General features: G+C 45.6%; 2 protein-coding genes across 3 annotated transcripts; one reads left to right on the top strand and one right to left on the bottom strand.

Moving 5' to 3' along the window:
* Window positions 1–18,787: 18,787 nt before the first annotated feature.
* DRD4 (dopamine receptor D4) lies at window positions 18,788–82,547 on the top strand. 2 transcript variants are annotated; one of them, XM_030216382.1, is made up of 6 exons: window positions 18,788–18,819; window positions 20,994–21,118; window positions 54,531–54,814; window positions 71,666–71,778; window positions 73,501–74,099; window positions 81,750–82,547. In XM_030216382.1, exons 2-6 carry the CDS (start codon window positions 21,076–21,078, stop codon window positions 81,953–81,955), a joined length of 1,245 nt encoding a protein of 414 aa, XP_030072242.1. In that variant the 5' UTR covers window positions 18,788–18,819; window positions 20,994–21,075; the 3' UTR covers window positions 81,956–82,547. The 2 variants fall into 2 exon arrangements, with proteins under 2 accessions (XP_030072242.1, XP_030072243.1); XM_030216383.1 differs by lacking the exons at window positions 18,788–18,819; window positions 20,994–21,118 and adding an exon at window positions 31,338–31,437.
* A 4,985-nt stretch (window positions 82,548–87,532) lies between these two features.
* KCP (kielin cysteine rich BMP regulator) lies at window positions 87,533–286,131 on the bottom strand. Its single transcript, XM_030216418.1, has 52 exons — window positions 285,713–286,131; window positions 268,977–269,533; window positions 261,120–261,192; window positions 243,727–243,989; window positions 239,480–239,663; window positions 233,681–233,748; window positions 233,194–233,290; window positions 228,453–228,535; window positions 228,209–228,296; window positions 225,218–225,297; window positions 224,654–224,833; window positions 222,722–222,815; window positions 220,754–220,836; window positions 212,812–212,905; window positions 208,429–208,508; window positions 203,270–203,355; window positions 199,555–199,645; window positions 196,964–197,063; window positions 196,216–196,301; window positions 193,395–193,488; window positions 186,780–186,932; window positions 185,620–185,726; window positions 184,755–184,848; window positions 178,751–178,924; window positions 174,089–174,171; window positions 171,075–171,168; window positions 167,967–168,149; window positions 164,930–165,100; window positions 161,159–161,335; window positions 146,483–146,568; window positions 145,189–145,279; window positions 139,058–139,140; window positions 137,622–137,795; window positions 136,549–136,728; window positions 133,506–133,776; window positions 128,389–128,471; window positions 127,884–128,051; window positions 124,105–124,198; window positions 119,964–120,137; window positions 117,329–117,411; window positions 112,953–113,073; window positions 111,464–111,546; window positions 109,265–109,364; window positions 107,386–107,474; window positions 105,563–105,665; window positions 102,976–103,118; window positions 99,237–99,409; window positions 98,273–98,384; window positions 91,511–91,612; window positions 91,157–91,321; window positions 89,928–90,225; window positions 87,533–88,519 (listed from the first exon to the last, which is right to left on the bottom strand). Exons 1-52 carry the CDS (start codon window positions 285,828–285,830, stop codon window positions 88,302–88,304), a joined length of 7,029 nt encoding a protein of 2,342 aa, XP_030072278.1. The 5' UTR covers window positions 285,831–286,131; the 3' UTR covers window positions 87,533–88,301.
* Window positions 286,132–288,358: the final 2,227 nt, after the last annotated feature.

Genomic DNA, 288,358 nt, shown 5'->3' with positions numbered 1-288,358 from the left:
TAAGGGAGCTATGTTCCTGGGAGCATTTTATCAAGACCACTGCAGTGTCCCCTAGGGTGCCCGGTTGGTGTCCTGGCATGTCAGGGGGACCAGTGCACTACAAATGCTGGCTCCTCCCACGACCAAAGGGCTTGCATTCGGTCATTTCTGAGATGGGCATCCTTGGTTTCCATTATCGCCGAAAATCAGAAACGACCAAGTCTAGGGACGACCATCTCTAAGGATGACCAAAATTTTAAGATTTGGGCGTCCCCGACCGTATTATCGAAACGAAAGATGGACGGCCATCTTGTTTCGATAATACGGGTTTCCCTGCCCATCCATCAGGACATTTTATGAGGATGTCCTCATCAAAACTTGGGCGTACCTTTCAATTATGCCCCTCTATGTAACTTTGTAAGTCTAACTGCTTTGAAAATACGCCTCTACGCATACCAGTATTTAATCATGAAGAATTGGAACCCGTGCAGACTGCCAGATTCAACTGTGACCACCTTGAAGGGCAGACTGGATGGACCATGCAGGTCTTTATCAGCCGACATTTACTATGTTACTATGTTACAGAATACTAGTGCAAGTCCAGTTACACACTTAACTTTAGATGCAAGCACCTACATTAGCTCAATGGCTGTTGGGAATGCAAATGATAGTATTCTATAACCCATGTGTGTAAGTGTTAGGTATGCCCCTGACCTCCCCATATCCCTCCCAGTTCCACATCAGCCTTGCAGATGCACGCTATAGAGTTTAGTCTAGATTCTATATATTGCGCCTGAAAAATCTGTGCAGAAAGAAAATTCACCTAGGCGTATTTTCTAAAGTACGCCTACATGTTATAGAATTAGGCTTAAATTTCCACACGGTATATAGAATACGCCGAGCGCTTCGCCACGTGACCAAATTTGGGTGTGTCCATTTAGGCCATGTTTTACTTGGTGTAAATCCTGATGCCTAAATTAGGTGCAGATTGGGTGTATTCTATCATAACACGCATAGATTTTAGAAATACTCATGCCCTGCCCATGGCCACACCCCCTTTTCAACTATGCAACTTAGAATTTACATGCTCCAGGTTACAGAATACACTTAGCGAGTTGTGCATGTAAATCTTAATACCAATTAGTGCTAATAATTGCTTGTTAGCATCCAATTGACAGAGCTGATTAGCTAGTTAACCAATTAAGTTAGGCGCATTGTTATAGAACACGCTTTGATTTCCACACGAAAATTAAGGGGCGATATATAGAGCTTGGAGGTTTGTGCACACATTTTGTAGAATACTGACTAATGGCGTGTGACTGCTAATTAGCCTCAATTAGTACCAATTAAAAGCAATTATATCCAATTATTACTTAACATAAATTAAGAGCTCGTAATTAAATTAAATTATGTGTATAACTGACACTATTCCATACTTGTGCATTCAACTTTGCACATGAAGCATAGAGTTATATGCCCAACATTCTCGAATAAGGGGGAATATGCATATTACTATGTTACTTTGTTATGCATTGTTAGTTGGCAACTGGTGCTTTGTGAAAAATTCACTGTGGGCTACTTTTATTTTATTTTGTATTTGTTACATTTGTATCCCACATTTTCCCACCTTTTTGCAGGCTCAAAGTGGCTTACATATTACCGTTACCAGCGTTAGCCGATTTCGTTCTGAACCAGAGGCGTATCTGAACTGCAGCGGTAGGGGGGGGCCAGAGCCAGAGTGAGGGGGCACATTATAGCCCCCCCCACCGCCACCGCTGCCGACCCCCCCTGCCGCCGTCACCTACCTTTGCTGGTGGGGGACCCCAACCCCCGCCAGCCGAGGTCCGCTTCCTCCTGCCGCTGCCTTTAAAAATATTCCTTCAGCTGGTGGGGGACCCCAACCCCCGCCAGCCGAGCCGAGGTCTTTGAAGTTCCTCTTCGTCCTCGTGCTGTTCAACTGCTGAATCCAGTTTCGGAGTCTGACATCGCAGCACGTTGTACATGCAGGATGTCAGACTCACAGACTGTTTCTGTAATATGATAAAATATAAGCCTGGCTGCTATGTTTTGGGCGGTGTGAAGTTTTTTTTAATGATTTGATCTTTGCATCCCGCATAGATTCCATTACAGTAGTCTGCGCGGCTTAGTACCATTGACTGTATCAGGTTATGAAATATTTCCCTCGGGAAGAATGGTTTCAGGCGTTTGAGTTTCCACATTGAGAAAAACATTTTCTTTATGGTGGATTTCGCTCGGGTACTAATAGTCTTTGTGCTTATACACAGCACCGACTTGATCAACTTCTAATCTAATCTAATCTGAGATTTGTAGACCACACTACTCCCAGCATGAGGTTCAAGGCGGTGAACAAAGGAAAATGACTCACAAAACACGAGGAGCAACAGAAACACAAGCTACAATTCATCAAATAAAAAGGATTTCAATTTCTTTCTCAATTGCGTATCATTTAGCTCAGAGAGAATACACCGAGGAAGCGCATTCCAGATGGTAACTGCTTGAAAAGAAAACATAGCCACAAGGTCTCGGTGTATATTGGAATGAAGTTTATTACATTCTCATGCTAGAGAGTGAGCCCTTTGATTGAGCAGTGGGTCGCTCTGTGTTCAGCAGTTTTCCAAGCCTGCCTGAAGCCCTTGTTCCCTCTCATGGTTGGCTCCATAAAGCTGCCTGTGCTGTTAACTCTCAGCAGAATATGGCCAACAGCTGTGGCTTGTGCTGCTGTTTCAGAGCTAACACGTTTAAAGAAACACATAAGATCAATTATGAGTGGATAATATTGGCGTTGCTGCAGTCGTGCCTATATGCATTTTGTTAGGGTGAAGGGATAAAAGAAAAATGGGGGGTGGCGGGGGAGATATATACTCGATAAGAAGATCATTTAATTCTTTTTCAATGGGAGTCTTATAAAGACTTAAGGAATTAAACTCACAGACATGTTGGTGTAAATTAAACGCCACAAGATCATCCTGCAAATTTCTCAACCTGCACTACCCCAGCTGCAAAGGACTTAAATACAAGCCGATGGACGCCACTACCTTCTCTTACAAGAGCACGCAGATATGGAATGCATTACCTACAGACCTGAAAGCAATCAAAGAAACAGCTATCTTTCGAAAATCTCTGAAAACATTCTTCTTCAACAAGGCCTACAATGAGAACCTATAACCTCACTAAGGCCACTCAATTATGAACACACACCTTCTATAACTACCCTATCAACTCTCTTCCTTCTTCCCTCTCCCCTTCCTTAATCGCTACACATTAATAACTGTATCCGATATCCTGTTATGACAATGTTATCAAATCTATGTAAGCCACATTGAGCCTGCAAATAGGTGGGGGAATGTGGGATACAAATGCAATAAATAATAATAATTGACAAATTAATTAGCAAAAAGGGGTAAACAAAATAAGGGATTACTGGGAAGAGATGCTGAGGTTTAGTAAGGCATTCAAATTAGAGCAGAAAGAATGATGGCTTTAAAAGGTATGTACATTTTGGTTTGTTTGTTTGTTTGTTTTAAGGTTGGGGCAGAGCAAAAGAGCAGGAGAAGGTCAGGAAAATTGACAGGGCTCTGGGCTGAGGAGAATTGGTGGGCAGCAAGGAGGAAAGCTAGTTGAGGGAACTGAAGCCAGGAATTCCATCCCACCCAATCCCTCCTACAATTTAATACTACTACTTAACATTTCTAGAGCGCTACTAAGGTTACGCAGCGTTGTACAAATTAACAATTAAGGACGGTCCCTGCTCGGAAGAGCTTACAATCTAAAGGACGAAATGTCAAGTTGGGGTAGTTAAGATTTCCTGAGAAGAGGTGTAGTGATTAGGTGCCGAAGGCGACATTGAAGAGGTGGGCTTTGAGCATTGATTTGAAGATGGGTAGGGAGGGGGCACAGCGTACGGGCTCAGGGAGTTTGTTCCAGGCATGGGGTGAGGCGAGACAGAAGGGGCGGAGCCTGGAGTTGGAGGTGGTGGAGAAGGGTACTGAAATTTAGAAGACTGAGGGTTGGGATTGGGATCTTGGGTAATTTTGTAGTTGGGATAGCGATGTTTAAGCATGTTAAGTAAGGATGTTAAGGTAGTTTAAGTCGCAGCTGCGATAATTTAAGTGAGAATTTTTCAAGCAGCCTTCATTTTCTGGCTATATGGATTTTACAGTGTAATCTGCGAAACCACCAGAAGCAGAAGTGAGGCTTTGACATCACCGCAGGTCTGACTTTACAAGGTGGTTCATGGAGTATTAATACATTTGATGGAATAAATATATGCAGTTAGGTCGGCAGTGGGCACCGACTAGCTTTATAAAAGGTAACAAGAAAAGTGAAGATTGCATTGAAATATTGATAACATTTTTATTTGTGTTGGTTATGAATTTTTGATTGGTTAATAAAGCTGCAGCCAAAATTCTTTTTCCAATGTATAAGGTTGTCGTAGTATTCTTTGTTCACATGTGTGTCAGGTACGGATGCAAAGCAAGTGCCAATATTATGTGCTTCAGAAGAATACCTATTCCACGAACCTGACTTCATTCTGAACAACTTTTCACAGCCTCGGGGTTTCCCTTTTCCAATTATAAAAACAATCCCCTTACAATGATATCTTTTCATGGGCCATCAAGTCCTTGCTGAGGAATTAATTCCTGTTCAAGGCCTTTCAGCGTTTACCTTCATTTTTGTCTGATTTACGCAATTGACCCCGAGGCAATAGGGCACTGCTGGTGGCTTATATTCCACCCAAGCAGGGGCTCCACTTATAGCTGCTTCTGTATCTTCTGAGGGAGATCCTCTCTGTCCTGTCTCTGATAACAGGTGACGGGTCATGGATTTGATGTACTGCCTTTCTGTGGTATAACCAAAGCAGTTTACATATAATATATAGGTACTTTGTCCAAAGTTGGCTCACAATCTTAGGTTTTGTACCTGAGGCAATGAAGGGTTAAGTGACTTGTCCAGATTTAACATAGAGCTGCAGTGGGAATTGGACTCAGGTCCCCTGGTGGTTCTCAACTCATTACACTAACCATAGGTTACATTGCATGGGGTGGGGTGGGGTCAGGTCAGTGCCTTCATTTGACCTTCTGTTGCTGAATACTGTAGTATGTTTTTTTTTTTTTTTGTTACATTTGTACCCCGCGCTTTCCCACTCATGGCAGGCTCAATGCGGCTTACATGGGGCAATGGAGGGTTAAGTGACTTGCCCAGAGTCACAAGGAGCTGCCTGTGCCTGAAGTGGGAATGGAACTCAGTTCCTCAGTTCCCCAGGACCAAAGTCCACCACCCTAACCACTAGGCCACTCCTCCACTGTTGCTACTATTTGAGATTCTACATGGAACGTTGCTATTCCACTAGCAACATTCCATGTAGAAGTCGGCCCTTGCAGATCACCAATGTGGCCGCACAGGCTTCTACATGGAATGTTGCTAGTGGAATAGCAACATTCCATGTAGAATCTCCAATAGTAGCAACATTCCATGTAGAATCTCCAATAGTATCTATTTTATTTTTGTTACATTTGTACCCTGCGCTTTCCCACTCATGGCAGGCTCAATGCGGCTTACATGGGGCAATGGAGGGTTAAGTGACTTGCCCAGAGTCACAAGGAGCTGCCTGTGCCTGAAGTGGGAATGGAACTCAGTTCCTCAGTTCCCCAGGACCAAAGTCCACCACCCTAACCACTAGGCCACTCCTCCACTGTTACTACTATTTGAGATTCTACATGGAATGTTGCTATTCCACTAGCAACAATCCATGTAGAAGTTGGCCCTTGCAGATCACCAATGTGGCCGTGCAGGCTTCTGCTTCTATGAGTCTGACGTCCTGCACATACGTGCAGGACGTCAGACTCACAGAAACAGAAGCCTGCGCAGCCTTCTACATGGAATGTTGCTAGTGGAATAGCAACATTCCATGTAGAATCTCCAATAGTATCTATTTTATTTTTGTTACATTTGTACCCCGCGCTTTCCCACTCATGGCAGGCTCAATGCGGCTTACATGGGCCAATGGAGGGTTAAGTGACTTGCCCAGAGTCACAAGGAGCTGCCTGTGCCAGGAACGAACTCAGAAGCTTGTGGTATCCTGTAGCACATGTGTACCTGTGGGTTGGCCCCTCAGTTATTTGCTTTACTCTTTTGGGGTCTTGCCAGGTACTTGTCAGTGGCGTAGCTACAGGTGGGCCTGGGTGGGCTGTGGCCCACCCAATTTGTATTCAGGCCCACCCAAAATTGTGGCTCTCTTGCTATGGCTGGTGGGAATCCTCAAATCCCACAGCTAAAGATTTCCTCTCGTCAGGCAGCCAATGCTCTTCCAAACGGCAGCTGGCACCACACACCAGCCCCTCTGCACATGCTCAGTTTTCACCAGGCGGAAGCACTGAGCACATATGGACTTCTGGCAGCGGCGTCAGCTCAAGTCAAGTGCTGCCATCTACTGTTTGGAAGAGCAACGGCTGCCCAAGGAGGAAGAAATCTTCAGCTGGTGCAATCTGGGGATCCACATCAGCTCACGTATTTAACATTTTGTGTTTGAAGGTAGGGGGAGAGCAGACAGCAGAGTGGAGGGGGGGGGGGGCAGGAGGGTTTGAATTCTGTGCCCATCCATTTTGGGCTCAGGCCCACCCAAAACTGGCTGTCTGACTATGCTCCTGGTACTTGTGACACGAATTGGCCACTGTTGGAAACAGGATTCTAGGCTTGATGGACCTTCAGTCTGTCCCAGTATGGCATCACTATGTTCTTATTTGTGTATCAGGCTTTTTTTCTGATCCATCACAACTGTGCTTCATGAAATAGCTGAATTCTGCCATTAAATAAATCAATGCCTGAAATAATTTGCAAGGATATTGCGGGAATCTAGGGGTCAGCCCTGGATAACAAAGCCGAAATTGGGTGGCAGAGCAGGTGGGGGAAGAGAGGTTGGTGGTTGGGAGGCGAGGATAGTAGAGGGCAGACTTATACGGTCTGTGCCAGAGCCGGTGATGGGAGGCGGGACTGGTGGTTGGGAGGTGGGAAATACTGCTGGGCAGACTTGTACGGTCTGTGCCCTGAAAAAGGCAGGTACAAATCAAGGTAAGGTATACACATATGAGTTTATCTTGTTGGGCAGACTGGATGGACCGTGTAGGTCTTTTTCTGCCATCATCTACTATGTTACTATGTTCTTAACTGAGGATTACAGAAATGTCTTCCACAAGCACAAAAGGTGAGGCATGAGAAACACCTGACTACTTCTTGTATAATATTCAGCTTTCCCTCTGAGGTGTGTGGGAATCGGTGGCCTGCATTCTACCTGTCGGGCATCCTATAATCTTGTGCTTTTCATTGCACAGGACAGGCAGGTCCCCTGGGAGTCTCACAGACCCCTTCTGTACCAAGTGATGAAACCACAAGACGGATGCAGGACGCCCAATAAGAAGAATCTGGACAGGTGACACCTGTGCACCTTAGAGGGAAATTGCTAACATCTCTTGTCTTTTAGGTGAATGTGTATACTTTACATTAAGGTCACTGAGTCTACCCTCTGGCTTTTTGTGCTGTTTTCATACTTCAGGTGCTACTGTCTCCTTTTCTGAGTTTAGGGCTCTTCAGCTTGGAAAAGAGATGGATGAGGGGAGATATGAGTGAGGCCTACAAAATCCTGAGTGCTGTAGAACGAGTCGAAATAAATCGATTTTTCGCTCATTCCAAAAGTACAAAGACTAGGGGACACTCGAGGAAGTTACATGGAAATACTTTTAAAACAATTAGGAAAAAAAAAACATTTTTTTCACTCAACGAATAGTTAAGCTCTGGAACTGTTTGCTGGAGGATGTAGTAACAGCGGTTAGTGTATCTGGGTTTAAAGAAGGTTTGGTCAAATTCCTGGAGGAAAAGTCCATAGTCTGCTATTGAGACTAGCTTGGGAAGCAACTGCTTGCCCTGGGATTTGTAGTATGGAGTGTTGCCACGATTTGGGTTTCTGCCAGGTACTTGTGTCCTGGCTTGGCCGCTATTTGGAAAACAGGATACTAGGCTAGATGGATCATTGGTCTGACCCAGTATGGCTACTCTTACGTTTTTATGTTATTTTCAGCTCTTTATGCTGTATTCATATTTCAGGTGTATTAGAGTGCTGCTGTCTCCTCCCCCAAAGTCCTCTTCAGCTCTTTGTGCTGTATTCATGCTTCAGGTTTATCAGGATGCTGTCATCTCCTTACCTAAGGTTATGCATCGTACTCAGAATGACAAGAGGAAAGATGAGGGGAAGGGAAGGGAGGTGTGAGGGTTTCCTGTAAGTTTGGTACATATTTCCTGAGGGAAATATTCTGCAACCTGATACAGTCAATGGTACTAAGTCACGTCAACTACTCTAATGGGATTTATGCGGGATGCAAAGATCAAATCATAAAGAAACTTCAAACCGCCCAAAACACAGCAGCCAGACTAATATTTGGAAAAACGCATTTTGACAGCGCCAAACCATTACAAGAAAAACTGCATTGACTACCAATCAAAGAACGCATCACTTTCAAAATCTGCACGACTGTTCACAAAATAATTTACGGCGAGGCACCGGGATACATGACAGACCTTATCAACCTGCCAGTCAGAAACACCACAAAATCTACACGATCATACCTAAACTTCCACTACCCAAGCAACAAAGGACTCAAATACAAATCCACCTATGCATCCAGCTTTTCCTACTTAAGCGCACAACTATGGAACGCACTGCCAAAAACAGTAAAAAAACTACGCTCGACCATCTTGACTTCCGGAAATCATTAAAGACAGACCTGTTCCGAAGAGCGTACCCCACCGTCTCAACATAAAATACCTGGACACCTACGTCGTAAAGAAACCAACAACCTTAATGAGCATTACCTGACTCTTCCTCCCCTCTCCCTCTCTAAAACCCCCAATATGTACTTCACCCCACCACAATATCACTTTGTATTATCCACACCATGTATTTTTTCATACCGGAATCGGCTTTCGCCGTTAACGGTACTATGTAAGCCACCTTGAGCCTGCAGATAGTTGGGAAAATGTGGGGTACAAATGTAACAAATAAAATAAATAAATAAATATAAGCTGTTTAGGTTATTTGTGCCATATTGCCAAGCTAGAATTGAAGGGTTTGCAAACAAAGGTTCTCAGTATGATGTAAGAATCCAGAGAGCTTTTTAAAACTAGCTATTTTTCCAGTGGCTTTACTCTGTCTTCGTGCATCCGGCAGCCCCTTCCTGTGGATCTGGAAACTGTGATTTTATTTTTGCATTTGCAGAGGAGACCATACTGTGACTTAAGTTATCAAGTTTTTGAGAGCACAGGATAATTTTTTGCTTTGTTTTTTTATTTGACAGGCCATGAATTTCCTTTTCAAAAGAAGGAAAGAGAGAACATAAAAGGTGAGCTGGGGATGGGATGTTGAGGAGCAAGAAGGTATCACCCCTCTCCTCAAGTCACTTCACTGGCTTCCGATCAGATACCGCATACAATTCAAGCTTCTCCTCCTTACCTACAAATGCACCCGGTCTGCGGCTCCTCACTACCTCTCTACCCTCATCTCCCCCTATGTTCCCGCCGGTAACCTCGGCTCACAGGACAAATCCCTCCTTTCAGTTCCCTTCTCCACCACCGCCAACTCCAGGCTCCGCTCATTCTGCCTTGCCTCACCCTATGCCTGGAACAATCTTCCTCAACCCCTACGCCAAGCCCCCTCCCTACCCATCTTCAAATCTCTGCTTAAAACTCACCTTTTCAATGCTGCTTTCGGCACCTAACCTTTCGTGAAATATAGTATGCCTTATCAGACTGACTCTACACTTGTCTTTTGACTGTACACTTGTCTTTAGATTGTACACCTGTCTTTTAGATTGTAAGCTCCTCTAGCAGGGACTGTCCTTCCATGTTAAATTGTACAGCGCTGCGTAACCCTAGTAGCGCTTTAGAAATGTTAAGTAGTAGTAGTAGTAGTATTTGACTTATAAGGTCAGGAATCTGGTAGCCCATCCTTACTCATGTATAACAGTGCTGCCATCTACAACTGCAGAATTGAAATGCAAGCTTGAGACAAACATCAGGAATGACCATCCACCTTATAATCGAAAGAGAAAAACGCCTAGATTTTGACCCAAATCGGGAGATAGATGTTTATCTCACAAAAACGAATAAATCGGTATAATGGAAAGCCCATTTTGGACGTTTTCAACTGCACTCCATCGCGGAAGCGTACAAAGTTGACGGGGGCATGTCGGAGGCGTGGCGAAGGTGGAACTGGGGCGTGGTTATCGGCCGAGGAGAGATGGACGCCTTTCGCTGATAATGGAAAAAAAGTATGCGTTTGTAGCTAGACTTTAGGGCACTTTTCCTGGACCCTGTTTTTTCCACGAATAAGGCCCCCAAAAGTGCCCTAAATGACCAGATTACCCCCAGAGGGAATCGGGGATGACCTCCCCTGACTCCCCCAGTGGTCACTAACCCCCTCCCACCACAAAAAATGATGTTTCACAACTTTTTATTTTCACCCTCAAACGTCATACCCACCTCCCTGGCAGCAGTATGCAGGTCCCTGGAGCAGTTGTTAGGGGGTGCAGTGGACTTCAGGCAGGTGGACCCAGGCCCATCCCCCCCCTACCTGTTACAATTGTGCTGCTTAATGCTTAGTCGTCCAACCCCCCCAAACCCACTGTACCCACATGTAGGTGCCCCCCCCCTTCACCCCTTAGGGCTATAGTAATGGTGTAGACTTGTGGGCGGTGGGTTTTGAGGGGGATTTGGGGGGCTCAACACCCAAGGGAAGGGTGCTATGCACCTGGGAGCTCTTTTACCTTTTTTTTTGTTTTTGTAAAAGTGCCCCCTAGGGTGCCCGGTTGGTGTCCTGGCATGTGCACTACGAATCCTGGCCCCTCCCACGAACAAATGCCTTGGATTTATTCGTTTTTGAGCTGGGCGCTTTCATTTTCCATTATCGCTGAAAAACAAAAACACCCAGCTCACACATTGTCGAATAAAACATGGACGTCTATTTTTTTCGAAAATACGGTTCGGTCCGCCCCTTCACGGACCCGTTCTCGGAGATAAACGCCCATGGAGATAGACGTTTTTGTTCAATTATGCCCCTCCATGGCTTCCAGTGTCACAAAGCTTGATGCCCAGTGTTTTATTTATTCACAGCTGCCTGAACTGAGGAGGTAATTGCCCCAGATGGCTGCAGGCCATACATTGCTATTAGCAGCTGGGAAGAAGGGTTAAGCTAAATGTGTCAGGCGTGTTGGCTAAAGGCCTTTGACATGTGCACAGCTGTTAATCTCTGCCTAAAAGGGTATCAAATAGACTACTGATGAACCCTTGGAAGGGACAAACATAAAAAGGCTCTTTGATCCTACATCATCTTTTTATTTGATTTTAGCCTAAACCATTAATTTCTCCAACCGCTGCTAGGACAGGCAATTAAAGACAGGAGGCACAGAAATGATGCAAGAGAGTCTCATCATTTAGTCTGAAAAACCATGAGCGAGAGTTAAACCATTAGAACAAAATCAGTAAAGAAAGCAAGAAAGGTGCCTTACTTTAGGGTTTAGGTTATCAATAGAAATCAAACAAAATAAAACATGGAAAAGAAAATAAGATGATACCTTTTTTATTGGACATAACTTAATACGTTTCTTGATTAGCTTTCGAAGGTTGCCCTTCTTCCTCAGATCGGAAATAAGCAAATGTGCTAGCTGACAGTGTATATAAGTGAAAACATTCAAGCATTACTATGACAGTAAAATAGATACTATTGGAGATTCTACATGGAATGTTGCTACTGTTGGAGATTCTACATGGAATGTTGCTATTCCACTAGCAACATTCCATGTAGAAGGCTGCGCAGGCTTCTGTTTCTGTGAGTCTGACGTCCTGCACGTACGTGCAGGACGTCAGACTCACAGAAGCAGAAGCCGGCGCAGCCACATTGGTGATCCGCAAGGGCCGACTTCTACCTGGAATGTTGCTAGTGGAATAGCAACATTCCATGTAGAATCTATAGAAATCAAACAAAATAAAACATGGAAAAGAAAATAAGATGATACCTTTTTTATTGGACATAACTTAATACGTTTCTTGATTAGCTTTCGAAGGTTGCCCTTCTTCCTCAGATCGGAAATAAGCAAATGTGCTAGCTGACAGTGTATATAAGTGAAAACATTCAAGCATTACTATGACAGTCTGACAGGGTGGGAGGAGGGGGGTGGGTAGGAAGTATGCATGGGGACATCAAAGCATATCATTGATATTCCTCTATTTAGGGTTTAGAAAAGCACAGGAAGGGCTGTGTTAGTGCAGTTTACACAAATGGGAAGAGATTTGTAAATCTACATAAAAATGTCGGTCACTCCAGCCTGAGAGTGCAAGGACCAGGAGGACCTCAGGGGCAGAAGTGCTTTCAGGTTACCAGATGTTTGACAGATGAATTTGAGGAGCTCATTTGATGCGGAATGTGGTGGGCCAGGGGTCTATCCCTCTGTGGTCCTAGAAGTAATGTGCTCTCAAAATATAGGCTTAGTTTTTCTTTCCAAATCAGCCAACAGAATCCCAATCATTGTGGGAGACCATACCCAGGTCCGAGGATACAGGCTCTCTATCAAACTATATAATAGTTTTAAATCTTTGTTTCTAGCTTGATGATCTGGTACAGCGTCTCTCGCTTTCTTTTTCGTTCTCTGCTCCTTTCCAATCCTTTTTGTGTCTCTGTGGTGTCATCATCCTTTCTTTCTTTTTTCAGTTCCTCTATCTTTACCTTGTTTGTTTCTTTCTTTCAGCATCAAATATTATAACACTATCCCTTTCTCCTGCTTTGTTCCTCCTTCCTCTTCATCTTTAGAAATATGTTTTTAGTCAAGCCCGTGGCACCCAGCAGAAGGGGAACTATTTCTATATCTTACTGCCCCATTTTCACGGTCTCTGATTGCATTTCATGGTACTTGAGGGTCTTCTCTGTCTCCACATGATGCACAGAATAATTGCTTGAAACCGATGCTTCTATTGTCAATGCTGTTCTCGCATGTTTCACATTTGCAACTGTGCCCTGTTTTCTTGTCTCAATCTTCTTATCAGTTGGATTGAGAATTGCTGGTCTCCACTTCTTTCATGCTCCTTGTGCCAAACATGAATATGGTTGAATGCTTTCGTATTAAGAGACATCCTCAGCTGCGCATACATAAGTAGATTATTTTCTTCCCTTTTCTGTGGCTTTTGGTTCTTTTGATTTCTCTTTTTCTGATTTTGGCAGTTTGCCTTCTCCTTTCCTTTACAGCTCAGCTGGAACCAAGGCTCAGATCTAGTGCAATAAGCCTTAATTTGCAACTACACAAGGATTTCTATCCTGTTTTATATCTGTCCCAGTCTGGTCATTGAAATGATGATCATCATGGACAGGGAGCCATGTACCAGCCAGGGCTCCTTATAGAACTCTGCAATGTGGGCACTGAATCCTGCCACTAGATGTCACCCTTGAGCAATAACCATAGAACCAGCATTAGTGAAGGGTAGGTGTTCTGAACCTAGGCCCAGATGCACAAAACCTAACGAGCCCACAACTTGCGTTTTAAACTGGTTCCAGCCAGTTTAAAACGCAAGTAGTTCACCCCGGGCATGCACTAAGGGCATTTTCCCTGCCACAGTAGCAGGCAACGAAAATGGAATGCAAATGATTGAAAAGCTATTATAATGAGCTGCACTACCGTTGCAGCCCATTATAATGAGATGCACTACCGTTTTTCCGATTCCCTTACCGTAGGAACCCTAACGAGATGTCTGACCTCTTGTTAGGGCTCCTGTGAGGGAATCGGAAAGGAAAAGGGCCCCCAAAAAAGGTAAAAAAGAAAGAAAAAAAAAAAGCAGGGAGCGCATGTGAGGGGCGTCCTTTAAGGACGTACTCTCCCTGCGCTTCTGAGAGACGTCTTTTTTTCGCATTTTTTTTTTAGCTCTGCCGGCGCTGGTGTTTTTTCCCCCCTTCTATTTTGTCTTTGCCGTCCCTCCACAGCAAAACTTTTATGTTTTCCTGGTTGCCTGAGAATCGGGACGTCCCTTTAGATTAGGCTCCTCTTCCTGGTCTCTTCAGCCAATCAGAGCGCGTTTCGCTGACAACAGCCAGCTAAGCCCGCTTTGATTGGCTGAAGAGACCAGGAAGAGGAGCCTAATCTAAAGGGACATCCCGATTCTCCGACTCAGGTACCGAAGGACTAGAGAATGCAAGTGAGCTACAACGAGCAGCTCTTTTACATTCCCTATCATTGATGCATTCCCGTTCCCTACCGATTCGCTATGGAAACGGTAGGGAACGGGAATTACCAATGTCTTTAATGCATCTGGGCCCTAGTCCTTGTATACAAGGTAATGCATGCAAATATATCTCATGCATATTCATTGTATCGTATACTACTATGAGATCTCCCTTATTCCAATCCAGGCACAATCTAATGCCTAACTATCAATAACGTGACTGCAGCTCTCTTGATTAGGCTATTTAAAACACTTTATTTATATACTGCATATATTTTCTTTAATGTACTAATGACTGGTATACATGTACCTTCCTATAATAGTATTTCATTCATTCATTCTCACACACTCTTAGAGTATAATATCTCTATTACATATTATCTGGGTTAGAACAGGGAACTTGGCAATTACAGAATAACCCTATAATGAGTACATTACAAATACATGAACATTGATTTAATTAAGGACATCTCTAGAGCGATGTCACCAATGTCTCCAATAACCCTTCACTTCTATCACGTATCTTATCCCAAGTTGAAGTTCAATGTTCAGTATACAAACTGATCCTCTGAGCATTCCTTCTGGGTATCTGCTGCAAGCTTCCTTTGAATTAGACCAACAAATGTTCACCCTGCAGGTCTTCAAAACGTATAGCACAATCTGCTAGCCCGTCCGTCTGTCCTTCCTTGGGTAACTGCAATCCTTCATGCAAACACCGATCCCCACTGTTGTTGATGTGGTGGATCTAAAACTGTACACAGCACCTTTCTGTTTAAAGTATTTCAACCCAACACTAACGCAGCGTTTCTCCCATTGGCTTCTTCAGAGGTTGAGCTTATAACTTTTAACGGCTGCTTGCACAGGACCGACCTCACTGGTGTCCTGGAAAATGGCGCCTGCTGCTGCATATTCATTGGGGATATCCTGAAAAACTGACTGGCCAGAATGTCCCAAGGGCTGGGTTGAGAACCCCTGGTGTACAGCAGTGTTTCCCAAGTCCGGTCCTGGAGTACCCCTTGCCAGTCAGGTTTTCAGGATATCCACAATGGACATGCATGAAAGAAATTTGCATATAATGGAGGCAGTGTATGAAAATCAAGCTCATGCATATTCGTTGTGGATATTCTGAAAACCCGACTGGCCAGGCATGTCCCAAGGACTGGATTGAGAACCCCTGGTGCAGAGTGAGCAAAGAGGTGAACCAGGGTGCCGCATTATAAAGGGTGCCATCAGGAGTCCCAACTAAGCATGGCATAGTCTCCCACCAACCCAACCTGCACTGAGGGGGAGGGAGCACTATGAACACACTCATCTCCAGGAGGGAGAAGGTTAACATCAACAGCCCACCTAAGGCACTATCCACCCTAGAACAAGTGCTAAATGACCCTGACTCCCTTCCTCCACCTCCACAGCATTCCCACCCCCTGCTGACTTAGGGGCTGATGCTCAAAACTACCGCCAGCTGGAACATGCAGCTAACGCCTGGTTTGCACACACGTTACACAGCACCAAATGCTCAGAGGGCTCAAGCACTGCTGTTAATATGCACACTAAAGTTGGCCGCAAATTATACTTAAATGGGTGAGGTCAGTGAATATTCCTTCCCAATGCACAACGAACAGAAGGAAATAATAGCCATAGCACCAAACGTTTACTGCCAGGTCAGAGGCAGCGTAGAAGGTTTACAGGAGAAGATTTCTCGTCAATGTCTTACATTAAATTGTGGGTTTTGTCTTCTTTTGCAAGTGGAATTAAGCCTGCGTAACTTTAAACACTGATAGTGAGAAACAAACGTGTGCAAGTCTGAGCAAAACCGAACGTGAAAGCACACATTGGCGCCTGGTTTTCTGCGCTTAAATATGAACCTTTCAAAAATGTTAAGTGCAAACAATTTACGAAAGGCTCATATTTTAAAAGCACGGAACAACAGCACCGATTGTGTTTGCACTTCTTGTCTGGGCATGTGCGCAAGAGCCGTGCTTGCCGCAAAACCTTCTGCGCATGTGCCAGGCACATTCCTCCCCTTGCTTTTGGTTTGTTAGCCCAAATTAACCATGCATATTATTTGCATATATAGTAACATAGTAACATAGTAGATGACGGCAGAAAAAGACCTGCACGGTCCATCTAGTCTGCCCACGATAAACTCATGTGTATACCTTACCTTGATTTGTACCTGTCTTTTTCAGGACACAGACCATATAAGTTTGTGCAGCAGTATTTCCCGCCTCCCAACCACCAGTCCCGCCTCCCATCACCGGCTCCGGCACAGACCCCGTATAAGTCTGCCCTCCCCCATCCTAGCCTCTCAACCACCAACCCCTCTTCCCCCCGCCACCCAATTTCAGCTAAGCTTCTGTGGATCCATTCCTATCATTTGCTTGGCTATTTTTCTGCACTGCTGCTGCACTATGGGGTTTTGCGTTGTGGGCTTTAGCCTTTGAGCATCTGCCCCTTGGGAAGCAGAAGATCAAGCTGGGGATCTTTCAACTGGCAGCGAACAGCCTCGATTCTTTGTATTTCTGGCATTCTCTTCTCCTGCTTTCGAGGCAGATGCACTAAAGCTTAATGAGCCTTTAATGACCCTCCAACTAGGAAATTTTGATCTGTTGCATGCATCAAAGGGCTTTTACCGAGGAAGCTAGCAGCTAACGAAAACGGAATGGAGATGAGCAATTAGTGTAAAAACCCCATTGAAACAAAATGCACTAACCTTTTCCGATTGCCTTTACTCAGGAAAAGGCAGGAAATCTAACGAGAGGTCTGTACCTCTCGTTAAGGCTGTCAGCTACAAGTTTAAAAGTGAAATGTATTTAAAAAAATAACTAGGGGGGCGAAAACGCGCGTCAGGGGCATCCTTTATTGCCGCCCCAGGTCGCTGCTGCTCCCTTCTCCCTCAGCACCAAAAGAAAAAAAAAACGTGAGGGGGCAAAGGCGCTCGTGAGGAGCGTCCTGTATGGCCGTCCTTACCCCCCCCCCCCCCCCGCCCGAGGTCGCTGTTCCCCCCCCCCCCCCCGCACGAAAAAACTCAAATTTTACCTACGTCAGAGGAGGGCGGGCCCAGGAAGAAAGAAGGGACGTCTGAGGAGGCCTTCTGACTCGCCGATCAGCTGTTCTTGCCCGTGCAGCAGAGGTGAGAGGCGCTGCACGGGCCGGTAAGGCAAAGGGGGAGGGTTGTTGGACGGGGGGAGCGGCAGCCACGACCAAAGGGGGGGCGGCGGGGGCGGGGCACGGGACCGGAGCATGGCGGGAGGCGGAGCTAGTGTGGGAGAAGACACAGGAAGGGAGGAGGGCCGGCCCGGGGCTGGGGCTGCTAAAATCTGAGATTTTTCTTGCGGGGGGGGGGGGGGGATGGCGACCTCGGGCGGGGGGGGGCAAGGACGGCCATACAGGACGCTCCTCACGAGCGCCTTTGCCCCCCCACCCTTTTTTTATTTTTGTTTTGATTTGGGAGCCATGTGCTTGTGTTTTGGCTGTTTGTGGCATGCGCAGAGCAGCTAACATAACAATTGGCTGCTCTGCGCATACTTTAGGGGCCGATTACTGATGTGTATTGTGATTCTTTGATACATTGTACTTTTCAATACCGATCTGAGCATGTGTGACTTGTTGTTTTGGTGCATTCTTCGTTTTTTAAAAATCGTTAGGGACTTTAACGATTTAGATTTTTTAACGTTTGCTTGATGCATCTGCCTCTAAATCTGTACCTCTGTATCGTCTTGTTTATATGCAGCTGGCTCTATATATAACAGAGGCGTATTTTCAAAGCACTTAGATTTAGAAAGTAGAGTAGTGTGGTAGCCGTGTTAGTCCACTCTTAAGGTTATCAATAGAAATCAAACAAAATAAAACATGGAAAAGAAAATAAGATGATACCTTTTTTATTGGACATAACTTAATACATTTCTTGATTAGCTTTCGAAGGTTGCCCTTCTTCTACATGGAATCTTGCTAGTCTTTGAGATTCTACTTGGAATGTTGCTACTCTTTGGGGTTCTACATGGAATCTTGCTACTCTTTGGGATTCTACATGGAATGTTGCTACTCTTTGGGGTTCTACATGTTAAATAGAGAGGTGTGGTAGCCGTGTTAGTCCACTCTTAAGGTTATCAATAGAAATCAAACAAAATAAAACATGGAAAAGAAAATAAGATGATACCTTTTTTATTGGACATAACTTAATACATTTCTTGATTAGCTTTCGAAGGTTGCCCTTCTTCCTCAGATCGGAAATAAGCAAATGTGCTAGCTGACAGTTGTATAATTATACATATGACAGGTCTGTTGCCAGTTCTAAGTATTGTTAACCGGTGTCTTTATTTTGCAAGTGCGTCTCATGCTTGCTTGCTGTCTGTTCATGTGCTGTAAATGTTTTGTGCCATTACTTTTGACAGACTGTCACCATCTTCTGCTCTGATAACTCTTTCTTTCCCCCCCCCCCCCCCCCCCCTTCCTTCCTGTTATACTGCTTTAGACTTCAAAAACCACACTTATTTCTATGGCCGTCTGCATTGGAAACTCCCGTCTGAAACTTTCATGATATTATAAATCTCCGCTTGAGAAGTCCCGGTCTGTATTCTGTCTCTGTTCCCCGTAGCCACTTTAGATGCTTCCGGGTTTAATTTTCGCTGCATAGACCCCGTCTCTGCCACTTTCGGAACCTTTCTGCCATACTCACTATATACCTTTGTATTTTGTCTTTGCTAAAAGTCCCAAAAGTCCTGTACTAATCCTGACAGTTGTCTGCTTTAAGCTCCCGTTGTTACTGCTCCTCTGAGTGAATTTGCCACTTTTTTCTGTACTCACTCTCTCCTGTCACAGCCTCGGTTGTAAGACTGTTAAATTTATCTCGCTTCCACCTATACTTTTTCCTTGCAAAAGGTCTCTTGACTACTATTTTCAGTTGTAATTTTAAATTTGTACTTGTCCTAGTAGCTGTTATCACACCCTTTTAATTTACAATTTGTTTTGGGACAATGTTATACTTTCAATTAATAATGCTTAAGGTTTGTCATTTATTTTCCTTTTTGACATTTGCTTTTGGTCCCTTCTAGCTTGTGTAATCGGTTCTGAATTCACTTTTATATTAAGGTTTCCTGTTGTTGACAATGCCAGCAGATGTTTCTTTCTCCCAAGTTGTGCATAATTTCATATATAATTGCTGAGGTTTTCCTGAATTTGTAGTTTGAAATGGGGCTTTATTGTGACATAATTAGGAAACATATCTTTACAGTTTGCTGTTTAGACACTATATAGATTATATCCTGCTCTCGTTATAAGCTAGGCGTTATGCTGTCCCCGCCCATCAGCTTTTATTGTTTGTACTATATATCGACATTTTACTGTTTGTGTTATACTGCGCTAAATATGAGGAGATCTTATTCACCCTCTAGGTAAGATTCTCATATACTTTGCATTTCCGATACTCATATAGTTCTGGTTTCTTGTGCTCTGTTTTAATGGTGTACTCGGTTAAAAGAAATATAAGTTACAGCCCCAGCACCGTACTATCGTGTTAGTTTATTTCGGGATGCTTTTTAATACTTTTTAATCATCGGTGAGCCTGACAATATTATAACGTTATCTTCAAGAAATACTGCACTTCCTCGCTTGCATTGTGGTTTTCGTCCTCCGAGTGCATACAACTTGGACTGGCTTATTTTTAACACTTGCAGTAATGAGTTATGTTATAATGTTTCCTGATGAATATTTCCACGTCCTGAGAATGACTATCACTTTTAAATAATATGGTTCTATAAAGAATTAAATTGTGTGAGTCTTTATAACAAGTTTTCTGTTTTTACAGCATTGTGAACTTAGATATAACACTGAAAGTCACATAAAATTACAATGGTTTAATGTTTCATTAAGAGCTAGATAACCCCTTGTATAACTTATATGATAGTAGAAGTATTATGTAGTATATAGAAGCATTTCTTTGCTTTTACTTTAATTGATATGTATATCAAATAAGTTTTACCTTTCCGGTTGAGAATATGATGCCTGCGTGCCATGAGAATACAGCGTTGCTTCACTTCTTCAGTTATTTCCTGTTGGTTCTTTATAACCCAACCCACCTTCTCTTTCCTTCTAATGCTGCAGCTGTTCTGTTTGTCATCATTTAGACAAGTCATTTCAGTCACTGATTAGTATGTATGTTTCATGCCGTATCATTAGAAGTTCTTGGTGTAAAAATCACATGTTTTAATTTGTTTTTTTCCCTTTCACCTGTTTAGGCACAAAAGCTTCCTGCCATCGCATTCGGGTTTATTTTACTATGTTCCTTTTCTGTGTGTATGGGTATTAATTTGTCATATTTATGGGTATTAACTTGTCATATTTGCACCACGATTCTGGCGTCTTGTTTGAGAATTTATTATAAAATATGCTTCTCTTATATTTTCCTGTTTAGATGCTACTTTCAACTCATCCGGTACCCGCCCCAAAAGCATTTAATATGTATTTACCTTTATTTCATTTATTCTAGGGGTATAGCTCTGGACTACACATGTTACAATACCTTTCTTGCCTTTTGTTGAAATCGGTGTTTCAGTAATATATATGGTTATCCCCTGTTACTCTTATTATAGTATGTAGTAGTTTCCTGTCTTGTTTAATGTCTATCTTTTCTTTCCCTACACAGCTTCCAATATAACTTTACAGTTTATTTTCTGCCTTACATTACAAATTAGGTAGGCCCAGTTTTTTCCATATAATATGTACACTTTATTTTTATTTCGCAGCTGGATCCTTAAAGTCTTCAGAATCGGCTGCCGCCCTTAAGGTGCCCTACAGTTCGTCCCTCATATACGTAAATATACGGACATGATGCCAAGCTCTGCTGTTCCAGGCTGGAGATTATTGCCAGGTCCTTGCTTACATTTTGTAATTTAAAATTGGGAAATTTTTACCCCAATTCCCTATACTCTATACCTTTTCTATTTCTATATCTTTATCTTGCAATAAATTAGAACAATTGACAATTACTGGTACTGGCTGGGATTGCGGTAAACCACCCCATATTGGGACTAACATTATTGAGCGTGAGTTTCAACAGTTGCATGTCTTTCTGTAGGTTTGACTAAGCTCCAAGTGAGGTAACGGATATATAAAATGCTTCCCATACTTCCAGATCATTATGCATATGTCAAGTTCCATGCATGACCTTTGTTAATATAAATTTTCCTAGGATTGACCCTTTTTGCTGTATAAGACAACCTCATACTTGTTTAAGGATTCTGAATACCTACAACCTAAAACAGCCTGCAATCTGAGTACTAACCATATATTTGTTGAGCCACCATAACAATGCTTAATCAAAACCACTATTCCTTCCGAGGACCACTGAGATAGATACATTAGATTATCTCCCCATGCGCTATGCAACAGATATAATAGAAGCCATAGAAAGACCTGAAAGTGTTTATTAGTATGATCCACCTGAAATTGCTATTACCTCAAGAGGGGTAACATCAAGATTAAGGCCCAAGGGGTTGGGTTGGGTAATAAAAAGGGAATTCCAGAGGTCACGTGATGCGCTGAGAGCGTAAGCTGCGTAGAGGCTGAGCTCCAGGGACCCCACTCTCCATATGGCCGAAAATCGCCGGAAAATTTAAGAACTAAAACTTTAAAACTTCAACTATAGCTGCGGGAAGGTGCATGGACCAATATTTGGTCGCGATGCCAGCTGGAACAGCGAAACGCAGCACGAAAATAGAGAAAGGAAAGTCCTCACCTCCCCCGGCGGAGCCTAAAATGGCGGACGGGGCACATTTGGCGCGTGATGAATTTACAGACCGCCAGCTGGCCCAGATTGCGAAGGTGATCGAGGCGGCGCTGGAAACGCGGTTTGACAGCTTAGAAGTACATCTGGGAAAGCTGGACGCCACTATTGAGGGGTTAGCAACGCGCACTCAAACGCTGGAACAGCGTGTGTCGGACATGGAAGACACGTGGCAGACCACAGAACCGAAGCTCGCGGAGTTGGAAAAACAGGTTAACATGCAGGCAGCAAAAATTGACGACCTAGAGAACCGTGCAAGGCGTTCCAATTTGAGACTGGTGGGCATTCCCGAAACTGTGCTGGAGAAAAATTTGGGGCCTGCCCTGGAAAAATGGTTACAGCAGGAATTTGCATTATCAGACAGTAGGGGAAGCCTCAGTATCGAAAGAGCCCATAGACTGGGACGGTATCAGGAAGGAAGGAAGTCACGTGTGGTTATTCTCAAAGTCCATAATTATATCCATAAAGAGGAAATCATGCAGGGATTTAAGTCCAAGCGGGGCAATCTGACCTTTGAAGGACATGAGATTTTGATTTTTCCAGATTATTCGGCTGGGCTACAGGAAAAGAGAAGAAGATTTCACCCAATATGCACAGCCCTAGTGGAAAAGAAGATCCGTTTTTCACTGTCTTACCCAGCTGTCCTCAAAATCCAAAGGAATGGGAAATGGCACAGTTTTGAGTCGGAGAAGCTGGCTGCAGCCTTTATAAATAAGAATAGTGATGATCAGACTCCCACAACATGAAGACAGCCGGACTGTCGGCTTGGAGTGGATTTTCCTAGACAGAGGAGTAGTATCTGGACAATATTACAGGACATTCATACAGGGTATGTGATGTTGAATAACAGTGACAGATATCTGAATGTGGGGAGTGGGGTCCCTAGCAGATAAGTGACCGAGTAACACCTAGATGGTGTACAAGAAGGGATTTGGAGAAGGGGGGTTGGGGGGGGGAGGGGGAGGGAGATCTAGGGAAAAGAAAGATGGAATGATTGTGCTGGAAGTGAGAGTGGGAAAGTTGGCATTTACTTTTGTTGGGAGGACAGGAGGCCGGGGAAAAGATAATAACAGAGCTGGAAATTGGAGGCAGACAACCTTGGGGGAGGCTGGGCTCCCGGGGCTGTGTTTGATGGGAGAACTTGGGATAGACCAATTCTTGGCTATTGGAGATGCAGGGTAAAACTGGGTTGAACATCCTTTCCTGGAATGTATCAGGGATCACCTCCCCGGTGAAAAGATACAAAATCTTATCACAATTGAGGGCGCATGGGGCGGATATTGCCTGTCTCCAGGAGACAAAACTGTCTGATGAAGAACACACAAAACTTTGTCAACAGTGGGTGGGGGAGTGTCACTACTCCTCTTCGGGAAATAGAAGAAGTGGAGTGGTGATCTTGGTTAAGAAAGGTATCCCCTGTCACTCCAAATTGATATTTAAAGATAAGGAGGGGAGAGTAGTGCTGGTGCTCATCAATTATCAGGGAACAAAGTTCTATCTTTGTAATGTTTATGGTCCAAATAATTATAGCCCACAGTTTTTTCAATCGATAACAGCACTTGGGTTACAATATGCTGATGCCCCTTGGGTCTGGGCCGGGGATTTTAACCAGGTCATAGACCCAGAAATGGATAGATCCTCCCCGAGGGCTATAGCAGCACTGGGCCGCGGGAAGGGTTTACCAGCCTTGTGCAGAGCGCTGCACGTGGTTGACCCTTGGCGCTTGTTGCACCCGGATGCACGAGATTACACCCACCAGTCTAAAGCACATGCTACCTGGTCTCGGCTTGACTATATTCTGCTAACGCAGTCTTGGTTTTTTAGAGTAAGGAAAGCTTTTATAGGTCCCACTGAGATTTCAGACCACGCGATAATTGGGTTAGAGCTGGATTTAGAGGTTAGAGGATCGGGTGGTGGATTTTGGCGGTTCCCCTCATATCTCTACCAGGACCCAACATTTGTAGATCATATGAGAAACCGTTGGAAGTTCTATGTAGAGACAAACGCACAATCTGAGGTGGCGCCAACAATATTTTGGGAGGCTTCAAAGGCGGTCCTTAGGGGAGAGGTCATTGCCTTTATGAGCGCCCGGAAAAAACGCTTAGCGGCGGGCATTTTACGTTTAGAATCAGCATATAAGCTTGCAAAGAAGCGACATATAGTTAACCCAACTAAAGAAAACCAAGAAACCATGGTAGCAGCTTTGGTAGCATTAAATACAATGATTCATGAAAAATATCAAAGCTTATACTATGCGAGGAGGCTTAATTTTCAAAGATACGGCAATAGGTCGGGTAGGTTATTAGCACATATAGCAAGAACTAAGAAAACAAACCCCTTTATTTCATGTATCCAATTGCAAAATAGGTCCCGGCTGACACAGCCAGCGGAGATTGTAAAAGCGTTCCAGAAATATTTTACAGAAATATACTCTGAAACAGGGAAACACCAGGGCCCTCTTATACAAGATTACCTTGAAGATGCAGGCATGCCGCGGTTAGAGCCGCAGGTTTGTGATTCCATAGCACAACCCATAAGGGCGCAGGAAATTCAACGGGTGGTAAAATCTCTCCCTCTGAAATCGGCTCCGGGCCCGGATGGTTTTTCAAGTGAATATTACAAAATTTTGGGCCTGGAGTTGATTAAACCCTTAATATCATACTTTGAGGCGGTGGTGGAACGAGGATGGTTTTCACCCGGTGAAAATGAAGCACTCCTTACACTGATTCCTAAGCCGGGTAAGTCCCCAGACCAATTAGAAGCGTATAGACCCATATCATTATTAAATGTGGATATAAAAATCTTGGCCCGCGTTTTGGCAGATAGGCTTGCCCAGCATTTACCATCCTTAATTGGGAAGTATCAGGTGGGTTTTGTTAAGGGGCGCCAAGCAACGGTGAATGTACGGAAAGTGTTGTTGTCTATTGCACGCAGCCAGGCCATGGGAGAGAGGTTGATGTTGGTGGGCCTAGACGCCGAAAAAGCATTCGACAAGGTGCAGTGGGCCTACCTGTTTCAGGTTCTGGAACATGTCGGAGTAGGGGGATGGTTTATGGAGGCGGTTTTAACACTATATAGCAATCCCTCTGCTAGAGTAATTACAAATCGGCTGCAATCAGCCCCATTTCAGTTACAGAGGGGTACTAGGCAGGGCTGTCCCCTATCGCCCTTATTGTTTTTACTATACTTAGAACCGTTGCTTAGAACGATCATAAGAGACCCGGAGGTGAGGGGGATAGCCATGCCATCGTTGGAGGTCAAGGTGTTGGCTTTTGCCGACGACATCCTTTTGACATTGACTAATCCCGCATCCTCGGTGCGACACTTAATGGAGAATTTGGACGAGTTTCAGTTTTTGACAGGGTTCACCTTAAACTATCATAAATCCGTAGCTCTCCCTATACAGGTGGACATTAGATTACAGTGGGAGGGGAATTTTCCTTTCCAATGGGCACAGTCTAGTATCAAATACTTGGGGGTACACATTCCTGCAGATTTAGCAGAACTTTATGAGGTCAACATGGGACCCCTAAAAGAGCGTGAATGGGAATTCTTGCAGAGGTGGCGGGCTCTTCCCATCTCATTACTGGGACGTATAGCGCTTTATAATATGGTTCTCTTCCCAAAGTGGACTTATATATTTCAAATGCTGCCATTTCATATGAGGCCACGGGATGTACAGTGGCTGCGAAAAAAATTGACAAATTTTATATGGCAGGGAAAGAGGGCCCGTATGCCCTTTGAGAAAGTGTTGTTACCCCGCATAAAGGGGGGGTTGGGACTACTAGACATAAAGTTGTTCTCCCTGGCCAGTAGTATGAGACACCTGTCAGACTGGTTCCGCTCCACAAATTTTTTCTCCTGCACAGAGACAGAGGTGACAATCCTGGGAAAAATGCAATTTTCCTATTGGCTCCATGCGCCCTCCAGAGATTTACCGGGGTTGGGCCCCTATCGACCGATCCTTTTGCCCCTGAGAACTGCGTGGAGATGGATGGGCAAGATATTGCGGGTGGATACCAAAATCTCGCCTTTGCTGCCCTTAAAGGGTAATTTAGCCTTTCCCGCGGGTGGTGATTTGGTTCCTTTCCAGAGGTGGGCAAAAAGGGGAATTAGGTACTTATTCCATGTGGTCTCTGAACAAGGGACATTAAAATCATTTGAGAACTTGAAGGAAGAGTATGGATTGGGTGTGAATGACTGGTTAGCATATACACAATTACGACATTATGTAAACTCTTTGCCGGCAGAATCATTAAAAAATATCGCTTGGGAAAAACTGAGTGAAGCATTGGGTTTTGAGGCTCAATCACGAGTCCCCCTGAGCTATTTCCATCGAGGTCTGAGGGACTCATTACAACAAATTGACTGTTCCCGGGTGGCACAGGCCTGGACTGAGGAATTACAGAGTAAGTTATACCCTGAACAGATTGAAAAATGTCTAAAAAATATGACCTCGGTGACGGACAACGCTACCTGGTGGGAGCTACAATATAAATTTCTGCTTCGGCTACACGTCTCGCCACACAGAGCATATAAAGCCACGCTTCGAGAAGTGGACAATTGCCCAAAATGTAAGGAGGATATGGCTCATCTGGGGCACATGTATTGGTCATGCGCACCAGTTAAAAACTTTTGGATGGAATTGAGTGACCATGTCTCCAAAATATGGAATCGCACTTGGACACCAACGCCTAAGCAACTGTTTGACCTTTTTGATGTACAGCGGCCAGTGCCGACAGGTCTCACGGCATTTTTGAAGAGGACAATATTAATGGCAAAACGTGTCATATTACAGTTATGGTTGGTAAATGATCATCCAAGTGTCGCACACTGGAGATCCGCAATGATTCAGGCCTGTGCCATCGAAAAGAAAGGCATAAAAGACTTAGCCTCCAAGAGAGGTGATCAGTTTTGTCATGTTTGGTCTCCATTTTGGGACACTCTCACGCCAGTAGCAAGAAGTAAAATTTTGAACTCTTGAAGAAAGGTGGGGGGGAGGGAGGGGGGGATAGGGATAGAGGGTTGGAGGGGGGGGGGGGGGGGATAGTTCTGTTCAAAAATGTTATAAAAACTCAGACAGGCTGCATATCAAGTTGTATTGTATCTAATGTGTTTAAAGTTATTGATCTGTCTGAATGAATAAAAAGCATGAAACAAAAAAAAAAAAAGGGAATTCCATATGCCCAAATAATATATCACCTGAGAATGAAGTTTCCTATCTTGCACCATACCTTCTAACAATTAGTAAGACCAAAACTCCCCCTCTCGTTTGATAGCTTACCACCTTCTGGAATAGATGATGACAAGCTTGACGAGCTTTGTGTCACCCCTCTCCAGAGGGGGTGACAAGTGGGGGATGTATAATTATACTACAGCAAGAGGCCCTCACTGGATGCCCACCGGAAGGGTGGAAGGCCAGATTTTAGGACTCAGGCTGTAAAAATACCAGCTAGGTTTAAAAATCTATGACTGGCTGAGCAAGGACTTGCTTTTCCTGCAAGTTAATATGCACTGACTAGGCCTGATAACCTACTAATGGCCTTATAGATGAGTCTTAACAAAATCAGGTACACATTGAATGTAGCACTTATTAAAATGGAGTTTGTCTTTCTATAAGATGAAACTTAGATCATAAGATAATAGAAAAAGAGGAAGTGAAACTGATATGCTAAAAATAAGATGTTCTGGCAGAAGAGAAAACATGTTGACATCTACGGAAGTGTGGAAACTGTAGAAATAGATAGAACGGAAAGGAGTTGGGTACAGATGTACATCTGGCCGGATAGGAAAATATGATCTCAGAAATTGTGAAATATTAGAAAAAAAGGGGTCCAGCCATAGACTTCTATTGAGATCTGTGGGTATAAAAGAAGGGAGAATTTGGCTTAATTTCGGAGTCCTTCCCCAACGCTTCTTCTCGGACAGCGGAGCCCTGTGCTATTGAACCCAGAATCTGTTTGATGTCTGTACTTTGATAACTTGGTAAGAATAAAGTCTTCTTTCTGAAATCTATCTCTGTCTTTATTCCCAATAATTCTTTACCTGTCATTCTAAACTAAAAACTAAGCCACATACAATTAACACACACTCTTTACACTAATTTGTATAGATTTCTAATACCATATATATATACAGTGGGGGAAATAAGTATTTGATCCCTTGCTGATTTTGTAAGTTTGCCCACTGACAAAGACATGAGCAGCCCATAATTGAAGGGTAGGTTATTGGTAACAGTGAGAGATAGCACATCACAAATTAAATCCGGAAAATCACATTGTGGAAAGTATATGAATTTATTTGCATTCTGCAGAGGGAAATAAGTATTTAATCCCTCTGGCAAACAAGACCTAATACTTGGTGGCAAAACCCTTGTTGGCAAGCACAGCGGTCAGACGTCTTCTGTAGTTGATGATGAGGTTTGCACACATGTCAGGAGGAATTTTGGTCCACTCCTCTTTGCAGATCATCTCTAAATCATTAAGAGTTCTGGGCTGTCGCTTGGCAACTCGCAGCTTCAGCTCCCTCCATAAGTTTTCAATGGGATTAAGGTCTGGTGACTGGCTAGGCCACTCCATGACCCTAATGTGCTTCTTCCTGAGCCACTCCTTTGTTGCCTTGGCTGTATGTTTTGGGTCATTGTCGTGCTGGAAGACCCAGCCACGACCCATTTTTAAGGCCCTGGCGGAGGGAAGGAGGTTGTCACTCAGAATTGTACGGTACATGGCCCCATCCATTCTCCCATTGATGCGGTGAAGTAGTCCTGTGCCCTTAGCAGAGAAACACCCCCAAAACATAACATTTCCACCTCCATGCTTGACAGTGGGGACGGTGTTCTTTGGGTCATAGGCAGCATTTCTCTTCCTCCAAACACGGCGAGTTGAGTTCATGCCAAAGAGCTCAATTTTTGTCTCATCTGACCACAGCACCTTCTCCCAATCACTCTCGGCATCATCCAGGTGTTCACTGGCAAACTTCAGACGGGCCGTCACATGTGCCTTCCGGAGCAGGGGGACCTTGCGGGCACTGCAGGATTGCAATCCGTTATGTCGTAATGTGTTACCAATGGTTTTCGTGGTGACAGTGGTCCCAGCTGCCTTGAGATCATTGACAAGTTCCCCCCTTGTAGTTGTAGGCTGATTTCTAACCTTCCTCATGATCAAGGATACCCCACGAGGTGAGATTTTGCGTGGAGCCCCAGATCTTTGTCGATTTTCTTACTATGGCACCAACAGTTGTCTCCTTCTCGCCCAGCGTCTTACTGATGGTTTTGTAGCCCATTCCAGCCTTCTGCAGGTGTATGATCTTGTCCCTGACATCCTTAGACAGCTCCTTGCTCTTGGCCATTTTGTAGAGGTTAGAGTCTGACTGATTCACTGAGTCTGTGGACAGGTGTCTTTCATACAGGTGACCATTGCCGACAGCTGTCTGTCATGCAGGTAACGAGTTGATTTGGAGCATCTACCTGGTCTGTAGGGGCCAGATCTCTTACTGGCTGGTGGGGGATCAAATACTTATTTCCCTCTGCAGAATGCAAATAAATTCATATACTTTCCACAATGTGATTTTCCGGATTTAATTTGTGATGTGCTATCTCTCACTGTTACCAATAACCTACCCTTCAATTATGGGCTGCTCATGTCTTTGTCAGTGGGCAAACTTACAAAATCAGCAAGGGATCAAATACTTATTTCCCCCACTGTATATGAACATAACTGGGCAAAGATATACTTAGATCCTGATACACAGAAGACCATAGTCATGGACATTATCCTAGACTCACGCCTTCTAGTATCTACACAACACAGATATCACTGGGATGGAATATCAAAAAGATTTAAGCAGGCGGCCCAACACATAGTGGTGTCGCATACCCTTTCTACCCGGAAACGTGTATTCCTGGGGCGCAAAGAGGGCCCTTAAAATTTACACAGTGTATATAAGTGAAAACATTCAAGCATTACTATGACAGTCTGACAGGGTGGGAGGATGGGGGTGGGTCGGAGGTATGCATGGGAACATCAAAGCATATCATTGATATTCTAACAGGATGGGTGTGGATAATTGAGGGGTGGGGTGATCAGTTGCACAGTAACCTATGGAACTTTGTAAGTCTAAGTGCTTTGAAAATGAGTCCCACAGCAACATAGTAGATGACGGTAGATAAAGACCTATATAGTCCATCCAGTTATTTGTTGATTTATTAAATATTTATTAACTGCCTTCCTGGAGAAATTCACCCAAGGTGGTGTGTTGCTAGCATACCTCAGGATTAAAGAACTTCCATAAAATATGCGTAATGAAAACTTCAATAATTCAAAATTAAAATGAGTGTGCTCATGTGTCTTGTTATTAATCAAACATTTATGTTTCATCTGTCACATACTTTCTACGCAAATTACAGCAATAACATTTATAAAAATCACATAAAACCTGCAGAGTATCTATGTGTAAATATTTACTTGTATGTAATTCAGGTCAATCCTGTGTGTCTTTCCGGGAATGTGTAATATAATGTGTCTGACATCTCTCCCTGAGTCACTGCCTCTATTTCTCCCACCCCCCTCTCTACCCCTTTTGCCTGTGAAGCCCCTCACTGTCAGCCCGGCTTTGTTAATCATAAGACTGGCTATTTCAGGCAGGTCTACACATATAATGTTACTCAGTCTCTGTACACTGAGGGATACTGAGAAAATGAGGGAGGGGTCTTTGAGAGGGAGGGAGGTGATTTAATGATGGAAAGAAAAAGGGATGGAAGAAGAGGGAAGGCGATGGGTGGAAGGAGGGCTGGGATACCACAACAACCTAGCCACACTCTTTCACTTTCCATTATCTGTGCGAGAGTGAGGGGAAGAGAAAGAGAAGGGGAGAGAGAGACCCCACCCCACTACAAAACAAGTCCTGGAACCAAAAGGACACAGCATCAGCATTCTTTGCTCTCATCTTCTGGACAGCTAAGATTTTTCTCCCCTTTCCTGATTCAAATGTACAGTTTCCCCATGTTGGTTTGAAAAGAGAAAAACATGCTACAGCACGGATGGACTTGGAGTAGCTGAGGGAGCCTGGTCAGAAGGGGCTACCTGGACTGGAGAATAGCTGGTCGTCCAGATTATAACACAAGCAGCGAAGAAAGGAAAGAAGAGAGGAACAATTAAAAACAAGAAAGAGTCAGCACAAAGAGCTGACAACAAAGATGTGAAGGAAGGAAGGAAGATAAACTCAGGGGATGACCCACATGCGCTGGGTATTACAGATTAAGGCTTCTGCCCAAATATAAATCTCATTTGGTGTAACTGAAGGATGCAGTCTGGAAGCTTTTCTGGGCTGGGCATCTTACCCAACCTGCTGAATTCACAGGGACTCTGTATGTCCTTACCTTGCACTGGGGGATTCTGATGGTACAGGTAAGAGTTTGGCTTCTCTATAACTTCTAGGTTTTTACAATCCTTAAGTAGAGGAGTGTGGTAGCCGTGTTAGTCCACTCTTAAGGTTATCAATAGAAATCAAACAAAATAAAACATGGAAAAGAAAATAAGATGATACCTTTTTTATTGGACATAACTTAATACATTTCTTGATTAGCTTTCGAAGGTTGCCCTTCTTCGTCAATCCTTAAGGAAATGCTTCCCTTGCTTTCTTAGTTTTACTCACATTGGTTGAGGGAGAGTGGAAAGTGTTGCTTCTGATAACCTTTCACTTCTCTCTCTCTTTCATGACCAGATTCACCTTAGATTCAGATCAGGGAAGAATTCACTTTCACTCCACTCTGTACAATGCTAGCAAAGCTTTGAACTGTGGGATTTCAGCTTCACCTGCTGAGGTTTCTGTCTCCTACATGGCTTTCTTAGTCTTTTCCCCTACTTTGCCAGTCTTCCCGCATTTACTTTCTCCCTCTGTCTCCAACCTGTCTTCCATCTTTCTTTCTTTCTTTCTTTCTCCTACTTTGCTTTACCTCTCTTGTTCCTCTCTTTCTTTTGATTTCTCTCTCTTTCCTCGCACTCTTTATGCCTAACTGCCATCAATGGGGTGTGAGGATTTACACCAGCTTTTGGCAGGCATAAGGGTTCATGCCCAAAGTTAGGTGCGAGAAGCGTGCCAATCTAGTATCCTGTAAAGGGAGTTCTATGCGGAGTGCCCTTGGCAGAACGCTAGCTTAGCATCGATGATAACGGTGGACACCATTAACTGAATCTGCATTTAGGTGCCAAATGCCCGCTGCTGACCTGGCGTGAGTGGGCGCATCTAAATGTAGTTTAGTTTTATTGTCCATTTAATATACCAGCTTTTATAAAATCAGAGCAATTTACAAACAAATTAAAAAAAAAAACTAAAGGAATTCCAACTAATAAGAAAAGAGAAAATAGAAGTAGTCGGGAAACGAAATAGAATAGAGAGCAAGCAAAGAACGCAGAGCCAACCAGTCAGCCAAACCGGGCTGCCGAAACATAGGGCTCTATGAAAAAGCTCTGGTGACTAGGTAGGTCTTCAGGGCAATTTTAAAATGCTAGTAGGATTGTTCAGCGTGGAGCGGAAAGGGTAGGGAATCCCATAAAGATGGGCTCAGTGAAAAGAAGGCAGAATGGCATGTAGTATGTGATAGAGCAGGAATGGAAAGATGGTTACCTGTAGCAGACTGGAGGTTATGGATAGACCTACAAGGGATTATAAGAACATAAGCATTGCCATACTGGGACAGACTGAAGGTCCATCAAGCCCAGTATCCTGTTTCCAACAGTGGCCAATCCAGGTCACAAGTACCTGGCAGAAAAACAAAGAATAGCAACATTCCATGTAGAACGCCAAAGAGTAGCAAGATTCTAGAATTCTAAAGAATAACAAGATTCCATGCAGAATTTCAAAGTGTATAGCAACATTCCATTTAGAACCCTAAAGAGTAGCAAGATTCCATTCAGAATCCTAAGTACATAAGTGTTGCCATACTGGGACAGACCGAAGGTCCATCAAGCCCAGCATCCTGTTTCCAACAGTGGCCAATCCAGGTCACAAGTACCTGGCAAGATCCCAAAACAATACATTTTATGCTGCTTATCCTAGAAATAAGCAGTGGATTTCCCCAAGTCCATCTTAATAATGGCTTATGGACTTTTCTTTTAGGAAATTAGCCAAACCTTTTTTAAACCCTACTAAGCTAACTGCTTTTATCACATTCTCTGGCAATGAATTCCAGAGTTGAATTACTCGTTGAGTGAATAAATATTTTTTCCGATTCATTTTAAGTTTACTACTTAAGAGCTTCATTAAGAGCCCCCTAGTCCTACTATTTTTGGAAAGAGTAAACATTCCTATTAGAGCAGCAAGCAGGTCCCAAGAATAGGCTAGTGAACAGTGCAGCGGACTGTAGAGAAGGGGACCCAGGCTCATATCCCGCTCTAACGGGTACACCTGTGGTGGAACATGCGAGCCCTCCAAAACACTACCTACATATAGGTGACACCTGAAGGCTTGAGAGCTATTGTAGTGGTGTACAGTGAGGTACAGCAGGTATTTTTCTGCTCCTGGAGGACTCACCAAGGGGGTTTTAATGAGATGTGTACCTGGGACCTTTTCCACTGCACTGCCCCCTAGAGTGTCCCACTGCTCTGCTGGGATGTCTGTGTGGCCAGTCTACTATTAAAGATGAGAGGTTGGCGGGGACATCTGAGAAGAGGACTTTGTGGGTTAACACCCAGATCTTCTACTGGATACGGAAGGTGATTAGGAGCCAGTGATGATGTCGCATTGATGCCATAAAAATATACACTAGAGCACTTTTTCTCTTACTTATCAGCTTGCAACTCCATTAAAAAAAAAAATAGTTTTAACCCACTCTGTTTATATTTATATAGCTATTTTAAAAAGGCCAAGACTAACATTCTAGGTACTGTTTTTCTCTAAAAAGATGGGTGGCTTAGCTCTCTTTAATTTGTTCGTCGCCAAACATCAACACACTTGACTCTAGTGGCAGTCTTGCGGGTACTCACTAGTGTCGCGAGGCTGCGGCTAGAGCTCAGGGTGGCAAGTTTGTGACTGGGAGCCACAATGGCAGCAACGAGTGGGCATCGCTCCTGTCCATAGGATCCCTTAGACCACCAGATGTATTGAAGGAAGGTCCAGGAAGAGCTGGGGGGGGGGGGGGGGGGCTTGGTCAGGACCTTCAAGTTGTCAGGGGTAGGAGGGAGGGGAAAATTGGAGGTACTGAGGGCAGGTCCCAGCTAATATTCAGCCAGGCCTGATATAAGAGGTTCTTGTCATTCTTTAAATGGTTATGTTTTATAGAGTTTATAATACTTCCACTGTTTAATTGCACTGTTGGTACTTGGTACTTACCATAAACCTATAAGTGGTTTCTCAAACCCAGGTTCCCATTCCAGGCTATTTATGTTTAGAACATTCTTCCTAGTTTTCTAAGGATGGCTCCAAACTATCTGTTTTGTTACATTTGTACCCCGCGCTTTCCCACTCATGGCAGGCTCAATGTGGCTTACATGGGGCAATGGAGGGTTAAGTGACTTGCCCAGAGTCACAAGGAGCTGCCTGTGCCTGGAGTGGGAATCCAACTCAGTTCCTCAGGACCAAAGTCCACCACCCTAACCACTAGGCCACTCCTCCACTGTTGCTACTATTTGAGATTCTACATGGAATGTTGCTATTCCACTAGCAACATTCCATGTAGAAGTCGGCCCTTGCAGATCACCAGTGTGGCCGCACAGGCTTCTGCTTCTATGAGTCTGACGTCAGGACGTGCAGGACGTCAGACTCACAGAAACAGAAGCCTGCGCAGCCTTCTACATGGAATGTTGCTAGTGGAATAGCAACATTCCATGTAGAATCTCCAATAGTAGCAACATTCCATGTAGAATCTCCAATAGTATCTATTTTATTTTTGTTACATTTGTACCCTGCGCTTTCCCACTCATGGCAGGCTCAATGCGGCTTACATGGGGCAATGGAGGGTTGAGTGACTTGCCCAGAGTCACAAGGAGTTGCCGATTGACATCACACTTGCTTGATTTAAAATTACTAATTAGTTTGGAATGTAACTTGTTACTGTAATTATATTGTCCTTCCCCATTATTGTTTGGGCTTATTATTTTTTTTTGTAAGTCAAACAATTTTAGGGATTCTGTGAATAACCAGGTTGTATAAATTGAATAAAGTTTTCAATTTTCTATCCAGCACTGTTTACAATCACCTTTGTTGTAGATTTTTCCTGGGGGGGAAGGGAGGGAGGGAAGGAAATCCCACCCGCTCTTGAAGTGGAGGAACCAGGTACCAAGCGTTCAGGGACTGGCGAAGCCTGCCTTAGGGGAGGGGAGAGGGTCCTGCCAGGACACCCCTTGACCCAAGGACACCCACAAAGGCGTACTAGATTCACTGCAGTCTATATAAACAAATCCAGATCAACTTAAACCAGGTGACTTTCAGCCCTAGTCCAAATTACTTGGAAGTTTAGATATTTCTCCAGACCTGCTCTGAAAAAATATAGCTGAGGTTTAGAAAAATTCAGACCCAGTTCTTCAGAATCTCCAAAGCAGATCCAGGGCCTGGTTACTAAAAATTTGCTTCCAAAGGTTGAGCTAAACAAAAACTAAAAAAAACATCTTCCAGGTTCAACCAATCGTTTGACAAACTTACAGCCTTCCATGGGGTTTGTACCTTGGATCTTCCCACAGAGAAATCAGTGCTAATTGAGGTCTAACTGACCGGGGTGGGGGTGGGGGGCTACATATGCAAAGACATGTGCGAGCTTTGAAGGCTACACAAAACCCTTATTCACAGGAAACCAAAGTGACAACTTATGGGCTGTTGTTTTAAAACCATTCTTCCCGAGGGAAACATTACGCAACTTGATACAATCAATGGTACTAAGCCTTGTAGACTACTGCAACGGAATTTATGCGGGATGCAAAGAACAAATTATAAAAAGAAACTTCAGACCGCTCAAAACACGGCAGCCAGGCTTATATTTTGAAAAACGCGATTCGAAAGTGCCAAACCCCTCCGAGAAAAACTGCACTGGCTCCCAATCAAAGAGAGTGTATTGCTTTCAAAATCTGCACCCTGGTTCATAAAATTATCTACGGTGAAGCCCCGGGATATATGACAGACCTCATAGACCTACCAACCAGAAACACAACAGGATCAACACGAACATACCTAAATCTCCACTACCCAAGCTGCAAAAGACTCAATACAAATCAACCTATGCATCCAGCTTTTCCTACATAAGCACCAAACTATGGAACGCATTACCAAAAGCCGTGAAAACAACTTATGAACACCTAAACTTCCGGAAATCATTAAAAACTAACCTGTTCAAAAAGGCATACCCTACCGACCCAGCTTAAATGCCTGTACCCTGCAACACAACGAAACCAAAGCTCGTAATGGACCTATAATAACTCTTCCTCTCTACGATTTCCTAATGTGTCTGTACACACGAACCTTATTCTACCACAACGTTACCGTATTTGTTCATACCGGAATTGGCGAACGCCTTTACGGTACTATGCAAGCCACATTGAGCCTGCAAATAGGTGGGAAAATGTGGGATACAAATGTAACAAATAAATAAATAAAATGACCCAAAACAATAACGCAATGTATTGCTTCGTTGCTGAAACAATACAAAAAACATAGCATTTTGTTCTGGTGTTTTTGTTTGTGTGTGCTAAATGTTTTAGTACATGCTAAAACTGAAATGAAAATGACAAGAAACAAAGGGGGTGATATGGAGGTGTTAAAGCCATAGACAACCATGGGCTGAATTAGACTCAAATATTTAATTCCGGGCCACGCCTAAGCACCATAGTAACATAGTACATGACGGCAGAAAAAGACCTGCACGGTCCATCCAGTCTGCCCAACAAGACAAACTCACATGTGTATACCTCACCTTGATTTGCACCCGCCTTCTTCAGGGCACAGACCGCACAAGTCTGCCCAGCAGTATCTCCCGCCTCCCAACCACCAGTCCCGCCTCCCATCTCCGGCTCTGGCACAGACCGTATAAGTCTGCCCTCCACTATCCTCGCCTCCCAACTACCAACCTCTCTTCCCCCACCTGCTCCGCCACCCAATTTTGGCTAAGCTTCTGAGGATCCATTCCTACTGCACAGGATTCCTTTATGCACATCCCACGCATGTTTGAATTCCGTTACCGTTTTCATCTCCACCACCTCCCGCGGGAGGGCATTCCAAGCATCCACCACCCTCTCCGTGAAAAAATACTTCCTGACATCTTTTTTGAGTCTGCCCCCCTTCAATCTCATTTCATGTCCTCTCGTTCTACCGCCTTCCCATCTCCGGAAAAGATTTCTTTGCGGATTAATACCTTTCAAGTATTTGAACGTCTGTATCATATCACCCCTGTTCCTCCTTTCCTCCAGGGTATACATGTTCAGGTCAGCAAGTCTCTGCTCATACGTCTTGGAACGCAAATCCCATACCATTCTCGTAGCTTTTCTTTGCACCGCTTCCATTTTTTTAACATCCTTCGCAAGGTACGGCCTCCAAAACTGAACACAATACTCCAGGTGGAGCCTCACCTGGAGCATTGAAAATCCAAGTCAGAAGTTATGCAGGTGCCAGTCGATATTCACTGCCGGTACCTATATACATAACTTTGGAAGGGCAGCTGGAAACAACACTTAAGAGCTGTGGTGTAATCCTCTATTGAAAAAGAGCTCAGTGGACCAGGGCAAGCTTGAAAACTACTGATCAGTCTCTAACATTCCTTTCCTGGCAAAACATACAAAACATCAAAAAAACAGTACCAGGAGCCTTCAAAGTAGGGACACGGTTCCTTTAATCATACGTATTTGTAAAACAATCCTCGAAAAGACCCGACTTGGGCCGTGTTTCGGCGCTCAGCGCCTGCGTCAGGCCTCTTCGTACAAAGTCAAGTAGAAAGATGCTCTCCTTCAGTTATGGAGTCCGAAAAGGAGAGCATGTTTCTACTTGGCTTTTTGCGAAGACCCCTGACGCAGGTGCTGAGTGCCGAATCACGGCCCAAGTCGGGTCTTTTTGAGGATTGTTTTACAAATACACATGATTAAGAGGGAAATGGGACTTGATATACCACCTTTCGGAGGTTTTTCCAACTACATTCAAAGCGGTTTACATATATTCAGGTACTTATTTTGTACCAGGGGCAATGGAGGGTTAAGTGACTTGCCCAGAGTCACAAGGAGCTGCAGTGGGAATAGAACTCGGTTCCCCAGGATCAAAGTCCATTGCACTAACCACTAGGCTACTCCTCCACTCATTCCACCAATAAGAGCCAACCTCATCAGTGATGTCACAATGGCTTGATTGCCCGATACTTGGCTCACATCTGATATTGTGATGTCATAAGGGAAAGAGGGAAAGGGAAATAGGACTTGATATACCGCCTTTCTGAGGTTTTTGCAACTACATTCAAAGCGGTTTACATATATTCAGGTACTTATTTTGTACCAGGGGCAATGGAGGGTTAAGTGACTTGCCCAGAGTCACAAGGAGCTGCAGTGGGAATAGAACTCGGTTCCCCAGGATCAAAGTCCACTGCACTAACCACTCCTCCACTCCTCCCTACTTTGAAGGCTCCTGGTACTGGTTTTTTTTTTTTTTTTTTGCTATTTGGACTTTTGTTTGTACTTTTTCCCTCTCTTTGCTGTAAAACGTACAAAACAGACTGTCTGCACTCAAGTCAATGACTGGCTAATTGAAAGTAATTGGCTAGACCCATGTCAATGCCCCTGCTTGATGATCTGCACAGAAATCGTGACAGGGGATCTGCCTCAATGCTAGTGTTGCCCGATTTGTTGGCAGCCTTCACCACCGTGGATCATAATATCACGCTTACAAGACTGGCAGAAACAGGTATCAGTAGCACAGTATTTACTTGGATCAAATCCTATTTGTCAGATAGACAACAATCAGTTCTCGAATACTCCCGTTCTGTAGATAAATCTCTCCTATCTGTCCCTTTCTCCTCTACTGCTAATTCAAGGCTCCGTTCCTTTCATCTCGCTGCACCCCACGCCTGGAATAGACTTCCCGAGCCTATACGACTAGCCTCGTCTGTGGCCGTTTTCAAGTCCAGACTCAAAACCCACCTCTTTACCGCTGCTTTTGACTCCTAACTCACTTGCCCTGGCCTTTATCCTCACCTCTTTATTCCCTTACCCTTAATTGTTCTGTCTGTTTACCTGTCTTATCTAGATTGTGAGCTCTTTGAGCAGCGACTGTCTTTTGTGCATGGTGTACAGCGCTGCATATGCCTTGTAGCACTATAGAAATGATAAGTAGTGTTACAAGAAATGATTTATCTTGGGGAAAAGAGCTCTAGAGCACTCGCTACTGTTTATAATTTAAGAGCAGGTGCTGTATTTATAAGTTTTAGGATATTAATTTCTCCACCAATCACCAAAGGTGATAATTGCAATAAATTAAATAAATTAAGTATATATAAAAGATACCATATACTCAGAACACAAAGAGACCGTATTTTTAGCTTCAAAAAGGTTTATTTAATATACAATTGCACACGAGAGGTAGGTTTTTAAAAGGATCTTAGAACAGAGAATTTGTGCATAAAATAGAACAAAGTAGCAGGTAGGTTAACTTACAAGTCCTTGTTACAAGCATGCTGTGGTCCAGCTGATTGATGAGCACATGTTCAGGAGCAAGGCATCAGCGGACCCCAAAGAGAGCAGCAGGTCCCAAGAGGAGGCAGGTACACGCAAGGGACATAAGATTTCTTGATGAAATCAAAGACAGCTTCATGGAACAGCTAGTTCAGGAGCCGACAAGAGAAGGAAAAATACTAGACTTAGTCCTTAGTGGTGCTCATGATCTAGTGCAGGGGGTAACGATACGAGGGCCGCTTGATAACAGTGATCATAATATGATCGGTTTTGATATTGGCATTGAAGGAAGTGAAACTAGGAAATCAAGTACGCTAGCGTTTAACTATAGAAAAGGTGATTACGACAAAATGAGAAAAATGGTGAAAAAAAGACTGAAAGGAGCAGCTCGCAGAGTAAAAAACTTGCATCAGGCGTGGATGCTGTTTAAAAACACCATCCTGGAGGTTCAGGACAAATATATTCCACGTATTAGAAAAAAGGGAAAAAAGACTAAACGTCAGCCGGCGTGGCTAAACAGTAAGATAAAGGAAATCATTAGAGCCAAAAAACAATCCTTCAGAAAGTGGAGAAGAGAACCAACTGAAAGTAACAGGATAGATCATAAGGAATGCCAAGCCAAATGCAAAGCGGAGATAAGGAGGGCAAAAAAGGACTTTGAGAAGAAATTAGCGTTGGAAGCAAAAATACATAGTAAAAATTTTTTAGATACATTAAAAGCAGGAAACCGGCCAAAGAGTCGGTTGGGCCGCTGGACGAAAATGGTGTTAAAGGGGCGATCAAGGAGGACAAAGCCGTAGCGGAGAAATTAAATGAATTCTTTGCTTCGGTCTTTACCGAGGAGGATTTGGGGGGGGACACCGGTGCCGGAAAGAATATTTGAAGCGGGGGAGTCGGAGAAACTAAACAAATTCTCTGTAACCTTGGAGGATGTAATGGGTCAGTTCAGCAAGCTGAAGAGTAGTAAATCACCGGGACCTGATGGTATTCATCCCAGAGTATTAATAGAACTAAAAAATGAACTTGCGGAGCTACTGTTAGAAATATGCAATCTGTCCCTAAAATCGAGTGTAATACCGGAAGACTGGAGGGTAGCCAATGTTACTCCGATTTTTAAGAAGGGTTCCAGAGGAGATCCGGGAAATTATAGACCGGTGAGTCTGACGTCGGTGCCGGGCAAGATGGTGGAGGCTATTATTAAGAATAAAATTGCAGAGCATATACAAAAACATAGACTGATGAGACAAAGTCAGCACGGATTTAGTGAAGGGAAGTCTTGCCTCACCAATCTAATGCATTTTTTTGAGGGGGTAAGCAAACATGTGGACAATGGGGAGCCGGTTGATATTGTATATCTGGATTTTCAGAAGGCGTTTGACAAAGTGCCGCACGAAAGACTCCTGAAGAAATTGCAGAGTCATGGAATCGGAGGTAGGGTACTATTATGGATTAAGAACTGGTTGAAAGATAGGAAGCAGAGAGTAGGATTGCGTGGCCAGTATTCTCAGTGGAGGAGGGTAGTTAGTGGGGTCCCGCAGGGGTCTGTGCTGGGTCCGTTGCTTTTTAATGTATTTATAAATGACCTAGAGATGGGAATAACTAGTGAGGTAATTAAATTCGCCGATGACACAAAATTATTCAGGGTCGTCAAGTCGCAGGAGGAATGTGAACGATTACAGGAGGACCTTGCGAGACTGGGAGAATGGGCGTGCAAGTGGCAGATGAAGTTCAATGTTGACAAGTGCAAAGTGATGCATGTGGGTAAGAGGAACCCGAATTATAGCTACGTCTTGCAAGGTTCCACGTTAGGAGTTACGGATCAAGAAAGGGATCTGGGTGTCGTCGTCGATGATACGCTGAAACCTTCTGCTCAGTGTGCTGCTGCGGCTAGGAAAGCGAATAGAATGTTGGGTGTTATTAGGAAGGGTATGGAGTCCAGGTGTGCGGATGTTATAATGCCGTTGTATCGCTCCATGGTGCGACCGCACCTGGAGTATTGTGTTCAGTACTGGTCTCCGTATCTCAAAAAAGATATAGTAGAATTGGAAAAGGTACAGCGAAGGGCGACGAAAATGATAGTGGGGATGGGACGACTTTCCTATGAAGAGAGGCTGAGAAGGCTAGGGCTTTTCAGCTTGGAGAAGAGACGGCTGAGGGGAGATATGATAGAAGTGTATAAAATAATGAGTGGAATGGATCGGGTGGATGTGAAGCGACTGTTCACGCTATCCAAAAATACTAGGACTAGAGGGCATGAGTTGAAGCTACAGTGTGGTAAATTTAAAACGAATCGGAGAAAATTTTTCTTCACCCAACGTGTAATTAGACTCTGGAATTTGTTGCCGGAGAACGTGGTACGGACGGTTAGCTTGACGGAGTTTAAAAAGGGGTTAGATAGATTCCTAAAGGACAAGTCCATAGACCGCTATTAAATGGACTTGGAAAAATTCCGCATTTTTAGGTATAACTTGTCTGGAATGTTTTTACGTTTAGGGAGCGTGCCAGGTGCCCTTGACCTGGATTGGCCACTGTCGGTGACAGGATGCTGGGCTAGATGGACCTTTGGTCTTTCCCAGTATGGCACTACTTATGTACTTATGTAGGTTCCAAGAGAGCGAGCTGGGCTGTTTCCAGGCCTTTTATAATGTTAGCAGAGAAGCATGGTGTGTGCATGTCCTGGATATTTTGCAAGGCATTATGGTTAATGTAGTTTGTTCACATGACCACATTATAAGTCCTTCTTTCTGCAGATGTCTGAAAGCTGATGGGAGGGGCAGGTATACCTTTGACTAGCAAATGTCCTGTTTCTTTGTCTTCAATGGCTTCTCCAGACTTTCTGTCTCTTGGGTCTTTGGTTTTCAGAGATGTCCTGATGAGCGTCCAGGTACCCACCTTAGTCAAGCTTTTGTTCAGTCTTTTTAGGTGGGAGGGCAGAGAGAGTTATATATCTCTCTTTTGTCTTTGTTAAGTGTTTGTAATTGACTATCCCTGCTATCAGAAGTTCCCAGAAAAAGGGATAGGGAGAGAGGGGCTTGAAATGAAACTATTTTCTCTGCTGCAGTGTCAAATATATAAAAGCTGCACAAATATATTGGTGTATACAGTATATAATCCAGCAAAATATAATAAACTGATACCATTACAGTAGTAGTAGTTCTGTTCAGCAACAATACATCATTACCTTGGGCACCGAACTGTGGGGTGCCACAGGGATCCATACTCTCCCATTTTATTTAATATCTACCTGAAGCCTCTGGCTGAGCTGCTTTGGTCAATGAAGACAAAATTCTACATCTATGCTGTTGATGTGAAACTACTCATGCCCATTGAACCAGATCTACCCACAGCTCTGAGTAATATGACCGCCTGCCTAACCACAACTCAGGAACGGATGAACAACAAACTTTGTCTGAACCCAACTAAAACAGAGATTCTTTGGGTAGCAAACACAAGTGGACAAATGCCCAGCTTCAAAATACCTTTTGGGAAGTATGAACTCCCCCCTAAAACCACAGGTGAGGAATCTTGGGATACTGCTAGACTCGTCGCTCACTCTGATCCCGCAAATTCAAACAACCTTCAAAAATTGCCTCTATCACCTACGGCAGCTGCAAAATCTCTCTGCATAAGACAAGACTGACCACAATGGTCCGTGCCGTGATAACATCATGACTAGACTACTGTAATGCCATGTACACTGGCCAAACCGAAAAGAGTTTGTACCAGCTCCAGCTAATTCAGAATGCTGCAGCACGACTGGTAGAAAGCTGCAAGTGGTGTGACCACATCACACCCTTCCGGCGAAAGCTACACTGGCTACCAGTAGCTTACAGGGCTAAATTTAAAACTCTGTTTGATTTTCAAGATCCTGAGACAAAATGGGCCAGAGTTCTTAAAGAATAAATTAGCCTCTAAGGTCCTCTCAAGGATCATCACTGTCTGTACCCTCGTCAAAAGAAATTGTACGATGTGATACCCACCAGCGAGCCTTCTCAGGAGTAGCCCCCGCACTCTAGAATTTACTCCCAGACTGCCTCCAATTCAGGAAGCAGGTGAAGCCTGGCTCTTCTCCCAAGCCTTTAATACATAGGGTGACTGACTATGCACACATTTGCACCTGGACTAGCTTGCTAGACACACTGTAACTTAAATCAGTTCCTTATCTCTTGTTTAACTATACAAAAAACTTGCCTTGAGTTTAACTAACCATCTAATTATCTCGACTGACTCTGTACCATGCATCTTGTTCCCATCATATATCTGCTCTTGGGCCCTCAGCTTTATGGTAAGCCATATTGGAGAAAATCTTTAGCATCATATCTATGTTAGTTGAATGTTCTAATGCTTATTAGGTGTATAATTAGTATTATGCTAGCATTGTATTATATCTCTGGTATTTGAATTCCAGTGCTGTTAAATGTGTATATTTTTTATATTGTTTCACAGTAGTTCTATTAGGTTTCAATTTACTGTTTTCAAGTTTACCTCATTTATTGTACTTATGTTTACTCTTGGTTATTTTACTATTGTTATGCTGTTAACAAAATTGTAAGTTTTATGTTAAACTGTACCTGCCATACACTGCCTTGGCTGAATCTTTTCATAAATGTGGTTAATAAATCACAATAAACAAATAAATAAACTGGGCATAGTTAGGGCTGTGTTTTATGCGGTTCTATCTGTCTGGTTAACAGGGGCATAGCCAGACTTCGGCGGGAGGGGGGGTCCAGAGCCCGAGGTGAGGGGGCACATTTTAGCCCCCCCCCCCCCGGTGCCGACAACCCCCCAACCTCCGCCACCACCAATTTGCCCCCCCCTGCCGACCACCCTCTCGACCCCTCTCCCGCCGCCACCGTCACCTACCTTTGCTGACGGGGGTTGGGGTCCCCCGCCAGCAAAGGTAGGCGGTGGAGGGTTGGCGGCGGGAGGGGGGGTCGAGAGGGTCATCAGCAGGGGGGTCCAGGGCCAAATCTAGGGGGCCCAGGCCCCCGTGGCCCCACATAGCTACGCCACTGCTGGTTAAGCATGCAGGGCACATGGTACTGAATACCGCGGTTGCCCACATATCTTTCAGTTCCACCATGACTCCACCCCCTGAACTGCTCTGGCACTGGCCGGATGACGCCATGGAGTTCACTGGATTTTCAGCAGCACCGTGTGATTAAATGGTGCTGAAAAACCGGAGGCAGCCCATTCAGTGCGCAGTAAGCAGGAGGGACTCTCTCCTGCCCACTTAAACCACATTGACTATTGACCTCAAGAAAACTCCAAAAAAAATAGAAACCAAAATGAGAAATGAAATGAACAGTAGAGTTTCCACATGCACCTCCATTTCCTTATGATTCTTGTGCTGTTATTAAAAGCCTGGACAGATCCAGTCCCTTAGAAAACTACTTTGCAAAGTGGCAGGATGCCCAAGAGAACAATAAAATAAAACATTAAAAAAAATAAATTTGAAAGTCTTTCAATGAATTTCATTAGCTCCCTTTCTCTTTTTTCATTCAGGCTTTTTTTTTTTTAAATCAGGAAAGTCGTCATGGAGACTGCATGGAAATGACTTCAGCCATCTGCTGTCATTTTCATATCGATTTTTTTTCAGGTGGTGTGCACTCCCCCATACAGAGTACCAGCACCTTGTTACTGCCTGCCAAAAATGCCCTGAGGCCCCCTAAAATTATTTACATGAGGTAGAAGCAAACTTCCCATCGTTATGTCGCTTCTTGCTTGCCCCAGAAAAGCCCACACTGCACAGGAGAAGGAAAGTTGGTGATGTGAAGCCAGCTACAAGCTCACGGCTTCTCCTCATCCCATTGCACACTTGACACTACCTGGTCAATATTCAGCATGCAGTCATCAGTGGGGTTTCTGTTTGAACACTGTGTACCACCAGCAAAATTAAGCACTTGGCTTGAATATCAAATCAAAACTTTCTCCAAGGACCTAACTTAACTAAACAAAACAACCCAAATATAAACAGTAAGGAAACAGGACCTTATGATGTCAATGATAGATGACAGTGACTAGCAGATGTGTTTTTCACATTATTTAAGTCACGTGTGAGTTCTGAGCACTTCACATTTTTATATATGGGAAGGGAAGAGGAAATGGGACTTGATATACCGCCTTTCTGTGGTTTTTACAACTACATTCAAAGCGGTTTACACAATATATTGTGATAAAGTCACCTCCAGGATAGTTGGGGTAAGGCAGTTTCAGTCTGAAATACAAGTCCCAGAAGGCATTGCAGGCAAGGAGCCAGAGGGGGAGATGAAGAACCCGGACTGGACTCCTAGCTGCAATCAGGGAAGACATGGGTGTAAGCTGGCAGGTTGTGTAGAGTGGCTGCCACTAGGCGGAAAGAGGAAACCCTGTGTGCAGGAGCTCATCATTGGTCTCATTAGTCTAATGCTTAACTCAGCTGGTTTGGGTGTGAGGAAGCTAATGGAAGGAGAATGATTGGTTGTGGTAGTTGAAGCCAGGGATTGATTAGGCAGGTGGGAAGGAGTCCTAGAAGTTCAGTTCAGGAGAGAGAAGCAGAAGGAGAGAAGCAGTTGCAGGCTGAAAACCCTTGGGCAGAGAGGTCCCTAAAGTATTTGCAGGCTGAAATTCCTTGGGTGAGAGGAAGTCCCAAAAGTATTGAATTCCCTGTGAAGCTGATGCAGGGGAAAACCCTTGGGTAGAAAGAGTCCCTAAAATATTGAACTCTCCTGAAGGTAAAGAGGACAGAAGGTAGAAACTGCTGCTGGGTGACTGAACTGTGATGATGAACTGAAAGAACTGTTTGTCTTGGGAATTGAATTACTGTTTATTGTGCACTGGATAAAGAGCCCAGACTGGAGCCTGTAAGCCTGTATTGAATCCTGGTATGTGCTATGCTGCTGTTGGAACTGTGTACTAGAAACCTGCATGGAATAAAAGTCCTTAAGATTGAAGTTACTGGTGGACATCTATTTCTTTATTGTACTGGGAGCCTGTGGTTGGAGGAGATTGTTCTATCCTTGGCTGCACAAGAGAGGTACTTGGTTACAATATACAGGTACTTATTTGTGCCTGGGGCAATGGAGGGTTAAATGACTTGCCCAGAGTCTGAAGGAGCTGCAGTGGGAATCAAACCCAGTTCCCCAGGATCAAAGTCCCCAGGGTTTTCAGCCAGCTTCTCTCCCTCTAGGACATCTCCTAGGTTATGCTTCAGGTCTCCATTTCTTCTCCCTGGGGATTACAATTGTAGCAGAAGCCTTGCTTTCATTCTCTTTGAGCTTAATATTCGTATATTTATATATCATAAGACTCCTGAAGAAGGCGTCTGTAGCACCGAAACACGGCTGTGTTGAGTCGAGTGTATATTTAAATAAAGAGATTATTCCTAACCTACGTCGCCTACTAGTGTTATTCAAGAGCCTACTCCTCCTACTCCCCCTTTCCTCAGACCGTAAGCCACATTGAGCCTGCAAATGTTGGAATAGAACAGGGCAGGATTAAGGCATAGGCAAACTAGGCATGTGCCTAGGGGTCCAGTGTTTAGGAGGGTCCCTTTTAGATGTCCTAATTCAATAGCTTCCCAGGCAGATTTATGTACTGGCAAATCAGCAGCTGACAGAAAGAAATGTCTGTGGGTGGGTTGCCTTCAGAGGACTGTATGTCTGTTCTCCCCACCCCCTGTGCATTGCCATCCAGTCAACAGAGAGTTTACCTGCAGTTTCTTCTTCTGTGGGTTTTCCTCTGTGGTCAGAACCCCATGGGGATCAGTTTGTAGAAGTTTTAAGATCTATTTGTATTATGTTGGGAGCCTAAACACTTCCACCGAAGGGTTAATCCTGCCCTTCAGAGGTAAAACACAGTCAACATGGATTTAGTGAAGGGAAATTGTGCCTCACCAATCTACTACATTTCTTTGAAGGGGTGAACAAACCAGGGGTGTAGCCAGACAACAGATTCTGGGTGGGCCTAGGCAAGAAGTGTGTGGGCACCAACACCACCACCACCACCACCACCAAAAAAATCTCACAGCTGGCAAGAAAACGCTTCTTTCCACCTTGGCTTAACATGAAAGGGAAGTCTTCAGCTGACAGAGCTTGGGATCTCCACCAGCTACCACTAAACGTATGCTACTGTTGGGTGGGCCTGAACCCTAAGTGGGTGGGCCCTGGCCCACCCAGGCCCACCTGTGGCTACGCCCAAACATGTGGATAAAGGTGAGCCGGTTGATATTGTGTATCTGGATTTTCAGAAGGCGTTTGATAAAGTACCTCATGAAAGACTCCAGAGGAAATTAGAGAGTCATGGGATAGGAGGTAGTGTTCTATTGTGGATTAAAAACTGGTTAAAAGATAGAAAACAGAGAGTAGGGTTAAATGGTCAGTATTCTCAATGGAAAAGGGTAGTTAGTGGGGTTCCCCAGGGGTCTGTGTTGGCACCGTTGCTTTTTAACATATAAGTGACCTAGAGATGGGAGTAACTAGTGAGGTAATTAAATTTGCTGATGACACAAAGTTATTCAAAGTTGTTAAATCGCAGGAGGATTGTGAAAAATTACAAGTGGACCTTACGAGACTGGGCGTCTAAATGGCAGATGACGTTTAATGTGAGCAAGTGCAAAGTGATGCATGTGGGAAAGAGGAACCCGAATTACAGCTACGTCATGCAAGGTTCCACGTTAGGAGTCACCGACCAAGAAAGGGATCTAGGTATCGTCGTTGATGATACAGTACGTTGAAACCTTCTGCTCAGTGTGCTGCTGCGGCTAAGAAAGCAAATAGAATGTTAGGTATTATTAGGAAAGGAATGGAAAACAAAAATGAGGATGTTATAATGCCTTTGTATCGCTCCATGGTGCAACCGCACCTCGAATATTGTGTTCAATTCTGGTCGCAGCATCTCAAAAAAGATATAGTGGAATTAGAAAAGGTGCAGAGAAGGGCGACGAAAATGATAAAGGGGATGGGACAACTTCCCTATGAGGAAAGGCTAAAGCGGCTAGGGCTCTTCAGCTTGGAGAAAAGGCGGCTGATCCTTTCATCACAACACGTTACTAGTCTGCTCCCAACCACCCTGATCACCCCTGACATCACAATCCCAATATCAATAATCTAAAAATCCTAGGAGTAACATTAGACAACCACCTAACTTTGGAAACTCATGCAAAAGCCACGACGAAGAAGATGTTCAACATGATGTGGGTACTGAAAAGAGTAAAACCATTCCTCCCACAGAAATCTTTCCGCAACCTTAGTACAATCCACAGTACTCACCCATGCCGACTACTGCAACAGCATCTTCATCGGTTGCAAAGCCCAAATCATGAAAAAACTCCAAACCGCCCAAAACACAGCAGCCAGACTCATCTTTGGCAAATCACGATTTGAAAGTGCAACACCACTTCGTGAAAAACTTCACTGGCTCCCTATCAAGGAATGCATAAACTTCAAAGCCCACACAATGATCCACAAGATCCTCCATGGCGAATCTCCAAGCTACATGACCAAGCTGATCGATCTTCCAGCCAGGAACAGGTCCAAATCTTCTCGTACATATCTCAATCTTCATCTTCCCAATTGCAAAGGCCTCAAATACAAAACCTACTATGCATCCAACTTCTCCGTTATAGGCAGCCAACTCTGGAACGCAATACCTCGACATATCCAAAAAACCAATGAACACCTACCCTTCCGAAAGCTGCTGAAAGCTTACCTCTTCAAACAAGCTTACCCAAACAACCCAACTTAATTCCCGAACTTAATACACAACACTAGCGCTACTCATACTCCAATCCTCTCCCCCACATCTCTCCCTGCTGCCCTACTCGAACTTAATACACAACACTAGTGCTACTCATACTCCAATCTTCTCCCCCACATCTCACCCTGCTGCCCTACTCTTTACACCTGGATCATCTCTTGATTCTTTGTACCATACTTTGTGTTATCTCTGTAATACTTCGTACCATATCTTGTAAGCTGCACTGAACCTGCTGTCGAGCGGGGTATAAATACCATAAATAAATAAATAAAATAAATATGATAGAGGTCTATAAAATAATGAGTGGAGTTGAACGGGTAGATGTGAAGCGTCTGTTTACGCTTTCCAAAAATACTAGGACTAGGGGGCATGCAATGAAGCTACAATGTAGTAAATTTAAAACGAATCAGAGAAAAGCTTTCTCTCTGGAATTCGTTGACAGAGAATGTGGTAAAGGCGGTTAGCTTAGCAGAGTTTTAAAAAGGTTTGGATGGCTTCCTAAAGGAAAAGTCCATAGACCGTTATTAAATGGCCTTGGAAAATCCACTATCTCTGGGATAAGCAGTATAAAATGTTTTGTACTTTTTGGGGATCTTGCCCAGTATTTGTGACCTGGATTGGCCACTGTTGGAAACAGGATGCTGGGCTTTGGTCTTTCCCAGTATGGCAATACTAATGTACATGGATGTAAAATGAGACAGAGTGAGATGAGAAAAAAAGAGGGTCAAAAGAGGTAGCCATATTGTAGCTGGAGCAGGAAGATCAAGCAGGGACTGGGTGTGCATGGACTAAGGATTCCATCAACAAAGTCCTCAGGTTTATTTATTTATTTAGATTTTGCTCACACCTTTTTCAGTAGTAGCTCAAGGTACTCTGGATATTTCTCTGTCCCAGGAGGGCTCACAATCTAAGTTTATACCTGAGGCAATGGAGGGTTAAGTGACTTGCCCAGAGTCACAAGGAGCAGCAGTGGCATTTGAACCGGCCAGTGGCGTACCAAGGGGGGGGGCGGTGGGGGCGGTCCACCCAGGGTGCACGCTGCTGGGGGTGGGGGTGCCGTGCGCCGGTCAGCGTCATTCGTTTCCATGCTCCCTCTGCCCTGGAACAGGAAGTAACCTGCTCCGGGGCAGAGGGAGCATGGAAACGAACGACGCTGACCGGAGCGCAGCATCCCCCCCCCCCCCAACGGCATGCACCCGGGGGGTTCTTTCGCTGGGGTGGGGGATGTGCTTTTGCGGGGGGGAGGGCGCACTGCACCGGGGGGGGGGGCAGGGCGCATCGACGATCCGCCCCGGGTGTCAGCCCCTCTAGAAACGCCACTGGAACCGGCCACCTCTGGATTGCAAGACCGGTGCATCTCTAACCACTAGGCCACTCCTTCACTTTGTGTTGCAGCCTGTGCCAGTGGTGAGTCAGTAACGATGGACACTGGAAGATGATGTCAACAATGGCATCCATGCCAAGTTAGAGTAGAGAGATGTGTACCATTTGGTTAATCAACCCCCTTCTGGGATGGTTGCAATGGTTCTGCCTGCCCTTATATTAGCCAGATAACCTGACGGCGTATGGTAGATTTGCTAAGAGAAGTGATGCGTGTCAAAGGCTCAGCCTATGGGCCTAACTAGTGAATGCTGAGTTTATGTCTAGTGTGAAGTGAGTGTGAAAGACAGAAGTTTACCCACTCCTCTTCTTGCCATTGGATGAAGGAGTGGAGCAGCAGCTTGACCCTCCTAGTCTAACCATTAAGCAAGATAAGCAAGTGATTAGGGTGCCAAGGAAAGGGGTGGGCCACAGAGTTCCCCCCCCTAGCTATCATGCCCCCCCCTTAACTCTTTCACTGCCATCTGCATTATCCAACATGAATTTCAGTGTTTTTCTTATCATATATATGTATGGTTTTGTTTCGTACAATAATGATATTTCTCAGCACTTATTGAGTCTTAATGTCTTGTGTAACCTGGTCACCCTTCCAGGACCCAGCCAGGGCTGACCCAGCTTAGCTTCCTTCCAAGTACCACGTGGGTGGAAAGCTTTACTCCACGGTCCGGCACTCATTCAACACTCTCAGGTTCCAGCCCTCTTTGTAAATGATCATCACCCTCTGTTCTCCTCCTAACAGGTTTCATTGACAAACACACAGCAACTCCAGTGCTTCTCATAATTAAGAATTCTATTTGGCTTAAGCTTTAGTCACACAATTCCTAACCTTCATTGTGCACTTGGCCCTTTAACACAGTCCAGAATACCTCTCCAAGAGGTCCTTAATGTGTGCTCAGTCTCTTAGGACACTGCTCCCACTACTTAGCCAATTATCAGTTGCAACAGCTTTGTAACATCACAGCATTTCATCACAGACCCTGCTTGAACTCTTCAGCAACCTGCCAGGATTATTAGCTGCATAGCATCAAGACACTTAGCCAATTATCAGCTCCAACAGCCTTATAACATCAGGGCATTTAGTACCTTCCTGGTTTTGAGAGGCTCCTCCTGGCCCTCCTTCCTTGAGACCTTCTCTCCCAGGCACCAGGCATACCCCATCAAGCAGTAAACATTAGGCATCTGGCTTCCCCTCCTTTTCCCCTCCACTGGGAGAAAGGAATTTATGAGGTGATCAATAATCCTCCCCACCTCTTTAGGCCCTGCCCCCTTGGTTCCAGTTAGGTCTCAGTCTAGAACTCTCCTTCTCTACCTTTTCCTCCCCCACTTTGATAGCTCCACCTGGTGGCCTCCATAGGGAAAAGCTGATCCTATGACATGAGCGCCCTCTAGCTATCCCTTCAGGGTATAACCCAGATATTCCCTTGGAGCTCCCTCTACTGGCTCTATCATGGCATTTTCCCAGCTTCTTGTAGAAGAGCGCCCTCTAGCTGTCCCTTCAGGGTATAACCCAGATATTCCCTTGGAGCTCCCTCTACTGGCTCTATCATGGCATTTTCCCAGTTTCTTGTAGAAGAGTGCCCTCTGGCAGCTTCCTTGGGGTAGGGCAAACCTGTGTTTATCACACTTGTCAGTAAAGCAACGGCAGAGCCAAGGGGCACCATTGTTGGGTTGCACTTAGGGAATCAGTTGGCCTTAATCTGGCACTGTGAAGGAACAACGATAGAGAAGCCTCACCCAGGAGCTGGACTCCTGGAGGATGTACAGTATTGTGTGTCAGATAATTCCTAGAGAAGAGAGACTGACCCCCCCCCCCCCCCCCCCCCCCGATATCTAGTGCTATTTAACCGGTCAGAACAACTGCTTAATTTGCTATCCTCCAATATTCAGCTGGGGATAACCGTCTGTCCCCCGCTGAATATCACTGGTTGCAGCTAGCTGATTTTTAAAGACCACATTTGGCTGTGTGAAAACACAGAATATCTTTGGCTGGTTTCAAGATAGCCAGCTAAGTCTAAATATTGACTTAACTGGTTATCTTGAAACCATCCCAAAATAAATGGATATTCAGTGCTGGACACTAGAATCAGCCCGGCATTGAATTCCTGGGCTGAGCGCTGACCGCTGGAGTTATCCGGTCTAACGCCCGTGGTCTGAAAATTGGCCTATAATTCAGAGGGGACTAGGTTTGCCCTGGTCCTGAGGAACTCTTTCCCCAAAGGACTGATTATTACTGAAAGGGATCACAGACACAGATAAAGGAAGAGTGTGGGGTATTACAGTGTTTGTTTAATGTTGCACAACCTCAGGACAAACTATTCTCAAACAGCACACTCTTCGCAATTACTGCGCAGTCTTTCAAAAGAGCGCACACTGATGGCGCACGAAAACCCACAAAACTTTGCTTTTTCTGCTTATTTTTGTTGGCCAATGACATGGGATATATCGTTGGCATTTCCTGTGTCATTTCAAAGAAATGTACGTCCCTAGCAAAACAGTCCAAAAAGATACTTTTAAGGTGCAAAAAAGGAACCTTTCCAGGCTTCTTAACCCTCTCCTGGAGACACTCCTATCCAATCGAGTTTTCAGGATTACCACAATGAATATGCATGAGATAGATTTGCATATGACATTTCACAAATATATGCATTTACCTCATACATATTTATTGTGGTAATGCTAGACTGTCAAAGCTGATAATGATATGGGGTTTGTGTCACAAGACTGATGAGGCTAGACTTAAGGATCTGAACATTTATTGTATTTAGTGTTATTCTTGGTTATTTTACTATTGTTATGCTGTAAACAAAATTGTAAGTTTTATGTTAGACTGTTCCTGCTGTACACTGCCTTGAGTGAATCTCTTCACAAAGGCGGTTAATAAATTCAAATTAATGAATAAATAAAATAAATAATAATCTGATTTTCGAAGTGTGCCTCCAGGAGAGGGTTGAGAAGCACTGTCCTAGGATAGGACAGGAGAGGAAGGACTGGATTAGGGCATCATGGCTGGTGAATGTATAAGTCCACCATCCATGGATAATCAGACACTATACCAGGGGTGTAGCCAGACAACTGATTTTGGGTGGGCCTTGACAAGAAGTGGGTGGGCACCAAGTGTTCTCCCCTCCATCACCACCACCAAAAAAATATCTCAGCTGGCAGGAAAATGCTACTTTCCACCTTGGCACTCTGCAGCAGGCATGCGCTGAAAACTGAGAATGCGTGGGTGCCGGTATCGTGGAGAGTCTCATTTTTGTTACCATCAGGGGAAGACTTCAGCTGGCGGTGCTTGGGATCCCCACCAGCTACCGCTAAACCTGTGTTACTGTTGGGTGGGCCTGAGCCCTAAGTGGGTAGGCCCTGGCCCACCCAGGCCCACCTGTTGCACTATACAGACAGCGCTGGGCCAAAACTCTAACTGGCACAACACCATCTGTATACTGAAGGGGTGGAAAGAATGTGCAGGTGGCGGAAGAGCCAAGAAATTATCCAGACAGTGGTGATTTTCAGCTGCTCTCCAGACAAGCTACCCAGCAGGTCTAAACTCAACATGTGGCAGTGACCATATAATTTGTACATTCAACACTGAACACATTAAATTAAACACCAGTGCTTGCCTTTAAATTAAAACAATTGCCACTATTTGGGGGGTTACAGGGCCCACTGAGACGCAGTAAATATTTTTGATGTCCCAGAATTCTTCATGGCTTGGCCTACACTGACATCATTTCCTGTGTTCTGCTTCTTGCCAGATGTTCATGACAGGCAGCCAGAGGGGGATGATACCATGGCCAATGACACTCAGAACCAGACTCAGGACACAGCTACAGGTGGCAGCGGCACCAGCTATAACTACTTAGCCCTCTTCTTCGGCATCTCTCTCATCGTCATCATCATCCTAGGCAACATCCTGGTGTGCCTAAGTGTACTGACTGAACGTGCCCTCAAAACTGCCACCAACTATTTCATTGTCAGTCTGGCTGTGGCTGACTTGTTGCTGGCAGTGCTGGTGCTACCACTCTACGTGTACTCTGAGGTAAGGCTGCAACATTTGAAGGGGAACGGAGACCAGGGAAGCAGCATGGCAGTGGTAGGGGGCAAGAGAAGAAAGGGTGTAGAGAGAGGAGGAGTGGGGATGGGAGGGCAGAGAGAAAGAGAAGATGGAGAGAAGGGGAGAAGTTGAAGATGTCAAATGGAGAAGAAGCAGGGGCATAGCCAGATGGCCAATTGTGGGTGGGCCTGAGCCTAAGGTGGGTGGCCATGGAATGCATCTTCCCCCCCCCCCCCCCCCCCCCCGTTTGCTCCTCTCTCCACCCCTCCCTGCCCACAAACCCCAAATATTAAATACTTGAGCTGGCGGGGATTCCCAAACCCTGCCAACTGAACATTTCCTCCTCCTCCTCAAGCAGCCAGCACTCTTCCAAATGGCAGCCAGCAGCACTTGCTTCAAATTGATGCTGCTGCTGGCAAGCCGTGCATGCTCAGTGCTTTTGCTTGTGCGAAAACTGAGCATGTGCAGAAGGGCCAGTCTTAGCCTCAGTTCAAGGCAAGTGCTGCTGGCCAACATTTGGAAGAGTGGGGACTGCCCAAGGACAGAAAATCTTCAGCTGGCAAGGTTTGGGGATCCCCACCAGCCACAGCAAGAGTGTCACAATTTTGGGTGGGCCTGAGTCCAAAGTGGGTGGGCCCCAGCCCACCCAGGCCCACCTGTGGCTACGCCACTGGAGAAGAGACAAAATGAAAGGGAGAAGCAACATCAGCATGAAGACGTGAGGAAGAGAGACAGGGAGGGGACAAAAAGAGGGAATAAGAATATGGGGTAAGGCAAGGGAGGGAGGGAGGAAAAGTAGCAAGGCCCCGACTTACTACTACTACTACTACTATTTAACATTTCTAAAGCGCTACTAGGGTTACGCAGCGCTGTACAATTCAACATAGAAGGACAGTCCCTGCTCAAAGAGCTTACAATCTAAAGGACAAATGTACAGTTACAGTTAGTCAAGTAGGGGTCATCAAATTGGGGCAGTCTAGATTTCCTGAAAGGTATAGAGGTTAGGTGCCGAAAGCAACATTGAAGAGGTGGGCTTGGCGTAAGGGCTCAGGAAGTTTATTCCAAGCTTAGGGTGAGGCGAGGCAGAATGGGCGGAGCCTGGAGTTGGCAGTGGTGGAGAAGGGTACTGAGAAGAGGGATTTGTCCTGTGAGCGGAGGTTTCGGGCGGGAACGTAAGGAGAGATGAGGGTAGAGAGGTAATGAGGGGCTGCATACTCCTCCCAATGCTTCATCATCTTCACAAGAGTCTGGACCCATAGGAGGAGGAGGAGGGACCAACGGTGGTGGTCCTGTAGGAATAGGTGGAGGCCATCTGGATAGAAAAGGTGGCAGCGGGATGTACCAAAGCAATCCCTAATTAGGGTGGGAAGTTGCCACTCCCAGAGACAGAACAACCGTTAAAAAGGAAGCATCCGAATAGCGAAAGCACACCAGTTCCGCCCAAGAGGTAGACAGCAACCTCGTGGAATGAGCTTGCAACACCATCGGCGGGACGCAAACTTAGATCTCAGTATGTGTACTTTGGAAGAACAATGGGAGAGGGGAGATACTTTCATGACTACAAATGCACAGGAGGCAGACGCTGTCAATTGAAAGGAAGTTCTGGAACAAGGCGGTGTAAGATGAAGGTGAAAGAGAACAGGCTCAGGAGTAATTTAAGAAGACACTTCATAGAATATGTGGTAGGTGCATGGAATTGCCTTCTAGTGGAGGTGGTGGAGGCAGACTCTGTGTGAACTCAAGAAAGCATGGACCAAGCACAGAGAATCTGTAAAGGAGAGGAAGGGATAGTAGAGAGTAAAGGTTGGCATGTATGGGCAGACTGGATAGGACATGTGGTCTTTACTTCCATCATTTTCTATGTTTCTGTGGGTTTAAATTTGACCGTTGTGAAATCAGATAAAGTGAAGGATAAACTGGTGGACCCTCCTTACAGGTTTAAGTGACGGTAGTGGGAGGTGGGGCTGGAGGTTGGGAGGTGGGGATAGTGCTGGGCAGACTTATACGGTCTGTGCCAGAGCCTGTGGTTGGGAGGCGGGGCTGGTGGTTGGGAGGCGGGGATAGTGCTGGGCAGACTTATACGGTCTGTGTCCTGAAGAGCATAGGTACAAATCAAAGTAGGGTATACACAAAAAGCAGCAAATATGAGTTATCTTGTTGGGCAGACTGGATGGACCGTGTAGGTCTTTTTCTGCCGTCATCTACTATGTTACTATGTTACTTAGAGATGGAGGCAAGCAGGCAGGAGGAAGAGAGACGTCTTCTGAAAGTCCAGTTATGATGCCTCATTTGCCTGCTCAGATTAGTGGCAGTACAACAAAACAGTGGGTAAAAAACCAGGAGTTCCAGAGTGAAGATGAACCAAACTTTATTAATCAGTATATTGACTCGACACAACGCTGTGTTTTGGCCAAAGGGCCTACATCAGGAGTCTTAAAGAAGACATTTGTTCTGAAGCGTGAGCCAGATCTCTCGCAAGAGCGTCTGGGCTGTGCAGTCCAAGAAACAGCCCAGACGCTCATGCGAGAGATCTGGCTCACGCTTCAGAACAAAGGTCTTTTTAAAGACTCCTGATGTAGGCCCTTTGGCCAAAACACAGCGTTGTGTCGAGTCAATATACTGATTAATAAAGTTTGGTTCATCTTCACTCTGGAACTCCTGGTTTTTTACCCACTGTTTTGTTGTATTGTAACTATCCGTGGGATTTCGTTGAGTTCTCTCTACAGATTAGTGGCAGTGCATTTTTCGCTTTTTTCTGTGCACAGTTTTCTGGAACATTAACTGTTCATGTTAAGTTTTAGAATTGGCCGTTCTTAGGGTAAATTATGTCGAGGATAATTGATATTGTACCGTTTTTGGGGGGCAGTGTTTTTTTTTCTCAGGAAACATTTTTGGAGTTGTTTTCTATTGCTCTTTTTTTCCCGGTTTTTAATCTAAAACCAATAATAGTTTTTAGCCCATTTAACGCTTTGTTAAAAAGTCTCTCTGGGCCGTTAAGGTTTCAGTTTTTATGAACAGAGTGCAGAGTCTTGACACGATGTTTTCTCAACTGAGTAATTAAGCAAATTTAGTTCTTTTTTTTTAATATATATTTGTAAATATTAGTGCCTTCTTTCTAGAAATTACCCTTAAATCTGTTTTTATGCCATACCTTTGGAAGGATTTTGAGGTGCTAATGGAACCCTATAGCACAGCAAATGTAATATACTTTCATCCTATTTTATACCTTCCTGTCTCAGTTATAATATTTGTGGAATATTATATCTTTTTTTTTTACATTTGTACCCTGCGCTTTCCCACTCATGGCAGGCTCAATGCAGCTTACATGGGGCAATGGAGGGTTAAGTGACTTGCCCAGAGTCACAAGGAGCTGCCTGTGCCTGAAGTGGGAATTGAACCCAGTTCCCCAGGACCAAAGTCCACCACGCTAACCACTAGGCCACTCCTCATGTAATTGTTTTTTTGTATTTTTTTTATTTTGTGTATGATTATTAAGCAAGATTATGATATAGGACAAACAGTAGTCTTTGTATGGAGAATATATAGTTGTTATAGTTGTAAGATATAAATATAGATGCAATCCACAGTACACTAACCACCAAAAGTTAGCAGAGGGTTCACAAAAGTGCAGTCCAGGATACTCACAATCTTAATATTTATTAAAACTCCCAGACCCAACAATATGGGGTGGGACAAATCTCTCATCTTTCCCTCGTCCCCTCAGCAGCATCAAAAAAGAAAGCAATCTGGCTCCAGCTGGCCTTGGACCTGTTCCCTTTGCTTTGTCCTGCCTCCTCTGACACAACGGTCTTGTGTCCACACAGGCGGGACACAGCAGAAGAAACACTTAAGAGGCCAGCCAGAGGCAAGATGCTTCTTTTTTGATGCTGCTGAGGGGAGGAGGGAAAGATGAGAGAAATATTGAACCAGGCGAGGGGGTAGTGCTGGTGGCGAGCAGGCGGGGGTGCTGTGGCGGCAGCAGTGGGCAAGTAGGGGGGTGGTGGCAGAGGGCAGGTGGCAGGGGGGTGCATTGTTTGCCCCGGACCCAGCTTTGTCTCTCTGTAGCCCTGCCTTTTCCATACTCCTTTCTCCAAACTTACCCCATGTTTCTCTGCCCCTCATCCAACACCTCCTACCTGTTGTCAAGCTGTGGACAAAAAAGCCCAGTGCTGCCAGTTCAAGACTGGTATCTCACAGTGATCTTGTGCGAAAACCAGTGCAAGGCCTTTGAGCAGATTCACACTGACAGGCCCTGCTCCTCTGCAAGGCTTTTTGTTAAGAAGGAAACCCATGCAGGGGAGTGGGAGGGAGGATCCCTGATTGGACTCAGAGGCCCCTTACCAGCAATTTTGCAGTGAAGAAAGACAGTAGGGCAGTGGCGTAGCCACAGGTGGGCTTGGGTGGGCCAGGGCCCGCCCAACAGTAGCACATGTTTAGTGGTAACTGGTGGGAATCCCAAGCTCCGCCAGCTGAAGATTTCCCCCTGATGGTAACAAAAACGCTACTCTCCATGACACTGGCACCTGCGCACGCTCAGTTTTCAGTGCATTCCTGTTGCCAAGGTGGAAAGAAGCGTTTTCCCACCAGCTAAAATTTATTTTTTTTTTGGAGGCGGGGAGAACACTTGGTGCCCACCCAATTCTTGCCTAGGCCCACCCAAAATCTGTTATCTGGCTACGCCCCTGCAGTAGGGACCTATTGCGTCTGGGCCTTGCTGCCCCCTGTGTTTTGTAAGTGGAATTTACAGGAGTGACATAAGTGTTTCACAAGTTGGTTCTTGAGTACCCCCTTGCCAGTCAGGTTTTCAGGATATCTGCAATGAATATGCATGAAAGAGATTTGCATACAGTGCAGTTAGGGTTCCCATATTTGCTCCCCTAAAAAAGAGGACACATGCCCTGCCCCGCCATACCTCGCTCCTTGTCACATACCGCCCCACCCCTTTCACACCCCCCTCCCCGCCACACACCCCTAAGGGTGTCTTATCCTCCCCTCCCCTTACTGTACTGCCCTGGTGGTCTAGTGACCTCTTTGGGGCAAGAACGAGCCCCCTCTTTTCTGCCCGGAGCGCCTGCATACTGCTTCTTGCTGACTCCGGTCCCAGTGCCGATTCAAAATGGCCACCAAGAGTGACTCTTAGCAGCCATTTTGAATCAGCGCCGGGACCGGAGTCAGCAAGAAGCAGTATGCAGGCGCTCCAGGCAGGAAAGAGGGGGCTATTTCCTGCCCCGGAGGTCACTAGACCACCAGGGGAGTAAAGTAAGGAGAGGGGAGGATAGGACACTACTAGGGCTCGCCCGTCCACCCGCTAGCCTGCATGTTTGTCCCGAAATCCGGACAAACGGGCAGGCTGGCAAAACCTGCCCGGTTGCCCGGCCATGTCCTCAAAAAGAGGACATGTCCGGGTAAAACCGGACATATGGTAACCCTAAGTGGAGGCAGTATGGGCAAATCAATCTCATGCAAAATTAACTGTGGATATCCTGAAAACCTGGCAAGGAGGTACTCCAGGACCGACTTGGGAAACACTGGGCTAACCTAATGCATTTCAAGAGCAGCTTTCAGCAGCTGACACTCTCTTCCTCAGGTTCCACACAGCTCTCCTAAGCTTGTCAAGATGTGAGTGGCCTCCCCTCATGCAGGTTCCATCTCCTTTGCCCTCACAATAAACCAAATACTGGTCTTACTGGGTTATGATGGGTTTTTTTTGTTTGTTTGTTTGCTGGTTGGAGAAAAAAACCTTAAGCACAGCTAATGCTGCTATGCTAAAGAACCAAAACAAACCCTGTAGGTATTTGTTGTTAGTTTCTGGACTGGATTCTCTTAAGCAGCGTTGCAGGAGTGAAAAGGAAAGCTGATGAATTCATTCTGCAGAAGCCAGCAGTGATTGGGTTAACTTCTATGTGCTGCAAAGAATCCTGGGAAGCCTTTTGGAATGGAAAGACCATAGTAGTAGAGAGCTTAGTGAACAAGAATAAAGATTCCCATGGGGATGGGATGGGATGGGGGCACTGGGAAACAAGCAACACCTCCTCCTTCCCCCCCCCCCCCCCCCCAGCAGCTTTCTGAATTAAGAAGACAGCAGTGTCAGCAGGTTAGGAAAGAAATGTGCTGAGGTACAGAGGATGAAAGGGGAAAAACAGGCATCAAGCCAGAAAAATCCAAAGTAAACCAGCATAAATTCTACACAGAGATAGAGAGGTTTGTGGAGAGTTGTTTTTTTTTTTTTTAATCCCAATAGAAAGGACCAGAACAAACCATTGTTTTGCAGACAGCTCCCTATTTCTAGTACCCCTAGAGAACTTGGGTATCTTTGCCAAAGGCAGACTAAAATGATTGGGAAACTTCCTAACCAGAGGCTGAGACCCTTCATACCTATGTAAAGTGCTTAGTGCAGATATCAACTGAAAAAGTAAATATTGGGTATTTCAACCAGTGACCAGGCTGCAGTCCATTTTATAAGTGGGACAGTGCTTCAAATAGGAGGATATATAGTTAAGCTCTGGAGCTTGATCCCAGAGGATGTAGTAACAGCAATTAGCATATCTGGGTTTAAAAAAGGATTGGACAAGTTCCTGGAGGAAAAGTCCATAGTCTGTTATTGAGATGAACATGGGGGAAGCCACTGCTTGCACTGGGATTGGTAGCATGGAATGTTGGTACTAATTGGGTTTCTTCCAGGTACTTGTGACTTGAATTGGCCACTGTTGGAAGCAGGATACTGGGTTAGATGGACCATTGGTCAGACCAGGTGTGGCTATTCTTATGTTCTTAACCAAGAAGGAATGGATCCTAAGGAGCTTAGCCGAGATTGGGTGGCAGAGCTGGTGGTGGGAGGCGGGGCTGGTGGTTGGGAGGCGGGGATAGTGCTGGGCAGACTTATACGGTCTGTGCCAGAGCCGGTGGTGGGGGGCGGGATAGTGCTGGGCAGACTTATACGGTCTGTGCCAGAGCCGGTGGGGGGGGGGGGGGCGGGGATAGTGCTGGGCAGATTTATACGGTCTGTGCCAGAGCCGGTGGTGGGAGGCGGGGCTGGTGGTTGGGAGGCGGGGATAGTGCTGGGCAGCCTTTTAAGGTCTGTGCCAGAACAGGTGGTGGGAGGCGGGGCTGGTGGTTGGGAGGCGGGGATAGTGCTGGGCAGACTTATACAGTCTGTGCCAGAGCCAGTGGTAGGAGGCGGGGCTGGTGGTTGGGAGGCGGGGATAGTGCTGGACAGACTTATACGGTCTGTGCCCTGAAGAGGACAGGTACAAATCAAAGTAGGGTATACACAAAAAGTAGCACATATGAGTTTATCTTGTTGGGCAGACTGGATGGACCATGCAGGTCTTTTTCTGCCGTCATTTACTATGTTACTATTTGACTTCAGGCAGAATGGTTTTCTCTCCTTTTTTCCCTCTTTTAATAGACCTGGGTCTGCATTTATTTTCAAGTACTAATATCCTGGCCAGGCTGCTGTTTCCTGACATTTATTTTTTGTATTTGTATTTGTCTTGTACCTAACCTGACATTTTGTTTTCTGTAATGCATATGTTATGCTAAAACCCAGTAGCTGCTCAGTAAGGTTGTGCTTTGCTCTTGTTGCCTGCAGATAGGTGGTTACTGCTATTATTATTATTATTTGTAGCATTTGTATCCCACATTTTCCCTCCAATTTGCAGGCTCAATGTGGCTTACATTTGCCGTAATGGCGGTTGCCATTTCCGGGTAACAGAATTACAAATGGTAATGTGTTAAGTTGCATATATACATGGTAACATACATGTAAAGGGTATGATACATACCTGTAGCAGTTGTTCTCCGAGGACAGCAGGCTGATTGTTCTCACGACTGGGGTTGACGTCCGCGGCAGCCCCCACCAACCGGAAAAAGCTTCGCGGGACGGTCGGCACGCAGGGCACGCCCACCGCGCATGCGCGGCCGTCTTCCCGCCCGTGCGCGACCGCTCCCGCCAGTTGAATGACAAGCAATAAAGTATAAAACACAACTCCAAAGGGGAGGAGGGAGGGTAGGTGAGAACAATCAGCCTGCTGTCCTCGGAGAACAACTGCTACAGGTATGTATCATACCCTTTCTCCGAGGACAAGCAGGCTGCTTGTTCTCACGACTGGGGTATCCCTAGCTCTCAGGCTCACTCAAAACAAGAACCCAGGTCAATGGAACCTCGCAACGGCGAGGAAACAACAGAAATTGACCTACGAAGAACAACTAACTGAGAGTGCAGCCTGACCAGAATAAATTCGGGTCCTGGAGGGTGGAGTTGGATTACACCCCAAACAGATTCTGCAGCACCGACTGCCCGAACCGACTGTCGCGTCGGGTATCCTGCTGGAGGCAGTAATGAGATGTGAATGTGTGGACAGATGACCACGTCGCAGCCTTGCAGATCTCTTCAATAGTGGCTGACTTCAAGTGGGCCACCGACGCTGCCATGGCTCTGACACTATGAGCCGTGACATGACCCTCAAGAGTCAGCCCAGCCTGGGCGTAAGTGAAGGAAATGCAATCTGCTAGCCAATTAGAGATGGTGCGTTTCCCGACAGCGACCCCTAGCCTGTTAGGGTCGAAAGAAATAAACAATTGGGCGGACTGTCTGTTGGGCTGTGTCCGCTCCAAGTAGAAGGCCAATGCTCTCTTGCAGTCCAATGTGTGCAACTGACGTTCAGCAGGGCGGGTATGCGGCCTGGGGAAGAATGTTGGCAAGACAATTGACTGGTTAAGATGGAACTCCGACACCACCTTCGGCAGGAACTTTGGGTGAGTGCGGAGCACTACTCTGTTGTGATGAAATTTAGTATATGGAGCATGAGCTACTAGGGCTTGAAGCTCACTGACCCTACGAGCTGAAGTAACTGCCACCAAGAAAATGACCTTCCAGGTCAAGTACTTCAGATGGCAGGTATTCAGTGGCTCAAAAGGAGGTTTCATCAGCTGGGTGAGGACGACGTTGAGATCCCATGACACAGTAGGAGGCTTGATAGGGGGCTTTGACAAAAGCAAGCCTCTCATGAATCGAACGACTAAAGGCTCTCCAGAGATGGCTTTACCTTCCACACGATAATGGTAAGCACTAATCGCACTAAGGTGATTCCTTACTGAGTTGGTCTTGAGGCCAGACTCTGATAAGTGCAGAAGGTATTCAAGCAGGTTCTGTGCAGGGCAAGAACGAGGTTCTAGGGCCATGCTCTCACACCACACGACAAACCTCCTCCACTTGAAAAAGTAACTCTTTTTAGTGGAATCCTTCCTAGAGGCAAGCAAGACCCGGGAGACACCCTCAGACAGACCCAACGCAGTGAAGTCTACGCCCTCAACATCCAGGCCGTGAGAGCCAGAGACTGAAGGTTGGGGTGCAGCAACGCTCCGTCGTTCTGCGAAATGAGAGTCGGAAAACACTCCAATCTCCACGGTTCTTCGGAGGACAACTCCAGAAGAAGAGGGAACCAGATCTGACGGGGCCAAAAGGGCGCTATCAGAATCATGGTGCCGCGGTCTTGCTTGAGCTTCAGTAAGGTCTTCCCCACCAAAGGTATGGGAGGATAAGCATACAGGAGGCCGGTCCCCCAATGGAGGAGAAAGGCATCCGACGCTAGCCTGCCGTGTGCCTGAAGTCTGGAACAGAACAGAGGCAGCTTGTGGTTGGTCTGAGAGGCGAAAAGGTCCACCGAGGGGGTGCCCCACGCTCGGAAGATCTTGCGTACCACTCTGGCATGGAGCGACCACTCGTGCGGTTGCATGACTCTGCTCAGTCTGTCGGCCAGACTGTTGTTTACGCCTGCCAGGTATGTGGCTTGGAGGAGCATGCCGAACCGACACGCCCAACGCCACATCCCGACGGCCTCCTGGCACAGGGGGCGAGATCCGGTGCCCCCCTGCTTGTTGACGTAATACATTGCAACCTGATTGTCTGTCCGAATTTGGATAATTTGACAGGACAGCCGATCTCTGAAAGCCTTCAGTGCGTTCCAGATCGCTCGGAGCTCCAGGAGGTTGATCTGCAGATCCTTTTCCTGGAGGGACCACAGACCCTGAGTGTGGAGCCCATCGACATGGGCTCCCCACCCCAGGCGAGATGCATCCGTCGTCAGCACTTTCGTGGGCTGCGGAATTTGGAATGGACGTCCCAGGGTCAAATTGGTCCGGATGGTCCACCAGAGCAGTGAAGTGCGACAACTGGTGGAGAGGCGGATGGCATCTTCTAGATTCCCGGTGGCTTGGAACCACTGGGAAGCTAGGGTCCATTGAGCAGATCTCATGTGAAGACGAGCCATGGGAGTCACATGAACTGTGGAGGCCATATGACCCAGAAGTCTCAACATCTGCCGAGCTGTGATCTGCTGAGACGCTCTGGTCTGCGAAGCCAGGGCCAAGAGATTGGTGGCCCTCGCTTCGGGAAGGTAGGCCTGAGCTGTCTGGGAATTCAGCAGCGCTCCTATGAATTCCAGAGATTGAGTTGGCTGGAGATGGGACTTTGGGTAATTTATCACAAACCCCAGCAGCTCCAGAAGTTGAATAGTGCACTGCATGGACCGGAGGGCTCCTGCCTCCGAGGTGTTCTTGACCAGCCAATCGTCGAGATATGGGAACACGTGCACTCCCAGCTTGCGTAGGTAGGCCGCTACCACCACGAGGCACTTTGTAAACACTCGTGGGCAGAGGCGAGCCCAAAGGGCAGCACACAATACTGAAAGTGCCGTGCGCCCAGGCGGAATCTGAGATACTGTCTGTGAGCTGGCAGTATCGGGATGTGAGTGTATGCGTCCTTTAAATCCAGGGAACATAGCCAATCGTTTTTCTGAATCATTGGCAGAAGGGTGCCCAAGGAAAGCATCCTGAACTTTTCTTTGACCAGGAATTTGTTCAGGCCTCTCAGGTCTAGGATGGGACGCATCCCCCCTGTTTTCTTTTCCACAAGGAAGTACCTGGAATAGAATCCCTGCCCTTCCTGCCCGGGTGGTACGGGCTCGACCGCATTGGCGCTGAGAAGGGCGGAGAGTTCCTCTGCAAGTACCTGCTTGTGATGGGAGCTGAAAGACTGAGCTCCTGGAGGACAATTTGGAGGCAGGGAGGCCAAATTCAGGGCGTATCCGCACCGCACTATTTGGAGAACCCACTGGTCGGAGGTTATGAGAGGCCACCTTTGGTGAAAAAATTTTAACCTCCCTCCGACCGGCAGATCGTCCGGTACGGACACTTGTAGGGCGGCTATGTTCCCGTGGATCCAGTCAAAAGCCCGTCCCCGGCTTTTGCTGTGGAGGCGCAGGGGGCTGCTTAGGCGCACGCTGTTGACGAGAACGAGCGCGCTGGGGCTGTCCCTGTGCCTGACGAGGCCTTCGGGCCGGCTGGTTGTACCTACGCTTTGCAAAAGAATAGGGTGCAGCCTGCCGTGCCCGGGAAAAAACGCCCACCCGTGGGGGCGGGTGCTGAAGGCGCCCGGTGGGAGAGCTTGTCGAGAGCGGTTTCCCGCTGATGCAGTTGGTCCACCATCTGCTCGACCTTCTCACCGAAAATGTTATCCCCCCGGCAAGGGACGTCAGCCAGTCTCTGCTGGGTGCGGTTGTCCAGGTCAGAGGCACGCAGCCATGAGAGCCTGCGCATCACTATACCTTGGGCCGCAGCACGAGATGCCACGTCACAGGTGTCAAAAATCCCCCTGGACAGGAACTTTCTGCACGCCTTCAGCTGCCTGACCACCTCCTGATAAGGCCTGGACTGCTCCGGCGGGAGCTTATCGACCAGGTCCGCCAGCTGTTGCACATTGGTCCGCATGTGGATGCTCATATAGAGCAGGTAAGATTGGATGCGGGTCACGAGCATGGAGGACTGGTAGGCCTTCCTCCCAAATGAGTCCAGAGTGCGAGACTCCCGCCCCGGGGGCGCCGAGGCGGTATCCCTCGAACTCCGTGCCCTCTTGAGAGCAGAATCCACGACCGCTGAGTCATGGGGCAACTGGGGCCGCATGAGCTCTGGGTCAGAGTGGATCCTGTACTGGGACTCTGCTTTCTTGGGAATGGTGGGATTAGTTAATGGTCGCACCCAGTTCCGGAGCAGCGTCTCCTTCAGGACATTGTGCAGCGGTACCGTGGAGGACTCTCTAGGTGGTGATGGATAGTCGAGGACCTCGAGCATCTCGGCCCTCGGCTCTTCCACAGAGACCACGGGAAAGGGAATGCTTATAGACATATCCCGCACAAAGGAGGCAAAGGAGAGACTCTCAGGAGGTGAGAGCTTCCTCTCCGGTGACGGCGTGGGGTCCGAGGGAAGGCCCGTAGACTCCTCTGAGGAGAAATATCTCGGGTCCTCCTCTTCCCCCCACGAGTCCTCATCCTCGGTATCGGACATTAGCTCATGTAGCTGAGTCCGGTACCGGGCCCGGCTCGACGTCGAGGCACCGAGGCCTCGGTGTCGTCGAGCGGTGGACTCCCGCGCCGGCGGGGACGGAGCTCCCTCCATCGACGTCGACGGGGACTCCACCTGCGTGGCTGTCGAGACCGGCACCGCAAGCGGCGGCGGTGTCGACTGCCCCGGCGCCGGGCTAGAGCTCGCCGGCGCCACAGTCATCGGCGCCGAGGGCGCAAGCACCCCCGGCGCCGGCACAGCCTGGCGCATCAGCCCTTCCAGGAGCCCCGGAAGGATGGCTCTGAGGCACTCGTCCAGGCCCGCTGCCGAGAAAGGCGGTGGGGCCGGTAAGGGTGTCGGTGCCAGAAGCTGCTGGGGGCCAGGAGACGGCACCGAGGTGCCGGAACCCCGACGCGTCGGTACCTCCACCACCGACGGAGATCTCTCCTCTCTGTGATGACGCTTCGGCGTCGACTCCTCTTCAGGCACCGAGGGCTCCCGGTGACGGCGCTTCTTGTCCTTCTTCCGGTGCACGTCACCGGTGCCGGAGGGCATGGAGGAGGAGGAGGTCGATCCCCCTCGGTCTCGAGGTACCGGGTCCGACAGGGTTCGGTCCCGTGGCTCACGAGTTGAGGGAGTGACCGGGGCCGACTGCCCACGCGGTCTCTCTACCCCACTCTCGCCGGCGGACCGGCGGGCCGACGGGACCTGTTCTCCTGGGGTCGCTGCCATCGGTGCCGATGTCTCGGGCATCGATACCGGTACCGAAGAACCGGCCTTCGATACCGATGCCGTCGAGGTCGACGTCGAGGGGCCGGCGCAAGTTCCAAAAAGACGGTCCCGCAGAACTTGCCTCGCAACCTGAGTCCGTTTCCGGAGACCGAGACACAAAGCACACGACTTGAGATTGTGCTCCGGCCCGAGGCACTGGAGGCACCAAGCGTGGGTGTCGGTCTGCGAGATCGGCCGGCCGCAGCGACCACACTTTTTAAATCCACTCGGGACCTTCGAGGACATCGACGGAAAAATCGCGTCGGCGAAGTCAAAGTCGGCAATGGTGGCTAAAATCACACCACGAAAATTGAAACCGACCGAGCGGCCACTAGGCCGCAACGAGGCGTCCCCGCTAGAAAGCGAGGGAAAAGGGAGGAGCGCGTGCTCCACACGCGCAAAATTCTTTTTTTTTTTTTTTTTTTTTTGGATAACAAAACGAAACGAAAGAAGAAGAGGCCGAAAAGGCCAAGAGCGACGACCCGCGTAAACGCGGTCGAAAATTCCGGCGGCTGAAACGAGAGAGTTGCAAAAACACGACTCTCTCAGTCGCGGAAAAAAAATAACTGGCGGGAGCGGTCGCGCACGGGCGGGAAGACGGCCGCGCATGCGCGGTGGGCGTGCCCTGCGTGCCGACCGTCCCGCGAAGCTTTTTCCGGTTGGTGGGGCTGCCGCGGACGTCAACCCCAGTCGTGAGAACAAGCAGCCTGCTTGTCCTCGGAGAACATAAGATACGTGAACAGATCATGGTATAGATATATATCATGTGCATATATATGTTAAGGAAGAATAAATTATGGTAATACATGAACGTTCCTGAGTATGAAATTGGGTTGTATCATTCTTTAGGTCATCGACTATGGAGAGACCATATTCGACATAGAGATTGAAGTGGTTATGCTATAACAGAGGGGCCCAGGAGAAAAGATAGGGGACTCAGAAAAAGAGACCTCCAGGGACTTGAAGGTGTAGGGTGTGTTCTTGGTGAGATGGAGAACCCCGTAACACTAGGATAGAAATGTATTAAGTTAGTATCAACCAACTAAGATGACTGCTGAGATCCGGCATGGTTCTTGTCATGGGAATTCATTCTGGTATCCTTTTTATGTTCTAACGCAAAAAAAAAGGAGGTAAGCCCTCACGATACCGTGAGATATAAAACCAAAAAAAGTGAGGAAAAACCAAGTAAGGATTTCAAAAGACACTTTATTGTATAAAAAACGACCCGACACAGCCGTGTTTCGGCCCTAAGGCCTGCCTCAGGGGTCTTGGACAATCTCAGATGATCTAGTGTATGAACATACACTCCTCTCTTCTAGGATGACATATGTTCAGTTACCAACTGATTTGAAATGGCATTGCCACAAAAAAGCCTCCTCTCTTCTAAAATAACGTGTATTCAGTTACTGATGATTTTTTTGGTTTTATATCCTTTTTATCTTCGTCATCACTTACTCTTCCAGGCTCATATGCTGTTTTGTTTAGTCTCCCATCTGCTTTTCTATAACTTGGGGGGGGGGGGTCCCTTTTACTAAGCTGTGGTAAAAGGGGGCCTACGCTAGAGTCCGCGTGCATTTTTGATACATGCCGAGGCCCCCTTTTACTGCAGTGGGTGAAGGGCTGCCTTTTTTGCTGGAAAAGAAATGGTCGTGCGGTAAGTGAACCAGTGGCGTAGCCACAGGTGGGCCTGGGTGGGCCGGGGCCCACCCACTTAGGGCTCAGGCCCATCCAACAGTAGCACATGGTAATGAAAATGCTGCTCTCCACAATACTGGCACCTTCGCATGCTCAGTTTTCAGCGCATGCCTGCTGCAGACGACCAAGGTGGAGACTGGAGAGAAGCATTTTTTTGGTGTGGGGGTGGGGGAGAGAACATTTGGTGCCCACCAACTTCTTGCCTAGGCCCACCCAAAATCTGCTGTCTGGCTACGCCCCTGAAGTGAACCACTTGCTGCGCAGCCATTTCGGGGGGGGGGGGGAGCCTGTTGCCATTCGCCAATCCTTCAGTAAAAGGGCCCCTCGATGCCTAAATTTTCCCACTGATTTCCCGAGTAAATTAAAATATTAGTTGGAAGTAGTCTTATCACCAGGATGATTGAAAAGCGGTAGTAAAAACTTTTTTTATTGGTAATTTGTAAAATACAAAGTCCTGGACAGATCTGACAAATACCCAATCCTAGATGGAACTGGGGTTGTGGCTCGCCTGCTACTTTTTCTCTTGTAATTGCAAACGTTGGTTGCGAAGCAGGCAAAACTGCCGCTGCTTGAAATTGTTTTTGTTGCATCTTTGCTTTCTGGTCCGTTTTTTTTTTTAAATCCATAGTCTGCATTTGCAGGACTCCCGAGGAAGGTTGGTGAGGCTGAAACCCAGCCTGTGTTTCTAGCTTTTGGGGGCTGTGTAATTAGACCTAGATTTGTGAAGCCCAGTTCCATCTAGGATTGGGGATTTGTCAGATCCGTCCAAGACTTTGTATGTTAGAGTTACAAATAAAAGATTTTTTACTTACCACTTTTGGATCATCTACTTCCGCTCTCCTGCTGTGTTGATATTGGTTTGTGGAAGTGTTGACGTTCCCTTTGTTTGGATGTGCAACTGGCTGAACACGAAAATGCAAGGGAGCCGTTCACAGGGAAGGAGCATGGGCAGGACCAACGCTTATGCACATAATTTATAGAATATTGTAAGTTACACGGTAAAGTGCTGCGTTTAGGCGCGCGCATTTGGCATGGCGTGAGTGGGCATGCTAAAATGTAGGTATGCTGATGCCGTCTTACACTAGTATAATGGAACTTTGGCTGCCAGATGCTGTTAGAGAATTATTGCTCAGTGCGTTGCATGGCATCTAGTCGTCTAACCCAGGGGCGTAGCCAGACACCCAATTTTGGGTGGGCCTGGGCCCAAGATGGGTGGGCAGAAGCACCTCGCCCCGTCCCACAGGTGATTTGGTCTCTCCTTCTCTCGCCTGCATGCCATATGGTCTATCAAACATCCCCCCTCTCCCGTATACCTTTAAAATAGCATATTTTCACCAGCAGCGAGCAGCAACTAATACACACTGCTCGTGTTGGCCCCACACCCTTCCCTCTGATGCAACTTCCTGTTTCCACTTAGGCAGAAATACATCAGAGGGAAGGCTGTGGGGCCGGTGCGAGCAGCATGTATGTCACTGCTCACTGCAGGCGAAGATCTGCTACTTGCAAGGTATGCAAGAGGGACAGTTGTTGGGAGTTTTCCGCTGGTGGGGCTTGGGGATCCCTGCCAGCCACATCATAGGTATGCTGCTACTGGGTGGGCCTGAACCCAAAGTGGGTGGGCCTTGGCCATGCCAGTGGTCTAACCTGTTGCTCCCAGTTATAGAATTAGCCCATAATGTGCATTTCTGTCGGTTATAACCCTTCCCCCACCATTATATGTTTCACCCTCTCCAGTCTCAGAAAACATTCGTGCAAGATGTTGCTCTGGGTTTCTAAATTTGCGCTATTTATGTGCTCTGGTTAAAAGCATTGTAAAACTATGCAATACAGAACCGCCGTGCCTGGGGCTGTGGCCTTCGGCTCCTAGAGCCCCCGGCGATAACATGCTCTTTAACTATTGACCTTTCTTCTCTGTTCATCCGTTTCTGTGCTTGTCTCTCAGCAGGCTTGTCCTCTGGGAAGAAACAAACATCCTTCTTTTGCTCAAATTTCTTACAGTTCTCTGTGGATTCTTTTTTTCTTTCTTGGAAGTTCCTGGGAGGAGTCTGGACCCTAAACACATATCTCTGTGATGCTCTAATGACCATGGATGTGATGCTTTGCACGGCCTCCATCTTTAACCTCTGTGCCATTAGCGTAGACAGGTAAGGCCTTCACCACTGTCAGCCCATTACATGGTCAATGTAGACAGGACATGCCGCTACCACTAATTGTCCATTACTAATCTTGTATAGTTTAGCTTAGCCAGGACAAACTATCACCACTACTATTCTTATGTGCCACAGCATTCACAAGAGAGGCCAGAATTAGATCACCACTACTCCTAGTCGATCATTGCTCTCTTATACCTCAGCATGTTCAGTGTGGACAGGAAAGGTCACCATCGCTAGCAGCCCATTCCTGTTCTTATGTACCACAGGATGGTCAGTATGGACAGGAAAAGCCACTGCAGAATCACTACAACTCATAATCCATTACTGCTATCATGTACCCCAGCATGGTCAGTGCAGAAAGGAAATATTACTACCACTGATAGTCCACTTCCACTGACAGGTTACTGCTTCTGTGTAGCATGGTCAGTGTGCAAAAGAGAGGCCACGAATACTGATCACCCATTACTGGTCTCATGTGCCTCAGAATGTTCAGCATAGAAAGAAGAGGCCACCACCAGGCCATCATCTCAGAAATCCCATTACTTTGTATACCTCACCTTGGTCAACATAGTGAAGGGAAGCCATCTCCACCTCACCATGGCCAACGTGATCAAGAGAAGCCATTTCCACTTCACCATGGTCAACGTGGTCAAGGGAATCCATCTCCACTTCACCATGGTCAAGGGAAGCCATCTCCACCTCACCATGGTCAATGTGGTCAAGGGAAGCCATCTCCACTTCACCATGGTCAAGGGAAGCCATTTCCACTTCACCATGGTCAACGTGGTCAAGGGAAGCCATCTCCACTTCACCATGGTCAAGGGAAGCCATCTCCACCTCACCATGGTCAATGTGGTCAAGGGAAGCCATCTCCACTTCACCATGGTCAAGGGAAGCCATCTCCACCTCACCATGGTCAACGTGGTCAAGGGAAGCCATCTCCACTTCACCATGGTCAAGGGAAGCCATCTCCACCTCACCATGGTCAACGTGGTCAAGGGAATCCATCTCCACTTCACCATGGTCAAGGGAAGCCATCTCCACCTCACCATGGTCAATGTGGTCAAGGGAAGCCATCTCCACTTCACCATGGTCAAGGGAAGCCATTTCCACTTCACCATGGTCAACGTGGTCAAGGGAAGCCATCTCCACTTCACCATGGTCAAGGGAAGCCATCTCCACCTCACCATGGTCAATGTGGTCAAGGGAAGCCATCTCCACTTCACTATGGTCAAGGCAATCCATCTCCACTTCACCATGGTCAAGGGAAGCCATTTCCACTTCACCATGATCAACGTGGTCAAGGGAATCCATCTCCACTTCACCATGGTCAAGGGAAGCCATCTCCACCTCACCATGGTCAATGTGGTCAAGGGAAGCCATCTGTACAGAGAGATCGTTACTCCTTATGTGTACCTCTGCATGGTCTGTGTGGACAGCAGAGACCACCATTACTACTAGACCATTACTGCTGACAGTGTGGAGAGGTCAGGGGGTGCATCCACCTATGTTAGTAGCTAAGTATGAACAGCTTGCAAAAGCTTTATATGCTAATATCACTCTAAATAAATGTTCATTGAAGAAGAACCTTAAAGGAATTTCTTGTTTGTTGTAACCGCTAAATGAATTACTTAATTGTATTGTCTTAAATCTCCTCTTTTTTTAAAAAATAAATTTCCTAATAATGCTTATGGTTTCTTTTACTGGGGGCAGGTACATTGCTGTCATCCTCCCACTGAAATACAACAGGAACCACTTCAGTATGCGACAACTAGTCCTCATTGCAGCCACATGGGTCCTGTCATTGGTTGTGGCCAGTCCTGTCATCTTTGGACTTAATGATGTGGCCAGTCGAGACCCCAGGTTCTGCAAGTTGGAAGATGATAATTTTGTGGTCTATTCCTCAGTCTGCTCTTTCTTTGTGCCTTGTCCCATCATGCTGCTCCTTTATTACTGTATGTTCCGTGGGCTCCGAAAATGGAGCATTGGCCGCAATAGGCAGCTGGCCTGCTCCCAAAGAAAGTTCTCCTTCAGCCTAAAGGGCATCAAGAGAGATCGGCGTGAGAAAGTAAATTATTTGATGCCTAGCCTCAGCCCAGACCCTGCCAATCAAGGGGTCCCTGAAAACGATCTAATACCCACCCAATTGGACAGTATTTCTGACTTGGAGGTCCCTGAAAAGGTACAAGAGGGGAACCCTGAGGAAAATGGAGTTAAGTGCAGCCTGCGGTCACCAAAAGGGTCTCGGTCCAAGAGTCGGCGGGTCAGTGGACGGGAGAGAAAGGCAATGAAGGTTCTACCCATTGTTGTAGGTAGGTTTTTGAGGAATGGCTTCTAAACTTATTCCTGAAACTAGTGAAGTCTGGTTTATTTCAAAGTCTGTAAAGGTGTCTAAGCATAACGCTGCCAAATTGAATTCCTCTTGCTAAGAAGCAGGGCCATGATGGGAGGGGAGGGGACAATAGGTAGGGGGGAGGGAAAACTCAGAAGCAATATAAGCATTTTTCATAATAAGGGTGGAGAATGCATGCAGCTGTATTTCACAATTGGTCATGCACAGCAAAAGCCAGGGCTGCAGTGCAAAATTCTCACACATGTCTAGAGACCATTAAGGTTCTGCTTGTTGCTTCAATTGCTCCACCAGAATATAGAAATGTTGACCTTTTCCTCACTCCACAGTTTCCCCGAACAGGGGCTGTGCCTTCCTTCCTGACTGACAGGGTGGGAGGATACATTCATTGGAGGGAAAATCTTGGCTAATATAAGTACCCAGCCCAGGGGGAGTCCTCTTGTCTTTGGTACCAGATCCTTGGCCAATGTAGCTTGCAGTAAGAGGGCTAAAGCTTTGGTTCCTGGGTCCCTGCCCAATTCCTTTCCATCAAAGCAAAGGGAATACACTGTATTTTCACATATATAAGCTGCACACCAGTATGGGCTGCTTATTTTCTATATATGGGTAATACTGCACAGGTATGGGAAACCTATCTCCACTGCCCGCTGTGGAGCAGAAAGAGGAAAGAGAGAAGGAGGTGGTACATAATCCAGCCAGAGAAGGAGAAACAGGGACTAGGGGAGTCTAAAGAAGATTAACCAAGGTAAAGCCTCCTACACCAGCTATCCCTTTGAGGAAAAACAGCCTTTCTGTAAAGATAGAGGAGAGCTTTTAAAAACTGTAGATACTGGCATGTACAAGAGTTGCTAGAAGGTTGTCCTGGTTGCATATATCCACATTTGAAAAAACCCTTCGCATTCAGTTTGGAACATATCTAACTATATGGACTGCTTCATTAATGTGAGACGTATGCAGAGAATGTGGATTAAAGTGTCCATCAGCCTCCTAGCTCTGCCAGTCCAAAAAAAACTTTATGTGAACTCATCTGATGCTCACCTGGGCAAACAAGGGTTATGCGTACTCACTGGCACAGGTACAGCAGAGCAGAAGGACAAGCTTCCCTCACACACATACTGCCCTAATGCAGAATATGAACACTAGCTAGAGTTCTGAAGTTTTTTCCTGAAAAAAAAAAAATGTAAAAAGCTTTTAATGCAGTCTGGGTTTCAGCTCAAAGGGAATTAGAACTGCTAGTCTGTGAAATCCAGAAAGGCAGAGAGCAAAGATTAAAGAAACCTCCTGAGGCTCCTACGGCAGCCTGCCTTGGTAGAAACATTGGAATAGAATGAGGCAGCAGCCGGAACTTCAATGGAGAGAGAGAGAGAGAATGTTAAGAAACATTACAGGCTTGAGAGTATCAAAAAGCAGGAGCACCTTCAACTGTTTCGTTAACTTTCCTCCTTTTCCTTCAGTGTTTCTTCATCCTGTCTTCCTAAAGGATGAGTAGAGAGATGTGGTAGCTGTGCTAGTCCACTTTTAAAGGCAATCAATAGAAACAGAATAAAAGAAAATAAGACGATAATACCTTTTTTATTGGACTAACTTTGTACATTTTTTTGATTAGCTTTCGAAGGTAGCCCTTCTTCGTCAGATCGGAAATAAGCACGTTTTGATAAGTAACAGCATATATAAGTGAAACGTCAAAGTATTTCAGTGACAGTCTGAAAGGATGAGGGAGGAAATAAACAAAGGAAAAATATTCAACATAAAGGAATCCTTCACATGTTCATCTTCCAATGTAGTATATGTCATCCAGTGTACTTCCTTCTCATACATGAGCACACAGCTATGGAACTCGCTACCTACAGACCTGAAATCAATGGACGAAACGAATAACTTCCACAAATCTCTAAAGACTTATTTCTTCAACAAGGCCTACAAAGATAACCCATAGATGTGCTATCCGTTTTCGCATCCTGTTCAAACTTCTTCTACTAACCTATAAATGTACTCACTCTGCTGCTCCCCAGTATCTCTCCACACTCGTCCTTCCCTACACCCCTTCCCGTGCACTCTGCTCCATGGATAAATCCTTCTTTGCTGTTCCCTTCTCCACTACAGCCAACTCCAGACTTCGCGCCTTCTGTCTCGCTGCACCCTACGCCTGGAATAAACTTCCTGAGCCCCTACGTCTTGCCCCATCCTTGGCCACCTTTAAATCTAGACTGAAAGCCCACCTCTTTAACATTGCTTTTGACTCGTAACCACTTGTAACCACTCGCCTCCACCTACCCTTCTCTCTTCCTTCCCGTTCACATTAATTGATTTGATTTGTTTGCTTTATTTTTTGTCTACTAGATTGTAAGCTCTTTGAGCAGGGACTGTCTTTCTTCTATGTTTGTGCAGCGCTGCGTACGCCTTGTAGCGCTATAGAAATGCTAAATAGTAGTAGTAGTAGTAATCTAAGATCATCATCCCACTCAGCTATGACAGTCTAACATTTATATCTACCCCTTATCACTTCCCTCTTCCCCTTCACAAGTTTCACACATCACTAATTGTATCTGTTATCCTGTAATGTTACTGTCATAATAAAACTATGTAAGCCACATTGAGCCTGCAAATAGGTGGGATAATGTGGGATACAAATGCAATAAATAAATAAATAAATAAATGTGACGAAGGATGCTATATTGGAGAAACAAGCCAGATGCTGAAGAAGAGATTTAATTTACATAGACGACATATGAAAAATGCCAGTGCCAATCAAGATGTTACCTCTGTGAGACAGCACTTTACAAAACCAGAAGACTGTACCAATGATTTCATGGTGAGAATACTTAAAGGAAACTTCAAAACGATACAGGAACGCAAGACCTTTGAAGTCAAAATGATTAAATATTTTGACACCCACCAGACAGGACTTAAAGATCTGGGTTTTCTAGCCCATTATAAACCATGAAATTCCACTGATTTGTCATCCTCTGATCACCATGCATATCTCCTTGTCCCTCATCCTCTCAGCCCTCCCTATCTCTCACCTAACCCACCCCTCCCTCATCCTTTCAGACTGTCACTGAAATACTTTTTTTTTGTTACATTTGTACCCCGCGTTTTCCCATTCATGGCAGGCTCAATGCGGCTTACATGGGGCAATGGAGGGTTAAGTGACTTGTCCAGAGTCACAAGGAGCTGCCTGTGCCTGAAGTGGGAATCGAACTCAGTTCCCCAGGACCAAAGTCCACCACCCTAACCACTAGGCCACTCCTATATATGCTATTATGATGAAGGACGAGCAAAGAGCCCAGAACTGAAAACAGGGATGTGTGATGTCTGTCTTAAGAAGAGGAAAAAAGGAATTGTCTGGGAATTATGGATCGATCATTTGCTCCCAGCTTTCGTTGGCCCTGGCCCTAAACCAGGAAATTCTGTATAGGAGCATTCCCCCCTCACAGTATCCAAGCAGACACGTAGGACTGCCTTGCTCTGTATTGCTGCTCACAGAAAAGTATTCATTTGTCATCAATTAGCAGCCCCAGTTTCTGGATGGTTAATCATTAAACAATCAAGTTGCAAGAACCTAGGGGACAAGAAGTTACCAAGAAGCAACCGAAATGGATTTATGATGATTAAATTAGTCCAACATAACAATAATTTCCACTATTGCCCTGTATCAGGCTTTGGAGATAAGGGAGAAGCAGTAGATGTGATATATGGACTTCAATAGGGATTTTACTTGCAATTTTTCAAAATAAAAATAGACACAACATAACTAAACTAGTAAAAAAGGCCCTTTTCCAAAACCAATGAAACGGGCGCTAGCATGTGGTTTTTTTTTGTGTGTGTGTATGTGTCACAGAGTTATTTTGTGTGTGTGTGTGAGTGCGTGAGGGTGCGGTGTTTGTGCAGGTTGTTGATGTGTGTTTTTTTGTTTTGTTTTTTGCTTGGGGGTTGGGGGATGTGCTCTGCTGTCCTTGGTCGCTGTTTGCTGCTGGCTGGGTCGCGGGTAATCCTTCCAGCTGGGCCGCAGCTTGTCCTGTTCGCCCACGTCCCAGATGGTGACGGGCACGTTGTTTTCTGGCTCCTCTGACTCCATGTCAAGCGATCCCAAATATAGTCTGTGCTATAGGCCCTCTGGCACTCTTCAGTACTGGCATTAGGCATTTAAAAATTTCTCCCCCCCCCCACCCCGGTCTATTTTTGCACATACCCACAGCAGGAATATTCTTCTCTCGTTCCAGCAGTGGTTCTGTGCTCTCCATGCTGCACAGATAATGAGCCATTCTGCTGGGGAATGCTCCTCCCTTATTGTCACGTAGTTTCCTCTGATTGGTCCGTCTTACGTTGCCTAGTGTTGCCTGGGAACGGTGTTGTGATGGTCCTTTGTGTTTCAGAATGTTGAGGGTGTTTTTTCTGATTGGTCCGTCTTGTGAGGGCGGGGCAGTGAGACATGGTCAGTGTTGAGGCTTCACCACCATGAATCCATGAACGCTTCAGTGACTGACTGAGTGACTTCAGAACGTTGTCTTCAGAACGTTGAGGGTGAGTTTTATTATAGTAGATGAATAGAAATATGAACCAATACAACATTTTATACAGAAGCACCAAGAACTTTGTGAAAAAACATCACTGAAACAACGTACGGTGAGGTAGATAAGTCTGTAGAGATGACTTCTGTATATATTTTTTTGACTTTGTTTCCTATGATATACTCATAAACAAGCTAAAAATATATGGTTTATACCAGAATGCAGAGTGGAGATATAACTAGTTGGAAGGGCAGTTAGCATGAAATATTTTATTTATTTATTTATTTATTTTTTGCATTTGTATCCCACATTATCCCACCCATTTGCAGGCTCAATGTGGCTTACATAGTTTTGTAATGACATTGTCATTCCAGAATATCAGATACAGTTAGTAGTGTGAAGAGATTAAGTAGGGAAGAAAGAGGAAGTGATTGGGCGGGTGATAGTAGAAGTGGATTTTCATAACTGGTTGGGTTGGGAGAGTGAATTAGTGAAGCTGTTGGTTCTCGTTGTAGGCCTTGTTGAAGAAGTGTGTCTTCAGAGATTTGCGAAAGTTATTTATTTCGACAATTGATTTCAGGTCTGTGGGTAGAGCATTCCATATTTGCGTGCTCTTGTAGGAGAAGGTAGTGGCATGCATCAGCTTGTATTTTAGTCCTTTACAGCTGGGGAAGTTCAAATTGAGAAATCTGTGGGATGTTCATGTGGCGTTTCTGGGAGGCAGGTCCACTAGGTTCAGCATGTCAATCGGGGCGTCTGCGTGGATAATTTTGTGTACAATCGTACATATCTTGAACGCAATGCGTTCTTTAAGTGGGAGCCAGAGCAGTTTATCTCTTAGGGGTTTTGCACTTTCATATTTAGTTTTTCCAAATATGAGTCTGGCGGCCGTATTCTGGGCTGTTTGGAGTTTTTTGATAGTCTGTTCTTTGCAGCCCGCATATAGTGCATTGCAGTAATCCAGGTGGCTTATTATCATTGACTGTACTAGGGTGCGGAAGACGTATCTCGGGAAGAATGGTTTTACTCTTTTGAGTTTCCACATGGTGTGGAGCATCTTTTTCGTCGTGTTCTTCACGTGGGTATCGAGAGTGAATATGAAGTGAGGTTCCACAAGGATCAGTGCAAGACCAGAAATATTCATTATTATGACTGAGATGAGTGATGACTGACTTAGCCAACACACTTAAAAAATTTGTAGATAACATCAAGCTGAATGGTGCACAAGAATACTGGAGAGCAAGGTTAGAATTCAAAATGATCTTGAAAAACTAGAGGCGGAGAAATGGCAAATGCAAAGTACTACGCTTAGGAAAGATTAACTAACAAAATAAATACAAATTGACTGGTCAGTAATACTTCCAATATGGACTGAAGGTTTAGTAGACCAAAGACTAAATGTGAGTCACTGCCCAGGAAAAGGATCTAGGCATCATCATTGATGACACATTGAAACCCTCTGCTCGGCGTAGGCTAAGAAATTAATTCCTATGGGCTTCTTCTCATTGGCTGTGCGGGAATCTCTAGTGCGGCTTTGTAAAAGAAGCCTACAGTGAGAGGCATTTTCAAAGAAAGATCTAAGCCCAAAAAAAACCATTGTGCTCATAATCTCCCCCCCCCCCCCAAAAAAAAAGCCATCTGACAGCCATAATCAAACAGGAAAACGTCTAGAGTTCCTGTTCGGTTGTGGCTGTATACACAGTGTACAAAAAAAAGAAAAAGGGGGGTAGACCAGATGTGTATCCAAACAGCAGGTTTATTCAAACATAAAATCTAAAGACTCTACGTAGTCCAACTTTAACACAACAAAGTTTCACCACGATAACAAGTTCAGAGCCAAATCTGTGCCAACCATGCTGTACTATTGGATTCTCTAGCCCACTTATGTGTTATCATCAGTGGTTGAGATACCTTGTTTGACTCCTGAGGCAGGTGCAGTTAGCACCGAAACACTTGCCTGCGTCGAGTCTTTGGATTTTATGTTTGAATAAACCTACTGTTTGGATACACATCTGGCCTACCCCCCCCCCCCCCCCCCCCCACACTCACACCCACACTTTTCTTTTTTTGTACACTGTGTGGATTGTTGCTAGGATAATACTTCTGTTTGCTTTGTTTGGCTTGACCAAGGAATAACTCCATGCAGCTCCGAGAGCTGTGGTTCCAAGACAGGTCCAATTTGTGAGTGGCACAATTATTGGCTTTTGTACACACCAAATCAGATGGTCGTCCCAAAGAGATCAGAGGTTTTAGATTATTTCTCTATTTTTCCATTGAAAATTTCTGTCTAGTATAACTTTATCTTCTAAAGACGAATCATTGAATACCTTACTCTAACTTACGACAAGCTACTTAGACTAGCACTCCAGATTTTAGTTCACACTGCCTTGGCAGAGTTTTCCCAAGCAAATGATCTTCTGACTCATTTTCAACCAAACATAGCTCCTCTCATAGGGCAAAACACACTGGATTCTTTGTGTTACTACTGAAAATGTGAGAACTTCTGCCTGGGCTCCGGAGCACACTCCCAAATACTCTTGGGATCTACCAATAGATCTTGAGACACAGGGGTTCCATCACCGCAGCCTCCCTCCACTCGGGCCACCACCACCACCCCCCATGCCCCTTATGTTCCTGCGGCTGCTCCCCCCTTGGTCTGTCACTCTCCTGCTTCTGTGTACTGTGGATTATCGTGTTAATTCAATCACCTGGGTCCCGACACACAGGAGGAGAGAGACAGACCAAGTAAACAGACCCTTCTGATGCTGAGACCCCTTGGAAGCTGAGCCCAGGGAATCTTGCCTCCCCTCTTGGCGGCACTGCATCCAGTCCTAGATATGACAGTCACTGTATCCCTTACCTATCCCCTGAGCTATCCAGATCTAGAGGTGACAGGCTCTGTGGCAGTACCCTGAGCTGTTTAGTACTAGACTGTATCCTTTTGCCCTAGTTCTGAACTAGGGGTGAGGGGCTGTGTGACCTAATGACATGCCTGAGTCATGCAGTTCAAGAGCTGACACTATAGCTGTGTCTTACTCCTCTGAGCCCTCCTGCCGTTGACGTCCATGCCCGTAATGCTTGCCTCTCTCTTTCTTTTTTAGGGGTGTTCTTGGCATGCTGGACACCATTCTTTGTGGTTCACGTGATGAAGGTCTTGTGTACCCTCTCATGCGATATTGGGTCGACGTTAATAAGTGTGGTGACATGGCTGGGGTATGTGAACAGTGCCGTGAATCCCATCATCTACACTGCCTTCAACATTGAGTTCCGCAGAGTTTTCCAGAAACTTCTTGGCTGCCAGACATAGAAGGTGCTGGGAGGGAAAAATGCAAAGGCGAAACCTGACTGAGGGAAATGGACTTAATCAACAATAAAAAACAAAAGAACAACCATCACAAGTGACAGACTAATTCCCTGGAAGTGTTTATTCACATGCTGCAGATGTTACAAGTCAAGGATAAATTTACAGTGATGTACAATAAATATACCTTTAATTTCTTTTTTTCAGCTCAAGATGATTTTTTGTCTCTCTTTAGATGTGTTTTGATAATCAACGTGCAGAAACATGTCCACACATTGATCCAGGAAGCTCTTAGACCAGGGGTGAGCAACCTCGGTCCATCAGTAATGTCATCTGGGTGGTTTACAATTTCAGTACTCTGAGATCTATACCATCCAGTCCAGGTGACTTGCTGATTTTTAGCTTGTCTTTTGACCTACTACATCTTCCAGTTTTACTGAGAGTTGTTTCAGTTCTTCCAAATTGACATCTATATACAGGGCCGCCGAGTGACACAGCTGGGCCTGCGGCAAGACTGGACTGCTGGGCCCGGAGCAGGACTGGACCGCCGCGCATGTGCACCCTCCCTGGGCCGCGGCTGCACCTCTCTGTCTCTGAGTCACTGCTGCACTGCTCTCTCACTCTGTCCTCTCCTGCTCCACTGTGTGCCGGGAGGAGACCCAGGACCTGGATGGTCGCATTAACGTGCTATCGCGTTAATATAATCATCCGGGTCCTGGGTGGCGCGGAGGAGAGGACAGATCTAGAAGCAGGCAGGAAGAAGCTTGCTGCCACCGAGCCCGGGCCGTCCCTTGGAGGTTAAGCCCAAGGAATTTTGTCCCCCCTGCCCCTCCTCTTGGTGGCCCTGTCTATGTACACCATTTCTGGCACAGGTAGTTCCCTTACATTTTTCTCAGTGGCCTTGTCTTCTCCACGTGCCTCTATGATGATCTGTAATTGGCTTATCAAGTAATTATTGGCACTAATTAGATTTAATTGGCACGTATGAGCAGCCTGAGAAAGGGAGCACAGAAATGGGTCATAGGTGTAACGGGGATGTTCCTAAAATTAAAGCGCATTGTTATAGAATAACAAGGATACATGCCTAATGTAGGTTCATATATTTCACCTACCATTCAGTTGGTACAAATGTCTAAAGTTGGGCACAATTCCTGGGTATAAGCACTATTCTATAAACCGCGCCTAACTTTAAGTGCGGCATAAATAATAGCACTTTTTTTAGTAATGATTTTTTTTGGGCGCCTTATATAGAATGTAGCCTTAAAAGGGCAATTCTATAATCTAGGGGACTGCATTTGTGCACCCCTGTGTGCATCAGTGTATAGACCACTAGAACATGCATACATACGTGTACATTTAGAAAGTGCCAGCAGGTGCCCCAGCGCTATTCTGTAACTTACATAACGTATAAATGCAGGGGGACCTTTTTTTTTTTTTTTTTCAATAATGGCCACAGTAAAATATAGCTGCACTAAGCACAAAAATGTCTAGCAAATGGCCATTTTGAAACAAAAAGTTGAACGTTTTTGTAGTTTGAAAATGGCTATGTTTGCTACTGGATTTTTGGATGTTTTTCACGTGCCATATTGAAAATGCCCCTCCACATGTTATGCAAGTAACTCTGGCCAGGGCCAGCTCAAGACAATCTGATGCCTGAGGCGAGGAATGAGCTGCCGTCCTGACTCTTCCTCCGCTGCCCCCGCCACGATCTGACATATTCCCCCACCCCTCCGTTCCTTCCCCAACCCCCTTCCTTGAACTTACCTTTTTTCGTTTTTTTTTTAAAAGACAGTGGTGACAGCAGCAATTTCCATAGGCTGCCCTGCCGCTGGTCCCGGCCCCTTCTCTCTACTGCGGCCCACCTCTCTGAAGTAACTTCCTGTTTCCTTGGAGGCAGGCCATAATAGAGTGAAGGGGCCGGAACGGGCAACAGGGCAGCCTATGGGACTCGCTGCTGCTATTATTACCACTGTCTTTTAAAAAAACAAAATAAAGAAAAGGTGAGGAAGGGGATTGGGGAAGGCGAGAGATGCCGCCTCAGAAGAGTGGGCCTCAGCCAGCCTAGTGGCCTTTCTGGGACATAGACCATAGAAGTCCACCCGCCTCTACCCTTATGTCCCAACTACTGGAGCTGCCATCAAAGCCCACTCCAGGCTATCCAAATCTGTCTTGTCATTTGCAGGACCCAGCTCATAAAGAAATGATAGACATGAACTCTAAATAAAAGAAAAAAGCACAGCCTAAAAAATTACTTCTCTTGTAGAAGAGGTTTTAACCTTCCTTCTAAATGTCAGGTACAGCTGAGAAACTGAGAAAAATAAGCAGCAAAGTTCTTCCAGAACCTTTAATGCTTGAAAAGCCAATGATTCAAAAGGTCTTTAAACGCTTTTTTTCCCTTAACTGAGGGAAAGGCAAATATCGAGAGAATACCAAGCCTTCTAATTCTAGAACCCACAAGAAAACAAAAGTGAGGCAAAAAAATTATCTGGAACCAAAAACCCTGTAATATTTTAAACTAGGAAAAAAGGCCCATTTCTGACACAAATGAAACGGGCACTAGCAAGGTTTTCCTCGGAGTGTGTATGTTTTACAGAGTGTGTGTGAGAGTGAGTGTGTGATAGAGAGAGAGTGAATGTGTGAGTGTGTGTGAAAGAGAGAGTGAGACTGGGTGTGAGTGTGTAAGAATGAGAGTGTATGCCAGGGGCCCCCTCCCTCCCTCCCAGTTGCAGGGTCGGCCCTCTCCCCCCCTCCCTCCCAGTTTCAGGGTCACCCCCCCCTCCCTCCTAGTTCCTGGGTCCGCCCGCCCCCCCCCCCCCCTCCAAGTTCCAGGGTCCGCCATCACTCCCACCCACCCAGTTCCAGGGTCATTGCCCCCCTTCTTTCCCCCTCCTCCAGCCACCCTGCGATGTTTAACTGCGAAATTAGGGAGCTGTGTAGTGTAATAAAACGCACCTGTAACATTGTAAAGTTGACTCCGTGTCCGTAAGGTTCGTCAGATTCGTCAGTCTGTTACCATCCCTCGCGGCCCCGCGTACCCATGCAAGCCGAGTGCCAGCAGGGCACCTAAATGCGATTCTACAAATATTTGCTTCACTTACAAAACATGCATTTGCAAGGGGGGGGGGGGGGAAGCATACAATGGTGGAATATGGGTGGAGCTTCCACTTATGGGCTTAACTTAGATACTATAAGTTATGCACATCTCTGCCACCTGTAGGCGTGCACTTCCAGCTTTATGCAAAGTGCTACAATGTTATGCACGCTGATATTGCCTTTCACTAGTATTCTATAATGAAATCTAGGTTCTGCTATAGAATGAGCTCCTCAGGACACCTAAATGCAGGCTCCCAGTTGTAGAATTACTCCTAAATCAATTTAACAAGTGTTAACCAACAATTTAAGGCGTGTTGACTCGTCTAGCATGTGTTAAAAAAATTCTAACGTAGTAAAAAAAAATTTTTTTTAATTAAACTGAATGCGTGAAACGAATCAATATAAGTCCAAAAATCACGAAAGAGGCCCGACCTGAACATTTTTGCCCTGTGCACATCCCTATTATCACTCTGTGAATAATGACAAAACTGCAGGTTTCACATTTTGTATTTCTACACTTGAAGCACGCCACAGTTTAGCTCCAGTTCAGAATCTGCAGCGCACTCTGGGCACATGACGATAGGCTGCGGGCCTACCATTCCTTCTGACACATCCATGAATCTCCAGCGAGGCTGAGTGAACTGTGCTGTTATGCATGGATCGACTGATGTTCTCCAGAAAGGTATTATTTTATTTTTGTTACATTTGTACCCCGCGCTTTCCCACTCATGGCAGGCTCAATGCGGCTTACATGGGGCAATGGAGGGTTAAGTGACTTGCCCAGAGTCACAAGGAGCTGCCTGTGCCTGAAGTGGGAATTGAACTCAGTTCCTCAGTTCCCCAGGACCAAAGTCCACCACCCTAACCACTAGGCCACTCCTCCACTGTTGCTACTATTTGAGATTCTACATGGAATGTTGCTATTCCACTAGCAACATTCCATGTAGAAGTCGGCCCTTGCAGATCACCAATGTGGCCACACAGGCTTCTGTGAGTCTGACGTGCAGGACGTCAGACTCACAGAAACAGAAGCCTGCGCAGCCTTCTACATGGAATGTTGCTAGTGGAATAGCAACATTCCATGTAGAATCTCCAATAGTAGCAACATTCTATGTAGAATCTCTAATAGTATCTATTTTATTTCTGTTACATTTGTACCCTGCGCTTTCCCACTCTTGGCAGGCTCAATGCGGCTTACATGGGGCAATGGAGGGTTAAGTGACTTGCCCAGAGTCACAAGGAGCTGCCTGTGCCTGAAGTGGGAATCGAACTCAGTTCCTCAGGACCAAAGTCCACCACCCTAACCACTAGGCCACTCCTCCACTCCATAAATAAAACAAATCAAAAGCAGAAAAAGAGGTGGATGTATTTCACACAAATCCTTTGCTAAGGGTCCTTACTGCTATGAGTCACAGCTGTAAGATGCAGGAAAAAGCACGTATGACCCGGAGACGCATTCGATTGACAAACCCTTGAGGTCACCTTTTATTCCACAGCCATCGAGTATAAAAGTGGCAGAGTGATGATCAATAATAAATACAAAACACAATGTAGCAGTCACACCCAATGCAAGAGGTCATGAATCATATAAAAGTATACAAAGAAATCCCAGTGGTTCCATTGTTCAGCTTAACCCCCTCCCCCCCCCCCAACGAATAAAGTAACAAAAACAGCACCATGAATCATTGAAGAGGCTCAAGAAATGTCCATCTGTTTGCCAATTATGGTAGACAGTGATCTGCTATAGTACATTGTAAGGCTTAACAGTGTGCTAAGGTAGATTTTGACTGGCACAGAGTTGCACCAGGCTAAAGGTACAAGGATTCAGAGTAACGTATTTCTCAAGGAAATGGATGGAAGACACATGGGACAGCCTCCCAGAGAGGCAATGAAGCACACAACAGCAACAGAATTCAAGAAAGCACAAAGGATCCTTCCTGGATGAAAGGGTTAACACCTGAGATCAGATAGGCTCTGTGGTAATGCAATGGACAGACTACATGGGCTTTGCAGCTCTTATCTTCCAGCACCTTCTGTTAGGAATGTCCCATGCTACTTGACTCCAATATTCGGAATGTCTGGGTCAATTTGATTCTTTCAAAGTAAATAAGATCATTCCAAACTCTCTAAAACGACCACATTTTAATAATGTAAAACTGAAGCAATACAGTTATACCCTCATCTCCCCTTACATTCCTACCCAAAACCTCCGCTCACAGGTCAAATCCCTCCTCTCAGCACTTTTCTCCACCACCACCAATCCCAGGCTCCGCCCTTTCTGCCTCGCCTCACCCTATGCGTGGAATAAACTCCCTGAACCCATACGCCAAGCCCCCTCCCTGCCCATCTTCAAATCCTTACTCAAAGCCCACCTCTTTGTATGCGTGCAGGCACATAACCATTATACGTCCATTCAGGATATCTAGACTGCCCCAACTTGACATTTCGTCCTTTAGATTGTAAGCTCCTTTGAGCAGGGACTGTCCTTCTTTGTTAAACTGTACAGCGCTGCGTAACCCTAGTAGCACTTTAGAAATGTTAAGTAGTAGTAGTAGTAATAGTGATCGTTCTTGCTTGAAAGGACATTTATTGCCACTTTCAATGTCTTGCCCACATCAAAGGCCTGGAGCTGTGCTGACAGGTTGGAACAGGCCCTGCACAGGGGAATCTACATACTGAAAAACAAGAAAAACAAGTAAAGGTATCTTTTGTTGGGTTAAGCAAAGTCTTCAGGTATACAGGATTCATCTGTTGTTGGGTAGGTCTTTTTTTCCATTGTTCATTCCATTACCATCTCGTTATTAGGACAGTCATAGCAACAAACCCTGGAATGCAAGCAAGGACTTCACCTAGCTGGTCCTCATCAGGATCAATGTGTCTTTATCCATAAGGTAGTGAGGAGAGGAAGAAGGTGGTAGAAATGAGGAAAGAGGGGAAAGGACAGAATAAAATATGAATGGATGAAAAAAAGCACAAGTAAACAAAGATAGATCTGTTTACCCTTGATTTGAGGTATACCATGGCCATACCAAAGCAGTTTCCAACTGGCTTTGAGCACTGACAGGTGAGGAAGTCTTGTCACTTGTGTATCTGGAACAGGGCTCTCTGACAGTCCCGTGTCCTGGTGACTTTGCTGCTCTGAAGAGTATTAGGAGTGATCAAAGTCCAATCCAGGTAGATATTCATGGGCTCTATGGCAGCAAAAAGGTATGGAGAAGAAATAGAGGCATTTCAGGATTTCCTTCCTCATGACTGGCCTTCATAGGTTACCATAGATAATTTTGGGGCAGGCTTCGGGAAGAATACAGTGGGATTCGTGCTCCACAAGTCCAGCAGGGCACTGGCAGCCTGGGACACAAGGCTTGAAGCAGTGGGATTCTATCACTCCCAATGGGACGGCCTTGTTGAAGCATGTCTTCGGACAGGGAGGTCCACATTCATCAAAGACATAACCGCGGTCATGAGGGCAGCCGACAGCTGTGAAGGAAGGGAGACATAAGAGAAAGATCAGTATGGAAGAATGAAGACAAACGATTAGCCTGGGCTACTGCAGTCTTCCAGAGAAGAACAAAAGTCAAGTTGTCCAAGATGATGGAGAAATATGGGAGACCAATAAAGATAAAAACATGGGGAAGAAAAGAAAGAGAAGAGAAAAATTAAAGAAAAGAGAAACTTGGAGAAAGGAATGGGAAGAGGAAGATTTATTTATAAAAAAATGTATAACCTGCACCATCTGCTATTCTGGGCGGGTGGGGGGTAAGAAAGAAGAAAAGATGGGAAAATGAGATATAGAGAAAAATGAGAAAGGGGTAACTAGTAGGTAAAGGGATAGAAAGAGGAAACAGGACAGAAGAGATAACAAAAAAGAGAAAAGCAAAACAGAGGAGTAGAGGGTAAATAGAGGCAGTAAGACAAAACAGAAGCTGAGATAATGAGGAAAGGATAGAAAGGAAGATAGGATAAGAACAATGAGAAACGGGGAAGCAAGAAAAGAAGATCGATAAGAAAGCAGAGAAGAGATAAGAGGAAGAAAAAAAGAGAAAGATAAATGGGAACGGGAAGAGAGGACTAAAGGTGTAAGAGAACAGATGAAAAAAGAAAGAGAGAGGGAAGGGGAGGGAAAAAGGAGGGATAGTTTTAAATATTGACAAAAGGGATATTTATTATCGTTATGATTTGTATAGAGCAGTGGCGTAGCCAAGGGTGGGCTTGGGTGGGCCCAGGCCTACCAGTAGCAGCACACCTATGATGTGGCTGGCAGAGATTCCCAAGCTGAAAAATCCCAACAACTGTCCCTCCTGCATACTTTAAAAATAGCAGATCTTCGCCTGCAGGAAGCAGCGACTGATACATACTGATTACACCTGCCCCCCCCCCCCCCCCCCCCACAGCCTTCCCTCTGACATATTCCCACCTATGCGGAAACAGGAAGCTGCATCAGTGGGAATGATGTGTGTATTAGTTGCTCCTCACTGAAAATCTGAAATGTAAAAGGTGTGCAGGAGAGGAGGGATATTTGAGAGACCATATGGCATGCAGGTGAGAGGAGAGACCAAATCACCTATGGGATGGGGTGCGGTTCTTCTGCCCACCCATCTTGGGCCCAGGCCCACCCAGAATTGGGTGTCTGGCTACGCCCCTGGTATAGAGCTTCCAGACCCACATAGCACTGTAGAGATGCATACGATACAATTTCTGCTTCATGGAGTTAATAACGTAGTCAAGTCTCTTTTTTTCTTATCTATGTGCCTTGAGTAGACTGCAAGTTCAACAAAGTATCTCTTATGTATCTGTACAGTGCTGCAAAGGCCTATAGATCTGATACAAAGTAGCAGAAAATTCCAGCTGAGCTGGAAGCTCATAAAGCAGAGGGACTGTGTATTACCACAGAGCGAAGGAGATCGCCACTGCAGGATGATCCCTGCCTCCCGGCACTCCGAAGCATAGGCCTCCAGTACGTCGCACAGACACTCATCTACGCTGGAGCCACAGGCGCACAGGTCATAGACACAGGATGCGAAGAACATCTCTGGAGCTACCACGCCATGGCAGCTCTCAAAGGCCTTGGACTTGAGTGTCTTGCACTTGATGTTGGCCTCCTTGTGGGCGCGGTACCCCGCCTCCTTGCATGGCTCTATGTCCTGGCCATCCGAGCACTGACTGGTATAATTGTCACTTTGCACCTGCACGAGACAGTCAACAAAGCCAGTGAGGTTGTATGGGAACTCACCATGTCTTGATCACCACCAGTGGAAACATGGCCCTTACCATCAGCTTCTGAGGATGAAAGAATACAGGATCTCTCTCTCTTCCCTCATATTAATTCAGTTTCTGTTGTATACTTGAAAATGAGTCAGCCAATGCATACAGTGGAGAATTAGGCTAGTGATTAGGCAGAGAGCTGAGAACCAAGAAAACTGGGACTCAGATCCCACATCTCTTAGCCTTTCATTGCCTTAGTAGCAACTTAGATTGTAAGCTCTCTGGGGCAGGGAAATACCTACCGTACATGAATGTTACTTGTCTTGAGCATAGGTTTGGAAAGCTTAGATCCAATAGAGCAGGGGTGGGAAACCATGGTCCGCGAGGGCCACAACCCAGTTGGGTTTTGATTTGCACGTACTGCTCCCATTGTATGCAAATATATCTCATGCATATTTATTGTGGAAATCTTGAAAACCTGACTGCGTTGTTGCTCTCAAAGATCATGGCTTCCCACCCCTACATTAGTGTAATGTGTACATATTGCAGAAACAGAACAAATAATAGAAGGATGTAGAGAGAGAAAGACACGGATAGACGGATACAGTCATTCACCTGCTGGCCAGGTATGAGGGTCCTCATCCCTTCCAGGAGAACTCAACTGCCAAGTTCCTGAAGGAAAAGTCCATAGTCTGCTATTGAGACGGTCATGGGGGAAGTCACTGCTTGCCCTGGGATTGGTAGCATGAAATGGTGCTACTAATTGGGTTTCTGGCAGGTACTTGTGACCTGGACTAGCCACTGCTGGAAGCAGGATACTAGGCTAGATGGACCATTGGTCTAACCCAGTATGGCTATTCTTATCTTCTTATCCAAGTATAAGGATCTCGATCATTTCCAGGAGTCACTTACCTTCCAGCTGTTCCCAAAGGTGGCTTCAGACTGTACAATTTGCCCTGTGCGGACCCGCATGTCATCTTGCGGGTAATTGTTGAAATTTCCACACAGCCCACACATGTTGCCCTTATATGTCCCAGGCACACTGACTTCCAAATGAGACTTTCCATTCCAAAGGACCTGGGGCAGAATCAGGAAGGGAGAAGTGTTACTGTAGCGACTGTACTAAACAAAGTAGAAGAAATATAACCCCATCTTTGTACAGATTAGGAACCTCTCTCCCAATGTCTGACATTAGTGAAGATAAAAGCCTCCTGCATGCATCTGGCTCCAGAACAGACTGGGGACCCTCTTTCCGCATCATCTTACTTTGACTCCAATATTTGTGTTCAGGAGGATTGTATTGGTTTTTTGCTCGATGTAGATATATGGCTCCTTCAGGAAGGGCAGGTCCACTGTCTGATAATCCACCTTAGAAGACAATAGGGTAACACTGAGTCAGTCCACATAGCAAGACCACCATCACCCTCAACTGTTTTGCATACACACCAGGACACTCAGCCTACAACCTAGAGTACACACAGAAGAACCACCACCACTCACAGCTTCTCAGTACACACACCAGGACCACCACCACTCACAGTTTCTCAGTACACACACCAGGACCACCACCACTCACAGTTTCTCAGTACACACGCCAGGACCACCACCACTCACAGCTTCTCAGTACACACACCAGGACCACCACCACTCACAGTTTCTCAGTACACACGCCAGGACCACCACCACTCACAGCTTCTCAGTACACACGCCAGGACCACACCACCACTCAGTTTCTCAATACTGTAAAGGGGTCCTACACTTCAGCTCCGGGAATGTAACCGGAAGTCCTGTTCCGCACATAGGGTTCCTGTGAGGTTCAACACTTTAATTAGGGCTTAGGGCAAAAAGTTTTAATTCAAGCTCTGTTCTCCAAACACAATCAAAATGCAGTTCCAAAAAGTTCAGGCCCAGCTTAAAAAGCCCAGTCAATATTCAGTTCCCATAAAAAAAAAGTTCAGACCCAGTTCAAAAAGTACAGGCAAAATTCAGTTCCATTGCGCCCCCACCCCCGAAGGCCAGGTGGGGGTTGCCCTCTTCTTTCCCAGAAGGACCTTCCCTCCCTGCTAAGAAGGACTCATTAACAGTTCAGCCCCCATTTCTCTATATCACAATCAGTTCAAACAAACTCCCATTGAAAATCTCTTCAAAGGAAAAACAATAATTAATTCACCTTTCCTCTTCTTTGTAGGGCTGGCAGTTCACCTCCCACTTTACAGCACCTCAAGGTCTGTGGCCTCCACACTGCCTTTATGTGCTGGAAAGGACTGTGTTTGCATGCTCCCAATCCATGGTATCCTGCTCTTTTAGGCAAGGAAGTTCTAGAGGAAGGTCCTTTCCCTCCTCCACATACTCCATGGATTCCTTCACTGAGTAAGTCTCCCCTCCATCCTGGTAGCTGGGAGCTTTCAGAAAATCTGTTCCTCCCTTTTCACAGCTGGGGGTAATTATATACTGCTCTTGCAGCCAGGGGAACTGGGCTTCTTCTCTTCTTCTCCCTCTAGTGGGGAAGGGAGTAACTGGCCCACCTTGCACTGAACTACTTCTCCCCCTGTGGTGTTAGAAATTCCTTCCGCCCTTTTAGGTCTACCCCTCTCTTTCCTTCTCACAAGGGATTCTGGGGATTGTAGTTAAGGGATTAGCTGCTTCTCTTTGGGTCCACGGTTACTAACCTTATCACAATACACATACCAGGACCACCACCATTCACAGCTTCTCAGTACACAGCAGAACCACCACTACCTGAAGAACCTCAATGCACATGATGGAACCACCACCACTCACAGCTTCTCAGTACACACAGAAGAACCATCACTACTCACAGCTTCTTGGTACACACAACAGACCACCACTACCTTCAACCTCTCAGTACACACAGCAGGACCATCACTACCCTCAGCCTCTCAGTACACACAGCAAGACAATAAATCTCAGCTTCAGTACACACAGCAGGATCACTGTCAACCACAGCCCTTCAGGACCACCACTACCCACGTCCTCTCTTTAGCTACTCTCCTATCACTAAATTCTTCTTCTCCCATCTCTTTGATCATAGCTCTACAGGGCCAATCTGAGGACCACTTTTATAGGAGTAGATAATGATATCCTTCTTCTACCAATCATGGTTTCTATTTCCTGCTAATGCCATCTGCATGGGGAATGTTGCTGTATAATGATTCTACATCCATTGTGACCAGAAGGGCATCCGGTGGTAACTGCTTGATGTTTTTTAAATTTGTTCAGAAAGTCTATGGTGTCTTGTATGAAGCTGTTCGTCTTGTGTTTCATACAAAGACACCACAGATTTTCTGAAGAAATTAAAAACTATTACCACCAGGTGCCCTTCTGGTCACAACACAATGGATGATGGAATAACTGCATGTGATAAACTCCTAAGAGCACCCACCCTGGATCATCAATACTCACCAGAAACTATTACAAAATTAATTGTTTATTCTAACTCACAACTATTTCCACTTTAACAATGATATCTATCTTCAAATCATGGGCACTGCGATGGGCACCAGAATGGCACCCCAATATGCTAACCTCTTCATGGCACAACTAGAAGAGATACTTTTGAATACATATCAAACTAAATCTCTAAAATACTACCAGCATATTGATGACATTTTCATGATTGGACTGAGGGGGAAGAAACTCAAACAATTTCACAGTTCTTTCAATACATACCATCCTATAATTGGGGATATCTGCTTCAATTACTGGAATGGGTGGGATTCCCGGGAGAGGCCATGCAGATTATTAGGGTACTCTATGCAGGACTGGGGGCACAGATCATAGCAAACGGAAATCGATCGGAGTGGTTCCCCGTCAAACGAGGAACGAGGCAGGGGTGCCCGTTGTCCCCATTCCTATTTGATTTATCATTGGAGCCCCTGCTACGACTCTTAAATGGCTCTGGGGAGATTAAAGGAGTACAGATGAGAGGGGTGGAGGTCAAAACCCTAGCGTATGCAGATGATATCCTTTTGGTTTTACGTGACCCACAGCCCTCACTGCAGAGAGCCCTAGAGATTCTGGAAGAGTATGGTGAGCTATCGGGTTTTTCTTTAAACCTACAAAAGTCCTGTGCCTTAGCAGTGGATGAAGTTGTACGTGAGAGGTGGCAGGGAGCCTTTCCGTTGCAATGGGAGGATCGGGCTCTAAAATATTTAGGAATAATGATCCCACAGGATATGTCCTCCCTGTACAAAATTAATGTAGGTCCTCTGATGGAAAGTACGAAACACAGATTATCCCTGTGGCAGACCTTACCATTATCTATATGGGGGCGTATTGCTCTCTTTAATATGCTTATAGCCCCGAGATGGCTCTATCTTTTTCAGCAGCTACCCCTGTATTTGAAAGGAAAGGATGAAAAAGCCTTGGATAGGCAGATTCAGGGGCTATTGTGGAAAGGGAAACGCCCCAGATTGTCGATGACAGTGATCACAACCCCGAGGGAACAGGGGGGGATGGGACTTCTGAGCGTGCGGAACTTAGCAATTGCCAGTGCGATGCGTCATATTAACGACTGGTATCGGGGTACCCAGGAGTTCTCTGTCACTGAAGTTGAGACTACTATCTTTCCGGAGACACATTTCAGTTATTTATTACACTCGGGTAACCGACTGCCAACACGCGCGTTTCAGAGGCACCCCCTGTTGCAATCCCTTAGAAACACATGGCGATGGGTGTGTAGGAGACATTACTTTACGGCCAAAACCACTCCTCTACTGCCTATCATGAATAATCCTGACTTCCCACCAGGACAGGGGAACAGCGTTTTTAGACAATGGGCAGCGCGGGGCATCCTTTATCTGTCACATGTAGTTGATGAAGAGGGGAAAATAAAAACCCTTCAGACACTAGTGGAGGAATTTGGGATACAGGGGGGTAATTACTTTGAACATCTTCAATTAAAACATTACATAGCATCCCTGAAGTGGACTGACCTAACAGAGGATGTAATAGACACGTTGAAGGAGACATATTCACTGGGCGCCCAGTTATCAGTTCCCCTCAGGTTCCATCACCAGCAATTAAAGGATTCTACCTCTGAAATAGACTATGTGCGCTTGGCCCAAGATTGGTCAACAGACCTGGAAGCTGCAATTACGACGGACATATGCAAAGATTTTATAAAAAAGCTATATAGGCTGCAGGTGTCGGTCGTACAGCGCGAGCGACTATATAGATTTTTGTTAAGAACATATATACCTCCAAAGAGGGCTGCACGTATGATAGAGTCCTGCGATGGGACCTGTCCCAGGTGTGGTAGAGGGGAGGCCGGTATTGGTCATATGTTCTGGTTGTGCCCCTTGGCAATGGAATTTTGGGGTGAGATCACTCAAACATTACAACAAATGTGGGGGTGCTCCGTGGTCTGCGATCCCCTCCTCTTGTTTTATAAATTTAAATTTTCGGGATTGCCACCCCAAGGGTTTAAGCGATTTGTGTGCTTGGCGACATTATTTGGGATCTCCACCATTTTGAAGTTTTGGCTGTCCGACTCGAAACCTCCAGTGGTCTACTGGAGAACACAGTTACTTTATCAGATGAAACTTGAGAGATGTGGTGTCCGCTCCCTGGATACTGAAGCGGGTGAGAAATTTCGCATGCAATGGGAACCGTTGTGGCTGACACTGCCTTCTAGAGGTCGCAGCTATATCTTGAACATCTAAGCAGCTCACGTGGGGTAGGGGAGGGGGGTAGGAGGGGACTGCTACATGGGAAATATGATTTATTGCTTGTGTAAATTTCAAGGCTAAGATGTACTTTTACGTAACAGCACTATATTTTGCTAATAAGTCAGGAAGGGAAGGGGATGGGGAGTTCTGAAAATGTTAAATGTGATGATGCAAAGACAAGCGAAGATTTGACTCAAAGTGGTTATTGACAACACATTGTACTGAGATTAGAAGATTGTATTATTTCCTGTCTGTGCGATGTCATCAATAAAAATTATCAAACATACATACCATCCTACAATAAAATTCAAAATTAACTACTCCCCAGAAAAAGTCTATTTTTTAGACACCACAGTCTCCATTAGCAATGGCTATATATAAACATCTGTATACAGGAAACCTACAGACAGATGCAGTTTTATTTTTTTGTTACATTTGTACCCCGGCTCAATGCGGCTTACATGGGGCAATGGAGGGTTAAGTGACTTGCCCAGAGTCCCACTAGCAACATTCCATGTAGAATCTCAAATAGTAGCAACATTCCATGTAGAAGTCGGCCCTTGCAGATCACTAATGTGGCCGCGCAGTCTTCTGCTTCTGTGAGTCTGACGTCCTGCACGTACGTGCAGGACGTCAGACTCACAGAAACAGAAGCCTGCGCAGCCTTCTACATGGAATGTTGCTAGTGGAATAGCAACATTCCATGTAGAATCTCCAATAGTAGCAACATTCCATGTAGAATCTCCAATAGTATCTATTTTATTTTTGTTACATTTGTACCCCGTGCTTTCCCACTCATGGCAGGCTCAATGCGGCTTACATGGGGCAATGGAGGGTTAAGTGACTTGCCCAGAGTCACAAGGAGCTGCCTGTGCCTGAAGTGGGAATCAAACTCAGTTCCTCAGGACCAAAGTCCACCACCCTAACCACTAGGCCACTCCTCCACAACTCCAGTTTCCACCCTTCACATACAAAAAAAAATCCATTATACACAGCTAAGCCACAAGATACCATCATATCTGCTCTGACCCAAGAGACAGAGATAAACACCTCAAAATCCTGACTGAATCCTTCAAACTACAACCCCAAAATAATCTCCAAAAATGTTGCCTCTGCCCTTAAAATACCTATGGAAAACCTATTGCTGTACAATGCAAAGAAAACCACAGAGAGAATCCCCCTTGTAGTGACATAGCTAGAAAAATTGAGAAGAATCATAAAAGATCTACAGCCACTATTCCACGATGAAGGCACGCTAACGTTTTAAACACTAGAGACACCCATAGGAATAGGGTGATCCCATAGGCTGGTGTAAATGCTGCACCTACATGTTAGCATGGATGCATGTAAATGATAAGCCTTCTATGCATGTACCTGTGTGCTCCGCCCACAATGTACTCAAACTCTACCCATGTGCACACCCATCAGAAAAGAACACGCAATCAAATCATGACACATACTTCTACTCTAGTCAGTTATTCTGTAGCACTCTGAACAATTGTTGCCTGAATCCTCGGTACTTCTATGAAAACCCCCTGGCTGACCTCATGTTCCAGAATTTGCCTCAAGTCTTTGTAGCTAGAGCAGCAGAAGATTCTGGCATTATCACTGCCCTCCCTGTCTGTTGCCTCGCCAACAATTTCTCGCTCTTCAGATCCAGTCCTAAGCATGGGCGTAGCTATGTGGGGCCACGGGGGCATGGGCCCCCGTAGATTTGGCCCTGGTCTGTCGCCAACCCCTTCAAACCCCCCTCCTGCCGCCAACCCTCCCTCGCCGCCACCGTCGTGTACCTTTGCTGGTGGGGCTCCCCAACCCCCGCTAGATGAAGTCCTCTTCTCCGGCGCAGCCGCATTGCTGATCTGCAAGGGCAGGCTTCTGTTTCTGTGAGAGGACTTCAGCTGGTGGGGGTTGGGGACCCCCGCCAGCAAAGGTACCCGACAGCGGTGGCGGGAGAGGGTTGGTGGTGGTGGGATGGGGGGGTCAAAAGGGTTGGCACTGGGGGGGGGGGTCAAAGGTGGTGGTGGTGGCGGCAGCAGTGGCGGCGGGGGGGTTGGCGGCTCTGGAACCCCCTCCCGCCGAAGTCTAGCTACGTCCCTGGTCCTAAGACTCAACTCTTCTCCCTTGCTGTTTTGATATGATACATTGTCGTGATGTTACTGCATGTGCCACTGTAAGGCATCTTAAAACACGTTTGCATGGAAGACACTACCATACATATACGCTACATTGTATTGTGCTAGTACTTGGTTTCTAGGTGGCCCTAAGGGGCATGTACCTGGACTAGACAGGTGCCTGCAGCACAATGAGGGGCTTTCTATGTTTCTTGGTGGGTGCTCACCATGACAACCCAGTCTTGCAGCAGCTGTACCACCACGTCCCCAATCAGCACAGTCACCTCCTTTGTCCAGGAGACCCCACGACGACCTCGGTCATCATTGGTGGTATGGATGCTGAGGAGTACAGAAACAGGTGAGGGCAATGCATGGGACGGCAAGGAGAGCTCCTGCCTAGTGTCAGACTGCGGGCAATCCACAGAGCGGTATTATTAGTTTGTTACATTTAGTCTTTGCTGAAAATCCAATGGCTGCTTTAAAAGTCGCATGATAAAAATTCATAACAAAACTCATAACCAAAACTCTAGGTTCAACTGAGCTAGGCTAATATCCAAAACACACCTAAAAACAAATATCACATAATAATCATCTGACATAAAAATAAAGAAACATAATATAAATACAGTAGCTAGAGACTGCCACCCACACTACCAAGGCCAATGGCCTCACAATTCACATTTGTGAAATCAGTTCCAATCTTCTGAGACTATCTAATGCTATCATCATTCTCAATCCCTCAACCTTCTTTGCTCTTTACTTCCCACTTGCCCTCTACTTTCCAAACTCCCTTTCTCTCCTACCAAATATCTTCAGTGCCTTCACATTCCAATTTCTCTCCCCCACCAAATGCTACCACTACCCCAACTCCCAAACTCCATTCCCCCTACCAAATACCTTCTCTGACTTTACCTTCCATGCTCTCTCTCCCTCTCTCCTCCACCAAATGCCAACACTGCCCAACTCCCCGCCTCTCTCCCTCTGTCTCCTGTTGTAGCATCGCTCTCCTTACCTTTCAGTCTCTCTCTGATCTTCTCCCTGCCAAATATCGACATTGCTATTATACTTCCCATATCTCTATGTTCCCGGATATGAAATGTATACCATGGGTTCATTTACAGTGGGGAAGGATGAGGGTGGGAGTGGCGAGATGAATAATGGATATTCTCCATCATATATTGAGTTTCTCACCTGAAGTCTCCACCCTCACAGTCTTCGGCCAAAACATACGTGCATGAGCCTTGGAAGTGGAACATCTTGCCATCAAAGGTGCGGTAGTGTGGATCTCCAAATGCAATGCAAGTGGCAGGGCGTGGGATGCAGTGTGGGCAGCACATACCAGGAATCAGTGCTGGGGTCTCATCCTAAAACAGTGTGAGAAGATTTGAGGTAAACCGAGTGCTTCTCAGCTGCAGAGTGAGCTTCAAGAAACTGATGGGGGGCGGGGAGGAGTAGGTGCTATCCTAAAAGCTCTGGATCTTTCTGTACTAAGAAAATGCATCATTGCCCTCCTCTCCTAAAGCTTTGAAAAAATTCCTGAAACAGAAGGCAGAGATACGTGGAGGGGCATAATCGAACGTGAACGCCCATCTCCATGGGCGTCTATCTCCGAGAACGGGTACATGAAGGGGCGGGACAAACCGTATTTTTGAAAAAAATGGGCGTCCATCTTTTTTCTGATAATACGGTTTATGCCAGCCAAATGCATCGGATTTGTGCGGATTTGAGCTGGGCGGTTTCGTTTTTCAGCGATAATAGAAACCAAAGGCGCCCAGCTCAAAAATGACCAAATCCAAGGCATTGTGTTGTGGGAGGGGCCAGGATTCATAGTGCACTGGTCCCCCTGACATCCCAGGACACCAACCGGGCACCCTAGGGAGCACTTGTAACAATTAAAAAAACAAAGCAAACTACCTCTGAAGTCCATAGCTCCCTTCCCTTGGGTGCTGAGCCCCCCAAAACCCACTCCCCACAAATCTACACCATTACCATAGCACTTATGGCTGAAGGGGGGCACCTAGATGTGGGTACAGTGGGTTTTGGGGGCGGTTTGGAGGGCTCCCATTTACCACCACAAGTGTAACAGGTAGGGGGGGAGGTGGGCCTGGGTCCACCTGGCTGAAGTCCACTGCACCCACTAACAACTGCTCCAGGGTCCTGCATACTGCTGTGATGGAGCTGGGTATGACATTTGAGGCTGGTATATAGGCTGGAAAAAAAAAGTTTTTAAAGTTGTTTTTTTTGGGTGGGAGGGGGTTAGTGACCACTGGGGGAGTCAGGGGTAGTCATCCCCGATTCCCTCCGGTGGTCATCTGGTCATTTAGGGCATTTTGGGACTTGTTGGTGAAAAAAAAAGGGTCCAAAAAAGTGACCCAAATTCGCGCTAAAACGCCTTTCTTTTTTCGATTATCGGCCGAGGACGCTCATCTCTCCTCGGCCGATAAACACGCCCCAGTCCCGCCTTCACCATGCCTCCGTCAACTTTGGCCATTTCCGCAACGGAGTGCAGTTGAAGACGCCCAAAATCGGCTTTCGATTATACCGATTTGGGCACCCATGCGAAAAAGATGCCCATCTTCCGATTTGGGTCGCTTTTTGGACGCCTTTGACTTTCGATTATGAGGCGGCTAGTCACTCTGCTCTATAGCGCATTTTTAGTTTTTGTTCCTATTTAAAGATTCTGCGAAGCTTACTTTACTTGCACTGCCACGACCCCTGAGGAAAGCTCTGTACCAAAATACAGCTCACATAGGGTCTTTGTTTCAGTATATTTTTGGCACATAAACTCTTGGGACGCTCTTACTCCTTGTTCGCCTTGGTCATTTAGAACCTTCCTCACTTTACCCTCATTGTTGCTGCTTGCCTATTTGTGGAAATTGTGAGGACCTCCTTGTTTTGGGGGGGGGGGGGGGGGGGGGGTTGGCATAAGCACTAAACATCATAAACCTGAGGAGAAGAGACTGATGCTGTTAGGAGCCAATAAGAAAAACAGAGAAAACACAGGCATCAAAAACAATTATTGGAAAATAAAAATATTTCTTTGCACCTTTCCATGTTGACAAGGACCCTGGAGGTCATCTTTTATCAAAAGAATACAGCAGACACTTTCCCAGAAAAAGAACAATGGTGGCCAAACTTTCTGTGCAAAAGCTCAGATTTTTGCACAAGCTTTTGCTAACAATTAAGGACTGATGTTAATCTTATTCTTTTTTATTTTTCTGTAGTGTTTTATTTTATGTCCTGTCTAATGTGTTTGAAGAATATTGCCTTATTTGTAAAGATTTTATTGTGTGTGTATTTTGGAAACCACCTAGAATTGTAGGATAGTGCGGTCTATAAATTTTTAAAATAAACGCCAATGGTTCTTAGGCAGCAACAGGGCACTGTATAAGTCTAATCTGGCAGCACAGTAAAGCGATGATACTATCCTCTCTCTGCTCGCTAATTGGTGTGTGACCTTCTGCATAATTCCTCGCTACAGAATAGTTAGGCAGACAAAATTCAAGAAATTTAAAGAATATAAATCAAATCACACACACTGAAAAGTAACAAGACCCCCAATATTCAGCTGGCGACGGTGAGCGTTATGAAGTCCCCTGCTGGCATTATTCCCTGATATTCAACGCCAGACCCTGCCGGGCTTTGGCACTGAATTTTGGAGCCCGCTAACACACAGCCGGCTGAGTCAAACCGCTTAAAGATAGGCCTGCTATTTAGGCGGCCCAATTGAAGTGGTTTACTTATGCGGTGAGGAACTGAATATTGGTACTAAACCAAGCTCTGCCCCTGGCATGCCCAGAAGTTAGCTGCTTTTGAATTTGGCACTAACCGGTCATTCTCAGTGGTACCTAACTGGTTATCTCTACTGAAAATGACCAGATAGCTGCGAACAAGCGATTTAACCGGTCGGCGGCCATTACTGGCCGATTAAATCGTTTTGAAAATCGTCTGGAAGAATTTCAGCCTGGGTTCACGACTTCCTTAAACCATGAAAGCTAGAAGGTGGAAGAGTCTGACATGGGATGAATGATGCTACATGCACCCTGCATCTTACATATGTCTTCTAAGCTTGCTGGGTGATAGGATGCTGAACTAGAAAAACCTTTCATCTCACTTGGTTTGGCAATTTATATTCTTATTTGCATGTAGCTTATGACTTTCTTGAAGCAGGAAAAAGTTATCATGGGTTATTAATTTGCACATGGCTATCTATAGGTGTGACACTGGAAGAATAAATATTAGCATAACGATCACACTGTCATAAGTACATAAGTATTGCCATACTGGGAAAGGCCAAAGGTCCATCGAGCCCAGCATCCTGTTTCCAACAGTGGCCAATCCAGGTCACAAATACCCGGCAAGATTCCAAAAATGTACAAAACATTTTATACTGCTTATCCCAGAAATAGTCGATTTTCCCCAAGTCCATTTAATAACAGCCTATGGATTTTTCCTTTAGGAAGCCGTCCAAACCTTTTTTAAACTCCGCTAAGCTAACCGCCTTTACCACATTCTCTGGCAACGAATTCTAGAGTTTAATTACATGTTGAGTGAAGAAACGTTTTCTCCCCGATTCGCTTTAAATTTACTACATTGTAGCTTCATCGCATGCCCCCTAGTATTTTTGGAAAGCGTGAACAGATGCTTCACATCTACCCGTTCAACTCCACTCATCTGAAGGAGGCTGAACAAGGTGAATGTCTATATACTTTTGATGTTCCTAAAAAGGCAGGTGCCTGCAGCCACCTTCACAAGGCTCTCTGCAACATCTGTGATAAGGGTAGCGTTATTACTGAGCAGCCAGGACAGCCCAAAGATTGCTGGCAGGAATCTGCAGGAGACCTACAGACAATACTACCATTGGCAGTGCATCTCTCTAACACACACACTCTCTGCTCAGTGCTGAAGAAGAGACAGGCTTGAGACATACCGCAGCACAAGAGACTTGAGGACAGCGCTCGCTCTGGCAGTGAACCTCCCCCGACACACAGGTGCAGGATGTGCACTCGTCCACTTCCCAGTGCTCATTGGACGGATACATTTGGCCCTGATAGGAGCAGGACATGTTTGGATCTGTGGAGAGAGAGGATGCAAAGAACAGAGCGCCAAGGACTGATCAGGCCAAGATACCAAGCTTGCACCGCACAAAAACGCACACTGGGGCCCTTTTACAAAGCGACAGGGTCATTCCATGTCAAGTGGCCTGGTGGTCCCTGCGCGAAGGTCAAACAGATTACTATATCTCAGCAAGTATTGCATCGGCGAATGTAAAACTTTACCAATGTGGGAAACAAACCAGCCGATCAGTATAATATCCAAAAAGACTTTATTGAGGATACCATGTATGAAACAAATGCCCGACACAGGCCGTGTTTCGCCCAACAATAGGGCTGCGTCAGGGGCTAGTCTGTATCTTTCGTTAGCAGGCTATTCATTGTCTATCTGGCGTCATTCAGGATATTCTATTTTATGCTGCTCATGCTGGTTTTTTATGAAGAAGGTTCCTTTATATCCTTGTTTTGACATATAATTTGATACCAATCTTAATTAAGAAAGATACAGACTAGCCCCTGACGCAGCCCTATTGTTGGGCGAAACACGGCCTGTGTCGGGCATTTGTTTCATACACGGTATCCTCAATAAAGTCTTTTTGGATATTATACTGATCTGCTGGTTTGTTTTCCACGTTGGATTTTGCAGACATCTATGAATGTTCACAGAAAATTTCATTGAAATCCGTGATGGCCGCGCAGGGACCACCAGACCACTTGACATGGAATGACCCATCCAGTAAGCCCACCGCAGGCTTACCATACGTCAATCCGGAGCTACCGCCATCCCAACTCGGGCGCCAGCTGTAGTTCCAGCCCCAGTGTGCGACATTTCCAGTGCTGGCGGAAATATTCGAAAAATATTTACGCAGGTGCTAACCTGGCAGTAATCAGGCTGCACCGCACACTACCCGGTTACTGCTGGGTTAGCATGGGAACCCTTGCCACCACCTCAATGGGTGGTGGTAAGTGCTACCCCCCCCCCCCCCCCCCCCCCCCCCGCATGACCACATGGTAAGTGAAATCTTACCGCATGGTGAATTCTTTTTTCAGCCTTTTTACCCACTGCGGTAAGAAGGCCGCATCATGTGGCAAAAACAGCCTCTGCCGCTAGAGCAGGACCCCTTTTACCGCAGCTTGGTAAAAAGACCCCATTATTCACAAGCAAACAAGGCACAAAACACACACAGTACATGAGAAAACATGTACCCACCACAAACCTCGCACCACAGAAGCTGCCATATTTAGTGGGTTTCCAACAGATATAAAAGCACATATTTTAAATATCAACAGCATAGTGATAAAACATCCTGTATTCTAATCCTCGATCCCTTATTGTAAATCCAGCTTAAATATCCTCTCCTTTAATTAAGTGAACCCTTTCCAGTAGAGAGCTTGAATTATTGGACATTTTGAGATCCCTAAACCCAGAAGAATAAACATGTGCGGGTCAATATTTAAATGCTGGCCGTGGTGCTGAAATTAATCACGAATGTTCAGAACTGCTATCTAAATAGTGAGTGGTGGTGAATATCTGTGCAAAGTGGATTGTCCTGGCTTTATCTGGATAGTGCACTGGATATCACCACTCTTCGGATCACTTGCTTCTCTGCCCAAGGCAGTCTGGAAGGATTTTCAGCGGCACCATCTGTATCGTGCCACTGAAAGTTCATGGAGAGTGGCAGCTAGTGAAAATATGGATAACAGCTGCCATTATCCCAATATTTGCTTTTGACTATCAGGCCCATGAGCTATAGTTTTCAGATCCATTTGTGTATAGGTCATTTGTCAAAGGGGCTTTTAAAACTATCTGTGCTTGGAAGATGGTTCTTGGATTTAGAGGGAAGGTTTCTTAGGTTTAGTGAAGGGAAAGACTTTCAGAATTGCAGTACAAGGTGTCTAGGTTGGGTTCTGAAACAGGTTCTCTGGATCAGAGGCCAGATTACCTAGACTGGATTCAGAAATGGGTCCTCCAGATTCGTGGACAGGCTCCATAAACTGGATTCAGAAATGGGTCCTCCGGATTAGAGGCCAGATTACCTAGACTGGATTCAGAAATGGGTCCTCCAGATTCGTGGACAGGCTGCCTAAACTGAATTCAGAAATGGGTTTTATGGACTAGAGGCCAGATTATCTAAACTGGATTCAGAAATGGGTCCTCCGGATTAGAGGCCAGATTACCTAGATTTGATTCAGAAATGGGTCTTCCAGATTTGTGGACAGGCTGCCTAAACTGGATTCAGAAATGGGTTTTACGGACTAGAGGCCAGATTGCCTAGGCTGGATTCAGAAATGGGTCCTCTGGATTAAGGGACAAATTACCTAAACTGGATTCAGAAATGGGTTCTTCAGATTAGAGGCCAGATTACATAGACTAGATTCAGACATGGGTTCTCTGTTTAGAAGACAGATTATCTAGGTTGGGATTAGGAGAAGAGACTCAGAATCAGAGGAGTGGTTCTGTACCTTGACACTCATAGCAGCACCTTCCAGGGGTCCTGACTTTTACCAGCCCATCTTGGCATAGCACAGGGATGCACTCCTGAATATGACACTCCACATGTCCAAGCTTGAGAAGGAGAGAGAGTGACAATAAATGCAGGACACCAATATGACTTTGATCATTATTCTCTATTTTCTAACGTCTCACACCTCCCCTTAACATCCAGCTCCTCTTTTTCAGTCTCATATGATGCCTTCTGCTTAACATCCTTTCCTTGCACAGGGTCTCCTGACACATGTCCTTTGTTTCCATTTTCAAATATCTTTCTTAAGACTCTTCCTACAAGTAACTTGATTCTTCTTCTGTACTTCACTATCTCACCTTGTATTCCCAGGTCTCTACCTCTTGAATAAAAACATACCCTCTAATTACAGTAGACTTATTCTTTGAACTGCTACTTGCCTTTAGTCTGCAAAGAACCCTTCCGGATCCTTCCTTTCCTAAAATTACTGTCCAAACCCGCTTCTCCCTCAGCTCTTGGAGAAAACATTGTGTTGTGACTCATTCTATTCTTGATTCCATATAAAATAAAAATGTTTTCAGGTTAATCATGCAACAGAATCTCCATGTCTCTTTCCAGGACCCCTCAATATCTGCCAAACCCTCAGGGTTCCTTTCAATCTATCTAAAGTCAGGGACCATTATCTTCCTGTGTTTTCACCTTATCTTGGAACCCCCCAGGCTCAGGTCTTCTTTAAATCCCAATTCACTTAGATCTTAAATTACTGCCTCTTTTTACCTCAGTTCTAATCTCAACTCTGCTACTCCCAGTGACAGAGGGGAATCTGGAAACATGTCCCTAAACGGTTCCTGAATCACGTCCAAGGAACTCCTCTAATAGCTCAGGCAAACACCTCACGCCCCCTTCCTGAAATGAATCTTTACCAACTGGATATCCTCTTAGACTTCAGCAGAAAGGAATTAAGAACTGCATGCTGATTGACTGGACAATGTCTCTAACTGCCTGGACTCCCAGAAGAGCCTTGCAGTTGTACTGGGAGCAGAATGGGCTGCTCCTTCCCTCTCCCTGTCAGGCTTTGTTGAGGTGGAACCAAATTTACCAGGGTCTGATCACCTTTGTAGACTTAGCAGCATGAGCAACTAGGGTGATAGGAGCTCATGAATTCGTTTTCACCTGCATTACCTTTGTGTATTACTCGCTGACTATCTTGCACCAGTGGCGTAGCCACAGGTGGGCCTGGGTGGGCCAGGGCCCACCCACATAGGGCTCAGGCCCACCCAACAGTAGTATACATTTAGCGGTAGCTGGTGGGGAACCCAATCTCTACCAGCTGAAGACTTCCCCCTGATGGTAACAAAAATGCTGCTCTCCACGATACTGGCACCTACGCATGCTCAGTTTTCAGCGCATGTCTGCTGCAGACTGCCAAGGTGGAGAGAAGCATTTTTCTACCAGCTGAGATATTTTTTTGGTGCGGTGGAGAACACTTGGTGCCCACCCACTTCTTGCCTAGGCCCACCCAAAATCTGCTGTCTGGCTACGCCCCTGCCTTGCACGCTAAACCAGCTAGAACCGGTCAAAACTGCACGTTGCTGCCCCAGTGAGTTTTGTGAATCGGCCCCTAAATGCAATGAAGATGGGTGATCTGACTTGCACTGCTCATGCTATTTCGTAAATGCACAAGCACTCTGCTTATTCTCCTACAATTTCTTTGTTGTGTATAATAGCCACAAACCTGAAAAAAGCATTTATTTAAATTCCGGCCAGCCTTTCCTGCGGCACAGTCGTGACACCCCTGAAACACTGCCTGACGCCCACACTTACATTACAGGTACAGGTAACACAGTCATCCGTACTATCTGTCCAGATCTCGCCATCTGACACCCGTCGGTTTTCTGCCTCGATTACACACTCTGAAGAAGAGAAAGAAAAAAAAGAAAACTGTCTCCCTAGGATACACTAAACATATAAACTCATGCCTGGACAGGCCATACACAGTAGGACAGGATAGGCACTTCTTTATTGCTAATACTGAACTGCCTTGATGGGCCTGTGTGTCCTGAAAACTTAGAATGAACAGTTCCCTGGACTGAAATGTGTCATGACTGATGTACACGAACACAGCTTTTTACAGCAGCTCAGTGCTCAAGAGCAGAGGGTGTAGCAAGTCAGACTGGGAACTCAAGCAGAGCTGGGTAGACTGGTTCACAGCTGGAATATCAGGGGGTATGACAGGTCAAATTGAGATGCATGGGCACAGCTACGTGCAGAAGCTCAGTGCTGAAACAGCAGAGGTTGGAGCAGGTCAGGACTGAGGTGCTTGGGCAGAGCTATGTGCTGGGGCTCACTGTTGAAACAGGAGGGGTGTGGAAGGTAGGACTGAGGTGCACGGGCAGAGCGATTCTATGCTGATCTAGTAGGTTAGGACTGAGGTACATGGGCGGAACTGTGTGTAGGGGGTAATATTAGTAGTCGTAGTAGGGGCTTATACAGGTCAGGACTGAGATGGATTGGCAGTGCTGTGTATAGGAATACAAACTGAACAGAGCTAGCAAGAAATTACTGAAAAGAAGAAAGTAGGTCAGCAAAAGATCAAGGAGAAATTAATTTGTACCTGCTAATTTTCTTTCCTTGAGTCCTACCGAACCTGTGGGTTATGCCTATTAACCAGTATATAGAGACAGGAAAAAACGTTCTGCCTGCTGTTTGGCCAAATTCCCACATTAGCAACAGGCAAAACCCCGGAAACATTCTAGTCAAAATACTTTAACACTGGTAATGTTCACCAATGTGGCTCCGGCAGTCTGTCTGTCCTTCCCAAACAAATATGTGAAACTCCATGTCTTGATTTTTTTAGCCATTCTACAGTTAGTAAAGCTTTTGTTAAAGATGAAAGACTTTTTGGTCTCACTCACCCGGGAATTTTGTCTGTTTTTTAGATAGAGGCACATGCATAAGTAATTCCGTTGATAAAGCCAGTAATACAGGCGAGACGAGACCCGTCGGACACATGATCAAGATAAGTGCTATATGCTTAGTGCCGTGTGTTTAAATCTGGTATGACAAGTACTTTGAAGCATAATTGATTAATACTGAAAAAAATATAATAATCCAGGCCAAGGGCACCTGGCAAGCTTCCCAAACGTACAAACATTCTATACATGTTATCCACAATTCCGGGAATAACATGTATACAATGTTTGTACTTTTGGGAAGCTTGCCAGGTGCCCTTGGCCTGGATTGGCCGCTGTCGTGGACAGGATGCTGGGCACGATGGACCCTTGGTCTTTTCCCAGTGTGGCATTACTTTTGTACTTATGTAAACACCTCGGAGGTTTTTTGAGCCGATGAAGAAGGAGCCCATGAGTCATATACAAGTTGGTTTTGACCACAGACAGGCTGAGGCTTTTTCCTCCATAAACAAAAAGATTAATTATTATAACTGACAAACCACAATAGAACAGAACCACAAGTGTGTTCTAGAAGGAGTCTTCATTGGTTGGCGGTTACAGTTTCAGTTACTAAAAGACCACTTAAATCACCAAACAACCTGAGTGAAGGCAGGTGAAAAAGTTATTCAGATAGTGGTGATATTCAGCTGCTGTCTACATCACTTATTAATTTATTTAGTGACCACACGATCTGTAAATTCAGTATCACAACCTAGAGAGGGGAGTGAGAGTCTGACTTAAAAAACCATTACCATCACAGGCTGGACAGCATGAGTTATGTGGCATGAACTGCTCTGTGCTGGGACAGCTCAGGAAAGGACATCCCTGGTGGACACACACCCATGTCAGGTCCTGGGATAGAAAGACATAGAATTGAAGAAGAATTTATAACTTTACCATCATGTTCACGTGGATTGCCTTGTATGCTGACTACATATATTCTTGATCAATGGTTCTGCAACCTGTCCTAGGGACCACCAGTCAGTTGGGTTTTCAGGATATCCCTAATGAATATGCATTCTTAATACCAATTTCAGGGGTAAATCTACAATAATTAGCCCAATCAAATTTAGATATCCATATATAGTGACTAATATACTAATCTTTACTTTTGTTTTATCTTACCAATAATAAAAATCTCAAATATTTTGTTCAATTTGTTCAATTCATATATTTTTCTCTATCATTTTGACATACTCATACAAAAAATACAAAACACAAAAACAGAATCAAAAGCAAATTATGTCCAACATTTTCCTCTGTCCCGTTGTGGATACCGTGTGAAAATCTTGATCACAAGTATGTTTTTACTAATTATATTCCAAACGTGTCTGCATCCAACATAAGATGTTCAACGGTAAATGATTGTAATAATTGTTCATTCCAAACTCTGTACATGCAGAGATCGTAAAGAGCATACTTAAGATTTCACTTGTAGCTGATCAGTTTCCAAACACTCTGCATCCGGCAAAGAAATGTTCAACAGCTGAATCGGAAGTCCAATTTCAAATAATTATCTCAATGTCGCACATCATCTGAGTGAATATTTCAAACATTCCAACAGACGATTCTCCAACATATCTCTGGTCCCAACACTGGCCGTGTTTCCTTATTACTTCGTCAGGAGACCTTAAACAACCTCACACAGGATATGACGTTTGCACATCGGGAGCTATTGCTTACCGTGGTGTGCCCAACAGAGATGTGAGGTTGTTTAAGGTCTCCATATGGGCAGGGTTTGGGCGGAGCATGGGCGTGGTGCCCATTTACATGCAGAAATGATAAAATATTATAATCTACCGATGTTCTTCACAGTCGATTTCACCACCTCTTCGGCTGGTTTAAGTATTTGTTACTATCTATGCTTATGTGATGAGTGAAATGAGATTATCTTTAAAAATGGTGCAGATACAGACTTTTTAGTGTGACCACCCAGCAATCTGTGCACATTTTAAATGTTTGCACTGTAAAACTATGATTGATTATTTGGGGGAAAAAAACAGGGTACCAGCTTACTGTTAATGACGTCAAAGTCACATAGATTTTTGTCTGGGGAGCAATGTTGGAGGCCTATCAAAGGCCTATCACAGCAACTGAAGGCCTGTGTTAAAGCTGGGAGGGGGGTGGACACTTTGAGCATTCACAGTGACTGAGAAATTCTGACACATTGTTAATTGTATCGTTTGAATGATGTTATTTTGCTATGTTTTAGCTCAAACATTTTAAATGTGCAAAAATCGCTGGGTAGTAACGCTAAAATATTAGTAACATAGCTTAAGATAATTAAATGTTATTTAATAGTAATACATAAGTATGATAACTAAATAAGTACGCAAAATTTCTTATTAAACATAGTAAACATAGTAGATGACGGCAGAAAAAGACCTGCACGGTCCATCCAGTCTGCCCAAGAAGATAAATTCATATGTGCTACTTTTTTATTTGTACCTGTCCTCTTCAGTGCACAGACCGTATAAGTCTGGCCAGCCCTATCCTCGCCTCCCAACTACCAACCCCGCCTCCCACCACCAGCTCTGGCACAGACCCTATAAGTCTGCCCAGCACTATCCCCACCGCCCAACCACCAGCCCCGGCACAGACGGTATAAGTCTGCCCAGCACTAGCCCCGCCTCCCAACTACCAGTCCCGCCTCCCACCACCAGCTGAGAAAATGGCAAAGAACTCTAGGGGGGGTTACTTTTTTGCCTCACACTGTAGATACATATCTTTTTGTTTTTACAGAATACAGTCATAATAGACGCTCTTTTATAGAAATACCCTCATAGTGACTCACTCAGTCATACACAGCATCAGTGACAAAGCTGAAGTGAGGCTCAGTTTCAGGGAGTTTTCTCAGGATAATGACCTTCTGTAGTCTATACAGGAATCAACATCTCCCTTCACTCAAGCACCAATGGAAAAGAAAATGGCCAGAAAATCCCATGACTTACCTTACACTGGCAGGTGAAACAGGGGTCATTGCTATCATGGATCTCTCTGCCCACCAGGCTGGCTGTGCAGTTGCTCAAGGCCTCTGTAAAGGAACCATGAGCTGGTTAAGGATATCGTGGGTACATGGTCTTACTTGATAGTTGCATTATATATGGTATCATTACAGAGTTATAGAGATGTTTAAATACCTACGAGGTATTAATGTACAGGAGGGGAGTCTCTTTCAATTGAAAGGAAGCTCTGGAATGAGCGGGCATAGGATGAAGGTGAAATGGGATAGATTCAGAAGTAACCTATGGAAATACTTCTTCTTGGAAAGAGTGGTGAATTCGTGGAACAGCCTCCCAGTGGAGGTGGTGGAGACGAAAATTGTATCTGAATTCAGGAAAGTTTGGGACATATACATAGGATCTCTAAGGGAATGAAAGGGAGAGTAGATGGCATGGATGGGCAGACTGGATAGGCCATAGGGTCTTTATCTACCTTCATTTTTCTCTGTTTCTCTCTGTGACCCACAACAGAACATTGAACAGGAACCCTGATTGTGTTAGCATGATCTGAATGTCACCCGTGCCCCTTTATCCCTTCCCCCCCCAACCCCCGGTGCTGGAAAACATTCACAGTATGAACAAGGTTTATGACTAGAGTCCTAGGCAATGGTTTTTCAGTCCTCATCTCCAATACATAGTAAAGTATTAAATAAATCGGAATCAAAATGAACATGATAAGGGCCATCTATGTGAAAACAGCGGCATAATATCAGAGGTATTTTTGTATTTAGTATACACGCTAGTATATTCTGAACTATGAAATTTCCACACCAAAATGAATGTGTGCGGTACATGTGTTTCATATGGCATAAATACAGAGCTGCTGGGTGGATCCATGTACTCTTATGCATACATGTACTCATGTGCCCAGGTGGGACCATACCACAGAGTAGAAGCATGGTTGGGACAGCGCTTGTGGCTGGATGCATGTACGCACGTGCACAGGAGGGACCATGCTACTTGGTAGATCCTGAGACTCGGGGCTGTTGCAAGAATATTGGACACCCTAAGTGAACTTTGAGCTTTATGCCCCACCCCCTAATTAACTTTCCGGCTCCCAATCTGCCCCTCCCCCAAGACATCATACTTTTAAATATTAAACTTCCGTGTGTGTGTGAAAGTTATATAATCAGACACACACAAATAATGAGGGCGATTTCCAAAAGTCATTTACCTACGTAATTTACCCAAATGGGCAGGTAAAAGTATGCATTGATGGGTCTTTGTGTGGCTGTCAGGGGCTATTGTTTTGCTTTCATTTTGCAGCTGCTCTTTGATGCCCTCCCAGAAGCTGCTGCCCTAGGCAACCACCTAGACTTGCCTAATAGTTGGGCTAGACTTGTAAGTACAGGTGAGTAGAGCTTCTGGTTGCATACTCCTACCCCTTGCAGTAGTTGAGCAGCACGGCTGGGTGAATGCATGCAAATCATGTACTCACGTGCACACGTGGGACAGCAGTGGTCTGGCCCAGGCAGCAGAATGTGATTTTTGGGGCAGTCTAGCAGGCTGGGGCATTGCTTCCTGTTACAGTTCCGATAGAGCTGTCCATCTGGCATCAACTGAAGAAAGAGTGAAACAAAACTGACAATGATACTCATAGATATACAATCACAAAAGAGAGGGTAGTACAGCATACACACATTTAACACAAACATGAAAAGCAACACTGGGCCTTCAAGAAAGAGATAATAGCTGTCCTTTGTTGTGAAAAAGACCCGACATAGGCCGTGTTTCGGCGCACAAGCGCCTGCCTCAGGGATCAGAGTAAATCTTTACAGTATATGTACAATGGTTTTCAAACAGTCTAAAGTAAGAGTGCCAGCAACCAGGGCCGCCGAGAGGGGGGGACAGGGGGGACAAAAGTCCCCGGGCCCGGAGGGGGCCCGGCGACACTGCAGTCCGACCTGCCCTCCCTCCGTCGCTCCCAGCACTAACCTTAAATGCCTCCTTTCACCACGTTCGCAGCAAGCAGCAGCAGGGCAGGCCACTCCTTCCTTCCGTGTCCCGCCCTCGCCTGACGTAACGTCCACGAGGGCGGGGCACGGAAGGAAGGAGAGGTCTGCCCTGCTGCTGCTTGCTGCACACGTGCTGAAAGGAGGCGTTTAAGGTTAGTGCAGGGCCCGGCCCGGTAGCGGGTGGAGGGGGGCCGGTGACCTCAGGTGGGGGGGGGGGGGCCCGGCAGCAACGACGACGACCTCGGGTGGTGGGGGGGGGCCCGGCAGCAACGACGACGACCTCGGGTGGTGGGGGGGCCCGGGGGCGGCCTTGTCCCGGGCCCGGCTCTGGCTCTCGGCGGCCCTGCCAGCAACTGCTAGACCTTCAGTAAATCAAGCCAGACGTTGTCTGTTAAGAAAACTGCCCAAAGGTGAAGATTTACTCTGACCCCTGAGGCAGGCGCTTGTGCGCTGAAACACAGCCTGTGTCGGGTCTTTTTCACAATAAAGGACAGCTATTATCTCTTTCTTGAAGGCCCAGTGTTGCTTTTCGTGTTAATGTTATTCATAGGACATCTTGTCCAACGCAATGATTCATTTCCATCAAAATTTCATGAATCCTGTGTGGTCTCCTAACTCTTCCCCCAGTCTTTCTCTTTCTCTCCATGCCTTTCATTAAACTGCTCCCCATTCATGACATAACAAAAAATTCCCAGTCCTGAGATTACAGTTTCTGATCCTGTTACCTACCCAACTATCACCAGAAGCTACATGCACGTGGGCTCATCCACCCATCCTGCTTCCGTTTACACCAGAATTTTTATCAGCACTACTAGTTAAACTGGATTGCAAAGTCTCTGGGTCTATGACCTTGAACCTGACATTCAAAGGGAAATATATGTAAAAAAGTATATGGAAGCAGGCAGAATTAAAACTACAAGATATTGCCCAAAACACTGTCCTGGGAATGTTTCACCTCAATCCACCTTTAATCCCTTGCACTTTTCTTTTTTTTTTTTTTTAGTTGGATTGAAGGATAGCATTTTCACACAGTCAGCTAATTAGCCTAAATGGCTATCAGTGAGCTCTGAAACACAGAATTATGCTTTAAAATGTATTTATTTATTTAGATTTTGCTCACACCTTTTTCAGTAGTAGCTCAAGGTGAGTTATGTTCAGGCACACTGGATATTTCTCTGTCTCTGGAAGGCTCACAATCTAAGTTTGTACCTGAGGCGATGGAGGGTTAATGGACTTGCCCAAGATCACAAGGAGCAGCAGTGGGATTTGAACCAGGTGGGTGCTCTAACCACTAGGCCACTCCTCTACTCCAGTTCTCATTAGCATTCTTGCAAGGTGGCATGGGCTTGTGAATAAGCTTCAGAAAAAAGATTCATAGTCAAACCATAAAGAAATAAATTGTTTTGAATATTGAACTGGTAAATTGTTAAACAGGCAGGAGCTTCTCCTGCCCACTTAAATAGCGCTATGTGAATCCGTCACAGATATTCAGCAGTACTTAACCAGGCACTGCTGCTGTATAAATCAGCGCTGACTGGCCATTTTTTATGTGGGCATCAGAGGGATGTTCCAAAGGCAAGATTGGGGAGAAGCTGGTAGCTCTGTGGGTGCCAGCAATATTCAGTTCCAGTGTCCACATAGCTAAGTGACCAAATAGGACCTCATAAATAGTAGTCCTACTTTTGGTCACTTAGCTATGTGGGTGCAAGTGCAAAATCAGCTGGCACCCGCATAGGTGTCAGTTGTGGGCTGGAGCACCTCCATACCCCCCCTCTGTCCCCTCCAAGGGACTTACTGTCCCTAGTGGTAGCATGACATTACCACTACAGATTGTGGCGGCCACTAGATCAACAGGGATAGTAAGTTGGCCAGAATAAGCTTTCTGGGGCTTAGGGCAGGGGATCGGAGGTCCGGGGAATCGGGATATGGGAGCTTCACTTTTTGGGTTCCGGCTGAATATCGGTAGCCAGCTTGGTGGGAATTAGAACCAGATATCCACTGCCAGTACCCAGACATGCCCTCTTTGAATATCTGGGGTAATTCTGCCCTCAGTGGTCAATGTTTTTTAAAAAATGCTGACTATCGCAGGTTGAATACTGACTAGTTAGTATCTAATCTACAGGTTTCCTCATTTACATAGTAAATGACGGCAGAAAAAGACCTGCATGGTCCATCCAGTCTGCCCAACAAGACAAACTCATATGTGCTACTTTTTGTGTATACCCTACTTTGATTTGTACCTGTCCTCTTCAGGGCACAGACCGTATAAGTCTGTCCAGCACTATCCCCGCCTCCCAACCACCAGCCCCGCCTCCCACCACTGGCTCTGGCACAGACCGTATAAGTCTGCCCAGCACTATCCTCGCCTCCCACCACCGGCTGGCTCTGCCACCCAATCTCGGCTAAGCTCCTTAGGATCCATTCCTTCTTTGTCTTACAAATTAAATGCAAAATTATACCTAATGCTGCCTTGCTGTAAGACAGCAGTGCTGAGCCCTGAATGCTTTAGAGAAAAAAAAAAGTCATGGTCATAAGCCAATATATTCTGCAGTATTACTTGTTTTATGACTAATTAAAGGAAAGGAAGACATGGTTTCCTCAGTTGTTAATGCCTAGGACTTGGTGGCACTTTGAAGCTTTAGCCCTATCTAGTGATAAGAAGTGCTTGTGGTTAGTGTATCAGGGTTTAAAAAAGGTTTGGACATATTCCTGGAGGAAAAGTTCATAGTCTGCTATTGAGACAGACATGGGAAGCAACTGCATGCCCTGGGATTTGTAATATGGAATGTTGCTACTCTGAGATTCTGCATGGAATCTTGTCACTCTTCAGGATTCCAGAATCTTGCTATTCTGTGGGGTTCTACATGGAATGTTGCTACTCTGAGATTCTGCATGGAATCTTGTCACTCTTTAGGATTCCAGAATCTTGCTATTCTTTGGGGTTCTACATGGAATGTTGCCACGATTTGGGTTTCCGCCAGGTACTTGTGACCTGGCTTGGCCACTGTTTGGAGAACAGGATACTGGGCTAGATAGACCGTTGGTCTGACCCAGTATGACTACTCTTATGTTCTTATGTACTTCTAAAACAAATAGGAGGAAATATTTTTTCAGTCGATGAATAGTTAAGCGCTGGAACTCTCTGCCAGAGGATGTGGCAACAGCAGTTGGTGTATCTGGGTTTAAAAAAGGTTTTGACAAGTTCCTGGAGGAAAAGTCCATAGTCTGCTATTGAGACAGACATGGGAAGCAACTGCTTGCCCTGGGATTTGTAGTATGGAATGTTGCTACTCTGAGATTCTGCATGGAATCTTGTCACTCTTCAGGATTCCAGAATCTTGCTATTCTGTGGGGTTCTACATGGAATGTTGCTACTCTGAAATTCTGCATGGAATCTTGTCACTCTTTAGGATTCCAGAATCTTGCTATTCTTTGGGGTTCTACATGGAATGTTGCTACTCTGAAATTCTGCATGGAATCTTGTCACTCTCTAGGATTTCAGAATCTTGCTATTCTTTGGGGTTCTACACGGAATGTTGCCACAATTTGGTTTTCTGCTAGGTACTTGTGACCTGGCTTGGCCACTGTTCAGAAAACAGGATATCGGGCTAGATGGACCATTGGTCTGACCCAGTATGGTTACTCTTATGTCCTTATGTTCACAGCCTGCAATTAGCAGGAGGAGAATTCTGCAAATAGCATCTTTACACCCACAGCTGATCCAGCCCTGACCTGAAATCCTCTTCCTCAAATTCCTAATTTGCTTTCTGCCCGATCACCTCAGTGCATGTCCTCTTCTCTTACCACTTTCACATTCACTCTGGGGGTAATAAAGGATGTAGCAGCAGAGGCTGCATACCTCACATGTGCAGATCTCGCAGGGGTCCTCAGAGGGCTGAAAGCTTTCACCAGGGCTGTACACTTGTCCATTGTGCACACAGTCTAGAAAGAAACATAAGGAAGATCAGTAAGCTACAGGGAACCACGGATTGAAACCCTCACAAGGGGTGAGCCTCCTCTGCTCTGTTCGCAGGGGTGTGAAAGGTACTATAGTCGAGTGTCAGCAGACCAATATTTTGCTGGTCAGGGCACTGGGTGAGGAGACTGAAATGAAATTTGCTGGGGACCTAGCTGAGGCCCCGATACACAAAGGCAGCCGTAAAATACGGCTGCCTCGCTAAACTTTAGTGAATCACTAACAGCCAGTGATGCACAAAGGAGATCACATGCAAATGAGCTACACGGATCCCCCTTTCTGCATCCTTGCTGTTTGCGAGTTTGAGCTGTCAAATGGATTTGACAGCTCTGATGCATTGAACCTCCCCGACCCCACATATCTTTTTTTCTCATTTGCCCTGGTGGTCCAGTGGACCCTGACCACCCCAATCTTTTTTTCCAGTGGACCATGACCTCTCCCCGCAATGCCCCATGACCCCACAAAACTTTTTTAAAAAATTTCCATGGTGGTCCAGTGAATAGAACCCCTTCCCCTGTGCGTGCACACACACACACCCTCCCATACCCGACCCCCATCCTGCCCCTTCCTGTACCTTTACAACAAGGTGAAGGCAGGAGGGCAGGAGTTTTTTCCCTTATATGGTGTTTAGCCCTGCCCACTGCATCCCAAAATGCACTAGGCAGGGCCTGGGCGCAGCCATTTTGTTCCGGGCAGGTCCAAGGCAGTAGGGAGGAGCCATTGCTCCTGCTCTCCTGCCTCCACCTTGTTGTAAAGGTACAGGGAGGGGTGTGTGCTTGCGCAGGGGACGGGGTTTGGTCCACTGGACCACCAGGGAAAATCTTTTTAAAAGGTTCTGGGGTCATGGGGGGGGAGGGGGTTGGGACCACCAAGAAAAGTTTAAAAAGATGCAGGGGGTGTTGTGGTCCATTGGACCACCAGGGAAATTTTTAAAAAGTATTCGGGGGGGGGGGGGGGGCGCCGGGAGGTGAAAGGTAGGAAGCACAAGCAGGCAGCCTTTGTAGCTGCCTGCTTGTGCTTCTCTCCTCTCCAACAGCTCCAGAGCAGCCTTAAAATTTGCTTGTTAAATTAGCGCTGCTCTGGAGCTGTGCATCCCCTGGAATACACATTAGACTACGAATGAGTTCATTAGAATACTAATGAGCTCATTGTAATACATTTGTATTACACATTAGAGCCACTGAAAACCCCTTTGTGCATTACTAGCTATGTAAACGTTTGCTTTAGACTGGCTAGAACCCTGCTTGTGCCCTATGGAATGTGTGTGCTCTCCCTACCTGTGCCTATGGGATATGTGTGCTTTCCCTACAATGCACCATGGGATGTGTGTGCTCTCCTACCTTTTTCTCATCATTTTAAGCTTGAGCTATCTCTACCTGTGCCCTATGGGATACGTGTGCTCTCCCTACCTGTGCCTATGGGATATGTGTGCTTTCCCTACAATGCACCATGGGATGTGTGTGCTCTCCCTACCTGTGCCTATGGGATATGTGTGCTTTCCCTACAATGCACCATGGGATGTGTGTGCTCTCCTACCTTTTTCTCATCATAGTAAGCTTGAGCTATCTCTACCTGTGCCCTATGGGATACGTGTGCTTTCCCTACAATGCACCATGGGATGTGTGTGCTCTCCTACCTTTTTCTCATCATACTAAGCTTGAGCTATCTCTACCTGTGCCCTATGGGATACGTGTGCTCTCCCTACCTGTGCCTATGGGATATGTGTGCTTTCCCTACAATGCACCATGGGATGTGTGTGCTCTCCCTACCTGTGCCTATGGGATATGTGTGCTTTCCCTACAATGCACCATGGGATGTGTGTGCTCTCCTACCTTTTTCTCATCATAGTAAGCTTGAGCTATCTCTACCTGTGCCCTATGGGATACGTGTGCTTTCCCTACAATGCACCATGGGATGTGTGTGCACTCCTACCTTTTTCTCATCATACTAAGCTTGAGCTATCTCTACCTGTGCCCTATGGGATACGTGTGCTTTCCCTACAATGCACCATGGGATGTGTGTGCTCTCCTACCTTTTTCTCATCATAGTAAGCTTGAGCTATCTCTACCTGTGCCCTATGGGATACGTGTGCTTTCCCTACAATGCACCATGGGATGTGTGTGCTCTCCTACCTTTTTCTCATCATACTAAGCTTGAGCTATCTCTACCTGTGCCCTATGGGATACGTGTGCTTTCCCTACAATGCACCATGGGATGTGTGTGCTCTCCCTACCTGTGCCTATGGGATATGTGTGCTTTCCCTACAATGCACCATGGGATGTGTGTGCTCTCCTACCTTTTTCTCATCATACTAAGCTTGAGCTATCTCTACCTGTGCCCTATGGGATACGTGTGCTTTCCCTACAATGCACCATGGGATGTGTGTGCTCTCCTACCTTTTTCTCATCATACTAAGCTTGAGCTATCTCTACCTGTGCCCTATGAGATATGTGTGCTTTCCCTATAATGCTTGAGCTCTCTCTATCTGTGCACTACAGGATGCTTGTGCTTTCCCTACCTGCGCACAGTGGACAGCACTCCCCAGGTACTTGGATTTGGTTGACACATGAAGTTACACAGCGGATCTCGGAGCACGTAGTCACGCTGTCCACACACATGCATGACATGCAAGGGGTGGTAGGTGAGAACCAGCTGCTGCCGTTGTGATACTCCTGTCCACTGTACACACAGCCTGCTCATTACAGAAAGAAAAAGGACAATTATTACGATCTGACACCTGAAGAAGGCCCATTTGCAAACTCCAAGGTCATTCACAGTATCCTATCTCTGTTGTGGAGCAAATAATGATCACAGTCTCCCAAAGAATCCAGTAATGCTTCATGACCCCCAAAATTAAGGGCATCCAAGCTCAGTACGATGTATTTATTTCTTTATATTTTATATACCATTTTACTGAACCACATTCATGCCAAATGGTTTACACATATTAAAAAACAAACAAAAAAATCCCCCCCAAAAACAATATAAGATAGGGTAAAAGAAGCAAAGATGGGCAGGAGTTAAGCAGATGGAATTCCTAGAGCATTGAGGATATAAAAGGATTCATAACTACAGGAAGAAAGTTTTTTTTGATTCACAAGTTGATCTTTTGGAACTTTTGAATGCCATTGAATAGTACAGACTGGGTAGGTTGTTCAGATATGTTTTATGGTAGTTAGTAATTGATGTATTAGTGAGGATAGGTATATGGATGTGTATTATGTGTGAATGTGGTTGAATGATCTGGGGTATTTATGAATTTGTTAAATATATTAGAATATTTGGAAAATAAAGGAGCATTTGCATTATAACTGTTTGGATTAATGTAGGTCAACTATAAAAAATTACCTTGGGATCAGTAGTGTAGCCAGATCTCAATTTCTGGGTGGGCCTGGATTTCCTCTCCTGCTACCCCCTCATCCCCAAAGTGGTAAAAATTAATACCTTGGCTGCTGGGGATCCCCAAGCCCCACCAGCTAGAGTGTTCTCCGGAGTCTTCCTGAGCTGTCTTAATCTCGGGGCAGTTGGCAGCACTCTTCCAGCCACCGACACTGAGAGCCCCAGTGTCGGTGGCTGGAAGAGTGCCGCCAACTGCCCCGGGCACTGGGAGAGTGCCACCGACTGCCCCAGGATTAAGACAGCCCGAGGAGGCTCCGGAGAGGATTCTGTAGCTTGTGGGGCTTGGGGATCCCTACAAGCTACACTGACAATGTGCTCTGTCACTGGGAGGGCCTGAACTGAAACTGAGTGAGCCCCAGGGTCCAGGCCCACCCGTGGCTACGCCAGTACTTGGGATGATCTTAACAACCACTTAGGTATACACACAATTCTGGTTTTGAACACTTTAAAAAAAATCAAAACCAATTCACAGGACTCAATATATTTTCTTTGATTTTTTTTCAGCTTCACAGTTTCTCCAGGGGAAAAATGCAGATTCAAAATAGTCCTCAGTTAGGAGGTGGATAAAAATAAACTTATAATAATATCATCAGGGTATTTGTAAGAGATACGTTTTCCTCATTATTTATTTGAAAATTGTGGAATGAAGTGCAGACTCTCCCCAGCTAATGAGGGCCACATTTTCAGTTATTTCTTGATATATCAACATCTATTTCCTTATTTGTTTCGTCCATGATTGGTTATTTTAATGTATCCTGGGATTTGTATATTAACCACAAACCAATCTAATCAGAGCACTTTAGATAATCTGAAGTTTATTCTTATAAATTATCAATAATCCCACGTATAGAAGATTGATTACAATAATATAATGCACTTAACAATAAGGCCTGAACTACAGTAAGTAATGATTTTTGATCCAAAGGTTTCATCTGACAAATTAGTTTCAATTTGGAAAAAGCAGTTTTGGTAACTGAGGACACCAGTTGCCTTCCCATCCCAATTCTGGGAGGCTCAGAAATTAGGGGATCTGCAGCTCTTAGTGTATGTGTGTGTGGGGGGAGGGGGCTTTAACCTGCTTTCTGCTGATCCTGAGCAAGCAGCTCATAAACCTAGGTTTTTGGTTGATCTATGAACTTTTTGGCAGCACCCACACTGAAATGAATGGGGGGAGGGCAAAAAGAAAACAACCCGCAGGACTATAACTTACACAGAGTGGTGGGTGTGGCTCTGGCTGCCTTGTTGGTCTATCTGCCATCATTTACTGATTGGGGTTGCCAAACACAATACAAATTGCCCCTCCCTGGACGTAATAAAGGAGCTTGCTCAATGTTGGGGGGTGCTCAGCACCCACTGGCACCTACAGAGGTGACATGTGGTGGACTGGTACAGTGTGACCAAGACAAAAATAATCAATCTCTGCATGGAATTTCTTTTCCCCAAACCAGGGGTGTAGCCAGACTTCGGCGGGAAAGAGGTCCAGAGCCTGAGATGAGGGGGCACATTTAACCCCCCCCCCCCCCCCCCGCTGCCGCTGACCCCCCCCCAACAACAACTTTGACCCTCCCCCTGCTGACAACCCTCTCGACCCCCCTCCCGCCACCAACCCTCCCCCGCCGTGGCCTACCTTTGATGGCGGGGGACCCCAACCCCCGCTAGCCGAGGTCCTCTTCTTCCGGCGCAAGGCTTCGTTCTGTTTCTGTGAGTTGTACGTGCAGGACGTCAGACTCACAGAAACAGAATGAAGCCTTGCGCCGGAAGAAGAGGACCTCGGCTGGCGGGGATTGGGTTCCCCCGCCAGCAAAGTTATCGGACGGCGATGGTGGCAGCGGGGGAGGGTTGGCGACGGGAGGGGGGTCGAGAGGGTCATCAGCAGGGGGGGTCCAGGGTCAAATCTACAGGGGCCCAGGCCCCCGTGGCCCCACATAGCTACGCCACTGCCCCAAACTAATTCTGCCCATTATTTTGGGAGGGTAAAAGTATGGATACTGTGAAAGCATGTCTATTTTACCATGCAGCAGGGCAATAAACAGCCCAGAATTTTATTTAGAGAAACAAGTTTGGTCATGGAAATCACTCTGATTATTTTCCAATGAGCTTTTAATACATACCGTAGAACGGAGCATTTCCCTCAAATAACAGGAGCCATTTTATATTTAGGGCCCTGTTTACTAAAAGTGCATTAGTGTTTTTAGCGCGCCTACCCTTAGTGTGTGCGATAACCATGTAGGCGTCTATAAGGATATTGTAAGCACGTACCTGGTTAACATGCGTTAAAAATGTTAATGTGCCTATAACGCTGCTTAATAAACAGGGCCCTTAGCGTTCAAGTGCTTCACATTATTCAATCTATTTCTATCAGCGCATCTAGAACTGAACCGGAGGTGGTGGTGATACCTCTCCGTCACTACAGAAAGAGGAACTGGCACTGAGGGCAAACCATTAACCACAGAAGAGAAGGTCATTCACATGACAACGCAAAGTCCTACAAGATTTAATCAGCAGCCAAAAACCCACAGGCAGAAGCAAGAATCGGCTGACGAAAGCTTTGAGGAAACAGCAGGTCATAGTGCAAAGGCTCAGGGGCAGTGGGAAAGCAGATTTCTAGTAGACAATATGCACAGAAGGTTAAGACTATGGTAACCGGTACATCTTGAGGACAGTGGGTTAAGCATTCACTGTCTTTTGTCACTGGAAGGTACTATCTTTCCTGTGGTGAGGAGCAGGGCTGCCGAGAGACTGGGCCAGGCCTGGGGCAAGGCCGCCGCCAACCCCCCCCCCCCCCCCCCGAGGTCGCCGCAGTCCCCAGTCTCTACCCGCCCATCCCCAGCCCTGTCGACAGCCCCCCTCCATCCGCCACTGGGCCCCATGCACTCAAATCACAGCACCTCACCTCCGTGTGAAAGCGCAGCGGCAGATCGCCTCCCTTCAGGCCTTCTTCCCTCCCTGTGTCCCGCCCTCGCAGAAACAGGAAGTTACATCAGAAGAGGGCGGGACACAGGGAGGGGAGAAGGCCCGAAGGGAGGCGATCTGCCGCTGCGCTTTCACACGGAGGTGAGGCGCTGTGATTTGAATGCAGGGGTCCCAGTGGCAGATGGAGGGGGACTGTTGATGAAGCCAAGGGCGGGCGGGTGAGACCGGGGACTGCGGCGCCAGGCCCCCCTTGGAGGCCCAGGGAATTTTGTCCTCCCTGCCACCCCCCCCCCTCGGCAGCCCTGGTGAGGAGCGCAGCCAAGGAACAAGGTCAGGCAGTAACTTACCTCTACACTGTGGACAGCAAGAGCCAGGGCTTGTCACCTGATGCCTACAGCCCAGAGGAGGACATTGGGTGGTTATACAGAGCACATTTCCTGTCTGGAAGATACACGGATGGTGAAATTTAGCCTTATCTGTTAATTTCCTTTCCTTGAATCCTGCTAGACCAGTCCAGGAAAATGAGGGGCCAAGGAGAACACTGAAATAGCAACACTTACTGTAGAAGACGTATGTTAGCCCTGGCACAAAGAGACCAACTCCAACATGGCCGCCATGGAGTTTAACACCTGAAGATAATCCCAGACTAACAGAGCTCACTATGGGGTCCTTTTACAAAGCCATGGTAAAATGTGGCCCTGCGGTAGTGTGGGCGCATTTTTTGGCCACGCGCTGGGCCACTTTTTATTGCAGCTGGGAAAAAGGCCATTTTTTTAATGGGCTGAGAAATGAGTGTGTACAAAAATTAAAACTAGCGGGCGCCTGTTTACAGCCTGAGCCTTTATCACCAGCCACTGACTTAGTGGTAAGGGCTCACACACTTGAAAACAGAAAAATATTTTCTACCGTGGGATTTAGTACACGCCAAACTCGGAATTACCGCTGTGTGCTTTGTAAAAGGGCCCCTATGTGAGCAGGTTTTGGGTTTGAGATTGAAGCTGGACTATTCACTCTTGAATCAGAAAGACTCAGTCCAGCACAGTACCGAAACAGACCGCTACATAATTTAGAGACTGGGATGTGCTAGATTGTTTTTCTTGCGGTTCATAACCCAGCCTAGGCTTCCCAGAAACTCCATGACCTGGTTGTTGTTGAACAAGCCTCCTGCATTGACTTTGCCCAACTCAACCAACTGTAGATAGGGATGGATTAGGAGCCCTTCCCTCTGTAAGAAGGCTACCACCGTCACCATCACTGGAGAACATCTGAAAGGTAGTGGCCAGTCCAAAGGGCAAGGCCCAGAACTGGAAATACTTGTTCAACATACAGAACCAAAGAAACATTTGGTCCTTCAGCTGAATAAGGATGTGAAAATTGGCTTCTGAAAGGGCCGGAAACAAGAGGAATTCCCTTTTCCTAACCACCATGATCACTGATCTAAAGGTTTCCATGCAAAAATGATGTAACAGTTGAATACCTTGAGGTTGAGGAGGGGCTGAAACAAATCATCTATATTCAGGACCGTGAAAAATATGGAATAGCAACTACATCTCCAGGCATTTCACAGAATTGGAACAAAGGCCTCTAAAGTCAAGATCCTGTCTAGAATGGGCTTGGCCACTGCCCTCTTTTCCCCAACAGCACAAGGAGAAGCCAGCTTGAGAGAACAGTCATTGCAGATGATTTCCACAACCCACTGCGGTAATATAGGTCCACTCCTGATAGAACAATGGTGCCACCTCAGAGAGGACCCACAGACCCTTACTGGGAGGCCATGGAGGTTCTGGACCCATAGATTTCAGCTTTTTAGCACCCAGAAAAGCTGGGCCCTGAGAGAAAAAGCAAGAAGTCTATGTGGCCACTCATTCCTCTGGACTGGTCTAGCAGAATGATAAGGAAAATGTAACATAAGACCTGGAGCACTTAGTGATCTCCCCACCTCAACACTGAGACACCTCGGATCAGTTCACACTCAGCAGTGTAAATGACACAGAAGGTTATAGGTTATCATCTTTATTTGAAATATTGCCCATAAAGAAGAATCTGGGCAGTTTCCAATTTTTTTTTTAATATCCTGGCCATCCAAACCCAATTAGATATACCACCAATGATCACCCCCGGATACAGAGCCAAGACAAAGCATCAGTTATTACCCCAGAACTGAAACCAGGGGCGTAGCTACGTGGGGCCACGGGGGAATGGGCCCCCACAGATTAAGCCCTGGTCACCTCTACATTTGACCCCCCCCCAGCCACCGACCCCCCCCCCCCCCACCACCACCACCGCCGCCCGCTCCCCCCCCCCCCCTCCGCCTCAGGTACCTTGTTTGCTGGCGGGGGTCCCAACCCCCGCCAGCCGAAGAGTATTCTTCAGTGCTGGTCGACTCCGGCACCTTCGTTGTGTGATAATCTGTTTCTGACGCCTTACGTTCTGCACGGGGCTACATACAGGACGTGCACGGTGCAGGACGTCAGGAGTTCGAAACAGATCATCACACAGCGAAGGCGCCAGAGTTGACTGGCGCTGAAGACTCTTTGGCTGGTGAGATTAGGGACCCCCGCCAGCAAACAAGGTACCTGGCGGCGACAGGGGAGGGTTTTTGTGGTGGCAGCAGCGAGGGGGGGTCCAAGGTTGGGGGGGGTCAGCGGCGGGGGGAGGCAGCTAAACAGTGCCCCCCCACCTCAGGCTCTGGCCCCCCCTCCCGCCGAGGTCTGGCTACGCCCCTGACTGAAACATATCACTCTGCATCAGCTCACTCCCACCACTGCCATCGATCTCCTCAAACACATCATCCTGGCACTGAGATATATCACTCTGGATCACCTAGTTCCCTGGTCACCCCATGCCAATAGCGAGACACCACCAATGAACACCCTTCCCCACTGCTGAGACAGATCACTGATCAGTCACTCTCCAGTGCTGAGGCAGATGTCTAAGTACCCCACCACAATATCAAGAAAAATCCCTGATCATTTCATTCAACAATCAGACAAACTATCCCTGATCATGAAACCCAAATTCTCAGGCTGAGCCTCGGTCACCTAGGCCCAATGCAAAGACATATCTGATCACCCTATCCAATCAATAAGCTATACCATTCCTCACTACCCTACACAATGCTGAGACAGATCCCACTGATCAGCCCCGATGTCTGGGCCAGTTTCTTGTTTGTTAATACTCATTTACCCACTAGATTTGGCTTAAGCCATGAGTGTTGATCCTAGAGCTTGGGACACACCTAGCCAGTCAAGTTTTTAGGATGCCTACAATGAATATGTATGAGATAGATTTGAATAGAAAAAGAGGTAGTGCATGCAAATTTATCTTATGAATATTGATTGTAGATATTTTGAAAACCTGACTGGCTAGGTGTTTTCCAGAGGACTGGGTTGAGATCCCCTGCCTTACCTCTTATCTCCTCTTCCACAGCATTAACTGGCCAGGGTAACTGAAGTGGGTAGTCAGATGTTTTCCACAGCAATCCCAATGTTTGGATCATTATTTCTAAGCTTACTGGTAAGGTATAGGAAGAGGTGGGGTGTTAGATTAAATGTGGGACCCATATGAACCCAAAAGGAAAATGACAAGGCCTAGAATAGCCAACCAGTGGAGGTGGTGGACAACAGCACTCATAATGGATTTTAAAAGTGCTTGGGACAGGTATAAAGGGCAGAGGTAGGAATGTATTTGACAAGATGGATAAGAGGCTATGGAATTTATATACTCAGCAGCCCAAAGTGGTCAAGAATCAAGGATGAAGACAACTGGATAGACTGGGAAGGCCAATTCATACTTTTCTGTAGTCATTTACACTATTGAATATTCCTTCAGTAATGATTTTCTTGTACACTGTCTCCTGGTTCATGCTGCCTTCTGAGCTCTGACTCATTAGCTCCAAGGAGTGGGACAGATCACAAGTAATTAGAACCAAGGGTGTAGCCATGTGTGGATTCAGGTGGGCCATGGCTCCTCCAATTTGGAGTTAGGCCCACCCAGTCAGTGGCAATGACACAGGCCAATAAAAGGAGAACTGGAGGTAGTGTCAACACCCACATTGCCTAATATTCACCTGTGTTAACCAAGGGTCCCACCAAAAATATCAGTTCTGACCTGAACAGATTCTCACCTGGCAAACACACTGTCTGCACACATCAGCATCAAAAGTGTCTCCATGGTGATAGAGATGCCCTTCAAAGAAACAGTCATGGCACAGTGGGCAGCACTGCCCAGGTACCTGGGAGGGGTGAGTGCACGAGATCTCACAGTGCACTTCTGTGCAGGAGACTTCACCAAGCTGGAATAGAGAGAGCGAAAGGCTTCATCAATGGCCAGAGAGAGACAGACAGACAGAGAGAATTCAAGAGAGTCAGAATTAAAGGCCAACTGAATTTTGGTTTCAGTTTTGACACCAAAACCGAATTGAAATCTGGGTTCAGGTCCAGTGAATTTTCAGTTGAAGCCGGATCCCCTCCCCCTCCTCACCAGGGGCCATCGAGAGTGATCAGGGAGAGGGGTGGTTCAGTTTAGGTTTCGGTTTAACCAAGAATCCAGGTTTCAGTCGCCCTCTAGTCAGAGGATGTCAGCAGAAAAGGGGGAGAGGGAGGGGAATTATGATCTTAAGTAATACTTACTGTGCATGTACATTCTTGGCAGGCACTGGATGCAGGGACCCAGTGAGACCCTTCACTATATTCTTTCCCCTCGTGTTGGCACACTGTCAGGAGACAAAGACAGGCTGGGAACTTACCCGTCAAGTTTACCTTGTTTTTCTGCAGGCAGATATTTGCCTTAAACAGTGCACACAGATTTAAAAACATAGTCTACATAGAGGTAATTCTCTAGAGATTGCGTAAACTTAGGTGCCAGGATGAAGTGTGCTAAACACAAATTCTGTAACAGCAGTTGTGCGTGAACTGCCATTACAGAATACTAGCGTAAGTCCGCAGTCAAGCATGTAACCCATGCGCATAACTGCCTGACCTGCCTCTGATCTACCCATGTGCCTCCCAGGTCCACGCCCCTTTGAAGTCGCGAGCTCTGGAATTTGAGTGCGCAACTTATGTGCATAACTGACAATTTGTGCCAATTAACACCACGATTACAGCCCATAATTGATTGTTAAGGCCAATTAGCTGTTAATTAAACCATTAAATTACATGTGCAGTCCTCAGTCTATAAGATGCACGTACAAATTTGCGCTCCATTTGGAATTTTAGGTGTACAACATTCTAGAATTAGGGGTCATGTGTTCAGTGTAGCAACCCTGCCCTAAACACATCCCCAGGAACTCCTCCTCTCAAACTGGCTAAAACTGCATGTGTTCTGAAGGAGGCTGACATGAGCAGCGCCACGGTCAGACGGAAGTGAACCTGAACCATATACACAGCAGACGCAGAATTGGTTGTCTGTGTAAGAATTGACCCTGAAGAAGCCGTGGTAACGGTGAAACGGGTCCCGTCGGTTTTCTCCGAGCGGTTTTCAACATGCTGCCTGGGTTTAAATAAAAGACAACCATCAGTGCTTTGATTTTTGCAAAGTGGCTTTTTATGTTTCAACACTTTATTGAAAAGTCAGCATATGATAAAAATCAATCAACTCAATATCATATAACAGTCTTATTACCAAACGAGTTATTTACGCTCTATAATTTTTAAATTTTTATGAGTGGGTGAAAACCACTAGCACGTTGATTATTTGGTGCAGCATATACAAGAGTGAAGTTTAAATGTTGGGTGCACTGTGATTTTGCTATTGCAATAAATACTATTTTGGAAGACCCCTTTTTTTGATTCTGTGTGGTTTGGTCTTTCTTTCTTCTATTTTTTGCCAGTAACAACAAACGTTGACAATTCACAGGGCAAATTGCCGAACTGGATCATTAGCATTCAATTACTTTCTTCATGTAACAGTCCATTTGCATGACATACAAATCAGATTGTTTTTACTTTACAGAACTTTAATGCAAAAGAAAACAAATCTATACTTCCTGGAAGTGTAGGTAAGTTTTGTGTGCAAATGCAGATTTTGCTTTTTTTGTGAGCGTTACTTACCCAGGTGAACATATTTAAGAAACTGCTTTAAATAATTATTATGATACTGATTGCTTATTGTGCATAGCAACTATGGCCAAATTCATAAAAATAAAATTTTGTCCGCTAAAATCACCGATAGTGCATCTCAGTGCAACAATGTACACTATCCCCCAAATTCTTTAAATGACACTTAAAATTGCATGTGAAAATTTGGACACATACCCAACTTGTGCATGCAATTTAATTGGATAACAAGCCAATTAGCACAAATAGCGATAATGATCAATTATTGATGCAAATTGGTATTAATTAAAATGTATGCATGCATTTTTAGTCACAGAGACCTGCGTGTAAGTTTTACACATGGCTCCAAAGCTGGGGTGTGGCTATGGGAAGGTCATGAGAAGATCGAGGTGTTCCTACAATTTATGCACCCTGTTATAGAATTAGGGGGATCCGCATCTAATTTAGGCAACAAGGATTTGCACCAGAGTATACTTGGTGCATATCGTTGTTTCTAAAGTTAAGCGCCGATCCCAGCAGTAAGTGCTAGTCTATAAATGGTGTCTAACTTTCAGTACCTCTTATAGAATGGTGCTTAGCCTGGCGGAGGGGGTTTCAGTGCCAATATTTCGGCACTATTTATAGAATTTGGTCCTATTGGTGATGTTAGGATGCAAAAATCATGATTGCAGATTTGGTTGTGCTGTATTAAATTGGCCTCTGGACTAGGGTTACCATATTTTATCCCCCCAAAAGGAGGACACATGCCCCGTCCCCACCCCACACCCCACCCCGCCCCCTTCCACATACCACCCTGCCCCCTTTCACACCCCACCCCGCCCCCTTTCAAGCCCTCGCTCCACCCCGTCACATTTCCCCTTCCCCCTGTCACACACACCGTCACCCTCCTCCCCGTCACCTCCCTCCCCTACTGCCCTGGTGGTCTAGTGACCTCTTCGGGGCAGGAAAGAGCCCCCTGTTTCCTGCCCGGAGCACTGCCCTGCATGCATCTTTCCTGTTGCTGATCTCGGCGCTGATTTAAAATGATCGCCGACAGTTGAAGTCTCGTGAGGTCACTTCAACTCTCGGTGGCCATTTTGAATCGGCGCCGAAATCAGCAACAGGAAAGATGCATGCAGGGCAGCGCGCCGGGCAGGAAAGAGGGGGCTCTTTCCTGCCCCAAAGAGGTCACTAGACCACCAGGGCAGTAGTAAGCAAGGGGAGGGAAGGCTAGCAATCTGCCCGTTTGTCCAGAAATCCGGACAAATGGGCAGATTGGCAAAACCTTCAAAAAAAGGGCATGTCCGGGTAAATCCGGACATACGGGGGCTCATTTTCAAAGCACTAAGTGTAACCCTACTCTGGACTGAGTGCAGTTTTCGTACAATCATTCGAAGTGACTTTGAAATTTGCAATCAATTGTACTGCTTGGGGGGGGGGGGGGGGGGGAAGGGGGGAGTCCACAAAACTGATGCACTAAGAGGACAATAATCTAAGAACTTTCTGCACATAAAATAGTATTTTCCTGTGTCAGGCCTTTTTGGGTTTTTTTCACATTTGATTACTCATATTTTTCAATTCTGAATTCAAGGTGAGTTGCAGTTCAGTCACTGTAGTTAGTTTCTTGAACAAGAGAGCTTAAACTGCAGCTGGGCCTGAGCCTGGAGGCAGTTGCAAGTGAGGGAGTGAAGTAACTGACTAAACCTATAACGAGAAAGAAGGGAGCAAAGCGCCGCTGCCCGTCATAGATTTGAGGCTGGTAGCAGGGAAGTAGTCGGTCGTTGTGAAAGGGGCGGAAGGGCCGCTACGGACTGTTTCGGCTTCTTTGGCTTCCCATGCTAGGGCCGTGCTCGAGGCCCGAGGTAGAGGAGTTTTCCAGTTTAATGCACACTTTCGGTGCTACGTTACTCCCAGGTAAGCTTGTAACCTGCTCCCGGTTTCCAAGGGCAACGGTATAAGGTGGGAATTTTTGCTACAACCCGTGTCAGCAAGAGGGAGATGTAGGGGCAGGGTAAGAGCTTTGCCGTGCCAAAAGAATGTTTTGCTGCCCCTGAGCCATGTGAGCATGCTCAATTAGATTGTAATCTCTGTCAAGCAGGGATGTCTCTTCATGTTCAAATGTACAGCGCTGTGTACGTCTAGTAGCGCTATAGAAATGATAAGTAGTAGTAGTCTTTGGGATTCCAGAATCTTGCTACTCTTTGGAATTCCGGAATCTTGTCACACAGTCCTTATCCCTTATTTGTCCTGTTTGTCTAAATTAGATTGTAAGTTCTGAGCAGGGACTGTCTCTTCATGTTCAAATGTACAGTGCTGCGTACATCTAGTAGCGCTATAGAAATGATAATAGTAGTAGTCTTTGGGGTTCCGGAATCTTGCTACCCTTTAGGATTCTGCATGGAATCTTGCTACTCTTTGGGATTCCGGAATCTTGCTACTCTTTGTCCTTATCCCTTATTCGTCCTGTTTGTCTTAATTAGATTGTAAGCTCTGTCGAGCAGGGATTGTCTCTTCATGTTCAAGTGTACAGCGCTGCGTACGTCTAGTAGCGCTATAGAAATGATAAGTAGTAGTAAAATTACCTGAGGCAATGGAGGGTGAAGTGACCGTGTCCAGGGTCACACGAAACATCAGTGGGAGAAGCGGGATCTGAACCCTGGCTTTCCTGGTTCTCAATTCACTGCTCTAATTGCACAACTACTCCTTCATTTGCAGGCGCCCCAGCTGTGCTGGGATGCAATTTTGCATGTTGTTCGACAACACGCAATCTCTTACCCACTGAATGAAGGAGAAACAGTGCAAGTGGACCAGGATGAAGCTCAGTGGAAAAACTGAGCAGAGAAAAAGGCAGGTGCGTATTCTGCTTGCAATTCTTCCCGAAATAATAATCAAAGCTGACATCCAGTGGGCTTCGCCTTTGATTATTTTTGCAAACTTCATGCAGGACGTTTTAATGATTCCCCTCTGAAAGTATGACGAGCTTCAGTTGGTCCCCACTGTGTCCTGGGGTGCAGTGCCACAAAGCACTGTTATGTAAGAGCTCAAATTGTGTCCCACGTGTGATACAATGAGTTACGGTGCTGAAATGGAATAGTTCTCCAGATAATTCAGCTCTCAAGCAACACAACCCACACTGGGTCCTGTCTTTCCTGGGACCAATATGGCAACAGACATCTTAATGCTCACATTTTGCTATGCACACAAAGTCTGATTGGTTCACACGATGTCACCAGACACCCAAAGCACAGTCATATAATTTTTCTATATTGCAAGAATCGTATTTACTGTGGAGCCCAGCACCTCCCACACTGTATGTGGCTGAAGGAGAACCCAGCCCAGACACTAGCTCCAGCCCTCCAAATGCCTTTCCAGTTTCCAGATGTTATTTTTCTCTTTGGTGGTTTACAGCTTTCAGAATCCCTCCCTTTCACGTCCATTTATGTGACCCACATATTTGCAAAGGAGAAATTATGTCTTACCTGATCATTTTCTTTCCTTCAGTCTTACCAGACTAGTACAGAACATGTGGGTTATGTCTGCTGCTGGTCGATAGATATAACCCACATGTTCTGGACAGGTCTGGTACAGACACTAAGGAACACATATTATCTGAACCATTGCATAATGAAACTGCATATTACTTTGATGTAAATATATTAATATTAACAATAATGATAAAACATATGTTATGGCCAAAGAAGCAAGTTGATTACCTTGGCACTCAGGACAGCATTGGCCTGGTTTGGAGATGGGATTGGCGCAGGTGGTCTTCAGGCACACAACAGGGGTGCATAGCACATTACCATGGAGACAGATGCAACGCTGGCATGGGTTGGATGTTGGGTAGAACGTCTGATGGTTGTCATATTCTTGGCCCTCATACCAGCAGCGGTCACAGAGCGGGCAGCAGGCAGAGGCTGAAGTGGGCAGTGGGTGAGAACACTGCTTAGCGCATGGCTTGGGATGGCAGGTCACCACTTCATTCTACTCAAGGACACAGGGGTTACACCATATTAGCATTTTTGTGTTTATAGAGTCAAGTGGAGATTAAGTGACTTGTCCAAGGTCATATGGAGAGTCAGTGGCAGAGCCAGGATAAAAAGTGAGGCACGGGGAGATAAAGAGGTATATTCTTAAGGGCTTAGTTGAGTAGCTATGTGTGTGAAAATAGATATGTGGCTAGAATGCCTGGAAATGAGTAAATGGATCTTTGGTCACCTACAAAGATGCAAGTGCTTTCACTACACACAAACTTTTAGCTGCACTTAAAAGGCTGTTTTGGTGGATTTGGAGGGGGTATAACTTGACCAGGGGAGAAAATTACATGCATACATGGAGAAATTAGGCTTACCTGCTAATTTTCTTTCCTTTAGTCCTACCAGAACCTGTGGGTTTGTGCCCATCAACCAGCAGATGGAGACAGCAACTAAAAGACCTCTGGGTTCTGCCTTATAAAGGCACCATGATGCCTCAGGTGTTCACTATTTTAATTGACAAACAGTGGAGATATACGACTTCCTTTCCTTTAAATTGAACAATAATCTTGAACTATAATAATTAACTTTGAAAACTTGAGAAGAAAACTTCCCCAGAGAAAAAATTAAACTGCAGATAGAAACAAGAAACTGAGATAAGGACTGCACCTCTGAGTACCTCAGCCCCCAAACACCACCTCTGCTTATGCCACGAAATCAACTCTACAATGCTTTGCAAATTAATGGTCCAGGTAGCTGCTTTACAGATATCTATAGGAGCCACTGCTCATGATTCTGCCTAAGAAGTAGTTAGGCTTCTAGTAGAGTGTGCCTGCAAATCTTGAGGAGGTTTCTTACCCTTGATGATAAAAGCAGATGAAATCATTTCTTTGAGTAAATGTGCTATCGTAGGCTTCTTCCCTTTTTCTTTGAACCTCCAAAAAAAAACAAATAATCTCTCAGATCTTCTGAAATCGTTGGTAAGGTCTAAACGTCTCAGAAGAGCACATCGTAGATCTACAAGGTGCAACACTCTAAATTCCTCACCATAATCTTCTTTTCAAAAGGATGGAAGGGCTTCATTTAAATGAAAAAAAGAAACCAGTTTAGGTAGAAAAGAAGGCACCCTTCTAAGGGATACTCTGGTTTCTGTAAAGCAAAGAAAAGGATTTCTGCATGAAGGGGCTTGTAGATCTGACGTTCTCCTTGCTGAAGAGATAGCTAACAAAACTACAGATTTGAGTATAAGACCATTTAGAATAGCTTTTTTGTTGGGTTCATCATAGGGAGCAGCTGTATGCACCTTTACGACCAGATTTAAATTCCACTCCAGACAAGAACCGCAAAAAGGGGAGATGAATGTGAGAAACCCCTCCCAGAAACCAAACTAGGTCCAGATGCCCTGTATGAGAAGATATCTGAAAAAACCTCTGAAACAGGACAAAGCTACAACTTGAACCTTCAAGGATCCTGGAGCTAAATCTTTAGAAAGACCATTTTATAGGAAGGGACAAAATCTGAGCAATGGAAGGTACAAAGGGCAAAATTACTAGAAGTAATTCATCCTTGTTTAAGAGACAAACAACTGATGGGTCATCCCCATCTTAAACTGGGATCTCCCTTTCCTCTAACTGGTCCCTTACAAAAGCAGACCTTGTTGCCACAGAGTTCCACACAGTCAGAAAGAGCTACCGACACCACAGAACTAGAGCCTCAATCCTCTAAAGCAGTGGTTTTCAACCTTTTTCATCTCATGGCACACTTACAAAGCTTCATATGTGTTGTATCTGACAGTGACCTCAGGTGCACTGGCTGCAGAAAACAATTGAGCCTGGTACTGTGGCTTGGTCCGTAAAATAGGAATAATTTCTGCCACTGAAAAGAAAGCAAATAACAACCAGGTTCCCCACCCCCAACCCCACCTGGGGATAATTTCCGACTACAAAATGAAAAACGTACAAGTCAGCTACGTTTTACCACAAGAAGAAAAAACTTCTCTTTCCTTCCAAAAAGTAGAAAATGGCTGGCACTTAAAGGCAATGAAGTAATACCACACCATAACTTCTTAAAGAAATATTTTCTTTTTCAGAAAGAAAATCAATGAAGGCAAAATACCAGTGTATGGGAAAGAGCAAATTCCTCTGAGATATCTCTCTGATTCCAAATATTTTTAATTAGTCCAAACAAGACGGGAAAATTTCCCTCAGTCTCAACTAGGTACCAGTTCTCCACGTGACTCAGGAGTTACTTTTCTAAAGTATTCAGGAGCTGCATGGTTCCTCTGTCACCATCTGCGTCTACTGGTTGATAGGCACAAATTCACAAGTTCTGGACTGGTCTAGTACGGATGCCAAGGAATTAATTTTCAAAAATGTACACTTATTACTAATATGGATATTTTATGCTCTCACTTGAGACTAACCCCCCTATTAACTAAGCCATGCTAGCAGCTGCCGCATGACAACACCAACACAGCCCATTCAAAGTGAATGGGTTGTGTTGGCATTAGCGCACCATCAGCCGCTAGCACGGCTTAGTAAACAGGGGGATAAATAAGGTATGTGTGTAATTTCCACCTGCTCCAGAGCCAGGTTTTTGAACACTAGTTAGGTGGGTGGTTTATATTTGAAGACCAGGCTGATTTGGGGGGGGCTGCAAGATACACGTGTACTTTGTCTGTTAGGTATCTTATTGAAAATGTATCTAAAGTCAATGAGTATCAGTGGAAATGGTGGAATGTGAACTTTTATCCCATTGCATTAGTCTCTCCCCCAGTACTCACCAGGCAGGTACACTTGGTGCAGCCATCCTCAGGGGAGTCAAACACAGCGCCACTCTCATATACCTGTCCATTGTAGCTACAAATGCCAGTGCAGAATGGGCAGCACTCACCGGGAGGTGTGATGGGGTGCTGACAGGAGACTGGCTGGCACGTCAAGGGCAGACAGGTCACACCACCATTCTGTAATAGTACACAGTACAGAGTTCAACACACAGACAGGGAGCTAGCGTAACGCCCTGACAACTACACCTTCTGTGCTGTCATTCATAAAGTAAACAGGTGAAATGATAAATGAGTCACAGGGGCAGGTGTGAGCCAGAAATCATACAGTTACAGCCACACACAACATGCAGCAGTACAGAATGTGCCCCTCACCACTGCCCCAGGCAAAGCTGGGAGTTTAGGTGTAGAGTATAAACTCCCCGTGGCAGAGCTGGGAGTGCAGGTGTATAGCAGTGGTGTAGCTAGACCTGTCATTTTGGGTGGGCCCAGAGTTAGGATGGATAGGCCTTCTAATACTCCCTCCCCTCTTTGTCCTGCATCTCTCTCCCTCTTCTCCAAGCCCAGATCCAGGATTAGCCCCCTCCCCCAGTCTACCGCAGCATCTTTACCAGTGCAGGAGCGAAGCATCTCCGTTGTCTGCCCTGGCATCGCAGACTTCCCTCTGCCATGTCCAAGAAACAGGAAGTGACATCAGCGAGGGTGGGATGTGGCAGAAGGAAGGCTGCAGGGCTGACACAGGAAGTGAAAGAGCATCACTGCTGCACCGGTGAACATGCTGAGATACCTCAGAAAGGGAGGGGGAGCCAACAGACCACAGGAAGGGAATGCCGAATCCGGAGGTGGGAGAGAGGAGAGCAAGGTTGGCTGCCACTGAACTTTTTTGGTGGGTCATTAAGGATGGGCCTGAGCTAAGAATGGATGGGCCTGTGCCCACTCAGGCCCACCTGTAGCTACGCCACTGGCCTATAGCGCAAACTCCCCATGGCAGGGCTGAGAGTGGAGGTGTTTCAGACAGCAGGTGTGCCACCGTGTCTTAGGGAGATCACTCCTTATCCCTCTCCCTCCCTTACCAGGCACGTGCACTGGTTGCACTTGTCCTCAGGGTCTGGAAAGTTTTCCCCATTCCTGCAGTTTCTGCCATGGTAGCTGCAGCCATCACAGACAGGGCAGTGGCAGGAGTCAGCAGCTGGATGAGAGCAGGCCACGGCTGAGCACATCTTTGTGCCACAAGTCACTTCCCCTCTCTGCAGGGACAATAGGAATAATTAGAAGAGTTTGCAGCCACCTCTGACAATACCCAGCACATCCACGAACATCCTCGATTGATACCAACAGTAGAATGTATCCTATAATTTGCATATTTGTTGAGACTGTGTGTTCATTCAATTCAAACTTTTGAACTACTATAACATTATTCAATTTTCATTCAGTTACATGTCTTTATTGTTCTACATTATCGATACATTTATAAGAACTGTCTATTATCGTTTATTCCTTTACTAGACCGTCACTTATTACAATAGTAAATCAGAACGGTTTACAATATAAAATAACAATAAAATAATATAAAAACAATAAATAGACGTACTCTGAAATCCATTTGTAATAGGAAAGCACTACAAAAGGACCACACACATACAGATTTCACAGACTATGGTTATAAAAAAACTTTAGTAAAAACACAAAAATAATAAAAATCCTATTTTTTTTTTTTTTTTTAGTATATGCTTTATTTCTGTTTTAAATATTTATTTCAACTGACTCTCGAAAAAGATATGTTTTTAAACCTCTACGAAAGTGAGAATAAGAATCCTCAAGCCTAAGTTCTTTAGGAAGACAGTTCCAAAGAGACGGTGCTAAAAAGAAAAATGCCGATGTCCGTGTTGATTCCCATCTAGCTTTAGATGGAGCAGGAATTACAAGTCTATTATCTGTCAATGACCGAAGTGTCCGAGTTCGAGTGTAAGGAATAATAAGGTTAGACAGATATGATGGACTAAGTGAGTAAAAAGCTTTGTGAGCTAATGTCAAAACTTTAAATCTTGCTTCCATTGGTAGCCAGTGCAATTGATATAATAGTGGAGTAATCCTTTCATATTTTGTATTGCATTTGGATGTTTGTGATCCTTAAAAAAATTTAATAAAATTTACTTCAAACTAAACTATAATATCCATTACATCCACTAACATTGCAGAGTGATACCAACACAAGAACACAACCCTAATACTCAATGCACCCTTGATATCTCTAAGCACTATCTCTACTGGACCCTATCCCATAATACCCAGTACAGCTCATAACATCAATCAGCAGTGTCAGCGCTGAACATGAAAGGCAGAAGGAAGCTGAGGAATTAAAAATAGAAGTGGACAAAGAGCATAGGTAAACTCTGGACTGGAACTGTGTTTGTTTTTAAAGACCTGGAATGTCATGCTTGCACCTTTCAGATCTTTTCTCATCTCTAAGTGTAGCTTTTCTCTTTCCGTTGGTTAGTAACTCACGTACCATGCAACGGCACTGCTCACATCTGCCTTTGGGAGCTGGGAAGACCTCACCATCCACATAGTCCCGCTCCTGAAAATGGCAGCCTAGCCACAGGGAGAAAAAGCAGGCCTCAGCCTCCACATCACTGAAAACAAACACTGCCTGGCAAAGCCTGGACAGTACTCACTTAAAACTAATAGAACATCTTTAACCAGTTAACTTTAGAAAAGGCATTTTTTCAGTCAACTTAACTGGGCAAAGTTAACCAGACAGAACTGAATATTGGCACAAACTGGGTAACTTTAAGCCATGCCCCAGGAACCTACCAATCCCTCTCATACTTAACCAGTTAAATTATAACCAGATAATGAACTGTCTGGTTACAATTTAACCTGTCACTATGCCTTGAAATTTAGTACAAACTATATTTCTGGTAAACTCTCAAAGTTAACTGGATAAATGGATTTTAATATCAACCTCTGATGTTTTAGACTGGATTACACTATGTTAATAGTAACACAGGTGTTCTTGTCAGTTACACTCTGCGTTAGTTACCACAAAGAGTGAACGTATGTCAAAAGCACTGTTAATGCACGCCAATTACCCTACACATTGTAAACGGTAAATATATTCCAATGAGGTAGTAAGATGTAAAAGTAAGATAAACGACTCATTACAGAAACAATTAATGAGTATTAATACACACATGTAATGTAAACGTATTCATGCAAGAACTCTACACCATGGAAAAGGGTACTTGAGATTTTGTATTGTAATACTTTTAAGAATGCACTTTACCATCCTTTTAGCCTGTGCCTCATTTGCATCTCATTAATATTAGCATTAACAGTAACTGAATTCAAACATGCGTGGGATGTGCATAAAGGAATCCTGTGCAGAAGGAAAGGAATGGATCCTCAGAAGCTTAGCTACAATTGGGTGGCAGAGCAGGTGGGGGGAAGAGGGGTTGGTGGTTGGGAGGCGAGGATAGGGGAGGGCAGACTTTTATACGGTCTGTGCCGGAGCCGGTGATGGAAGGCGGGACAGGTGGTTGGGAGGCGGGAAAAACTGCTGGGCAGACTTATACGGTCTGTGCCCTGAGAAAGACAGGTACAAATCAAGGTAAGGTATACACATGAGTTTATCTTGGGCAGACTGGATGGACCGTGCAGGTCTTTTTCTGCCGTCATCTACTATGTTACTATGTTAGCCATTCACATGTTAATAGTCAATGTTAACTCAGTTTTGTATATCGATACCTTAAGTTAAAATTATAATGTCTGTCTTTATCCAAGTGGCAGCAAATTAAAATTATATTACTAATCCACACTAAAGTTTGTCTATTACAGAGAAGTCTTAATCCTAATAGGGGATATATATATATATAATAGGAAGTACCTAAAACATTAACAACCAGTGGCGTTCCTAGCCTGGATGGCACCCGGGGTGGATTGCCGATGCGCCCCTCCCCGGGTGCAGCGCGACCCCCCCTGCTAAATGACACCTCCCTCCCTCTGGCGAAATGACACCCCCCGGGTGCACGCCGCTGGGGGGGGGGGGGGTGCCGTGGCGCGCGCCTGTCAGCTCCAAGTTTGCTAACTTCGCTCGTTCGCTGCAGCTCCGTCTGCCCCGGAACAGGAAGTAACCTGTTCCGGGGCAGAGGGAGCTGCAGCGAACGAGCAAAGTTAGCAAACTCGGAGCAGGCGCATGCCGCGGCGTGCACCCAGGGCAGACCGCCCCCCCTTGGTACGCCACTGTTAACAACAAACAGTACTTCTGTTCTATATAAATTACAATTACAATAGAGTATACCAACTATGTGGGTTTAATTTACCTATCCCTGGAAGCCTCCCACTTACCTGAAGCATTCTTTGGCTGCCTTTAATTTAAAGGTTTGCCCGTCTGCAGGAGGATCACAGAAGATTTGTGTGACTTTGCAATTCCCAGTGTTTCTCTGTGTTTTTTTTTTTTATCACAGGGATAAGAACAGTGGTTTTATATTGTAGTGGAGTTTTTTTTCTTTCTTCACTTGAGAACTTGTTGGATACAAAGATCAGCAACGTTCAATATCTGCTACAATTATTAAGAACTGGGTTTTGTGTGCCCTTGTGTTTTTTTTCGGGCTCACTGACTGATCTTTATTGAGATTGTGCTCTGATGATACACAGAGACTGAAGAAACTGCAATTTAGGGTTTATGTTCAATGTTCTTTGTGGGATTTACATATGTGATCAGGGTATAAGTCTGGTGTGGATGGCTGTGGGAGTGAGTTGCAGGGATACATAGTAACATAGTAACATAGTAGATGACGGCAGAAAAAGACCTGCACGGTCCATCCAGTCTGCCCAACAAGACAACTCATGTGTGCTACTTTTGTGTATACCCTACTTTGATTTGTACCTGTACTCTTCAGGGCACAGACCGTATAAGTCTGCCCAGCACTAGCCCCGCCTCCCAACCACCGGCTCTGGCACAGACCGTATAAGTCTGCCCAGCACTATCCCCGCCTCCCACCACCGGCTCTGGCACAGACCGTATAAGTCTGCCCAGCGCTAGCCCCGCCTCCCAACCACCGGCTCTGGCATAGACCGTATAAGTCTGCCCAGCGCTATCCCTGCCTCCCAACCTCCAGTCCCGCCTCCCACCACTGGCTCTGGCACAGACCGTATAAGTCTGCCCCGCACTATCCCCGCCTCCCAACCTCCAGCCCCGCCTCCCACTACCGGCTCTGCTATCCAATCTCGGTTAAGCTCCTGAGGATCCATTCCTTCTGAACAGGATTCCTTTATGTTTATCCCACGCATGTTTGAATTCCGTTACCGTTTTCCTCTTTTGGGAATTCTTGTAATGCACTGGTTTGTTTTCACTAATAAAGATTTTGTCATTTATACAGAACAGGAGTACTGTCTGTTGTTAATATTACAGAGAAGTGACACAGAAGAATTAAATTCTTCTACAAAGAGAAAAAAAAAAAGAACCTGAAAACTACAACCCACGCCAAATCGCTAGCAAGTGTTTAATATTGCCGTTTTCTATCTTCCATTCCACTTTAAGAAAAGATGTGAGGAGTAAAAGAACAGTAAGAAACTCTCTGCAGGAGAAAAAACTGTTCCTAAAAAAAAAAACCTCCACTTACTAATTAATAATAACTCCTCTGTAGCAATTCTCCGAAACGTAGAAAGTGCTACTACTACTTAACATTTCTAAAGTACTACCAGGGTTACGCAGCGCTGTACAATTTTAACACAGAAGGACAATCCCTGCTCAAAGAGCTTACAATCTAATGGACAAATGTAGAGTCAGTCAAGTAGGGGTAGTCAATTTGGGCCATTCTCGATTACATGAAAGGTATAAAGGTTAGGTGCCGAAAGCAATATTGAAGAGGTGGGCTTTGAGCAATGATTTGAAGATGGGTAGGGAGGGGGCTTGGCGTAGGGGTTCAGGAAGTTTATTCCATGTGTAAAGTGATGCGAGGCAGAATGGGCGGAGCCTGGAATTGGCGGTGGTGGAGAAGGGTGTTGAGAGGAGGGATTTGTCCTGTGAACGGAGGTTACGGGCGGGAACGTAAGGGGAGATGAGGGTAGAGAGGTAGTGAGGTGCAGCAGACTGAGTGCATTTGTAGGTAAGAAGGAGAAGCTTGAACTGTATGCGGTATCTGATCGGAAGCCAGTGCAGTGACCTGATAAAATAATAATATAATATAAATATTTGCACTTATTACTGTGATCTAACAAAAAACTTATCTTGTTGATCACGCTGTTTTCCATATACTGCTGGTGTGGGTTGGAGTTTTGAGGTTCCTTTTTTTTAATTTGTAGAAGAATTTAATTCCTCTGTGTCACATCTCTATTAATAGGCAATCCACACTATAATGTCTACCAGTTCATTCACCATTATCAATGTCTTCCCAGGGGCCAGCACTGCTGTTATCACACTAATGCAGTGAGATGAAGCATTATCACATGACACCACACACAATGAATAGTTTATGTGTAATATAGTGCAGGGCCATGATAACATATCTACTCTGAAACACCTGAAAATGGCTGGTCCACCTGGTGCAACAAAACCAGGGTATTCCTGGGGGATGTCTGTGTCACTGTGCGATACAGATTTGGCAGAGAATTTCCCCTCCTCTGCAGCCTTTCTAAGTTGCAAGCATCACTGCCAGCTCACTCAGGTTGTATGAAAAGGTTATGTCAGCCTACATGAGCTTAAAGCAAAAGACATAGGCAGCGATCCTAAAGGAGTGAGAGTGAGTGGTTGAGGCAGACTCGGGAAACAGGACATAAGTGTTGTCATACTGGAAAAGACTGAATGTCCATAGTAACATAGTAGATGACGGCAGAAAAAGACCTGCACGGTCCATCCAGTCTGCCCAACAAGATAAACTCATGTGTGCTACTTTTTGTGAATACCTTACCTTGATTTGTACCTGTCCATTTCAGGGCACAGACCGTATAAGTCTGCCCAGCACTATCCCCGCCTCCCAACCACCAGTCCCGCCTCCCACCACCGGCTCTGGCACAGACTGTATAAGTCTGCCCAGCACTATCCCCGCCTCCCAACCACCAGTCCCGCCTCCCACCACCAGCTCTGGCACAGACCGTATAAGTCTGCCCAGCACTATCCCCGCCTCCCAACCACCAGTCCCGCCTCCCACCACCGGCTCTGGCACAGACTGTATAAGTCTGCCCAGCACTATCCCCGCCTCCCAACCACCAGTCCCGCCTCCCACCACCAGCTCTGGCACAGACCGTATAAGTCTGCCCAGCACTATCCCTGCCTCCCACCACCGGCTCTGGCACAGACTGTATAAGTCTGCCCAGCACTATCCCCGCCTCCCAACCACCAGCCCCGCCTCCCACCACCGGCTCTGGCAGACCGTATAAGTCTGCCCAGCACTATCCCCACCTCCCAACCACCAGTCACGCCTCCCACCACCGGCTCTGGCACAGACCGTATAAGTCTGCCAAGCACTATCCCCGCCTCCCAACCACCAGTCCCGCCTCCCACCACCGGCTCTGGCACAGACCGTATAAGTCTGCCTAGCACTATCCCCACCTCCCAACCACCAGCCCCGCCTCCCACCACCGGCTCTGGCACAGACCGTATAAGTCTGCCCAGCACTATCCCCGCCTCCCAACCACCAGTCCCGCCTCCCACCACCGGCTCTGGCACAGACCGTATAAGTCTGCCCAGCACCATCCCCGCCTCCCGCCACCGGCTCTGCCACCCAATCTCGGCTAAGCTCCTTAGGATCCATTCCTTCTGAACAGGATTCCTTTATGTTTATCTCACGCATGTTTGAATTCCGTTACTGTTTTCGTTTCCACCACCTCCCATGGGAGGGCATTCCAAGCATCCACTACTCTCTCCTTGAAAAAATACTTCCTGACATCAAGCCCAGTATTCAGTTTCCAACAGGGGCCAATCCAGATCACAAGTACCTGGCAAGATCTCAAAAGAGTTAAACAGATTTTCCCAAGTCCATCATAACAACGGATTATAGACTTTGCTTTTAGGAAATTATTCAAACTTTTTAAAACCCTGCTAAGCTAACTGCTTTTACCACATTCTCTGGCACCGAATTCCAGAGTGAGTTGAGGGCTGTCAGTTCCTCTTTGTGTCCTTTATGTTTTTTTTTTTTGGGGGGGGGTGGAGAGTTAAGTGAGAGGAGGAGCAGGAGAACACACTACAGTCTGTTGAAGTGGTAAACTGAAACTGAGGAGAGAGGAGGAGAGAACAAACACAGCAGGGAAACTCCCACATGTGCTCAAAGCTTTCCTGAAGCTATAAGAGAGGACCTCCATCAGGAAGAAGTCACTCGTTTGAGAGTCTGCATCCCCCCCCCCCCCAATTGTGGACGAAGAAGCTGCATCACCGCGTCGTAAATCCTACAGTACTGCAAAACCCTGCATTATTCCCCAAAATAATACTCTGAATATGTCAATGTTTCAATTCTAGATTTTTGATATTGTGCATCCAAATGCGGAATAAGTATTTTTCATGGAAAGGTGGTACCCATCTCTGATCTTGACTCTCTGTCCCCTCCTTTCACTCTCTTTCTGTTCTGATCATTTCTGGGTCTGATTTACGTAGTATAGCATGGCACAGTCTCCAGTGACGGTCACTGCAGGGCAGGCTCTCACCTTGACAGAGCGGACAGTCACAGGGCCCAGTGACAGGATGGAGGCAGGAGGTAGGGGAACACAGCTTCCGTGCGCATTGCACAGATCCACCCTGCAGAAAAAGAAGACAGTGAGATGAAGTGCAGTTTTCAGAAGAGTCCCTTCATGAAACAAGAGCACATTGTACAAGAGCACAGATCAAGAGGAGAGAGAAGGAAACCAGCCATGGATTGAAGAGGTAATGCAGTGGCATTCCTACGGGGGCTGACACCCAGGGCGGATCGCTGATGCGCCCCGCCCCCCGGGTGCAGCCCCCCCCGGCGAACAAAACCCCGATCCCCCGGCGAACCCCCCCCCCCCCGGGTGCACACCGCTGGGGGGGGGGGGGTGCCGCGTGCCTGCCGGCTCTTCGCTTTCATGCTCCCTCTGCCCCGGAACAGGAAGTAATCTGTTCCGGGGCAGAGGGAGCATGAAAACGAAGAGCCGACAGGCGCGCGGCACCCCCCTAGCGACGTGCATCCGGGGCGGACCGCCCCCATCGCCCCCCCCCCTTGCTACGCCACTGAGGTAATGGTAAGGGGACCCTGGATCCTCAGTAGCTGGTTCCAATGCTACGGTCTGGGTGAGCTGCTCCAGATGATATAAAAACCAATGCTGGACCTGGGAAGAGCCAGTCTGATCTGATTTCTTATTGTGTGACTGTCTTGTTGAACCCCACCCCATCACAACGAGGACCCACACCACTGAATGTTCTGTTTGCATGTAATGTGCATGCAGCATGAGTTCTGGAAACATTTAGTTTCGGTGCCGTCTGACTTCCTTGCAGCCGATTGGAGGGCATGGGAGAGCAATGTTCGATTTTATGAAAGTTACCATCCTCAGAGAGACTTTAAAGTTCCTACACAGTGAGGTAGGGAGGAGGTTCTCCAAGGGAGGGGGAAGGGGAGCAAAGTAATTCTTTTTCATTACCCAACAGAGCTTTCTATGAAGCAGCTAGTGTGTGCATTCTGACACTATAATATGCAACTCTTTCAAACCGATGCTCAGCTTGGTACAGCGAAACCATGGGGATGCAGGAATGCTGCAACCGTGATTTCGCTGTCTTTGTCAGGACGCAGTCTGCTGGAGATTCCTGAGCTGGGTCTAGGTTTACAGTCCTTGGTTGGGACTGAGTAGAGGGGATGCACAGTGCCGGCACTAGATGGAGGTGGGTGGGGAGACAGCTGCATATCCTCTGTTGTAATTGTGAAGAGTTTCAGCTAGTTAGAGTCATACACATTATTCTTAATTCATTAATTGCCCGGTCCTCACATACCCTGCATGTGCACTGAGAGCAAATGGCATCCTTGGGATCAGGGAAGCTCTGTCCATTACTGATGGTTATTCCATGATAGAAGCATCCTGCAGGGAAAAGAGAAGGGATAGCAACTGATTCCACAAGGATCTCAGCACTTTTCCAACAATCAGCCCTGAAAGAGTGGCTGCAAATGTTACTCTGCAACTGAGAACAATGATCTGCAATGACGAATCACATTCCAGGACCACATTCTGCACTCTGTAGAGCCAAAGGTAAAGTGATCCTGCACAGCTGAATGATTCATCTCAGCCACTCTTCTCCTTAAGCTGAGTGGGAGTCCTCCACCTGCAGTCCTGCCAGTGGGTGGTGCTGTTTCACTATCACATTGTCAATAGTGAGGGACAAGCAAGTTATGAAGGACTCCAGGGAACCTGCCTGACCATAGTGATTGAAAACACACCGCCCTCTACTGGAAGCAGTGCAGTTGGAGGACACTTGCTCAGCTTAGAGGGAACAGTGAATTCTCAGCTCAAACGCTACTGCAACTCCACTGCTGTACTCAGTATTGTAAAGCACCGCAGGGTTCTCAGTCAAGCAGAGCTCCAAACAGCTAAACACACCCCGGCCAATATTCAGTGCCGGGCAATGTCTGTCTTGGCATCGGCACTGAATATCCAGGGCTAACATGTTTTCTGGTTGCCAGAGCCTACATAGATCCCAGAAGTACTGTACTGCAAGGTTACCGCTAGAGGTCATGGCAAGCATTTTCCTCAGGTAGCTGCAAGGGGCAGGAGTGAGTGGGTTTCGCTCCTGCCCCAACTGTCTCCGTTGGACCACCAGGGATTGCAGGTAGGCCCGCTTAGCTGTGTGGGTGCCACAACTGAATATTGTCAGCACCTCCCCACCACCGCCCCATGTACTTCCCCTGAACTGTCCATTTTGTTGATGGCCAGTCAGAGTAGATGCTCAGTGGCAGTGCCCAGTTAAGTGCCACTGAATATCAGCGGTTGGGTGGCCTTGGGCAATTTAAGTAGGCAGGAGCCTCTCTCCTGCCTACTGAAATTGCTTTGAATATCCGGCAGACCATGTCTTCTTATTCTGTGTACGTAGGGTTTCTAAATTCTGAAAGAAAAAAAACTCACCACCTGCAGCTACTCAAGCTCTGCCCCACTCCAGCCTATGCCAGAGGCGGACTGACCATTCGGGCAACCAGACAGTGTCTGAGGGCCCAGAGACTCTAGGAGGCCTAGCGGCTCTGCCTGGATGCCCGCTGCACACTACAGCCTTCCCCGGTCCTACCTTTAAAGACGCGCCACTGGTGATTGTATAATTATACTACAGCAAGAGGCCCTCACTGGATGCCCACCGGAAGGGTGGAAGGCCTGATTTTAGGACTCAGGCTGTAAAAATACCAGCTAGGTTTAAAAATCTATGACTGGCTGCGCAAGGACGTGCTTTTCCTGCAAGTTAATATGTGTTCTAGCTTAAGACCTATCCACTGGAATAGTGGTGGGCCAAGCTACATAGCTTTAACCAGCTGAAGAGCACTGATTAGGCCTGATAGCCAGCTAATGGCCTTATAGCAGAGAGCTTGGACTCTTGGTGAGTCCTAATGAAACCTGGTGCAACTTCCAAATTGAGTGTAACACACATGATGCAGAAATTAAAGACAGAAATGATAAGAAGTTTGGTTCATAACACTGAGTCTGTCTTTATAATATGGCACTCAGATTACAAGATGATATGAACCTAATATATCCAAATTTAGATATCTTCATAAAAAAGTTGTTTTGTTCATGTTTTGATGTTTGGATGTCCGTATCTAGGGAGATGTTCATGTTTTGATGTTTGGATGTCCGTATCTAAGGAAGTGTTTACAAAAAGGGAAGTTGCACAACAAGTTGCAATACTAAAACGGAAGAGCACCTGGCCGGAGGGCATGACTCATAGATTAAGCAATATTAGAGAAAAAAATCCCTCTCCATAGACTTGTATTAGGACCAGATACTACTGTATATAAGGGGAGGTCATCAGATAGAAAGTAGGAGGTTCTCCCCAACTCATCTAGGACGCAGAGCTCCGGTCAGCTGAATCCAGAATTGGTCTGATGAATGTATCTGATTAAAGTCTGATTTGTAAATAAACTCCTCATTCCAAATGATGATTTGTGGGCTTCACTTAATGATGAAAGGCTGTAAGTACAAATGCTTTTGCTACATCAGATTGAGGTCACTCTAGCCTTCTTGGGGGGCTCGGGACCCCTCAATTCTCAACATTGGTGACCCCGGATCGCTGATCTGACACAATAGCCCCCCAATACTGTCCTTCTTTCCCTAATTTTTGAACGCAGAGGGGATAAATATTTGCGTTCAAACCTTCCTTTCTGTCTTTCAATATTCTGTTCTGTTCTTTCTCACCCTCTTTTCTTTCTTTCTATCCCGCCCATCTTTTGATTTGCGTGATGTGCGCAAGAGTGTATTTGGTGTGTGATTGGTGCATAACACTGAATCCAGGCGACTGCGATGTGGGGTGTGTTACCTGTTTCTTTCACGTTCAAATTCTTTGGATCGGTCTCAAATGCTAGCATTCTCGCTTAACGATCCTTTGAGGTTTGGCGTTTTATTTCTTCTTCCCACCCTACGCTTTGTCTTTATTCCTCCTTTTTGAATCCTCGTTCTTTTGTTCTTACTATGTATTCAGTTCTTTGTTTTTGACTCCCTATGGATCTTCTTTATTCTTCTGTTAGATCTTACTCCCCTTCCCCGTCTTTTTCCCTGTTCTCCTTCACTCTAAGTTTTTCTGCCTCTACCTGTGCCTCTACCTGTGTCTGTCAGATGTTCTAAGAGCTCTCTTAGCTGTCCCGCTGTCCCTTCTTTCTTTCCCCCCCCCCCCGTGCCCGTCACTGTGCTCTAGATTTTCCTTGTCACTTTCTCCTGTCCCTCATCAAACCTTTCTGCTTCCTCACTCTCTGATTTCACCCTTTTCTGTGATTAAGCCACTCTAGGCTAGGTGTGTTTCTGGGTAACACTGCGCGTTTAGACTGAAGCCTGTCTATACAGTATCTTTTCCTTAAAATCATTCTGCTTTCTCTGTTCTTATAACCACTCTTCAAAACCGATCACTCAAACCTGACAGCCCCCACCTTTTCACTTCTGCTTCCACTTGCCTATTTTGTGTAGTTACCGTTATGTATCTTATGAATGTCTACTAACCCTATTCTTCTGCTTTAATTTCACTGGACTGGCATATACCCTGGTGAAAAGTGCCCATTTGAGGGGTACTGGGAACTGGTATTCAGTCCGCTCCTTTTCTAACCCCTTCCTCTGGTACTCTTCTGTTTTTCTGCCTTCTTCCTCTGTTCTCTTATCGCTTTCTCCTTCTGCCCTGAGCTGGCACATTTGTTTTTCTGTTCTTGTCCTTTTGTGAGTCTGTCTAACGATTGTTAATTCTGACCCAATCGGGTGTTAGATTGAGTTACCTTTTACTGTCACTATGCTATCTGCAAGCTTCGGTTAACGGCGCTCAGCGTCCTAGCCACTTATTGGCCTAATACTTTTGACTATGAAGGAGATGCCGGTTTCCTGTACGGCTGTGGTTTTTCTTCGCACTTTATTTCTTTTTTTATATTTACACACATTTGCGGTCCCAAGTCTACCGATTCTTTAAGTCTCTCACTGTCTGTTGCCAGTTCTAAGTATTGTTAACCGGTGTCTTTATTTTGCAAGTGCGTCTCATGCCTCGAGAGCTTGCTGTCCGTTCGTGTGCTGTAAACAGATTGTCACCATCTTCCGCTCTGATAACCCCCCCCTTCCTTCCTCTCATACAGCTTTAAACCACACTTATTTCTATGCCTGCCTGCTTTGGAAACCCCCCCGTCTGAAACTTTCATGATATTATAACTCTCCACTTGAGAAGTCCCGGTCTGTATTCTGTCTCTGTTCCCCGCAGCCACTTTAGATGCTTCCGGGTTTAATTTTCGCTGCATAGACCCCGTCTCTGCCACTTTCGGCACCTTTCTGCCATACTCACTATATATGAAACTGCTACTATGCTCTAAGCCTTCTACTTTTGTATTTTGTCTTTGCTAAAAGTCCCAAAAGTCCTGCACTAATCCTAACAGTTATCTGCGTTAAGCTCCCGTGGTTACTGCTTCTCTAAGTAAATTTGCCACAGCCTCGGCTGTAAGACTTTTAAATTTATCTCACTTCCACCTATACTTTCTCCTTGCAAAAGGTCTCTTGGCTACTATTTTCAGTTGTAATTTTAAATTTGTACTTGTCCTAGTAGCTGTTATCACACCCTTTTAATTTACAATTTGTTCTGGGACAATGTTATATTTTTAATTAATAATGTTTAAGATTTGTCATTTATTTTCCTATTTGACATTTGCTTTTGGTCATTTCTAGCTTGTGTAATCGGTTCTGAATTCACTTTTATATTAAGGTTTCCTGTTGTTGACAATGCCAGCAGATGTTTCTTTCTCCCAAGCTGTGCATAATTTCATATATAATTGCCTAGGTTTCCCTGAATTTGTAGTTTGATATAGGGCTTTATTGTGACATAATTAGGAAACATACCTTTGCAGTTTGCTGTTTAGACGCTATATAGATTATATCCTGCTCCCTTTATAAGCTAGGGGGCTATGCTGTCCCCGCCCATCAGCTTCTATTGCTTGCATTATCTATTTTACTGTTTGTGTTATACTGCGCTAGATATGAGGAGATCTTATTCACTCTCTAGATTAGATTCTCATATGCTTTGCATTTCCGATACTCATATAGTTCAGGTGCTCTATTTTAATGGTGTGCTCGTTTAAAAGAAATATAAGTTATAGCCCCTGCACCGTACTATCGTGTTAGTTTTTTTCAGGATGCTTTTTAATACTTTTTAATCATCGGTGAGCCTGACTATATTATAACGTTATCTACAGGAAATACTGCACTTCCTCGCTTGCGTTGTGGTTTTCGTCCTCCGACTGCATACAGCCTGGACTGGCTTATTTTAAACACTTGTAATAATGAGCTAGGTTATAATATTTCCTGATGAATATTTCCACGTCCTGAGAATGACAATCACTTTTAAATAATATGGTTCTATAAAGAGTTAAATTGTGTAAGTCTTTATAACAAGTTTGATATGAACTAGGATCCAACACAGAAAGTCACATGAAATTACAGTGGTTTATTGTTACATTAAGAGCTAGATAATCCCTTGTATAACTTATATGATAGTATAAATATTCTGTACTATATAGAAGCATTTCTTTGCTTTTACCTTAATAGATATGCATATAAAATATGTTTTACCTTTCCTGTTGAGAAGATGATGGCTGCGTGCCATGAGAATACAGCGTTGCTTCACTTCTTCAGTTATTTCCTGTTGGTTCTTTATAACCCCACCTTCTCTTTCCTTCTAATGCTGCAGCTGTTCTGTTTGTCATCATTTACACATATCATTTCAGTCACTGATTAGTATGTATGTTTTATGCCGTATCATTGGAAGTTCTTGGTGTAAGAATCACATGTTTTAATTTGTTTTTTTTTCCCTTTTACCTGTTTAGCCACAAAAGCTTCCTGCCATCGCATTGGGGTTTATTTTGTTTATTATGTTCCTTTTCTGAATGTATGAGTATTAATTTGTCATATTTATGGGTATTAACTTGTCATATTTGCACCACGATTCTAGTGTCCTGTTTCACAATTTATTGAATTATATGCTTCTCTTATATTTTCCTGTTTAGATGCTACTTCCAACCTATCCGGTACCCGCCCCAAAAGCATTTAATATGTATTTGCCTTTATTTCATTTATTCTAGGGGTATAGCTCCGGACTACACATGTTATAATGTCTTTGTTAATATACATTTTCTTGCCTTTTGTTGAAATCGGTGTTCCAATTACATATATGGTTCTCCCCTGTTATTCTTATTATAGTATGTAGTAGTTTCATGTCTTGTTTAAAGTCTATATTTTGTTTCCATATACAGCTCCCAACCTACCCTTACAGCTTATTTTTGCCTTACATTACAAATTAGGTAGGCCCAGTTTTTATCATATAATATGTACACTTATCTTTCCTAATTAGTTTTCTTCTTTTACTACAGGTATGAATGAATTTATTTGTACTGTTTGCCCTTGTATTGCAGGCTTTCTTATTGTTACTGTTCCGCTCTAATGCTTTTGAGTTTCCTTCTCCTGGTTTGTTGAGTGGAAAATATATTGTCTAGTGAATGATGAACGTGGAATTTTTCACATTTTTTGTCCTGACTAAGGTGTTCCAACTAAAGGCTCTTTTTATGACTGTGCCTTCCCCGAAGAGCTTACATTTGTTTTGTTTTGCTTTGGAATATTTCGTTTTTCTCTCTATTTTTCTACCACTTCTATAGTAATTTTCAGGGGCTTTTCCCTGGGACATACTATACTTTTATTGTTTTCTTATATACCAGTGTCACGCTATAACTATTGGGTTTGATACCGATGCCTGGGGCTTACACCCATCGAAGGTGATCCTTCGATGGATGACGGCATCTCAATTAGTAGGAGCAGACTTCCATTCCATTTTCGGAGTGGCCTGCGGATTCGGCATTATTGCCCGTATATGAGTTACCTAGTACAGATGAGCGTGGGAGCAATATAGAGACGTCTGAGGCTTTTCGTTGCGAGTTTGGACTAGTTGACGAGGGCATTCAATATTTTTGGATGGTTAGCTTTTACACGAGAAGTTTCCTAACTTTCCAATGTTGTAGTTTGGTTATTCGTATACGAGATGTTCCCTAACCACAAAAATTTGAGTGGGTTGTTGTACACGAGAAGTTCTCAAACTACAGGTCCTTTGGGGTGATTAGTCGCACACGAGAAGTTCAATCGTACACGAGAAGTTCAATAGTCAGCGGAAACCCATTGGACCGCTGCTCTTCGATTCCTGACACCTTATTCGCTGGTTTTTTGAGTCCTTTTTGGGAGTGTTTGCAATGTCCCTTTTTGGGGGCTCTATCATGGGCTGGAGCTCATGGCCATGTATTCGGGATAGTTCTTGGCAGGCTGGGAAACCCGGTTTCTTCATGCTTTTAGAAGCACACTCTGGGGAGTAGTTTTCATTAATTAGGGGTAGAGTAGTATAAATATATAATAGCTGACACTAGGTATTTATTCACTTATTCACCCACTCTTTGGGTACATCCCTGTTTACTGTTTTTGTCTCTCTCCCTTTTTATGTCACTAGCGGTCAAAGCGTTGAGCTTTCCGCTAATTAGTAATTTTTATTTTGGGTCCCTATGTTGGAGTACATTAGCAGATGCGTGAGTATGATTGTGTTATGTCTCTGCATGTTCTACTATCAGGATAATCATTGCATGTTTTTGTAAACTGTTAGCACATTATCATTTCTAGGTCTCCCTGTTATCTCTGAAGCTGCCTTTTGAACCACTGACCTTGTACTAGCAAATTACAGGTCTGAAGTTTATTTGTAGACCACTTGCTCACTAGGTCCCGTTATTATACATATTGGGTGATGTTGTTCACTACCCATTATATCATATCTTCCTCTCCGCACACAACACCAGATACTGGTGATCTGACATCTATTCAGATCTCTGGTAAGGACTTTCCGTCCGAAACAAACTTTTCTATTTTGCGGTTGACCTCCCTATGCCACCGAGAGCTCGGAAGGGCATAGTGATCCCGCCAACTGTTCTCTTTCTCAATTGATTTTCTGCGCTGGAGAGTACATTGCATGAATCGTGAGTATATTTTCATTTATTGTATGTGTTACTATTAAGCTTGCCGTTGTAAACTTTCATGGCCTATTGGATTAGCTCTAATTTAAATGTTTTATTTTACCAAATTTAGGATTAAGATTTTGTCCTCAATACACAGGGACACCTCTGTATGTGGGACAACAACTGTGTCTGTGTACGAGTGTGGTTTTCCTTTTCTGTTTGTGTGCTGTGACTTGTGATTGGCTACTGGAATATTTATTTTCATTTTTTTTTGTTATTTTGAAACCCTAAACAATTCCTTAACCGTGCACATTTCCGATGATTGGTTTTAAACTATATTTCGAAATATCTTGCTTCCTCTTCTGAACTTTAAGTTTTCTACTTATCAGGATTAGGTTACTGTTTTAATTCTATGTCTATGTGTTGCTCTGTGTCCTGTGATAAATGGCATATATTAAACCAGCTAGTTATTAAGGAATCATTTCTTTAGTTTTAAATTTGTGCTTTAAGGTTACTCTGCGAGATTGCCTATCAACTGCAGTGGTAGTAAATCTCAAAGGAGTGTTTTTTTCCCAGGATTGTATATTATTTCATTTAAGCAATGTTTGTTTGATTTGTGACATGATGTTAAATACCCGATTGATTTTGATTTCTGGTAAATTGCTTTCACTAGAAATGCAAGCACTTTTTTTTAGTTTTAATTTTATAGGTGTGTGTCCGTGTATGTGTTCTTTGAAAATTGCATAATTATTCCAGATATTTACTATAAAAGGTTCTATATTATATGCCATCTAAAACACTGTTTATTTGTGACGTTTTTTAAAATAACTAGTGCTGATATTCACTACCTGGCTCTCTATTGGGGATGTGTTCCGTAAGAATGAATTAACTGTTTTAATTTTTCTTTTCACGTCTTGTCTGCTACTTTCGGACTTCCTTCCCTGCCTCTTAGAGATTTATAATTTTAGGATATAAATACGATAACTTAAACTTACAGTTTTTGTCTGATGTATAGACCTATTTTCAGTCACCATAATATCCACTGCTTGCAGTGAGCAGTAAACTCAAATTAGACACAGGAAGCACCGTTATTTCGTGATTTCCTTAAGACTGAATGACAGAGATTAACCCTTGTAGTTCTTATTTTCTCTAGCGTTCATCTTTACAAATGCTTTGGACTCAGTATATGATACAGGAATTCATTACGTGTTTCAGATTTTTAATAACCAGATGGATTTTTCTATGATTCTGTGTTATCCTTGCTACTCTTTGTTTAGAATTCAATTTAGAATGTAGGTTTACAAGCTGTTCCATTTATCATACTGGTCTATATGAACATATCCTATTGGCCAATTGTCTGCTTATCCTCTGTAATTTAAAATATACTCTAAATTGTGAATTGATTCCTGGGAATATGTAAGCTTATTTTTAGCTATCCCTCTGAATGTGAATCTTGATATGCTGTCATAATTTAGGGCCCAAATTGTGAAAGCATAGAAAGGATCAGTTTAAAATTTAATATAATTTTCATTTTCCAAATTGGCTCTGAGCTATTACAGAGGACTGTAGGTTATTGTCCTTCTCATTTGACCTATTTAAACCTTGTAAAGGTCACGTGAGGAGCCCTCATAGAAATATATAGTTTTTACATTTCTGATATTGGCTTTTCTCTATCTCTCTAAATATCATATTAAAGGCTGTATTTTCCTGGAGCAGACTCTGACCACAATGTTTCCTCAGACTCTGCTGACTTCCTGTGCCAGCAACATCTAATCTACAGAGGAAAAAAAAATTGTTTTCTACTTGTAACTTGTGATTTTATATATTGAGACTATGCTCCACCTACTGGTGCCCCAAGGAACTAACAATGCATTCTTTGACTTTTCTTTCTAATGATCCTGTACTAAGATTTAACTACTAGGCATTACTTGTATCTCATCTCTATTTATTAAGTCCTGTAGGTTGAGTGAAGACTGCTAATCCAATTCCTGATCTACCGCCTCTATTCCAGTTTGATACTTCTGCTACAACTGACCTCTGGCATGAAAAAGAAGCGCCACCTCCTCTAATGAGAAATTTCTTTTGTCCAGATGATGTCATTAATTTAGACCTTCTTGGTTATGCTCTTAAATATTCTGCTGTATTAAATATTTTTGCAGGCTCATCTTTTCCAGAACCTACATGTCACTTTACGTATGAGCTCTCTATTACAACAGACAGCGACCGTGATTCCAGAATATACTTCCATCACCTGGACTATTTATGAGTTTTAAATTTCTGCACATTAGTCTTTAACTTTGACTATGACTATTTGCTAATCTACCCTTCTTTCTGAATCATCTAACTCGTAAGTCCTGCTGGCCTCCTGCAGCTGAGGGCCCAACCCTTGGTGAATGTTAGTCATCGCAGGTGAAGATTCCATACCTATTGGCGATAGATTGCAACGCATTGCCCTCCATACATCAATAACTTGAACCATCAACATCATCTCTTAATTTTAATTTTTATTGTTTTTTTTGTTCCCTTTTCTTTTGTTCCATATACTTACCTATTGTTATTTGATCATCTCTTTGTAATAATTACCAATCTGTCTTGCACATTATGCAAGCCAGAAGTGGGGATATATTATGCAAATCCCAATTCCTAGTATTAAGAGGGCTGCAGTTGACCCCTACCAATCAGGAGATATACTTTCATATATACTATTGCTATTTATGTAAATCGGTTATCATTCAGGCATACAGTCATTTTGCTTATTCCTTTGCCAGCCTCTAACTCTTGATGAACTGTTTATGATGCTGCATGCCTAGAATAAAGACATGGAAAGATCCAAGTTTGTACACCACAAGTACTTCAAGATCTATCCAGGCCCAAATGATGTTAGATCCCCCAAGGTTGTGGTAATGATCTTTACACCTTGCAAACTACTGGACCACAAGTCTTGGGTCCATGTGAAAGATATACGGGTTTACTCAGCCGCAGAACCAGATGTTACCAGCCTAACCATCTCAAGACCGGCCACTTCCTTCAGCAGGCCAGCCTGAAAATCCAGCCCTGTTAGATCTTCCAGATCTCCGTCCAGATTCTTCTGCACTTCCACTGCCTCAACCATGATCGATGAAAGAGAATTCAGAACTGATACTTAATTTGAGATTTACAGTTGCTGTTTATGGACATTATAGACTCATATTTTGTTTTATTTTCAGTTTAGCAGTAATCCTGTCTATATAATGAAAAGGTTTTATTTTTATTTTCCTAATATTTCCTGTATTGTTCTAATTGTTTTTCTAAGAGTTTCCCCGTTATTTCTGCTTATGTAATTTAAATTGAAGTTGATATTGCTCAGATACAAGGGTAACATCAAACCCTAATACTGGTTATGATATCATAATGTAGGTGTAAACCCTGTTAGTATCAACCATTTATGCAATTGTTTAACTTTGGTGTAGGCTTACTTAAGCTGCATGTCTTTCTGTAGGTTTGACTAAGCTCCAAGTGGGGTAACGGATATATAAAATGCTTCCCATACTTCCAGGTCATTATGCATATGTCAAGATCCATGTATGACCTTTGTTAATATAAATTTCCTAGGATTCACCATTTTTGCTGTATTAGGCAACCTCATACTTGCTATCCACTTTTTAGTGCTCATGATTGGATGCTAATGATGAGTAATAGTAAGGTCCTGGAATTCCGACCTGTTTAAGGATTCTGAATACCGACAACCTAAAACAGCCTGCAATCTGAGTGCTAACCATATATTTGTTGAGCCACCATAACAATGCTTAATCAAATCCACCATTCCTTCCGAGGACCACTGAAATAGATACATTAGATTATCTCCCCATGCACTATGCAACAGATATAATAGAAGCCATAGAAAGACCTGAAAGTGTTTATTAGTGCGATCCACCTGAAATTGCTATTACCCGCATACCTATACTTCATGGGATTTTGTAGATGAACTCATGAATTTGTCCCAAGGGATTGGGTAATCTAAAGGGAATTCCATATGCCCAATTAATATATCACCTGAAAATGAAGTTTCCTATCTTGCACCATACCTTCTAGCAATTTGTAAGACCAAAACTCCCCCTCTCGTTTGATAGCTTGCCACCTTCTGGAATGGATGATGACGAGCTTGACGAGCTTTGTGTCACCCCTCCTCAGAGGGGGTGACAAGTGGGGAATGTATAATTATACTACAGCAAGAGGCCCTCACTGGATGCCCACCGGAAGGGTGGAAGGCCTGATTTTAGGACTCAGGCTGTAAAAATACCAGCTAGGTTTAAAAATCTATGACTGGCTGCGCAAGGACGTGCTTTTCCTGCAAGTTAATATGTGTTCTAGCTTAAGACCTATCCACTGGAATAGTGGTGGGCCAAGCTACATAGCTTTAACCAGCTGAAGAGCACTGATTAGGCCTGATAGCCAGCTAATGGCCTTATAGCAGAGAGCTTGGACTCTTGGTGAGTCCTAATGAAACCTGGTGCAACTTCCAAATTGAGTGTAACACACATGATGCAGAAATTAAAGACAGAAATGATAAGAAGTTTGGTTCATAACACGGAGTCTGTCTTTATAAGATGGCACTCAGATTACAAGATGATATGAACCTAATATATCCAAATTTAGATATCTTCATAAAAAAGTTGTTTTGTTCATGTTTTGATGTTTGGATGTCCGTATCTAGGGAGATGTTCATGTTTTGATGTTTGGATGTCCGTATCTAAGGAAGTGTTTACAAAAAGGGAAGTTGCACAACAAGTTGCAATACTAAAACGGAAGAGCACCTGGCCGGAGGGCATGACTCATAGATTAAGCAATATTAGAGAAAAAAATCCCTCTCCATAGACTTGTATTAGGACCAGATACTATATAAGGGGAGGTCATCAGATAGAAAGTAGGAGGTTCTCCCCAACTCATCTAGGACGCAGAGCTCCGGTCAGCTGAATCCAGAATTGGTCTGATGAATGTATCTGATTAAAGTCTGATTTGTAAATAAACTCCTCATTCCAAATGATGATTTGTGGGCTTCACTTAATGATGAAAGGCTGTAAGTACAAATGCTTTTGCTACATCAGATTGAGGTCACTCTAGCCTTCTTGGGGGGCTCGGGACCCCTCAATTCTCAACATGATTTAGTGGCTTCTGTGGGGGGGGGGGGGGAAATGTTCTTTCCTGCCCAGCACCATCGTACTTTAAAAATGGTGGCTGAGACTGTCGAGACCCAAAAGACTACCGCGGGAAGTCTCACCTGCCATTTTGAAAACACGGTGGTGCCGGAAGATGGGGGAATAACGGAAGCGCAGCGGGCAGGAAAGACCATGCCCCCCCCCCCCCCCAGCAGAGACCACAAGACCACCAGGGCCCTTCAGGTAGGACTGGGGCAGCAAAGGAAGCGGCGATGGGGGGGGTGTCAGACAGAAGTCTGGCAGGGGGCCCAGACAACCCTCAGTGCCCAGAAGCCCAGACCACTCTCAGTCCGCCCCTGCCCTATGCTCTGCCTCCTGCCCCATATCCTGACCCCAAGAAATAACTGGAGTGAGACCAGGAGTGTAAGCCCACATTGGGGGAAGGGGATCAGTATAAGAGATTGCACACTTTGGCCCCCATCGAGCTACGGTCACCTCCTCAGTCCCCCAACACACATATGTTTCCTCGTAGGGTATTAAATCCAAAAACAGTCTACATCCAGAGAAACCAGTGCTCCCTCCCCACCATCTCAGCTCACAAACTATTGCAGCTCAGCAAATGCTTGTATTCAAGAACCTCAATGGGTTAGAGCACATAAGTGCATAAGTGTTGCCACACTGGGACAGACCAAAGGTCCATCAAGTCCAGCATCCTGTTTCCAACAGTGGCCAATCCAGGTCACAAGTACCTGGCAGAAACCCAAACAATAGTAACATTCCATGTAGAACCCCAAAGAGTAGCAAGATTCTAGAATTCTAAAGAATAACAAGATTCCATGCAGAATTTCAAAGTGTATAGCAACATTCCATTTAGAACACTAAAGGGTAGCAAGATTCCATTCAGAATCCTAAGTACATAAGTGTTGCCACACTGGGACAGACCAAAGGTCCATAAAGCCCAGCATCCTGTTTCCAACAGTGGCCAATCCAGGTCACAAGTACCTGGCAAGATCCCGAAAAATACCAGGGCAACAGGGGTGAAGTGAGCTCTACAGAGGAAAGCAAGATCTGTGGGATGCTATACATTATAAGGGCTCCTGTGGCAGAGAGGGAAAGAAACGGAGAGAAGTTAAAGTGATATTTGAGCTACTTCAGTACTGCAAGTGGCCATTAGATGTCACTACAAGGGTAATTTTTCTCCAATAAAGTTTTAGCGGGTAATTATGTTATCCATATAAAATAGGCTATTGAAAAATGCTCAACCTTACTGTGTACACTTTCACGCATAAGGAAAAGGGGCATTCCTAGGGATGGGGGGAGTCAGGGTGAGTGAAAGGTTTCCAAAGCTTGGCTTGTACCTTTCCTGGCAAACTCAGCCTGCAGAAATAGTCTCCCTCCTGGTTATCAGAACTACTGAAAACTCCAAGTATGAGGAATAGGAATCTGAGGGGTGAATGGAACCCATTCTCCCATCTGTGAGTTTGAGAAGCCAGAGTTGTGTATGGAACCCAGCCCTCCATCTACAAATCTGAGAAGCCAGAGATATGTGTATGGAACCCAGTCCTCCTTCTGCAAATCTGAGAAGCCAGAGATATGTATGGAACCCAGCCCTCCTTTTGCAAGGCTGAGGAGCCAGAGATTTGTATGGAACCCAGCCCTCCTTTTGCAAGGCTGAGGAGCCAGAGATTTGTATGGAACCCAGCCCTCTTACTGTAAGACTGAGGTACTAGGGCACATAGAACCCGGGTTCCTCTCTATGTCAGTAAGAAACCAGCCCCTCCCCCTCAGGAATCCACACAATACCAATCCCCATATGAAAGGCTGGCCTCGGTGTTTGCTTACCCTCACAGACAGGACAACACTTGCCGGGAAGGGTGATGGGGTGGCTGCACCTCGGTTTGTAGCAGGGCTTCTGCTTGCAGGTGACAAAGCCATTTGCACACACACAACGGCTGCATGGGTTCTGTGCGTCCAAGAACTCCTGGTTGTTTAGGTATTCCTCACCGAGGTACTCACAGCCTGGAAGAGAGACTGCTGTCAGTGACGGAATTCCAGCATCACACCATTCCTCTTGGGCATTCATATGCAGTCTCCTAGCTCACGTGCAGATGATCAAAAGCAAACGCTGGTGCTAGAGGTTGTCAGCGTCATACTACCGCCGGTGTTTGCTACTGCCCCATGATCAGAGCCCTCGAGCGCGTGAAACAACGCGCTCGAGAGCTCTTAGCGCAAGTAGCATGCAAATGCATGCTAATCAGCGCTTAATGCATTCATCCCCAATGATCAGTGTCCAGCACGCCAAAGATTGGGTCGCTGGTCGCGACAAACCCTACGCCAGCTCCGAGCTGGCGTTAGGGTTTGCAGATCATTGGGGAGGAATGGTGAGCCCTGTCCCCATTCCCCCCTACAGCAAACCTGCCAGCGAAGGCAGTTGAGGGCGTCCAAATTTTGGACGTTTCAGCAATGGGCAGTTAAGGACGTCCAAAATTGGATGCTTCTATGAGAAAGCATTCTTTCTCATAGAAACATCCAATTTTGGACGTCCTTAACTGCCCATTGCAGAAACATCCAATTTTGGACGTCCTCAACTGCCCCGTCGCTATACCTCCGACACCCCCTTGAAATTTGGCCGTCCCTGCAACAGGGCAGTTGAGGACGTCCATCTTCCCATTTAAAGATGGGCGTCCTTCTCTTTTCATTGGTCTCCAGTCCAGACCTGTCAAACAAGTGCGGGAGGATTGTGCTGAGCGTGTGCTCAGGCACAATTCTCCCGCAGTTCTACCCCATCATCAGAGATAATTTGCATGCATTATCTCTGATCATAGGTCTAATAGCGCCCCGCGCCGTTCCAGCGCTATTTTAGAGCGTTGTTTGGAACAGCGCGGGGCTTTTGATCATCTGCCTGTCAGTGCCACATGTTGCGACACACGGAGGATAATTTTTGAAAGGCTTTCTATGTGTCAGACCTGGTTTTACAAACAGAAAGCGGGCTGTACATAATTTAAAGCCATATACACATATACCAGAGTATGTTCGGAAGTGATTCTTCGTGTACGTTCAAAAAGCACATGTTCTCAATGGTGAAGTTGGCCACACTGCAAAACAGATAACCTGGTAGAAATGCATGTGTATATTTACACCTGCAAGTGACGCAAGAAAATGGATCACAGAAGATGTGGTAAACCAGGCTTCTATTAAAATAGCCCAGTGTGGCCACGATTTGTCTGCTTCAGAGGCAGCAACTAAAGGGGTGGAGTGGAGGAGTAGCCTAGCGGTTAGTGTAGCGGACCTTGATCCTGGGGAACTGGGTTCAATTCCCACTGCAGCTCCTTGTGACTCTGGGCAAGTCACTTAACCCTCCATTGCCCCAGGTACAAATAAGTACCTGTATATAATATGTAAACCACTTCGAATGTAGGTTGCAAAAACTACAGAAAGGCGGCATGTCAAGTCCCATTTCCCTAGAGATTCTACATGGAATGTTGCTACTATTGGAGATTCTGTTGCTACTATTTGAGATTCTACATGGAATGTTGATATTCCACTAGCAACATTCCATATAGAAGCCTGCCCTTGCAGATCAGCAACGCGGCCGCGCAGGCTTCTGTTTCTGTGAGTCTGACGTCCTGCACATATGTGCAGGACGTCAGACTCACAGAAACAGAAGCCTGCGCGGCCACGTTGCTGATCTGCAAGGACAGGCCTCTACAGGGAATGTTGCTGGTGGAGGAGTAGCCTAGTGGTTCGTGTAGCGGACCTTGATCCTGGGGAACTGGGTTCAATTCCCACCGCAGCTCCTTGTGACTCTGGGCAAGTCACTTAACCCTCTATTGTCTCAGGTACCAAAACTTAGATTGCGAGCCCTCTAGGAACAGAGTAAGTACCTGCATATAACGTGTACAGCGCTGCGTATGTCTAGTAGCGCTACAGAAATGATTAGTAGTAGTAGGGTTCTGAAATCATAGTTCCCCTAAGAGCAGAACGTGCTGGCAACAGCCACGGACTCTTCCTCACTGATCAGCTTTGAGCTATTTTAATAAAACAATGCTCTACCACATCTTCTGTCATCCATGTGGATCCATGTGGATCATACCTGCCTCTCTTTGTGTTGACTATATTTACACCTGTTCCAGAGTGGGTGTGCAATCAACTCTTACAATGTCCCAAAAGTACTTAATGTTGCCGTGGTACAATATCATAAATAGCAATCAAAGGCTTAACTCGGTATGTGAGACCAAAATGTTATCAATAGAAATCAAACAAAATAAAACATGGAAAAGAAAATAAGATGATACCTTTTTTATTGGACATAACTTAATACATTTCTTGATTAGCTTTCGAAGGTTGCCCTTCTTCATCAGATCGGAAATAAGCAAATGTGGTAGCTGATAGTATATATAAGTGAAACATCAACGCATTTCATTGACAGTCTAGCAGGGTGGGGGTGGGTAGGAGGTATGCATGGGTACATCAAAGCATTTCATTTCATTGATAGTCTAACAGGATCATCTTATTTTCTTTTCCATGTTTTATTTTGTTTGATTTCTATTGATAACCTTTAAGAGTGGACTAACAAGGTTACCACACCTCTCTACTTGAGACCAAAATGGAAACTGTGCAAAGAGGTGGCGTAGCCAGGCAGCCAATTTTGGGTTGGCTTGAGCTCAAACTGGGTGGGTACCAACTTTTCCGTCAGCCTCCACCCTCCCCTCGCTCTCCACCCCTTCCCCGGCACATCCCAACTCAAAATAGAAATATTTTAGCTAATGAAGATCCCCAAGGTCTGTCAGATGAAGACTTCCTCCAAAAGCGGCCAGAACTTCCTTTTACCAAGCTTGGCAGACAGCAGAAACATCCATGAGACACCGATGCCAGCACCTCACACATGCTTAGTTGCTGTTGCCAACTGCAGAGCTCGGTAGAAAAAAGTTCTGGCCGTCTTTGGAGGAGGACCTCAGCTGGCGATCTCCACCAGCTACAGCAAGGGTCAGGGCCGGTGTTAGACATGCTAGGGCCGAGGTCAGAAAATAAAGGATGGGGCCCCCAGATCCTCTCTCCTCTCTGCCTCCCCCCTGATCTCCCCACCTGCCAGCACTATCCCATCAACATACCTTCACCAAATACAGAACAAGGGATCACAAATTAGAAATAAAAATACACAGACAAAAATTGAACTGGGAACCCCTAGAAGTTCAACAGCATGTACTGTTAACACTGGAGAAATAAAAATGGAAATGCATTTCCTTTTCTAATGAACATAATACAAAGACATCTGCTATGTACATTTCCCAAACCTAACACATTCCAGTTCATAAATAAAAAATAAAAATGCTTTTGTCTACCCTTCTGGTCTGAACGTTTTATTTCTCCACTATGTTGCTGTCCATTTAGAGACAAATTGGTACATCTTGCTCTTTCTTTTGGTTCCTGGACATTGACTTTCATGGACAAAATTTACCTATTTGTAAAATAACAGATTTTCAAACAAAAGCACTTGTGTAGTCATCATCTGATAGCTTTTGATATCGAGCCCCTATCAGTTCTGTTGTAGCTAGTGAGTTATTTCAGATGTCATTCAAACCCTATTCTGTCCATTCTCCCATAGTACCCCACCTTCACAAGCCTTGCAACAGTGGCCTCTGACAGGGAAGGGACACTCCAACACGGGACAGGATCTGCGTTCACAGGACACACTGCCTTCCCAGCACACGCAGTGTGCACAGGCATCCGAGGGGTCCGGAAACTGCTCTCCATTGGCCATCTCCTTGCCACCCAACAGACATCCTGGAAAAACAAACCATACAGCCATGAGAAAGGATATCCTCATAACAAGGAATCATCCACAGCAGTATGGGTTATCAAGGGAAGTGAGAGGGGCCACCAAGAGACAGAGCCAGGCTGCAGTAGGGAGAAGAGGCCGGTGTCAGCGGCAGGGAAATATATGGGAATCGCTGCCACTGAAATCTTTTGGAAAAGAAAAAAATAAGGTGGAGAATAGAGTTGAGGAAGGAAGGGAAGAGTGCCATTCTTGGAGACTGCCGACTGAGGCCCCCGCCTCAGTTGGCCTAATGGTAGGGCAGCCACTGAGATATATGGTAAACATTTAAATAGTGCCAGGGAAATAGAGACTAATTCTATAAAGTAGCAACTAGCTCATATCTAGTGGAGGAGTGGCCTAGTGGTTAGAGCACTGGTCTTGACATCCAGAGGTGACCAGTTCAAATCCCACCGCTGCTCCTTGTGATTTGGGGCAAATCACTTAACCCTGCATTGCCTCAGGTACAAACTTAGATGGTGAGCCCTCCTGGGTCAGAGAAATATCCAGTGTACCTGAATGTAACTCACCTTGAGCTACTACTGAAAAAGGTGTGAACAATATCTAAATTAATACAGTAATACCTCAGTTTTCGTCGATTTTTTTCCGCAAAAAATTTGTCTCGGATTTCATCAGTTGCCTCGGATTTCGTTGGCGTGCCGTGCCCACGTGACCTCGCTGCTAATTTTGCAAAAACATAGGGCGACCCACGTGTTCTCCTGCTCAGTGTGGCGTTGTTTCTCGTTGTGTGAGCATCACCCCCGCACGTCTAGCCAAACAATTCCATTGCTTTCCAGTGTTGATTCATATGGAAATAATTGCCTCGGTTTTTGTCGGTTTCGGATTTCGCCGATTGTTTTCGGACGGATTATCAACGAAAACCGAGGTATCACTTTAATAATGTCTGTCTTCACATGCCTCTTTTATAAAGTCAAGTGCGTGTGAAAGAATGTGCACACATGTAGGCCCCAGCACGTGCACCGACTCAAGGCTGGTGGAAATGTTAGTGCATAACTTCCACACATAAATGCAGACCCCTCCCATGCTCTGCCCAAACCCCACCCCTGTGCACACCCACAATGAAAATACATGTGTACTTTCATAAGAGGTTATTTATGCATGTTAACTGGCTAAAATGCCAGGATGTACTGCCTGAAACTAGGTGGCTTCTGATTAAAAAAAAAACCCTACTGTACAACAGATGGGCCTATTTCAAAAGAAAGAAGGCTCTGCAATGAAAGTCCTAAGGTGAGAGTTAAAGGGGGTAGTCTAAGGAAATACTTCTTTGCTGAATGGGCGGTGGATGTGTGGAACGGCCTCTCCATAGCAGCACAGACAAGGATGGTATATAAATTCAAGAAAGCAAGTAACAAGCACCTAGGATCTCTCAGGGAGAGGCAAGGATTTTAGAGCTGAGAAGTTGGTGAGAAGGGCAGACTAGATGGGGTGCATGATGCCTCTGTCTCTCTCTGTCCTTCCATCATCCTTTTCTTTTATTTTATTTATTTGTAGCATTTGTAGCCCACATTTTCCCACCAATTTGCAGGCTCAATGTGGCTTACATTATGCCGTAATGGCGACCGCCATTTCCGGGTACAGAATTACAAATGGTATTGCATTAAGGTGCATAGGTGGTAGAGTACAGTACAATATGGTCATAGACGGTCGGTAGCCCAACTGTTTGGGGAGGCTAAAGGGGGCGGAGCTTACCTCCATACGCTCCGTGGCAGCGACGTCAATGAAGGAAAAGACTACAGGCTTGCCGCCAGCTTCTCCCTTCTCTCTGCACACAGTGTCCCGCCTTCTGCGGTGATGCATTTCCTGTTTCCGCGAGAGCGGGACACTGTGTGCAGAGAGAAGGGAGAAGCTGGCGGCGAGCCTGTAGTCTTTTTCTTCATTGACGTTGCTGCCACGGAAATAAAAGATGAAAATGCGCGGGGCGGGAGGGTGGGCTGCACCACAAGCGGAAGTCGACGATTGGGCTGGGGAGGCTTAGCCTCCCCAAGCCTCTTATACGGGGCGCCTATGAATATGGTATTGCATAGAGGCTCCTGAGTGATAGAGTAAATTATAACATCAGTTGGATGATCAACTATAGAAAGTTCATTTCTGACATGAGAAATACAGTGGTAGTGTGTATTGCGTGATTTTCATTAGTAGTTATTAGGTTATCTGTCGAGTGTCGGGGTACGGTTTGTCTAGTTCATGAAAAGTCTGTGGTTAGGGTGGAGCGTTGTGGTATGCCGCCTTGAATAGGTCAGTTTTCAGTCGTTTTCTGAAGATTGTTAGGTCGTGCATTGTTTTTATGGTCTTCGGTAGAGCGTTCCATAGTGGCGTGCCTATGTAGGAGAAGTTGGATGCATATGTGGATTTATATTTAAGACCTTTACAGCTGGGGTAGTGGAGATTCGGGAATGTACGTGCTGATCTGTTTGTGTTCCTAGTTGGCAGGTCTATGAGGTCTGACATGTAGCTCGGGGCTTCACCATGAACATAGGAGCCAACTTTTCAAAATTATTGGGGGTGCTAAGCCCAATGGAAATGACCCCTCCCTGGACACATACAAGGAATTTTCTCAATATTGGGGGTGCTCAAGCACCCACAGCACCCACAGAGTCGGCTCCAATGACCATGAACGATTTCTGTCTGTGTTGTCTCTTTCTGTACTTTCCTCTGACCGTATGCTGCTGCTCTTAGGCAAGGATCCTGCTCTTGGACTTGAGCCTCTAAGCATTTACTGCTGCTCCTGAGCTTGGAGGCTGTAAGGGTGCCCTTGGCTGTGGACCCTCTGGGTATCAACTACTATCCTTTCTTGAGCAGGGAGTAAACCATTACCATCACAGGATCGACAGCAGCCCTGCTGCAATGGGTGGCTGCATTGCACGGGGGCGCAGGGCTTCCGCTGGCAGGTAACGGTCCCATTGTTGCAGATGCAGTCACGGCATTTGTCGGAGGGGTCATAGAAGCGCTGCATATGTCCATAAGACCCTCCAGAGTAGAGACATCCTGCTGGAGGAGCTGAGGAGAGAGAACACACAGACTCAGACAAAGCATCCATACAAATATAGGGTATGATTCGCCAGGTAAAATCATTAATTAATTTACAGGTCGCTACTCAGCCAGCGACAGTCAGTATTTCTTTAAATGCTGCCCACTGCTGGCTAATTTAGACCTGGACATTCGGCATTAAATATCTGGGCCTTCGACAGCACCCAGAAATTATACGGTTTCAGCCGACATTCAGTTCCATATCCATGTGGCTGACCAAGCAAGGTCAGGACCAAGAGCTACATGTACAAATGAAACAAAGAAATACAAAATCAGCACAATCCACTCATAACTATACACAGCATTTGCACAAAACCTGAGTAGATTAGAAAGCAACTCACCAGAAAGAAGACAAAATATCAATTTCTCAGTCAACACAATCTTTCTGACCTGCGCTTTCCGATCTGACGGGGTGGAACAGACTTCCAATAGATAGCTATCATGAAACAGGCTGCCTGCATACATTGTACAACTAACTTACACCCCAGACTCCATTCTTCTTTCATACAGAGCCAACTGAGATGCCCCATCATGCTCCACCTCCCTCCAAAAGACCTGCATGAAAGCACGTCCACCATGACCCTTCTTTGCCACACCTCTGCCAACACAATCGTGATAAGGGGGAACAAAGCACACACACACACACACACACAAGAAAAGAGGGTTAGCAATAAGCCATATACAATAAGTTAACCAACAGCTCTCTAAACCTGCCACCACATCCTACATTCCTGTTCCACTGCTCTCTGGTCTGCTGAGTGAGAAGGGGAGATGGGGAGCTTTCAAAGAGGCACAGCCTTGAAAGCAAGTCTTTCCCCCTGCCTTCGTGGCCCCATACGTCAGGAGTGTAGAGATCCAGCCTCCCTATTCACTTTAACTACCCTTTGAGCATGCTCAGGAGGGCACCCCAGGGCTACCTGTCTAATTCCAGAGGATTTTCTTTGATTCTCCTCTACATTAAGGGTCATCTGTGGCAGAAATGATAATGAAATGAGCACTCAGTTTTGGAATACACTGCCGCGCAACTTAAGAACGATCCACAAGCAAGCTTCCTTCCGCAAATTATTGAAGACCCATCTTTTTGAAAAAATTTACGGAAAGAGCCAAAACACATAAAGTCCACACTTACTGTTCATTAATGCATCATGCATCCACTTCTGAACTCTCATTCCCCCGTAATCTCACATCACTCATACCTCTACTCACAGAAATATGTATACCATATGTCTTCATGCCTTAATATTGCCCTTTAAGCTTCCCATTGTCTCCTTCCACTGTTTCAATGTTTATGTTCCATTGTTATATTCCTCAACGATACTTCGATTGTCTCGCATAACTCTGCACAATGTAATCCATAACCAAGTTGTAACAAATTGTATTTCCATTATTCATATCATATTGTAAGCCACACTGAGCCCGCAAAAAGGTGGGAAAATGTGGGATACAAATGCAATAAATAAATAAATAAAATGCTGATTAATTCTAAAGAGAATCCGCGTGCGTGGAGAACTCAATAGATGCCACGAAGCGCAAAATAGAAATAAAATGGTGGGAACATGAGCCAGGCTCATATTCCCACCTTTTTATTTCTAATGCTCATTAATTTACATTCACTGGCTAGTTCTTGTTTAATTCCTGCCTACATCAGTTCTCGCTGCCCGGCTGGGTCCACTGAGGCAGTGATGCGCTAAGCCAGCAGCTGAAAGCTCCAGGATCTGCTGTGTGCTGGATCAGTTCATACAAGTTCCAAATGCATTTCAAGTTAAACATTGCCTCAGGATTTAAGAGATGAAATGAGCCTGTTAACCTTTTGTAAAAAGTTAAAGACGCTGTTATTTGCTGAAGCTTTTTAAAGGTTCTGCGGATAATAGTTACATTTGCTTTTACTTTGATATTATTGTTGGTTTGTGTTTACCAAACCCATGGATTGGCTGGTAATAAATGTTTGCCACATAAATAAATAAAAGCGATCACCTAAACTTGAAATAGTAATGTTTTAAATAAAGAAATACAAAAAAACTACCAGGGACAGGGCACTGCATTATCATATATGCCTAAAGAATGGGCACAGCACAGGCAACAGCAGCAGAAACTTCCTTCACACACAGAGACCCACCACAGAGCAGGTACAGCACAGGAACAGCAATGGAAGCTTCCATCACACACAGAGCCTCACCACAGAGCAGGTACAGCACAGGCAACAGCAGCAGAAACTTCCTTCACACACAGAGACCCACCACAGAGCAGGTACAGCACAGGAACAGCAATAGAAGCTTCCATCACACACAGAGCCTCACCACAGAGCAGGTACAGCACAGGAACAGCAATGGAAGCTTCCATCACACACAGAGCCTCACCACAGAGCAGGTACAGCACAGGCAACAGCAGCGGAAACTTCCCTCACACACAGAGACCCACCACAGAGCACGTACAGCACAGGAACAGCAATAGAAGCTTCCATCACACACAGAGCCTCACCACAGAGCAGGTACAGCACAGGCAGCAGCAGCAGCAGAAACTTCCCTCACACACAGAGACCCACCACAGAGCAGGTACAGCACAGGAACAGCAATAGAAGCTTCCATCACACACAGAGCCTCACCACAGAGCAGGTACAGCACAGGCAACAGCAGCAGAAACTTCCTTCACACACAGAGACCCACCACAGAGCAGCTACAGCAGAGGCAACAGAAGGAGAAACTTCCTTCAAAGATGGAACCCCACCACAGAGTAGGTACAGCACAGGCAACAGCAGCAGTCCAAGCTTCGCTCACAGACACTGTCCCTTTACAGAGCAGGCACAGTGCAGGCAGCAGCAGTAGAAGCTTCCCTTACACATGCACTGCACTGTCAGAAGCACTCATTCAGCTCTTTGACAGACTGCATAGTTTGTACCTGGGCACTGTGGGCAGCAGTTTACCGGCAGCAGGAAGGGTTCACTGCAGAGCAGAGGAGGACAGCGCTTGGCCAGGCACTGGACGTTACCATTCTAGAACAAGACAAAGATATGGAGCATTTTTCTGGCAGGATATCTGAGTAGAGAGCCTCACGCACAGTGTATGACCGACTGGGACCCATCAGCCGGGACCCCCTTCTTCATGCTCGACTAATGCTAAGAGCACTGCACATACCCCAAGGTCATTTTAAAGCCTGGTAACTTAAGAAACTGGGCAGTTTGATTGGACATGTGAAAGGCAGTAATTCTATGTTCTCGGTGGCCGAGTTTATGCACCCCTTCCCTGTGTAATGTACACTCTACTAGCACTGCGCTTACACACCTAGGTGCAGGGCCGCCGAGAGGGGGGGCAGGGGGGGCAAAATTCCCCAGGCACAGGACTCCAAGGAGGGCCCAGCGCCAGGGTCTCTCGCCCACTCCTGTTCCCAGGCCGCTGGCGCTGCAGCCCCCAATCTCCACCTACCTACCCTCAGCTCCCATCTGTCTGCCATCCGACCGTCTTCATTTAAAAAACAAAAAAAAATCTAGAAATCGGCAGCGGAGCGCCTTCTGTGTGAGAAGCGGCAGATCGCCTCGGGCGGGCCTTCCCTCACTGTGTCCCACCCTCCTCTGATGTAACTTCCTATTTCTGCGAGGGCGAGACACAGTGATCCTTGGGGGGGGGGGGGGGGGCTGGTGGCTGGGGGCAGCCTTGCCCCAGGCCCGGCTCAGTCTCTCGGCGGCCCTGCCTAGGTGTACTCTTACCTGTGAAAGTGGCAGCAGGCACCCAAGCACTGTTCCCTCTAAGCTGACTGGGAGTCCTCCAATTGCACTGGTGCCAGTAAGGGGGTGGCTGTTTCAATATTATGTTTTCAACAGCTAGAGACATGCAAGTTCCCTGGAGTCCTGCAGCACTTGCCTGTCCCTCACTATTGAAAGTGTGATAGTGTAACAGCGCCACCCACTGGCAGGACTGCAGGTGGAGGACTCCCGCTCAGCTTAGAGGGAACAGTGCACCCAAGTGCTATTCTCCAACGGCATGCGTACAGGGCATAGCACAGAAATGCAAGGGGGATGTACCCACGGGCGCAACAGGAATGAGGCAGCCATTTATGTGCCTAACTTACTGAATACTCTTACATGTGTCCCTAACGAATTTACATACCTGCACTTAGGCCTGGTCTATGGCTTCTGTAACTGTGGGAATGGCAATGTTAAGCCTGCTGATAAATAAATAAATAACTGCAAGGGTAGATCATGGGTGGGCCCATGGGCATCTTTCCCAGGTAGGCAAGTCATTTCTAGAATACTACAAACTACATCCATCACTTGACATGGCCTATGAGGGCCCACCTACACATGGGCACACCAATACCGACCTTGAGCTAACAGAATCTTGGAGCCAAGGTACCATTACAGAATTTTGCTAAACGAACAACATTGGGTGCCATTTTGTAAGATCGCCCTTTTTGTTAATATTTACCTCATTCATATCTCTAACGACTGGTGGTTTCTGCTGGTCCACCCAGTGATATTAACCCTTAGAGCTTCTGCACTGGTTGGTCATAGTTCTATCTCACTATGACAGAAGGGAGAGGGCCAGACGTCATGGCACACAACCCTATTTTGTGGGTGTGGGATTTTCTGTCCATACTGCCTCCTCTGTCCAGCCTGGCAGGGCACCAAAACGTGGTCACATGCAAAGGACCTGGTTTCCGCTTAGAGCTCTATAACCCAGCACTAGACAGGTAATGAAGATGACCACGCCTTGCTCTGACACATCCAAAGTAGCAGCAGTGGCTTGGGAATGTCTGCGGACCACTACTCAGTTTTTTTAACAGGAGATTCATCAATATCACAGAAAACTGCAGAATGTTTACACATTATGCCTTTCGGCACCCGGTCAAAAGAAACCAGACAAAAAAGCTCCAAACAAAAAAAAGTTCCTGACATAAATGTCCCTGACAAAATAGACTCCCGACAAAAGGGCCTGATGAAATAGATTTATTTTTGAATGCTACGAATTTGAAGGGTACAAAGAAGTGGAGGAGCCTTAAATCAGTGCCGTAGCGAGGGTGCCTGACACCCGGGACGGGTTGCCGCTGCGCACCCCCCCTCCCCCCGGGTGCAGGGCAAGGCGCCCCCCCCTCCGGAGCGCTCCCCCCCCGAAACGCACCCTACCTTTCAGCGGGGGGCAGGCGGGAAGACCGATCCGCCCCCAGTGCACGTCACTGGGAGCTGCATCAGCTCTGCTGCTTCCCTGCTTTCTCTGCCCCGGAACAGGAAGTGACCTGTTCCGGGGCAGAAAGAGCAGGGAACCAGCGAGCCGACACCCCCCCCCCCCCAGCGCGTGCACCCAGGGCGGACCGCCCCACCGCCCCCCCCCCTTCCTACGCCACTGCCATAAATTACTGAGAAAGTCCACGGCTTGTCACTTGAAAGTCCTGGCACCTGCCTACAGCTTGACTTCACTATCCACACTTGGTATCTAGTGAGAATCACAAATCTGTTTTGTTGTGGGGTTTTTTTGTATAATTTTTTTTTTTTTTTGTCATGGTCTGTTTTGGTTTTAGTCTGTTTTGTTGGGGTTTTTTTTTCTATGGTCTATTATGTCGGGGTGCCATGCCTTTCTGCTAGCAGTAAAATCTGTACTGCTTTTACATCTCAACCACTCCTCTGTGACACACTGCCCTACAGTCTCTTGTTTGTCATGACTAGATGTAAGGTGTGTACAGCAGGGACTCTCTCTTGTATGTCTCTGACCAGTACTGTACACACTTGATAGCATTTTAAAAATGATTGTCAGTAGTGATATGATCATTTTTTGTTCACAAATATAGACTAATCTGTGTCTGATGAGCACATCAACGTTACTGCTGCCTGCTTTGCTTTCAGAGCCCTCACAACCTAGGGGCTTGGACACCAGGATGCCTTTTGCCATGGCAGCCGGGCACCTTGTCACGAGAATACTTACGATACAGTGACACTGTTTGCACCTGTCTGTGGGGTGTGGAAAGTCAGCTCCATTGGGGTACTCCTTTCCAGCGTAGTTACACCCTGCAGGAGACACAGAAGGGTATAGACAGAATGGAGCAGTCAGGTGCTGAACGAAGACACATTGACCCTGGGGTTACACGGAAGGAAAGCAGACCATGAACACTGAGAGGCTTTAATCACAAGACCCTCTTCATATTATTATTATTATTATTATTATTATTTGTAGCATTTATATCCCACATTTTCCCACCAATTTGCAGGCTCAATGTGGCTTACATTTGCCATAATGGCAGTTGCCATTTCCGGGTAACAGAATTACAATTGGTAATGCATACGTGGAACAGATAACGGTAAACCTACATACATGGTAACATACAAGTAGCATAGCATGCTTGGAACAGAGAGGTAATATAGGATCAAATGAAATCTCACACCAGCTGTAGTGAAGAAACCTTAATGCTGTAACCTGAGGGCTACCAGTGTTCCATTTTCCAAGATATAGGTAGACCTGGGGATAAGTAATATGGAATCTTGCTACTTTTGCGAATCCTACCAGGTACTTCTGACCTGGGTTGGCCACTGCTGGAAGCAGGATACTGGGCTACATGGACCTTTGATCTGACCCTGTATGGCCACTTCTTATATTTATAGCCAACATTAGCAAAATTCGCCCCTTCCTTTCTGAACGCGCTACCAGAACCCTTATCCAAACCCTTGTCACCTCTCGCTTGGACTATTGCAATTTACTTCTCACTGGTCTTCCACTCAACCATCTCTCTCCTCTCCAGTCTGTCCAAAATTCTGCAGCACGACTTATTTTCCACCAAAATCGTTATACCTACACTAGCCCACTCCTCAAGTCACTTCACTGGCTCCCTGTCCGCTTCCGCATACAGTTCAAACTTCTCATACTGACCTTTAAATGTATCCATTCTGCTGCCCCCCATTACCTCTCCACTCTCATCTCTCCCTACATTCCTCCCCGTGAACTCTGCTCACTGGACAAATCTCTCTTGTCGTCCCCCTTCTCCTCCACTGCTAACTCCAGGCTTCGTTCTTTTTCCCTCGCGGCACCTTATGCCTGGCATGGACTTCCTGGACCTATACGTCTAGCTCCACCTCTACCTGTTTTCAAATCTATGCTGAAAACCCACCTTTTCACCACTGCTTTTGGCTCCTAGCCTCTGCTCAATTGCCCTCCCCTTGTTCCTTCTCAACCAGTACTTCCCTCACCCGTAATTGTCTTGTCTGTCTGTATTTTTTAGATTGTAAGCTCTGTTGAGCAGGGATTGTCTCTCTGTGTCAGGTGTTCAGCGCTGTGTTCGTCTGGTAGCGCTATACAAATGCTATTAATAATAATAATAATATAGCATGGCAGATAGTCCATAATGAACCCTCAAACCTATGATATTTCTAGAACAGACTTCTTGCCATGGAGTCCACCATCAGGTCTGAGATGTTTGGGTACTAAGAATATATCTTGTCCTAATAGTTCAGAGATTTCTCCAGCATGAAGGACAAACCCCATCACAGAACAGGGCCAGAAAAGGCAGCAACAAGGCAAGTGTCCCTTAAGCAAGCAGCCCATCAAAACAGCTACTGCTCAGGTAGCAGCAGAGTTATATTTTCCCTTTTGTGCTCGCCCACCATAGACCAGACAGAGCAGCAGGACAGGCTTCCTGCACAGGCACTGCCCCACCATGGAACAGGCACAACAATGACAGCAACAGCACTACTTAAAATTCCGAAAAACTATAAAAACGTATTTGTTTCAGAAATTTGTTAATCTAATACTTAGGTTAAGAGTCATTTTTATGTAGATTCTTGGATATGACCAGCTTCTTTGATTGCGATCCACCTTGAACCATGAGGTACAGGCGGAATATAAGTTATATTGTTATGTTATTTTTCCCATCATTGAACAGGTAGAGCAACAGGACAGGCTCCCTTCGCAGACACTGCCCCACCATAGAAAAGGTACAGCAACCAGAAGCGTAGCCAGGTTCGGCCAGGTTGACGGCACAGGGGGAGCGAGAGCAGACTTCTGCCGGCACCAGCGCACATTTTCAGTGCCACACAACGAAAAAAATTAGGCGCCGGCGCCAGCAGAACTCCGTTTGGGGGAGCGGCCGCTCCCCTGGCGCCCCACCTAGCTGCGCCACTGACAGCAGCAACAGCAACAACGTAATCTTTCCCACCATAGAACAGCTACTCATCCGCGCCCCCCCCCCCCCCCCCCCCCCCCCCCCGTTCATTAGACGATGAACGAATTTCAGTTTCGGCAAATTTGAATTCATCCATGTTTCGGTTTTAGCAGAAAATGCCAGTGCATTGTTGGCTGAAACTGAAAATTTCCCCCCCCCCCCCCGATCAAAAGTGCCACATTCTCACCTCCCACAGTAGACCTGCCAAGTCTCCCAATTTCAGCGGTAGACTCTCGCTTTGGCAGGTCATCTCCAGCACTCTCAGCAAAGGTGGGAAATTTTCTTGCTGAGCCATTGCCTTCACCAAACCCCCTGCCGCTGCTGCTGTTTCTCTTGATGAGCAGCAGCAGCAAAACAATAAAAATCAGGCGTGGTGCAGCAGTCTTCAGACATGCACCGTTGGCTCTGTCGGTTCCCTGCCCCCTCTGACGTCAACTTCCTGTTCCGGGGCAGGGAACTGGAAGAGCCAACAGTGCATGCCTGAAGCCTGTGACCCCCATGCCTGCTTTTTATTGCTTTGCCACCGCTGCTGCTCATTGGGAGAAGTAGCAGCGGCCCGGAAGAGGCAGAAGATGATGAATAGAAGGGGGGGGGGGGGGGAGAAAAGATGGAAAGAAGAGGGGAGATGCTGGATGGAAGAGGAGTGAAGACAGAAGATGAGTGGAAAGATGAGAAGAGAAAGAGGGGATTATGCTGGATGGAAGGGTATGGTGAGAAACAGAGGAAATGCTGGATGGAAGGGTAGGGAGAGGAAGAGAGGAGATGCTAGATGAAAGAGAAGGGAGAGAAAAAGAAGAGATGCTGCATGGAAGGGTAGGGAGAGAAAGAGGGGAGATGCTAGATGGAAGGATGGGAGAGAAAGAGGAGACGTTAGATGGAAGGGTAAGGTGAGAAAGAGAGGAGACACTGGATGGAAAGGTAGGGAGACAAAGAGGGGAGATGCTATATGGAAGGATGGGGAGATAAAGGAGAAATGCTAGATGAAAGGATGGGGAGAGAGAATATACACTGAATGGAAAAGGGTATAGAGAAAGATGCTGTATAGAAGGATGGGGAGAGAGAGGGTAGATGCTGGATGGAAGGATCGGGAGAAAGGGTAGATGCTGGATTCGAAAGATGTGGATGAAAGAGAGGAGACACTGAGAGGAGGGGTGGGGAGAGAAAGGGGAGATGCTGGATGGAAGAATGAGGAGAAAAAGAGGGGAAATACTGGATGGAAAGGGGAAGAGGATAGAGTTATTGAAAGACTGGAGAATAAAAGGAAGGGGCATGGGGAGAACAAGGGTGAGGGAAAGATGAAAGGTTGTAGGCATGAAGCAAAAAGAGGTAAATTAAAGACTGAATAGTAAGAATGAATTAAATCTGGACAGATAAGTAGAAAAATAAATTGAAAAAACTGAAAGAAAAAAAGAGGAAAGAAAAATGATAAATAGACAGGAAATCCTGGCAAGAGAGTTAAGAGACAATGAAGGAAAGCAGAAACCAGTAACTGGGACCAATGCAATTAGAAAAAAAATAAATCACCAGACATTAAAGATAGAAAAAATTATTTTAAATTTAGGAAAAAGTAATGTAGTAGCTGTGATAATAACAGTTGATAAATCCAAATACAACACAAAATGGAAAATAAGGTGATACCTTTATAATGGACTAATTGTAATACATTTTTGACAAGCTTTCAGACACCAACCCTTCCTTCCTTAGGTAAGGAGAGGATACCATGACAGCAGTATACTGTCCTGACCTGACCTGAAGCAGGAAGTCCTCGCCTCTGAAAGCTAGTCAAAAAATGTATTAGGTTAGTCCAATAAAAAGGCATCATCTTATATTCCATTTCCAAATGCTTGAACTGAGCATGTGCAGGAGTACTGACATCACCGACTTCCTCACTGCTCAAACAGTACAGTAGGGAGCGGAGCCACGAGGTAGAGTGGGCAGGGCCAAGGCAGAATTGGTGGGGCTGGAACATGTACTAAAATCTCTCTCTCAAAAACTGGGCCCCCTTGGCTGCTGTACCATAGGCCCTCCCCAGCCTACCTTAGAAGTTCTGGTGGTGGCCTAGTCAGGGTAAGAGCAATCCCCAGTTGTTCTTGCCCTTCCCCTTGCCGGGTGGGAGGATATAACAGCCATTTTGAATGTGGAGCCAGAAGGGCAGGAGCGACTGGGGATTGTTCCTGCCCTAACTTGGTCACTAGACCACCATGGCTTCTAAGATAGGCCCAGGAGGGCCCAAGGGTGGTGGGAGGGCAGCGATTTTGTTCGGGGGAGGTCTGGCTTTCCATTATGGGGGGAGCCATGGGGGTATATGGCCCAATTTTGGTCAGGGGGGAGGGCAGTGCCATACCGGTGTCAGTTTCAATTGAAACTGTTCAGTGAATTTCAGCCTGAAACAAAAAAAAAATGATTTCAGTCACTCTCTACTGTTCATAACTTACCATTACAGTTGTTTTTGCAGCAGGATCCTGGCAAAGGGTAGGAGCAGAGGGCTCTTGAGCAATCTCGGTCCTCACAGGTCACCTGCCCATCAGAACACCCACACACCTGGCATGAATTCAACGGATTTGCAAACTGCTCGCCATCCACAAAGACACGGCTTTCAAATGAGCAGTCTAACCGCAGGAAATGGAAGGAAAAAGACCAAAGAGAGTATTATACAGAGCTCTGAGAAGGAGAAATTAGGTCTTACCTGATAATTTTCTTTCCATTAGTTCTTTCCACTATTCCAGAACCTGTGGGATTCCTTACAAATCTAAACTGACAGAAATCACCAACGAAATCAAGATCAGCTTGAACATCATGGACCCTTAGGCAAATGCATTTCAACTAAAACTAAACAAAGAAAAACCACACTGTCTCATCCTTTCATCCCTACACAGCGCGGATAACCCCACAATTATCAACACCCCAGATTACACCCTCCCTATCTCAGACAGCCTGAAAATCCTCGGCGTTACAATGGACCGCAACTTAACACTAGAGAGCCAAGTGACATCCACAACAAAGAAAATGTTCCACTCAATGTGGAAACTCAAACGCGTGAAACAATTCTTCCCGAGGGGAACATTTCGCAACCTGATACAATCAATGGTACTAAGCCATGTAGACTACTGCAATGGAATTTATGCGGGATGCAAAGAACAAACCTTAAAGAAACTTCAGACCGCTCAAAACACGGCAGCTAGGCTTATCTTCGGAAAAATACCATTTGAAAGTGCAAAAACCCTTCGCGAAAAACTACACTCGTTACTCTGGTTCACAAAATTATCTACGGTGAAGCTCCGGGATACATGACAGACTTGATCGACCTACCAACTAGAAATACATCCGAATCAACATGAACATACCTAAATCTGCACTACCCAAGCTGCAAAGGACTCAAATACAAATCAACTTACGCATCCAGTTTTTCCTACATAAGCACACAACTGTGGAACGCATTACCAAAAGCCTTGAAAACTACGAACGACCACCTAAACTTCCAGAAAACACTAAAAACTAACCTGTTTAAAAAGACATACCCTACCGATTCAACATAAATGCCTGATCTCTGCAACACAACAAAACTAAAGACTGTAATGGACATAACACAACTCTTCCGTTGAACGATTCCCGAATGTGGCTGTGCAACATGAACTTTATCTTACCACAACATCACTTTGTATTTGTTTATACCGGAGTCTGCAAACGCCTCTCCGGTACTATGTAAGCCACATTGAGCCTACAAATAGGTGGGAAAATGTGGGATATAAATGTAACAAATAAATAAAATAAATATGTGGGGTGTGGGGTGTGGGTGGGTGTTGGGATGGGACTGAAGAAAGATGGATGCTGTGGGTGGGTGGAGGGAGGGGGGGGCTGTAAAAAAGGTGGATGCTGTGCATGTGTGTGTGTATGTATGGGGGTTGGAGGGAGGGGGGCTGTAAAAAAGGTGGATGCTATATGTGTGGGTGGGTATATGTGGAGGGAGGGGGTTGTAAAAAAATGGAAGCTATATGTGGGTAGGTGGGAGGGAGGGGGCTGTAAAAGTGGACATTATGTATGGGTGCAGGGAGGGCACTGGAAATAAATAAAGAAGGTATCTGTGTACGGGGGGCTGTAATATTGGTTAAATTATTACAAACTTGCAGAATTTACAAATTTTGTGCACAGAATATAGATTTTTTTGGTGCAGAATTCTGGCAGAAGTAAGTTACACACCTAACTGCTTACAGTTATGAACGCACATTCACACATGAGCTAGCATAGGTGCTCATGTCTAAAATTAGGCATGCAACTGTGGATTTGCGCAGTATTCTATAACAACAATCTCAAGCGGTGTTAAATATGCCCTGGGAGCAGGGGCGTAGCCAGACTTCGGCGGGAGAGGGGTCCAGAGCCCAAGGTGAGGGGGCACATTTTAGCCCCTCCTCTGGTGGCGCCAACCCTCCCCCCGCCATTGCCGATCCCCCCTGCCACCGCCGCCGCCACCACCAACAACAACAACTTTGCCCCCCCCCCGCCGATGACCCTCTCGACCCCCCTCCCACCACCAACCCTCCCCCGCCAGCCGAGGTCCTCTTCTTCTGGCGTAAGGCTTCGTTGTATGTGCAGGACGTTAGACTCACAGAAACAGAACAAAGCCTTGCGCCGGAAGAAGAGGACCTTGGCTGAGGGTTGGTGGTGGGAGGGGGGGTCGAGAGGGTCGTCAGCAGGGGGGCCCAGGCCCCCGTGGCCCCACCTAGCTACGCCACTGGGGAGCACAGCCTACTAATGAATGAGCTGATACTCCTAAAGATGTTTCAAATGGTGCTGGTGATGTAAAAACAACAGCACTGCAATACTTTAAAACAACCCCAAAGAATGTCCATGCCTATTTGGCGGCCTGACCTCTAGTGGTAGTACTACAAAATTATCACAAGGGACCTGCAACAGTGTTGCCAGGTGGGAGGTTTTGGTTTTCCGCGACCCGCCGCGGGAAATTTTTACCCGCAGCGGGTTGCGGTTTTTTGGGCTTGTTTTGGGGTCTTTCGGCGTTTTTTTTTGCAGTTTTTCGGGCTGCGGAGGTGGGGCTAGTGGCGTTTTGGGCAGGGTTAGTGACATTTTGGGCGGGGTTAGTGACGTTCTGGGCGGGCCGATGACAGGGAGGCGGGGGCGGTGATGGAAGAGGCGGGGCCGATGACGGCGAGGGCGGGGTTGATGACGGCGGGGATGGGGTGTCAGGGGCGGGGTTTGACTTTGGGCGGGTTTTGGGCTGGTTTTGGGCTCGTTTGGGTGGGAAAAAAAATTTCCACCTGGCAACCCTGACCTGCAAGTGCCATTTTTCTAAAAGAAGCCACCATAGCAGGACTGACCAGGGATTGTGCCTGCCATCTGTTACCCATCAAGTCTATAAGGATCTGGGGGGTGAGGGGGGGGCATGGGATGGGTCCATGGAGACACCAGCATTATTCTTTTAAAGGATTGGGGACGGGAGGTCAGTCAAGGAGGGCACTGTTTTATTTCAAGGAATCAGAGGTATGAACGGCTATTGCGCTTATATCATAGGCCCGAGCCAGGGCCAGTACCTCTGTTTTGCTTGGCTGGGAACGTACTATGTTCCTGGCCATGACAGTGAAAAATTAATTTTGTCATATGACTTACTAATTTGTGCTACTGAGGTAATACAGGATATTGAATCCTACGGTAAATTTTCCTGTGATAAAACAGCACTCAAACATGCTATTTTAAAGCTCTGGTGATTTTACCCAAGGGTCACAGGTACAGATGGTATAACAAAGATGAGACAATTGATTCTTGTGGAAGTTTGTGGAGCGAATCTGAACATACCACATCTCTCATTATCAAAAACTGGCTTCTGTTCAAAGAAAAGATTTCAACACGTCCCATATTCCCCATTTATTCCCAGAGATAAAAGGCCCTCAAGCAAGGCAGAATGATTAATGATACTGAACGCTGGCAAGAGGTCTAAAGCGATCAATAAAAACAATCTTGGCTTCTATTCAACTCCAGAAGCAGGTCATCAGACAGAGCCAGCAGGAAGTTTCCATCTCACAGCCCTGCCAAAAACCCCACTTAAAAGTTCCAAGCAACTTCCTCTCCTCAATATTATCTGATTAACCACTAGTTTCCCAATCAATTCGTCCAAATAGGGGTTAGATGTTTTGAGCTATGGCTAGATCGCTGCTGATTTTAAAGTAGTGGGGAACAGACCTGGAGCCAAAGAACTATTTATTATCTTGATCGATGGCTTACTCAGTCCCTCTCTGCCTGCTTTCCCCAACCAAACGGGACAAGGATCTCAGGGGCTAATGGAAGCATCCACGGGGGGAGGGGGGGAGGATTCTATAAATAACATTCAGAAATAGGCACTGGAAAAAATTGGCATTAAGCACTGTTCTAGAACAGGCATGTCTGGGCTTATGCCTGCTGAAACCTGGTATAAATCCTGGCGCCCATGTTGGGCGTAGAAACCTAATCCTATATAATAATTCTCATCTCCAACATTCTGAGGCTGCCTGGAACCATTGTTTCCGCTGGAGGTGGTGTCCAGTGTTGCCATATATAAAAAAAAAAATTCCCACCCAAAACAGCTCAAAACCCACCCAAAAACCGCACACACCCCACCCCCGACGTCATCACCCCGCCCCTTCCGCCATCACCCCCACCCCCGCCGTCATCAACCCCGCCCCTTCCGTCATCATCCCCGCCCCCGCCATCATCAGCCCCACCCCTTCCGTCATCACTCCGCCCCTGCCGTCATCGCCCCGCCCAATACGTCACCTTGCCCCGCCCAATACGTCACCAAACCCCGCCTCTGTTGCCGTTAGCACCACCCCCCGCCGGCCGAAAAACCGCCCAAAACCCGCACGAAAAAAAAAAAAACAAGCCCCAAAAAACCGCAACCCACCGTGGGCAAAAGTTTCCTGCGGCGGGTTGCGGAAAACCGCCCAATGCCCATCTGGCAACCCTGGTGGTGTACCTCATGTAGTAGATAATAGTGACGTCACACAACCCACACCAGATTGGCCAGTAGAAGGGAGAGGGGCGGAGCCACGATACAGGGAGCAGCGAATCAGCACAACACTGGGAATGCACAGCAGCAGGAACAGAAGCCTCTCTCACACACTCACTCTCACATACACTCTCTCAAACATACACACTCAGAGGAAAACCTTGCTAGTGCCCGTTTCCTTTCAAACAGAAACGGGCCTTTTTTTACTAGTATTCTATAACACTGCACACAACTTTCTGGAACACCCATGACCCACCCGTGACCACATTCCCTTTTAGATTCTTAGACTGTAAGCCCTGTAGGGATAGAGAAATACCTAGTGTACCTAACTGTAACTCACCTTGAATTACTGATGAAAAAAAAATATGTGAGCTAAAGCCAAACAAACAGGTACAGTGGAATCAGTTCCTTTTTGAAAATCATGGTTCCATGTCCCAACTACTTCTTCGAGTGACATGTCCTCCAGCAGATTTCCTGTCTCTGGGAGATCTGCTAACAAGCTTTCTGGCCTCAACTGCTGCTTAGAACATGCAATATCTAAACTCTTTAGACGTGTGCCACAAAAAGAAAGAAATTGTCCGCAAAATGAATAATGCCAGCAGAACCATGTGTGCCCCCCTGCAGTTGGCCCCGCCCTGCCCCCCCCCCGAAAACGATCGCTACACTACACGCCCTCTTCTCCCCAGATCATTTTCCTTTTTTTTTTTTTTTGTTTAAATTTACCTCTGTCCGGCAGCAGCGTAGCGTTAGTGAGAAGGAGGCGGCGCTCCCCCGCCCTAACGTGTCAGTCTTCCCTTTGCTCAGTGTCCCGCCCTCTTCTGATGTCATTTCTGATGTCAGAAGAAGGCGGAACTGAGCGAAGGGAAGACTGACACGTCGGGGCGGGGAAGCGCTGCCTCCTCACTAACGCTACACTGCCGCCGGACAGAGGTAAATTTAAACAAAAAAAAAAAAGGAAAAGGATCTGGGGAGAAGAGGGCGAGGTAAGCATAGTGCGGCGGGGCGCCCCCCAGAGGATGGCGCCCTCCTGCCATGCTTACCTCGCTTACCGTGTTGGCACGGCCCTGATCCTTAGCCAGCCCCTGTTAGCACCTGATGCTGGCTGAGAGGCTCCCCTGGCTTGCCTTTTCTCAAAAGGCAGGAATTCCAGGAGCCACAGACTCTTTTCACAGAAGGTTGTTGCCCTAAAATGAATCCCCTTTCAAAGGACTAACTAGGTAATCAGTCACAGTGATAATCTGCAATGTTAGGAAGATGGATATTTCTGTTTCTCTCTAAAGGAGATCTGAGTCAGAAGCCAAATGGTGAGAAAGAAAGAAAAGAAAAGTTTTTAAATAAAAAGAGAGGGAAAGAGAGAAGCAGGAAAGGCGAGAGCAGAATAAGACAACCATTCCCTCCACTGTATCGCTATCCTGGGCTGTTGCTTCCTGACCATGCATCATGTATACCTGGACACTTGGGGCAGCACTGCCCTGTTCTCCTCTCTGGTCTGGAACAGCTCACAGAAGGGCAGACTGTGGGGGAGCACTGGACTGTACCATCCTAGAATAAAGTACAAGAGAGAGTAAAGTTCACCAGAGTTCCCAGAGCCTCTCAGGGTAACAAGTGCCCATAGGAAGGGGTGAGAGGACTTGCCATCATCCAGTCCAAGTATCAGAAGTGTATTTTTTTTTCATGTCCATGAGAACTGTGTGTGTGCTTCTGAAGTATTAAATTGCAAGGGAGGACACAGACATAGACACCCCCAAGGTGTTGGAAAGAATTCCACAAGCCATGCTCCACATGCTTTCCCCACTTGTTACTAATAACTAGAAGGTTTTAGGTTTATAGGGTAGGGCATTATATCTGTGTTGTCTGTGCGTTTGTGACCTAAACAGAAGACGACAGGGGAAATTTCAATGCAGCAGGTCCCAGACATTGCTTTGGCTTAGAAAGAGTAACAACATGAAGCTAAGAGTGAAATATCTCAACCCTTGGGTGCCCTGAGAAAAGCAAGGACAAAAATTAAACTCGGGTATACATATAAAGTATCACATACCATGTAAAATGAGTTTATCTTGTTGGGCAGACTGGATGGACCCTTCAGGTCTTTATCTGCCGTCATTTACTATGTTACTATGGGTTACTATGGTAGATGCTAACATCACAGCAAAAATATACAGCTATAAGTTAGGTGTGAGCAGTTACACCGGCCACACAGCTGGTGTTTGTGTACCTACGTTCTGGTGATATGTGCATTACTTACACACGTAAGCTTGAGTCCCACCCTGTGTGTACACCTACCTGTAAAATACAATCTATGTAATTTCCTACCTTGCACTGGCAGGTCTGACAGGGGTTGTCTGGGTCAATGAATTGCTGTCCATCACTGTAGACACGTTGGTTGTAGGTACACTGCTCACAGTTGGGGCAGCAGTCACCTGTACAAGAGAGAGCAGCAGAAGTAAGAGGACAGACAGTATGCAGCAACTACAACATTGTCAAAATCAGAGGCCAGAAGAACCCGAGCCTTCTCTGCGACGTTCTGTGCAAGAGAGAGCAGCAGAAGTAAGGGGACAGACAGTATGCAGCAACTACAACGTTGTCAAAGTCAGAGGCCAGGAGAAACCGAGCCTTCTCTGCGACGTTCTGTGCTCCATGACACAAGGTTGTCTTCTGGAAACCTGGGAAAGGCTGAGGAAGGAACACTCCTCATCCACCAAGAAAATGCCTACAGATTCCTGTTGCTAAGGCCGAGATCTCACTACTGCATATTTATTTACAGAGGTTGCTAGAAGTCACTTTTTAGAATGCGTACCAATCATGTGGTGTTGTAGGAAGTGCTTTAGATGCATTGGTTGGCTATGGAAAATGTCACAGCTCCTTCAAGCTCAGCTACTTCCAGCAGGAAGCAATTTACAATTCAATATTCAGCTGCTGTAGTCAGTGTTGTTTTTAAACACCAGTCAGGGATGCTGAAAAGAACACAGATATTCAGTGCCACTATCTGGATAATTATCCAGATGGTGGTTCGAATAAGGCCACTTTTTTGGATAGTGCCACTGAACATCCAGGGCCATCTTAAACAAGACTAGGCAGATGCCTAGAGCAGCAGCTTCCAGGAGGCAGTTTTGTCCAGTTGCAGTCAAAGCTCCTGACAGCCACACAAACTCAAAGATCCAAATAACCACACAAAAGTATCATGCTCGATGATCATGATTGTTGAGTTCAATTATCAAAGTCTTAGTTGTGGGGAGACGGGCAGGGTAGGGGCCTGAAAGTTATTGGGGGGTCAGCCTAGGACTCCTGCTACTCTTGCACTGGCCTGTCAATATCTATGACCAGTGCCAGCTAAGCCATTTATCCAGTTAATGGGTTTGAATATTGACCCATTAGGGACAAGCATAAGAACACTGGTTGTGAAGGATCCCCCGAAACTCCACATTCAATAGATAGTGTATGTTTTTAAGTATACTTCCTAGTGAAATACCTACTATTGCTTTGGGTTGGATGAAGACAGGAGATTGCCGGACACTGAGTTGCCCCACAAACCGTTTCTCCATTAAAGCAGGTACAGGAGCTGCAACGGTCTCCATCTGGCTCCCACTCCACACCATCCTCAAATTCCGTTCCATCCATTACACAGACTATATGAAGGAAATAAATGTCATTAGAAGGTTTACATGGACAGCTTCCCACATCCTTTGCTTGTCAGGTAGAATGATCTTCCCTTGCCAGCAGTGTAGACAGTATGAAACTAGATACCATGATATCATGGAATGATTATGTCATAACCAAACTCTGTAAGCCACACTGAGCCTGCAAATAGGTGGGAAAATGTGGGATACAAATGCAAAAAATAAATAAATACTCAGAGCTGGACTACTGGACCCCCATCTCTGTGCATGGAGAGAGACAGGAACAGGCCTGTGCCAGCTAAATCATGACAGGAAAAGATGAATCTATAATTGGAGGGGTAAGATATTCAAATTATCCCTACACAGTTTTAATTGCTACTGAGAAACTATTACTGAACTGCCCAACAGCTTCTCAGATAATCAACACAAGATGCTCTGTTTGCTGAAGGAGCCTGGCCTGTGCCAACTCTAGCAGAGGCTTAGCTAGATGGGTTGCCAGGGGAGCAGGCCGCTCCTCCAAATGGACTTCCAACGGCGATGGCACCTATTTTTGACACGATCTGTCACGTTTAAATTAAGCGCCGGCACCACTGGCAGTCTGCTCCTGCGGTTAGCTAATATTAGCTTAGCGCGGATCTCGCAACTAACGTTGGGTGCTGGATTGATGCCTTCTGAAACCTGGTGTAAAGCCAACACTCAACTCAGGTGAGGAAATGACGTTATTCAATAACATACAAACAAAAAAAGCAACACTGGGCCTCCAAGACTGGGACAACAGGAGTATTTTATTGACAAATGACCCCTAGTGACTCTATGTCAGTTCTTAATAAAGGCCTCAAATTTGTTCCCTCTAAAAATTACGACCCTCTACAGACTAGAATCAATTTATGCAAATTTGAAAGAAAATTAAGGATTAAACACTTTTTTTTTGAAATAATGACACTAACCCGGATCCTTCAATGGTAAAACCACCATCCAAATGGTTACCGCCAGGGCCTACTGACCCATTAATAACAACAGTCAATCAATGTGTGCTACGAGACATAGAGTCACTAGGGGTCATTTGTCAATAAAATACTCCTGTTGTCCCAGTCTTGAAGGCCCAGTGTTGCTTTTTTTTGTTTGTAGACTTTCTGTGTATGCTGAATACCCTCTCTTTTTGTTCATTATTCAATAACATCGAATGCCCCCTGATCCGCCCATACTCCTCCCATAGCTAGCCCCCTTTGAGTTGTACGCTATGAAATTTAGGCACGGATGTTATTTATTTATTTATTTATTTGTTGCATTTGTAGCCCACATTTTCCCACCCATTTGCAGGCTCAATGTGGCTTACAATGTTCCATCATGGCATTCGCCATTTCAGAATAAAAGTTACAATTGACATAACATAAAGAACATGGATGACGAAATAGTATTAAGCAGTCAGTTATAAAAAGAAAACATTCAGATTATCAAATAAGCGGTGATGCGTTATAGTTCTTATTATGGATCGTTGTGGTATGCCTTGTTGAAGAGATAAGTCTTCGGAGATTCACGAAAGTTGATTAGGTTATAAATTGTTTTCAGGTCAATTGGCAGAGCATTCCACAGATGCGTGCTCATATAGGAAAAGCTCGACGCATGTGTTAGTCTGTATTTTAGTCCTTTACAGCTGGGGAAGTGAAGATTTAGGAATCTGCGTGCTGGTCTTTTAGCTTTCCTGGGTGGTAAGTCAATAAGGTCTGTCATGTAGGCCGGGGCATCTCCGTGAATGATTTTATGAACCAGAGTGCATACCTTGAATGTGATACGTTCTTTAAGTGGAAGCCAGTGTAGTTTTTCTCTTAGGGGTTTAGCACTTTCGTATTTTGTTTTTCCAAACATGAGTCTGGCTGTGGTGTATTGAATAACGACTAGTACAGATACGTGCAAGAATGCAAATAGTTCCTAATTAACTCCAATTATTGATTGTTGATACCTCATTAACCAATTAATTTGTATGCACATCTGCCCTGGGAGACTAAATTTGACCACCCTATATAGAAACTGAGGGATAGTGCATTTCAATAAATCTGTTGTGGAATAGTTCTATTCTAGCTAGATCTTATATACCACCCGTTATTCCCAGTAGGATTCACAACGGTTCACAAAAAAAAAGACTCCCAACATTAAGGAGAAAATTACAAAGCAAAGAATAATAATGCAGGTCATCTTAATACTAATATAAATAAGTCTTCAAAGTCTTTCTAAACACATGTATGATGATTGTGTTCTGTAGCGTATTTCAAAGGTGTGCTCCATGGACAGGTAAGGATCTTTCAATAACTGACTTAAATCTAACATTTTTTGTATTAGGATAACCTGGAGTCTGAAAGTAACAGAGATTTCTCCCATATTAATGTGATGTTAGAGCATATGTTATATGGAAATACTTTTAAAACAAACAGAAGTAAACCTTTTTTCACTCAATGAATAGTTAAGAACATAAGAATAGCCATACTGGGTCAGACCAATGATCCATATAGCCCAGTATTTTGCTTCCAGATCAGGAGCATAGACAGACAATAGATTTTGGGTGGGCCTAGGCAAGAAGTGGGTGAACACCAAGGCTCATTTTCAAAGCACTTAGCCTCCCAAAGTTCCATAGAAACCTATGGAACTTAGCCTCCCAAAGTGCTTTGAAAATATGCCTCTGTGTTCTCCCCACCATCACCACCAAAAAAAAAATATCTCAGCTGGTGAGAAAATGCTTCTTTCCACCTTGGCAGTCTGCAGGCATGCGCTAAAAACTGAGCATGCACAGGTGCTGGTATCGTGGAGAGTAACGTTTTTGTTACCATCAGGGGGAAGTCTTCAGCTGGCAGAGCTTGGGATCCCCTCCAGCTACTGCTAAACATGTGCTACTGTTGGGTGGGCCTGAGATCTAAGTGGGTGGGTCCCGGCCCCCCCCCCCAGGCCCACCTGTGGCTATGCCACTGTTCCAGATCACAAGTACCTAGCAGAAACCCAATTAGTAGCGCTATTCCATGCTACCAGTTCCACGGCAAGCAGTGGCTTCCCCCATCACTTATCTCAATAACAGACTATGGGCTTTTCCTTCTGGAACTTGTTCAAACCCTTTTTAAACCCAGATATGCTAACCGCCATTACCACATCCTCTGGAAACGAGTTCCAAAACTTAACTATTCTTTGAGTGAAAAAAATATTTCCTCCTATTTGTTATAAAAGTATTTCCCTGCAATTTCATTGAGTGTCCCCTGGTCTTTGTACTTTTTGAACGAGCGAAAAATCGATTCACCTCCACCCGATCCACTCAGGATTTTGTAGACCTCAATCATACCCCCTCCCCTTCAGCCATCTCTTTTCCAAGCTGAAGAGCCCTAACCACGTTAGCTTTTCCTCATATGGGAGCAGTTCCATCCCCTCTATCATTTTGGGTGGATTTCTTTGAACTTTTTCTAATTCCGCTATATCTTTTTTGAGATACGGCGACCAGAATTGAGCACAATACTTAAGGTGAGGTCGCACCATGGAACAATACAGAGGCATTACAATATTGTGCACCCAGGTTTATACAGTTAGGGCTAAATTCTATATATCATGCCTAAAAATAGAATACGCCTAATTCTAGGCATAGTTTATAGAATACGTCCAACACCCATTTTCTGTGACTATATTTAGTTGCAGCTATTTACACCAATGAAAACCTGGTATAAATGCTAACGCCTAAATCATGAGCAGTACAAGCTCCATGGTGCGACCGCACCTTGAATATTGTGTCCAATTCTGGTCGCCGCATCACAAAAAAGAAATAAAAGAATTGGAGAAGGTGCAGAGAAGGGTGACGAAAATGATAAAAGGGATGGAACGACTTCCCTATGAGGAAAGGTTAAGACGGTTAGGGCTCTTCAGCTTGGCGAAGAGGCAGCTGAGGGGTGATATGATAGGAGTCGCTCTCATTACCTCTCGCCTGGAGTCGCTCTCATTACCTCTCGCCTGGACTACTGCAACTTACTCCTCACCGGCCTCCCACTTAGCCATCTATCCCCCCTTCAGTCTGTTCAGAACTCTGCTGCACGTCTCATATTCCGCCAGAACCGATATACTCATATCACCCCTCTCCTCAGGTCACTTCACTGGCTTCCGATCAGATACCGCATTCAATTCAAGCTTCTCCTTCTTACCTACAAATGCACTCAGTCTGCTGCCCCTCACTACCTCTCTACCCTCATCTCCCCTTACGTTCCCGCCCGTAACCTCCGTTCACAGGATAAATCCCTCCTCTCAGTACCCTTCTCCACCACCGCCAACTCCAGGCTCCGCTCATTCTGCCTCGCCTCACCCTATGCTTGGAACAACCTTCCTGAACCCTTACGCCAAGCCCCCTCCCTGCCCATCTTCAAGTCTTTGCTTAAAGCCCACCTCTTCAATGCTGCGTTCGGCACCTAACCCTTACCGTTCAGTGAATCCAGACTGCCCCAATTTGACTGCCCCTATCGGACCGACCGTTCACTTGTCTATTAGATTGTAAGCTCTTTGAGCAGGGACTGTCTCTCTTTGTTAAATTGTACAGCGCTGCGTAACCCTAGTAGCGCTCTAGAAATGTTAAGTAGTAGTAGTAGTAGTAGTCTACAAGATAATGAGCGGAGTAGAGCGGACAGATGTGAAGCGTTTGTTTACACTTTCAAAAAAATAATAGAACCAGGGGACACAAGATGAAGCTAGAATATGGTAGATTTAAAACAAATAGGAGAAACTTTTTCTTTACTCAGCGTGTAACATAGTAACATAGTAGATGACGGCAGAAAAAGACCTGCATGGTCCATCCAGTCTGCCCAACAAGATAAACTGATATGCGCTATTTTTTTGTGTATATACCTTACCTTGATTTGTATCTGCCATTTTCAGGGCACAGACCGTAGAAGTCTGCCCAGCACTAGCCCCGCCTCCCAACCACTAGCCCCGCCTCCCACCACCGGCTCTGCCACCCAATCTCCGCTAAGCTTCTGAGGATCCATTCCTTCTCAACAGGATTCCTTTATGTTTATCCCACGCATGTTTGAATTCCGTTACCGTTTTCATCTCCACCACCTCCCGTGTAGTTGGACTCTGGAACTCGTTGCCGGAGAATGTGGTGGCAGCGGCTGGCCTTACGGAGTTTAAGGGGGGTTTGGATAGATTCCTGAAGGAAAAGTCCATTGAACATTAAATATTTTTTGGGGGGGGAGGGTTTTGCCGGGTTCTTGAAGCCTGGATTGGCCACTGTCAGAGACAGGATGCTGGGCTTGATGGACCCTTGGTCTTTTCCCAGTATGGCGGTGCTTATGTGCATATTCTAGAACAGTGCATGTAAATTCTAGGAACGTCCACGACCTGCCCGTGGCCATACCCCCATTTCATTTCTGCATCTTAGAATTTACACGCATCACTTTACAGAATATGTTTAGACATTTGTGCATGTAAATTCTAATTAATGCCAATCAGTGTCAATAATTGCTTGTTAAGTTCAGTGATCAGCGCTGATTGGCTTGTTAAGCTAATTAAGTTGCGTGCGCAAATCCAGAATACGCCCAGATTTGCACATGAAACTCAAGTCGCACTATGTAGAATCCAGGGGTTAGGGAGTGTATGGAAAAACTGTGAAATAAAGTTAAGCAGGTATCTGCAGAATAGCGCTTTACACGGCATCTACATGTACATGTGTAAACACACACACAATATATATATACATGCAGACATGCAATTCTAAATATTTATGAACGTAACATGTGTGTAAACCTTATCTCTTATTTTACAGAATTGTCCCATTTGTGATTAAGGAGCACACATACATACACACACACACACAAATACACACCTCCACACCCCCTCACACACACATACACTCATGCACACACTTGCATTCACACCCCCACACACACATAGAGCATTTTTTTCTAGCAAAAAAGATGCCGGTACTCAAATGCCAGGCCACCCTTCAGGGGTGGGGTGATCACTGAGGGACCCACCCCACAATAGCCAGGCCCCCTGCAACCAGTCACAGAATCAATGACAAGGCAGAATTGGTGTGTAGAGCCTGAGCTCTTTCATTAAAACTTGGGATCCATGGGTCAATTTTAGTAGACAATGGAAAAGGTGCTGGTACTCAAATGCCAGGCCACCCTTCAGGGGTGGGGTGATCACTGAGGGACCCACCCCACAATAGCCAGGCCCCCTGCAACCAGTCACAGAATCAATGACAAGGCAGAATTGGTGTGTACGGCCGGAGCTCTTTCATTAAAACTAGGGGACCGCGGGTGGATTTTAGCAGACAATGGAAAAGGTGCCGGTACTCAGTACCCCCAAGCACCCCCTCAAAAAAAGCCTTGCATATACTCCCATGCACGCAAATGCACACCTACACCCCTCCACACACAAACACACCTGCACACCCACACAGCTTCTGAATGATCTGAAGGCATTCCTCCTACACAGTCCAAATGAAACAACCTTTGCAGATGGGGCAGCAGTGCTGGGGGTCTCGGATGGGTTTGGTGCATGTTACTGGGGGGCAGATCTCTTCTTGACAGCGAACATTTCCACCCTGATGGCAAAAGGGAAAACAGAATCAGTAGAAGCACGGGAAAGGAGACAATTATCTAAACCAAGGGTTCTCAACCCAGCCCTGGGGACACCCCAAGCCAGTCTGGTTTTCAAGATATCCATGAATATGAATGAGATAAATTTGCATGCACTGCCTCCATTGTGTGCAGATCTATGCCGTGCATATTCATTGTGGATATTCTGAAAACCCAATGACTTGGTGAGTCCTGGGTTGATCTAAAGCAACAGTAGAGAGGAGTTGGCAGAAGAAAAACAAGCTTTCTGGAATGTGATTCACCCTTCTGCCTTTGATGTACAGCTTCCTAACTGCATTTACATATCAATCTATATTATCTGTGTATCAACCCTTGTGCCTCAGGGCACCCTTCCATCTGTTTCATTCAACTCATCACTTATCAGTGACTTATCAGTTCTCATAGAATTTCCCCTGCCCAGTTACATCTATTTGTTATTCACCCGCATACCTACGTACATCATTCACAAATCAACACTATCAGGCTTATTTTCAAAGCACTTTGGGAGGCTAAGAGGCATATTTTCAAAGCACTTTGGGAGGCTAAGTTCCATAGGTTTCTATGGAACTTTGGGAGGCTAAGTGCTTTGAAAATGAGCCTGTAAGTTCCATAGGTTTCTATGGAACTTTGGGAGGCTAAGTGCTTTGAAAATATGCCTCTATGTGTTCAGCAATTAATTACATGGCCAGTTAAGTTGCCTATTCATAATAACATAGTAGATGACGGCAGAAAAAGACCTGCATGGTCCATTCAGTCTGCCCAACAAGATAAACTCATATGTGCTACTTTTTGTATATTATACCTGACCTTGATTTGTTTCTGCCATTTTCAGGGCACAGACCATAGAACTCTGCCCAGCACTAGCCCCACCTCCCAACCACCAGCCCCGCCTCCCCGGCTCTGCCACCCAATCTCAGCTAAGCTTCTGAGGATCCATTCCTTCAAGGCTAATCGCTAATTTTCAGCGACACTTAACTGGTTAGTGCCTCAGAAAATAACTGACAACCAGTACCAAAAGGGTCCAAAAGTACAAAAAAGCATGAAAAGTCACAGAAGCACCAAGGGCCTAAGGAAAATGGGACTCATCTTTCCTGATACAGCAAGTATAACTTTCCTCGATCCTATACGGATTGCTATCCAACCTTATAGGAAAGAAGTTTTGATCTTTGAATACACCAGACCCCTGACGCAGGCGCTAGGCGCCGAAACACGGCCCATGTCGGGTCCATTTTGGAATATCAACAGTTGTGAATAAAGAATTGTGTCCCATTTTCCTTAGGCCCTTGGTGCTTCTGTGACTTATCAGAAAATAGCTGGTAAGCACTGAACTGAAAACCAGATTTTGGGGGTGGAATCGGCACTTGGCCAGTTAAATTCCGATATTCAGATCTTAATCTCTGTGATACTGTACCATACTTTGTGTTATCTCTGTGATACTTTCTACCATACTTTGTAAGCCGCACTGAACCTGCTATCACGCGGGAAAGAGCGGGGTATAAATGCTATAAATAAATAAATAAAATAAAGTAATCAGTGGATGTGACTGGAAGAACAGAAGATGGATCTAACCAAGTAGAGAACCGAGGGATGGGTAAGGAGAGAGATGAATCCTCTGTCAGCTGCATGTTTTTTTTTTTTTTTTGTTACATTTGTACCCCGCGCTTTCCCACTCATGGCAGGCTCAATGCGGCTTACATGGGCAATGGAGGGTTAAGTGACTTGCCCAGAGTCACAAGGAGCTGCCTGTGCCTGAAGTGGGAATCGAACTCAGTTCCTCAGGACCAAAGTCCACCACCCTAACCACTAGGCCACTCCTCCCCTGTTGCTACTATCTGAGATTCTACATGCAGATCACCAATGTGGCCGCGCAGGCTTCTGCTTCTGTGAGTCTGACGTCCTGCACGTACGTGCAGGACGTCAGACTCACAGAAACAGAAGCCTGCGCAGCCTTCTACAATGGAATGTTGCTAGCAACATTCCATGTAGAATCTCCAATAGTATCTATTTTATTTTTATTACATTTGTACCCCGCGCTTTCCCACTCATGGCAGGCTCAATGCGGCTTACATGGGGCAATGGAGGGTTAAGTGACTTGCCCAGAGTCACAAGGAGCTGCCTGTGCCTGAAGTGGGAATCAAACTCAGTTCCTCAGTTCCCCAGGACCAAAGTCCACCACCCTAACCACTAGGCCACTCCTCCACTATTCAACACCCAGCTTAGCTAGTATTATAGGTTTTAATGCAGTATAGAGCACCTTAACCACCATACCTCCACTCAGGAAATCTAGACTGCCCTAACTTGACATTTCGTCCTTTAGATTGTAAGCTCCTTTGAGCAGGGACTGTCCTTCATTGTTAAACTGTTCAGCACTGCGTAACCCTAGTAGCGCTCTAGAAATGTTAAGTAGCAGTAGTAGTAGTAGTTTTAATGCAGTATAGAGATTTCTCTTAAATTATGCCCCTAAAGGTATACACATTAGAGTTTGGTCAATAAAGTATTTATTTACTGGATAGTTAGGAGCTGGAGGACCTGCAGAGCAAACCCTACCCTTCACCTTTCTGTCTGAATGGTTAGTGGATTTGCTGCTTGGGCAGATAACCAGAGGACTTCACGTTCCAGGTTGTCCATACAGCAGTGTGTAATCACAAAAATATGAAAAGCATGGGGGGAAACAAAATCAAATATCAACTTACAGAACAGGTACACTGCAGGCAAGGCCCACCTCCTGGAGGGCTGAAAGTCTGTCCATTGGCATACAGTCTTTTCTCATACTCACATGCTAAGCAACAGAAAGAGACATTATCAAGAACAGGTCCTGTAGCTACAGTTCTTATCCTGATGGTGAATACATTGCCCCAGTTACCCAAATGACCCTACTGATCTAAAAAAAAAATCTACCTGTCTTTTAAGTTCAGTCAGATTTCTCCCCACGATGATGCTACCAATGGTTCTTCCAGGTGAGCATTAAACACTGTCGGTAAATCTCATTGGGCAATCCCCTCACTTTTAATCTCTTCCCTGAAGCTATCTCTATGAAGACACCCCTGAAAAACTAATTTCCAGTTCAAGGACATTCAATTCCAGTCCTCAAGGCCACAATTGGTTCTGTTTTCTATGATATTCACAAAGAATATTCCTCAAGAATTCCTATATATATTCCATCCAAGCTATAGCTTAATTTATATATTTGCTTATCCTGCAACCAATTTGTGGGCCTTGAGGAACAGAATACCCTCTTAGCTGCTTCCTCTGAGTTCCAAGATGCTTCTTGAAGCAAAGACCAAAGAAACTGCTTCATTTAAATATACCCAAATCCTGCTGCTGTACACTGGATAGAATCTGTTTACCGAGAGACATCCCCATGAAAAGCTTCTTCCCTTGAAGAATATTTGCAATATAAGCGATGTTCACTCTGGAGCTGGTTCCCTCTGCATCACTTACTTTCACAGGATGGACAACACTGACCAGTCATTTTGCCCGGATGGCTACACTGCATAGGGAAGCAGTTGTGGTCCAAGCGATTACATGACACCTCACCAACCTATCAAACACAAAGATATCAGAGTTAGTATTTAAGGGACAAGCAGGCTTTTCAGGGATATCATGGGAAGGGCATTGGGTTTGCAGGCAACCGGAGGCATTAGAGTTTGTCATTAGATCAAGCAGATAGGGGAGAAAGGAGCTAGAATATGCTTTAAAATGGTCTTATTATAGAACAATTTGGCATTCTTACCATCTTCCCTCCATGAACTAGTGAGAGATAGTATGAGACAGTGGCGTAGCCACAGGTGGGCTGGGGTGGGCCAGGGCCCACCCACATAGGGCTCAGGCCCACCCAACAGTAATACACATTTAGCAGTAGCTGGTGGGGATCCCAATCTCTGCCAGCTGAAAACTTCCCCCTGATGGTAACGAAAATGCTACTCTCCATGATACCGGCACCTGCACATTCTCAGTTTTCAGCGCCTGCCTGCAGCAGACTGCCAAGGTGGAGAGAAGCATTTTTCCACCAGCTGAGATATTTTTTTGGTGGGGTGAAGAACACTTGGTGCCCACCCACTTCTTGCCTAGGCCCACCCAAAATCTGCTGTCTGGCTACGCCCCTGGTATGAGAAGTGGGAGTGGTTGGCTTGCATTGTTCCGTGCGCTTTAATACAAGGTTAAGTGGAGCTCCTTTTCAAAACAGAAGTCATTAGTTGCTCCAATCATGGTGAAAGGGGGGCACTCAGGGGTGGCAGCAAAGACGAAGCTTTGAAAAGAGGGATCTTTAGATCCTTATGTTACACTAGCAAAAAAAGGCCCGTTTCAGACACAAATGAAACGGGCGCTAGCAAGGTTTTCCTCGGAGTGTGTATGTTTGAGAAAGTGTGTGTGAGAGTGACTGTGTGAGAGAGAGAGAGAGTGAATGTGCGAGTGTGTGTGTGTGACAGAGAGAGAGTGAGACTGGGTGCGAGTGTGTCTGTGAGAGAGAGAGAGAGTGTGTGTGTGAGCATGAGAGTGTGTGCCAGGGCCCCCCCTCCCTCCCAGTTCCAGGGTCCCCCCTCCCTCCCGCCCTCTGAGTTCCAGGGTCGTTCCCCCCCTCCCTCCCTCCGAGTTACAGGGTCGTCCCTTCCTTGCCTCCTTCCGAGTTTCAGGGTCCCCTCCCTCCCCTGCATTATGCTCTCTCCCCTGCATTCATCCATATGCAGGCAACGTCCTCTGTGCCCTGCCCCCTCCATCCATCCATGTGCAGCATCTCTCCCCTGCCCCCTCCACCTCCCTCTGAGTTCCAGGCCCCCCTCCCTCTGAGTTCCAGTGTCCCCCTCCCTCTGTCCCTCCGTCCTTCCTCCCAGTTCCAGGGTCCCATGGAACTGGGAGGGAGGGGGTACGGAGAGCGTTGGAGGAGTGACATCAGCAGGTGGTTACAATCCCAGTGACACACATTGGAACGTTGGAGGAGAACGTTGGAGGAGTGATGTCAGCAGGTGGTTACGATCCCAGTGAGACACTTTTTGGAATGTTGGAGGAGTAAATTATTATATTAGATTCAGGGGCGTATCTGCATGGGGCCACAGGGGCCTGGGCCCCCGCAGATTTCGCCCTGGATCCCCCTACCACAGACCCTCTCCACCTCCCCCTCCCTCCCGCCTGCCACCACCAACCCGTCGCCGATCTTTGCTGGCGGGGGACCCCAAGCCCCCGCCAGCCGAAGTCCTCTCTTCCGTGCAGATGCAAGTTGCAACGCTTCCTATTCTTCTGAGTCTGACGTCCTGCACGTTGTACGTGCAGGACGTCAGACTCAGAAGAACAGGAAGCATTGCAACTTGCAGCGGCGCAGCCTGCATGGAAGAGAGGACCTCGGCTGGCGGGGGGTTGGGGTCCCCCGCCAGCAAAGGTAAGTGACAGCAGCGAGGGAGGGTTGTCGGCGGCGGGAGGGGGTGGAGAGTGTCATTGGTGGCGAGGGGGGGGGGTCTAGCAGTGGCGAGGGGGGTCCGGAAATGGCGGGGGGGGGGGGGGGTCGGTGGCGCCGGGGGGAGGGGGCTAAAATGTGCACCCTCCCTCTGGCTCTGGCCCCCCCTACCGCAAGAGTCCAGATACGCCCCTGATTAGATTATATACCTGTTTAGAAACAACTGTGCTGTCTTCATTATTCTGGATAAGACCTCTCTTACTGAAAAGAATGTGTCACTGGGTTTCACACTGAATTTCCCCATTACAGGTTTCAGCTCAGGTCCCCCTCTGATTCATCCTCTTGAGTGCTCCTTGAACAGCCCTGGAGTTACTTCTAGAGCACTTTTCACTACTTGTTCATTTTTAGGACACTCCTTTCATGTTACCACATTCTCAGTCCCACTGGTGCATCCTCAACAACCGGAAAGAAGACTTACAAAGTGCAGTTCCTCGCCTAAACTGACAATATGGGGACCCAGTGTCAACAATGAAGATTTCTGACTACAGTCTTACAAATCAGCTCCTTCCTTAAGTGTCTAGTTAAGGAGCTACCAAATCCCCCAAAGACTTCCTCAGACCACCCCATCCCATTAAACACTCACTGTGCACCTGCAGCTCAGACAGGGATCACTGGCTGCTATGAAAAGATCACCTTCTTTATAGGTCTGGGAATCAAACGTACACTCTTCACACCTAGAATCAGACACAAAAGTACATAAGCAACTATCAGTGACCTGGACATCCCGTTTGTTTCTCCACAGACCGTCTTCCACAAAAGCTGAGACAGAGAACATACTAATGATCAGATAACTATCCCTTAATACTATAGACCATAGTCTACACTCAAGAGGAGGACTGAACTGCCTCATATCTGTTTATCTTAAGTGCTGGTGAAAATGAAAACTGGTTAGGGGGCCAATGCTCAAAGTCCAGGCAGTCCGCAACGCAAACCCCGTAGAGCAATGACAGCACAGACTACCCAACCAATGCTCAAAGCAACTGACACTCAAATTTCATTTATTTATTTATTTTGTTTCATTTGTATCCCACATTTTCCCACCTATTTGCAGGCTCAATGTGGCTTACATTGTTCCGTAATGGCGATCGCCATTTCCGGAAGGAGAAATACAGAGTTATATTGCATTAAGGTTCGTAGATGACCGAGTAGATTAGGCAATCAAGTAAAAAGAATTCATTTTTGTGATGAGAAATAAAATGGTAATGCGTTAAGGTTCAATCGTGACAGAGTAACTTAGGCATTCAAGAATAGAGAATTCCGTTTAGTCCAGTTCTGGTATGAGTTTTGTTGTCTAGTATTTATTTGTGACACAAAGGGTGGAGGTGACCACACAGAAAAGGTCTGTTCCAAGAAGGGTGTTGTTAAAAAGTTTTATTGACAAATGCACAGTTCTCAAAATCCAACGCACAAGATCTGTGGATTGACCCAAATTCACAGATCTCAAAATCCAGTATACATGCTATATGGATGGACCAAACACGGGGGGGGTGGGGGGTGTTTCAGCTTTCAATCCTTCATCAGGAGTCCTGTAATACAGAACTTAGAATATTGTTGCAGATTGGGACATAGAGATGCAGGGCCGCCGAGAGACTGGGCCGGGCCCGGGACAAGGCCGCTCCCTGGGCCCCCGGCCCCGCCCCTACTGCCAGCTTGTCGTCATCGTCGCCCCCCCCTGAGGGGAGCCCGGAGCCACAATCCCACCCGCCTCCGCCACCGGACCAGGCCCCTTCCACCTAAACCCCCGCCAGCAGAAGTGCTGTCTTCTGACTTCGGCATGCGCGGCCCACACAGACGCGCTCTTCTCAGCTGATCTTCGCTGTACTCTACAGGGTTTCTGTGCATCTGACATCCTGCAGGTCAGATGCACAGATGCAAAGAAGCCCTGCAGAGTACAGCGAAGATCAGCTGAGAGGAGCGCGTCTGTGTAGGCCGTGCACGCTGGAGTCAGAACAGAAGACAGCACTTCTGCTGGCGGGGGTTCGGGTGGAAGGGGCCCGGTGGCAGTGGCAGGTGGGACTGCGGCGCCAGGCCCCCCTGGAGGCCCGTGCCCCAGGAATTTTGTCCCCCCCCTCTCGGTGGCCCTGCAGAGATGAATATGAGCCACCATAAAATGATTTTTTTTAGGTGGAGTTAGCTGTGTGGAGGAGCGAAGCTACCGTCTCTGCCACGTAGAGAATTGTAGTACTTTCACTTTGTGGTGGTTCATATTCATTACTGTGTCCCAATCTAGGACAATATCCTAAGTTCTGTATTACAGGACTCCTGATGAAGGATTGAAAGCCGAAACACGACCCGTGCTGGGACTATCTGTATAGCATGTATACTGGATTTTGAGATCTGTAAATGTGGGTCCATTCACACAGCTTGTGCATTGGATTTTGAGAACGGTGTATTTGTCAATAAAATCTTTTAACAACACCCTTCCTTTTCTTTGTGGTCATCTCCACCCTTTGTGTTGTCTTGCTGCGACCTGTGGAAGTGTTTGGTTTTCTCCTTTTTTTTGGACTCAAATTTTATGCACAGATAATTCACGCTATTAAACTGAAGGCAAGAGGAGGAATGTGCCTGGCGCATGCATACAAAAGTTTTGTGGTAAGCGTAGCTCTTCTGAGCATGCCCAGAAATGCAAGCACACATCGGCACTGTTCTTCTGAGCCTTTAAATCAAATCAAATAAGTACATAAGTAATGCCATACTGGGAAAAGACCAAAGGTCCATCGAGCCCAGCATCCTGTCCCCGACAGCGGCCAATCCAGGTCAAGGGCACCTGGCAAGCTACCAGAACGTACAAACATTTTATACATGTTATTCCCGAAATTGTGGATTTTGACCAAGTCCATTTAGTAGCGGTCTATGGACTTGTCCTTTAGGAAACCGTCCAACCCCTTTTTAAAATCTGCCAAGCTAATCTCCCCTTTACAGGATTTGTTTGCCCTTAAATTTGTAAAAGGCTCATATTTAAGTGCAGAAAACAGGCTCCGATGTGTGCTTTCACTTTTGCTTGGATTCACACGTTTGTTTCTCACTACTGGCACTTAGAAGCTGCACGGGCTTCCTTCCGCTTCTAAAAGACGACAAAACTGGCAGTTTAATGTGAGAAACTGAGAAGAAATTCTCTCCCCAAGCCTCTCTATGCTGCCCCTGAGCTGGTGGTAAGTTTTCAGCGTTATAGACCTTCATTTGCTATGGGCATTGCAACATTGAGCATTGTGAAGAAACACTAACTGGCCTCATTTGTATCCATTTAAATGCTTGTTAATACAATTTGCGCCAATGTTTAGCGCACATGTTAACACCCTCACTCCAGACCTTTGAGTATTCTGTGCAAACTATTTCTTAGCACTGGTATTAGTTTTGAGCATTGGCCTCTAGGTCTGCACGTTACTTGAGTCACCTAGCTTGAGCAGGACTCTCTCAGTCTGTAATTGTAATGGAAGTGAATTTTAAAGATTGTTTTTCAACCCTGTCTGGACCGACCAGTGCACTTGGGGTTTGTATTGTTGATTAGAAGTAATTCTGTTTAAAAATGGTTGTTTAACTTTGATTGTGTGAAAGTAAGTTGGAATGCAGAAGATAAGACACAGCTCTAAATAATTTGGTATGTGAAGGGGAGGATGGCACTTGTTTTTCTGGGCCCAGCTTGGCCACCTGGACTTTGGAAAGCATGTGACCACGTTCCCACAGTCCTAAATAGAAAAGCATTCTGTAATTTTCCATAGCTCTGAACATGAGCTCAGAGCCTAATAAAAAGGGAGGGCCTGTCACAGCAGAGCTGAGGTTCATCTGTGGGCAGACGTGTCGTGCAGAAGGTTTGTTCCTGGTCAATGAGGAGACTCTGAGCTTTCGCTGCAACGGACCTCCCGGCTGATGAGATAAGGGCCTCAGCTTCCCGACCAGTGATGTGTGTATATATATATATAGAGAGAGAGAGAGAGAGAGATAGATAGATAGATAGATAGATAGATAGATAGATAGATAGATAGATATGTATCTGTTTTATAGCTTTCTTTTAGTTAAATGGTTTAATTAATGTGCATATCTCCTAATTTGACTCAATCAGTGTGTATATTTCTTAATCATTGTATAGACTGAAGCAATAATGATTTATACACTCTCCATTTGAATAAAGAGTTTCATTTACCCAATACGAATCCAAAAAGAATCTGTAGTATTTTATTCTATGAGCAGTCTGTGGTGATCAAGTGAGCAGGCAATACCAAAGCAATACAGTAATTCCCTGAGACACATACTCTGACTGGCAGTGCTATCTGGGTCCGTAAGTGGCTTGAGACACTTACCTTGAGCAGCATTCTCCAGGCTGATGGGTAGGATTTGGACATGCAGTAGCTGGGCAGGATACAGGGGTGCAATGGACATTGCCTTTCTGTAAAGAATAATCCAAGATAGAATGTGAGCATTTACGATTCTGATACTAATTATGACCAACAGACAGAAAAGTGAGGTGCAGTTATCAGCAGAGAGCTGTGTGACCCCAAAATAAGGGTAATCCCTAACCCCAATCCTTCCATCCTGTATACCAGGGCCACGGTCACCGAACGTGTTTTAGTTAAAGCCTTTTGTTTATTACAGCAGATCATTTATGGTTCCACTTCACATTTATTGATTAGTCTGATTTCTAAATCCCTTTAAGGTCATTCTCCTAGACTGCTTCAACAGCTTATTCTCTGTCCTATGTTTTTATAGTAAAACACATTTGTTAGAATACTCAATATTATTTTCGCAATTGTTATAATAAATACCTTTGGAATTCCCTTCCATCAGTTTTTAGAGTCAAAGTTAATTATTTAAAATTTTTAAAAACATTGAAGACTTATCTTTTTGAATGTTGCTAATAATTATTATTTTCTTTTTTATTTTTATTTTGCTGAATATACTATGTCCAATTAGGTTATTCTTATTTGTACATTGTATCGAACCCTTCTTTTTAGGGGAAATAGCGATTACTAATAACAATATTGACACTGACATTGGCATAATGCAAGAAAGAACTGCATTGTGGAGAGGGAGCTGATAAGCAAATCTATCTCATTATGGATATCTTGAAATTCCAACTGATTTGTGACCCTCAAGGACTGGAATTCAAGACCCCTTTTGCACACCCTGAGCAGGTCACAAAACCCTCAAGCTCACTCTTACGAGGAAAGACTTTTCTTTTTTTTGCTTGCATGGCTCCTAAACTGTGTTCTTGAGTTCTTTTATAGCTAGAAGTGGAAGGGCAGTGTTATAATACTCTTCTTTTATCACTGATACAGAAGCCCACACTCTATGTCTGATCTTCAAAGCCCTGAAAGGAAATGGCCACGAGTATCTGAAGAATAGGATGATCCTCCACACACCGCCAAGGACACTAAGGTCCTCTCAAGGACTTTCACTAACCACACCCTCTCCAAAAGACATTACACGATGTGATACCCGAAAGCGAGCCTTCTCCGGAGTAGCCCCCACACTCTGGAATGCATTGCCTGAAAGGCTCCGCTTAACACAAGACTACCTCTACTTCAGGAAGCAGGTGAAAGCTTGGCTCTTCAACCAAGCCTTTAACAGAAGAAGTAACTAGCTTGTTAGTCTCACTCACACACACAAGGAGTGACTCGGGCTGCGCATACTGCAGCGGGACATGTTTATCCACTCCTACCCTAGCTGAGATAATACTTAACCATCTCTCTGACCTCACGTGCAACTTTCTTCAAATTAATCACCCTACTTTCTAATTCTTCCTACTTTCTTACTCATCTATATGTTACAACTTTGCCTTACCCTTCACTACCAATTATAATGTTCTAGCACATATTGTGTTGTCATTGCAAGTAGTATACCATGCCATACTTTGTATTGTTGTTCGAATATTTTTACTGCTCTAATTGCCTATTGCTCATGTTTGATCTATTCTTACTGTACACCGCTTGAGTGAATTCCTTCAAAAAGGCGGTAAATAAATCTTAATTAATAAATAAATAAATACAACAAATGTGTCATGCTTATAGAATCCTAAAGACCAGCCTCTGGAAAAGAAACAGAAATCTGTAGAGTCAGTATTCAAAGGCCTCATAGGGCCGATATTCAGACCGCGGGAGGCAGCCCAACTAAGTCCCGTATATTCAATGCCGGGGTGTTCCCAGTGACTGGCGTTGAATATCCAGTTTATTTTTGGCCGCTATAAACTTAGCTGGCTGGCTAAGTTCATAGCGGCCAAAGATAGGCCCTGCTATTTACGTGGCCCCATTTGACCACACAATTTAGACAGCCATTGTTTGAATATTCGCGGTTAGCAGGCTATCCCCCGCTGAAGCCAGTCCTGAGTATACAGGGTGCAACAGGGAGGCACATTGGCTGCATATGGAAGACACACTGGGTACATAGGAAAGGCACACTGGAAGCACATAGAAAATACATTGGCAGCATATAGGAAACACAGAGGGGCATTTTAAAATGGGGACGACCATCTCTAAGGACGCCCATCTCTGAGGACGTCCCAGCAAAGGGGCGGGGCATCCTGTATTATCGAAACAAGATGGGCGTCCATCTTTCGTTTCGATAATACAGTCGGGGACGCCCAAATCTCAACATTTAGGTCAACCTAAGAGATAGTGGACCTAAATGTTGAGATAGTCGACCTTAGAGATGGGCGACCTCGGTTTTCGCCGATAATGGAAACCGAGGACACCCATCTCAAAAATGACCAAATCCAAGGCATTTGGTCGTGGGAGGAGCCAGCATTCGTAGTGCACTGGTCCCCCTTACATGCCAGGACACCAACCGGGCACCTTAGGGGGCACTGCTATGGACTTCACAAATTGCTCCCAGGTACATAGTTCCCTTACCTTGGGTGCTGAGCCCCCCAAAACCCAATCCCCACAACTGGACACCACTACCATAGCCCTTAGGGATGAAGGGGGGCACCTACATGTGGGTACAGTGGATTTCGGGTGGGTTTTAGAGGGCTCACATTTACCACCACAAGTGTAACAGGTAGGGGGGGATGGGCCTGGGTCCGCCTGCCTGAAGTGCACTGCACCCACTAAAAACTGCTCCAGGGACCTGCATACTGCTGTGATGGAGTTGGGTATGACATTTGAGGCTGGCATAGAGGCTGGAAAGAACTGTTTTTAATTTTTTTTTGGGTGGGAGGGGGTTGGTGACCACTGGAGGAGTAAGGGGAGGTCATCCCCGATTCCCTCTGGTGGTCATCTAGTCAGTTCGGGCACCTTTTCAAGACTTGGTCCTGAAAAAAATGGACCAAGAAAAGTCGGCCGAATGCTCGTAAGGGACGCCCTTTTTTTTTCCATTATCGGCAGAGGACGCCCATCTGTTAAGCATGCCCCCGTCCTGCCTTTGGTACACTGCCAACATGCCCCCCGGGAACTTTGGTCATCCCCGCGATGGAAAGCAGTTGAGGACTCCCAAAATCGGCTTTCAATTATGCCGATTTGGGCGACCCTGAGAGAAGGACGCCCATCTCCCGATTTGTGTCGGAAGATGGGCGCCCTTCTCTTTCGAAAATGCCCCTGACAGTGGATGCACATGGGAGATACACTGGCAGCACTTGGGAGGAATACTGGCAGCATGTGAGAGACACACTGGGTGCACTGGGAAGGGACACTGGATGGAATGGGAGGCACTCTGCAGAACAGGAGAGGCACATTGGGGGTACTTCTGAAATTTAGGTGCTAGGATGCTGCATGCTAAGCACAAATTCTATATTGGTAACTATGTGTGTAATTGTTGTTACAGAATATTAGTTTAAGTTGGCATTTACTTACAACATTTAGGCCCGCAGCTTATGCCATGTCAATGGCTGGTGTAAATGACTAGTTCCAAGCGTAACTGACAGTATTCTAGAATCTTAGCGTGTAGGCACAGAACACACCCTGACCCACCCATGCTCCTCACAGCTATGCTCATAACTGCAAATTAATGTGAATTAACTCTAAATTGGCAGCGATTACTGCTTGTTAGTGCCAATTAACTTATGCACATAAAGTAACCGGCACTATTCTACAACCTGCATGAAAAAATTTGTGTACTAAGTGCAAATATAGATTATAAAATGAGGTGGATTAGGTGCTCTAGAGACATACCGAGAGGGACAGTGGTAGCAGTCGGAGCAAAGAACAAGATGGAGAAGCACAGAGGAAAGTAGAAGCAAGATAATATGACTGAGATGAAAACAGGCAATGGTCTGGGTATGAGATACAGAAAACAGCTGGTCTCTCAGGGAATTACAGAACCCAAGGAAAGCCAAGATCCAACAAGGAAGCAATACCAGATTCAAATGGAGCCAAGAGTTCTGAAAATTCTTGTGTCGGCAAAAAAGATTGTTTCTTGTTAGCATGCTGATGGGTTCTCAGCATGTTCTTATAACATTAGTTTGCTCTTTTCATGTTTCTAGCATATGCTTCACATGCTGGTCGCACATTGCATCGCATCAGATGCATCTAGGCAAGGCACCATTGCTTAGGATATAGATAAGCCTTTGAAGTAATTTGCTGTTAATCAAATGAAGTCCTAACTTTGCAAGAACAAGAACCCGATCAGATACCGCATACAGTTCAAGCTTCTCCTACTAACCTACAAATGCACGTGATCTGCAGCCCCTCAATACCTCTCTACCCTCATCTCCCCTTACGTTCCTACCCGTAACCTCCGCTCACAGGACAAATCCCTCCTCTCAGTACCCTTCTCCACCACCGCCAACTCCAAGCTCCGCCATTTCTGCTTCGCCTCACCCCATGCTTGGAATAAACTCCCTGAGCCCATACGCCAAGCCCCCTCCCTGCCCATCTTCAAATCCTTGCTCAAAGCCCACCTCTTCAATGTCGCCTTGGGCACCTAACCATTATACCTCCATTCAGGAAATCTAGACTGCCCCAATTTGATTGACTGCACTTTTTGTCCTTTAGATTGTAAGCTCCTTTGAGCAGGGACTGTCCTTCTTTGTTAAATTGTACAGCGCTGCGTAACCCGGGCACGCTTTAGAAATGTTAAGAAGTAGTAGTAGTTAAGTAGTATATTCTGAACAGGAATGCACACATCTGTTTACTACAACCGAACTGGCATGGCCTATGACTACTACATGCTGGAGAGGTCTAACAGGTTCTCCTTAGGGTTAGTTCAGCATCACATCAGCTATTGGGCTCTGGTTCTCCTGGGTTGCTAGGCCTCCCATATGCCACCTACTGCTTCTCTCTCACAATGATTTCTGTGGGAGCACTGGAAAATGACTGGGGCTGGTATAATGGGCTTATGATGCTGTGGGAGACATCTGCAGCAGAGACAGGAGGAAAGAGCGAGGGGGGGGGCACCCAGAGCTAGTCCTCTCTCATTGTCATTCAAGGGCTGAGTGCTCAGAAAGTTCCAGAAGAGTAAACACAAAGGGTTAAGTTGAACGATCTGCCAGGAAATAATAAGGGGAAAAGTGTCAGCTCCACACACTTACTGTACAGGTACACTTCACACAAGGGTTCCCATTAGTTACCGGCTCCCCACTGATGTACTCCAGTCCTTGAAAGGAGCATCCTGGTAAGAGAAGGAGATAAACAAATTCATTAGCGTACGGTCTAGAAACCTATGGAACTTTGGAAGGCTAAGTGCTTTGAAAACATGCCCGAAAGTATGGCATAGTATGCTACGTTACAATGTCAACACAATACGTAATAAAACATTTTCATAGATAGCATAAGGTGTAAGAAAATAAGGTACTAATTTAAAGAAAGTTGCAAATGAGGTCAGAAAGGTACTTGAATATTATCTTACCTAGGGTAGGAGTGGATAAACATGTCCTGCTATAGTATGTGCAGACGATGTCATTTCTTTTTTTGTGTGTGTGAGACTAGCAAGTTAGTCACTTCTTCCATTAAAGGCCTGGTTGAACAGCCAAGCTTTCACCTGCTTCCTGAAGTAGAGATAGTTTTGTGTTAAGCGAAGCCTTTCAAGGAGTGCGTTCCAGAGCGTGGGGACTACTCCGGAGAAGGTTCACTTGTGGGAATCACATCGTGTGATGTCCTTTGGAAAGGGTGTGGTTAGGGAAACTCCTTGGGAGGACCTTAGTGACCTTGAAGGTGTGTAGAGGGAGATCCTGTTCTTCAAGTACTCTGGGCCTTTAAGGGCCTTGAAGATCAAACATAGTTTTAAATTTGGCCCTGTGTTGTACTGTTTTAAGACTGTTCCACAGGCCTGAGTAAAAGCAACTTCCAAGCACAACTGGATAGGTTGCCTCCAGCCAAATTAATATTAAATGAATTGATGAAATAGGGGAAGTTTTCCCTATTGTCTTGAGAATGTGATTGGGCTCTCTTAAAATTACCAAGATTTTCTTCCTCATCCCATTCAGTAAACTATCTAAGGGACCTGGAGTATCCTGAGTGGCTTCCTCTGCTTCGGGATCCCTATCAACTGCAAACCAGGTAGATTCTGGGTACAACATGGCTTCTCTAACCAGTGTTGACACTGGGGTTTACACGTTTTAGGGTCCTTAACATAGGGATATGGATCTTCCAATGGGAAGATCTCTGGGAATGATTCTTCTTCCAATTTCCAACTTTTCTGGCGTGGCAATTAATTGTGTCCAAACAGCTCCAACGCCTGTATAGTTCTGAGCCCAAAAAACCGGGTGGTAGGGAAGCTAGGTAACACTCCAACTTCGAACTTGACTTGCCTCTGCTCTTCAGAACACAGGCTACAATTATGGTCTGCTCATAATTTATTTTATTTGTGGCATTTATATCCCACATTATCCCAAGGAATCTTCAGTTCAATGTGGCTTACAGCAAGTAATTAATATAGCATTGAAAGGGAAAGGTAGTAACAAGTAAGTATTGACTATAATGTACATCAAACATTATAACAATGGAAGAGAAGATATTAACAATAATACATTATAGATTATTATCTTGAGTAACATATAGTTTAAGTTGATGTATGGAATTATAATAAGTACAATAAATTTGAAGCAGTCAAAATATGTTCAAGTATGTATATAAAAGTAATTTTAAGCCTGCCATGAGTGGGAAAGTGCAGGGTACAAATGTAACAAAAATAAAAAATAAATAAAATCGCATAAAAATTGATATTAAAAAGGAAATTAAAAACAGAAAAAAATTAGTTTTCTGTTGATAAGAATGTATTAAAGTGATGCGATTTCAAAGATTTGCAGAACAGTAGATAGTTATGTTGATGTTTAATTGATTTTGGTAGTAAATGCCACCATTTTACGCCCAGGTATGAAAAATCAGTTGAGAGAAAACTAAGGGCTTCTTTTACTAAAGCCGCACTAGCGATTCCTGTGCGGCAAATGAGAGGAAGCGCATAGGAACTGAATGGGCTTCCTCTCATTTGCCGCACCGAGAATTGGTAGCGCGGCTATGTAAAAGAGGCCCTAAGTCTGACCATTCCCAATACAATCACTTTCAAATTGATCAAAAAACGTACCCAATGGAAAACACAGTAAAAATTCTTGCATTAATTATAGGCCGCCACATAACATTTGAACCTCAAGTCTCCTCAGTTGTATCCAAATCCTTTAAAACTCTTTGGAAACTAAAGCGTATTAGGTCCTACTTCCCAACCTCGACCCTTAGACTTCTGATACGATCCCTTGTATTAACTCAACTGGACTACTGCAATGCTACCTATGCCAGTTGTATGAACAGTTAATTAAAAAACTTCAAACTATTCAAACCATGCTTTCTGGAAGTGCTCAGCTATAACAGCTTTTTGGACTAGGATAGTTAAGTTTTTAGAAAGGATAGGAGGGAAGATGGTTAATCAGCAGCCTATGAGTATTCTGTTGGGCTGCCACGCTCCAGTGGAGGGGGGTACGAGATACCAGAATGTAATGGCCCGGCCCATAAGGCTTTTTTGGTGGGCATGAAGTGCATACTTGTTAATTGGACACAAGAATTGAACCCCTCTTTTTGGCAATGGAGGAATCGCTTACATGACTTACTTATGATGGAGCTCCAGGACTCTCTGCTTAACCTTAAGACACAAAGCAACTTTTACCTTACCTGGGAAGGATATATTAACACATTGTCTCACAGGGCGAGGAGTCATATTATTAATAAACTTGGAGCATTGTCTAAGCTTCCCTCGGCAACTAATGGAAACTGAATGGGAATAGAGACTTTTATTACTACCTTTTAGGAATTGGGAAAGAACAGTAGAGTAGACCTAGGAGTGGGGAGGGAGGGTTTAGGAGAGGGGGTAGTAGGGGGGGGGGGAAGTCCATTTGGAGGTATATTAGCCCTTTTCCAGTCTGTTACAGACATCTTCCGGGGAGGGGTAGGAGGGCCATCAGAACACGGGCCCCCTGGCTCTCTCGCGGAGGGGAGGGGAGTAAGTTCCCACATTTTTGTTTGATTTTAATTCAATGCTTTCGATTGTGCAATGTAAAGCTGACACCTAAAGTGGTTATATTTCGGGGGTTAATGCATTTGAATATATGATGCCAATTGGTAGAAGGGAAAAGATGGGGGGGAAAGGGCTGTTGAAAAATTGTTGTTAATAGATCCTGTTGAATAAATGTCAGCTATTAGTAACATAAAAAGGGGGGAGGGATAAAGTTAAAAGATTAATGGAGATGAGTAATATCACACAATTATCGTACTTAATGTATGTTGACTGATTGTAGTGTTACTTATATTATGTAAACACCATTTTTGTGCTTCATTAATAAAAACTGTTGAAACCTTAAAAAACTTCAAACTATTCAAAATACAGCAGCCCGCCTTGTCTACAATATATCAATACGCTTTGACAGCGCTACCCCTCTGGTAATTAGACTTCACTGGCTACCTGTAAAAACTAGAATCTATTTCAAGATCTTTTATTCATCTAATAATCTAGGGAATGTGCATAACACAGCCTTCCAGTGGAGGAAGTGGGGGCAAACGAGTACTAGAATTCAAGAAAGCCTTGGATATGTACAAAGGATCCCAAGTGAATGGAAAGGGAAAGTAAGGCTCAAGATCAAGTTGGGTCTGTGGGAGACGGAGGAAACAGGCCTTTGATCTTTTTCCATCATCAATTTCTACAGAGCTGCTCAGACATTTCCTCTCTTCTCTGCATAACTATCAACATTCTAGTGTCAGTCTGAATCTCATACAGCTGTCAGTACAAACATTATAAAAATGCATAAATGAAAACCTTTATTTGGTTCTCTTTCACTAAATACATGTCTGAACATGCAGCAGAGTAGCCAGGAAGTTTTGACAGAGCGTGCATCTGCATTTCCCTCCCACCGCATCTCTCCCTTCCCGGCCCCGCAAAGATCTGGCAATTCCCTCCCTCCCCTCCCCACCTTAAAATCACTGCCAATCTTCGCCCGGGTAGCGCCAGTAGCTGCGGCACTCATAGGCTGCCTGCGGCCTGCACTGGGGCTTTCTCTCTGAACCATGATCTCGCCCTTCAGAAAAAAGGAAGTTGCATCAGAAGGGGCAGAATGGCTCAGAGAGAAAGTCCCATGTAGGCCGCAGGCAGCCTATGAGTGCCGCTGCTGCTAGCGCTACCTGAGCGAACACTGGAAGTGATTTTAAGGCCCGGGGTGGGGGGGGAGGAGAAGCAGTGGGAGGGCGGGAATTACAGATCTTTGCGGGACTGGGCTGAGAAGGGAAGGGAGAGATGCAGTGGGAGGGAGAAGGGAGGGACTGACAGAGGGTGTGTGCACAACACAAGCACCTTCATTGGATACACCACTGTGAACATGTCTGCCAGTACATGGCATGTGGTAGCAAACAGCAGGGTTCTCACAATGTCCTGTATGTTTTTACAGTCTCAAATTCTCTATCCATTCCCATTTCCTCCTCTACCCTGCAATTCTCACCGTCACAAACCGGACAGCAGGTTCCTGGTCTCGGACTCGCTGGGTTCTGACACAGAGAGGCACACTGTCTCTTCTGGCACACAGTTCGACCTTCCTGTCAGAGAAGATGCAAAGCTGACATTAATGGCAAGGCCTCCTGCTGCTGAAATACCGTATATCCTAAGATCTCATAAAGACAAATAGGCATTTAGGTGTTTTTATAAAATAGTGCCTAGCTGCTACACGGCCTCTTCATCTAGGCACCCTGTGGAGGTGTAGCCTAGTAGTTACTGCAGCAGGCCACAAACAAGAGAAGTCAGGGTTCAAATCTCGCTTCTCCCCCAGACACATCCTATGGCCTTGGGCAAGTCATTTACCTCTGTGTTGCAAGTACACCTTTAGGCTCTCCTAGGAAGGGATATATCTACTGTACTTGACTGTAACTCACATTGAGCTTGAATTTGGAAACACAATTAATTAAATCAATAAGGGCACTGCCCTTGGATAGGATGACCATACACTTCAGGGCAAGCATGGAGATGTCGTTCTGATTTACGTACAAAAAGGAGGACTAGAAGCCAATTCATACCATGCTGCAAAACCAGGACAGATAGGGTATGATACATACCTGTAGCAGTTGTTCTCCGAGGACAGCAGGCTGATTGTTCTCACGACTGGGTGACGTCCGCGGCAGCCCCCACCAACCGGAAATAAGCTTCGCGGGACGGTCAGCACGCAGGGCACGCCCACCGCGCATGCGCGGCCGTCTTCCCGCCCGTGCGCGACCGCTCCCGCCAGTTGAATGACTAGCAAAAAATATGAAACACACAACTCCAAAGGGGAGGAGGGAGGGAAGGTGAGAACAATCAGCCTGCTGTCCTCGGAGAACAACTGCTACAGGTATGTATCATACCCTTTCTCCGAGGACAAGCAGGCTGCTTGTTCTCACGACTGGGGTATCCCTAGCTCTCAGGCTCACTCAAAACAAGAACCCAGGTCAATTGAACCTCGCAACGGCGAGGGTATAACAGAAATTGACCTACGAAGAACAACTAACTGAGAGTGTAGCCTGACCAGAATAAATTCGGGTCCTGGAGGGTGGAGTTGGATTTACACCCCAAACAGATTCTGCAGCACCGACTGCCCGAACCGACTGTCGCGTCGGGTATCCTGCTGGAGGCAGTAATGAGATGTGAATGTGTGGACAGATGACCACGTCGCAGCCTTGCAGATCTCTTCAATAGTGGCTGACTTCAAGTGGGCCACTGACGCTGCCATGGCTCTGACACTATGAGCCGTGACATGACCCTCAAGAGTCAGCCCAGCCTGGGCGTAAGTGAAGGAAATGCAATCTGCTAGCCAATTAGAGATGGTGCGTTTCCCGACAGCGACCCCTAGCCTGTTAGGGTCGAAAGAAACAAACAATTGGGCGGACTGTCTGTTGGGCTGTGTCCGCTCCAAGTAGAAGGCCAATGCTCTCTTGCAGTCCAATGTGTGCAACTGACGTTCAGCAGGGCGGGTATGCGGCCTGGGGAAGAATGTTGGCAAGACAATTGACTGGTTAAGATGGAACTCCGACACCACCTTCGGCAGGAACTTTGGGTGGGTGCGGAGCACTACTCTGTTGTGATGAAATTTGGTATATGGAGCATGAGCTACTAGGGCTTGAAGCTCACTGACCCTACGAGCTGAAGTAACTGCCACCAAGAAAATGACCTTCCAGGTCAAGTACTTCAGATGGCAGGTATTCAGTGGCTCAAAAGGAGGTTTCATCAGCTGGGTGAGGACGACGTTGAGATCCCATGACACAACAGGAGGCTTGATAGGGGGCTTTGACAAAAGCAAGCCTCTCATGAATCGAACGACTAAAGGCTCTCCAGAGATGGCTTTTCCTTCCACACGATAATGGTAAGCACTAATCGCACTAAGGTGATTCCTTACTGAGTTGGTCTTGAGGCCAGACTCTGATAAGTGCAGAAGGTATTCAAGCAGGTTCTGTGCAGGGCAAGAACGAGGTTCTAGGGCCATGCTCTCACACCACACGACAAACCTCCTCCACTTGAAAAAGTAACTCTTTTTAGTGGAATCCTTCCTAGAGGCAAGCAAGACCCGGGAGACACCCTCAGACAGACCCAACGCAGCGAAGTCTACGCCCTCAACATCCAGGCCGTGAGAGCCAGGGATTGAAGGTTGGGGTGCAGCAACGCTCCGTCGTTCTGCGAAATGAGAGTCGGAAAACACTCCAATCTCCACGGTTCTTCGGAGGACAACTCCAGAAGAAGAGGGAACCAGATCTGACGGGGCCAAAAGGGCGCGATCAGAATCATGGTGCCGCGGTCTTGCTTGAGCTTCAGTAAGGTCTTCCCCACCAAAGGTATGGGAGGATAAGCATACAGGAGGCCGGTCCCCCAATGGAGGAGAAAGGCATCCGACGCTAGCCTGCCGTGTGCCTGAAGTCTGGAACAGAACAGAGGCAGCTTGTGGTTGGTCTGAGAGGCGAAAAGGTCCACCGAGGGGGTGCCCCACGCTCGGAAGATCTTGCGTACCACTCTGGCATGGAGCGCCCACTCGTGGGGTTGCATGACTCTGCTCAGTCTGTCGGCCAGACTGTTGTTTACGCCTGCCAGGTACGTGGCTTGGAGGAGCATGCCGAACCGACACGCCCAACGCCACATCCCGACGGCCTCCTGGCACAGGGGGCGAGATCCGGTGCCCCCCTGCTTGTTGACGTAATACATTGCAACCTGATTGTCTGTCCGAATTTGGATAATTTGACAGGACAGCCGATCTCTGAAAGCCTTCAGTGCGTTCCAGATCGCCCGGAGCTCCAGGAGGTTGATCTGCAGATCCTTTTCCTGGAGGGACCACAGACCCTGAGTGTGGAGCCCATCGACATGGGCTCCCCACCCCAGGCGAGATGCATCCGTCGTCAGCACTTTCATGGGCTGCGGAATTTGGAATGGGCGTCCCAGGATCAAATTGGTCCGGATGGTCCACCAGAGCAGTGAAGTGCGGCAACTGGTGGAGAGGCGGATGACATCTTCTAGATTCCCGGTGGCCTGGAACCACTGGGAAGCTAGGGTCCATTGAGCAGATCTCATGTGAAGACGAGCCATGGGAGTCACATGAACTGTGGAGGCCATATGACCCAGAAGTCTCAACATCTGCCGAGCTGTGATCTGCTGAGACGCTCTGGTCTGCGAAGCCAGGGTCAAGAGATTGGTGGCCCTCGCTTCGGGAAGGTAGGCCTGAGCTGTCTGGGAATTCAGCAGCGCTCCTATGAATTCCAGAGACTGAGTTGGCTGGAGATGGGACTTTGGGTAATTTATCACAAACCCCAGCAGCTCCAGAAGTTGGATAGTGCACTGCATGGACCGGAGGGCTCCTGCCTCCGAGGTGTTCTTGACCAGCCAATCGTCGAGATATGGGAACACGTGCACTCCCAGCTTGCGTAGATAGGCCGCTACCACCACGAGGCACTTGGTAAACACTCGTGGGGCAGAGGCGAGCCCAAAGGGCAGCGCACAATACTGAAAGTGCCGTGCGCCCAGTCGGAATCTGAGATACTGCCTGTGAGCTGGCAGTATCGGGATGTGAGTGTATGCGTCCTTTAAATCCAGGGAACATAGCCAATCGTTTTTCTGAATCATTGGCAGAAGGGTGCCCAAGGAAAGCATCCTGAACTTTTCTTTGACCAGGAATTTGTTCAGGCCTCTCAGGTCTAGGATGGGACGCATCCCCCCTGTTTTCTTTTCCACAAGGAAGTACCTGGAATAGAATCCCTGCCCTTCCTGCCCGGGTGGTACGGGCTCGACCGCATTGGCGCTGAGAAGGGCGGAGAGTTCCTCTGCAAGTACCTGCTTGTGATGGGAGCTGAAAGACTGAGCTCCCGGAGGACAATTTGGAGGCAGGGATGCCAAATTCAGGGCGTATCCGCACCGCACTATTTGGAGAACCCACTGGTCGGAGGTTATGAGAGGCCACCTTTGGTGAAAAAATTTTAACCTCCCTCCGACCGGCAGATCGTCCGGTACGGACACTTGTAGGGCGGCTATGTTCCCGTGGATCCAGTCAAAAGCCCGTCCCCGGCTTTTGCTGTGGAGGCGCAGGGGGCTGCTTAGGCGCACGCTGTTGACGAGAACGAGCGCGCTGGGGCTGTCCCTGTGCCTGACGAGGCCTTCGGGCCGGCTGGTTGTACCTACGCTTTGCAAAAGAATAGGGTGCAGCCTGCCGTGCCCGGGAAAAACGCCCACCCGTGGGGGCGGGTGCTGAAGGCGCCCGGTGGGAGAGCTTGTCGAGAGCGGTTTCCCGCTGATGCAGTTGGTCCACCATCTGCTCGACCTTCTCACCGAAAATGTTATCCCCCCGGCAAGGGACGTCAGCCAGTCTCTGCTGGGTGCGGTTGTCCAGGTCAGAGGCACGCAGCCATGAGAGCCTGCGCATCACTATACCTTGGGCCGCAGCACGAGATGCCACGTCACAGGTGTCAAAAATCCCCCTGGACAGGAACTTTCTGCACGCCTTCAGCTGCCTGACCACCTCCTGATAAGGCCTGGACTGCTCCGGCGGGAGCTTATCGACCAGGTCCGCCAGCTGTTGCACATTGGTCCGCATGTGGATGCTCATATAGAGCAGGTAAGATTGGATGCGGGTCACGAGCATGGAGGATTGGTAGGCCTTCCTCCCAAATGAGTCCAGAGTGCGAGACTCCCGCCCCGGGGGCGCCGAGGCGGTATCCCTCGAACTCCGTGCCCTCTTGAGAGCAGAATCCACGACCGCTGAGTCATGGGGCAACTGGGGCCGCATGAGCTCTGGGTCAGAGTGGATCCTGTACTGGGACTCTGCTTTCTTGGGAATGGTGGGATTAGTTAGTGGTCGCACCCAGTTCCGGAGCAGCGTCTCCTTCAGGACATTGTGCAGCGGTACCGTGGAGGACTCTCTAGGTGGTGATGGATAGTCGAGGACCTCGAGCATCTCGGCCCTCGGCTCTTCCACAGAGACCACGGGAAAGGGAATGCTTATAGACATATCCCGCACAAAGGAGGCAAAGGAGAGACTCTCAGGAGGTGAGAGCTTCCTCTCCGGTGACGGCGTGGGGTCCGAGGGAAGGCCTGTAGACTCCTCGGAGGAGAAATATCTCGGGTCCTCCTCTTCCCCCCACGAGTCCTCGTCCTCGGTATCGGACATTAGCTCATGTAGCTGAGTCCGGTACCGGGCCCGGCTCGACGTCGAGGCACCGAGGTCTCGGTGTCGTCGAGCGGTGGACTCCCGCGCCGGCGGGGACGGGGCTCCCTCCATCGACGTCGACGGGGACTCCACCTGCGTGGCTGTCGAGACCGGCACCGCAAGCGGCGGCGGTGTCGACTGCCCCGGCGCCGGGCTAGAGCTCGCCGGCGCCACAGTCATCGGCGCCGAGGGCGCAAGCACCCCCAGGCGCCGGCACAGCCTGGCGCATCAGCCCTTCCAGGATCCCCGGAAGGATGGCTCTGAGGCACTCGTCCAGGCCCGCTGCCGGGAAAGGCGGTGGGGCCGGTAAGGGTGTCGGTGCCGGAAGCTGCTGGGGGCCAGGAGACGGCACCGAGGTGCCGGAACCCCGACGCGTCGGTACCTCCACCACCGACGGAGATCTCTCCTCTCTGCGATGACGCTTCGGCGTCGACTCCTCTTCAGGGTGCACCGAGGGCTCCGGTGACGGCGCTTCTTGTCTTTTTTTCCGGTGCACGTCACCGGTGCCGGAGGGCATGGAGGAGGAGGAGGTCGATCCCCCTCGGTCTCGGGGTACCGGGTCCGACAGGGTTCGGTCCCGTGGCTCACGAGTTGAGGGAGTGACCGGGGCCGACTGCCCACGCGGTCTCTCTACCCCACTCTCGCCGACGGGACCGGCGGGCCGACGGGACCTGTTCTCCTGGGGTCGCTGCCATCGGTGCCGATGTCTCGGGCATCGATACCGGTACCGAAGAACCGGTTTTCGATACCGATGCCGTCGAGGTCGACGTCGAGGGGCCGGCGCAAGTTCCAAAAGACGGTCCCGCAGAACTTGCCTCGCAACCTGAGTCCGTTTCCGGAGACCGAGACACAAAACGCACGACTTGAGATTGTGCTCCGGCCCGAGGCACTGGAGGCACCAAGCGTGGGTGTCGGTCTGCGAGATCGGCCGGCCGCAGCGACCACACTTTTTAAATCCACTCGGGACCTTCGAGGACATCGACGGAAAAATTGCGTCGGCGAAGTCAAAGTCGGCAATGGTGGCTAAAATCACACCACGAAAATTGTAACCGACCGAGCGGCCACTAGGCCGCAACGAGGCGTCCCCGCTAGAAAGCGAGGGAAAAAAAAAGGAGCGCGTGCTCCACACGCGCAAAATTCTTTTTTTTTTTTTTTTTTTTTTTATAAAAGAAAAGAAGAAGAAGAAGAGGCCGAACAGGCCAAAAGCGACGATCCGCGTAAACGCGGTCGAAAAAACCCGGCGGCTGAAACGAGAGAGAGGGGAAAACACAACTCTCTCAGTCGCGGAAAAAAAGTAACTGGCGGGAGCGGTCGCGCACGGGCGGGAAGACGGCCGCGCATGCGCGGTGGGCGTGCCCTGCGTGCTGACCGTCCCGCGAAGCTTATTTCCGGTTGGTGGGGGCTGCCGCGGACGTCACCCAGTCGTGAGAACAAGCAGCCTGCTTGTCCTCGGAGAAAAACTGGTTACCATGATGCAGAGCTATGGTTTTAGGCCATGCAAAAGCCATGCGCAGTTGCCTCTTCCCTATCATTCTCATTATCCCTCAAGCTGTTCTCTGATGCCTCCAGTTAAACTCAGCACTTCCTGCTCCATCCCTTACTTAGGGTCATAAACCAATACTGTTTGTCAGAACCAGAAATAAGGTCACATTATCAGTAGACTGGGGGTCACAGAAACAGAGCTGCTCCCTTGCTCTCTGGGCCCCCACTGTGATCCATGTCCAGTAGAGGCAGGCAGCACAGAGCCTGGAGTCAGTGAATATTCACAAGGCTGCTCCAAAACAGGGGCATAGCTAGGTGGGGCCACGGGGGCATGGGCCCACGCAGATTGAGCCCCGGCTCCCCTTCTTTCACCCCGCCGCCGACCCTCCCCGCCACATTCGACCCCCCCCCCTCCTCCTGCCACCGCCAACCCTCCCCTGCCGCTGCCGTCAGGTACCTTTGCTGGCGGGGGTCCCCAACCCTCACCAGCTGAAGTCCTCTTCAGCGCTGGTCTCCGGCGCGTTGCTGATCTGGATTCTGTTTCTGTGAGTCCTGACGTCACAGACACAGAATCCAGATCAGTGAACGCGCCGGACTCGGAGACCGGCGCTGAAGGGGACATCGGCTGGCGAGAGTTGGGGACCCCTGCCAGCAAAGGTACCTGACGGTGGCGGGGGAGAGTTAGCGGCGGTGGGGGGGGGGGGGGGGGTCAAAAGGGATGGAGGAGGGGCAGCAGTGGGGGGGGGGTCAAAAGTGGCGGGGGGGTCGGCGGCGCCGGGGGGGGGGCTAAAATGTGCCACCTCACCTCGGGCTCTGGACCTCCCCTCCCACTGAAGTCTATGCCCCTGCACTGAATATTCACAAGGCTGCTCCAAACTCCTGAGTGGGCCTCTTGTTAGACTGGAAATCAATGCACAGAACTGGGGCAATGAGTGCATAGTGTCACTAACTGCTGCCATCGCCAACATCACTGCTGCTGTTACTGATGCCTTCGTGCTTTGGACATATAGGAGGAGATGGTGGTGAAGAAAGATGAGGGAGGGGAAAGGAGATCTATTATTTTGTTTTTATCATCATATGGGGTCACGTGAATCTGTATGTGTTAAAAGAGAATCATATTGGGAAGCACCATTCTAAACTCTGTCCATGCACTTGAGTAAATCCTTCCATGCACAAATGAGTAGGATCTTCCATCCCATGCTGCAGCCCCAGGGGCTCAGCATTTTGATCTTCTACAGAGACCATAGCATCTTACCTGGCACCGGCAGGTCTGGCAGGGGTCAGCTTGAGGTGTCCAGTTTTTCCCATGGCTGTGCCTGGTTGTTCCATCCATGCAACCTGGAGAAGAGAGAAATTATAGAGGGCTGAGACACTGCAGTGTTCCCCTATTTTAGCATCAAAAAGAAACACAGTTTGGTTCCACAGTATTCAATGAGGGAGGCAGCACGAAGGTAAGAGTATGGATCAAGAATTGCTAGACATGATTAGCACCTGACTAGGTAAGTCATTCATGAGACCTTCTTCCCAACACCAACCCTTCAAACTACTTCTTCACTCTCTTCTGTCATCTCTCAGTTCTTTCCCCACTTTTCTCTCCTCAGTCTTTGTCTCAGTTCATTCTCTGATGCTTCTCTCTCCCCCTCCCCCATCTCATCCATCTGTAAAATTCTTCTTCTCTTCCCTTTTCTCTGTCTTCCATTTCTCCGCCTGTATATCCCTCATATTGAAATCTCACCTCTCCCTATAGGCCCCCATTCCTTCCCCAGTTCATCCCTCTTTCCAGTCCCCTTCCTCTGTCTACCTCCCCTCACCCCACTACCCTCTGCTATGATAAACCTGCCTCTTTCTCTGTCTAGTCGTCCCCTTTTCTCAATTCATCCTCTCTCTATCCACCATGCTTTCCTATCACTCTCTCTACAGCTCCATCCTCCAACCACCTCTCTGCACTAAACTCTCCAAAACTCCCTTCCTAGTCCTCTCCTTCACCCATCATTCATTTCCCTATTACCCTTCTTTAGCCTCCATCTTAATTCTTCCATTCTCATTCTGTATTCCAGTACTTCCTCCAAACACCTTTCCACATGCTCATCATCCCCTGCCCCGATTTCTATGTACTTACATAGTAACATAGTAGATGACAGCAGAAAAAGACCTGCATGGTCCATCCAGTCTGCCCAAGAAGATAAATTCATATGTGCTACTTTTTTATTTGTACTGCCCTCTTCAGGGCACAGACCGTATAAGTCTGGCCAACCCTATCCCCGCCTCCCAACCACCAACCCCGCCTCCCACCACCAGCTCTGGCACAGACCGTATAAGTCTGCCCAGCACTATCCCCGCCTCCCAACCACAAGCCCTGCCTCCCACCACCGGCTCTGGCACAGACCGTATAAGTCTGCCCAGCACTATCCCCGCCGCCCAACCACCAGCCCCGGCACAGACCGTATAAGTCTGCCCAGCACTAGTCCCGCCTCCCAACCACCAGCCCCGGCACAGACCGTATAAGTCTGCCCAGTACTATCCTCGCCTCCCAACTACCAGTCCCCGCCTCCCAACCACCAGCTCTGGCACAGACCGTATAAGTCTGCCCAGCACTATCCCTGCCTCCCACCACCGGCTCTGGCACAGACCGTATAAGTCTGCCCAGCACTATCCCCGCCTCCCAACCACCAACCCCGCCTCCCAACCACCAGCTCTGGCACAGACCGTATAAGTCTGCCCAGCACTATCCCTGCCACCCACCACCGGCTCTGGCACAGACCGTATAAGTCTGCCCAGCACTATCCCCGCCGCCCAACCACCAGCCCCGGCACAGACTGTATAAGTCTGCCCAGCACTAGTCCCGCCTCCCAACCACCAGCCCCGGCACAGACCGTATAAGTCTGCCCAGCACTAGCCCCGCCTCCCAACCACCAGCTCTGCCACCCATTCTAGGCTAAGCTCCTGAGGATCCCTTCCTTCTGCACAGGATTCCTTTATGTTTATCCCACGCATGTTTGAATTCCGTTACCGTTTTCATCTCCACCACCTCCCGCAGGAGGGCATTCCAAGCATCCACCACCCTCTCCGTGAAAAAATACTTCCTGACATTCTTCTTGAGTCTGCCCCCCTTCAATCTCATTTCATGCCCTCTCGTTCTACCCTTCCCATCTCCGATCTCATTTCATGCCCTCTCATTCTACCCTTCCCATCTCCGGAAAAGGTTTGTTTGCGGATTACTTACTGCGACACTGCTTGCAGCAATCTCCGGGAACCTCTTCCAGTTCCACACATTCCAGAGCAGGGCAGGAGACCACCTTACATACTACATTCCCATTCTAAGCAAGACACAAAGGAAAAGAGTGACAATACCCACAGCATGTTCTGTCTGTACAACAGTCTCTTTCTCTTCTTCCCTGACTGTAAGAGTTTTGTATGTATGTCACTCTCTATCATCTCCATCAATAAGGACTACAGGGTTTTTTTTCTCTTTTTAACATTTCTAAGAGTACTACATCTCTCTCTTTTTTCTATTTCTATGCACCATGGAGATATCCCTCTTCTTGATTTGTCTCTATAAACTTTATACGTGTCTCTTCCTCTCTTCCTCCAAAGAATGAAGCAATCTCAATTTCCATTTTCAGAGTTCCATGTGTAGGTCTCTTCTTCCTTCTCTGTCTCAAAAGGGCAGGATTCTCTCTTTCTTGTCTAGGGGCTTCAGTTGCTTCTCTCTTGTCTCTAAAGGCAGTTTCTCCCCCTCACAGCTGTTTCTAAGATAGTGACTCTGTTTTGTCATTTTGCAAACCTACGTGAAACTCTACCTCAGGACAACATGGATACCGAAAACTTCATCGATGGTTTGGACCCAACTCCTGGTGAATACCCAGCGGACCAAACCTGGTCAAACTTCGTTCTCCTCACCGCCGATACAGTAACCCAGGCGATTAACAGATTCTCCAACATTCACTGTCAATTGGATACCTAATAAAATCCGCCCCCCACCGCTTCATAGCAGACCTCACATCCTACTCACCCCTATCCCAAAAGACACGAAGAAAATAATGAATGACATCACCAACTACCACCCAGTAGCATCTATCCCACTGGTAGTCAAATTAATGGAAAGCATGGTAACCAAACAACTTAATGATTACATAAACAAATTCACAATACTACATGAATCACAATCAGGATTTCGCCCCCTACATAGCACCGAAATAGTATTAATTACTCTCCTAACTAAATTCAAGCAGGAAATAGCAACAGGTAAAAGCATACTTCTCCTCCAATTCGACATGTCTAGTGTGTTCGACATGGTAAACCATAAAATACTACTAAGACTCCTAGATTACTTCGGGATTGGTGGAAACACACTTAAATGGATCAAGGGTTTCCTAACCACTAGAACATATCAAGTGAAATCAAGCTCAACCATATCATCACCGTGGAAAGCAGACTGCGGAGTACCACAAGGATCACCATTATCACCAATTCTTTTCAACCTTATGATGACCCCACTAGCCAAGTCCTTATCCAACCAAGGCCTTAACCCATTCATCTACGAAGACGACGTCACAATATACATCCCTCACAAACACGATCTAGCAGAAATCACCAACAAAATCAAGCTCAGCTTGAACATCATGGACTCATGTGCAAATGCATTCCAACTAAAACTCAACATAGAAAAAACACACTGTCTCACCATCTCATCCCAATACAACATGTATAAACCCACAAACATAAACACCCCAGGATACACCCTTCCTAGCTCAGACAGCCTGAAAATTCTTGACTTTACAATCGAACGGAACCTCTCACTAGAGAACCAAGCGAAATCCACAATAAAGAAAATGTTTCACTCAATGTGGAAACTCAAACGCGTGAAACCATTCTTCCCGAGGGAAATATTCCGCAACTTGATACAATCAATGGTACTAAGCCATGCAGACAGAATGAAAACTGATCTAAGAAAGCTTGCGTAGTGATCAGATAATCGGCAACCAAAATTCAACGCCAAAAAGTGCTCTTGGGGTCCAGAAATGCACAGGAATGGTACACAATGGAAAGTGAGGAACTCATGTGCACCAACCACATGAAAGACCTTTGGGGTGATAGTGTAATGTTCTAAAGGTATCAAAACACACAGTATGCAGACACACAAACAATAACTTACCAAACACACACAGTGCTCACACATATTGCCATTTGATACAAACGAGATGCCATTGGGAATCAGCTGGCCATGGAAATCACAGGTAGAGCAGTCAGGACAACAGGAGCCAAAGAGGGGTTTGATACCATGGGTGCAGTGCTGGGAACACTGATGGATTTCTGTACACAAAAGCTCTCCATCCTACTGACAAACAGAGAGGGGACAACATAAGGCACTGTACACACCAATGCTCCATCCTGCAGCATATCTAAATTTACCCATTGTACTGTAATTTTAGTGGATAGATTTAGCTGAATATTCAGCCTACACCTAATTGGATAATTGCTCCTGAATATCCATGTAACGATAATCTGGTTATCTTACCTGCTCAATGACCTTTTAATACACTAATGAGGCAACACACACAACTGACTGAGCTTTTGAAATAAAACAGAATATTAAAGCAAAGAGTGAGTGGTCCTCTACCTTTGAAAGGGAAAAGACACCCTGGTTGATGGAAGAGAAGCTTTAAAGGACACAAAGGTGGCTGAATAAGCAAGAGACTCATGACCTTCAATCTCTCACCTTGCAGTTGCATCTCTGACAGCCATCTGCAGTGGATACGTTCTGTCCAGACTCCAGGGGTTGACCATCCAACTCACAGGCTGGAGCGATAAAAAGTAAGAGAGCAAAACGGGAAAGAAACGAGGTCAGAAGCATTTTTGTGACGCTGGTTGTATGCTGCACCCCTGTACAGAATTAGTTCTCCACTGCACTATTCTGCATTCCAGGGGCGTAGCCAGCAATCGATTTTTTTGGGAGGGGGGAGTGGAGCCCAGGGGTGGACTGGAGGTGCAGTGTATTTCTCATTCTCAAGGCCTGGATTGAAACAGGTTGCTGGGCTTGATGGACCTTTGGTCTGTCCCAGGATGGCAACACTTATGTACTTAGGATTCTGAATGGAATCTTGCTGCTCTTTAGGGTTCTAAATGGAATGTTGCTATACACTTTGAAATTCTGCATGGAATCTTGTTATTCTTTAGAATTCTAGAATCTTCTGCTCTTTGGGGTTCTACATGGAATGTTGCTATTGTTTGGGTTTCTGCCAGGTACTTGTGACCTGGATTGGCCACTGTTGGAAACAGGATGCTGGGCTTGATGGACCTTTGGTCTGTCCCAGTATGGCAACACTTATGTACTTAGGATTTTGAAAAGAATCTTGCTACTCTTCAGGGTTCTAAATGGAATGTTGCTACACACTTTGAAATTCTGCATGGAATCTTGTTATTCTTTAGAATTCTAGAATCTTGCTACTCGTTGGGGTTCTACATGGAATGTTGCTATTGTTTGGGTTTCTGCCAGGTACTTGTGACCTGGATTGGCCACTGTTGGAAACAGGATGCTGGGCTTGATGGACCTTTGGTCTGTCCCAGTATGGCAACACTTATGTACGGCCACCGCCACATTAATAATCTTACCGTTGCTGGCAGGAATATTCTATCCCCATCAGCGGATGGCATTCACTGTCCAAACTGCCCCAGTGTGGCCTCAGAGGCGAAGAAGTCAGCGGCCTCCTTTTCAACTGCTGACATCAGCACTCCTCACGCATGCTCAGGCCGCCAACTTCATTGGTGTTCGGGCAATGTATCAGGCATCCCTGCCAGCCATTCAATGGGTACTCCAGTTATGGAGGGTGCCTGAACCAAAAGTGAGGGGACGGGGGCCCAGGCCTCTTTCTCTGTCTAGTCTTCTTCCCCTTTTCTCAATTCATCCTCTCTCTATCCACCATGCTTTGCTATCACTCTCGCTACTGCTCCATCCTCCAACCACCTCTCTGCACTAAACTCTCCCAAACTCCCTTCCTATTCCTCTCCTTCACCCATCATTCATTTCCCTATTACCCTGTGACTATGCCACTGCTGCATTCCAACACCTGGTGAAAAGAAAACCTGCTGAATATTGCTTTCTAAGTAATGGAGGTTCTTCACTCCTGAGCAGTCATCTCTTCCCCTTTCCTATACACAGTGGTGTCACAGCAGCCATTGCTGTTGTTAGGTATAGACTCACACACCCTAATTCTAGAAACGTGCATGCCCAATTTTTACTGTGCGCAAGTTAATAGCCTAATTAGCTGCTAATTGGCATTAATGACCAATTATTGGCTAAAATGGTCTTAATTGGCACTAATTATAAATTACCATATGTGACAAAACAGTGGGCTTGTAAGCCTGTAAACTGTATTAATTATTTCTTGAAGTGTATTTCTCTAGTTTGGCCAGCAGGTGGTGCACGTTTTATGTTTAAAGCTGTTACAGAGAAATGACTGTTCCTTCTTTAGTTTAATACAAAGGGAAAGTAACCTGCAGTGATGCGGGCAGCTACTTTTAAAAAATGTTGTTCTGGGCTCTGATTGGCCCAGGAGCTCCAGTCTGGAAATGCTGGATTTTTCCCCAGTCTCAGTTTGGAAGTAGAGAGAGAAAGACCTCTTTACTGAGACCCTATGAGCAGTTATATTCTGTAACCTGTGAGCAGCTATATTTCCTATACTTCCCAGGTACTATCGAGGTAGTGAATAAATGTTTAGATAGTTTTAATATTGATCCATTTTTAGTTATTGTTATTTTTGTTCCATCTGTTTTTATGGTTCACTGTTCAATATCTTTTATGACAATATATTTTTTAGTTTATTGACTCTGCTTGTCTAGACTGACTAAGAATCCTGGTGGTTGTGTGTTGGGTCTGTAAGTGCTTTCTATGAACTGTGGGACCACTGGGAGTGTGGTCCCAGTAACCTAGAAATCACCAGGGATAACTTGAGAGTGGGAGACTTGCCCAGAGGCAGTTGGGACCCAGTCAGTAGGAGGAGGGTGCTAGTGTAGAGCATATGCCCATGTGCAGGCAGACCTGAGCTGTGCTGGGAATAGACCATCTGAGTGGCCACAGGGTTAGCCCCAGGCGAGTGGCTAGGCATTTTGTGACACCGTATATACTCAAATATACACCTAGATTTTTGGGCCCAAAAATGGGGGTCTTGCTGAACCCTTACAGTAGTCTTGTAGCACTACCATTAAAGATCAGATTCCTTAGTGTGGTGGAGGAGGCAGTGTTTCAGGAAGGGGTGGGGCTTCAAGGAGGGGGGCTTTTAAAACTTTTTAGCTCTGCATCAGGGCTGGGGAATGGGAGGATTGGGCCCATTGGGTCACCAGCGAGTAGAAGTCCTCCCAGGGTAGGAGGTCAGGAGGCCCTTCAAATTGAGCTAGAGGGCCTTTTAATTTTTCCTGGCCACCATCCGAAGAGCATTTTTTTGCATTGTCACAGCCCAAAATGTGCAAATTTCCTGGCTGTGGCCATGCATGAAAAATATGTGAACTTTAGCTAAAGATGTAAATTAGCCAAGAGCTGATTTGCATCTCCTAGCTAAATTTCACAGGAATGGATACTAACTCGCAAACATTTTCACAACTTAGTACATAGGGCCCTAAATCTGCTATTAAGCACACACTGGGGAGCTGTCCTAACATCCCATTTCCACATTAACCAGTAGTAAAGAATCCAGGGGAACAGATGCTGATGTACCTGGACAGGTGGGGCAGCACTGCCCAGGTCTTGGGGAGGAGCAGGTGACTGTCTGGCACTGGACTGGGATACACCTCACCAGGCTGTTCTATGAGACAAACAAAAACTTCAGGTTAGAAATGTTCACCTGCAGGTGGCGCTTTAATCACTTTGACCTTCAAGCCTCTATACTGACTTCTCACAGAGGGAATCTTTCAGCCGCTCTGTGCTCCCACACACTCCTACAAAAGGTCATGTGACTTACCAGGCAGGAACAGTTTAGGCAGGGGTTGGACCTAGCCAGGAAGTAATCACCATTTTGGTACTGTTCTCCTTCATACTCACAGCCTGAAAACCAGAGAACACGGGGACGGTCATTTTAAAACAGGTCACGCAAGCCATTTTACAGAGACACGAAGGATTCTGTATAGCTCACCCAAATTTGGGTGTGGATTCCAGATCCGTGCATAATCTAGTCAATTAGGTGGTAACAATCGACTATTGGAATTAGCAAGCACTTAATTGGCAATAATTAGGAGTTATGGGCGGATTTGCCCTACACCCTGTTCTATAACATGTGCGCCTAAATTTCATAGTGCACAACTCAAAAGAGGGCGTGGCCATGGGAGGAGCATGAGCAGGTTAGGGGTGTTCCCCAAATATAGGCACGATGTTATAGAATACCTGCATTTGCGCTCCTAATTGATAGCGCTGGGAATTAGATATCTTATTGATTATACCCCCCCCCCCACACACACAGACACACATATTTAAGGATATACAGACCTTTTTAATGAGTTGGATGCCAGCATTTATGGTAGTTTTTGGCAGGATTAAATATTCACACCCACCATTGAGCGCAAAATATGCGCTAAGGTAGTATTCTAGAAAGGTTGCTCCTCACAGAGAACGCTTTACAGAATACTAGCGTAGTATGGATCACGGTTAGTTGGCTTCTAGCCCGCTAATACCATTAACTAAGTTCATAGTGGGATATAAACAATCTAGGAAGTAACAAAATTCATTAAAATTACATAAGCTATCAGTAAACGACATCTTAAATTGTCGTTGCTGTATCCCACTTCCTTGTGACATATTTATGAAACAGCAAAGTTTTTAATCCTTTTTTGAAACTAGCATAACTAAATGTGCTCCTTAATATAGATGGGAGAAAATTCCATAAACTTGCTGCCTGATACACAAACAAATAAGTAAACAGCTTCTTTGAAGTAATCCCCTGAGGACTAGGAAAAGAAAATGAAAATAAACTTTGACTACTGTAATATTATCTGTATGGACTCCACGTAAGCTACATTCTGCACATTTATCACCCTCAAATACCTGCTGGCACTGTAATTTTATTTTTGTTACATTTGCACCCCGCGCTTTCCCACTCATGGCAGGCTCAATGCGGCTTACATGGGGCAATGGAGGGTTAAGTGACTTGCCCAGAGTCACAAGGAGCTGCCTGTGCCTGAAGTGGGAATCGAACTCAGTTCCTCAGGACCAAAGTCCACCACCCTAACCACTAGGCCACTCCTCCACTGTTGCTACTATTTGAGATTCTACATGGAATGTTGCTACTATTGGAGATTCTACATGGAATGTTGCTATTCCACTAGCAACATTCCATGTAGAAGTCGGCCCTTGCAGATCACCAATGTGGCCGCGCAGGCTTCTGCTTCTGTGAGTCTGACGTCCTGCACGTACGTGCAGGACGTCAGACTCACAGAAACAGAAGTCTGCGCAGCCTTCTACATGGAATGTTGCTAGTGGAATAGCAACATTCCATGTAGAATCTCCAATAGTAGCAACATTCCATGTAGAATCTCCAATAGTATCTATTTTTTTTTTGTTACATTTGTACCCTGCGCTTTCCCACTCATGGCAGGCTCAATGCGGCTTACATATACAGGTACTTATTTGTACCTGGGGCAATGGAGGGTTAAGTGACTTGCCCAGGGTCACAAGGAGCTGCCTGTGCCTGCAGTGGGAATCGAACCCAGTTCCCCAGGACCAAAGTCCACCACTCTAACCACTAGGCCACTCCTCCACTCTATCCTCTGGAGCATTAATGCACATGATATTCGAATGTCCTCTCATACAAGTATTTTGGAAAGCAATTTGGTATGTCATCTGTAAAATATTTGAATCTAACATTCCATTAACTCCATCATTAGTAATCTTTAAATCCTGCTCTCCAGATTTCATTTTTCTCTCCTCATAATAGTAGATATTTGATATTCTAATTACAGTAGCACAGCGTATGATCCTTACTGATTGGAAAAATTCTTTGCTACTAAACAAACACTTTTGATGGCAATTTGTTTTGTTATATCATAAACTTGAATCGGCCTCAGCTAGTCTTACAGGCTCAATAATTAAGACAAATGTTTTATGGTCTCCAGTTGCTTCATATTTAGCTTCAATTGCTGTTGAGACAAATTAGATGATAATTATTACTAAGGGTAATTTTGTTCTCGTAGGTATCTTTGTACATTTCCCTGGCACACTCTCTTTGTTATGCAATACCATATTTTGCCTTTTTCTTGATTGTTCTGTATTGTTAACACTATATTAAAAACAATAACATATCATGGAAAAAATTATTGTCCTAAAATCGAGAAACATACAAGAAAATTCATATATTGAGGAATGGAACCAGATATGATCTTAAATAGGAAACAGCCTAATTTTTAAACAGCACCCTAGCTTCTATAGGGAGCCAGTGCAGCTTAATGGGTAGTGGAGCCGGTGGGGGGGAAGAGGGGTTGGTGGTGGGGAGGCGAAGATAGTGGTGGGCAGACTTATACGGTCTGTGCCAGAGCCAGTGGTGGGAGGCGGGGCTGGTGGTTGGGAGGAGGGGATAGTGCTGGCCAGACTTATATGGTCTGTGCCCTGAAAAAGACAGGTACAAATCAAGGTAAGGTATACACATGAGTTTATCTTGTTGGGCAGACTGGATGGACCGTGCGGGTCTTTTTCTGCCGTCATCTACTATGTTACTATGTTAATGAATCTAGCCTAATGTATCTTTATAAAATACTAGGGCAAAAGTGGCCGAAATTGCACCTAGAATGAAGCTGTGGGTATTTATGCCAGTTTTTGGAGCAGGTGTTAATGTCTGCACATGAAGTTATTTGTGATACCCTAGGCGAGGGTTATGGGGATGGCCCTGTGAATAACTCAGCCAGACAAGGTATAAAAATGTGAAAGTAAATGTTTTATTCACCTGAGCCCTGGAGCCTGTTACTTCACAGGCCAGGAGTATCAGATGCAATAGTTTCTCTCCAGTTTCAGTAACAGTCTTGAGTAGGCCTCTGGCTAGCAGGCCAAGCAGGCTGTGGCTGGTGGGGCTGTCCCGCCCCAAACACAGCCTGTGAGTTCTCAGTTCAGACCTCAGCAAGGCTTGCAAGTCTTAACAAGAAGCAAAGCCATTTGTACTCAGCAACTGCAGCTATCTCTTCCTTCCCTGGGCCTCCTTAACCTCAGCCTGGCTCTGTCTTTTAAACTCCCAGGTACTGACTCCACCCTTGCCGGCTCTGGCGGGGACCAGTGCTGTTAATGTGTCCTAGGATCTCGGAAGGACTTCTCTTAAGGGTGAAGGGCAATGTTCTATAAACCCCCTCACATCACGCATTTATAAATATAAATCACAGCCCCACCAGTGTTCCACTCAAAACGTAGTCCAGAACACAGCTACACCCAGGTTATGTAAAAGTTCTTGTCATCACATGTACTTTTACTCAGGATAATTTAATAAATGGCATTTTCCCCCTAATTCTATAAAAAGCACTAAAAAATGCATGTGCAAAATGTGGGTGCATGCACAATCTACATGTGCATTTTAATTAACGAGCTAATTAGCGCCAATAATTGGCTTTTTAACAAGCAATTCTTGGCACTAAATAGATTCAATTAACGTGCACACATGTAAATTTAGGTGGCAGATCCGCGCCTAACTTTTACGCATGAGTCAGAAAAAGGGGCAGGGAAATGGGAAGGCTATGGGCGGATTAGGGTGGACCTGGAATGTGATTTTTAGATACATGCGTAATTATAGAATAAGGGGGCTCTGCGCGTAAATACAGGTGCGGGCATTTGCACCACGTTTTCACTGGTGCAAATGGTCACACCTAAATGTAGACATGATTGCTGGGCTTAAGCGCTCTTCTATAAATCATGCCTAACTTTAGGCACGGTTTATAGAACACTGCTATATGCTTTTTTCGGCAATGATTTTTTAGGCACTATTTATAGAATCCCCCCCCTTTATGTGATAATGAAAGCAACTTTATAGAATTGCTCCCTAAATGTCACTGAGTGTGCATGTGTGAATGTTACCATGTCTCTAGGTGAGCAGCCATCGTCAGATGTACCTATAAATGTCATACAGGTGGAACACGACAAAGAAACAGAACAACAAGGAACCTCGCAGAGATAATACCACAAAGGAGCCAGCGAGGGTGACTCAAAAAAATGATGATACTGGATGTGATCTAGGAGATTTATTGGTCAACAATAACGGCTCACGGTCAGCAACAACGACTCAACATGGCCGTGTTTCGACCCACTGGCCTGCCTCAGGAGTCCTCCTATGTTGTATGGATGAGTATATCGATGTCACTTGCTGTAAACATATCAAGCTTAATTTGCTGTTGTGGTAAAAATTGGCACTGCTGGCAGCACCCCACGCTCTCAAAACAAAGCACTGTGAATATTCTCCAGATTCGTAACAACTGGTTCGAAGTTCAAACAGTATTTACAGCAAGTGACATCAATGTACTCATCCATACAACATAGGAAGACTCCTGAGGCAGGCCAGTGGGCCAAAACATGGCCGTGTTGAGTCGTTGTTGTCGAGTCGTTGACCAAGAGTCGTTATTGTTGACCAATAAATCTTCGAGATGACATACAGCATCATCATTTTTTGAGTCACCTTCGCTGTCTCCTTTGTGATACAGGTGGAACAGCCATCTTCAGCTGTGTATATCTATAACTGTTACCTGGTCTGCACAAAGGACAGCACTCTCCAGGGGGGGTATATTGATCCAAGCAGTTGAGATCTGGGCACTGTGGGCCTTCGCACTGCACATTACCGTTCTAAGAGAAAAGAGATGCACGTTGGCTTAGAAATACCCTTGTTTTATGCACTCCTAGCATTAACACTGTTATCAATGGACAGACAGTGTGCACTGTGCTTACACACTCACCTCCTCTGCAGGAGGAGGTATATAGGACAAGTATAACCTGTCAGTAAATCTCTGTGAAGAATGTGATAATTTGAAAGACAGAGGGAAGCTTAGGCCATGGTAAAGAGCCTAGTGACATGCTGTTCAAGAAATTCTCAATGTCTGAGATGCATCCCATGAGAAACTAAGAATGTGCAAAGAAGAGAAACTGGAAGATGGTGTGAAAGAGGACATGAGACATGCAGTAAGACAGAGAGTGCTAGCCATCACCAGGAGCATCTTGAATCTGAACAACTCTTACCGAGCAGCTGCAGCTGGTACAGGGCTCTGGCCTCCAGGTCTCTCCTTCCTGGTGCCCATCAGGACATCCTGGAATAAGCAAACCAACAAAAAAGGATCATGTAAGAGACAGAAGGAGGAAGAGGGATCCAGAAAGTCAACACATCTGCAGCAGTCCTATGACCCGGATCCTTCTCTCATTCTCCCAAACTCAAAAGACCTGTATGGGCAAAATTTATTGGCTGCCAAAGCCTATGCATTAAACAGTAATGAAAAACAAACTCAAAGGAAAACAGAGAAATACCAGAAATAATCACAGCAGTTCTAACAATTAAGAGTTTACTTATTTATTTATTTGTTTGTTTGTTTGCTTGCTTGCTTTTTTTTCTAAAAATGCTCAGTGCTTGCTTGACATAGGAAGCCAAATTTTGTCCTGCTAGGTTGAAGATAATTTTCAACCACAAATAAAAAATCATAGAAAGCTAAGTGATCAAAATTTTACTTCTTCAGTTTAGGCCTGTCTTTTCAGGGCCACCGAGGGGGAGGGGACGGGGGGCAAAATTCCCTGGGTCTGGCCTCTAAGGGGGGGCCAGGTGCCCGCAATCTTCTTCCTGCCTGTCTGCTTCTGTGTCTGTCTCGCTCCTGCTCTTATGTGCTGGGACCAGGGGCGTAGCCAGACACCCAAGTTTGGGTGGGCCTGGACCCAAGGTGGGTGGGCAGCACTCCGCTTTGTCCTACAAGTGATTTGGTTTCTCCCTCTCTCGCCTGCATGCCATATGGTCTTTCAAACATCCCCTCTCCCCCGTATACCTTTTAAATACCAGATTTTCACCGGCAGCAAAAAGTTGTTGGGAGTTTTTGGCTGGTGGGGCGCCAGCCACATTATAGGTGTGCTGCTACTTGGTGGGCCTGAACCTAAAGTGGGTGGGCCTGGGCCCACCCCAGCCCACCCTTGGCTACGCCACTGGCTGGGACCCTGATGACCTGAGTTATCACGTTAATGCAATCTCCCGGCACACAGGAGCAGGAGACGACAGACCAAGGGAGGAGCAGTCAGACATAAGAAGGTAAGGGGGTGGGCGGGAGTGGCAGCCCAAATGTGGGGGACGGCCCAAGTGGGGCTGGGAGCAGTCGGCGGTCATGCCCCAGGCCTGGCTTTGTCTCTCGGCAGCCCTGTGTCTTTTACTCACTGTGGTTAAGTGGCTAAGCCAGGGGTGTAGCCAGACAACAGATTTTCGGTGGGTGTAGGCAAGAAGTGGGTGGGCACCAAGTGTTCTTCCCCCCCCAACCACCACCCAAAAAATATCTCATCTGGTGAGAAAACACTTCTTTCCATCTTGGCAGTCTGCGGCAGGCATGCACTGAAAACTGAGCATGCGCAGGTGCCATTATTGTGGAGTAGCGTTTTCATTACCATCAGGGGGAAATCTTGAACTGGCCGAGCTTGGGATCCCCACCAGCTACCGCTAAATGTGTGCTACTGTTAGGCGGGCCTGAGCCCTTAGTGGGTGGGCCCCGGCCCACCCAGGCTCACCTGTGGCTACGCCACTGGGCTAAGCCACTCCCTCTCCCCTCTAAGTAGCCCAGTGGTTAGTGCAGTGTCCAAGAACCAGGGGAACTGGGTTAGATCCACTGCAGCTTTGCGTGACTCTGAGCAAATCACTTAACCCTCCACTTCCCCAGGTACAAAGTAAGTACCTGTATATAATATGTAAGCACAGAAAGGCAGTATATAAAGTCCCTTTCCCTAAATTTCAAATACTTGCTTTTGAGCAGCTACAATTATCCCACAGGTAGGAAATGAAACCCTTTCAGGACTGACCTCTAATTCTCTGCTTACATTATATTTCTGGCTCTGTGACATTATAGTATCGCTCCTATTTACACGAGGATTGTATTGCTGTTCCTCAGCACTTTTTGTGAGAAGGCCATAATATCAGTTTTGGAAGGGGTATTTCTTGGGTTCTTCGCTTTTGATAGCAATAAATAGAAATAAAACCTAAATAAAACGAAAGAAAGGAAAATAAGACAATATCTTTTTTGATAAGCTTTTGAAGGCAAAACTTTCTTCTTCAGGTCAGTTATCAGCTTTAGAAAACGTACCTGAAAGGACGTTCTGCCTTTGAAAGTTAGTCAAAAATGTTATTAAGTTAGAATAAAAATGAAAACAAAAGTATCATCTTATTTTCCTTTTATTTTATTTTGGATTTCTTTCTAGGTATTACCTTTAAAGTGGACTAAAACAGCAAACACTGGGGCCCTCTTTCTAAGCCGTGTAAATGTCTACGCGTGCCCAACGCATGCCAAAATGCAGTTACCACCCAACTACCACATGGTTCTTGCGGTAATTTCATTTTTGGCATGCGTCCGATACGTGCATCTGAAATTTTTTTGGGGGGGGGGGGCGCGTAACAGACGCGTGCCAAGTGGTATTTGATGCACGTAGGTCATTACTGCCTGGATTCTTTACCGCTAGGTCAATGGCTGGCAGTAAGGTCTCAGACCCAAAATGGACAAGCAGCAGTTTAGATTTTGCTGCACGTCCATTTTCAGCAAAAAAAAAAGGCCTTTTTTTACAGGCACGCTAAAAAATGGATCGGCGCACGCCCAAAACTCATGCCTACATTACCGCAAGCCATTTTTCAGCACACCTTTGTAAAAGGACCCCACTATTATTTGTAATATTTTCTTATATAGATCCTGAGTTTATTCAACTTTTATACAATCTGTTCTTAATATTTGCCTATGTGATTGCCTTTTCTTTGGGGCGCTTTTACTAAGTCGCATAGGCGCACGCCCAACACGCATCAATTTTGAGTTACCGCCTGGCTACCATGTGGCCCTTGCAGTAATTTCATTTTTGACGAGCGTCTGCTAGGTATGCCAGAAAATATTTTTATTTTCTGACGCGCGGGCGGTAATCGTCATTCTACACGTGTAGACCATTACCGCCCGGTTACCACAAGAAACCTTACTGCTAGGTCAATGGCTGGCAGTAAGGTCTCAGACCCAAAACGGACGCGCAGAAATTTTCATTTTGCCGCACGTCCTTTTTCGGCAAAAATTTTAAAAGGGCATTTTTTTCAGGTGTGCTGAAAAATGATTCTGTGCACGCCCAAAACATACGTCTAACACTACCGCAGGCCATTTTTCAGCGTGCCTTTGTAAAAGGGCCCCTTAGCTTTTCTTGTGATTACAAGTATCTTTGCACCAGTCACTACATACCTCTCGTGTCTACAGAGGTATGTTTCAGTCTTAATGCTTTATGTTCATTACTCTTTTTTGAAGTATATTTTACATTTTTCCGTCATTTATAATATCTGTTATTTGACGGTACAGTCCACTGATCTTTTATGTTTTATCTTTTCATTCTGTTTCGCATATCACAGAAAGAAATGCATTTCAGACTCTTTCCTCTTTGCCTGCAGGGTGCAGCTGCTTCGGGTTTTCAGAGCTGTTTGGCTCCGAAGGTTGAAACAATTCCATCCTCTCTGTAGTTGCTCAAACCAGAGAAAGGTGAAATAACAGGGCAATTTTCAAAGTGCCCACACTGCTAGAAAGGTACTTCTGACCCCCAGTATTTCCTCTCATTTTCAATCAGATACCGCATACAGTTCAAGCTTCTCCTTCTTACCTACAAATGCACTCAGTCTGCAGCCCCTCATTACCTCTCTACCCTCATTTCCCCTTATGTTCCTGCCCGTAACCTCAGCTCACAGGACAAATCCCTCCTCTCAGTACCCTTCTCCACCACCGCCAACTCCAGGCTCCGCTCATTCTGCCTCGCCTCACACTATGCTTGGAATAAACTTCCTGAGCCCTTACGCCAAGCCCCCTCCCTACCCATCTTCAAATCTTTGCTCAAAGCCCACCTCTTCAATGTTGCTTTCGGCACCTAACCTTTATACCTTTCAGGAAATCTAGACTGCCCCAATTTGACTGACTGTACATTTGTCCTTTAGATTGTAAGCTCCTTTGAGCAGGGACTGTCCTTCTATGTTAAATTGTACAGCGCTGCGTAACCCTAGTAGCGCTTTAGAAATGTCAAGTAGTAGTAGTAGTAATGTGAAATTATCCCACGTACCTTCACTGATGGAAACATGCCCATGGAAGCAGAATTTGCAGACTTGTACCACCTTTTTTCCTGTGGACTCTTTTTCTGACTAGTTTTGAAAAACTATGCTTGCTGTATTCATCATTACCCAATCCCTCTCCTCGGGGATAGAACACCTCTTGAGGTGTTTTTAAGGTTTTCTTTTTTTTTTTGAGAAATATTTTAGTTTTAATGAATAACACAACTTGCAAAGTTTATCACAAGCTGTGACATAATAATTAGCTGTTTTGTATGCATTTGCAGCTCATCATTATTTAATGCACAGTGCAGTAAAAAAATATATTGCAATAATCTGAGTTATTAACACATGTTATTTCCATAATGCAGATTAGTAAATAGGGACCTTCGCTGATTAAAAAAGGAGCTAAGGCAGGGCATTCCCAGGGCAGACTTTTCAAATTTAATTGGTTAGCTAACCAGTTAAATTTGGCTGGACAAAACTAAGCACTGCAATAGCAGACTAAATTTCCTTGGCCACCCTTCTTGCCTTCCTCCAACTGCAATTTATAATAAAAAAAAAAAAGTGATATCACCCATCCCCATTCTCTTTTGCAAGACTATAACGTTACTAAAATAAAAAAGTACCAATCTCTTTTCCCTTCCTGCTGTCAAAATTTAAAAGGTGCTGGCAGGGATCCTGCCCTTTCTCCCTCCTGCTATATTTCCCCCCACCCCACCCTCCCAGGCTGCACACGCTCAGGTGATAATTCTATAAGGAGCCGCCAAATTTAGGCAGAGAGAACGCACATAAATGCCAATATTTAAAAAAATGTATATGGTAAATGATTATTTTCTGAATGAATGCTGTTCTGTACATATGTACTAAAATTCAGTAATGTGCACTTTTCAGGCAGCATTCGTATGGGCAGAGTTTAGGCCGAGCATGGACGAGTGTACATTTATGTACATACATTATAAAAATACTAGAAAGTACATGTGTTCTTCAATAATATAGGGGTGAGTATTTAGACCAGTTCTATGGCTGGTGTAAGTGATCACACCTAAAATATTGGCATGTTTTTGACCTATTATATTAGTATTTTAGAAAGAAAAGTAGGCACCTACTTTTCCATATAGAATAGGCTCGAATAGGTGAATTCCTGGCATCACCGTCCTGAACCTGGCAAAATGCCCAGCAGATTAGGTTTTCCACCTTCTCATTCAGGTCTCTTGATTGGTTTATTCAGTAAGACATAGTTAAGAACCTGACAGCTGATTGGCTTGTTTGGTAAGCCGTAGCTAAGAGACACCTGACAGCTGATTGGTTCATCCACTAAGACTGAGCAAACAGGAACCTGATTGCAGATGGGGTTTTTTTTTTTTGTTTAATCAGACAAACAGGAACCTCACAACCAGTAAGACCAAGGAAGTTTAGGGGCCCTTTTAATAAGGCACGTAGGCACCTACGTGCGTCCAACATGCGTCAAATTGGAACTACCGCGTGCCCCGGGAGGTATTTCCATTTTTGACGCGCATCCAAAACACGCGGTAGAAATTTTCTACCTCATGGCGCTTACCCGGCGGTAATCGGCAGTGTACATGCGCTGACGATTACCGCCTGGTTAACGCGTGAGATCTTACCGCTAAGTCAACAGGTGGCGGTAAGACCTCAGGCCGAAAATGGACGTGGGCTTCATAAAGGCGGTTAATAAATCTCAATAAATAAACAAATAAAATTGTTGACCTTTGTACGATACCTCAGCTTACCTAAGCACTTAGGCCAGTCCGGGTGGAGGGAGCATTTTACTTCACCTTTCACACACACGCAGAGGTTGCATCCATCGGTTACCCAGCGGTCACCGTCCTTGTACTCCTTCCCCTCCCAGGAGCACAGGGGCCGCCTGCACTCACATGTCTCCAGGTACTTGACACGGGCCAGAAGATCCATGTTCTACACATCCACAAACACAAACAGAATTACCCATCCTAGGATATTCCAAACAACAGCAAATCAGAAACAAGGCATAGCCTCTATTAGTAAGCAGGGGGGGATTTGTTATAATTGCAAGTATTGAATTTGATACTGAACCTTGCCTCGAACTTTGTTGATAAGGTATGTCATCACATGAAATAAATAAGGTGATAATTTACAAATCAAGTACTAAGCCAAGGGGTTGTCATGCTGTCAAGAAGCAAATCAAAATCTTTCAGGCAGTGCTTTGCTGTACTTATAACAGTGTTTGGAACTGAAATACATTTTTTGGATATTTTATAAATGTTCCTCTTTTAGTATATGTAAAAAATTTTATTATTGTATATTATTATCATCATATTCCCTATTATATGTTTTATTGTTTGTTTATTTTTAATTTGTTTATGGTTTGTTTATGTTTATAGACTCCTGATGTAGGCCTGTTTGGCCGAAACACAACGTTGTGTCGAGTCATTTTTTATGTATTATTATATTATTATTGACTTGGAAATTATTAAACTTTGTTTTTTTAAACATAATTTGGTTCCATTCTTTGGATAGCCTGGCTCATATTCCCACCTTTTTTATTCTTCACTTTACGCACCGTGGGATCTATTGAGTTCTCCACTTTTTTGTGGATCCTCTTTAGACTGAAATAAGAAAAACATTTCATTTTAAAATCAAAGAATGATTTATGTTTTATGGTTAGGCAAGAAACAGCTGTGCCCTGGGATCTGCCTTGTTTCCTTTCAAATATACATCTTTTAAATGTAAATATGTTTCTTATCTTGATGTCATAATGCTGCATTTTAAAGGTTCTCGTGTTTCCAGGCCCTGCCTTTTGATTGCAGCGAAACGTAACTACATGGTTTGACCATTTAATTTTTCTGTAACTGAAATGGGTTTCTCCCCACTAAAACTGAGATGTCCCTTACTGAGGGGGCCCTTTTACTAAGGTGCACCGAAAAATGGGCTGTGCTAGTGTAGGCGCCTGTTTTAGGCGCACGCCGATCTATTTTTCAGCGCGCCTGTAAAAAAGACCTTTTTTTTAAAAAGTTTGCCGAAAATGAACGTGCAGCAAAATGGTGCGCATCCATTTGGGTCTGAGACCTTACCCTCCAGCCATTGACTTAGTGGTAAGGTCTCACGCGGTAATCATCTAAGCGTGTAAAATGACGATTACTGCCCGGTTTCTGCTGCGCACCGGAAAATAAAAATTAATTTTCCGGCGCGCATAGCGGATGCGCATCAAAAATGAAACTACCGCAAGGGCCACGCGGTAGCCGGGCAGTAACTCCAAACTGGCGTGTGTTGGGCGTGCGTAGGCGCCTATGTGGCTTAGTAAAAGGGCCCCCGGAAGTCCAAAACATTGGTAACCTGTGGTCAGATTCCTGTTAATATCCACCATAGCTCTCAATTCCCATGGACCTACGATTAGGACGATACCACCGAATCACATGACTCTGGATACAGCATCTAATTGCAGATCACTTATCAGGAGAATGCAGCGACATCCCACTAATCCATGGCAGGATTTACCTTTTGGTTGCTTCTAGGCAAAGAAGCACGTTGGTCCCCCTTCGGAATATATACATTTTAAAATTCCAAGAAACACCTCCACATCCCCACTGTGAATCCAACTACTGAGGAAAACCAGCAGAGGAGGAAGCAGTAAGTAAGAAACGTTTCTCAGTGACAGCCAATTCTTCTTGCCAAACCTTTGAGGGTAGTAGTGGGCTCTTATCTCCCCCCCCCCCCCCCTCCAACTCTTCTCTCCTCCAGCAGTTGGCTTACCAAGGCCAGAATTTATCTCGGAAGCCATTGAATTGGCATATCTGAAATGGCCCCTCTTAAACACCTGGGCCCTAGGCAGATGCATAGTTTGCTTATGCCTTAATCCTGCCCTGCACGAATCTCAAATAAGCAGAGTACAGCACTGTCCTGTGGGCCACTAATTAACCAGTCGGTTCAAAACTCTGCTGCCCGTCTCATCTTCCGCCAGGGTCGCTTTACTCATACTACCCCTCTCCTCAAGACCCTTCACTGGCTCCCTATCCGTTTTCGCATCCTGTTCAAACTTCTTCTACTAACCTATAAATGTACTCACTCTGCTGCTCCCCAGTATCTCTCCACACTCGTCCTTCCCTACACCCCTTCCCGTGCACTCCGCTCCATGGATAAATCCTTCTTATCTGTTCCCTTCTCCACTACTGCCAACTCCAGACTTCGCGCCTTCTGTCTCGCTGCACCCTACGCCTGGAATAAACTTCCTGAGCCCCTACATCTTGCCCCATCCTTGGCCACCTTTAAATCTAGACTGAAAGCCCACCTCTTTAACATTGCTTTTGACTCGTAACCACTTATAACCACTCGCCTCCACCTACCCTCCTCTCTTCCTTCCCGTTCACATTAATTGATTTGATTTGCTTACTTTATTTATTTTTTGTCTATTAGATTGTAAGCTCTTTGAGCAGGGACTGTCTTTCTTCTATGTTTGTGCAGCGCTGCATATGCCTTGTAGCGCTATAGAAATGCTAAATAGTAGTAGTAGTAGTAGAATAAAGTATTCTCCCATCAATCACTGACTGGAAGGGAAAAAGTACTATGTATTAATAACTGGTAGATTGGTTAACAACTATTACCACATGAAGAATAACGGAGTTTTGCCCATTTCACATCTCTTCTTCGTTCTGAACACTGGCTTCATATCATCGCCTACTTACCATCAGCTCCACCTTACCTCAATAATTTATTTATCCTTTACACTCCCCTAGGATACCTCCGTTCAGGTGACAATAATCTTTTGACAATTCCACACTTATCTGTTCGCCATTTCATTACCTAGGTGCTAAATAATGGAATGAGTTCCCTCTCCTATCAGAAATCAACTGACTTAAGAAACTCCTCAAAACCCATCTTTTTAAAGAATCTTTTGGCTCTAATCTATAGTAATGTCATATCTTCCTCTCCCACCCTTCCCACTCTTTGTTGCCCCATCTTCCCCTCCTTCTCAACAAATTTTCTTTTTTTTTTTTTTTAATTCTTCTTTTTAATTTGTAAACCACTTAGATACTCTTGAGGACCCAATGGGGTATATCAAATGAAATAAATGAATTAATAAAATAAGTTCTCAACATGACCAGGTTTCACTCTCAGACTGCAATAGGCGACATGCCAAGTATTTATTTCAATAAATCATCTATTTTACTTCACTATTCATCGTGTGGTAATACTTGCTATCCAACCTGTGAACTCTGTATTACTGAGTCTCTGTGTTCTGTCCTGATACTGGCAGGACACAGCACCAACCCATCAATCACTGCTTGGCAGAATGATATGTTGCTCCATGGATTGGGAAGATGATGGGTCAAGTGGATCTTATCTACCTGTCTCTCTATTCTGTGTTTCTATAGCTTACTGAAGAGAGAATCATGGGTGATACTGTCAGTCACAGATGAAGAGGACAAAACGTTGGGCCATGGATTACTAAGTGGCTGGATTTTACACTGTCGCTTGGATTAACGATTGGAAGAACAGAGCACTGCCAAGATGAAGGGTCAGCAAGTGTATACTCAGATAGAAGTAAACAGAAAGGTTGTGAATAGCAGATACTTCAGTGAAAGGGATAAGGAATGAGACCAGACAAGATGGCTCCTTGATTTTGAGCTAGATGGGTAGGGAAAAGGTCAAATACAGATATGGCTAACTTTAATTGGATATTTAACCCAGATCTGCGCAGGTTGAATATGTGGTCTAAAGTTAACTGGACAAAGTTGTCTGGTTAATTTTAGGCCTACTATTGAGCTGACCAGAGTTATACTTGAAACTCTGGTCAGGCAGTGCTGAATAAAGGTGTTGACCAGCTAAAGTTAAACCGTGCCCAAGGACACCCTCCCCCTGCACCATCTATTTCTAGCCAGCAAAATCCTGCCCAAATATTTCGGTGGTCACTTGGAGGGCTGGGAAGATCTGTCCAATGAATTCCTAATTTAGCTGGATTTCTTATGGATTGAGAGGCTACTAGATTTTCCAAGGTTCCTACCTGTGTTTTGACCATGTCCAACATATTACTCAGGCTCTCTAGCTCCTCCTCCAGCCTGTGCAGCCGTTCCTCCTGCATGGCCTTGGGGAGCAGAGATCTCCCTGTCCCTGGAAACGAAGCAGGTTCACTTTGATGCTGCTGGTAGTTATGGATATTGGAGGGGGGAAGGGGCATTGGTGCCTTGGGCGCTTCATGGTCCACAGAATGCTCTAACAGGTCCTCGTACCTCTCTTCTGCCATTGTGTAAGGAAGAGGAAGAGAGTCTGAAACACAAATTGTAACATATATGAGATGAATTAAAGGATAAACCAGGTTCTGCCAGGGATGAAGACCAATGGGTCTAACAGTTTAGAACTAGGAATCTGGAACTTCAGAGTTGTAACCAGTTCTGGTGTTTTCGGGGTGGGGAAGGTAGTAACCAGGGCAATTGCTCTGGGCCCCTGTCCCAGAGGGGGCTCCAAGCCTGCCTCAAGCTGAAGGAGACCTAGCCTGGTTGGCTTTGGGGGCCCCTGCATGACTAACACCAGCCTTGGCTTTAACCCTAATTTCTCCCACTGCATCTATTTTAGGGTTATTCTTTTTTTTTAATAACACAAATTTAAATAAGTGCACGATAGCACTCAATGTCACAATGTCAATGACATTTTCTTTACAAAAATGTCAGACTATACAACAGTTCTCTGTGCATGGATGCCTTTTATTGAATCTAGCCCTGTACCATTACGGTGCCAGAAAATCACCGGGACTAAAGACTTGTAGAGAATGAAGAAGTTGTGATCACCCGGAAAATTCCAAATCCAAATTTATTTATTAGAAATTTATAACCTGCTGTATCTAAAAAATTCTAGGCGTGGTACAAAAGTAACATACACAATAAATAAATAATTCCCAACTGTATTGAGTGCCAGTTGTCTGATTAAAAAGAATTTTCTGAGCTTAATTTCTTTTATTGATTTTTGATACAGATACCATCAAGAGCTCACAGCATAACAGCAAGTAACATTTTACAAAGTAAGGCAATATTGTAGCTCACATGTAAGAAGCAGCAATCTACATTCAGAATCAAATGAAGTGAAAACAAGAGAGAGGGAGGAAAGAGGAAAAGAAGAGGGAAAGGGGAGGGGGGGCTGGAGAATACAAATCAAAGTGTAAAGCATGCACATGTCAAAAAACACACATCAAATTTACTACTTATCATTGTACCGTATCAAAATAAGCAACAAGTGGTAGCCATTTTTCCCTATATGAAGCAAAACGAGAAGATTTCTTTGCAAGGTGTGATTCGAATTTGTAAATTTGGAGCACTAAGTTCCACCATTCCTGGTAGGTAGCCTGATGTAAAGACTTCCAATGAATTTCCAAAGAATTTTCTTTATTTTTCTTTACATTATTTCTAGTGCATTTTGACATAATCTGGCAAGCGCTACACTTGGGTTAGAAAAACGCTTTTAGAAAAAAGAATATACAAAATATAGCTACAAACAAGAAATAAGTAGTCTTATGCAGACCACCAGAAGAGAGAGATTCAAGAAAGAAAATATTCCCTAAAGCAAAGGGAAAACCTTAAAAAAAAAAGCAATTTGTAGTAACTTTTGGGAGAAAAATAGTGCTCCCCTCTGTGCGGACAGCAAGACTATCGGTTTGACGTTGCTGTTTATTCTTTGAGCAGTGTTCTTCATTAGGGCGTCCTTCCCCTGACGAAGCCTGTGATTGGCGAAACGGACCGTTGGGGAGGCCCGATTTTGAAGCTGCCATAAGATAAGTCATTATGTCTGCTTTTTATGTCCTGAGAGGGTATATGTAGCACGTTTTGTATGAATATGATTACAAAAACAAATATTGTTTAACATCTAGGGAGGTGGTGGGTCGAGGGCCAGTGATTAAAACATGGTGATGGTGCATATGTGCATATTTGCATTTTTGCACGAGTAATCCCGTCAATTTGGCTGAATGCCACCAGTCTGAGGTCTCTATTCCCCCCTTCCTTTATTTTTTTCATTGTCATGCATTTTGTTTGACTTTACCCGCTATTTTTTGTTGTATTACCATAAGTAAAGCGGTGTTTTTTCCCTTTTTGATTGTTACTTTAGTAAATATTGGGAAAAGAGTCTATATAAAAATCACAAAATTCAAGCTATTGACCCTTTAACCCTGTCTCCACCAGCAGGTAAAGGAAATTCCATTCTCCTGGCATCTAGGAAAAAAATTCAGCTGATTGGAGTCAAGAAAGACATATTTCAATGAGGAATAAATCACGCAGCATTTACAAGGAAAATGTAACACAAATTTGCCCCCAGGGGCCAACACCTGTTGTTTCAATTGAAGAAATTTTTTCTATGTTCTTGTATAATTTTTTACTTATCATGAAATACCCTAAAAGAACTTCTAAGGACACCTTGATATGTTACCTACACATATCACATCCTATGAACTTCAGATGAAAGCTCTTTGGCTCAACGCAAGTATTAAGGCAGTAAATTTGAGAGAATTGGATCATACCCAAAATACCTTGGCTTAAGAGTGAGATTCATTACTAACAAGTTATGCACAAAATTAAGCCATCTGGAGACAGCGGGGCCGATATTCAGCCAGTGGGATGCAGCCACCATAAGTGCCGCGATCGGCGCTGTCCCCAGATATTCAATGTTTCTGGTGACCGACATTGAATATCCAGCTTCATTTTGGGCCATTGGAACTTAACCAGTAAAGCTGATATTCATCGCTAACCGGCTAAGTTCCTAGCGATTAAAGACAAGACTGCAATTTACGCGATGCTATTTAACTGCAAAACCTAGTGTTGAATATCAGTGCTAACCGGCTGTATCGAGCGATATAACTGGTTAGCCACTATGGGGGAGGTTCTATACATGGCATCTAAAAAATCGGCGCTGAAATCAGTGCACACTAAGCATATTTTATACTCGGCACCTAGATTTAGGTGCCGATTATAGAATATGCTTAGTTGACTACACGTTTGGGATTACGAGCTAAACAGCGTCACTACAGATAAGTGCGGTTATATAATTATTCGAGTGGTATAAGTTTGGCCACTTCAGACACGATATATTCTATACCACCAGACACTTTGCTTGTCCCCAGCAATTGAAACATAATATTGAAGCACTGCCCCTCGCTGGCAGTAATGCTGTTGGAGGACTCTCACTCAGTTTAGAGAGAACAGTGACCATTAACATATATGTTACCTTTTATTTTTTTTTAATTGTTCTTATCCAGTAAAAACATTATTAGTACATACAGATGCTATAGCAAGCTGATGGCTCAAAATGTCTTTGTCACCATTGGCTAGCGTCACCCCAGTTTACGGCACCCGTTTTAAAATTCATAGATCCATAGGCAGCCAATTTCTTAAATACAGATGGAATAATTGGAATACTTGTTTTAAGTGCCTTTGGGCTAAGTGCTCGGCTTGACTGGCTTATGTTGTTAGAGGATACAGATAAAAAGTGACCTTCCCTTTCTGAAGTAGGGGAAGGGAGGGAGGGGAGGGTGGGTGGGGAGGGAGGGAGATGTTATTAATCTGGCTTTACCCGCTGATGGGATTTCTGTTTTTATATTTTAGTTGGGGCAGCATGGTTCGATTACTTTAAGTTAAGAATTCTTTTTCGTGCCGGACGGCACTGTTAAACATGCGGGACTGTAAACAAATAGCGGGGGATCTAATAGTGGGGGGGGAGAGACGATAGTTAAGATGGGGATGGGAGAAACTTGGTAAAAATTATTTGGATGGTAGACTTCATTACTTTAATAGTCTACAGTGTGTTGTGATACTCGAATTGTTAGATGTTAATATTTGTTGGCTTGTACTCACCTCCCAACATAACACAAAAAACTTCTCTACCATAATCTCACCATACTGCTCTCTTCCAGTCTCACAAAACCTGAAAATTCTTGGAGTTACTATTGATCGAAACCTCACTCTCGATACCCATGTGAAGAACACGACGAAAAAGATGTTCCACACCATGTGGAAACTCAAAAGAGTAAGACCATTCTTCCCGAGATACGTCTTCCGCACCCTAGTACAGTCAATGGTAATAAGCCATCTGGATTACTGCAACGCACTGTATGTGGGCTGCAAAGAACAGACTATCAAAAAACTCCACACAGCCCAGAATACTGCCACCAGACTCATATTTGGAAAAACTAAATATGAAAGTGCAAAACCCCTAAGAAAGAAACTGCACTGGCTCCCACTTAAAGAACGCATTGTGTTCAAGATATGTACGATTGTACACAAAATTTTCCACGCAGACGCCCCGATCTACATGATGAACCTAGTGGACCTACCTCCCAGAAACGCCACAAGAACATCCCGCAAATTTCTCAATTTGAACTTCCCCAGCTGTAAAGGACTAAAATACAAGCTGATGCATGCCACTACCTTCTCCTACAAGAGCATGCAAATATGGAATGTTCTACCGACAGACCTGAAATCAATTGTCGAAACAAATAACTTTCGCAAATCTCTGAAGACACACTTCTTCAACAAGGCCTACAACGAGAACCAACAGCTTCACTAATTCACTTTCCCAACCCAACCAGTTAGGAAAATCCACTTCTACTATCACCTGCCTAATCACTTCGTCTTTCGTCCCTACTTAGAGGCAGATGCACCAAAGCTTAATGAGCCTTTAATGACCCTCCAACGAGGAAATTTTGAGCCGCTGCATGCATCAAAGGGCTTTTACCGAGGAAGCTAGCAGCTAACGAAAACGGAGTGCAGATGAGTAATTAGTGTAAAAACCCCATTGAAACGAGATGCACTAACCTTTTCCGATTGCCTTTACGCAGGAAAAAGGCAAGAAATCTAACGAGAGGTCTGGACCTCTCGTTAGGACAGCTCTGTGCCAGGAAAAATCGTAAAGTGAAAAAATAAACAAACTTTGAGCCAATCCCAGCGCATTAGCAGAGCTAAAAGCGCTGTGATTGGTCAAAAGAACGTTGCATTACATATGAGCTGTGTTTGAGCTGTAAGAAAACGTGTCAGAAAACACATCAAATAAAAAAAATAAAAAAAGGATCGGGAGGGGGCAAGGGCGCTCATCAGGAGCGTCCTGTATGGACGGCCATGCCCCCCCCCCCCCCGCTGCTCCCCATTGTCCGCCACTTCCCCCCCCCCCCCACACACACACACACAAGAAAGCGAAATTACGTCAGAAGGAGGCGGGGCCTAGGCCAGGGAAGAAGAGACGTCATGGAGACTCTGCGACCAACACAACAGATCTTCCTGCCCGTGCAGTGCTTCAGAAAGAGGTGAGAGGCGCTGCTCGGGTCGGTAATAAGTACATAAGTACATAAGTAGTGCCATACTGGGAAAGGCCAAAGGTCCATCTAGCCCAGCATCCTGTCACCGACAGTGGCCAATCCAGGTCAAGGGCACCTGGCACGCTCCCCAAACGTAAAAACATTCCAGACAAGTTATACCTAAAAATGCGGAATTTTTCCAAGTCCATAGGGAGGGGGGTCTCGGTGGAGAGGGGAGCTGCGTAGTCAACCTCAGGGGGGGCAGCGGGGGCGGGGCACGGGGGCGGAAGAATGACGGGAGGCGGAGTTAGCTTTTGCAAAACAGAAGAACAGGAAGGGAGGGGGACCGGGGCTGCTAGAATTTCGCTTTCTCTTGTGGGGGTGGGAAGTGGCGGACAGTGGGGAGCAGCGGGGGGGGGGGCAAGGCCGTCCATACAGGACGCTCCGGACAAGCGCCCTTGCCCCCTCCTGATCCTTTGTTTTTGTATTTTGCTGACCGGGTAGCCACGTGTATGTGTTGTGGCTTTTTTGTTTGTTTGTTTTGACGTTTGCAGCATGCGCAGAGCAGCCAGCAAAACGCTTGGCTGCTCTGCGCATGATTTAGGGGCCGATTACCGACGTGTATTGTGATTCTTTGATACATTGTACGTTTCAATACCGATCTGAGCATGTGTAACTCTTTTTTTGGGTGCATTCTTCGTTTTTTTAAAATCGTTAGGGACTTTAACGATTTAGATTTTTTAACGTTTGGTTGATGCATCTGCCTCTTAATCTTTATACACTACTAACTGTATCTGATATTCTGGAATGACAATGTCATAACAAAACTATGTAAGCCACATTGAGCCTGCAAATAGGTGGGATAATGTGGGATACAAATGCAATAAATAAATAAATAAATATACTGAATCATCAATGAAAATTATTAAAGTTGGACATACAATAGAAGAGAAGGGTGGGGATAAACTGTTAAAAGTTTGATGACGGTATGTATCATTTTGTCTTTAGTGAGTACTTTTTCCTCTTTGAATTTTGGTGTATTCATACTGTGGATGTGCTTTCTTTGCGTTGTCATTAATAAAAATGTTGAAACTAAATACAGATGGAAAGTAAAACCGCCTGTTTGTTGTTGTTAAACTGAAGGACAAAACCTCTAATGGAGGTGACTCCTTAGATGAGCAGATTTCATACCTGGAACCTCACTCTTACACAGAGAAAAGCACATCTAGCCGGGCATAACCAATGCTTCCTTTCGTGAAAAATGAGGATGAAATGCCTCGAAAGATGGCTGGAGAGGCTGTAGTTAAATCTGAGGCAGAGACTGATGAGTCTAATTATCTGGTCCAGTCCAGGCTAAGATTTATAAAACAGTTGCTATTTCTGCTAAGCCTGCTTATTTTCAGATTAGAGTAGATAATGCTTGACATATTTCTCACTGTTGCCAAAGATCTGGATTCTCTCTCTCTAGGCTTCTTCTGTCCAGCTCCTATTCTCTGTTGAAGTGCAATGAACCTGCTAGATATTTTTGCACATAAAATTCAGAGGATGTGAACGCTGAACCAGGCTTTGAGCCTGAATCTCAGGCCTATTTTTCTGTTGTGGTGTGACTTTCAGCCTGAACAGGGCCCTGGCCTTCACCTTGGATCCTTGCTTTCAGGACTGGCATATCTAGGGTTACCATATTTTGTCCCCACAAAAGGAGGACACATGCCCCGCCCCCTTTCACACCCCGCCCCATCCTCTTTCACACCCTCGCTCCGCCCCCTGTCACATTTCCCCTCCCCCGTCACACACCCCATCACTCCCCCTCCTCGTCACCCCCTCCCCTTACCTTATTACTGCCCTGGTGGTCTAGCGACCTCTTCGCCTTTGGGGCAGGAAAGAGCCCCCTCTTTCCTGCCCGGAGCGCTGCCCTGCATGCATCCTTCTTGTTTGTGATCTCGGCGCCGATTCAAAATGGCCGCCGAGAGTTGAAGTCTCGCAAGGTCACTTCAACTCTCGGCGGCCATTTTGAATCGGCGCTGAGATCACGAACAGGAAGGATGCATGCAGGGCAGCGCTTTGGGCAGGAAAGAGGGGGCTCTTTCCTGCCCCAAAGGCGAAGAGGTCGCTAGACCACCAGAGCAGCAGTAAGTAAGGGGAGGGGAGGCTAGCAATCTGCCCGTTTGTCCGGATTCCTGGACAAACGGGCAGATTGGCAAAACCCGCCCAGTTGCCCGGACATGCCCTCAAAAAGAGGACATGTCCGGGTAAATCTGGACATATGGTAACCCTAGGCACATCCATTAGAAAAGATTAGGTGGCCGCCTAAGGCAGCAGCATCTTGGAGGCAGCAAAGAGCTGCTGCAATCAAAGCAAAACGAAAGCAGCCACAGGAAATGAAAGAACCATCAGCTCATACTTCAACCTGTATTTTTATAGAAAGTTTGTATGATGATCAAGATTGTTGAACTTAATGATCAAACAAAAAAAACAGCACCACGGGCCTTTAAAAATGGAACACAGTTCTTTAATGAATGAGCCTTGACAAAAAGACCCGACACGGGCCGTGTTTCGGTGACTAGCACCTGTGTCAGGGGTCACAGTGATGACGTGGAAAACTCGGGGAATAACTCAAATATATTCCTCTACAATATATTATTCCTTACCCCACGTCTCATATAGTAAAAGCTACAAAGCAACAAGGCACTTTCACTTTCTGTATCCAAACTGTGACCCCTGACGCAGGTGCTAGTCACCGAAACACGGCCCGTGTCGGGTCGTTTTGTCACGGCTCATTCATTAAAGAACTGTTTTCCATTTTTAAAGGCCCGTGGTGCTGTTTTTTTGTTTGAACTTAATGATCAAAATCTTGACAGGAGGAAGGACTTTTGAAGGGGGTAAGTTGGAGGTTCATCCAGGGCACCCACCACTCTTGCACTGGCTGTGCTTATCTTTCAAATCTAATCAAAATCTCAAGAGATGTACTAGAACAGTGCTTTTCAAACTTTTGGTGACCGTGACTCCATGATCGTGGTGAAATAAAACTGTGTGACCCCCTCCTTGGGGGTCTATGGAGAGCCCACCCCAGTTGTGACCCCAAACGTGGGTTTTTGTGATCCCATGGGGTCCTGACCCACAGAATTAGAGCAATCATTAGCAGCTGTGATAAATTTCAATTGGAAAAGGTTCTTTTCTCATGATTTTTGAATATGCTTTGGTCAAATGAATTGATTACAGACTCTTTCTTAACTACTAATCTACTCAAGAACTTCCAGCCAGCCTCTAATCTCCTGTTCCTCTCTAAATTGATAGAGTGATAGGTCAACAATGATTTTTTGAATAAGAATGGTTGCTTGGATCCTTTCCAGATTCAGCATGGAAACCGCATTGGTTATTGTCATTAATGAACTGAATTTAGAAAAGGAAAGATTGTCATTTTTAATCGGACTGGAGTGGATGGCTGCCTTTGACACCACTGATCATCAAATCTTCTAGATTAAGGAGTATTAGTGTTAAAGTTAGGATGGTTCAGTGGTTCTATTCATTTTTCAATGTCATTGGAAGATAAATTGTTTGCTCCACACCACGCAATAATCACCCAGATTCTACACGGAGTGACTTACTTTGTGCATGCAAAAACAGTCATATTCTGTATTTGAATGTGCAACTTAATTAGTTAACAAGCCAATAATCACAGATAATTACCAATTAACAAGCAATTGACGCTAATTGGTATTAATAAGAATTTACATGCAGAACTAAGTGTATTTTGTAACGTGATGCATGTACATTCTAAGTCATGTTGTTGAAAAGTAGGTGTGGCCATGGTCGTGGAACGGGTGGGTCATGAGCGTTTATAAAACCTATGCGTGTTGTTATTAGAATAAACCTGGACTGCGCCTAATTTAGGCATCATGATTTATACCAAGTTTTACTTGGCGTAACTACCTGCAACTAAATTTAGTCGCGTATCTATATACCACGAAGAAATTTAGGTTTATTCTATAAAGTATGCCTAAATTAAGGTGTACTTCATAGAATATGCTTAGGCAAATTTCATTTTGGCGCAGATTTGTTAGGCATGATATAAAGATTCTGGTCCAATATAGGGAGTTCCCTCAGGATGTGATATTTTCACCCATGTTGTTTAATATCTGCATGTGCCCATTGTTAGATATCGTTAGATCATTTGAGTTCTAGGCTCAGTGATATGCAGGCAACCTGCAACTTTACTATCCATTGGAGGCCAATCCAGAAGATCTTGAGGAATAGATGTGGTTTTTTGGCAACCATTGCATTCTGAATAAAGACCCTTAAAAACTGAGGGCCTGATATTCAGCCTGCGGCAATCAGGGCCCCTTTTACCAAGCTGCGGCAAAAGGAGGCCTGCGTTGGCGTCGGCGTGCGTTTTTGATGTGTGCCGGGGCCCCTTTTTACCGCAGTGGGTAAAAGGTAGATCTTTCTTTTTTTAAAAAGAAATGGCCATGCAGCAAGTGAAGCACTTGCAGCGCAGACGTTTCCGGGGGGAGCTCTTACCACCACCCGTTGAGGTGGTGCTAAGGGCTCTCCTGCTAACCCGGCGGTAACCGGGCAGCGCGCAGCACTGTCCGATTACCACCAGGTACACACCAGCGCTACAAAAATAAATATATTTTTGTAGCACCGGATATGATGGCGCACTGGGGGTGGGAATTACGGCTGGGCTGCAGCGGTAGCCTGGCAGTACTTCCTGTTTTAGTGAGTGGTAAGCCCCCATTGGGCTTACCGCCACTTTGTAAAAGGGTCTCTCAGTGCTTTGCTGACTTGCCAGGCCATGTCTGGGCTCCGGAATTGAAATTCTGGGTATACAGACCTAGCGAAAACATAGGCAGGAAAGTGTGATATTAAGCCTTGCGTGATCAGTTCTCATTAATGACAGCATTATATTTATTGGTCTTGTCCAACAAGCTCCAAGTTTCAATTTTAGAACCCACAAAACTCTTGAAGTTGAACGATTTCCACGGGCTTTCTTTGATTTCATATCAAAGTTTTAAAACATCTCACATACATTTCAGGCTTGATATGGGTTGGGCCCAGCTCAGCTACAAGAAAAAAGTAAAACTGGAAGTATGTCCCAGGCCAGCAATTTAAATCGGGTAAAAATTTTCTTACTTAGCATTTCCTTGGTGATAAAACACAAACCTGCTTTTCGGAAACTCCCTTCCTAACTGAAGCCATCAGGAACATAATTATCCAGATCGCAAAAGCATTTGTTTAGTTTTACTTTGGTTTAACTTCTGGACTTAATAGCATTGTAAACATTTATTGAAGTATCCTCCCAGGGGCTCCCAAATGTTTAAGCTAATTTATGTCTCTCTGTATTGCCTACTATTTTTTATCTGTAACATAGTAAATGACGGCAGATAAAGACCTGAACAGCAGTGGCGTACCAAGGGGGGGGTGGGGCAGTCCGCCCCGGGTGCACACCGCTGGGGGGGTGCCGCGCGCCTGTTGGCTCCGAGTCTGCTCATTCCCTCCCTGCTGTTCCCTCTACGCGGAACAGGTTACTTCCTTTTCCGGGGCAAAGGGAGCAGCAGGGAGAGAACGAGCGGACTCGGAGCTAACAGGCGCACGGCACCCTCTCAGCAGGTAAAAATGCACACGGGGGGAGGAGTCGCGCTGCACCCGGGGGGGGGGGGGTAGTTTTGCCGCGGGGGGCGCGCTGCACCCGGGGGGGGGGCACATCGGCGATCCGCCCCAGGTGTCAGCCTGGTTAGGAACGCCACTGCTGAACAGTCCATCCAGTCTGCTCAACTGTCACACTGATTATCAATTCATGATTAAACCAACAATGAATGTGATGTAAAATACTTGATCACGGTCCTTCTTTGGCGTTTCTGGGACATAGACCATAGAAGTCCGCTCGGCGCTGTCCTTACATTCCAGCCACCGAGGTTGCTGTCCAAGCTCTTTCCAGCTCATCCTAAACCAGATTGTCAGATGCGGGACAAAGACGGTACAAGTCTGCCCAGCACTGGCCCTAGTTCATCACAGCCGGAGTCGCCATCTAAGCGTCACTCGACACATCCACACACATGCAGCCATTTAAGTTTAGGGTTTTTTTATACCATCCATTTCCTACAAGAACCTCTGTGTTCATCCCACGCCATTTTGAATTCCGTCATCATTTTCTCTGCAAATTTCTGTGCTAGCGAACTGCACCTTAATGTACATCGCCTGGAGCTCCTGGGCTAGGTGATAAACAAGTAGATTTAGAGGGGCATAATCGAACAGAAACGCCTATCTCCATGGGCGTTAATCTCCGAGAACGGGTCCGTGAAGGGGCGGAGTGAACCGTATTTTCAAAAAAAAATAGACGCCCATGTTTTATTCGCCAAGGTGTGAGCTGGGCGTTTTTGCTTTTCAGCGATAATGGAAAATGAAATCGCCCAGCTCAAAAACGAATAAATCCAAGGCATTTGTTCGTGGGAGGGGCCAGGATTCATAGTGCACTGGTCCCCCTCACATGCCAGGACACCAACCGGGCACCCTAGGGGGCACTTTTACAAAAACAAAAAAAAAGGTAAAAGAGCTCCCAGGTGCATAGCACCCTTCCCTTGGGTGTTGAGCCCCCCAAATCCCCCTCAAAACCCACTGCCCACAAGTCTACACCATTACTATAGCCCTAAGAGGTGAAGGGGGGCACCTACATGTGGGTACAGTGGGTTTGGGGGGGTTGGACGACTAAGCATTAAGCAGCACAATTGTAACAGGTAGGGGGGGATGGGCCTGGGTCCACCTGCCTGACGTCCACTGCACCCCCTAACAACTGCTCCAGGGACCTGCATACTGCTGCTTGGGAGGAGGGTATGACATTTGAGGGTGAAAGTAAAAAGTTGTGAAACATCATTTTTTTGTGGTGGGAGGGGGTTAGTGACCACTGGGGGAGTCAGGGGAGGTCATCCCCGACTCCCTCTGGGGGTCATCTGGTCATTTAGGGCACTTTTTGGGGCCTTATTCGTGAAAAAACAGGGTCCAGGAAAAGTGCCCTAAATTCTAGCTACAAACGCATCCATTATCGGCGAAAGGCGCCCATCTCTGTTCGGGTGATAACCACGCCCCAGTTCCGCCTTCACCACGCCTCCGACACGCCCCCATCAACTTTGTCCGCATCCGCGACGGAGTGCAGTTGAAAGCGTCCAAGGTTCGGCTTTCGATTATACCGCTTTATTTGTTTTTGTGAGAAAAACGCCCATCTCCCGATTTAGGTCGGAACTTGGGCGTTTTTCTCGTTCGATTATAAGCTGGTTAATATACTAATAAGATAGAAAAAGAAAATATTGCAGCGAAGGGCGACTAAAATGATAGCGGGGATGGGAAGACTTACCTATGAAGAAAGACTAAGGAGGCTAAGGCTATTCAGCTTGGAGAAGAGACGGCTGAGGGGAGACATGATAGAGGTATATAAAATAATGAGTGGAGTGGAACAGGTGGATGTGAAGCGTCTGTTCACGCTTTCCAAAAATACTAGGACTAGGGGGCATTTAATTTAAAACAAATCGGAGAAAAGTTTTCTTCACCCAACGCATAATTAAACTCTGGAATTCGTTGCCGGAGAACGTGGTGAAGGAGGTTAGCTTAGCAGAGTTTAAAAAGGGGTTAGACGGTTTCCTAAAGAACAAGTCCATAAACCGCTACTAAATGGACTTGGGAAAAATCCACAATTCCAGGAATAACATGTATAGAATGTTTGTATGTTTGGGAAGCTCGCCAGGTGCCCTTGGCCTGGATTGGCCGCTGTCGTGGATAGGATGCTGGGCTCCATGGACCCTTGGTCTTTTCCCAGTGTGGCATTACTTATGTACTTATATGTATGTACCATCCTGACTACAGTTGTGGAGCTTGGTTTGTTTCTCACTCAACTGTATGTCTGTCTTCTGTACTGTTCTAATTGATTATGTTGTATGTCCTTAATAATGTGACTGTGTAGTGTTCCCCACAGAGGATTGTAGATGCGTGGGCTACAAGCCATTTAAATTAAATAAATAAACAAACAAACAAACTGTCTCTTCTATGTATCTGTAGAGAGCTGCATATCCCTCTTTGTATAGGGGTGGTTACGTGTTATATTTGGCCCTGAATCTGGGTTCAGGATGTCTCTTGGTCTCCAATATTTTGTACCCAACCTCCTCTGTTCCCCGCTGCCTTCTCTTTTTCTTGACCCAAGAGGGTGTGGTCAATTTGGGAGGAGCTCCTTGCTTGAGTGTCTTCCCCAGAGTCACTTCTTTTTCCCTTTGTCTCTGCTTTTTTCGCTTTATACTTTCATTCGTCTGCTTCTTGTCTTGCTTTGCCGGGGCTTTGTTTCCTAAAATATTCTCCCTCACCCAGTTGCTTTGCTTTCGGGTCACAAAGATTTCATTGGCAGGCCGATGATCAGAAGCAAACGCGGGCAATAGAAGCTATTAGCGCCATACTACTGCCCGCGTTTGCTACCGCCCCATAATCAGAGCCCCACGAGCGAGTGAAACAACACGCTCGTGGGCTATGACCGCAAGAAACATGCAAATGCATGCTAAACAGGTATCTTATTATTTCTCCCCAATGATCAGTGGGCAGCACGCCAAACATTGGCGCACTGCCTGCAGCAAACCCTATGCCAGCTCGGAGCTGGTGTTAGGGTTTGAAGAACATTTGGAAGGAATAGTGAGCCCTGTCCAGCATGCATTTGCATGATAGCAGGGCCCCCATCCCCCCAATGGAAATACCCCCACAGGAGCCCCCGAGCCTCCCCAAAAGAACACTGACCCCCCCCCCCCCCACCCCAAGCCAGCGGCATAGTCCCTCCAACCTCCCCAACTTGGGGGGGGCTAGAGATCCTGTGTATCTCTAGTCCCCTAACCCCCCCCCTCGCACCCCAATAAAAAAAAAGCCCTGGTGGTCCAGTGGGCCATGACCACAAGCCCCCCCTACCTGGTGGTCTAGAGGCCCCTTTCCACGCCCCCCTGTACCTGAGTGGTGGAGGAGGGAGTAGTACTCTCCATCCTCTTCCAGCGCCACCTTGAAAATGGCGGTGCCCAGCCCTGCCCAGCAGTGTTGCCAGGTGGCCGCGGGAAATTTTTGCCCGCGGCGGGTTGCGGTTTTTTGGGCTTCTTTTTTGTCTTTTGGGCGTTTTTTTAGGCGTTTTTTCGGCCGCGGGGGGCGGGGTTAGTGACGTTTTGGGCGGGGTTAGTGACGTTCTGGGCGGGGCCGATGACAGGGGCGGGGCCGATGACGGCGGGGGCAGGGTTGATGACGGCGGGGGCGGGGTGGGGGTGTCAGGGGCGGGGTTTGAGTTTGGGCGGGTTTTGGGCTGGATTTAGGCTGGTTTGGGTGGGAAAAAAATTTTCCACCTGGCAACCCTGCTGCCCAGTGCTTCACCACCATCTCTGATCATAGGAGTGGTAACTGTTCCAGCGCTATTTTTAGAGCGCTGTTTGGAACAGCGCAGGGCTTTTGATCATGTGCACCTGAGAGACCAGTCACAGGTCAGGAGACTGGTGTCATTCTTGCTGGGTCTGCTGCTCCCTGTCTGAGATCAGATATATGTGCAGATCCTACGGGTTCTATCAGCTCTGCTGGGAGCTTAAGATTTCATCTCTGAATCATGTGATAGTTCACAGCAGCTCTTTAATGCACTCCTGCCACCACTGGAGCCGACTCTGTGGGTGCTGTGGGTACTTGAGCACCCCCAATATTGAGAAAATTCCTTGTATGTGTCCAGAGAGGGGTTATTTCCATTGGGCTTAGCACCCCCAATAATTTTGAAAAGTTGGCTCCTATGCCTGCCACCATGATCCCACTAACCTTCCATCCACACAATTTTCTGCTCTGAGGATGAGATAAAAATCTCAGTTCCCCACTCCCTGCCCCTTTACTCTGCTGAGTCCTAACTGCACTGCCACTGAACTTCTCACGAACTCTTCCCAGGGGAGGCTTTGAAACTGAATGGAATCTGCTTATCCCATCCTCTCTGCACTGTGACCCACCTCTGGGATAGCATTAAGAACAGACCCCTGCTTTCGCTAATTTCCTGAAAGCACTGCAGCAACCAGAGAGGCCTGAACCGTACTTCTTTTAAGCTCAAAGCTAGTAGGAAGTGAAAAGCGCCTGAAGATAGCAGAAAAGCTGCAATGAAGCCATGATTCACGGAGACAAATCTCAGCGCCTTCCCTGGTACACTGAGTAGGAGGGAAAGGCCTATGTGTATCTCAGATCAAATTTATTTCCCGGATAAGCAGGTTTCTAAAGTGCTCCAATAAGGGTAATGAGGCGGAAAACTCTGCAGGGAGCATAACTCAGGCTTGTAGCCAAGTTCTCAGGACAATGACTTCCTTTCACAAAGCAAAGCCAGACCCTGGCCATCCAAGTGCAGAGTAGCCAAGCCCCTGTGTGGTAAACAGAACACATCACAACTCAGCACTGGAGCATCACAGGACAGAACACTAGCATCTTCCCGGGCGAATGAAACAGAAATCCCTCTGTAGGCCTACATCTACTGCACTGCTAGGTAGATTTTAGTTCTTTATGTATTTAAGGACACTGAGTGCAAATTTCAGGAACACCCCTGATCCGCCCTTGGCCCTCTATAGCCACACCCCCTTGTCAGATCTGCGCATAAAATTTATGCATGGATCCCAGTGTCTAAAGATGTCTATTATCTATTAGGATTTATTTACCGCCTTTTTGAAGGAATTCACTCAAGGCAGTGCACAGCAAGAATAAGTCAAACATAAGCAATAGACAATTAGAGCAATAAAAATATTCAAATAACAGTACAAAGTATGGCACAGTATACTACATTACAATGTCTACACAATACACACCATCCGCATAGATGTAGAACTGAGTGTCCATCGACCAAATCAGCTTGGCTAATTCTATGAAAACTCTAGATTAGATGTTCCAAATTATTCTTCAGACATCCTGCTCATTGTCAGGCTATATCCATCCCCAAAATTTTATTAGTGTCCTGGGGGGTTACCACTGCCATCCATCTCGAAAATTCCTTCATGCATATCTTTGGGCCTGAGTTTGTCCACAAATGTGAATTTTTTTCCCACAATTCTGGCAGAATGATTCCCACTTCAGGCACAGGCAGCTCCTTGTGACTCTGGGCAAGTCACTTAACCCTCCATTGCCCCATGTAAGCCGCATTGAGCCTGCCATGAGTGGGAAAGCGCAGGGTACAAATGTAACAAAAATAAAATAGATACTATTGGAGATTCTACATGGAATGTTGCTACTATTGGAGATTCTACATGGAATGTTGCTATTCCACTAGCAACATTCCATGTAGAAGGTTGCGCAGGCTTCTGTTTCTGTGAGTCTGACGTCCTGCACGTACGTGCAGGACGTCAGACTCACAGAAGCAGAAGCCTGCGCGGCCACATTGGTGATCTGCATGTAGAATCTCAAATAGTAGCAACAGTGGAGGAGTGGCCTAGTGGTTAGGGTGGTGGACTTTGGTCCTGAGGAACTGAGTTCGATTCCCACTTCAGGCACAGGCAGCTCCTTGTGACTCTGGGCAAGTCACTTAACCCTCCATTGCCCCCATGTAAGCTGCATTGAGCCTGCCATGAGTGGGAAAGCGCAGGGTACAAATGTAACAAAAATAAAATAGATACTATTGGAGATTCTACATGGAATGTTGCTACTATTGGAGATTCTACATGGAATGTTGCTAGTGGAATAGCAACATTCCATGTAGAATCTCAAATAGTAGCAACAGTGGAGGAGTGGCCTAGTGGTTAGGGTGGTGGACTCTGGTGCTGAGGAACTGAGTTCGATTCCCACTTCAGGCACAGGCAGCTCCTTGTGACTCTGGGCAAGTCAGTCACTTAACCCTCCATTGCCCCCACGTAAGCCGCATTGAGCCTGCCAGGAGTGGGAAAGCGCGGGGTACAAATGTAACAAAAAAAAATCTCCTGCCTGTTATAACCAGCGCTCGGGAAGGGTGATTCATTTTACAGAGCCCTTTAAAGAGGGAAGCACTGTGAGAGAACTCTGAGGAGCATCAGTCTAGCCTTCAGGAGCAGTTTTGTTTGTTAAGAACACAGAGTGGTATCAATGAGACCTTACATCAACCACATTAAAATTTGTCATACCTTAGATCGTTGTGGTTCTCTTACCTGAACGGTTCTCACAGTGCCAGGGTCGTCGGAGGAATCCGCTGGGGGATATCTCAGCCGTCTGCCAGTACCCCTATGGGGAGAATCAAAGCATGACATTCCCTGAGATTTGCTGCACAAGATCAGAAAAAATTTGTATGAGAAACAGGATGTGATAGGAACAATGTCAGTTCTGCTGTTTATCCCGTGAAATGCAAAATTTCAAATTACAGAAGACCGGGCGTAGAGACACCATGGGGTGGATTCAGTAAATGGCACTCAAAATTTGGCACCACTGAACAGTGTTCTATAATGGGGGTAACGGGATTTGCACCCTTTACAGAAAAGCATATGGCGTGGGAATATACGCTCAACTTCGGGCACAAGAAACTCCTCTCATAAGAGGAAAGGCTAAAGAGATTAGGGTTCTTCAGCTTGTAAAAGAGACGGATGAGGGGAGATATGATAAGTACATAAGTAATGCCACACTGGGAAAAGACCAAGGGTCCATCGAGCCCAGCATCCCACAACAGCAGCCAATCCAGGCCAAGGGCACCTGGCAAGCTTCCCAAATGTATAAACATTCTATACATGTTATTTCTGGAATTGTGGATTTTTCCCAAGTCCATTTAGTAGCGGTTTATGGACTTGTTCTTTAGGAAACCATCTAACCCCTTTTTAAACTCTGCTAAGCTAACCGCCTTCACCACGTTGTCCGGCAACGAATTCCAGAGTTTAATTATGCGTTGGGTGAAGAAAATTTTGATTGAGGCCTACAAAATCCTGAGTAGTGTAGAACGAGTAGAAGTAAATTGATTTTTTACTCGTTCCAAAAGTACAAAGACTAGGGGACACTTGAGGAAGTTATATGGAAATACTTTTAAAACAAATAGGAGGAAATATTTATTTCACTCAATGAATAGTTAAGCTCTGGAACTCTTTGCCAGAAGATTTGGCAACAATGGTTAGCGTATCTGAGTTTAAAAAAGGTTTGGACAAGTTCCTGGAGGAAAAGTCCATAGTCTGCTGTTGAGACAGACATGGGAAGCCACTGCTTGTCCTGGGCTGGGTAGCATGGATTGTTGCTACTAACTGGGTTTCTGCCAGGTACTTGTGACCTGGATTGGCCACTGCTGGAAGCAGGATACTGGGACAGATGGACCATTGATCTGACCTCATATGGCTATTCTTATGTTCTTATTTTACGCGTGGCCCAAAAATGAGGGCGCGGAAATGGGAGGGTCATGGGTGTTTCGAGGCAGATCAGGGGTGTGGTTTTGAGTTACACGTGTAATTATACAATGTGGGGGCTCCATGTTTTCGCTGGTGAAAATGGCGGCATCTACATTTATGCAAAAAACAGAAAGACCATCACTTACCCCCCCCCCCCCCCCCCCGTTTACTAATCTGCGCTAGTGGCTGCTGCGCGGCAATGCCGAAACAGCCCATTCAAAGTTAATGGTCTGTGACGGCATTAGCGCACGGCATAGTAAACATGGGGGGGGGGGGGGGTTAATAAAAATAAGAAACAAAAAATTAGAAAAAGAAACAGGCAGACAAAAATGAATTGGAAATGCCAAGAATAAAGACACCATGAACAGTGAAACACTAAAGAAAGAGGGACGTATTTCTCCAGTACTGAGAAAAATACAAAGACATAAAGGAGTAAACATTTTCATAGCTGGTTTATTACAAGTTACCCGACATGGGCACGTTTCGCCCTCAGGCTGCGTCAGGGGTAAAAAAAACTACAAAAAAACATTCAGTTTTTAACTGATATTGATTTGATATTATATTTTATTGTATTATGTTTTTAGATTTGATCTGTTTTTATTTTATATGATGTGATAGTGTTTTTAGATATGTTTTATTATCAAATATACAATGTGATGTTTATGTTTTACTCATTATATATTTTTATTTTGTAGTTTTTTTTACTCCTGACACAGCCTGAGGGCGAAACGTGGCCACGTCGGGTAACTTGTAATAAACCTTCTGTTACCCTTCTGTTCTATTTTTTTGTCTTTTTTGATCTGTTTTTTTTCTTTTGATTTGCTATTTCTGTGGCAGATCTTTGCCTTTTTTTGTTTCTGTCTACATTTTCATAGCTGACATATTCCACACTTTAAAAACTGAAAATAAAACCATCTTTATATCTCTGTTGTCTAATCGTTTTATTTTTCTGATTGGTTTGGTCCTGACCTCTCTTTTCCACTTTCTTTTGTTGACCTTTTCCTGGGTATCATTTCCATTTTCTGTTTCTCCTCTCTGTTTCTTCTTTCTTTCATCCTATACATCTGTCTCTCGCACTGAACTTTGTTTCCTCTTTTTTTTTTGCCATTTTCTTAATGTTCCTATTCTATATACCCATAGCTAGATTTTATTCCTTCATCCTTCCTCCAGTACTCAATACCCCCTTTCACCTCTCATAAGTAGATAAGTACATAAGTAATGCCTCACTGGGAAAAGACCAAAGGTCCATCGAGCCCAGCATCCTATCCACAACAGCGGCCAATCCAGGCCAAGGGCACCTGGCGATCTTCCCAAACGTACAAACATTCTATGCATGTTATTCCCGGAATTGTGGATTTTTCCCAAGTCCATTTAGTAGTGGTTTATGGACTTGTCCTTTAGGAAACCGTCTAACCCCTTTTTAAACTCTGCCAAGCTAACCGCCTTCACCACGTTCTCAGGCAATGAATTCCAGAGTTTAATTACACGTTGGGTGAAGAAAGATTTTCTCTGATTTGTTTTAAATTTACTACACTGTAGTTTCATCGCATGCCCCCTAGTCCTAGTATTTTTGGAAAGCGTGAACAGACGCTTCACAGGCACCTGTTCCACTCCACTCATTATTTTATATACCTCTATCATGTCTCCCCTCAGCCAGTTTTCCATCTCTCACTTACTAATCCTTCCATTCCCCACCCCCCCATTTCTTCTTCAATCTCCTATTCCTTCTTTCTACTCCACCATTTCTTCCCTTTCTATTCATCCCCTACTCAGACTTATTTATCTCCTTCTGCCTCTTGACCTCTCACGAACCCCAGCTCCTTCCCCATCCCTCATCATCTCTTTACCTCCAGTCCCATTTTTACCTCTCTATTTCCATCTCCTTTCACTCCTTTCAAAGACCTGTCCTCTTCCTTTACCTCTCATCCTCTCCACAGCGCTCTGACCACTCCCCAATTCTTTAATGCCCTTCATAGTATCTACCCATCTTTTTCTCCTACAGGATCACAAGGGTTGTAGGGTGAGAGAGGGTCAGATGAAATGGTCCATCAAGCTCAGAATCCTTTTTGGCCTACCTGGATCATGTGGAAGACCTTTGCCAGGAGATCCCCTCCCTGTTACTCCCAAAAGAGGTGGTTAATATGGACAAACCTGTTATAAACTCAGCTACACTACAGCCTTCACACCATAATTGTGTATTGACTGAAAAAGGACTTTGTTAAATTGATTTTAAATCTGTTCCCAAGTAGTTTTAAGGAGTGCCTCCTAATCTAGTATGATTTGAAAAGGAAAATAACTGCTCCTTTTTAACTTGTTCCATACCATTATAAACTATCATCTCGTCTCTCGGTCATCTCTTGTGCAAATTGAGGAGTCCTAATCTGTTTAGCCCTTCTTCACAGGGGAGCCGTTCCTCCCCTTGTATCATTTTTATTGCCCTTCTCTGTACCTGTGCCAGTTCTGCTATGTCATTCTTAAAATTTTTAAGATGTGGTGACCAGAACTGCACATAATACTCAACATGTGGTCGAACCACAGAACTGCAAAAGCATTAAGATATTCTCAGGTTTATCCTCTGTTCCTTCCTGAAAAAAGGTGGTTTTTGCCTTTTTTTTTTTGTTTTAATCCCTGCTGCATACTGAGCTGAGGATTTCAATGCATTGTCTATAGTGATTTAGACACCCTTTTCCCGTTTGGTAACTTAACTGTGGAACCCAGGATTAATTTTCCCTATCATTCTACACATTCAATTTCATCTGTCATTTAGACGTCCAGTTCCCCACCAGTTCCTCTCAGTCTACTCATGTTTTAATTCTTTTGGATAAATGATGTGTAATCTGCAAATCTGATCATCTCACTCGCTGCTCCCTTTTCCAAATCATTCATTCATGAATAAGCTAAACAACAGATGGGTCATCCACTATTCTCTTCTCTCTATTTAGTCCTGCTCCTTGTTTCCTGTCCTTTCATCAATTACCAGTTCACAATAGGGCATTGCCATGACTTTCCTGAGGAGTGTTTCTAAAAAGGACTTTAACAAGTTAGTTACTTCTTCTTAGGGAATAGAAATCCTCGGGAGACGTATGTGTTAGGCGGGGAGAGTCTGATAGGAACGGACGGGGAGAGGGATCTTGGGGTGATAGTATCTGAGGATCTGAAGGCAACGAAACAGTGTGACAAGGCGGTGGCCGTAGCTAGAAGGTTGTTAGGCTGTATAGAGAGAGGTGTGACCAGCAGAAGAAAGGGGGTGTTGATGCCCCTGTACAAGTCGTTGGTGAGGCCCCACCTAGAGTATTGTGTTCAATTTTGAAGGCCGTACCTTGCGAAGGATGTAAAAAGAATTGAAGAGGTGCAAATAAAAGCTACGAGAATGGTAAGGGATTTGCGTTACAAGACGTATGAGGAGAGACTTGATGACCTGAACATGTATACTCTGGAAGAAAGGAGAAACAGGGGTGATATGATACAGACATTCAAATATTTGAAAAGTATTAATCCGCAAACGAACCTTTTCCGGAGATGAGAAGGTGGTAGAACGAGAGGACATTAAATTAGATTGAAGGGGGGCAGACTCAAGAAAAATGTCAGGAAGTATTTTTTCACGGAGAGAGTAGTGGAGGCTTGGAATGCCCTCCCGCGGGAGGTGGTGGAAATGAAAACGGTATCAGAATTCAAACACGCGTGGGATAAACATAAAGGAATCCTGTTCAGAAGGAATGGATCCTAAGGAGCTTAGCCGAGATTGGGTGGCAGAGCCGGTGGCAGGAGGCGGGGATAGTGCTGGGCAGACTTATACGGTCTGTGCCAGAACCGGTGGTGGGAAGCGGAGCTTGTGGTTGGGAGGCGAGGATAGTGCTGGGCAGACTTACACAGTCTGCGCCCTGAAAAGGACAGGTACAAATCAAGGTAAGGTATACACAAAAAGTAGCACATATGAGTTTATCTTGTTGGGCAGACTGGATGGACCATGCAGGTCTTTTTCTGCCGTCATCTACTATGTTACTAGACCTTTAATGGAAGAAGTAACTAACTTATAACTTATTAAGCCACATTGAGCCTGCAAATTGGTGGGAAAATGCAGGATACAAATGCTACAAATAAATAAAGAACGTATTGCCTTCAAGATTTGTACTTTGGTTCACAAAACAATCCATGGCCTAGCTCCGAGCTACATGACTTAAATTGACTTACCTAGGGTTACCATATTTGGTCCCCCAAAAAAGAGGACACATGCCCTGCCCCCACCACACCCGCCCCCTTTCACACCCTCCAGAAATCCGGACAAACGGGCAGACTGGCAAAACCCGCCCGGTTGCCCGGACATGTCCTCAAAAAGAGGACATGTCCAGGTAAATCCGGACATATTGTAATCCTAGACTTACCAATTAGAAACACAAATGAATCAGCAAGAACGTACCTAATCCTTCACTTCCCAAGATGTAAGGGCCTGAAGTATAAATCAATATACGGATTCAGTTTTTCCTACATATGCACACAGCTCTGGAATACACTACCAAAAGACCTGAATACCACAAATAATCATCTACAATTCTGAAAAAACCTAAAGACTCACCTGTTCAGGAAGGCATACCCCACAGAACCGACATAAACACCGAATAATGAAACACAACAATTAAACTAGGAAACAGACAGTACTCAATCCCCTACCACGTGATCCTACCCTAGCAATCTGCTTGGGATGAACCACACCAAATCTAATTAACTGTACTTCCACACACTGTATTTGTTCACACCGGAGTATGTAACCACCTCTCCGGAACTATGAAAGCCACATTGAGCCTACTAATAGGTGGGGAAATGTGGGATACAAATGTAACAAATAAATAAATAAATTTGTTAGTCTCACTCACACACAGAAGGAGTAATTCGGGCTGCACATACTGCAGCAGGACATGTTTATCCATTCCTACCCTAGCTGAGATAATATTTAACCATCTGTCTGACCTCATGTACAACTTTCTTTAAATCAGTCACCTTACTTTCTAATTGTTCCTACTCTCTTACCTATCTATATGTTAACCATCTTTGCTTTACCCTTCACTATCAAATAAAATGTTCCATTACGTATTGTGTTGACATTGTAAGTAGTATACTATCCTGCTTATAATCGAAATAGAAAAACGCCTATATTGTGACCCAAATCGGGAGATAGACGTTTGTCTCACAAAAACGAATAAAGCGGTATAATCGAAAGCCGAATTTGGACGTTTTCAACTGCACTCCGTCGCGGATGCGGACAAAGTTGATGGGGGCGTGTCGAAGGCGTGGTGAAGGCGGAACTGGGGCGTGGTTATTGGGCGATCAGAGATGGGCGTCTTTCGCCGATAAGGGAAAAAAAATATGCGTTCTTAGCGAGAATTTAGGGCACTTTCCCTGGACCCAGTTTTTCCACAAATAAGGCCCCAAAAAGTGCCCTAAATGACCAGATGACCACTGGAGGGAATCGGGGATGACCTCCCCTGACTCCCCCAGTGGTCACAAACCCCCTCCCACCACAAAAAATGATGTTTCACAACTTTTTATTTTCACCCTGAAATGTCATACCCACCTCCCTGGCAGCAGTATGCAGGTCACTGGAGCAGTTATTAGGGAGTGCAGTGGACTTCAGGCAGGTGGACCCAGGCCCATCCCCCCCCCCACCTGTTACACTTGTGCTGGTAATTGGGAGCCCTCCAAACCGCCCCCCAAACCCACTGTACCCACATGTAGGTGCCCCCCTTCACCCCTTAGGGCTATAGTAATGGTGTAGACTTGTGGGCAGTGGGTTTTGAGGGGGATTTGGGGGGCTCAACACCCAAGGGAAGGGTGCTATGCACCTGGGAGCTGTTTTACCTTGTTTGTTTTTTTTTTGTAAAAGTGCCCCCTAGGGTGCCCGGTTGGTGTCCTGGCATGTGAGGGGGACCAGTGCACTACGAATCTTGGCCCCTCCCACGAATAAATGTCTTGGAGTTATTCGTTTTTGAGCTGGGCACTTTCGGTTTCCATTATCGCTGAAAAACAAAAACGCCCAGCTCAAAAAAAGATAAACGTCCATGTTTTTCGAAAATACACTTCGGTCCGACCCTTCACGGACCCGTTCTTGGAGATAAATGCCCATGGAGATAGACGTTTCCGTTCGATTATGCCCCTTCACGCCATACTTTGAATTGTTATTTTAATATTTTTACTGCTGTAATTGCCTATTGCTCGTGTTTGATCTATTCTTACTGTACGCTGCCTTGAGTAAGTTCCTTCAAAAAGGCGGTAAATAAATTCTAATAAATAAACAAATAAAAATAAATTGTAAAAATCCTAATACACTATCCCCAAATGCTATCAGAGCACAAAGGTTGCGCATGAAAATAATATGCGCTGACTTTGTAGAATATCTCCCACATGCAACTTAATTGTTTGATCGGATCTTAGTGTCACTCATTATCAATAATTGGTGCTGACTAGAACTCATTGGCATTAACAGTTAAGGCTGCAAATTGTATTTCTAAAATGTATCAAATTGTAGAAGTTTGCGAGCCCTACTTGTCCACCAACTGAGGCTCTCACTCACATTTTGCACCTACACTGTACCTATTACAAGGTGTCAGGAGTTGAAAAATATGAATATGAACAGGAAGAGATGATTCTTACCAGGAACTTGCTGGTCTTATCTCCGGGCATACTGGCGAACGTGATCTCAAGATCCAAAGGGAGGATCAGACTCAGCATCCCCTCCCCGTCACTCTTTTCAAAGATAATGGCCTCTTCACAGTCCACAAACAGAGTCATCTTGTGATTCTCTAGGTTCAAGGCCACTCGAGCCCACTGGGAATCAGCAAAGGGGGTCCCACCTGGGAAGAGAAGGGAGGCCGGATCCATGCTCTGTGCACTACGGTACTCCAGCCGTAGCTGGTTTGAGCGGGTGCTGGAGACCAGCTGGAGAAGCGGCCGCCCATCTCTTTTCATTGCCCCTGGGGAGATAAAGGATATGATTGTCCCTTCATTATTCTTGGCTTGTTTGGCCACAAAGTGGAAGCCAATGGAGCTCTGCATGGTGGACAGCAGGTAGACAGAATAATCCCAGGGAAGGGTCAGGTGAGGGACCCGCTGGCGGAATTTCCAAGCTGGCACTTCAGGCTCCAGGCCCTGGGCCTTGCTGACTCCTCTGATAGATCGAGTAACGTTAAGAGCCTCCAGCAAGTCAATGACTGTGAAAACAAAGGAGGATTAACATGTGAGTTGGTTAATTGTTTCCATACCAGGATAAAGGTCAGAATTGAGGACAACTCAATGGAGTCTTAGCTGCTAATAAAACTACTGTACAAAGATGAACAATATGAACAACAGAATCAACCAAGGTCTAGTACCCTCCGATAAACAGCTGAACATTGGACAAATATCTTGCTTGGACTTAACGCTGTTTCAACATAAGGACATAGCTTCAATGATATATTAATGTCTCTTTGTGATATTTTTTTAATGCTCACAAAGGTTAAGGCATGGCCTTCCATGTGCAATTGGATCCAAACGATTCCTTATGTTATATGTACCAGAAAGCAGTGAGAAGAAATGAAAAAAACTGGGAGGACGACCAAGGATTCCAAAGACTGAAAAGATTTATAATAATAAAGATGTTTATTGAGGTATAAAGACTCGACACAACGATTTAATCATCCGTATAAATTCATCTTTATAAGTATTTATTTATCTATTTTTAAATGTATCTATTTCACGTTGTCTTATTTTGTCATTATTTGTTTTTTATGTATAATTACATAAATATGCAGAATAATCAATTTTTTTCAAAACGTATTTTAAATATTTGAATATATATATGTTGTCTACTTTTATATTGTGTTTTTATAATCTATCTATTCAAATTTTGATTACAGACTCCTGATGCAGGCCTAACGGCCAAAACACGACGTTGTGTCGGGTCAATAAACCTCTTTATTATTATAAATCTTTTCAGTCTTTGGAATCCTTGGTCGTCCTCCCACTTTTTTCATTTCTTGTTGTTGTCCGTGGGGTGTCTAGAGTTCTCCACCCTCTGGCGGATTTCTTCCCCAGAAAGCAGTGAGAACATTCCCATTACTTCATCTATGAAAGCAAGCTTCCACAGGAGGTAAAGGAGAATGTTCCTTCAAATTGTGAGGAACCTTTGACACGTTCATTTACTATTCACATTTCCCAGTTGCAGACGTGAGTGGAAAAATGCAAAATCAATGGATAATATTAATCCCTACTAACTTCTACTTTAAGGTGCAAGCATTCTGTCACAAGTAGCTACTACTGCAATTCCTCATTTGCACAGTGCCACCAGATATTTATTTATTAGGATTTATTTACCGCCTTTTTTAAGGAATTCACTCAAGGCAGTGTACAGTATATATGGGGCTACATAACTGGATAGATAGATGGCCCCTGCAATAGGGTCACTAGATCTGACATGTAGAGGGGAGCTTCACCGATCAAAATTCTGAAAATTGTAACATATAGTTTAAACTGCATTTGTGTGGCTATAGGGAGCCAGTGAAGTTTTGAATAAAAAATTTTAAGAAAATCATATTTAGATAAATCAAAAATTAGTCTAATAGTCTGATAACAGAGAAGACCTGAGGTCCATTGAGTCCAGTCTCCCTGATAACACAGAAGAAGACTAGAGATCCATGGAGTCCTGCCTACCTGATAGCACAGAAAAAGACTGGAGGCTGATGGAGCCCTGTCTACCCAATAACACAGAAGAAGACTGGAGGTTGATGGAGCCCTGTCTACCTAATAACACAGAAGAAGACTGGAGGTTGATGGAGCCCTGTATACCTGATAACACAGAAGAAGACTAGAGGTTGATGGAGCCCTGTATACCTGATAACACAGAAGAAGACTGGAAGTTGATGGAGCCCTGCCTACCTGATTACACAGAAGAAAACTGAAGGTCCATGGAGTCAAGTCTAGTTTTTATTGATAATTTCTTGAAAATTTACATTAAGTCTACCAGGAAGCATCCACACAGTAACAAAAAAAAAAAAAATTACCAGACAAAAACATGCCAATAGAACATAGCTCTTATCTTAGGTCATATTATGGGGAGAGTTTACAAAATAACAAACATGAATAATATTCATCAGGGTAAAAAAGCAAAGGAGTATGTGTTCCCCTTAAAGGCAACCAAACATTTACAGGGAAATCTCAAGAAAAAACATTGCTCCCAGGGCAACAACTTGGCCCTAAGTTGGAGCAAACCCTTCCTTCTCATGTGCCTACTTGATAGACTCACATATTGCACCCTTTCTCAGATCATTATACATTAAATTACACTGGTCCCCACACAGATCTACTAGATTCGCAAGGCCTGAGCTGTGTTTGCTAAATCCGCACTGACTCTTTCTCATTAAGCTATGTTTATCATATGACCAGTAATTCTCTTCTTAACAGTTTCCATCATTCTGCCAGGCACCAACATCAGGGCTTGCTAGTCAGTAGTTTCCTAGGTTACCTGGTAAACCCTTTTTTTTTTTTTTTTTTAATTGTCATCACAATAGCCGCCCTCCAGTTCTCTAGTACAGCGGCAGATTTTAATGATAGGTTACCAGTTCCAGGTCTGTAATTTCATATTTAAGTTCCTTCAGAACTCTGGGGTGGATACCATCAGGACCTGAAAATTTACTACTATTTAGTTTCTCAGTTTGAGGTAGCACCTCTTTCAGATTCACAGTGGTAATATAGGCAACCATGATATCTCATCCCAGCCGCAGAACCCCAACCGCTTAAGGAAATGAGTGTCAGCCTGGCCTATAACTCAGGCAACACATGTGGAATCAGTGGTATTATTTTTGGCTGCCACTTTTATTTAAAATTAACATGATGTGACAAAATCATATAACACCGGAGCAGTATAACAGCACCTCAACCAGCAAAATATTGAATGCATTTTTGCACCACAGCCCACCATGGAACCAGCAAGGCTGTTACTCTCTCTGCAAATCTCCAAGGTCCCCACTGTTTACCCTAACCCAGGGAGCCCAACCACAGCCACAGCCAACCTTGCTAGTGCTACACAGCATATCAGGGTTCTTCTTACTAACTGATACCATAGGAGCCGACTCTGTGGGTGCTTGAGCACCCCCAATATTAAGAAAATGCATTGTATGTTTCCAGGGAAAGGTTATTTCTACTGAGCTTAGCACCCCCAATAATTTTGAAAAGTTGGCTCCTATGACTGATACCAGCCATGAGGGCTTCCCTGCTGCGATCATATATAGTTCAAATGTCCTAACTTATCATCTGTGGCTCAGATACCCCTGCCAACTGTGACAAATAGAATAGGGAGGGAAAGATGAGATGCAGGGTTGGCTAGAAGTTAGGTGTGGCAGTCACTGGTGAGATAGCCTAATATTGACTTAGTTACTAATAATTACTACTACTACTGCTACTACTACTACTACTTATCATTTCTATAGCACTACTAGACGTATGCAGCGCTGTACACTTGAACATGAAGAGACAGTCCCTGCTCGACAGAGCTTACAATCTAATTAAGACAAACAAGACGAATAAGGGATAAGGACAAAGAGTAGCAAGATTCCGGAATCCCAAAGAGTACAAGATTCCATGCAGAATCCCAAAGAGTAGCAAGATTCCGGAATCCCAAAGTCTGCTACTACTACTACTACTTATCATTTCTATAGCGCTACTAGACGTACACAGCGCTGTACACTTGAACATGAAAAGACAGTCCCTGCTCGACAGAGCGTACAATCTAATTAGGACAGACAAACAGGACAAACAAGAGATAAGGGAATTAAAGTGAGGATGATAAAAATAAGGGTTCTGAACAAGTGAACAAGGGTTAGGAGTTAAAAGCAGCATCAAAAAGGTGGGCTTTTAGCTTAGATTTGAAGAAGGCCAGAGATGGAGCTTGACGTACCGGCTCAGGAAGTCTATTCTAGGCATATGGTACAGCAAGATAAAAGGAACGAAGTCTGGAGTTAGCGGTGGAGGAGAAGGGTGCAGACATCATTTCTATAGCACTACTATAGGTATCTTTACCCTGAAATGGTGAATGCCGTGACAGAACATTGTAAGCCACATTGAGCCTGCAAATAGGTGGAAAAATGTGGGATACAAATGCAACAAATAAATAAATAAATAAGAGATATTTACCCAGTGAACAGAGTTCCTGGGGAGGAATGTAGGGAGAGATGAGAGTGGAGAGGTACTGAGGAGCTGCAGAGCGAATGCACTTATAGGTCAATAAGAGGAGTTTGAACTGTATGCGGAAACTAATAGGAAGCCAGTGAAGTGACTTGAGGAGAGGGCTAATATGAGCATAACGACACTGGCGGAATATTAGTTGTGCAGCAGAATTTTGAACAGATTGAAGAGGAGAGAGATGGCTAAGTGGGAGACCTGTGAGAAGCAAGTTGCAATAGTCTAAGGGAGAGGTGATAAGAGTGTGGATAAGGGTTCTGGTATGGTAAAATAACACATCTTTTTTTATTTTAAACTTTTTATGTTTACAAACAGAGGTGCCAAAAAACAAATACGAATACAATATAACACAGTAAAAAATCACAAAAGCCTGGGTCTAACAAATACAGGGGCCCTTTTACCAAGCTGCAGGACAAAGGGCACTGCGCTGGCGGCAGGGGCCGTTTTTCCTGCGCACCAGGGCCCTTTTTACCACAGTGGGTAAAAAGACCCCAGGCACACATGGCCTCCCATGCGGTAAGAGAACTCTGCAACTTCCTGTATTCCGCAAATATGGGACGCAGGAAGTTGCAGAGTACGCGGGACGCGCCTGAGAAGAGGCTCCAACGATGCGCGCTGGCAGAAGGCTAGCTATGGGAATTGCCAGTGCTGGAGGGAGAACGGCGCTTCAGGGCAGTAAAAGTGAGCAGACCACGCGGACGGGGAAAGTGGGCAGAAGAGGCTGGGTGGGCCTGGAGCAAAAGTGGCTGGGCCTGGGCCCATCCAGGCCCACCCGTGGCTACGCCCCTTATCGTTGCCTAAAGTGAGGCACCATTTATGCTCTTAGCGCCAGTGCGTTTTTCCCAGCGAAAAAGGTGCCGGTACTCAAATGCCAAGCCACTCTTCAGGGGTGAGGTGATCACTGAGGAACCCACCCCACAATAGCCAGGCCCCCTGCAACCAGTCACAGAATCTATGACCAGGCAGGTAGAGCCTGAGCTCTTTCATTAAAACTTGGGGACCATGGATCAATTTTAGCAGACAATGGAAAAGTGCCGGTACTCAGTACCCCCCAAGTACCTCCTCAAAAAAAGCCCTGCTTAGCGCTATTGTATAAAGGACACGGAATCTTTATAGAATAGTGCTCAGCGCTTACATTTTTCCACACCGATTTTTCAGCGCCATGGTGTGTGCATTTAGGCAACTCCCATTATAGAATGAGGGGTATGTTTGTGAACAGAGAGGTCGGGTGATTTTTTAAAAATGAGAGATTGTAGGTCACAGTTCCCAGCTGTGCTCTCAGCTCCATTCTGTATAAGCTTGGGCCTTCGGTATACATTTTTTTCTCTGTCAGAGAGAACTGGAGGCAGTTTCACTGATGCTGGGAGCAGATGAAAAGAACAACATGTTTTAGCTAATTTGGTCTTTCATCTTCTCTGGGATAAGAATTGTGGTGGGTGGGGGAGACCCCTGGCCATTTGACTTTCTAAATTGTAAGTTCAGAGCCCCACGGTCCCAAGTGTGTGTGTTATAGACTCAGATGTCAGAGCTGGCTACCGGCCAGCACACACAGAGGACAGGAAAATGTGTTTATAGTCAGTAAGGAAAGATAAAGAGATATGGTAAGCAGACATGGCCTGAGGTCTGAGCTCTCTGAGCATGACAAAATAACTCATAATAATATACTGAAAGGCATGCATTACTAAGGATGTCAGTTCCAGCCAGAGGATATGTGAGATCAGGAACCACAAAAGCACAATCTGAGTCACAGGAAGAAACAGTAATGACCCCACAGCTAGGGGCAGCCTGGTCTGGTCTGGAGTTTTCATTTCCCAGGTCAAGCATTCTGAGCCATGCAATGCATAGACTACACGTCCCAGAATGCTTTGCACAGTCTTGTCCCTGACTCACCTGTCCTCCAGATCTCACTTCATGGCACACGCCCAGCTCTTCCCCACCTCTGTCTACATAGCAAGAAACCCTCTCTTAGCACTTCTCTTTTCACTGGCAACCAAGTTCTTGCACCCTTTTCCTGAGTTGTTCCATCATTGCAAATCCCACTGGCATATGGCTGTTCCTTTTCTGTTCATATTTTTAAAGACTTTTTCAGTTATTAAAGTTTTAGAAGGACACTTTCCTCCTTATGGAACACAGATTATCTTCTTTCTGGCAACTTCCAACCCCAAATTCACCCTCCCCTCTTCCACCCCACAACACACCCCATTCTTGAATATCAGCTGGGTTAGAAAAGCTCTGATTAGAACCAGATAAGAACACGTTTGGTTATTTCATTACCAGAAGGACTCACATTAAGCTAAAAAAAACTTCAAAGAACTGTTTTTGAAAAAATCTCATAATGAGATCAGGGCAATAATCCAAAAGGAGGGGGGAGGGGGGTGGCCATTGAGGGAGGAGGGGGTGGCCACTACAGAACAAAGCTGACTTGTGGTTATATAAAACAGTAGCATTAAGTAAGTATTAAAGAAGGCCATACAGAGATTAATATGAGAGACTAATTACACAGATTGAGCTCATAACAGATAGTAGAGGTTAAGGGGGCTCGTTTTCAAAATAAACATTCAAAAAGTTCAGAAGGTGGCAGAAGGATGTTTTTTTCTCTCAAAAATGTCCAAGTTGCTATTTTTGACTCCCTATTAGAGCAGCAAGCAGGTCCCAGGAATAAGCCAGTGATCAGTGCAATGAACTGTAGAGAAGGGGACCCAGGCTCATAGCCCGCTCTAACTGGTACACCTGTAGTGGAACATATGAGCCCTCCAAAACACACTAAATACCTACTGCACCTACATATAGGTGACACCTTCAAACTTGAGAGCTATTGTAGTGGTGTACAGTGAGGTACAGCAGGTATTTTTCTGATCCTGGAGGGCTCACCATACAATATAAGGGGGTTATGGTGAGCACGTCCTTAAGAAACTTCAGACTGCACAGAACACAGCGGCGCGACTGCTATTTAGCAAATCGCGGTTTGAGGCAGCGAAGCCCCTCCGTGAAAAGCTCCCCTGGCTCCCGATCAAAGAAAGAATTGAATTCAAAGTCTGTGTTCTCGTTCACAAGATTGTCTACGGGGAGGCCCCAGCCTATATGTTTAGCCTTATCGACCTCCCGCCCAGGAATTCCTCCCGCACCTATTTGACTCTCCACTTTCCTAACTGCAGGAACTTGAGATATGAGCTGCTCTTTGCCTCGTCGTTCAGCTACCCATGCCCCCGTTTCTGGAACGCTCTACCATCACCATTAAAAGAGACAGCCTCGGGCTCTGGACCCCCCTCCCGCCGAAGTCTGGTTACGCCCCTGGTATACGCAAATCAATCTCATGCATATTTTTTGTGGAAATCTTAAAAACCCAACTGGGTCGTGGCCCTCAAGGACCATGGTTGCTCACCTCTACCACAGAAGAACATTTATTTATTTATTTATTTACTAAAATGTGTAGACCACATAATATGTTTACAATTAAACATACAAAATCATACACATTCTACTAAATAATAAAATACATCATCCTCAAATCAAATACATTGACTGCAAAGACTGTACTTCTTCAATTTCTCAGTTTCACAGGCCTTTCAATTAATCTTGTTGGAACGCACAGTTTTTAAAGGCTTTTTAAATTGATCTAACTTTGTAATTGACTTTAATGGCAAAGACATTCCATAGACTAGGCCCAATGATGTAAAAAAAACTAAGGACCTGATTCCTCTAAACGGATAACCCAAAAAGAGGGTACATCTAATACATTCAATGAGGCTGACCTTAAAGATCTGGTTGGTTTGTGCAAATAAAAGAATCCATCAAAACCTTAAAAACCAACCAGCCTAGTGCCCCCCCCCCCCCCCAATTATTTTTCAGGCCCTCAATCCCCTTCAGGATTTTAAATAATTCAAATCAGCATTTATGTTTACCTCAATATCATTTTTCCCAGAACGATCCTCAAAAAGATATACAGAATCATTTGTTAACATCATTAGCATGTGCCAACCATGAGTAAATGCGCCCCATAACTGGATTTCATAGTTATAAATATTAAACAGGCAAAAGAAAGGGTTAATGATTCTCCGAGTTAGTGAAGTTGTCTGGCTCTATTGCACTCTGACTGTGGCTGTTCTTTGCTGTCCCCAGAATGAGCCATCCTAGGTGACTGCCTAGTTTGCCTAATTGTTAAGTCGGCTCTGATCACCTGCAGGGCTGGATTTACCTATCAGTAGGATAGGCAAGTGCCTATGGGTAGCCGCCCCTGCCTGAGTCAATATCATCAGCTGCTATGCGGCACTACTACAGCCATTCTGTAATCAGTGGCATAACCGCAGGTGGGCTTGGGTGGGTGCAGGCCCACCCACTTTGGACTCAGGCCCACCCAGCAAGTGGCACAGCAGCGATGTGACTGGTGGGGATCCCCAAGCCCTGCCAGTTGAAGGCTCTCAGCATCTCTCCCTCCAGGAGATCGAGGGTCACTTAACTACACTCCCACGACCCCCCTCCAGTACCTTTAAATCCTTTAGGTCTTCACCAGCAGCGAGCAGCAACTCATTTTCCCTGGCTGCACTGGCCCGAGCCTTCCATCTGACGCAACTTCCCAGTGCAAGCAAGGGTGAATGAGTTGCTGCTCGCTGCCAGCGAAGACCTATAGGATTTAAAGGTATTGGGGAGGTCAGGGGCATAGAGTTAAATGACCCCTCCCAATCACCGTGAGGGAGGGGGCAATGGCAGGGACGGAGTTGTAGTTCCCACCCACTTTGGGCTCAGCCCTGCCCAAAACTGGGTGGCTGCTACACCCCTGTCTGCTATTCTTCTTTGTCACTTTCTAAACTGTAATGGGCCTGTTGAACTACTGCAGCATCTAGTGGCCATCAACAGGACTGTTGCTACCGCTGGGCTAAATAGCACCCCTAGTGGTTGGGGGTGAGGAGGCAACTGGTTGTCCACAAACCTAATGCAGCCAGGGGTATAAATCTGCTGCTGAACCCTTGTGCCCCTGTGCTGCTTCCTCTAGAACTGTTTCAAGGGCCAGTAGTTTCTGCTCCATTCTTTCAATTAATGGATTTCCCCAAGCCATAGACAAAACATAGCTCCAAATACGTGGAAACAGTTCTCTCCTGCTCCCGGTGAGCCTCTGACTTCACATGTTCTGAAAACATCCTCAAAATGGCAATCAACCAACAACTCATCTGAGCCAAACGTTTTACAGACCAACATACCTGCCAAGACTTCACTGTTCTCAAGAGGATGAAGGGATATGTGATTCCTTATTTCCACAGACTGGAGTTAGGGGACGATTAGGACGAGAAAGTGAAATGGAATTTAAATGTTTTGGCTAATATGAGCAACTTGGCCTGCGTATTCTATTCTATTCATCATTCTTCCCTTAGAAAGGTCCCGAAGTGGTTTACATAGAAAAAATACAAATTTAGATCAAATTAGCAGGCAGAAAGAAATATGTGAACACAATAAGCAAAAATAAAAGCAAGCATCACAGCAAAGTTCCGTAAAATAAAATGTTTTCAAACTTCTAAACGAGAGATAAGATTTGTTAAGTCCGACACTATGAGGAAGAGCATTCCAAGCTGGCACTGCCTTATATGAAAAAGATTGCTCAAGTAACTTTTTAGAGCAAACTCCTTGAAAGGAAGGCTACAAAGTCATATCAATGACAGAAACTCTTCCGGTATATCTCCGCAAAAAAAATATTGAAATACAAAACAGGAAATTTTAAAATCTACTCTCTTACAAAACAGAAGCCAATGCAGTTCTCTTAAAAGAGGCAAGACTTAATTAAATCTAGACTTTTTAAAAATCATACAAGACACCGTATTTTGGACCAACTGTAGTCTCTTCAACAAGCCAAGCCATTACTCCAACATAAAGTGAATTACAACGATCAAGGTAAGACAGCACTATATACTGAGTCAAAATTGCAAAATGATGTTGTTCAAAAATTAATGTACAGCTCTCAACTGCTTTAATTAAAAAAAAAACATTTTTGCAACACACTATTCACTTGAGGCTGAAATGTGAGCAATGAATCCAAGATAATTCCCCAAACTTTTGATGTTTACTCAAATAGAAGTGAAACAGGTGCAACAAGGGTCGTGAAGTCTGGAATGACTGGATCCGAGCGCCAAACCAAAGAAGTTTGGTCTTAGAAGAATAAAGTTTCAAGCGAAAGCTATCGGCTCATAACTGGATCTTAGAAATGCAAGCTGTAATTTTAGAAGAACTAAAATCTGCGTTAGGATCCATTTCCCGAAGGATAACAATATTGTCTGCATATGAATAAAGGGAGTCACCCATGTCCAACACTACTCAGGGTGCTCATAAAGATGTTAAAGACTATTGGAGACAAGGATGAACCCTGGGGGACACCACAGTTGGGGGGCCAAAACTGTGAAAGAGCACCCCGCACTTCCACCGCATATGAACAACATTGAAAGTTATGAAACCATTGTAGAACTGCCCCCTCTATTCCTAATCCTGTCAGTAGAGCTAAAAGAATATCAAAGCCTGCCGATAGATCAAATTGCAGAAGCACAGCCTTTCTGCCTTTACTAAGAACATGCCTTACCTTAGTAGTCAAAGCCAACAGCAAGGTTTCAGCACTATGAGAAGGATGGAACCATGTGGCAAGGCTGTAAAGCAGAACATTTATCAATATAGGCCAACAGTTGGGTTGAGACTATAGATTCAAGAAGTTTAGTAAACAATGGGTTATTAGCAATCAGCCTATAATTAGATGGCAGACTAGAACCTAAAGATAGATATTTTATGAGAGGTGTAAGAATTATTTTACCCATAATGGGTGAAAAAAAATTCCCAACTCTAAATAATGATTTACTAATTTAGAACTCCATTGTACTGAAGCTGGAAGAGGAGTTCTAAAAATCGAAGATGGACATGGGATTCCCACTTCAGGCACAGGCAGCTCCTTGTGACTCTGGGCAAGTCACTTAACCCTCCATTGCCCCATGTAAGCCGCATTGAGCCTGCCATGAGTGGGAAAGTGCGGGGTGCAAATGTAACAAAAATAAAATAGATACTATTGGAGATTCTACATGGAATGTTGCTACTATTGGAGATTCTACATGGAATGTTGCTATTCTACTAGCAACATTCCATGTAGAAGGCTGCACAGGCTTCTGCTTCTGTGAGTCTGACGTCCTGCACATAGGTGCAGGACGTCAGACTCACAGAAGCAGAAGCCTGCGCGGCCACATTGGAGATCTGCAAGGGCCGACTTCTATATGGAATGTTGCTAGTGGAATAGCAACATTCCATGTGGAATCTCAAATAGTAGCAACAGTGGAGGAGTGGCCTAGTGGTTAGGGTGGTGGACTTTGGTCCTGGGGAACTGAGGAACTGAGTTTGATTCCCACTTCAGGCACAGGCAGCTCCTTGTGACTCTGGGCAAGTCACTTAACTCTCCATTGCCCCATGTAAGCTGCATTGAGCCTGCCATGAGTGGGAAAGCACGAAGTACAAATGTAACAAAAAAACAAAACATGAATCTAAAGGGAGAAGTGACAAGTTCAATTTAGAAAGCAGGGAACCTACTAAACTTTCAGATATTCTGAAAAAAGTAGACCAATCCATTACAACTGATATAGAAAGGCGGTCCTCCAGATGAATACGACAAGTCTGAGATGGAATACACAAACTAGTATCTAAAGATCTACAAAGGATGTCAATCTTTTCAGAAAAATAATTTGCCGTAATCTCAGCATCAAGGCATTCCATCTTTTAAAAAGATTGTGGGCAAGAAATTAACTAGCTCCAGAGTTTAAAAGGAGTTTTCTGATTACCACATTCAGATCCAATTAAGTTAGTATAATATTGCCTTCTAGCCTTGCAAAGTTCTTGTTTATTGCAATGCATCTTACTCTTCCACAGTGATTTAGCTAGCAGTGGTTCAGACTTCCTCCAGGCACGTTCTAGTCTTCCGCACTCTTGTTTGAGTACACAAAGCTCTGAAGTTGCTGCCAGATCTACCATGGGTCTAGCGAATACCTCCAGCATGCCTGTTCCCTATGCTACCAGGATGATAAAAACCATCACTAGGTAGGGCAAGTAATTGTAGGGGGTCCAACTGAAGCTACGGGTAATACAATGCTCTTAATTCCAGCCCCACTCTGGGATAGAAGAAGGAAAAGAAAAATATAAGGCACAAGACAAAAACATTTTCAATTCTTATGACTAGCTGACCTGAAAGTAAAAAAAAAAAAAAGGCAGATAACTGTCTAAACCTATACTAAAAATAAGTCCTCCCCAAAGTTGCCCACTAAGGGGCATTACACTCCCCTTAGGTGTGCCCCTTCAGCAGCACACCTCAGAAATCGTGCACTAAAATGCTGCTTCCTAGGCCGTGGATGATGACACGAGTGAAAAATGGAGCCAATGCTGCACTGCCGAGTCCACCATCCAGACTAGCAAAATGGAAACTCAATTCTATAACTGAGAGGCAGTGCTGAAGATGGTTACAAAGTAAGCCTGCCAAGTGCAGATAATCCAGAACTCTGCTCCCTCAGAAATGGCACACTAAAGTGATTCCTAAGCTGCGGATGATGCTGTGAGTGAAGGCGGGTCCAACATCATACCATCCAGGCTAGAAAGATGGAAAGTCAATTCTATCATTTAGAGGCAACGCTGAAGATGGTTACAAGGTATGCCTGGCAAGTACAGATAATCCAGAACTCTGCCTAGGAGGTAGAGGTTGCATTGCTGGACTGATTTGTTACTCTTCCCACAGGGGGCACATCAGATCTAACCTGCGAGGGTACTGCCCAGCTCAAGGCAGAGGAACTAAAGACAAGCACTGGCCAGGGAGGGGAGCTGAACCCTGACGCTGCAGAGGCTTCGCTTAGGCAAGCAGCACCAGCGCATAGGTTTTCTGAGAAGAGACTGCACAAGAAGTGCTTCAGCTCTTTGCCTATTGGTCAGGGGCTTTCAACCCAATCCTCAGGACGCAACTAGTCAATCAGGTTTTCAGGATACCCACAATGAATATGCATGAGATAGATTTGGATACAGTGGAGGTAGGGCATGCAAATTTATCTCATACATATTCATTGTGGGTATTCTGAAAACCTGAGGAATGGGCCAAGAAACCCTGCTATAGGTTATTATTATTATTAATAGCATTTGTATAGTGCTACCAGAAGCACGCAGCACTGAACACCTGACACAGAGAGACAGTCCCTGCTCAATAGAGCTTACAATCTAAAAATACAGACAGACAAGACAATTAAGGGTGAGGGAAGTACTGGGTGAGAAGGAACAAGGAGAGGGCAATTGAGCAGAGGCTAGGAGCCAAAAGCATGCTTAATGAAACAGTTACAAAGTTGTTGGGAGAGATGATACATTTGATTAAATTGACAAGTGCTTCAAAGTGGTACTTGTCAGCTATCGTTGTCTAGGGTGGTCCCGGAGTCCAGTTCACAGAGGACTGCAAAATACTCATCTTCAGGGAATAGCAATAGCCTTGCATTTTTAAAACTCTTCATGCAAATGGTCATCCTCAATTGTTCAATAGCCTTATAAAAGTAGAGCCTCTACCCTGCTATTTTTGTTTCTTTTATCACCTAAATGTTGTTTCTCACAGGCTAACAGTCCGTTTCTACTTCCTGTTATATGTTGTGTTAGAGGTAAGAATGTGCTTCTGTGGTATCAGCCATTATTTAGGATAATTGCTAAATTTATAACTTCAGAGATAGTGATCCCGCCTTTCCTTTCCCTAACCATTATTTCCCCCCCTCCCAACACCACCACCACCACCCCACCAACCCATTCCTTTAACCCTATCCTATTCTTTGTCAACACTCTTAACCCCCTTTAAATAAAGGAACAAAAAGGCTGCAGCTTTACTGTAAACAGTTTCAAACGCAAAAAGAAATAACCAGATAACTTAGCCCAAGCTACATCAAAGCCACCAAACTTCATTAGCATCCATAACCACTCGCCGCTACAGCAAAGTGGCGTACATGTCCCTGGCCCCGCCTCAGCCAAGCAAGGGCCTATGGTGCTGGCATGTCCCTCCATGCCTGATTATTCATCCAGGTCACCTGACCCTTTGATTACTCAAGGGGTTGAGCCAGAGACCCTGTAGCTTGGGCTCCCACCTGCTGAGATAAGGCCTCACCCTTGACAACCCCCCTTCAAGCCCTCAGCTCTACCGGCCGATGAGGGAGGGTGGGTGGGAAAAGCCACCTCCAAGGAACAGGGAAAGAACCCTGTTCCCTGGAGGCATGCCAATAAATAAACTTCCTTTTGACCCACCTACCCCGGAGCAACAAGACCTGCTCAACCAATCCTGGCTGCCCACGGTCTGGCTTACTTTTAAACTACCCTATAGCCAGCAAAGCCAACGATCTCTTCCCTCCCCCTCCCCGATCCTGAACCTCATTCTGACCTGCTCACCTTCCTAGCCTCTCGCTGAAAGGGAGGGCCCAGTACTGATGTGCTTTTTGCATTTACTAATGATTTTAGATTCTCTGATCATCTTTTTGTTCTCTTTTCAAGCCACATAAAGGTATGTCTGCATCAAGAGCTGCAATAGCTAGGTGGTTGAAAGACGCTATTTATTCGCCTTACTTGCTGTCAGGCAAAGCTTCTTCATTGGACCTTAAAGCTAGTGGCCTACTGGTTAGGGTGGTGGACTTTGGTCCTGGGGAACTGAGGAACTGAGTTTGATTCCCACTTCAGGCACAGGCAGCTCCTTGTGACTCTGGGCAAGTCACTTAACCCTCCATTGCCCCATGTAAGCCGCATTGAGCCTGCCATGAGTGGGAAAGCGCAGGGTACAAATGTAACAAAAATAAAATAGATACTATTGGAGATTCTACATGGAATGTTGCTATTCCACTAGCAACATTCCACGTAGAAGCCTGCGCGGCCACATTGGTGATCTGCAAGGGCCGACTTCTACATGGAATGTTGCTAGTGGAATAGCAACATTCCATGTAGAATCTCCAATAGTAGCAACAGTGGAGGAGTGGCCTAGTGGTTAGGGTGGTGGACTTTGGTCCTGAGGAACTGAGTTCAATTCCCACTTCAGGCACGGGCAGCTCCTTGTGACTCTGGGCAAGTCACTTAACCCTCCATTGCCCCACGTAAGCCGCATTGAGCCTGCCATGAGTGGGAAAGCGCGGGGTACAACTGTAACAAAAATAAAAAAATTATGGGTGCCTTCAAGACCGGCTCTCGGGCTTAGTAATTCCAAGGCAGCCTCTACTGACCCCTCTATTGCAGGCCTCACACTCTGGAAGTAGGAAAGCAGTGAGGGTCCTAAATCTCCCAAGCAAGAATCCATTAACCTTACACATGATTTTGCCCTGATGAAAGCAGGCTGAAAAAGTGTACAAAAAGAGCGTGCATGACGGGTTCTTAATAAAACTCAGACGGGCAGCCCCATGTCTCGCTGTATGGCACCCTCCCTTCTGCACCCTGAGGAAGATTTTTCTCTGAGAAGACCCGTTTGCTCATTGGAGACAATCACAGACAGCTGTGAAGCAGAGCAAGGAAAACCAGCGGTTTCCCAGGATAGGAAAACTCTCCCACATCTGGAAACCCAGGGAATTCTCTACAAACATCTGTCAGGGATCATGTTCCTGGGTAACCACTCCAGGAGCAGGGGAACCAAGCAAGGACAGTGCACAATTCTCAAGTCCCAAATCAGGTAAGCAGAACCAAAGTGATGACAAGGAGTCTTAGCAGGTAAGCTAATGAAAGAGGCGAGTTCACTCCATTGCATCCCAATGTACCAGAAACTCCCCCCAGGCATCTAGCACTAAATTAGGATAGAGAGTTTTGGAACAGGGTCCTTGCAGGGCATTTGGGGACAGTAATGCAGAGACTGTACAACACAGTATTAGAGCCACAGTCGGGTTGCAAATACTTTTCATTGAACAGATTAAAGGACATTGATTCTATTTTTTTTCCACCATAGGTGCCAACTTTTGGAAATGATCAAGGGTGCTAAACTCAATACAAATTAAACCTCCCTGAACAGTGAAGGAGTTTGCTCAATAGTGAGGTAGACCCACAGATATGAGACTATCACATCGAATGCAAGACAGTTCATCACCCCAGCATCAATTTGAATTATGTGCTGGATTCAGATCTCCAGGGAGACTGGTATGCTTTAAGGGAGGAGGGGGGAGGGGGGGAGTCAAACCACAGCACGGACTTACCATTGTCATCAAAATAATTCAGAGGCAGATCTGTACCCGAATTCCCAGTCTCCAGACTCAAGAGCAGCCCAGGACCCAGCAACGCCTGAGTTAGCAGCACACAGCTCAGCCAAGACATTGCCTTCCTAGGCAGGCTCAGGGAAGGGGAAAAGAAAGAGCAGCCTGCAGGCTACCACCAGAAACAGAGCCAGCAACTCCCAGGAAATATCTACATTAAAAAAAAAAAGTTACAAAAAAATAAAGTCCTGAAAAAGTTGCTGAAGACGTGAGTTTCTCCTCTGTCTTTCCTTGTTCTTGCTCCCCACTCCTCTCCCCTGCCTGGGCTCTTCCTGCAGCCCTGAAGGATGGAAGGGGGTCTGTCTGTGCACTCCCCCAGCTCTCCTCCCTGGAATTGTGCTGCCCAGCCACCTCGGTACCTCCTCTTTTGGACTAGATCTCTTCTTGGTAAAAGGTGCACCTACCCTACCCCCCTTCCAAGAAAGAGAAAGCTGCAGCTGTAATAGGATCCTTGTCTGGTGGGTGGGAGGAAAAGCCAGCACTGGATTTCTGTTTAATCATTTGCTTTTCCAAACCCATCTGCCAGGCAGTTACATTCAGAGAGCCTAATTCAAGTGCTTTTTAACCCCCTCCTGGAAGCACACCAAGTCAGTGGAGTTTTCAGGATACCACAATGAATATGCATAAGATAATTTGCACACACTGGAGAAAGCCACAGTATGCAAATCTGTCTCAAGCATATTCACTTACAATATTAGCTGGTACCTGAAACAATAAAGAGCAAAGTGACTTTTCCAGGGTCACAAGGAGCATCCTGGGTAAACTAGAGTGGAGCTGTGTTAATACACTTGAATGAAGAGAAATGCAAGGAGAGGCAGAATTTGAACCCTGGTTCTTGGTCCATTGCTGTGCTTCTGGAGTCCTGCATGCATTCATTTTTGACAGAGGGGCTCAGTCAGTAGCTTATCAATGGAGTCCACTGAAAAGGTAAACCTGAAAATGGAAATATGTAAATGAGGTGACTCCCAAAAATCCATCTAAAAAATTCCAGCTGAGCCCCACAATCAGTGCAAAGGTATGAAGTACCCTAGGCATCTGAACCCCCCACTCCAGTTAAAAGTGAAGGCAATGGGGAAACTCATCTTCCTTCCTTCCATCTTCCACAGTTCCCCCTCTCCTCCGATCCCTATGTCAGCCTTGCTGGGGTGACAGATGAAAAAAGAGTGAAAGAGTCAGAGTACCATCAGCACCAGTTTCTTTTCCAAATTCTGCTCTGGAGCCATGCAGAGACTTGGAGGTTACTTGACAGCCCCAGGTGGAGACATGGAAGTGGCAACTCTTAGGCATCTATCACATTTTGGCATTGGAGCAGTTGCCTATGTTGCCAAAGCTTAGGTCAGACCTCTTTCATTTCCTCCCTTCCCCCAACTTACCTACTAGTGGCCTCTCCAGCACAGCTCTCCCTCAACTGAGAATGGCTCCAACACAGCACTCCTACTGTCAATGGCTTCAGCACAGCACTCCCTCAACTGAGAATTACTCTAGCACAGCTCTCCCTCAACTGAGAATGGCTCCAACACAGCACTCCTACTGTCAATGGCTTCAGCACAGCACTCCGTCAACTGAGAATTACTCTAGCACAGCTCTCCCTCAACTGAGAATGGCTCCAACACAGCACTCCTACTGTCAATGGCTCTAGCACAGCACTCCCTCAACTGTCAATGGCTCCAACACAGCACTCCCTGTACTTTCAATGGCTCCTGCACTGCACTCCCTCCACTGACAATGGCTCTAGCACAGCACTTCCTCAGCTGTCAATGGCTCCAACACAGCACTTCTACTGTCAAAGGCTCCAGCACAGCACTCCCTGTACTTTCAATGGCTCCAGCACAGCACTCTCTTCTTTGCTGGTTACAGCTTTTTGAAAGCATCCTCTTCGTTCTCTTCTTTGCCCAGCATGCCACCTCCCTTTGCTCCCTGCCCAATGCCTAGCAGCCCTTAATTCACCCCTAACCCTTCCCCCAGCGGCATCCTTTCTCTCTTCCTTGCCTGGCATTTATATTTGTACCCCGCGAGGCAGGTTCAGTGCGGCTTACATAATAATAGGGGTTACAAGGTATAGCAGAGAGAGTACAAGCTGTGGTATAACAGAATAATGATGGAGATACGCATATAGGTGGGATGGGCAAGTAAGAAGGGGGTTGGAGAGGCAGAGGGGGAAGGTTGAAATGAGCAAGGGATAAGGGGGTGGGAGTGGCCAGAGGAGGGAACAGTTTGAAGGAAAGCATAGGGGGAGTTGTTGGAAGATGTGGTCTAAGTCATAGTCCTTGTCCAGTGATTAGGTGATTAGGTCTTCCAGGTGACACCTTGGAAAACTCTAAAAGATACTATGTGGCATACCAGCATTACTCCATTCTCATTTCCTTCTTTCCACTTTAAAGCACTGCAGGGCATAACCCAGTTCCCCCTCCACTTCCCAAATGTTTAAGGGCAGAAGATAAGGTGCTCCTAGATCCCTGATGGCGAACCTATGACACGCGTGTCAGCACTGACACGCGTAGCCATTTTCCATGACACGCGGCGCCGCCGCAGTGTGGTCCGCCCTCCCTCCTCGCTCCTGGAAACTGACCTTAAAGCCTCCTTTCATGT

The sequence above is a fragment of the Microcaecilia unicolor genome, chromosome 10 (assembly GCF_901765095.1).
Source record: "Microcaecilia unicolor chromosome 10, aMicUni1.1, whole genome shotgun sequence".
NCBI classification, from domain to species: Eukaryota; Metazoa; Chordata; class Amphibia; order Gymnophiona; family Siphonopidae; genus Microcaecilia; species Microcaecilia unicolor.
The sequence above is the reverse complement of the archived record's forward strand: the minus strand, read 5'-3'. Positions and strand labels throughout refer to the sequence as shown.

Coding starts and splice junctions, on each gene's coding strand:
- DRD4 (XM_030216382.1), top strand. CDS start 21,076: ATGATGCCAAGCTCTGCTGTTCCAGGCTGGAGATTATTGCCAG. Junction 54,815..71,665: donor CACTCTACGTGTACTCTGAG/GTAAGGCTGCAA, acceptor CTTTCTTGGAAG/TTCCTGGGAGGAGTCTGGAC. Junction 71,779..73,500: donor TGTGCCATTAGCGTAGACAG/GTAAGGCCTTCA, acceptor TACTGGGGGCAG/GTACATTGCTGTCATCCTCC.
- KCP (XM_030216418.1), bottom strand. CDS start 285,830: ATGTCTTGGCTGAGCTGTGTGCTGCTAACTCAGGCGTTGCTGGGTCCT. Junction 185,727..186,779: donor TCATCCAACCCAAAGCAATA/GTAGGTATTTCA, acceptor TCTCTTGTACAG/GTGACTGCTGCCCCAACTGT. Junction 178,925..184,754: donor GTGCTGCCCCAAGTGTCCAG/GTATACATGATG, acceptor TCCTGCGGTTAG/ACTGCTCATTTGAAAGCCGT.